The sequence below is a fragment of the Drosophila albomicans genome, chromosome 2R (assembly GCF_009650485.2).
Source record: "Drosophila albomicans strain 15112-1751.03 chromosome 2R, ASM965048v2, whole genome shotgun sequence".
NCBI lineage: Eukaryota > Metazoa > Arthropoda > Insecta > Diptera > Drosophilidae > Drosophila > Drosophila albomicans.
This window is the reverse complement of record NC_047631.2, coordinates 17380071-17660621: the sequence shown is the minus strand read 5'-3', so window position 1 is coordinate 17660621 and position 280551 is coordinate 17380071. Positions and strand designations below refer to the sequence as shown.

General features: G+C 39.5%; 33 protein-coding genes across 45 annotated transcripts; 15 read left to right on the top strand and 18 right to left on the bottom strand.

Moving 5' to 3' along the window:
- Window positions 1-5484: 5484 nt before the first annotated feature.
- On the bottom strand, window positions 5485-8199 carry LOC127566058 (homeotic protein empty spiracles). Its single transcript, XM_052007547.1, has 2 exons — window positions 6676-8199; window positions 5485-6596 (listed from the first exon to the last, which is right to left on the bottom strand). Exons 1-2 carry the CDS (start codon window positions 7883-7885, stop codon window positions 6247-6249), a joined length of 1560 nt encoding a protein of 519 aa, XP_051863507.1. The 5' UTR covers window positions 7886-8199; the 3' UTR covers window positions 5485-6246.
- A 29238-nt stretch (window positions 8200-37437) lies between these two features.
- On the top strand, window positions 37438-48441 carry LOC127566057 (homeotic protein empty spiracles). Of its 2 annotated transcripts, none has more exons than XM_052007546.1 (3): window positions 37438-37505; window positions 47166-47323; window positions 47746-48441. In XM_052007546.1, exons 1-3 carry the CDS (start codon window positions 37481-37483, stop codon window positions 48274-48276), a joined length of 714 nt encoding a protein of 237 aa, XP_051863506.1. In that variant the 5' UTR covers window positions 37438-37480; the 3' UTR covers window positions 48277-48441. The 2 variants fall into 2 exon arrangements, with proteins under 2 accessions (XP_051863506.1, XP_051863505.1); XM_052007545.1 differs by lacking the exon at window positions 37438-37505 and adding an exon at window positions 37895-39787.
- Window positions 48442-56726: 8285 nt separating this feature from the next.
- Window positions 56727-57154, top strand: LOC127566063 (protein enhancer of rudimentary-like). Its single transcript, XM_052007559.1, has one exon. It carries the CDS (start codon window positions 56821-56823, stop codon window positions 57127-57129), a length of 309 nt encoding a protein of 102 aa, XP_051863519.1. The 5' UTR covers window positions 56727-56820; the 3' UTR covers window positions 57130-57154.
- Window positions 57155-65497: 8343 nt separating this feature from the next.
- LOC127566062 (uncharacterized) lies at window positions 65498-65912 on the bottom strand. The gene is made up of 2 exons (XM_052007557.1): window positions 65847-65912; window positions 65498-65791 (listed from the first exon to the last, which is right to left on the bottom strand). Exons 1-2 carry the CDS (start codon window positions 65880-65882, stop codon window positions 65513-65515), a joined length of 315 nt encoding a protein of 104 aa, XP_051863517.1. The 5' UTR covers window positions 65883-65912; the 3' UTR covers window positions 65498-65512.
- A 15709-nt stretch (window positions 65913-81621) lies between these two features.
- On the bottom strand, window positions 81622-84818 carry LOC127566060 (LIM and senescent cell antigen-like-containing domain protein 1). 4 transcript variants are annotated; one of them, XM_052007551.1, is made up of 7 exons: window positions 84723-84801; window positions 84353-84433; window positions 83393-83512; window positions 83017-83322; window positions 82808-82949; window positions 82299-82557; window positions 81622-82237 (listed from the first exon to the last, which is right to left on the bottom strand). In XM_052007551.1, exons 2-7 carry the CDS (start codon window positions 84364-84366, stop codon window positions 82041-82043), a joined length of 1038 nt encoding a protein of 345 aa, XP_051863511.1. In that variant the 5' UTR covers window positions 84367-84433; window positions 84723-84801; the 3' UTR covers window positions 81622-82040. The 4 variants fall into 4 exon arrangements, with proteins under 4 accessions (XP_051863511.1, XP_051863513.1, XP_051863512.1 ...); XM_052007553.1 differs by lacking the exon at window positions 84353-84433 and having other exon boundaries at window positions 84723-84818; XM_052007552.1 differs by lacking the exon at window positions 84723-84801 and having other exon boundaries at window positions 84353-84455.
- Window positions 84819-87855: 3037 nt separating this feature from the next.
- Window positions 87856-91341, bottom strand: LOC127566056 (autophagy-related protein 13 homolog). Its single transcript, XM_052007544.1, has one exon. The coding sequence runs from the start codon at window positions 90930-90932 to the stop codon at window positions 89289-89291; it is 1644 nt and encodes a 547-aa protein (XP_051863504.1). The 5' UTR covers window positions 90933-91341; the 3' UTR covers window positions 87856-89288.
- A 330-nt stretch (window positions 91342-91671) lies between these two features.
- Window positions 91672-93466, bottom strand: LOC127566059 (meiosis-specific nuclear structural protein 1). The gene is made up of 2 exons (XM_052007548.1): window positions 92516-93466; window positions 91672-92457 (listed from the first exon to the last, which is right to left on the bottom strand). The coding sequence occupies exons 1-2, from the start codon at window positions 93383-93385 to the stop codon at window positions 91933-91935; spliced, it is 1395 nt and encodes a 464-aa protein (XP_051863508.1). The 5' UTR covers window positions 93386-93466; the 3' UTR covers window positions 91672-91932.
- A 522-nt stretch (window positions 93467-93988) lies between these two features.
- Window positions 93989-99892, top strand: LOC127566061 (transmembrane protein 47). Of its 3 annotated transcripts, none has more exons than XM_052007556.1 (7): window positions 93992-94134; window positions 96509-96793; window positions 96892-96967; window positions 97038-97224; window positions 97288-97437; window positions 97833-97895; window positions 97961-99892. In XM_052007556.1, the coding sequence occupies exons 3-7, from the start codon at window positions 96917-96919 to the stop codon at window positions 98119-98121; spliced, it is 612 nt and encodes a 203-aa protein (XP_051863516.1). In that variant the 5' UTR covers window positions 93992-94134; window positions 96509-96793; window positions 96892-96916; the 3' UTR covers window positions 98122-99892. The 3 variants fall into 3 exon arrangements, with proteins under 3 accessions (XP_051863514.1, XP_051863516.1, XP_051863515.1); XM_052007555.1 differs by having other exon boundaries at window positions 96876-96967; XM_052007554.1 differs by lacking the exon at window positions 96509-96793 and having other exon boundaries at window positions 93989-94607.
- An 838-nt stretch (window positions 99893-100730) lies between these two features.
- Window positions 100731-108347, bottom strand: LOC127566055 (endoribonuclease Dcr-1). Its single transcript, XM_052007543.1, has 6 exons — window positions 107402-108347; window positions 105797-107343; window positions 105283-105579; window positions 103633-105220; window positions 101417-103569; window positions 100731-101357 (listed from the first exon to the last, which is right to left on the bottom strand). The coding sequence occupies exons 1-6, from the start codon at window positions 108207-108209 to the stop codon at window positions 100947-100949; spliced, it is 6804 nt and encodes a 2267-aa protein (XP_051863503.1). The 5' UTR covers window positions 108210-108347; the 3' UTR covers window positions 100731-100946.
- A 120-nt stretch (window positions 108348-108467) lies between these two features.
- Window positions 108468-110438, top strand: LOC127565864 (uncharacterized). The gene is made up of 5 exons (XM_052006610.1): window positions 108468-108509; window positions 108784-109504; window positions 109562-110170; window positions 110230-110283; window positions 110340-110438. Exons 2-5 carry the CDS (start codon window positions 108806-108808, stop codon window positions 110421-110423), a joined length of 1446 nt encoding a protein of 481 aa, XP_051862570.1. The 5' UTR covers window positions 108468-108509; window positions 108784-108805; the 3' UTR covers window positions 110424-110438.
- A 27-nt stretch (window positions 110439-110465) lies between these two features.
- LOC127565863 (protein vreteno) lies at window positions 110466-113150 on the bottom strand. Of its 2 annotated transcripts, XM_052006608.1 has the most exons (6): window positions 113067-113150; window positions 112614-112904; window positions 112126-112551; window positions 111189-112008; window positions 110947-111128; window positions 110466-110886 (listed from the first exon to the last, which is right to left on the bottom strand). In XM_052006608.1, the coding sequence occupies exons 2-6, from the start codon at window positions 112895-112897 to the stop codon at window positions 110553-110555; spliced, it is 2046 nt and encodes a 681-aa protein (XP_051862568.1). In that variant the 5' UTR covers window positions 112898-112904; window positions 113067-113150; the 3' UTR covers window positions 110466-110552. The 2 variants fall into 2 exon arrangements, with proteins under 2 accessions (XP_051862568.1, XP_051862569.1); XM_052006609.1 differs by lacking the exon at window positions 113067-113150 and having other exon boundaries at window positions 112614-113005.
- A 14-nt stretch (window positions 113151-113164) lies between these two features.
- On the top strand, window positions 113165-114096 carry LOC127565866 (chromobox protein homolog 3). The gene has a single exon (XM_052006612.1). The coding sequence runs from the start codon at window positions 113274-113276 to the stop codon at window positions 113991-113993; it is 720 nt and encodes a 239-aa protein (XP_051862572.1). The 5' UTR covers window positions 113165-113273; the 3' UTR covers window positions 113994-114096.
- LOC127565865 (mitochondrial GTPase 1) lies at window positions 114090-115173 on the bottom strand. The gene is made up of 2 exons (XM_052006611.1): window positions 114932-115173; window positions 114090-114856 (listed from the first exon to the last, which is right to left on the bottom strand). The coding sequence occupies exons 1-2, from the start codon at window positions 115128-115130 to the stop codon at window positions 114090-114092; spliced, it is 966 nt and encodes a 321-aa protein (XP_051862571.1). The 5' UTR covers window positions 115131-115173.
- Window positions 115174-115495: 322 nt separating this feature from the next.
- On the top strand, window positions 115496-117034 carry LOC127565927 (mitogen-activated protein kinase kinase kinase 7). The gene is made up of 5 exons (XM_052006863.1): window positions 115496-115792; window positions 115849-116148; window positions 116208-116387; window positions 116675-116810; window positions 116871-117034. Exons 1-5 carry the CDS (start codon window positions 115754-115756, stop codon window positions 117032-117034), a joined length of 819 nt encoding a protein of 272 aa, XP_051862823.1. The 5' UTR covers window positions 115496-115753.
- A 102-nt stretch (window positions 117035-117136) lies between these two features.
- On the top strand, window positions 117137-118047 carry LOC127566162 (uncharacterized). Its single transcript, XM_052007904.1, has 3 exons — window positions 117137-117473; window positions 117533-117737; window positions 117799-118047. The coding sequence occupies exons 1-3, from the start codon at window positions 117259-117261 to the stop codon at window positions 117973-117975; spliced, it is 597 nt and encodes a 198-aa protein (XP_051863864.1). The 5' UTR covers window positions 117137-117258; the 3' UTR covers window positions 117976-118047.
- Window positions 118048-118330: 283 nt separating this feature from the next.
- Window positions 118331-133562, top strand: LOC127566160 (facilitated trehalose transporter Tret1-2 homolog). 3 transcript variants are annotated; one of them, XM_052007902.1, is made up of 6 exons: window positions 118331-118549; window positions 129945-130059; window positions 130782-131003; window positions 131062-131247; window positions 132199-132443; window positions 132506-133561. In XM_052007902.1, exons 1-6 carry the CDS (start codon window positions 118523-118525, stop codon window positions 133274-133276), a joined length of 1566 nt encoding a protein of 521 aa, XP_051863862.1. In that variant the 5' UTR covers window positions 118331-118522; the 3' UTR covers window positions 133277-133561. The 3 variants fall into 3 exon arrangements, with proteins under 3 accessions (XP_051863862.1, XP_051863860.1, XP_051863861.1); XM_052007900.1 differs by lacking the exon at window positions 118331-118549 and adding an exon at window positions 129252-129636 and having other exon boundaries at window positions 132506-133562; XM_052007901.1 differs by lacking the exon at window positions 118331-118549 and adding an exon at window positions 129254-129591 and having other exon boundaries at window positions 132506-133562.
- Window positions 133563-137142: 3580 nt separating this feature from the next.
- LOC127566161 (facilitated trehalose transporter Tret1) lies at window positions 137143-142028 on the top strand. Its single transcript, XM_052007903.1, is given in 5 exon segments — window positions 137143-137256; window positions 140254-140414; window positions 140477-140890; window positions 140961-141092; window positions 141095-142028. Coding segments are annotated over 4 exon segments (1458 nt in total). The 5' UTR covers window positions 137143-137256; window positions 140254-140284; the 3' UTR covers window positions 141877-142028.
- Window positions 142029-142626: 598 nt separating this feature from the next.
- LOC127566159 (disintegrin and metalloproteinase domain-containing protein 12) lies at window positions 142627-179946 on the top strand. The gene is made up of 8 exons (XM_052007899.1): window positions 142627-143707; window positions 170696-170811; window positions 171887-172096; window positions 172191-172342; window positions 173682-173997; window positions 174069-175428; window positions 176005-176140; window positions 177512-179946. The coding sequence occupies exons 1-8, from the start codon at window positions 143569-143571 to the stop codon at window positions 179385-179387; spliced, it is 4305 nt and encodes a 1434-aa protein (XP_051863859.1). The 5' UTR covers window positions 142627-143568; the 3' UTR covers window positions 179388-179946.
- Window positions 179947-180070: 124 nt separating this feature from the next.
- LOC127565873 (cell cycle checkpoint protein RAD17) lies at window positions 180071-181924 on the top strand. The gene is made up of 4 exons (XM_052006663.1): window positions 180071-180163; window positions 180221-180879; window positions 180932-181398; window positions 181451-181924. The coding sequence occupies exons 1-4, from the start codon at window positions 180149-180151 to the stop codon at window positions 181882-181884; spliced, it is 1575 nt and encodes a 524-aa protein (XP_051862623.1). The 5' UTR covers window positions 180071-180148; the 3' UTR covers window positions 181885-181924.
- A 357-nt stretch (window positions 181925-182281) lies between these two features.
- On the bottom strand, window positions 182282-183924 carry LOC127565875 (protein HEXIM1). Its single transcript, XM_052006665.1, is given in 4 exon segments — window positions 182282-182862; window positions 183027-183254; window positions 183257-183562; window positions 183767-183924. Coding segments are annotated over 4 exon segments (1041 nt in total). The 5' UTR covers window positions 183789-183924; the 3' UTR covers window positions 182282-182377.
- A 340-nt stretch (window positions 183925-184264) lies between these two features.
- On the bottom strand, window positions 184265-185908 carry LOC127565874 (melanization protease 1). Its single transcript, XM_052006664.1, has 4 exons — window positions 185640-185908; window positions 185390-185565; window positions 185116-185308; window positions 184265-185037 (listed from the first exon to the last, which is right to left on the bottom strand). Exons 1-4 carry the CDS (start codon window positions 185737-185739, stop codon window positions 184334-184336), a joined length of 1173 nt encoding a protein of 390 aa, XP_051862624.1. The 5' UTR covers window positions 185740-185908; the 3' UTR covers window positions 184265-184333.
- A 1218-nt stretch (window positions 185909-187126) lies between these two features.
- On the top strand, window positions 187127-198134 carry LOC127566153 (uncharacterized). The gene is given in 7 exon segments (XM_052007856.1): window positions 187127-187431; window positions 193177-193455; window positions 193457-193654; window positions 193747-195698; window positions 195760-196961; window positions 197037-197138; window positions 197255-198134. Coding segments are annotated over 6 exon segments (3888 nt in total). The 5' UTR covers window positions 187127-187431; window positions 193177-193326; the 3' UTR covers window positions 197560-198134.
- A 2067-nt stretch (window positions 198135-200201) lies between these two features.
- Window positions 200202-217002, top strand: LOC127566154 (protein Cep78 homolog). The gene is made up of 9 exons (XM_052007857.1): window positions 200202-200701; window positions 200760-200883; window positions 213569-213872; window positions 213928-214118; window positions 214178-214354; window positions 214408-214582; window positions 214649-215129; window positions 215192-215519; window positions 215572-217002. Exons 2-9 carry the CDS (start codon window positions 200875-200877, stop codon window positions 216211-216213), a joined length of 2307 nt encoding a protein of 768 aa, XP_051863817.1. The 5' UTR covers window positions 200202-200701; window positions 200760-200874; the 3' UTR covers window positions 216214-217002.
- On the bottom strand, window positions 200940-212326 carry LOC127566152 (cadherin-23). The gene is given in 13 exon segments (XM_052007855.1): window positions 200940-201214; window positions 201278-201422; window positions 201483-201877; window positions 201938-203396; window positions 203463-203644; window positions 203709-204282; window positions 204285-204362; window positions 204419-204827; window positions 204888-205683; window positions 205741-205941; window positions 206005-207014; window positions 207016-207519; window positions 212051-212326. Coding segments are annotated over 12 exon segments (5883 nt in total). The 5' UTR covers window positions 207451-207519; window positions 212051-212326; the 3' UTR covers window positions 200940-201015.
- Window positions 216567-217633, bottom strand: LOC127566155 (histone H4). The gene is made up of 3 exons (XM_052007858.1): window positions 217549-217633; window positions 217080-217282; window positions 216567-217018 (listed from the first exon to the last, which is right to left on the bottom strand). Exons 2-3 carry the CDS (start codon window positions 217257-217259, stop codon window positions 216887-216889), a joined length of 312 nt encoding a protein of 103 aa, XP_051863818.1. The 5' UTR covers window positions 217260-217282; window positions 217549-217633; the 3' UTR covers window positions 216567-216886.
- Window positions 217634-218048: 415 nt separating this feature from the next.
- On the bottom strand, window positions 218049-219228 carry LOC127566042 (uncharacterized). Its single transcript, XM_052007486.1, has 2 exons — window positions 218712-219228; window positions 218049-218654 (listed from the first exon to the last, which is right to left on the bottom strand). The coding sequence occupies exons 1-2, from the start codon at window positions 219078-219080 to the stop codon at window positions 218247-218249; spliced, it is 777 nt and encodes a 258-aa protein (XP_051863446.1). The 5' UTR covers window positions 219081-219228; the 3' UTR covers window positions 218049-218246.
- Window positions 219229-219655: 427 nt separating this feature from the next.
- On the top strand, window positions 219656-220505 carry LOC127566045 (nucleoside diphosphate kinase). The gene is made up of 2 exons (XM_052007489.1): window positions 219656-219844; window positions 220072-220505. Exons 1-2 carry the CDS (start codon window positions 219671-219673, stop codon window positions 220402-220404), a joined length of 507 nt encoding a protein of 168 aa, XP_051863449.1. The 5' UTR covers window positions 219656-219670; the 3' UTR covers window positions 220405-220505.
- On the bottom strand, window positions 220212-221455 carry LOC127566043 (uncharacterized). Its single transcript, XM_052007487.1, has 2 exons — window positions 220697-221455; window positions 220212-220634 (listed from the first exon to the last, which is right to left on the bottom strand). Exons 1-2 carry the CDS (start codon window positions 221341-221343, stop codon window positions 220520-220522), a joined length of 762 nt encoding a protein of 253 aa, XP_051863447.1. The 5' UTR covers window positions 221344-221455; the 3' UTR covers window positions 220212-220519.
- Window positions 221438-222000, bottom strand: LOC127566046 (tubulin-specific chaperone A). Its single transcript, XM_052007490.1, has 2 exons — window positions 221658-222000; window positions 221438-221595 (listed from the first exon to the last, which is right to left on the bottom strand). Exons 1-2 carry the CDS (start codon window positions 221864-221866, stop codon window positions 221472-221474), a joined length of 333 nt encoding a protein of 110 aa, XP_051863450.1. The 5' UTR covers window positions 221867-222000; the 3' UTR covers window positions 221438-221471.
- A 2127-nt stretch (window positions 222001-224127) lies between these two features.
- LOC127566040 (elongation factor 1-alpha 2) lies at window positions 224128-227686 on the bottom strand. Its single transcript, XM_052007484.1, has 5 exons — window positions 227661-227686; window positions 227471-227531; window positions 225992-226869; window positions 225726-225931; window positions 224128-224707 (listed from the first exon to the last, which is right to left on the bottom strand). Exons 3-5 carry the CDS (start codon window positions 226812-226814, stop codon window positions 224348-224350), a joined length of 1389 nt encoding a protein of 462 aa, XP_051863444.1. The 5' UTR covers window positions 226815-226869; window positions 227471-227531; window positions 227661-227686; the 3' UTR covers window positions 224128-224347.
- A 2009-nt stretch (window positions 227687-229695) lies between these two features.
- Window positions 229696-230621, bottom strand: LOC127566044 (nucleolar protein 16). Its single transcript, XM_052007488.1, has 3 exons — window positions 230417-230621; window positions 230070-230357; window positions 229696-230007 (listed from the first exon to the last, which is right to left on the bottom strand). Exons 1-3 carry the CDS (start codon window positions 230512-230514, stop codon window positions 229767-229769), a joined length of 627 nt encoding a protein of 208 aa, XP_051863448.1. The 5' UTR covers window positions 230515-230621; the 3' UTR covers window positions 229696-229766.
- Window positions 230622-230862: 241 nt separating this feature from the next.
- Window positions 230863-232405, top strand: LOC127566041 (cleavage stimulation factor subunit 1). Its single transcript, XM_052007485.1, has 3 exons — window positions 230863-231025; window positions 231083-231947; window positions 232012-232405. Exons 1-3 carry the CDS (start codon window positions 230955-230957, stop codon window positions 232348-232350), a joined length of 1275 nt encoding a protein of 424 aa, XP_051863445.1. The 5' UTR covers window positions 230863-230954; the 3' UTR covers window positions 232351-232405.
- A 373-nt stretch (window positions 232406-232778) lies between these two features.
- On the bottom strand, window positions 232779-256644 carry LOC127566039 (protein tramtrack, beta isoform). Of its 4 annotated transcripts, none has more exons than XM_052007480.1 (6): window positions 255594-256644; window positions 242073-242436; window positions 241489-242010; window positions 241314-241418; window positions 241123-241234; window positions 232779-235249 (listed from the first exon to the last, which is right to left on the bottom strand). In XM_052007480.1, exons 2-6 carry the CDS (start codon window positions 242214-242216, stop codon window positions 233703-233705), a joined length of 2430 nt encoding a protein of 809 aa, XP_051863440.1. In that variant the 5' UTR covers window positions 242217-242436; window positions 255594-256644; the 3' UTR covers window positions 232779-233702. The 4 variants fall into 4 exon arrangements, with proteins under 4 accessions (XP_051863440.1, XP_051863441.1, XP_051863442.1 ...); XM_052007481.1 differs by lacking the exon at window positions 255594-256644 and adding an exon at window positions 244729-245033; XM_052007482.1 differs by lacking the exon at window positions 255594-256644 and adding an exon at window positions 244219-244352.
- Between the last annotated feature and the right edge of the window lie 23907 nt (window positions 256645-280551).

Below are 280551 nucleotides of genomic sequence, written 5' to 3'. Positions count from 1 at the left end.
AGCTCTGGAATGCCTTCATCATGAGCCACTCACGCATTTGGGCGTGAATACCACAAATTTATATTTAATTGTTTGATTGCCTGACGTTCGCTCGTATAATTTCTCAATAATTTCCATGTCTCTTCACCAAGCTGCTGCTGCTGTTGCTGCTCTTGGTGTGGATGGAAATTATGGAAAATTTGTGTGACAAATGTTAGGCGCTGACTGCATTCATTAATTTTCGAGGCATTAATAGCCCAACGGAGTGTGAATCGATGACTCGTTGTTGTAGTGCGTGAGTCTGTGTGGGTGAGCATTAGTTAGCCCAGTGGCCAGCTGTGTGACGAATTGGCTATTTTGTAAATAAGACATATCTAATAGAACACCAGAAACAAGTTAAATAGAATAAAAAAAGGGATCGACACAACTTCGAGGGCAACAAACAAAAGACCTAGACAACAAACTTGCTAGAAAAACTTGTTCAGTGACAACTACGGATTGTTATTCATTTATAATTCGAAATGACTTTATTCGTTTTAATATTAATTCCATGTTTTTTTTTTTTTTATTGTCGTTGTTAGAATGTAATTTATTTGCCAAGCATTTCTAAATATCTCCAATTACATTATCATTAAGAGTAATTCAATTAAGAGCCAAGGTTAAATATTAATTCGAATATTTAGAGTCGCAATCACGTGCTGATAATTCTATGACAAAGCTCTATTTATAATTCGCAAGCTAAATTGTTTAGTGGAAATAAACAAGATGAAATTAGTCGTCGATCGCAGTTGCATACTCGACACCGACACGAACAATTGTGAGCAAACGATCAACTTGGAGGTGCTACTAACACCCGCTCTATAATTTAAATAGACTCGCATGGAATAGTTTATGTACTCGTACATTTGTTTACGAACCTAAAGCGTATAGCAATTTTCATAATGAATATTCTAATTGGCTTTTAATTATACGAAGAACGTTTCGTGTCTTGGAACTTCGAAATGGGCTAATTGCACTTGGTAATTGCAATATTAGACGCCTGGCTCAAACTTCGCTTCTAATGGCCTCTCGCAGCAGTCAATGTGCAACAGGCGGCGACTGCGGTGGCGGTGGCGTCAAATGGAGGCAACTTTATGCCAAACCCATAGTTAATTGCCAGCTGCCTCGCACAACTGATGCATGGGAATGACCACACGCAATCGACGCATTTGGCAAAGTTTGCCAAGTTTTGCGGGAGGGGAAGAGTGAGAGAGAGAGAGTGAATTGTGCAAGTATTGGTGATTCAGCTTATGATAATTCAATAATGGTATGCATAATTCACCTGTAGTCGCTTCGTAATTGATTGTTTATTCAGCTAAATAGTCGGGCGGGGTTTTTTCTCCTCCTAATGCGTCTTTGAATAATGCATTTGCGGTTGGCACAGATCGTAAGGTGTACAACTCATATATATAACATACTTTGCTATCCAACTGTTGTTCCAAAATAAACAATCAAACGCCGCGTGGGTGCCAATAAAATAGAGAGAGATGGAGAGGGAACATTCAGAGTCAATAGGCCAACATCATAAAGTTAACATATTTATGTGACTAATTTGAAATAAAACATAAAACATAAAACTCACCAAATAATATTAAGAGTCTCTCTCTCTCTCTCTAAATTCAGAGTCGCCACAGAAATATCAAGATGCATATCAACAATTAGAAACACGCCAGGCGCCCCATCGAGTTTGGGCCACAAGAGATTCGAGAAATTTGACGCTTTTATGACCGCTCCGAGTCGTCCACTGGCAGCATAATGTCTCTCTTTGATATACCAAATTAAAGCAATGCACAGTGGACACTGCGACTTTGGAATCTGGTAATACGAGTACTTTGCATACGAATGGGATGACGCTGTGCCAGCTGGCGCCACAGTCGAGAGCTCTGATCGGCAACAAGCATAATTGAGGCAATTAGAAAACATCAAAATATTGGGCCTGGCCAGAGAAAATGGTTAAATAAATAAATGCGTACAAATTTCGATCTTAATTAAGCACTTGAGCTCAATGTTTATGTAAAGTCGGGTCGGGCAAATATACAAAGAAAATACACAAACTCGGACTCTCAAGCATTCGGGTACAATGTAATTAAAGCCAACTCTCAAGCGCTGTTCAATGACACGGCACTTTGGATTGGGTCTTGGAACCAACGCCCACCTTATAATCATTCAATTAAAACGCTTAGGAATTATTATGACAAACAAATGTCGAGACTTTTTATTTTTATTTCGAAATGATGCCAATCTCTGGCTAACCGCAGGAAGTTCCCAACTCAAAAAAAAAAAAAAAAAAAAAATGGGGAGAACCGAAAATTACAAGCAATTGAAAGAAAATACGAGTTGTGATCGATATCTGTGGCCAACTGACGGAAGTGAATTGAAAAGTTAACAAGCGTGCGAATGCAAAATGGCGGACACTTTTTATTTGGGCAGTTCTGTTGGCCAGCAAGTTCGTTGCCTAAGTCATTCGTTTTCGTTTAGACAAATGCCTCGACATGGACTTTAAATTAATTACTTAATTTAACACAACACGCGGCACAGCGACACCTTCGATGACATCCCAAACGACGATGACAACAACAACATCCCAGAAGACGACGTCGACGACGACGACAACAACGACAACACAAAGCACTAACATTGACAATTTGCCTCAAGGCGAAACCTGTTGGTCGAATCGAACACTCAGCAAACATCTTCAGCTTCAGCTACAGCTACAGCTTTAGCCTGCAGCTAAAGCCAGGAGAGACTGCGCTCAAGAGTGCTGACTGTCTGCGAAGTGAGTGAAGATGGGGGCATAACAGATTAGTTAGCATATCCCATATCAGGGTAATTATTGTTAAATGAGATAACGATCTTGTACTGCGTTGACATTTATTTATTTTCCTTAATTTCGCTGTATTAATCTTCCTGGAAACACACATTAAACACACAACACAAGCACACACACACACACTCACGTATGTGCATATATGAGTGTACACTCTCTTGGATTTCTGGCATGATCATCGGCGAGCCATGAAAATCAACAACAGCATCAATTTGGCTTTATTGGCAATGCATTCAGGCAACGCTGAAAGTATCCATCGCCATCGCCTTTTGACAATTTGCATCATGCAAGCAATCGATCAATGCAATCAGCTAATTAATATCATATACTCGTGCTATGTTCAGAGTAAGAGGAGGGGAGAGAAAACTCATCAAAATCCAAATACCCGGCAATTAAACGAACATGTGAACATGGCAAACACCTTTGCAGTCGATAGATGCTCAGATATTGAGAGCCAAAACAAAACTCAATTAAAGTCAAACAAGCAAAAAGAAAAAAACAAAAACAAAAATAAAAATAATAAAAATAAACAACAACAACAACGAGAGCTACAACTATGGCAAGCTGCCAAAGAAGAAAAAAACTTCAACAGCCAAAAAAAGACGCAGCTAATTTAACCAAATTGGATTACTTAATAAGTTTATTGGATAAATAACTTGGCCGCAACAACAACAACAATTCGTTGTGCCCACAAAAGCATAAAGTGAATGTTTTGTTTTGTTGTTGTTGTTGCTAGTGTTGTTGTTATTGCTGGGGCGCGCCACAACGAAACAAACCTTTTGTGGCATTCAAAAAAAGCCACGAGGCAAAACAAGTTGTACGATATATGAACAAAAATTGTGAGTTAATTTCTCAGAATTACCAAAATGCCCCCCAGCCCCAGCTCCTCCACTTGCTGTATGTGCGCGGGCTCTAATGTGTGTTGTTCTAGGGAAACATTTGAAAATGAAATGAAATGATATCGTTAAGAAAAACAGGGCTAAAAGATAAGCCCCAAAACAAAATGCAACTGTATAACCGACCTAAACCGATACGATCCAAATCCGAACTGAACTGAACTGAGCCGAGCTGAAGTGGGCGTCGTTATTTATTATTAATTATAATCAACTTTTGATAGACAACAAACAGTCTCAGTGTATAGGAGAGTGTGATACCTGCGTCGTCAGTATCTGTGGATCAAATGTGCGTGCCACTAAATAAACATGGCTTGAACGGTTTGAGTGAGCCAAGCACTTAATTTGTTGTTTGTTTTATAGGTAAATGCGATTGAAATCAGTTTGAGTTCATGTGCGAGACTGTAATTTGCTCGAAGGGTTTGGATTTGGATACCAGTTCTGACACTGATTTATGCCCGACTGTGTGTAAACTTGATGTACAATTTGCTGGCCCAGCAGCAGTCAGTGATTTAAACAATTCAAGCCTCGACAGCGAGCCACGATTTAGTGCTGTTAACAGCTAGTAATTAGCCTCGATATGGCTCTTAATTAGCCATATCAATTGCCTGAGACTGCATTCACATGCATCACACAAAACAAATACACAATTTATTTATATTTAATATATTCGATAGTTTCTTTGCAAAGCTGCAATTTGTATTGCATATTCATAAGATGCATAAGCTGCAAAAACTGTTGTCGTTGGACGCATATAAATTGAATGGCAATAATCATAAATTTCGATTTCAAATCATTAGCACACCTCAAGTCAAAGCGCCGCATTGCCATTTCTAGCTAACCTGTTTTTGGTATTGCCCCATCACACCTCCCACTGTCTGCCACCCATCATCCCCACTTCCCCTTGCTACTTTTTCCGTGTTCTTCGTCTTTTTGATCTCACACGAGCTGCGCTCAATTAAATTCTACAATAAAACACGATTTGCATTTTAAATTGTGCAATTAAAATGCTTATGAAATCTATTAAAATCGTTAAATGCATTTTATGGACTCCCGATGTGCCTAGTTCTCTCTCTTCAGTTCCTCTCAGTCTCCATCCATCTTCTTCCTTTCCACATTGTGAAAAACAGCGTAAACAACTGCAACAACAACAACAAGGTAATGCCAAATGTCACACGTTATTAATTAGCATCGCATAAATTAACGCTGACAGTGGTCGAACGGATGAGATTGTAGTCGTAATCGCAGACTAGTTATATAGTATGTATGTAAATATAGCTTGGCTTAGTGGTTATTGCTATCGTTGTTACCTCAACACTCAACCTTATGTCAGACGCCTTTCGAAGTAAGATCTGCATTAGGGATTTTTCTCAAATTGTTTGCATATTTCACATAAATTTTTAGCCACTCACTTTTGCTGGTGGTTTACTTATTTTTACCGCCGGACAAACAGCACAAATAGTGTGATTAATGAATTTTGGATTTATATAAATTCCCCGAAATCTAATTCAATTTTTTAAAGCAATTTAGTCATTGGTAAATTACGTGAATAATTTCATTCATTTGCGTAGATTATTACGATGACTAATTAAGCTAAAAACAAACTTTGATAGAGAAAAATACCCAATTCTGTTTAGTTATGAAATATTTCGATTTGGAAACCATTAATAATATTTTTCCCAATTGAACCCCCATTAAAATTAGCCAATTGATTTATATTTGTTTTCTTGAATAAGAATATTTTATATTTTATATAATAATATTTTTTTAAGCATTTTGTTTCTTACATCTAAGCACTTATCGACTAAAGACTTTAAACTAAAGCAACTTAATAGACTTTGTTGTAAATTTAGCGGATTGTAGACTTAGGACTAAAAACATAAATACAATTTATTAACATAACTATTGTGATAAATAAATGCTAAAAGTTGATGTACGACACGCACTTGATTTGAATTTTTTGTAAGTGTATAGAAAGTGCGAGTTAAATGTGCAAGAGATTCGCTAATTAAAATTAATGTTGTTGCGCACGTTGTATCATTTCTGCTTTTATTTTTAGTAATATTTACACGCTTAAACAATTTAATTTGTACAATTGTTGTTCTCTCTCTATCTCTCTCTGTCTCTCTGTTTCTCTGTCTTTCTTTTTAGAGATTTCTCTAGCAAATTTTGAGCTCAACTCAACTGGTTTTTTCTGTGGTCGAAAAGTTCTTAATTGAGGGACGTCGCTTGCCTTTTGGATTTGGCACAATTTGGGGGCGTCGCAGGCGAACGCCCCTCGTCTCGCACATAATACTTTTTCTTTGTTCAGGGAGTTTTCTTTGATAGCTAAGACGACGAGAGATGCTATTATACACTATCTCACTTTAAGAATATATCACAAATAACTAATATTAAGTTGTCACACACACTCTCTCACATACATACACAGACACAAACGCACAGCAGTTTTGGCGCTTCTTCAGTAAGGAACTCACGGATCAGTTTTTTTTATTAGACTGGCTTGGATTAGTGACTCGCATCGAGATCGTGCTCGTCATCGCTGCCACAATCATCCATTTCCATGTCGATGAGCTCATCATCATCCTCATCGCCACTGCCATTGTGCATGTTACGCTCCGATCCGGAGCCTCCGCCCTTCTCATCCTCTTGCTGCATGCGCTTGTGCTTGGTGCGACGATTCTGGAACCAGACCTTGACCTGTGTCTCCGACAGATTCAGCGACTGGGCGAGCGCCTTACGCTCTGCTCCAACCACATACTGATTGCTTTCGAAGGCGTGCTCGAGCTTCAGCAGCTGCGACGGCGAGAAAGCTGTGCGAATGCGTTTCGGTTTGCGGAAAGGTTGCAACAGGAAATCTGCAAGTAGCGAAAGAAGAGGAAAGGAAGCAGTTAGTTAACTGTTAGAAAAATGAGTTTATAGCTAGTGTGTACTTACTTCCTGGAAAGCGGTGTGGAAAGATGCGTCCGTGGCGACTCAGCAGCCACGGGTAGAGAGGATAGCTTTCGCGTGGCATGCCCGGTTGTCCCATGAAGGAGGCAGCAGCATGCGGTGGCAGTCCAGCGGCAGCAGCAGCTGCGGCAGCGGGACCCAGCACATGACCGGCCTGCAGAGCAGCGGCCATTTGGAACTGGGCGGCGGCAATCAGATGCGGATTGTGCTGTGGCGCCAGCTCCGGCGGCGTGTTGATGTACGGCGGCAGCGCCTTGATGTCCGGCAAGCCGGGTTGTCCCGCTGGCGGCGGACCGCCGGGGCCCATGGGGAAGGGACGCACTAGACCCGCTGGCGGCATGCCGGGCAGCATGAGAGGATTGGGTCCTGGAGCGGGGCCACCTGGATGCATAACACCTGGCTTGGGGTAGTTGGGCGGCTGCTGTTGCTGTGGCAATTGCTGTTGCTGCTGTTGTTGGGGCGGTGTGTTGTGCGGACTGCTGACCAGCAGTGTGGGCGATGAGGAGGGCTGCGAGGATTGCGGCGACACTGATTTGGGCGGTGTGTGCGGTGGCTGAATGCGCTGTGCGGGATTCTCACGCTGCTCGACGCCAGGTGGCGCTGGCGAGCGTTCACGCTTCAGAGAGACTGCCACAGGTGTGGAGCTGACATCGCCGAGGGGCGAGAGGCGTGTCTGCAGTGGACTGAGACTGCTGGCAACGGCGGCATTGTGATGCAGACGCTGGAGAAGCTCCTGAATATCATGATGTGACTTTGGTGTGCCCTGCTGTTGTTGTTGTTGTTGCTGTTGGAGCAGCAGATGTTGATGGAGTGCGTGCTGTTGGGCTGGCGATAGATGTGGATGCGGATGTGCGGGATGCGGTGCCATGTGCGGTGTGAGCACGTGATGTGGTGGCGGTGCCATCAGATGATGTGGTGGCGTGTGTGTCGCTGGCAGCAGCGTCAAAGCTGCAGCCGGTGGCGTTTGTGGAGGAGATCCGGGTCCATTGCGTTCCGGCTGTGGACTGCCGGGTTGATGTTGTTGCTGCTGTTGATGTTGCTGTTGCTGCTGCTGTTGATCGGCAGCATTGGCGGCGGCAACGACAACAGCCGTCGCATCGTTGCCAACAATCGAATCGATGCTGAAGCCAATCTTCTGCTTGGGTGTGGGCAACATGACGGCTGAGGTGGGTACCGGCGGAATCATTTTAGTCATAAATACGCGCGTTGTGTGTGCGGGGGCGGGCGAGGCGGCGATTAGTTCGGCTATCTTGGCGGCTTGCTCACTGCGTTTATCAGTTAATCCTTTTTCGTAACTGGTTTTTATTTTTGAACTTGGTTGTTAACTACACTTGGCGCAACATTTGAGCGCTTCACTTGACACTTGGCTGCACTTAAAACCCGCGACGTATGCGTTTGCGGTGTGCGGGGTAAGAGTCGACAAAATTCTTAAGTTTGAGTTGTGTGGTTTGGTTTGGTTTTGCTTTATGTTCGTGCGATCGACGCGCTCGTTACGTGTTCACTCGACGACGTTCACAGTCTGAATAATCGAGAGAAGCAACTCAACAGCACCAAGTGTAGGCAGTGGGAATTAAACGACACACTACGAACGCAACAACAAGATAAACATGCACGCACACACACACACACGCGCACACGCTCTCTCACTCGCTCGCTCGCTCTCTCACAGCCAGTCAGTGTCTCTCGCTCGCTTTCCAAAACCGAAACACGTCAAACCGGTTTGCCCTAGTGCGTCACTTGAGCTCTGCTCTTGCTGCTCTTCTTGTGGCTACTGTTGTTGTTGCTGTTGTTCTTGTTGTTGCTGCAGTTTGCTTGCGTTGCGCATTTGCTGTGCGCAAGAGCGAGAGCACAGCATATTTGCACCACTGCAACTGGCCAATGAGCGCTCTTCGTTCGCTTGCCATTGCGCTCTCGCTGTCTTGTGGATTTTATCTGGCCACGCCATACTGTCTCATTATCTGTCCGGGTCAGCTGTACATGCTATACGCCGTAGAGGCGTATACAATTTAATTCGCCACGCTCGCTTCGCTCTCTCTCTCTGTCTCTGTGTATTTGTATTTGTGTATATTTCTGCATATGGCTTCCGTTGATCTCTCCCCTGCTGTCCCCCTTTTGCTTCTGTTGCTACTGCTCGCTGTTGTTGGTGGTTGTTGCTGCTCTGCCGTTGTTGTTGTCGTTGTAGTTGTAGTTGTTGCTCTTTTTTGTTGGCATTGTGGCTGTCTCTGTGTAATTTGGCTTAAACTGCCATTCATAGTTTTTGTGGTTAGATTCTCATGTTTTTATTTTGTTTGAAAACAAGAGAAATGTGGCAAAATCTCGTATACACTAAGCCAAGTTAGTTGCCACCAGTTACTTAATATTGCTGCTATTATTACTTTTTACTATATTATTATTACGCTTGTAGCAAGCAATAAAATTGGAACAAGGCAAAAATATAGCTTGAAATTTCTACGAATTTGTCATAAAATATATAATTTATTAATTTATGTGGGAACATTTCTTAGTATTAATGCTATATTTAGCGTGGCAACATTTTAATATAACTCTTTTAGATTTGGGTAATTTTTTATCAAAAAAAAAAAATTGTTATAATGTTGGTCTGTAAATTCCCCGCTTTCGCAGCAAGCAAATTTAATAAATTTCACATTGTATTTGTATGCTGGAGATTCGGTGTGGAACCCTTTGCATGCTGATTAAATTTAATCATTTTGTGGTGGTAAATTTAGGACTAGATTCGGTGGAATTATAAATTCCACACCACAAATGCACTTCAAAGTTGCCAGTGTGCCAATAAATCATACGATTGATACATTTTTGGCGACAGTTTTATTTCACAAGCACATTACAATTTAAATGTTAATTTTGTATGAATCGATACAATCATTTTTTTTGTATTTGTTGGCACACGACAAAGTGTGCATAATTTATGCGCGATCGAAATCAAAATCAAAATCAGAGCATCGACAAATATTGCCAAAACGTGGAAAATTTTCAAGATGAGGGTGCAAATTTCAATTAGTAATCAGTAAATAAGTCAAACAAATAATTTTCACACTGTTTTCAGTTTTTTTTTTTTTTTGTATTTCGATTTCGAGGTACAAGTTGAGCTAAGCTGATTACCGCTTGCCACTTGCCACTTACCACATGATGGGGTTATCAGCAATACCGACCAAAATTTATGACTTTCGAAATAATCAAAACATTTGAATTTCATCTGTTGTTGCTTTTGCTGTAGCTTTCAGATTAAAATCTATTTAATGGGCTGCTAATTAAGCAAAATGGCATAACACATTCGTATATATACACTATAGCATAATTATGCTGCCTAATGGCACTCGTTTACAAGCCAAAAATTATGGAAAGTTCAGAGTGCGCTTCTTAATGGCCTAAACGTGCGCTCAAATTGCGATACGCGCAACTGATGTGAAAGTTGCAATCATCACACATAACTTACATATATAGTATACAAATAGTTTGTTTAGATTCAATAATTCATAGGGAACATCAAGTGTTTGGATTCACACGCCCACCGCGGGACATTAGGGAGCTGGCCAAGTGGCTGCAGCAGCAAACACAGGACGAGTGTCCGATGCTCACCGCAGGATCTGTGCAACAATTGTGCTGTTAATGAGCAAATAAAGATATCTACATGACCAGCAACAGCAGCAACAGCAACAACAGCAGCATCCTCGACGGCTAAATAGATGTTCGACTTACCAGCTGCCTGCCTAGAGCATTAGCTCCCGCTGAGCAGCCAACTGCTGACAATTGTTACAAGAATCGAAGAATTTAATACCCTGTAACTGAACATTTAAAGAGTATTGGTAAGATGGTTGTGAAATAATATCATGCATTTAATCCTCTGGGCAGAAAGAGAAAAGATACTGAACAAATATTTATTCTTTATATGTAAACAGTTCCTACAAGTAGAAATATTGAGAAAAATATTATAAAATCAGTAATAAGTATACTGATGAATAGTATATAGTGTATATATTTAAAATAAAGAAATAGTATTAATTAATCTTTGGCAGAAAACTAGAATCATTAGTGAGCAATCATTACCTCTAGAAGCTAACTTATATTAGCTCAATATTAGACTTATTTGGAAATAAATATAAAAATTATTCTGCTGAAATTGAAATTATTCTGAATTATTGATATAAAGTATTGGCCATAATCTTTATAAAAAAAAGAAACGTTTATTAAGAGGCATTATTTTAAGTAGCTGATATAGATGCTACAAAGGATATTTTATTATTATTTCTTTTACAATATTGATTATAATATTGATTTATTGATTATAATATAACTTAAACAATTTATTTTATAACTAAATAACAGCAGGAAGTGCACTGGAATTACCTATTTTAACATTCATAATTTATATTCATACACAAACACATAAATGAAATGCAAAAAGATGAGCTGCAAATAATATTAGCATAAAGTAATAGTTTCATTAAATGTAAACCCCTTGTAACATTCTCTTTATAATGAGCTGTCATTCAAGTTGATATCTAGGCAAGTCTTCAAGTACTTCCCACATGATTACAGGGTATATGCATGCAGAAAGTTCGCATGGCGCTCACTGTGACTCTGACTGCAAATGAAAACCATAAAAAATGCAAGACAAGGGCAAAAGGGAACAAATAGTACAACAACTACAACAAAAAAACAAAACGTATTTATTAGATAGAAATAAACGACGGCAGCCTCCGAGTACAATGCGAACCGGGCCAGAAAGGTGTCAAAATCAACAATTTTCGAGCTGCAAACAATTCCATAGAAAACAAGGCGCACAGCGTGATGCAATTTTGCCCTCTCGCTCTCGCTCTCCGTCTCTATCTTTCTCTCTCTCGCTTTGTGTAGCGCCCTCTCTATATATGCTATGGGGATTGTAAGACAATTTTTCGGCTGAAATGATGAAAAAATGGAAATAAAAACAGCAGTTTCACTTTTGGCTAGCTGCCCTGCCTTTGCCTTGTCTGTCTGAGCGATGGAAAACAATGAAAAACGTGGCAAATTTCCCTTTGTTTAATTTAGTGGCAAGAAATTGTTGTTGAGAAGCAAACGAAAATGGGAAGACAACAAAACACAGACACAAAAAATTGACTTTAATGATGATGAGTTGGCGATTAGAACTCTCTACCAAGTGTTTCGAGTGCGCCCTCAACCTCAGGAGTGCCACTAAATTCATTCGAATCGCTCTCGCTCACTGTGTGTGTGTTTTGGTTTTCCATTTAGCATTATTTTTTTCGGTGAAAATGGCACAATTATTTAGAAATCTCAATATTGTACTCCATTTGGTGGGGGAGCTGGCATTTAAATGTAATTAATTTACAGTACTTACCTTGATTGCAACGCGTTGGTGGTTGCTGGATAGGTGCAGCATGTGTGTGCCATGAAATTCTAGGAACTTGAAGCCAAGATCTATCAATTTCACAGTTCTTATAATAAGTTCGTTTTCCCATCGCGATCCTCTCATAATTTGAACGCTTGTAAATCCACGCGGCACACAAAATTATGATGGATGATGTTCTGACTGTATTTTCACGCTAGATATCTTATGTTTAGGGTTAGAGGGAAAATAGTAGCCGAGGAAAACTCAAGCTGACAGCGTGCTTCCAATTCGAATTGAAGATGAAGGTTCAAAGGTGCGGGGGCGCTTGTGGTAAAGGCACATCAAACATCACTGGACTGTGAGTTCCCAGAAAAAAACCCATTACAAGGTAAATGCCAACGCCAAGGGGTAACAAGGGGTAAACAGCAATAAAGGGGCCAAAAGGATCAGCAGCATTTATATTTGATATTTCAGACACGCCACGTAGAACGGGGCCAATCAAGCAAGAAGAAAAGAACTATGAGTGCAACTACAATAACTACAAAGGGCCATAAAATCATATTAAAACACAATTTTTGGTCAGCAACTGAGGCATAAGAGCGAGAGAAAGGGCGACCGAGACAATAAAACATTTATATCTAATCCTTGACAATCATAAAAATCAGAGAAACGACATGTCAACGATAACGATAACGACAATGCAACGATGGAAAATGGAAAATGGGAAATGCTACGAGCTGTCAGCAGCGGCAAACATTGCTTTAAATTGTCGGAAAAGTGCTCAAATGGAACCCAAAAACGAATGCCAACAAAAAATGATGTGACCAAAAAAAAAAAAAAACAAAAAACTAAACCGAAATAAAACACAAAAAACGAAAACAGTAGTCAGAGAAATGTCATAAAAATGTCTGGCTAGCTCCCGCTTTCCACTTTCCCCTTCGTACTTCGTATAATTCGCCCATGAACTCTCTCGGTACGTGTGCAAAACATTCAAAACTATCCGAAAGAACCTGGCATTTTTATGACACTTTCCGCAACGGGAAAGGACTAAGCACAATCCCTACTTCTTTACCCTAAACCTAATACCATCCTTTCCTTCAGCCCAACAACAAAAATAACAAATAAAACAAAGAACAATTTTAGTTGCTGAAAATAAAATCAACGTAATTTTTATGGCAATTGCACCGCTATTTTTTAGTGTCCTGTGTGCTCCTTGCTCTGCTCTGCTTACTGCCCCCTTTTTGACACTCTTCCTTGTTATATTTTGGTTGACAGGCACTTTTGTTCGTGTGTCATTATCGTTAGCCAAGATCGCGTACAGAAGTCGTAGCAGTAGCAAAGGATTTATGAAGCGGCGGCAAAATACAAGCAAGTATCATTTGATGATGGAAGATGTTAGATAAGATAACTATTTGGAATGTGACTTTATTTTATGAAGAAAAACTATATTAAGTTTATGCTTTTAACGATGCCAAGCCACGCCTATGTAGCTTCTACTTATAAACTATAATTACAAAACTAGTTGCTGTTTGACTTATACTTAACTCTATCGTGCTCTCTTAACTTTACACCTCGATTCAACGACTTTTGCTGCTACTCCTCCCTCAACTTTCCCCCTCAACGATGGTAAGCGATACGCCCACACTTGTCAGTCGCACTTGACACCCCATTTAAGCGTGGTTCCCCCTTCAAGCATATCGAAACTAATGATGACACCCAATAAAAAATACCAACAAATGTGTAAATTTGTAAAAATGCCCGAAAATGTAAATTTCCAAACGAGGTGGAGAGAGGAATCGGAAAATAGGGACGTCGATGTGCTTGAGTGCACTGAAGAGGGGTCTCGAAAAGTGCCAGGGATGAAGACAAACGTTAGACCAAACTTCTGTGTGTGTGTGTGTGTAACGTGGAAAATGTCGCTGCCAAACATATAAAAAACGAGCACAACAACAAATGTTAATGGAATTGGGAATGGAAAAATAGCAGCTCAGCTCATCCTTATGACGATGAGGATTTGGAAGTGGATGAGAACGACATCGCGGGACGCATTGCAGATGACTCAATTTACACACAACGAGCTCTGTAAATTGCGCCTCATTTTGTGCGCAATTTTTCCTTTGGCATTTGCCAAATGTCAAAAATGGAATATAAAAGGGAAGCAATCTGCGCTCTCTGTCTTTTCCGTTCTGCAAAAAATCGCAATAAAAGCGAAATTAGGAACAGGACGAGGTTGATGAGCCGCCATTTTGTTGCCAGAGTCGCGCGGCGTCGTTAAACAAATGAATTGCCATAAGCGCTGCCTGATTGCAATGTCACTTTAGATGGGTTTTATAATAAGCTGCGGCAGTCTCCGGCCTCGACTCTGGCAGCTGCTTGCTGGGAGCGATGCTTGGCAAAGGCAAACAGCCATCAAGCAATGGTCGCCCTGGCAAACAGCCCAAAGTGTAGAGAGCAGAGCAGAGTAGAGCAACCCCATAGAGCTCACTCACTCAACCCCTTTTTTGGGCGCGGTAACAACAATGACAACAGTTTGCACACTTTATGAGGCGCATCATTATGAGGCAGCCTCGCATCCTGCCATCCTGCTTGGCATGTCCTGCAAACTGCGACTGCGACTGCCATTATTATACGCCATTTAAATAATTTTTCGCTTTCATGCTGTGACAATGTCGCCTGCCACTCGCTGCCGTCTGCCACGTTTTCCAACCCCCCCTTCTCGGTGGAATTGAAGCCAATCACCCTGAGACTTCATTGTTGTTGTACCATTTTTCTCAGGCAGCCGCGTCGCATAATCAGCGCACATCATCAGCATTTGATTGCGACAAATAATGCTGCCACTTTGTGTTTGCAACTCACACACACACACACACACACTCAAAAAAATGGCGCTCAACGTGCGCGTGTGTTAAATTAAAAGGATTTGTGTGTTGATTAAGTGCAGCAGCACATTTATTGTTATGATTATGCTTGTATAGAGACAGAAAAGGGTGGAATAATGGCAAGATTCTCAGCTGTGGAGTATTTCATAATTAAAGATTTCATGCTTGAGTTAATGGCCAGATTGCAAAAAATGCTGCAGGTTCGAAATGACAGATCAGCTCGCTTTCAGCTGTGGCTCTGAGATGTGCCGCACTACCTAAGAACTCACATACAGTAGCCATCGTTCAGCCACATCTAAGCTGATCTAACAATAAGATAATGTAACATATATGAGCTTCATAGCCCAAAACAAGCCGAATGCAACTGTAACTGGATCAGGGCCAAAATCCTGCAACTGCTGACAACACAATGAGAGCGGCACTTGAGTTGTGAACACTCCAAATGAATTCCAAAGCGGAAGACAATGACCACATGAGAAGGTGCTCAAAGTTAACGGCAAGCAGCTGATGCTTTGCGATCTTTGTCGATCTCAACATTTTGATCTTGTTACAAAAGTCAGCGGCGGCCAGGCAAAAAGGGCCAAAACACGCGGGTGTTCCTGGCGAAAGAAAAGAGAGCAACCATTCTCATTCTGATTCTCAGCTCTGAAGCGGAAAGAGCCAAAAAGTTAAGCCACAAACATACAAGAGGATCAAAACGGATTTAAATACAAAGTGGGAAATAATGAAGTGCCGCTTCGCCGAGGGGAAACATCAGTAGCAGCAGAATGTGGAAATGTGAAATGAAAGATTTCCAAATGAGGGTTGTCTTCATGAAAAACTCTGACGAATGCATGTTGCCTTTTGGCTTATTAAAGTTATAATTAAAATATGTCCATGTCTGAGTTATCTATGCATAACTCGCAGCTACCCTGGAAATAGTTTTGAGCATGCATAACGATCGCAGACGAGGTTCTACTTTTCACTGTCTTTCTATGAATTCAATTATAAAAATTCCATTTATAATTCCTTTTGTATTTACATTTTAATGGATTCACACTTCTCAAGCATGTGTGTTGCCTAACAAGATGCATATGCCAGTCACTTTGAGAGGGGTTGAGGATGGGCACTTTGGAATGTTTCCAGAAGTACAGCTTGAGACTTCGACCCCTTTCATTCTTATCACTTACGCCCCTGTTTCTAAAACCCTCCAAATCGAAGGAACGTCGTTTAAATTCATTAGGATTACAAGACAAAAAAGTCAACAAGCTGGCAAGATGTCAACAACCAAAAAGACAGAAAAAAAAGTAAACTCGAGCACCCTTCCAAGTGTTGTGAAGGCCATAACGAAGAAGAAAAAGGATAATGCAACTCATATGCGAGCATTATTAAACTATTGTAGAGAAAACAAGTGAGCGAGGAAGAGAGAGAGAAAGAGAGTTGTTCTTTTCACATACTTGACTTAATTTAAGCCAATTTAGTGCTCATTCAATGCGAGGATTACATTGGCAAAGGCTGAGCATGAGTATGAGAATGCGAGTGCATCTTTTGATCCTTAATTGTTTTGGGAAAACGAAGCACATACTTATATACATGTGTGGCTTAACTTTGTGCAAAGTGGAACACCCGCAACCATCGGCCACTTGAAGCATGTAATCATAATCCCCATATGCTACAGTAGCCGCACAGTAGCTGGGACTCGCTCTTAGAGTCACATTCAAAGTTGGCATAGAAGTCGGGGATTTAAAAAAAAAACAATAAGTAGAAAATTTGCGCATGCCATTATGTAATTTGCCCTGCTGTCGATTTCAAGTTGATGTTCGAAGGCGGCTCGCTCTCTCTGTTCTTTGTGCCACTTGTTATGCCGTATAATTTGATTTGTGCTACTTTCCACAGGCGGCACTTTCATGTGGTCGCCAAGCCCTTGAAGTACCTATCAATGCAAATGCAATGAGCGTGGCATAATGATGTCTTATTTAGTTGTCAAAAAGTCAAATTCTATAATTTATTGAAATATTTTTTATTAAAGCTAATTGGCCCGACAATTGATATAACAAACCCGTGCCGCAAGAAGAAACAAACAAATAAGAAAGCTACAGTCGAGTGCGCTTGACTGTGATATACCCGCTACCCATTTTGAATAAAAGCAAAAGCAGTGCGGTATTATTCTTAAAATATAACCAATTATTATACAGCAAAGAACTGAAATGGTATTTTTCGAATTACTGAATTAATACTGCAAAATATACAATAGAGTTGAAAATATACCAGAGTGTAGATCAAAGCAACTAAGACCCATAGTAAATATGCGTTTTTGCCCATACAAAATTATTCTTAAATAACTTCTTCAACTTTTATCTTATCTCAATTTAATTTTCACGAATCGTGAAGACTATAGTTGTTATTGTATGTAATAATTTGGAACAAACTATATCTCGTATAGTCTCTGAGATCAAGGTGTTCATGCAGATGGACGGACAGACGGCCATGGATATATCGTCTAGACTGACACTGATCAAGTGTTTACATACTTTATGGGGTCGGATGCCTACTTCTGCCTATTACCTACAATTTCTGCCGGCACAAAGTTATAATACCCTTCTACCCTATAAGTACCGGGTATAAAAGCATTAAAATGCCTGAGCAGAGCTTGAGAGCTAGAGCAGCTGATAAAGTCCAGCAAAGCTTTGGGGGTCATCACAATTCGAGTGCATTCATTTCAATTGGTGTCAATGCACGTTGGGGTATTCATATAATGTCCACAGATTGGTTTCAAAGTTTAAGTTTTTGTGTGTGCCCGCGGCGGCTTTTGCTTTGTTTTTAATCAGCTGCCACTTGCCGCAGCAGACCTCACACATGATGCCGATTTGAGAGTCTTGACTTGACTTGACTTGAGTCCGGAGTTGATTTCGAATGCCTAATTAAAATTGATTTGATTTCACTGACACTTTTCACAGTGCTGGCTGGCAAATCAAAGCCGCATTGTTCGACACGCCACTCAGTTGATCAGGCTGTCTGTCGGTCTGCCTGGCATTCATTCAGTCAGTCAATCATTTGCTCAATAGTTTCAATTTCACATTTGATTGATATTTTTGTTGAAACCAATACACAGAGAATGCTGCTGCACGCTAATTAAGCCAGCCGGCGCTAAGCTCATAATTATACAAAAGCCACAAACATAGACACGGACTCTTGACTCTAGAGGGAGCTGGGATTCCGACTGGAACGGAGACTTGGCTGAGGCATTTGGTTGTCATCTTGGCCATATATCTTGTTATGGCCACGGCGCATGCGCGTCTCGTCAATTAGTTTGGCTGTCAAAAAGATGATGAACTCGTTGCTTGATGAGGGTTTTTCGGCTCGTCGCTGCCCTACGATCCTCCACTTCACTCCACAATCCACCGTCCACAGTCCAGTCCCTTCTCCGGCTTGTCCACTGGACTTATCACAGTTTCAAGCGAATTACGACGCGTCGCAGTTTTTTGTTTTTATATTTTTTTAATAGTTTTGCCAGTTTGGCGCGTAGTTTTCGAAATGCCTGAAATATGAGTAACATTGCTGTTTGTTACGTTTTTCCCCATTTTTTTTCTGTTTTTGGCCACCAGATAGCATCGATATAGGCGAGGTTTATAGGCCACTCGGGCCGAAGTTGAAGTCGTTGTGTGTGGTCGTCGCTGGCGTCATGTCGTTGACATTTGCGACAAATGCCCTGACGCATGTCAAGTGGATCAAGTAGAGGGAAGGCAAATGGCAAAGTGGCACTTAGACAACAACAACAAATCTCAGCGCCAGCTGCGTGTGGTCCACAAAACAAGATCATCTTTATTTTCTTATTTTTTTGGGGGTGTACCGAGTACATGGTCCAGTCTAATTGCAGTAGCTTGTGTTACACTCAAGATCTATGTTTTGTTTTGAGTCATAAGTGAAACTGTGACTTGGACTGTGACTCTGACTGTGACTCAGTCGATCGATTTGCTTGATAAACACTCTTCGAATGAAATATTCAAGCATCAGCTAATTAAGGTCAGCACATAATTTTAATTGTTTTTTCATAAATTCGTACGTCGAGTAATGTCGGCTGAGCACAAAGGCTTCCGTTTTATGCGCGATTGTCTCGAGGAGCTGATGTGCTCCACACAGAAATTCCATAGAAGTCGAACTAAAAAAACAAAAATAACACAGCTGATAAGCGGACAATGTCTTTTGCATAATTGGCGGCTACTTTGCTTTTTAGTCGCTCTTTGATCACTTTTGTAATGGAATTGAATTTAATTGCGCGAATGAAACTGCGCATTAGACCGTCTCGACCAGAAAGGTCATCAAAATTTTGGGGTCGCTTCTTCGCCTCTTTGATTTTGTTTAACAAAATGTTCAATTTGATTTTGTGTTTAATTATGAAATTTCTCCGCGAGGACTGTGGGAAATGTGGCAAGAAAAGCAGACATCGACTGCGGCCTGTGATTAATTTGAATTATTTTTGGAACGCGGTGAAATGCGTTCGCCTCGTGATCGTGCCACACTGCCACGCTGCCACGCTGCTTGCCCCACTACACTCAGTGCTCTTTTAGTCCATAAAATATTTTTGTTACTTTTGTTTTTCCGATGCCAGTTCGAATTTATTTATTTGTTTGTTTTCGTTAATTTTGTATGAAACACTGTAATTAATTACAGTTTTTATTGCCACGACTTGAGGCTTGGCTCGTACTTATGAGAGTACTCACGATTATAATATTTTCGGTTGCTTCTTTCTATCTTTCAGTGATTTATATGGGAACAATGTAAAGATCTCACACAAATTTCTATACACACCGCGAGAGTGCGTTGAAAGAGCCATAAAATGTTTGAGCTATTCGAAATGTTCGATGAAATGTGAAAGGCAATTCCTCAATTTCATTTTATTATCTGAGAGAATTTTTCTCTCTTGCTTGATCTAGAATTTGATTTGTGCGGATTGTAGACTGATTATTGTTATGCATATGTTACTCTTAGTTAACTTAATGAATGGCTTCACAAAAACTGGCCTCAATTGAAAAGGTTTCCATCTGTAGTCGATCACACTTAATTCAAAATGTTCACCGTATTTGTAAATTTATTTAAATATGCGATTATTTTTATGAGAAGAATCTTTGATTTATTACAAAACTAAAATAAATTTGTGTTTTTTCAGAAATTCAAAGATCATTAGATTAATACTATTTTTAAATTTATTAAAATTTGCAATTATTTTCATTTATTAGAAAACTGCTTAGCATTTATATTTTTATTATTCTTATTATAACAGAAAAGATAATTTGATTGAGTACGAAATTAATTTTAATTCATATTTTGCAGAAAATCAATAATTTAAAATGTCGACACACTTTTTAAACTTATGTAAATACACATTCATATTTCAAATGATTTTATTTTTGTTGGGAATTTTTAGAATTTATTAATATGTAGTTAAATTTATTACCAAATTAATTTATATTACAAAATACAGTCCGGATAGCAATCAATTCAGATCCTAAAGTTATTGTTAAATAGAGAACTTTTATTATTTATTTAAAAGAATGTAGATTCTAAATATATTTTCAACTTATAGAGATTTTGGGAAATTTAAATAGATTTATTACAACAATTTGTGTTTTCACCGAATTAAAATATGTTGTTAGCTAATTCGCTGCTTTATAATTTAGTGCTGGCAACTCTCATAAAATGCCAGCTAATTAGTCAAAGGCTAAATTAAATTGCAAAAGTAAAGTTTACTTTGTTAAATGCAGTTTAATTGCACCTGACAACAGGTGAGCAATGTTAACTCTCTCTTAATTGCCGTTGAACACAGCGCGGACAGCTTAACTCCTGATGACCCAATGGGTTTTGCAAAGCTGTCAACATGGTCATTTGGCCATCTTGCTTCTCGTCGTCTTGTTGTCTTGTCGTCCGCTCGGCGAGTTGAGCAATTTGCGGGAAATATGTTAAAAACATTTGCCAGCAACTAAAGTGCAAAACACATGCAATGCCAGCTAATTAAGCTGGACCGAGACGGGCCACTGCATTTGAATAAACAAATGGTGGAGTGTGGAGTCGACTTGAGTGGAGTGAAGTGAAGTGGAGTTGGGTCAGGCCTCGGACCGGGTCTTGGGCCGCGCCTCTTCACGGTAGCCCCTAACGGAAGCCATACTTCAGCACAGCCACTACGAAATCTGACATCTCGCATCTAAGAGATGCGCGACGACGAGAAAGAAACAAACACAGCAAAACGAGAAGTCAACAAACAGAAAAAGAGCAGTAGCCAACACCAGATTCAACTCTGGAGGAAGTGGGCTGTCTGCGAAGAAGCGACATTGCTGATACGCCCCGTGGTCCGCTTGCATATTGAAAGCAATAAAAATTAATTTTCGCATACTAAGAGCGCAATCAAAGCAAAGTTGACAAGCGTTTACAAAGGCGGCTCATCTGGGACGCGTTTATCACCGAAATATTTCATCTCGGGGATAAGCATCTCGTTTTTGGGGCCAAAATGCACTGCTGAAGAAGACAATGAAAAGGTGTGAGACGCTTCGTTTAAGCCGTTTGTCATCGCATTTCCGCTGAAGAGACGCAGGTTCCCTCTATGTCTCTCACTCTCTTTTCTTTTTGTCTGTCTGTCATATCTCTGCGCATGCGCGACAGTTGCTAATTAGTCGCATGAATGGAATTGAAGCTTAAACTCAACTCACACCTTCACGGCTGATGCTCATGTGGTTTCATATGGCTTCAGATGCTACACTCTCTACTTGTCTCCATCTCCAGCTCCAACTCCATGGCAGCGGCTGCCTTTTGTGTTTGGTCGTGCGAAATTTTAATGGTTCGCTTTTTCGTTTGCAGCTCTTCAGCGAGATATTAATCAGCTGCTTGTTTTTATTATGAGTGCCCTTTTTATTTTGCTCGGCTCGGGGGCTCTTTTCGCTTTAAATTTAATTATGTCCAGACTAGAGCTCTGTGGTTATTTCCCCCCAAAAAAAAGTGGGCATCTGTCGTTCCTCGCTGTGATTCACTCGCTGAGTAAGTTATGGAAAGTTGTGCCACACAAGAAATTGGGCCAAAATCGTTGACTAGTCCAAAGTGAGTCAAATGTAAAGTATGTAAATAGTCGTAACTAACAATTTCTCTGCAGTTGAATCACATTCAAACATCCACATCCACAATTGACCTTCCACAAATACGTATTAGTCACAAGTTGCAAGCTGTGCTTCCGTGTGGCGCAACGCATTTGCATTTTTATTGCACCCAATTAAAAATCTATTTAATGCCTTTTACGCACCAAGTCAGCTTCAGCCTGTATTTTCGTTTTTCATATTTTTTGTTTGCATATTCATCTCGCACTTGGCTTTTCCATTTCCCGGCCGGCTTTAAGCGAAATGCGCTTTTAATTGTTCGCCATAAATCAAATTCGCGTCTCGCTCGCAAATGCAACGCAGCAATAATTTATATTGATGCGAATTCGACTTCGAGTTCGGCATCGGCATTCGCATCGAGATCGGTTTCGAATTCGCACTTGAGCGGGATGCATAAATCAGCGCGGCCAATGCGGAATCCGGAATCTGCTCGGCAGCCTCGACAGCTCGTAAAAATGCAATTCCCAATAATGTTCTGCTTGGCGGCCATTTTGCCTTCGCACATTTTGCAGTTCATTTATTTATATATTCATTTGTTTGTTTATGGCCAGATTGTGCTTGGAACGGTTTTGTCTGAGCAACTCCATTCAAATGAAACACGCATTCAATTACCAAGCGAGTGACTCACTAGCTCTCCCAATCCTCAATCCATGGGTGGGTGTTGTTTGGGGCTGTTGGTTGTTTGCTTGCTGCTGATCGCTGTTGGAATGCAATCAGCTTCAATCAGAGTGGGCCTGTTATATTTATCGCCCTAAACGAGCATAAATTGTGGCTTAAAAGTTTCCTAGAATTGTAAGTCAATGAAATTGAAGTGCATGGCGCGTGGGTGGAGAGATAAAGTGACTTACACTGAAAGAAACATGTGGTTTGATATGTGAAATAAAAATATAATGTGTAGAGTTTTTATGTTTATTGTAGTAGCTATGTAGTAGCTATGTATAAGTATATAAATATTAATTTTATTAATATTTTTATTTATTATCATTAATGCGATATTATTATTATTTTTTAATGCAATGATATCTAATAGTGTTATCTTTAAAGTTTCTGAACATATTCATAAGTTAATATAAGTTAAGCTTTAATAATCGAATATATTTTATTATATTAATGTGATCTAGAAAATAATATTTCAAAATATACATGAAAAGTGTAAAGAAAATTAAATAATTTTTATTTTCGTAAGGAATAAAATCTTTTAGTATGTCCATTAAGATTTCTTACTTATCTTTCTTATCTGAAAAATTAAGAATGAATCCTGATTCTACTTTCTAAAACTATTTTAAAGCAACCACCTGAATTGATTCTAATTTTATTTATTTTTTTAGATTTGTTGTCTTTCATTTCATTCATGTCACTTTCTCGCAGTGTGTATACCCAAAAAAAGATCGATTATCAATACCAGTGGCGTTTAATTAAAATTATACAAGTGCCAGTGTCAAGTCAATGCTTGTCAATTCACCAAGCTCAGTTCAGTCCGCTCTCCCAATTGCACTCCCCCCTCAATCCGAATCAATAGCTCAGCTCGACGAGCTACCTCGCCTCTGTCAGTGTCTCCGAAACACGTTAACAGCCCAAACGTGACAACAGAGGCAACAGTTGAGGACAGCCCACAGTCCAATGCAATGGATCCTCCAATGTGTGATCGGTGCTGATCGTGTGATACCTAAATGCCTCGCCGTGTTGGCGTTGCCTCAATTGTCAATTCATAAACGACTTTGGAGTTTTCTTCGATTTTTGATTTATGCCCATGAATCTCAAGCAAATGTCACAGCGCACAATTCGGTGTGTTGTCTGCACGAGTTGGGTTCAAGAATGATTCGATAGGTATACAAACGGGGTGGAGAGGTACGGATAGGCGAGGTAGCAGCAATGGCCGCTCAAATTGAATGTTAATATATGCAGTTAATAAGTTATTTTTGTTGATATTATATGGTAGCCAACGGGCTGTCAAAACTCACACAAGCAACTGTCAGCGCGGATAATTGCCGAGCGGCCCACGCGATGCGTCTGGTCTGGCATATTAATGGGGGGACATGGGTTGGGAATGGGACTGTAGGGGAATGGGGAGATTGTCGGAGACAATGTGACGCGCCGCAGCCATGTTTAGTGTGTGGCTGACAAGCTAATTTGTTGGATAATTGTGCGATTTTTGACAGGCACAAAAATGTACGCAGCAGCGTTGCCAGATCAATCGATGAGTTTTGCCAGTTGCCAGTTGCCAGTTTCAAGCTCGCAACAAAAGTCAACAAAAGTCGTTGAACAATTTACTTGAAGTGAAATTGCAGGCACTCGTCCGAACAGAAGGGACAATCGGACATACTGACAGCTTGTAGTAAGAGCAGCTCCGAGACAGATTGACATTAAACAAGTTGTAATTCGATACTTAATTGACGCCTGGCTCGTAAATTTGCAATTGTGCCCATGCCCATGCCCAGGCTCAGGCCGAAGCTTTAACTTCAGAGCCAACAGAGAGAGATCTGTAAACACAGCGAACATGGCGAACGGCAAAGCGGGCAATTCCAATTAAAGAAGGCCCAAGGGGCCGTCGCATCGCCTGTCGAATTGAGGTACATATGTAATGTTAAAAGTGAGAATATTGCCCACACACACAGCAATCAAAAGGGGAAGGGCAAGGGGAAGTAGAAGGAGAAGCTCCAACTCGAGGGTTGAGGCTGTTCTTCTTGTTGTCCGCTTGACCTTTGTGTGTGTGTGTTGTGCGAAACTGAAGACGGCCCAGTTTTTATTTGCTTTTGGCCCATTTGTTTTAAAATGCGGCGCATGACAGTTTCATTGTGCGCCACAGCCCAACTATAGTCTATAGACTGTATAGTCTTGCTCTTAGTCGCAGCCGCAGACGCAGACGAAGACTTATTGCACTTTTGCAATAAATTTGCTGGCCCAAAAACTGTAACTGTAACTGTATGTTTAACTGTAACTGTTTTGTTACTGGCGCTAACTAAAGTCAAGTCATTGCTGGTCCACAGGGTTTTTATGGCCCCGCCGCAACATTAACGCCCGCCAAAGAGCGCTGTGGTAAGCACTCCCTTGGGGCATTTTGTGGGCTTAGCTCGCCCCCTCGACCCGGATTTTTGGATGGCCAATACCAATACCAATACCCAATGCCAATATACTTGGCTTTCTATTGAGAAAGTGTAACTTTTACTCGTCGTCGATTTTAAAGCCATAAAAAATGTTTTATGTCTCTGGCGCACATATTTTGCTCTCTGCTTGATGGCGGCGCTAAAGCGAAAATTGCTTTACACCTTTACCATTTTGGTTCAGAATGAGGAGAAGGGAGCTGAGGAATGTATGTAGGAAAGAAGATATACTCGAAGATATATGTACAATAATACATTGTAGCACTCAGGCGACATCGCCGTCATTGCTGCAATTTATTTTATTGCAAATTTGATAGGCTTTGAAATTTGATTGGGTCTTTTGGTCTTTTTTTGCTTGCCTCTGGCAATCGTTTGGTAGCCCGAGCAATCGAGCAAAATATCGAATTACAAATGAATTTGATTTGGATTTTTATGAGTGTGTCAATCGACTGGCATTCGAGCAACTACTGTACTGAACGGAGTGAGTGTGTGATTCCATGGAATGTAATTGAGGTGGCAACTTGAAATTTGAGAGCTAAACTCGTTTCCCAAACTATTTAAACAGACGACATAAATACAACAAACTGGATGACGCTCGGATAATGGTATTTATGGCCAAAAAGTTAAACGAGTGCATTGATCGAGAGCGAAATTTTGTAATTGCAAATATTTATAAATTATGAAGTAACATTTTACTTGAATAGATAGCCGGAGAATTAAGGAAGTAGCCAAAAGTGTATTCTTTTATTAATTTAATCTTTTCGACATATAGTTAAGATTGTGAAATTAAGAAGAATTTTAAATATGGAAAATTATTAATTTACTATTCCATCTGGAGTCTCTTTTAAATAGAATAGAATTAACTGAGAAATACTCTTGTTGAAATTCAAGGCTAGAACACAGTTTGTCATGCAGCGATACCTGATAAAAGTCACGGAATCGAGGCCGAGCTCTCGTCTCACAATTGGAAATAATTAAAATATTTTGTATGTCCCGCATTGAATTCATAATTTTGTTTACATCCAACTCGAAAGTACTCGAAAGACGGGGGCAAACAATTACTTTATGAGCGCGACCAATATGGCGACGATCATAATTAGGAAGGCACGGACTTGAGCTGCAGGTTTCTTCAATTTGGCCAGAACGAAAGTGACAGCGTTACTTCCGTCGCATAGCAGATAAATGGACAGAGCGATTTACTCAAATGGCGATGGGATCGACAACGACGCTCTTCGAGAGAGGTGTCGCTGTCAAAGTCGAACATGACAAATTGGTGAGGAAGTTTACACAATTGTCGAGACCCCAAAGCGATGTAAGGGCTGGGAAGTAATTGCTCGAGTCACAGCTTTACAATGCCTCCGTCCGGGTAACGCTAATGGCCGGAAAGTCGTCGACAATAAACGGCGACACGTGGGCGTTGATAACGCATCGGGTTCATGCCAGTCAGTCTTTTTGGGGGCGGATATGAGTGATTTGGGCCAAAAGCTTTTGACGCTTTCCTGATTGCAGCTGCCAAATTGCAGGCAACGCGGCTTCGAATTTAATGTCTTAATTAACTACCCAAACTCGATTGGAGTCGATTGAGCATTGAGGATTGAGTCTTGAGCATCATCTCGTAGCTAAGCTTATCTACAAATTGTAATCAGTAATTAAGTCAACGGCTAACTCGGCGCACGCGCTTCGACTTCAACATCAACTTCAACTTGAATTTGTAGAATCGGCAGGGGATTGAAATGGGAACTGAGAACTGGCAACTGGTAACTGGCAACTGGGATTTGGGACTTGGAACTTGGGATTGGGAGCAGTATTAAGTTATCATGTGTTGATTTACATGCGCATTGTTGTTGTAATTTGATTTGAGTGTCGCGTTCAAAGTAATGGGTGTGTGTGTGCTTCAAGAGTTTACAGTTTACAGCTTAAGCCACAACATTTTGACGATGCCGATTGAATGCCCACGATATGCGGCAATTTAAATAAATAGATGATGCTCGAGCTCAGATTGAAGACTAGCGATAACACCGGCTGTCAAAAGAGCTGACTAACGCCTGTGTCATGGGATGGGGATTGGGGATTGGGGATGAGAGGTAATCTGCCGAACATTGGTTCAAGATATCACAGCAAGGAGCCAATTAACAGCAGTCAAGCGAGCAACATGACAACCTTCAAGAAATATGAAGCAGCTATTGGAGAAAATTAACAAATATTTGGGATAACTAAGCAGGTGTCTTATTTAAATCAGATCTATAATTAAATATTAAACAATATTAAATTCCATTTATAAACATTTTTGTCTTGCTTTAAATATTGTTTTGATTAAGGCAGGTTTCTAATTGAATTCCATTAAATATGCCATCAAATATTTATAAACTATACAAAATATAAATATATGAAGTAAAAAATGTCTATAAATAAATTTTCGGTATATATTATATTATTAAAATATAAAAATGAACGAAATTCGTCTAATTTCTTCTTTTTCTTCCGACTAACGCAAGAATATTAAATATTATGATTGGTAAAAAATGCAAAAAATAAGCAACAACAAATTTTCCATCGTGTCTTAGAAATTGTGAAAGCCAAGTTGAAATTATTGCAACATTAATTCATGAATCATCTGCGACAACAAACAAGCAAACATTGCGATTTCCTCAACTCGCCAATTGTTATTTGCAATTTGAAATTATGTTTTCTGTTGATTTCATTTGAGATAAAATCGCTTTTTAGTTCACAACTCTCAATAAAAAAAAACCCCCAAAAAAAAGAGCCAAATGCTGTTAAATGTTGTTCAACGATTATTCAAGTCGGCAACAATGCAGATTGCATAATTCGTAACTGGCGTTAAACGAAACGCCAAAAAACAAAAAAAAAATAGAGTCGAAAAAACGCAGTCAGAAAACGTTTTGTTGCAATTTGGCATTGTTTTTACTTAAGCGGACATCGCGAAATAAAATTTAAATTTTTTACGACTTGAAAATTGCAACATTTAACAATAACAGTCGAAGGGAAGGCAATTACAATAACAACAACAGCAACAGTAACAGCAACAACAACGTAACTAAGGCAGCGGAGGGTCAAAGCAACAAAACAGTGAGAGAGAGAGAAAGAAAACGCCAACCGTAAAATTAAAGCGCAAAATGCAAATAAACGAAACCTAATAAAAGCAATTTGCAAAATTAACTAAAACGCTTGTCCCCTTACCCAAAAAAACGAGAATGTGGTGGCGCAGTAAATTGATAGAAGAAGGAGATGGAGAAGGACTGAGACGGGGGAGTGGCGAAGCTAGTAACTAAACAAGCAAAGCTGTGCTAATTTTTTGTAAATAAAACTACCGATCTACCGATCAAGCGAGAGATCAGGCATCAAGGCATTTCAAAGCGATTTACCACCAGCCACACCACAAGCTACCAACAAGCACTTGGAAAATCGACTGTGAAAATCAAGCAAAATGGAAAAGAAAAACCACGGCAAACTGTGCCAAATTGCTGTGGCGCAAATCGTGAGGCGCAAGGCGCAAAACAACAGTTGCAATTTCAAACGGAATGCAAATTCAGCCAGTCCCAGTGGTAATTACGTATTAGCCTCAGCCTCAGCTTCAGCTTCAGCAGCAGCAGCAGCCAACAAATAGACAACCCACCAGATTTCTAGCAGACCCCAAAAAAAGAATCGACCAAAAAAAAAGCAGCATTAGAATCTCTTTTTCTCGAGCTGCTCTTGCCGCATGTTGCCTGCTTATTAAATTTGTGTAAGCTGCACACACTCACTCACACACACACGTATTCGCACACACACATTTTGCTGGCAATTTTGTGGTATGTCTGCCTGCAAGTCACGCGTTGAGCCGCTGTCTATCTCTGCCCCTCGCCGCTGCCCCATCCCTGGGGTCATCAGTTGCTGCGCTGATTATTTGCTTAAATTGCTGCTAATAACATGACGTGGTGGCAGAGACAGAGACAGAGAGAGAGAGCGCCCCCCCAGAGTTGATAGTCGCCCCATTTGCATGCACATGCACACAGCCCCAACTCAAGAGTCGACGTCTGTCTATCATTTGTTAATTTCTTCATGTTTAGATGGGGCAAGTAGACAGTGCTCAAGGTGGGGCACGGCGACGTTGCAGCATAGACATGTTGCCACCGTTTTGCAGTCTGCGTTTCTCAGGCCAAATTGCTGCGAAATTAGTTGGCCTGTCTATTACACATGCAGATTGCAACTGCAATTGCCAAGATCGAGCTGAGATGCTGCACTGATGTTGCATGCCACAGCAAATGTAAATGGCAAATAGTTCGGTTAGTTGCTCATAACTGCAGGGTATCTACAGCAGTTACACACATACCACATATATGTACAGTATAGTATATTGTAGTCCAGAGAGACACAAAACAGATCCACTTGCCGCATCTGGCAATTATTGCAACAATTACACTTGCAATCATCCAATTGCTGCTGCACCTGATCTATAATTTTCATATGGCCAGTGAGTTACTTTTCACAGCTCGCGGCATCGTTTTTCGACATTCAAATACGTTGTATGCGTCGTCTATTCACAAGTTGAAAAAATACAAAAAAAAAGATAGAACAGATAAAGCAAAACTGTTCGGTTAATGAAAGAATAATAAGACGAGGTGACACTGACACGACGCGCCGTGTGGCCAGAGACTGAGACTGAGCCGCAGGCAACGACACAAAATAATTTTACATGTCGATGCACAACAGCAACAAAAGAGCAAAAAAGCAAAAAAGAGTCACAGAACGACATGCAAAATGACACAGAAAGTCAATGAGATATCACAAATAAACATTGAATGGAATTTCACAACAGCTAACAAAACAGTTAGCAAAAACGGAATGCAAACTTAAAACTCAGGCAAGTCACATTTCATATACAAATCGCTCAAGGGAAACACTGAAAAATGTTCTAAAAATAGCTGACATAGTTTAAGCAAATAATCAAATCATTTAAATAAATAAAGTCCCAAGGCGAAACATTTCAGATTATTGAATTAATTATTGAAAAATTACGATTTTTTTGTTAGGTAACTAGAAGTCATCAAGATATTCTCGCTCAATTATCTCAATAGAATTAAAAAGAAAGTGGACTAATTAAAAGATATACTTTTTCAATTTGATAATGATTATATATTTATACTATTTTTAAATTCTTGAATACAAATAATTTAGTTACATTTTAATAACATTTTGCTATTTATTACGAAGAGTTCTCATAATTAATTCTGTTACTTTTTCTGCGCTATTTACAATAGAATTTAATGCCTAATTACAAATAAGAGCAAATATTTTTAGCACATTAAATATATCTATAACAAAGAGAATATACTCATTTTAAATCATTAAATTATTATAGCTTTTTTAACATTTTACTAAATCTAGAATAATATGTTGTGCTTTCGATTAAAAAGAGTGCTTTAGTTGAATACATCATTCAAATATTTTTAATTATTTTATACAAATATTTGAATTACAGAATTAATTTCATGCGAAAATAACATATTATTCTGGATTTAATTTTAAAGAAAATATTAATCTCTTCAAAAATTTAATAATTATAAATTTTTCATAGATAACCATATAAAATTCATTAATAATTTGTGCCTTCTTAAGGGCTGTAATCCCTTCTCAAGTCTATCATACATCTCCAAAGCTACGCCAAACTACATTCCTATAGAGATTAATGTCGCTCGTCGACAAGTTCATCTATATCAAAAGCCAGACACACATTGGACACGACCAATTGTTGGCTGTCGACTTTTGGGAAGCCGTTGTTAAGCACAACTAATGAGGGGACAAGCCCAAAAAAGTGTCAGGCAACACCCACAATAGCCAAGCGACTCGAGTTCAATTCTACCCTCAATAAAAATAAAACAAAACCGAGAGAAAAAAGCACAAAACAAATTAAGCAAAACATTTTGTAAATGTCGAAGACTCAGAATTAATTAATTGCCAGCCAACCAAAAAAAAAAAAAAATCTAAAACCAAAACAAAAGCACAGCACGTGTATCTGTATCTATTGCTGTGGCCACAGCGCATCCACAAGATACATGCGCTTAAATAAATCAAAAAGAAAACTTTGTGTGTTTTCCCCTAAGCAAGTCGGATTTGGTCATGGCGCCAAGCAGCTTAACAATAGCTATAGCTACAGATACAGATACACTTTGTAGATGCAGATGCAGATACAGATACAGATACAATAGCCAACTGACTGACTGACACTTTCTTTGGCATGGGAAGCTTTAACCGTTACACAGTTGTTCTCTATTTTTTAAAGGGGTAATCTCAGTGTTTTGAAGATCAACGATCAGCATGGCGCTAGCAGGGATTATGACGATGAGCGCACGATTCTCCACGGACAGCGTTGCAGATGCTGTGCTCGTGCAGTATGCGAGTGCAACTAATTGCTGCACGTTCGCACCCAATTAGCGCCCAAAGAGTTGCGACGAGGCACAGCGACTAAGTGCAGCTATCAACACTTGCAGCTGCAACTTTTGCGCCCGAGTACCAGGAATTATGATTTACACAGATACAATAATCAGATTGACTTTCCTTGAGTGTGTGTGTGTGTTTTACTAGAATCAAAATTAATTGATCTACACGCGTCAAAATATTGAAAAGATCTAGAAAGAGAGAAACTCAAACGGTGGCCTCTAACCACTAAGTGGGGGGTGTTGACAAATGTCTTTTGTGTCGCAGTCGCCGCTAAAAAGTGCAGTCCCAACCGCAGAAAAAAGATCGACGCTCTTCACTTTCCACGCGACAGCACAGTGGTGTTAACATGCTTGAAAAATGTCGAAGAAATTGTACAAGATTTTTAAAAACGAAATAAAGATTACTAAATAATATATAAGAGCAGAAAATTATATATTTAAACACATCAATTAATAATGCATTATTAGAAATAATAATTTTATTTAATTTAATTTTATTATATTTTATATTCTTTTATTACTATTTTATTAAAAATAATACTAATATAATTCATTATTAATTTTTCTCTCCTTAAATGTATATTTACTTTTTAAAAAAGTAGGAGTATCCACCATTTTGACTATATCTATTAAAGCAGATTTATGAACAATGGAATAAAAATATAATAATTTTTTAAAGATAAGAAATAATTACAAAAAGAAAGTCGTACACTATTTTGTTTTTGTGATATTAAAACATATTTTGTTTAATAGAAAAAGCAAATGAATTATCAATAATTTAAAGAAAATATAATTTAAAAATAAATTCTCATATATGTATATAACAAATTCTATTATTATGGACACTGTGCAGCGCCAGCGACAACTACAGCAGCTGCTTGTAATTTTCACGCTGCTTCAAAAAAAAAAAAAAAAAAACAAAAAAACAACAAGGAGAAAACATTTTTCACTTTGCGATGGCTTAGCGGGGGCGTTGCCAGAGACGAGACACGTTCACAAGAGGTTGAGGATGAGGATGAGGCCAAGGGGTGAGGTCTGAGGGATGCGACTGCTGCCATTTATACATTTGTATCTATCAACGCCGTCAGAGTGCAATTGCAACCGCGTGGCAGCAGCGCATTTGTGGTAAATACAATTATGAGGCACGATGCGATAGCCCGATGCATTTGCCCACAATGATGAGTGAATGTGAATGTGAATGTGAATATGAATGAATATATTAATGAGCAGCGATTTGTCTAGACATTGACTGCACTCATCCCCCCCCATTCCAACAGAATTTTCCCACTTTATTTAATGTTGAATAATGGGTAGGATCTGTTTGCCTTCTTTTTATTATTTGTTTGCGCCGACATCGTTTAATTAATTGCGCGATGCTTTCAATGCAATGCACAATGCGATCGAAAAATAAATCCTCGGATTGATTTCGAAAGTAAAGCCTATAAAATATTTGCAGTTTGCGCCCCAGTAAGCATGACCAAAATATTGTGGATCTGTGTCACAGAATCCATTTGCAAAACAGATCAAGATAAAGTTAGTCCAGCTGTCCAGAGATCCTGCCAGATCAAGGCAATGTCCCAGAGATCATCGCTTGATCAGCGCGTGTTTAGAGCGGCAAATCCGAAACTTAACTTGGAATTTGCGCATTTGAAAATCCAAAGATCAACGCGGGACTAGCGTTGGCTTCTTGCCTGCTAAGGATCACCGATCATCCTTTGACGGATCTGCATACGGATGGATGGGTCGACGGATCTGCGGATCTGCGGATCAACGAAATCACCGGATAGCGCATTTAATCCAATTAACGATGCTTGCGAATCGCGGCCTTGTCTAAATTGTGGGCGGTTGAATGGCTTAGCTGCGTGAAAGTGAGTGTGCGGGTGTGTGCTGTGAGTGTGCTGGTGTCTGCGTGTGAGTAAGTGAGTCAGGTAGCTGCGACCCACACGCTCATTGTGATCGCTTCCCAGAATGCTTTTGGTCCCTGGTCGCAGGCCAAAGTCTTCGACTTCAACGTGAGCAGGCCGTTTGTGCCGTTGACTGTTGGCTGTTGATCTTGGATAAGTTGATTAATTAAAATTTCGCTCAGCTTTCAAACGAGGGCCATTATTTAATGAGTTTTATGACAAGCCCCTGCCAAGGTGTGGCAAGTGGCGACCACGACAGTTTGTAGCGAGTGGGCCTTACATTCAAATATTTGGGATTCGTTTTTTTTTCGGATTCGAATTCGGATTCAGATTCGAGGCGCGACAACTGCCTCAAATTAGCGCAATTCGCTTGGAGCGTGGGATGCACGCCAAATATTTTATTAGCTCATTATGCAAAGCGAATTGGCATTAAAAGCGTACAGCGGATAAAAGGAAAGGTAACGCCACCATTAGTGGGGGAGGAGAGGAAAGGTAAATGGAAAGGGGAAGGGAACGTTTCTATAATACGCAAATCTTGAGCGTTTAATGAGCACGTTAAATTGCCATAAATGACGGGGGAGCATTAATAGTTGACGGAGAGAGATAGATTATTAAGGTATGCGAAAGAGAAGAAGAATATCAATGTGATTGTAGAAGAGAAAGAGATGAAAGATATGCGCAAAACAAAACACATTTGTTCATTAAAGGTAGAGAGGATACGATTGTAGGAATTATAAAATAAAAAGCAATTAAAACGTCAGGTGAAAATTTTTTAAGTTTCTAATAAAATAAATATGGCGTAGGGAAATGAAAGTAGATAAAAATATGTGAAAACTTTTGCAACAAAAAAATTAGTAAGGAGTTGTAATTAATTTGTATAAAACAATAAAACCAAATAAATAAATCATTTTTTGAATTCTTGTTAAAAAATTTTGTTCATAGAATTTTGAGTTTAACAAAATTAATTAATAATAAATTAATTAAGTTACTAAAGAACTTACTCAAGAAATTCTTTAGCAACTCCACACTTTCCTTTCGCTAACCAGCTGTAGTTAAATTCACAGCATGACTACGCATTCAGGTAGAACAATTTGGCTCGATTGGCAATGGTGAAAGCCGGAAAACCGCATTGAAATTACGCCAGGACCTGCCCAAGTTCCATAATTGCGGTAATGCCGATAATCTGTTCTTGTAGCTCGTCCTCAGCGAACTCTTCAGAGTTATATATGCACAGGAAGGACTGCAAACTGCACCGCGAGACTTTCGGTCTACGGTAGCTGCACATTATGAGCGCTTTAATCCCGTGGACCGCCCACTCATAAAGTTGAGTCAGCTTCTAATTGTTTGGGCTCGAAAGGATTGGCAATGAGGAAAAAGGTCCGCGACCGGAGCCGAGCATCGATAATTGGATTAAATGCGCGGCGCGAGACTAGCTAAGTTGATCCTAGCGTTAGTCCTGCGCTGATCTTGGATTTCCACTGGCTTTAAAGCGCACAAATTCCAAGTTAAGTTTCGGATTTGTTACAACGGACAAACTGCGTAAAACGATCGTGGACTAAGCAAATCCAAAATATTTATTTGCATTCAATTAAGTCGCAAGCTTAGCGATGGCACTCGTCGGAAGTTGCCAAATCCGCGCAATTAAAATTCAATTTAAATTTTTGCGTTTTTACACAAAAGCAAACAAACCCTTTTCTGTTGTGTGTGTGTGGCACTAACATAGCAAAGACAACGTAAGTAGTGGATTGTGAAGGCCAGCACACAATTTTAATTAAATCAGTGCATAGCACACGGCACGGCAATGGCAGCGACAACGACAACGTCGAGTTGCCACCAAAAATGCTCAATTATTAAAACAAATAATGCCAATTAGCTGTGTCAACATCCAGTTGTGCCACATCCCTTGACTGACTGACAGAGTCGAGAGACTCTGCTGGTCCTCCCAATTATGATGCGCTAAACAGTATCAAAAGAGCCTGAGTCGTCTCAGTCGTCTCAGTCGCAGCTGCTTTAATTGACACTCTGATGCCGCCGCCATCATCGCCATTAACTGCCCTCCACACGCTCTGCCCGCTCCCCGGGAGCAGAGCGAGCGCAGAAATCAGAAATGAGACAGACGCTGGCTCCTCATTTGTGCGTCTAATAAAAACGCTAACGAGACACAGACACACACTTACACCAACACACACACACACACACACACACACACACACACACATATACACAGACATTAGCACAAAACTCTTAGGCGGCGCAATCAATTCGCTTCTGATACCAAATTTATCAGGGGGATGCTGTGGCTGCCGCACTAACTGTAACTCTAGACAGTGACAGCAAGAGGCAGTGCCATACAACTGCTCACTCACACTCGCAGTCAAGCCCCGTGCCTCTCGCTCTCTCACACTCTGGCAAAGCCGTGCAAAGTACTCGTCATAATGAGCTCCATCTCGTTGGCAATTATTAAATGAATTGGATTTATATGTTGCCGGCAGCAGCAGCAGCAGCAACGACGGCAACAAAACAAAGAAGACCCCGCTGTTCGCTCTCTCTCGTCTCTCTCTCTCTCTCTCTCTGCTATAACAGCCGCCCCCTTTGCTTTGTCACGCTCTAGCTTTCTCTCACTCTCACACTCTCTCGCTCGAATGTTCAGCCAGCCAATGGCAGACGTTTTGAGTGCTGCTTGTTATCTACGTTGTTTTTGGTGTGGAACGTGGAAATCTTGTGACTGTGGAACGCATTCCATATGCGCACCCTGTGTAATGCAGTAGAAATAAATGGGAGAGCTACAATATATACCGCGTATATAGCGCTATTTACTTGATTGTGTGGCTTTGGCTTTTATTGTATTTTTGCTATGTCTATATAGAGTCGTTAATTTAAAACAAAGTGGCTTTAATTAGTTGCAAAATGGACGTGTTCGTTGCGTTTTTTGTTGTTGTTTTGCTTTCCAGGTATGCTGGATTGCTGGGCGTGGCAGCAGTGCAATCTAAGCATCACATGCAAACAATAAACAAAATATAATCACTGGCTCTCGGCAATAACTATGCTCATATTTCAATTACACTCGTAAGGGCCTAAAGCACTCCTTTTATTCCAATGCAAGGAGTTTGGCAACCCTAGCGATAACTCGTCGATAACCTTTTGACCAAATGCAGCAATGGCGTCGTCAATGTCGTTGCTAAGAAGAAGACGAAGGCGCAAACTCATTGTCTGACTAATTAAATGATTTATCCCGAAACGTGAGGCACCCCAACACTTCTCGGCAAGCGAACGCCAACGAGAACAACACATGAAAAAAAGAATCCAGCTGGTCTCAAGCAGCAACAAAAACCAATTACAATTACCGCACCCAAAGGTGCCACAAAAACACACACACACACACACACATGAGAACATGATGCAGTAATGCAGTTGCGAGGGAACCAGAACAGGAACAAGATCGGGTCAGAAAGAGAGCGAGAGCGGCGACGACAGCAGCAGCAGCAGCCGCCTGGGCCAGGAAACTTTATCTAGATGCATACAAATCCAACACAAAGCGCACGTCAATTTATTTGCCAGCCTCGACTCGACGTCCAGCAGCATCAGCAGCAGCATCAATGGCAGGCAGGAGAAGAGCGAGTGGAGTGAAGTGGACTCTGCTCATATATATTTACCTATGGCAATGCCAATGATGACGATGTCGAAGTTGGCGCTGCATGTTTTATGCCTCCTCTGCAGCTTTAACGAGGTGTTTATTTTCACAACTCTCAGGGCCAAGGAGTCTGTATGTCTGTGTCTGCGTGAGTGTACATACTTCTCTGTGTGTGTGAAGTTGCTCTTTATTGAAGGTGCAGAAAACGAGGGACCGCCCATTTTTATGTTCGACGCTTGGCCCGCCAACATGATGAAGATTCGATGCCCGATGACGATGCAGTTCGTGCATCGCTGCTCTGGATGCAACAAGGAGTGCGGTGCGCTGTGGGCCGAGAGGAGACACTTTGACGGCGGGGCGTCTATGGAAATAAGCAATGATGTTGACGCCGTGGCAGGAAGGTGAGTACAGTGGCTGCTAACGTATTTGTACGAAGTTAGAGGCGAGAGAGAGATACAATTAATGCAATACAATAATAAGTTATGCATTAAATTTAATTTTAATAAAATGTTTTTCTTAAAAATGACAATATTAAATATAAAAATTAATAATTATTGTTAAATTTATAATATTTTTTTTATTTACTATGTTTTATTTATAACTTTCTCTTTTTCAATCGCTTTTCTAATTTTCTGCTGGTACACTTTCAAATCATATCATTTTGCGCACTCATTCGCGCACTCTTTCACCACTGTGCAATGCGGTGCTGACTGCCCACTTTCCAATACGACTTCTCCCCATCGTTGCTCCCTCTGGCAGGCAGCAAGTTAGGCACTAAAACCACAAACGCTTTAATGATGCTGTTTTGTTTAGCGCAAATTGTTTGTTTCGCTGTCATAAACTGGTGCGAAAAATGGCCAAGCGCTGCCCCGCGGAGAGAGCGAAGCCAAAAAGAGAGCGAGAGCGAGAGAGAGCGCCAAATGTGAACCAGCCTGACGAGTGGCTACTATACACACACACACGCACACCTCACTCACCCATACATAGCGTGAGCTTATATAGCTTGTAGTTGGGAGCTGGTTTAAAGGTCTCACTCACATATTTATCTGCACTGCTTTGGCGCATGCGCCACGCGCATTGGGGGCAAGCGAGACGACAACAGAGTGCAAAGGCAAATCTGCAGCACCGTTGGAATGCCAGGCAGCTGAAAAAAATGAAGCGACAGCCAGTTTGCTTTTGTGTCTGATTTTGTGTCTGACACTCGCGCGCGTTCGTTTAGCGGCAGCCGCCACACGCGACTTTTTCACCGCATTTTCGCGAGACTCCAAAATCGAGACAATTTTGCCGACGCCCCCAACAGGCAGAGAGACAGCAGCAAGAGAGTGAGCGAAAGAGAGCAAGAGAGTTGGGGGGCAACCCGGCAATTAGACGCCTTTAGCCGCTCGCATAATGCTAATGGCGTTGACAGTGCTCATCAACGCGACGACCCCAATCGACGGACGTTGTCAAAGCAGTCGCTGTCTCTATTGCAGTTGCTGTCAATTGACCCGTGAAGCGCGACGGCTACGCTCAAGCAGCGCCATTGACAGCAACGTTATCGCTATCGCTATTGCTATTGCTATTGAAAACCCGCATCAGTTTATCAATGTCAACGGCGGATGCCAATCGTTGATGCATTAAAAACTCAACTCTTTCAAACTCCATTCATGTGCAAAACTGAACGCTGACCACTGACCGACCCCTCAAATTGTCAGTGTGCGGTGTGTATTTGTTTGTGTGTGTGTGTGTGTGTGACCCTTGTGCGGCATCAATTCAATTAGCGCTCTCCAAATGGTCACGTGCGGTCGTCAGACGTTCAACATGCTGCCGATGGCGCCGACGAATCCTTTTGTGGTGTCCGTCAGCTCCACAACAGCACCGTCCGCAGCACCGTCCGCCGTGTCCGTCGCCGCCGCCGCTGTCGCTAAGCCCAAGCTGGCCTTTAGCATTGACTCCATTGTGGGTGCGGAATCCTCCTCCACTTCGGCACCGCCAGAAAAGCAGCTACCATCGCTGTTGCTGCCTCCGCCGCTGCGTGTCAGTGTCATTGCATCGCCGCCACGCGTGGAAAGTCCCGGGGTGGCAGCCACATCGCCACCCATCGAAAGGAGCACACCACGCGGCTTCATTTATTGCCGGCGACGCGCCTCCCTCGATGATCGTTCGCGCTCTCCGCCGCCGCCAAACAGTCGCTCTCCATCGCCAACGCCAGCAACAGCTGCTGCAGTGGCCACCACGGCGCCCATTGTGCTGCCTGGACTAATACGTCCACTGCCATTGCCAGCGCCACAGAATTTAGCTTTACTCGGAGCTGCGCCACGCTCCTCGGACAGCGCATCGCCCACGAATCCTTCACCAGTTCGTCCCACAGCTGCGGCGCCCCCATCGCCATTCCTCGCCGCACAGTTCCAAATGGCCGCCGCCTTGGCGCATCATCATCATCATCAGCAGCAGCAACAGCAACAACAGCAACAGCATCCTCAGCTTCCGTCCGTGCCAACGGGGCCACATCATGGCCCACCACAGCCACATTTGCCACCTGGTCATCCATTGGGTATTTTTCCAGGTGGCCCACATCCGGGACATCCTCCGCCCCATAGTCATCATCCATTTGTGGCGGCTCCTCATCTCATACGTGATAGTTATCCGCTGTATCCTTGGCTGCTCAGTCGTCACGGACGCATCTTTCCTCGTTTTCCAGGCAGTGAGTATTCCAAATGAACCAGTTCCGCAGATATTTTAAAAAAGTTCCATCTAACCATTATTATAATCATTAGCAAATTTTGACTATTCATTTTACCATAATTTTTAATACTCGTTAATCCGCAAAAGTAAAAATCAGTTCAATTAAAGAGTCTTAATGAACTAGTTCCAAATGGAATTTAAAGTGATTCCGTCGATCCATTATTATAATCGCTTTACACATTCTGATTTTTGCGTTTCTCATGATTATTAATAGTGCTGTTGATCCGCAAAAGTAAAGTGGTTCGATTATTATGCCATACACAATGTAATTAAGTCTCATAATGAAATCTGCAAACCAGTTCCGAACCCCAAAGCCCCTTCAGAAATGCTTAATTATGTATTTCTGTGCGTCTTCCGAAACTTAACACCATCTAAAGCGGCCATTGTCCTCACTTGATATTCCAACCGGTTATTGAGATTAATATAATTTCCGTTTAGACAAAAAAAAAAACATAAAACAAAAAACCAAATTATTTAAAATTAAAATTTTGAATATCTGACAAATATAAACAAAATAAGTGTGAATAGACTAATCGAGATTACGATCAAAGGAAATCTTCAAATTAAGAATAATTGCTGTCGATTAAGCAAAGAAATCATTTTAAAAAACATTGTATTCACTCAATAATATTTTATTACCAGTTTTTATTCGTACAATAATAGTATAGCAGATATTATAAATTAAGTGGACAAGTTCTGTGATAAAAATATTAAAAATATTGAATCAATTTTACGACATACTCTATATAGAATTCCATAACTATAATATGCACAACAACAGGGGTTGTTTCGCTGTGATTTGTTCAGCCAAGCCAGCCATAAAGTCTACATATTTAATTGGGCGTATACGTATTAAGGAAATAAATATGCAGCAATTGCTGGAGACTAAAAAAGTTGGCACGATCTATTACAAGTAAATAGAGGTATAGAAGTCCAAATGGCGCAGTTACTCACTTTATGGCGACTGTATGTTGTGGTTATTGTGGCTGTTGTTGCTGCACCTTATAATTAAAGTTAAATAAGCAAATTGCAAGCATTTATTACAAGTTAATTAGACGTCTATCAGGCACATCATCATCATCATCATCACTGTCGTGACCATTTCGAGTAGATGAAGAACGTTGAGAAGGGGAGCAGGGGAAAAGGCAGAGAAAAGAGAGTGAACCAAACCCAAAACCGAACCCATTTTGATAAGTATTTTCAAACAAATTACATTTTAATTAAATTGTTTAAACAACATTACACACATCGTTAGGTCAAGCAGCGTACCTAAATGCCCAGCCAACTGTGTGTGTGTGTGTGATGGGTGTGTGTGTGTGTGTGTCTCTGAATAGACTCAAAATTACCAATTAATGGCGCTTGAAAGCGACGGCGCCACTCGCTGAGCAAAGCCCCTACGGTGAATGTGTATCACACACACACACACACACTTATACTCACGCACGCACTCACACAGACATGGCTAAAAAGTGCAACGAGTGAAATGTTAATGCGTTTTTAATTGAGGTTTTGGGGCATCCAAGCAAACAAAGCTGAACAGAGCACAAACCCAGCAAACACAAGTTTCATTCCTATTCCTCTTTCCAATCCCCGTTCCCATTCCCGTTGGTGTTCTTGTTCTCGTTCCTATTCCTGTTCCCGCTCCCATTTCTGACACTGTCGTGTTTTTCCCATCCAGCAGCAGCAGCAGAATGATCCCGACAGCCGCATGTGCGCCTTAAAACATTGTCATTTATTATTATTTAACCTTTTTATGCCACATTTTTTTTTGTGGTCGCTCTGTTCTTTTTTCGCTCTACACTCATAATTACAATTTGAATTTTCATGCAACGCCATTTCTCACATGTTAAGTACACGACTTCCAGAATTGTATTTTTTTCGTTTTTGTTTTTTAACATTTTCGGTTGTATTTTGGGTATTTTTTTTTTCGGCACACTCACACGCCTTTCACCTGCTTTCAACGGACTTCGTTACGCCTTAATTATGTTGTATGATGTTCCATTATAATACGAGTACCTTGTTGTTATTCTTTGTTGTTGTTTTTGTTGTTGTTGTTGTTACGTATAGTTAGTTGAGTGGTGTAATTTTCGCTTGATTTATGAACCTGAAAATGGAAATGTCAATGTTTCGCATAACGATTTCATTAATTGTAAGTGCTTCTCGTTCACTCGTGTTGTAACTCGTGCTCATCATTGTTGTGGAAGGGTGTAAGGCGTAGGACGTTAATGATCATAATGATAATGATGATGACAGCTCAATTGGAGTCGTTCCAGCAGGTGAACTGGTTCCAAATGTTCGACTCCCAAACTGTTGCTGCTCCTTTTGACATGGAAAGTTGGAGATCAGAACCGGTTCGGTTTAGCTCATTCCAATTCCAGTTGAGGAATTTCATTGAAAACCCAATATAAAGCTGAACAGTTGCCTAATTGTAATATAATATAATAACAAAAAAGATTGTTTTACGTATGCAATTAAAAAGAAATGTATTTCAATATCGTTGAAAAGTTCAATAAATTAGTTGGTTTATTGGCTTTTTCCTATTTCATGTTAATGGATCGCCGTAAGGTGTTAGTTTTATATATAGTTTACAATTTTCTTTTAAAAACCTATCTTAGATTTTTTTTAATAGAGACAAAATACTTACAAGTATATAAGTGATTTAATACATAATTTAAATATTTGTGTTGTGTTGACGAGTATTAGAAAGCGGTCATAAAAACGAACCAAGCAAACCCAAATTAAACATCAGGTGAAAGCAGTAAACAGCAATCCAACTATGCATTATTAAGAACTAAAAATAACTACGTAATTCAATTTTTAAATTTTTTATGTTACTTTCCGTTTCTTGACTTCAGTTATTAAATTTTTTACGTCTTCTATATAAACAAAAATAGAAATTGTGTGCTGTTATGTTCCTCTTTAACACGAAAATATAGTTAGTAAAGAATCCTATGGTTGAAATATAAATATGATCATCAAATCTTTTATTCATCGCAAAGTGACAACGAATTCGCTTTATCCCGAAAATATAATAAAGAGCATAACGTAACCCAAACTGACAGAATATTTGATTTCGTCACTCAAATCGAAGTCAATGTCCTGCGGGGTAATTGCAATTCCTGCAGCGATTGGTAATAAATTAATGGAAAAAATCATGGAAGCATAAAACTTAAGCTGCAGCCCATCAAAAAAAAAGTGAAATAACAAACACACAAACAACATAAAAAAAGGAAAACAATTGTACATAAGTGATAAATAATAAGTTGGGTAAAAAAAAACGCAACGATCGATCAGAGATCGAAGGGAGCTGAAAATGGCAAACTGAGGCAGCAGCACTTCAATCATACGAAACTACAAAAAGAAACAATATAGAAATAAATGACAGCTGACAAGGGTGTGAGCAGCAGCAACAACAGTAACAACAACAACAAGACACAGCAGAAGCGGACACATCAATTAATTGTCAATTGCGCGTATTTTCGCACGGCGGTTTCTTTGTGCCATGCCCCATATATGAAAAAAAAAAACAAACGAGAAAGCAAAAAACGAGCAACTCAACGAACGAGCGCGAGTTCATTGAGAGAAACGCTGACTGCGGACAGTCTATGAAAAAATAATTAAGTGGCCATTGTGAGCTGCGCGAGCGCACTATCAATTATAAGCCGCACATAGGCACTCGCAGTTAGTGGCAGTTGCAGTGGCAGTGCCACTGACTGTGGCAGTTGCATCTTGTAGCCGGCGTTGTTAGCTGTCAAATGTAACAAATGTCAAGCAATCGGTTGTTTGCAGCCAGCGTACAAAAAAGTGGATCACGGCTGCTGCGTAGCAATTGTTTGTCAAGTTCTTAGCAAAAAAAAAAAGAAAAAGAGCATCAGCGAGGCTGCATCTGTCAGATACAAAGATACACACAGCACAGCTCAGTCGCTGCATTCATGAAGTGTCAAATTGACAAGTTCGCCAGCTACGTTCAGTGTTCTTTTGTCGTTTGTTGTTTGTCCATCCTGTTGTCGTTGCTGTTGTTATTTTGCTAACAAGATAGAAACACACAAAGTCGATATACATTTCAGTAGCTGCAACTGCCTTTATCCTGTTTATTTGTTGGCTTAGCTTCTGCCCTGTGCCCCGAGCCAAATATTCTCTGTTGTTATCCTTTCAATTCTTTATATAAATATTGATTTTGTAATGTGCCCAGCAGCAGGTGGCAGCAAGCAGCTAATTTAATAGCATTTAATCATAATAATTATGGCATAGCTTCGCTTACTTGATTCTCTCTCCCCTTTTCGTAAAATCACAGCCGCATCTTAAGACGGTAGCTCGTGTGGAGCTGCTGCGTATTCATATCCATAACCATATCAATATTCAAATTGTGGCTCAATTGAAAATTTGCTAACTCCACGAAGTTGCTCTGCAACTGCTCACCATTCCAGAAATCGTGATAAACGTCAAAATATCACGTTGTGCCCCACGGGCCGAGGTAGAACAATGGGCCACAGCCATGTAGCGCAGCATCGCAGCAAGCAAAACCATCGAAGGCGGCGTCGTTGGCGGCTTTTGTCGACATTTAGGCGCGCTAAAGTGTTCAACTTGGCGTTCGCACAGAGAGAGAGAGGACCTGGGATCCACCGCCAGAGCCAGGCTCTGCTGCAGCGGCTTCTGCGCAATTGTTTCGCTTATCAGCGATGCCGCGCGACATGGCAGCAGACACAGCGCCGACTGAAGCGGCACGATCCATTGGCCTTTGTTTTCTCTGTTGCTGCTGTTGCTCCATGTCTGGAAATTTGTTTATTGTTTTGTAATGAGTTTCTGCGGCCCAGCCCGGCGAGAATGTGCGGCATCTTTCAGCGCCTCGCATTCGCGGAAATCATAAGCTGCAAATTGAGGTCCATATCGCCTAATTGGCAACAGCTCCACCGCCACCGTCACCGTCACCGCCACTCACCACAGCAGTCGACAACAGCCTCCACCATTTTTGTGAGTGTGAAGTGAAAGCCGCCGCCATGTGGTTGGGTGATTGGGTGAACAAGTAATTACCAAATTATAGCGCCAAAAAAAAAAAAAAAAAACAGAAATACATAAATGTGTCCGTCACGGTGGGACGGCCATTGCGAACAGTCGGCCATATTTGAATAATTTTCAACACTTAATGACAACAGCGTTAAACCAGAAAGCAAGAAAACGATACGAAACTGGCTTCGTCATGCCTGGAAAATCATCAGCATGATTTCGAGCAAACTCATCGGTGGTTGACAACCAATGGAAATGTGCATTGGTTGCATAAATGGTGCTGTTGGAAATGAAATTGATATGAATAAATCGTTTGGTAGTTGATATGATACTCTAACTTTCCCTACTAACTTCTCTCTTTACATTTTTAAATTATCGAAAATAAATAATTCTGTAGTAAATTTGTAAAGGCGTTTTTATACCTTCTACCCATACGGTAGAAGGGTAATATAACTTTGTGCCGGCATGTGTGTAACAGGCAGAAGAAGGCATCTCCGACCCTTTAAAATATATATTCTTGATCAGTATCAACAGCCGAGTCGATATAGCCATGTCCGTCTGTCCATATGTTCGTCAGTCCGTACGCCTAGATCTCAGAAACTATAAGATAGCACTTGTGATGTTTGCAAACAGATCAAAGCTTGTTTCAAATAATTGCCACGCCCACTTCTGCCCCTGCTAATCGACAAAAATCTAATAACAAATCGAATAATTAATTTTGAGTTTTGAATTTTGGTACATTCAATAATAACTACAGTATTTACGATCCTCGAAAATTTGGTTGCGATTACTTACTAAAGGTCTTAGTTGCTTTGACTGATAATCTGGTATATTTTTAATGGTAGTAGTATATCAATATACCAAATATACATTTTTTTGTGGTATACAATTTTGGTATATTTTAAGAATATTGTCGCTCTATTTTTAACAAGTAAGAAAGTTACAGTTGAGTGTGCTCGACTGTGAGATACCCGCTACCCATTTTGAATAAAAGCAAAATATTGCGGTATTTTTTTCAAAATATACCAAAAATGCAAAAATACTAAAAATATACCAAATGGTATTTTTGTTATATCGATATAGTACCACATTCAAAATATACCATAGACGGCATAATATACCAGATTGTCCGCCAAAGCAACTAAGACCCCTAGTAAGTAGGCGTTTTTGCTCATACAAAAGTATTTTTTTAATAACTTCGACAATTTTTATCTGATCGCAACCAAATTTTCAGGAATCATAACTACTATAGTAGTTATTATATATACCAAAATTCGCAACTCTAGCTTGAAAATTACGCTTGTTATTCGATTTTTTTGATTTGCGGGGGCGGAAGTGGGCGTGGCAAAAATTTGAAACAAACTTGATCTGCGTGCAAACATAACAAATGCTGTCGAAAAAAAAATATAGCTCTATCTCTTATAGTCTCTGAGATCTAGGTGTTCATACGGACGGACGGACAGACACACAGACGGACAGACGGACAGACGGACAGACGGACATGGCTATATCGTCTCGGCTGTTGACGCTGATCAAGAATATATATACTTTATAGGGTCGGAGATGCCTCCTTCTACCTGTTACATACATTTCCTGCCGGCACAAAGTTATAATACCCTTCTACCCTATGGGTAGCGGGTATAAAAATCAAATTACATCGTACATAATAAAAAATGTATCAACACGCTTTTTATTCTAATTATATTATTGCATTCCTCTCTTTTTTATTGATTCAAATTTCTTTAAATTCATAACAATAATAAAGTACTCAATTTTCCCCAAAAACTTAATATTATCACAAATATAACAACACTTCCTAAATAAAGTAGACCGTTAAAGAAGAATAAATTGGGAATGTAATTATTAAAATACAAGTGTAATTATTTCTTGTGTAATCAGTTATGTTAATTAAAAAATGTTATAAGCCCTCTACTAAGTTGCAAAGCCGGAAAAACAATTCGTGGTGAAAATAACTCTAAGCCCTCGCTCAGTAATATATCCGAATACATTATAACCCACCACTATATTTTATTATAATTGGGTATTAAGTAGCTGCAAGTCAAGTATTCTTGACACTTATCATAGAAACCACCCTAGATACTATGCGAATATATTGTATAAGTATTCTTGACACTTACAAACGAATTGACAATAAAACAAAACGTGCAACAAATTGAATATCCCCAACCCAAATGTTGAACCTGCATGAAGTGACCAAATAGCAATTGGGAATTGAATAATAAATATATATGTATATTCATAGTGTGCACACGCTAAATACTTTCGCTGATGTAACATATTTGTATTTTGTGCCCCATTTGCAACCCTTTCAGACTTCCTGCTGCAACCGTTTCGCAAGCCGAAGCGCGTTCGCACCGCCTTCTCGCCGACGCAATTGCTCAAGCTGGAGCACGCCTTTGAGGGCAATCATTATGTGGTGGGTGCGGAGCGCAAGCAGCTGGCCCAAGGACTCAGCCTAACAGAGACGCAGGTAAGCACACCGAAAGAGAGAGAAAGACTCCCACCATACATATCCCACCATGCCACCCTTTGTGGCAACCCTTTCGATGGCCGCGCTTAATGCGCATCAAATTCAATAAATTCCTTGGCCAATTGGCCAAGCAAGAGCAACCCCCGGGGGCAGGGCGGTTAAGTGATTGCATGTCAGCTGGTCGTTAGCCCGACAAGTGCCGGGAGTTACCAAGTTATTAGCACAATGACGAGGGGTGGGTGTGGATCGGATCGCTGTGCATAGCTGGGAGGCAGGCAAATAGAATTAAAAGACTCGTTAAATTTATTTACGACTTGCTCGCTTTGTTGCTGCTGCCCCCCAAAAAGAAAAAGGGTTGTACTTAAATGAACTCATCTCAAGTTTATTATGCTTTGTGTATTTCTCATCCCCTCCGTCCACAGGTCAAAGTCTGGTTCCAGAACCGTCGCACCAAGCACAAGCGCATGCAACAAGAGGGCGGCGACAGCAGCGATGCCAAGAGCAACAAGGGCAGCTCCTCCGGCGGTGGTGGCGGCGGTGGCAGCGGCGATGGTGACGACGATGCCAAGCATGAGCATGGCTCTCAGCACAGCTCGACGGATGTTGAGGACGAGGATGACATCGAGGAGGATGACGAGGATGAGGTGATCGATATGGATGACTATGGCAGTGAAATGGATGCCGAGGAGCATCAGCGTCTGCGAGAACAGTTCCAGCAGCAACTCGCCCATCATCAGCAGCAATTGCTGCAGCAGCAGACAGAGGCAACTGCGCTGACACCGCAGCAGCAACATCAATTGCTACAGCAGCATCAGCATCACTTGCAGCAGCAACATCAACAGCAGCAGCAACATTTCATGCAACAGCAGCAAATCTATCTGCTCGAGAAGGAGCGAGAGCGTCAACGGGAACGTGAGCGTGAGAGAGAGCGGGAGAGGGAGGAAAAGCAGTAATACTCAATGAAGTTGCAGTTGATATTGAATGACGCTAAAGTGTCAGCTACTTTGTGTTCCTTTCGTTTGTAAATTAATTATTTTAAAGTGTATAAATTAATTTAATACATTAATTAACGATGATACTTAAGATGCGGCTGCGCATGCAATTAAACAATTCAAACTTTGTGCTAAATGCTGAGATGGAAATTATTTCGGTGGGAATGAAATAGGAAATACTAATTTTGAAGCTATTATAGTGATTTATGGTATATGCAATAATAACTACAGCGTTCCTAAAAATTTGATTGCGATCAGTTAAAACTTTGGATATTATGTATTTAAGAAAGATTTACTCTCAGTTGATTTGGATAAAAATTAAGTATACTCTATGGTATATAAATTTGGTGCAATATGGATTTACCATATATAGACTTAGGTCTATTTTAGTATATTTATGGTATATTTTTAGAGTATGGTTTTATTGAAAATGAGTACAGAGTATCTCACAGTCGCACACACTGGTCATGTTGTTATCTAAGCAAAATAATATTTTTGGAAAACGGAAATTCATTAATATATTTTCTAGCAATCAAGAATTCTCATTAAAGAGCTTAAAAATATCAAATTAAATTAATCGAACTCATAGACATGCAGCGAGCATGGCAGTTAGCAATCACATATAGCACATACTATATATCATTATCGATCAACTGCCATCAAACACATCACTCAATTTACGTGCAACATTCCATGACTGCTAGAATGCTAACAAGGGCCCTTCTTTATTGAGTTGTTGTTGATCGATTCCCCTAGCTAAACAAAACCTAAGCACGTTGTGTGCTAAACGTTGACAGTAAAAATGCAATCAACAACAATTGCGAATTACAAATTACGAATTCCGAATTTCGGTCTCATAAAGCGGCCAGAAAATAAACGTCAGTCAATAACCGTACATCGAATTGATTGGATGCCCAGAAGACCGAAAGTCGTCGAGGCACAAAATACAAAACAAAAACCTCCGAAGCGAACGAAATGTAGTGAGCCATGCCAAATTGATATTAAAATGCAAACGATTGACTATAAAAATTATTTACTACTATATATAAATAAGCATCGAGGTAATGGCCCCAGGGGCGCCATTTTCCTTGGCGCAATATGCATATGGAGCAACCGGCTAATGGCCCAGCAATTTGGCGTCATTTAAACTGAAACGTGAAATAAACCAAAAAATTAAACTGACAAAACCGGCAAAAAGACAGACAGACGAACGGGCGGACAGACAGACAGACAGCATGCTAGAGGAAGAGGGAATAAGAGATATAGTAAGTGCAACTGCCGGAGTGACTCGTGCCCGGCAGCTAACTCAAAGTACAATATAAATAAATTTCGTTTTTGATATGGCAAATTGTCTTCCACTGAATCCCCCAAACCGACCGACCGAACCAGACGAAAGTTCAAGGTAATTGCCGTTGTCAAAGCAGCGCAACGAAAAGTGGGCGTATACCGTAGAAACTTGGCCAACAATTTATGGGCCACTTGAGTACAAGCAAAGGGTGTTGAGGTTGCACGCGAGCAGGCACTAGAACGGCAAAAGGAGTGAAGTACTCGGAGTAGAGAGAGCGGGGGAAATTCTCGTATTTTGCATAAACGATGTGAGAATTACTTAATTGCTATTAGAACTGGGAATGGGTGGAGGATATCTTTGAGCGAGGTGTTTCAATGGCCCAATGTGTGGGTTGGCTAGTTGCTAGTTGCTGGCGAAATTTATGAACGTTTAGGCGCAGACAATGAAGTTGTCTACTGGCAGGTGGCTTCCACTGCACAAAAGGGGAAACATGTATTACAATATACTTGTATACCGTATATATATTCGAGTACATATCCTCTGCAGAGTCACGACAGTTAGCGAGTAGTTTGTTAAAGGCAAACTGCTTACCTACAAGCCGAATAACAGACATATTCTGACAATAGGGTCAACAGTTTGTTTTTATTGCCGCTAACCAGCACTACATATATTTTAACACAACTCTTCAGGCTAAGCAAATTTAAGTGCTATAATATAAAATTTAAAAAAGGAAGAAAAATTGCAAAACAAATATAGAAATATAAACTTCAAATTTAAGCAAAGATTTCAATACCAAAATATACTTAAAATATACTGGCATAAAATACATTTGGTATGCAGATATATTTTAGAATTAAAAAATAATACCATTTAATAATCCCAAACGACAGCATAAAATTTTGTTTTTTTGCAAACCATTTTTGCATTATATCATGATTTTTTGAAATATATGTAAATAATGGGTAGAATACAAATCTTTCCAAATTTTTAAATTACACTTACTTATTATCAACGCCAAGAATAAAAAAAATGTATAAGTACATTTTAAATGCAGATATAGCATAAAATATCGAAAATACCGTTTACTAAGCCTAGGCAATTTAATTTAACCTGTTTTTTTTGCCAAATAATTTAAAAGTTTTACAATTTTGATTTTTATTTAATATTATTTTTTCTTTGAGATTTATATTATATAATATTGTTCTCTATGGTGTATTGTGAATGTAGTACTGTATCAATATACCAAATAGAGCCTGCGGTATATTTTAGATTTTTTTGCCTATATCAATGGGAACTATTTTTAGAATATGATTTTATGGAAATTGGTAGCGAGTATCTCAAAGCAAAGAACACTCGATTGTAGCTTTATTATATATTTTTGATTATCGACATATCTGTTGACGCTGATTAAGATTACATTCTTTTTGACCGCGGCCTTCCGCCAGTGTATTAAATGCAGTCTGCGCAAGGCAGATAGATGAATTGGCTGCCGTGAGGAGGAAGAATTCGATGAAGATAAAAAGAAATTCATCGAATTTGAAAGAGCTTTTAATCTAAGTATGAACTTTGACAAATAGTAATTCAAACTGACTGATTTCCTTCAGTCTTTTCTGCTAATCATATATTTCTTTAATATGAAACAGTTGCTTCGGAAGCTTCTAATTTCTCAGTTCATACCCATTTGCTAGCTATTAGCCAACAATTTGCCTGCATGACTTGCGACTGCGGCAAAGTATTTTGTTTGATTTTGGCGTGTCTACAACAACGGTGATGACTTTGAAAACAAATTTGCGAAAGTGGGGGGAGGGAAGGGAAATGGCTTTCAGCCAAGTCGACAATCGAATGGGTAAAAGCCTCTGCCCAGGCACTTGAAGCATATTAAGGGCGTCATTAGTGCAGCAAGCAGCGCAAATTTGACAACAGCAAACGGCAAGAAGAGAAGCGGGATTGAGGACGGATTCGACGGGGGTGATGGCCTGACACATGGTGCAGTGCAGCGGACGTGCCGGCGACAGCGTAGGCGTCTCAGTTTTGTTTTGTTGTTTGTTGTTTTGTTGTTGACTTTTGCTATTTAGCGGCCATTTGTATGGCAAGAGGTGGCAGCGAATAACATCGACCAACTGAGGCAGCCAAATGGAAACGGAATTGCAGTTTAAACTTCATTTGGCGCATTTTATTAGCACAGCCAAACAACGTGGGCGGTCGATTAATAAGCAATGCCATAATCAGCACAGGTTTTTGCAAAGTAAGTATTATAAAATAGACTTTTCATTGCATTTTCTTTGGCACAGACTTTGACTGCAGCAGTGCATAGACCAAACCCCGTTTGAGCCATAAATCAGACAGAAACAGACTCTGGTCTTGGCACCTATGTATGTATGCGAGCCAACGGGCAAAGTTGCACTCTTGTGGCGCCTCTTGTCGGCACATAAATTCAATTGAAATGAGCCGAGCGCCTGAAAGACGCGCCAGTTTTAACTACTTTTGGGTCGCAGTCAAGCCCAAAATGCCCATGCCTAGGACGAGGCGTCAATTGGCAAATTGGATTCCATGACAGCCAAGAGGAAAAGTTAATTTGCAGCAGCCATAAATAATACACAATTCCAACCGAAGTGTTCGAAAGGTGAAAGCTACGTAATGGAATGCGATCGGCATTGAGAAGTCAAATGGTCAATTCTTAAGTGTCTGAGCAACAGCGAACGTGAAGAAGAGCGCAGGATTTTAATGGACTTTTAATCGCCTGAGTTCGAATTGCAGGCTGAACTTCTACAGAAAGAATGCACAATTAATTGCAATTTAATGACGCTTTTCATAACAAAATGCAGTTTTCTAAAAATTAGTTGAAATTTCTACTGGCATAAAATCTAGACCTTTTCTTTATAAGTTTGTAGAGATATTATACAAAAGCCTTTACTATTTTTCTATATAAAATATTTGTAAAATCATGCTTCATTAATGAATTTAGAAGTATTACACAAAAGTTCTACTGTCTAGTCTTTACAACTTTCTAAAACCATAAGACTTGTTAGTTAGCTTGTGAAGCACCAAAAGCTTTAACTACTTATATATTATATTTCATTGAGTACTCAATAAATTATTGACTGCTGTCGTTGTTTTCTGAAGCTTGATTGACACTTTCATTAAGTATCATTACTGGTGCTTCACAGATCTATTTTTATTTAATTGTCTTTTAAATAAATTGCTTAATTAACTGCAACAAATTGAGAAGAGTTGAATGCTTTTAGATGTCAATTTATTTATTGTCGCAACAAATAAGAAATAATTGTTTTGCTTAATTGCTTTAGTAATTCGATTTGACTCAGGTTTTCATAAATTATAATAATTATAAATGTTTACGGGGATTTTTTGGTTAATATAAGCACTTACAGCTCGTGTGGAAAATTGTTTTAAGGCGCGTGCATTGCTCGACATCTCGTGAAAATTCACATTAATTAGCCGCAAAAATTTAAGCACGCCAACGCGGCAAATGTGCAATAACAACAATAATATTAAAAAACGACCCAACAACAAATTTAATTTATTGTCTTTCGGTTTATTTGAAAACTAATTTTCTGAAAATTAATGAGCGCTCATTTGGCGTATATCCAGCCACGCCCACAAAGCGCACGCAAGGCGGCGAGTGCTCGTGGTTATGGATATATAGTAATGGTTATGGTGAGTGGCCAGCGATGAGCTTTTGTTGGATCTGCCATAGTTATACATACAATATATGTATACATATGTATTTATTTATAAATTAATGACACAAGACAAATGGCAGACAATTTATATTAAAAGGCGCCTTCAAGAAATTGGGCGCCGGTCTCGCTAAATGAGTTTTGCTTGCGCTGCCAACAGGTCAGGGGTGGTCTCCATCGGGGCCAATAGAGCAAATGCCAAAGCCAAAGCCAAAACCCAAACCGAAACTGATGATGATCCCAAATGGGTGTGCACCTCAGCTCAACTCGACTCAACTCAACTCAACTCAACTCGACACTGACGGATACTTAATGTGATGCCCTTAAATGCAGTCCAGGGAGTGGCATTTTCGCTTATCAATTATAATTTGAACTAAATTGAAAACTTTTCTACCTTTCCCCCTTGAGTAATAATGATGATGATGATGAGATCGGGTTGTGTAACTGGATCAAATTGTGTTTGCAGCTAATGCCATGCGAGTTAGACATTAACAAAAGCAACAAAATGCAAGCCATTAATAATGAAGGCAATTTATTAGATTATGCTGACGAAAAGGAAAGCATATAAATTCTTAACTTAAAGCTGAAAAGAGTGTAAAAATATCGTTATTTTTCAGAGTTACTTTAAGTATGAAATAATATAATATAAATACTATAACTTTAGTTAGTAAAGCTGATAAGAAGTCAAACAAGTATACAGTCTATTTAAAATTTTATTACTTTTTATATACCTTTCCATAATGATAATTTTTCAAAATATTATATGACTGCTATTATAAAATTTAAGGGTAAAGCAAGACAAACTTATCGATATTTCAATGAGTTACTCAACCCTTTAAATATTTTCATTTCAACAACCATTTTTGACAAAATTTTCCGAAAAGTTTGTTGATAATCTAATAGTGGTAGAAAGGTAAAATTTTCTTAAGTTTTAATTGTAAATATGCAAGCAATGTTCCAGAGAAATATATATATTCTGTTGGAAAATTAAAAGCTGAAAAGAAGTTAAAATATCCATAGACAAATAACTTTATTTTTTAGAGAAATTCATACATTCTCTTGATAAACTAAAAGCAGAAAAGTAAGCAAAGTTTTAAGTTAAATATTAATTTGAATTAGAATGATTGATATAGATATAATGCTTCAATGAACTAAAAAAATTCAGTAAATTAAAAGCTGGAATGAAGCTAACTAAAACAAACGTTATTTCACCGACTATCCAAATTCACAAGGGACTTTTCTGTTTCCATGGCATTTCCCAAGGTTTCCAGCACTCATTCACTTTACCCACTCGAAAGTTCAAGTTCGCCGCAGCTGAACAAGCTGTTCGATCAATTAGCCAATTAACCTTTTGTCCTGGTTGCCCACAAGGAGCCACATAGTTTACTCCCCCGTCCGACGAAATCAATAACCAAGCACACCAATACTCTGACAAAAACTTTGTTGTTGTGATGTGGGCGCTGGTTACGCCCCCTTGCTGGACTGGAACATGCGGTGAGGCTCAATTTAAAAGCCATTTCGCTTTGTCGCCGTCAAAAGTGCTGATGTTGCCGAACAACGGTAGGCGGTTTGTAAAAGGCGCGTGGGCGTGGCAACGTGGCTCGAATCGCTCGAAAAAACTTTGCCAAAAACATAGTCAATAAATCTAGGTAAAAGTTGTAAAGCGACGTCGCGTTGGCCAACTACTTTAAAATAATTAGTGGGTGCAGCAACAGGCAACTGAATAGTCGACAGTCGTTTGCTGACTGTTTGACTGTCGACAGTCGTCTGTCGACTTGTGGCTGACAATCAGCCAAATTATGGGGTCGTGTTCCCAATAAAGCCAATGCGAAGTACTGTCGACGCTACAGGTAATGCACCTGGCCAAATGAATGCCATTGTCGAGCTCAAATCACACAACAACAACAACAACAAATAAAACAGCAGCTGGCACAATGGGACATTCATTAGCGCATTTTGGGGGTTTGAGTTTTTCATTTGGCGAGGTGTGAACCGGCTTGTATTAACTAGTTGTTCTATGTGGCCAAACACAAATAAACTAAGGTTAATTAACTGCTGGCCACATTAATATTTATGCAGCATGATTAATTACACCACAAAACAAAACAAAACAAGAAGAAACGAGCTGCCAGGCGTCTTCAGCTTGCACTTCGACTCCAACTTGCGACTGTCAGCTTGCACAGCTACCGGGAGGCAAGACTCGTCTTGTCTCGTCTCTCACTCGCTCTCTGGCTTTTGGTGGTGCAATTTGCACGCATTTTGAGTGGGCACAGCTGCGGCAACCAGTTTAAACGCCATTGGTCATTTGCAACAGCAACAGCAGCAGCAGCAACAGCAGCAGAGGCAGCAGCGCCGGCCATTAAAATGACATAGAGCCAACGATGTTGCACGCACTGGAGCGCAGTCAGCGTTCTGTTGTCTGGTCAACAGTTGTATCATGCCACCAAAAACGGGATTACACTTCTCGTGCATATGCTTTTTATTTTGTTTGTGCGGCGTGCTGCGCTGCTGGCGCACAATTATTAACCCAAACACATTGAACGAACCCCAAAGAACGGTCAGGACTTGCTCTGGGGATCGGCATAGACATGTGTTAATGTGCGGCCAAGAGCAGCAACAATTAAATTCAGATTAGCACAAACACACACATCGTTCCATTAGGCGACCCATTAAACTCGTTTATTAACTATATTTATTAAATATAACATAGACAAGAATATAATTAATATTTTCCAACATTGGCAGTAGCGTGCTATCGATATTCATAGGTTAAGTAATCGATGAACAAAACACCTTCTGAAAGAAATAAGAAATATGTTAATTCAAATTCCGAGTATCCGACAAATTTGAAGCCAATAAACTCATTTGTAGAGGTTTTGTGACACAGCTTTACATTTAAACTTTTTTCTTATTGTGAAAGAACAATATCAATCTATGTACTTACAATGAATGTATATTTTAATTTCAACAGAATGTATCTCAAGCATGCATCTCTGAAATCATTATATTATATATAGAGACGCTATGTAGACAAACAAATCCTTGTCAATATTCTTGTAACGTATACGCAAAGTAGTTTCAAATTTAAGCCCCAACCCTATCACCTTAGTATATGATTATAGTATAAGTATATCAGCGTTTTTATGAAGTTAATTCCATTATTATTTTCAGCTTTATCTTATCTTTATGTTATCTCTTTATCTTATTTACTTCAATTTACATTTTCATTCTCAGCTTTTTTTTGTATTTCAAATAAAATTCGTGGGTAAGTCATTCATATGTAACAAAGGATAAATGAAGTATATTGGCAATTCCCAAAAGTATGCAATATTTGCTTCATGTTAAAACACTTATTACAGCACTTTAATAAAACCACAACAAGCTTTGGAAAATAGAGCAAGAAAATATAAATTAATGCTTCAATTTTTGTTTTATAGATATCAATTTGATTTGAAAGCTCAGTAAGATTTGTCACGTCGAATTTAAAATAAGTTTTTCTATTTTTCTAAATAAATAAATATGAGTCACACAATACTATTAGTGCAGCCGGCAAAACATGTAACTTCGCGTACATTTTGCGATTATGAAAGCCTTCGTGAGTGTATCGATGGTATCTGCAAGATCTATGAAGAGCATCTCAAGCAACTCAAGCCGTATTACTCCATCATCACGTATGACATCAGGGAACTATTTGATTTTCTCGACACCCTTGCGGACATTGGCTGTTTGGTCTACGATAAAAGAAGTAACTCGTATATTCCCCGCAACAAAGTTTGGATCAAGGAGCACATCTATTTACAACTTCGTGAAGCTGCTCACAGCACATAAGCTGCAAGCATAATTTGACAAACATGGTTATGTCGAAAAATAAATACAAAAGAATGAAACTATTCAGACTTTTACTATATTCTGAAATAAAATTTTAGAAATAAGAAAAAATATTCTCAGCATCTCTGATAAGTTTTAAGAAAGTAAAACATTGAAGAATGTATTATGAATTATTTTAAGAAAAACTCAAAAGTAGTCTTTGAGACGATATTTAATTTATGTTCTCATTTAAAATTCCAAAAGTCAAGTAAGTAAAGACTTGTGGGAAGCCAAACTATTTAATGTGATATATGCTATTTAATACAAATGAGCTCTTTATTGCTGCTGCTGCTGATGCTGGACAACAAGACTTGGTAAGAAATAAAGCAAAAGCAAGAACAAGAGCAATAAAACAGAGAACATGAATCCAAGTCGTTGGGGCAAAGTTTTATCCGTGCTGAAATTCGCGAAAGCAATCACATCACATCGGATTGCAGTCAGTCCCTTTTAACTGCTTGCAAATTTATGTCTCTGCTTAAGAAAACACTAAATGAGTGCCATGCATTTTTTTATCGCACGCAGCAGCAGCGGCAGTAACAGCAAAACAACGCAGCACTCAGACAACGGTCCGAGCGAGGCCCAACAACTAATTAGACATGTTAAAGAACTTGTTCAAGTTATTGTCGTTGTTGTTGTTGTTGTTGTGGGACCGGGCATTAAAATGGTAACACCCGACGAACCTTAACTCGATGGCAAGCAAACAGCAAACACATTTAAAAATGCTCAAGTTAATTAATTGCGCAGCAAATGCATAAGGGAATAGGACACGTCGGTAAGCAGGCCCAAAAAGCCAATGACTTGATTTTAGCAGCGCGATAGGAGGGCCAGAAGCCTCCTGTCTGCCTACCTGACTGCCTTCCTTTGAGTCTGTTGCATGGACCTTTGGCCTGCGTGCGTTTCGCTTTCATTAAACAAATATCCAAACACTTTTGCCGCTGATGCGATGACACAGATTAGCATAATCCCAACAAGCCAACTGGGGATCGACTTGCAAGTTGCGAAGTTCAGACGTTTTTAATTTCATTGGGAGCGGCGACGAAAGGTCTGGCAAGCGATCTGTGCTGTGTCCTCGCCATGAAATTCCTGTCCAATTTGGCACACATTCTACTTGGGTTTAAGCGGGGCAATTGGGGAAAGTTACCAATTGAAATCTTGTATTGGCATCATTTAATTATATTTATTTATGTTTTCTTTTTTTTTGTGTGGAATGAGTTCTTCGGTACAACTTCATTAGGGTTGCCACGCCCACGACAAGAACAGCGCAACAATCAACGAGAGATGATTAATTGATCAGACGAATGCTGGACAACAAACCCACAAAAAAGCAAAAAACATTCGACGGCACAATCAAATTAAGGCAGCATATAAATGTGAGCCAATTATTAAAACTTAATTTTGATGTAGACACCAGCTACAACTTCAGCCGCAACTCCAACTCCAATTCGAACTCAACAGCACCATATCGAGATGATTCCCAATTTCACAGCCTCCTCAGCGGCAGGCAAACTAATGAGCCACATGCACTTGGCTGCCAAAATGAATGTTGTTGTCTGCTCTGCCTGAGAGCCAAATAACTAATCAAGCTGTTCGGGCTGCCAACTTTGATGCATTTCCCAAATTGATGCCCCAGATTGATGGGGCATGCGGCGTTCGACACTGACTCCGACTGTCTATCCAAAAAAAAACTGACCACTGACATATGCAAAACATTTTGTCGAACACTGGCCGCTGGACGCTTGACGTGGCCAGAACAAGGCAGCAGTGTCTACAAACAAATGGCCTGAAAATGCAGACAAATGACTAACAAGAAGGTGAAGAAGTTGGCAGTTACGATGGGTTTGAGTCTGCTTAGCTGACGCGTCAATGATCTACTAGAGGAAAGACAATTCAATAATACTAAGAAGAGTGCAACGAACAAATTGAAATATTACTCAAAAATACGTTTGTTTGATACTTTACATCTAGGGGATAATTTGATTTAAGGATAGTTTTACATATTTAGTTGCAGTTTTCATTTTATAATTTGATTTTTGTTACTTCATCTAACGATAGTCAAAATGTACTTTATTAGTTGCTGCATATTTTTTATAATTTGTTTTTTTTTTTTGGTAGTTTATATTTAACGAAAAAGTTATTCGAACAATAGACAAAATTTCACTTTTTCAATTGACCAATATGCCGAGCTCGTTGTGTAGCGCAGACATAAAATAAAATAAAGATATACAAACATATTTCAATTTCGTTGTTAGCTCAACTCGTATTGAACTGCGCTAAATTAACCGCGGGCATTCATTTCGGGTTTCGTGTCCAAATCGTCCAAGTCAGAGTTGAAGTTTTTTTTTTTTCTTTTTACTTGGCTGAGGCATTTTGATGAGTATTGATGAGTTTTAATAAATTGCTGATGAGTTTTCAAGCGCGCTTGGTTTCCCAAGCATCAACAGTAGAGATATAGATATATTTTTGTACATCTGCCCGATTCTTCGTACTTGTTTTGGGTATCTGTAACGACTGTGGACGACTGTGGGCACATAACAAGCCTCAACGCCTTACAGCATTTGAGTGATGCGTTTTTGAAAGTGGCGTCGAATTTCTCAACCGTGAAGCGCCATGCAGAGCAGCGGTAATTGAGACGCTGATGCTGATGCTGATGCCGATGTTGATGTCGAGTCTCTTATCCCAGCCTCGGAGCTTGAAGCGTGTTGCATGGGGCAAGCTGCTTGCTGCATGCTGCTGGGCTGTGTAGCCGTTTAATTGCCGCCATTATTAAACTCATTTATCGTGTTTTAATTTTAACGTTGAGCTTCACCAACAGCAACAACACAGTGGAGAGCAGCAGCCCAACAGCAACAGCAGCATCAGGTGTCTGACGGCGACGGGGCATCACTTTGCGTAGCATCATGCCCTGCATCTCTCTCTCTCTCTCTCTTGCTTCGTTCCGAACTGCATGCAGATGCCGCAGTATAATTAGCGTGGCAGACGGCTGCGGCTTTGCTGCGTCGATTGCAGCTGCCATGATTTGGCGCTGATGCAGCAATTTACAACAAAATTATGTTGTTTGCTTAATTAATAAAAGTAGTTTTTAATAGAAAGTCATTAGGCAGGCAGGCAGTGAAGCAGCCAGGCAGCAAACAAAAGACTTGGGCAACAAACTTGCTGCTTGATTGATGTAAAATATTCGGGCACAACCAGCATCAGCTCATGAGTAACTTTAGCAAAAGTGTCAACATTGTCACCTGATAAAAATTGAAAGAATTCTTTTCGCCCACATTTCGACTTTGCATTCTTTGAGCAACTACGTTGCGGTATTTCACGTGTTGGCAAACACAAGTGGTCTTGGCCATAATTAATAAACCGTATGTCACACTTTCGAGTTCATCAGAGTCAAAGACGGCAGCCGACAAGTCAAGTCAAGCCGAGTCGGGCAAACCTGTATTTCCTTCATCTGGTTTTCACTGTAAGACTGAATGACGTCCGCCAAACTGTCGCATAAAATAATATAATTAACATAATCATAATCAACAAAGTATAAACGTTAAATTGAGGCTAATTACTTTATAACCGACACTCAACTGCGAAACATCGTCCATGACGCTGACAACAAAGTCGAATTACTCAAAAAACATGCTCACTTGTGGCAAACTCGTTTCAATTATGGGGAATCAAGCGGTCTCTAGCCACTGTTCAACATAGCGATAGCGACAACCCCAGCCACAGCCACAGTCACGACACAGTCACAAGCACAGTTTTCGACCCCAAGCCCCGACCCCAAGCCGTCTCCCGGACTCGACCGCCAACCGGATGGGCCAGAAGTGCGCGACAGTTCCACATACGAATGAGATTTGATTTCATTTTCGTCTAAATGGAGCTATGACCACGTTTTTTATGTCTGATTGTATAAACTGCAACGCTGTGATTATAAGTAGTCCGATATATGCACTGCACCAAATTGGGAAGTGTTTTATTACATATTATAATTCGAATTTTAGTTAAGTTAAGTTTATTATTTAATATTATGAAAAATAACTAAACTTTTTACAATTCAATAATGATTTTTGAATTATACATTTTATTGTAAGCTATGTGTTATTATTATAGACTTTTTTCAGTTTTGAATACAGCAATATATCCTCCAAAGCCTCGACTACTAGCTTTAGAAATTTTAGTTGTTTAGTGCATCCATTAAATGAACAACTCCTCGCTTGAGCGCAATATGGCGGCTGGCTGGCAAAGATAAAAAGAAGCTAAGTTAAATGTTTTAAGTTTTTATGACAAGCTCATGAATCCGTGTGCAATTGTAAATGCGCTATATAATTTACAGATAATTATTATAATTACAGGTTATTTTTCAGTTAACATACGAGTCCGACTACGAGTCCAATTCCGATTCCGAGTCTCAGTACTTGCTACAATTGTTACTCTTGTTGTTGTTGTTGCGGCTGCGCGTGGTTAACCAGTTGTTGTTGTTGTTGTTGCAGTTGCTGTTGCTGCTCGAATGCCCACAAGCGTCTATCAAGTTTTATTTGCTATGCCAGTTGTTGCTGCTGCTGCTGCTGCTGCCATTGCATATGTATAACTGGCACGCAATTAGCTGGTATTTCAGTTCCAAAATTATAAAAATAAACATTTTAACGCTTTAATTAGGTTTTGTAATTTGCCATGAAATTATGTATTTATGATCTTAGCGCATTGCTTAATTTGAAGTTGGCCAACCGCTCGACCGAAATGATTAACTACTTCAAATTTTCATGCATATCAAAAGACTTCGGCAACGAACTTGGCATCAAATTAGACACTCTTTAGAAGCTTTAGCAGAACAAACGAATTAATCAGTTGCCAACAGTTTAAAGTGAAAAATGATCTGCATTTAGTGAATTAAAATTAACTTAAATTTGCAGAATAAATCAAAAGACTTTGGCAACAAACTTTTAAACTAAAAAGTAGAAAGTTAGTTATACGAAAAATTGGCAGTTTTAGACTATAAATTGTATAGGTGAGGAAATGCTGTTCGATTGTTTCAATATCAAGGCACTAAAAAGTTGAAATATGAAATAAATAAGCAAACGAAAACAAAAGATTTAGACAACAAACTTCATTACCGAAAAAAAAAAACTGAATTTCACGAGAATTTGAAACTTGCAGAATATATATCTGAAAGTTAAGTAAATACTTTTCCAGCGTTCAACCATTAGAACTTTAAAACATTTCGCTTTTACGGAATGTAAATGTGAAATTACAAATGGAATCAAATGACTTAGGCAACAAACTTATTGACAGTTGAAAAAAATGTTTTAAACTTTAAGACATTTTGTATTTGTAGAATATTAATTTAATATAAAAGACAGTCGAAATCAAATAACTTAAGTAACGAACTTGCTGTCCAATTAACAACAAGCGGAAAAAACTTCTTCTTTCTTTTATGAATCTTAAAAACATTTTTTATTTACAGAATAATTAAAGCAGAAGATCTTGCAGCTTAATTGATATCGATTAGAAAATACATTTCTTAAGTTTATGAATATAAAGAATATTACAAGAAGAATGCAAACAATGAATATTCAAATGACTTAGGCAACGAACTTGCAGCAAATGCCCAATAAACTAAAAATACTTTTCATTCGTAATCAATTAAAAAGTAGAAGATCTTGCTCCCAAAATAAATTTTACTATAAACTAAAAATCTTTTGTTTAAATTTTAGTGGATTTTCAATTTACAAAGTATTACTAGAAAATTACAAAGCAGGGAAAATCAAATGACTTAGGCAACGAACTTACTGACAATTAGATAAAAGCGGAAATAGAAACCTGAATTTACAAACTTATGTTATGTAGGAAAAAGCGAATAAAATTGTAAATGTAATTTAAAAATAATTTTGACTTTTGGCTTAATTAAAACGATTTTAATCGGACATTTGGAATACGTGAGTCATTTGGTTATTTTGCTCATCTCATAACCTGAGGGCCAATTATGCGTTATGGTCAAAGCACAAAGCTGAAATATGTTTGCACTGGCCATAAATAAATTTGTCAGTCAACCAAAAAAAAAAAGCGAAAAAAAATGTGAACAACAAAACAAAAAGCCTTACAATCTATGGACAACGCGTCGTTCCAGGGCCGGGCACCGATAAAAATCGCTGGCAATTTGTTAAATTTAACGATTTTCAGCATAAACAACAACACAGCGACAGTCCAGAAGTGAAAGAAGAAGAGCGAAAACTGAAAACTGTGCCGAAAGTTGAGCAGCCCCAAAATGGACAAAATGGCCAAAACGGTTTGTCGGGCTTGACCGCTGGCCGCTGCACTATGTTGAATTTGACCCGTTTTCGTGGCCAAAACTCATTTTTCGCAAGTATTCAAATTTCCGTGTTTTTAATGTTACCATGTTGAGAAATGATCAAATCGCGATATTGTATACCGAAAATGTTAACTTAACAGTTTAATGTTAAAATAACAGCTGTTAAAGTAAGCTGTTGCAAGCAGACAATACGTGCAGTGTTAAATGTTAAATTTGCGATGCAATTTCAAATTGGCATATCTCCCACAAAAAATCATTGAATAATAAAATTCAAAAGGAATATTACTTCTTTAAGTTATTACTATGTGTTGATACTAATATGTTCCGTGTTTTGTTCGTATTTTTCTAACAATTTGTATATTTAGCAAGTGTTGTCCCCTTGTCACTTTTCGAAAGAAAGTTGAACTTTCCAAAAGGTTTTAACTAAAATGTTCAAATTTGTTCAGTAAGTGTCCATATACATGTTGTAGATCTGTCAATTCTGAATTCATAACATGTAAGCTCATTATGCGTTTTTTGCGGTTTTTTGCGTAATTTGAATTATTAGGGAGTAGCATTTGGCCAGAATTGCAGAACTGCTAAAGCCTTTGCGATTTTTTTTTTCTTGAATAACTTCCATATTTATTATCCGATCTGAACCAAATTTTCAGGAAGCATTTGAAACATTGACATTCATCATGTGTTCCAAAATTCGGGTCTCTAACTTGAAAATTGATTTATATATTCGCTTTTTTTCGATTTATGTGGGCGTTGACACGCCCACTTTTCTAAAATACCTTCGTATAGCAATAACCTTTATTATACAAGAAACCTGCATTCAAAAATCTTGTTAATTTAAAAAATTTTAATTTTGGCCACAAAAACGGGTCAAATTCAACATAGTGCGCTGGCCGCCGCCGCCTCCTGCTTCGACTGTTTTATGACCAAATAAATAATTAAAATGATGCGTGGTGTTAAGTGCCGCCACGTCTCTCTCAAATGATGCAAAGCCACACGCAGCGCAGCGCGTACATTTCTTTTGAAAATTTGTCATAAATTTATAGCTTTCGCGCTGCTCTTCACGAGTTCAAAAAACTGCTGCGTACAGGGCACGTACGCACTCTGACACTCAGAAGAGTCAGAAATGTCCCCCGATTCCTTGCCCCTGTCCCGGTTTAAGTTGGAGCAAGCTTAATTGCTTGTCATGTGGCACACATTTCCAACGCAAATTGGCCGCCAGATATGTCAGACGTGAGTCGACCACACAGCGTTTCACATCTCATCTACTATACATCTAGTGCCGCCAAAAAGCTAAAGAACATAACAAATTGTTTGCCAAATTTCAGACTAAACTTGCGCCAGACTTCTTCGCTAGGCCCATTTTTTTGTTCTCTGTTTTTTTTTTATGACCAGCGGTACGCCCTTTCAATTGTCAACCGGTTCCTCGTGGCATGACTCGAACTCCACTTCAACTGGTAATTAAAGAGAACCGCGTCGAGTTTTAATGAACTAACTGAGGAACATTAAACTAATATGCTTTATGGCTGTGCTCGACTTGTCCCGGCAATGTCACTTGTTGCAGCTTCTTGTCTTTGAGATCTTTCAATCTGGCACCGAGAAATCCCTTTTTATGATTCTGCGCTCGTTAAAAGAAACGTCTTCTTCGTCGTCGCCGTCGTTGTTGTCGGCCTTATCACTTTGCATCGTTCGCAGTGAACATTAAAAAATATAAAAATCTTATCGCAAAATCAACTGCGACAACGCATCCTGCAGCAAGTGGAAGCACGTCTAGGAAGTCTCACTAGAGGTTTCTCAGTAAACGCCGTCAGAAGTTGAACATTCTTTCATTTTAAACGGAATGTACATTAAGTTGCTGTCAAAAATTGGTAACGTTCCATTTTCTAGACAATTGTTTTAGGTGTTTTACTGCACAACGATAAAATGCGCGTGAACGAATTCATAAGCTTGAGATTGAGAAATACATCACTGCAACATTTCGAAAGTGCAGTAAAATATAATAATTTCGAATGTTCATGCTTTTATTTATTTAATATTTTCTGCAATATTAAAATTTTAAGTGGCGGTAGCAAGCAAACTATTTACCAGAGCCAAAATATTTACTAACGAAGTATCAATTTTTGTCAAAACTGGCAATATGGCTGCTATCACCGTAGACCCTAAATTGCTAGCTGTGACGCCATTCAGCAAATCCTCCAAAGCATCGGCTACGCCGTCCTGAACGCAAACAATCGTGGAAGTCACATCTCCAGTTAAATTTGCAACAAGATCAGAGAGGAGAGACTTGACTTGACCAACTGCCACAATTGGCGAAGGCACCACATACAACAGAAGCTGAAAAAAAAGAAGTTAAGGCAAACGATTTCAACTAAAAGGATGCAATACTTACTACAAGTAAAAGTGTATGTTTTGCAATTGAAAGCATTTTGAGCTGCAATTAAACTGTACATTTGACAGTCCGAACAGAACTATTTATAGTTGCATTTCTCCAATTAACACAATGTCATGAGTTGCACGTTTTGCGTGCCAAAGTGATAACGATAACGAATAAAATGCAATTAGGGCAAATGACAACAAAGAGCGGCATCAATTGCAAATATTGCCAATGTCAAAACTTTTATGACTCTATTAGCAGGCGTCTTATGAAGATCACGCAAAGGCCACCAAAGCTCATAAACTTAACTACCTTTTGAGTCACTTGGCTCAAGCTGTATCCCCTCGCATATAGAGTCATCTTGGATTGCACATTGTTAAATGTGTTGTGTGTGTTGTTGTGTGTGTTGTTGCTCCCTGCGCGTTGAAAAATTTGTAGTGTCCAACATAAATAATATTTTATTGGCAATTTGGTTGGAAAATTAATGTGCATACAGTTGGCAACTTTGGTAATTTATGCAAATAAAACGATCGTAAATTTGGCATTAAAACGCTTATTAAATGATCGTTTATTAGCCAAGGCCCGCGCAGTCTGCACTCTACACTCTCAAGTCTGAAGTCTGCAGTCGGCAGTCAAAGGATTAGCTTCGAAACTCCTCGATTTTGTGTGCAACAAGGTTGCGATTTGTAGCAGCTGCATAAATTAAGTGATTAACAGAATTGTTCTTAAATGTTGGCAGCTACTTACAAGATTGATATTATTTACGATGCCTTTGGCCACATTGATATATGTACATACACTCAAGATATATACTGCAGACTCGAGTGTGTTTTGGCAAATAAATACTCAATACATAGCTGAGCGACAAAAAGTGTCTATAACTTCTGGGAAATGTCTGTCTGGCTGTCTGATATATTGTATAATGTATTAGCTGGCGCATTGTGTGTTAATTTGACAACGACAGCGAGCTGGCATTCCTTGGGAACGGCAGCAACCAAACAACAACAGCAACAACAACACTTTTGCAGCCATGGCGACAAACGAGCCTTGTTCCTGTCAAAAGTCAGAAATATAACCATATAAAATCAGTCGGCATGACCATTGAGCTGCCTCTCTACTTCATCCTCATCCTCATCCACATCGTCTTCATCGTCATCGTCAACGCCATCAACATCCCCATCATCATCTTCCACAGCTCCAGAGGATTAGCAAAATGAATGCGGCAAACGCCTTAAAAGATTTCTCTCCCTCTCTCTCCTCGAAACTGTCAGCGATTGGAGTCCTCAACTTATCAGCCCACAATAATCAAACAATTTTGCTGCTTTCATAACATGTTGAATATGTTTTCAGCACATATACTTTGTGCAGGCATCTTAATGATGTCCGAATCGAAATGAAATTTATATTTAGAAATGAACTGAGACTTTCTTTGCGCTGCTTAAAATCAATCACTTTATTATGCTAGTTGTTGTGACTTTCATGCGACGGCTTAAGATATCGTTTTGTTAAGGTGTCTCTTTGCCTTTTTCTTTCTTTTGGGGTCGCTGTCGAAAAAATTTCTCATTCATAAGCCAAAAGATTCATTCATGATGATGATGATGACTTAATAATTGAAATTTATCAAAATAAATTAAGCAAATCGTCTTTAAATTTAAATGCCACATTAATTACAACGTCTTAGAGAAGCATTTAAAAAGCGCCTGACAAATGGTTCAACAATTTATAACGACCCACAGAGCAAGCCAGAGAGAGAGAGAGAGAAAGACAGGGAGAACGAAGGAATCTATAAAGAGATTTCCGTTGGCTGCCCACAACACAGATTTATCACTTGGCCTAGACAAAACAACAAAATAAAGATCGAACGAGGAATCGAAGTCGAGGGTTCGATCTTTTCAATGTCACAAACTGAGGCCAATAAATTGTGAACAATTTACAACGGGCAATTCATAAATTTATTAATGAATTAAGTTATAAGATAATTTACAGTTGATGCTGATCGAAACGCAATCTGCTCTGAACAAAATGATCATCACTGCTGATCGCAGCAATATATCAACTGTGTGCGGACGTGGCCCAAGCCAAAAGCTGAAGATGAAGCTCAAGCTCAAGCTCGACCTAATCGAATCGAATCGAATCGCCAAGCAGAAGCAAAACAGCAAAGCAGACAAACCAAAAGGGAAAAAGGGCACAAACGACCGAGAGAATTCTCAGAATTCGTTCGGCAAAGACTGCAAAAAAAAGAAGAAAACGAAAAAGAAAAAGAAACAAAATTTAAATGAAGCTGTGGCCGAGGATCGCTATCGAACAGAGAACTGAGAACTGAGACACTGGCTGCAGTTTGTCTGTGGGTTTAGTTCTATGCACAGAGCGAATGATTAGCTGCGGCGAACTGCGGTTCCATAATCGTTATCAGCGGCACCATCGACCATCGCCTCTTGACTTTTGCATTTTATTGGTGTATGTGTTGTTGGGTTTTTTATTTTTGTTGCTTATAAATTGGAATTTAAAATTAATTAAGTTGTCGTTTTGCGCTTTTATCCAATTTATAACTAATATGACACCGATTATACGAAATATGTTCGCTAATTAACGAACAAACACCAGCAACCAACACCAACAGCAACAACAACAACAGCCTCACACTGCACTCCGCTTCTCTCGTTTTGCTTAGTCGCAGTTCCAGTTCGAGTTTTGCTCATCTAACTGGCCACAGCCAAAGAACCAGAGAACCAAGGCAGACATACAGGCAACAGCTCTGCCATCGTCGACGTCGTCTTCTTCCTACTCTTTCGGATCGTGTCCGCGTGCTCGTAATCTGCTCGCTGAAGACGCGTTGTAAATTGTCTGACAAAGCTTATTTTATTAATTTAAGCCATAAACGTTGGCTTGGCCCGCTTGTTGTTGTTGTTGCTGGCTGAAACTCCTTTTGCATATGCAGCCAAGCATCGCCAAGCAGCACCAATTTATTGCGCATCGTAAAAAGCCGTTTGCGTTTTAATAAGCCATGCCAAACACGCGGCAGCGCTTGTTTCGTTCCTCCTCAACTGCCTTGACTGCCTCTTCTGCAGCGGTTGTTAGCACAAGGCGTCGATCTTGACGACGTTTTGCTCATTTGGTCATTTGGCTTTAAGCCTCTCTCGTTCTCTCTCTCTCTCTATCTTCTCTGTTTGTCACACTAGTTATTCTTGGCCAGAACGAGTGCCGACTTGTAACTGCCTCCAATTGACCAATTGAGTGGCATTGCTTTATGGAACTAAGGGAAAACATAACTGCACTTGAGATTACACAGTTAGAGGATTATGTAATGGACTTGAGATTTGCAGAAATCAAGGAGAAAAGTCGAAATAAAATGTATAGTACAGTGAAATTTCTGTAGAACGACCAACTTAACCAAAGCGAGATCGTGCAAAAAATGTCCGTATATCTACTCTACTTATTCGTTGAGCAAAGTTTGACGGAATTACATACCATGCTATAAAATTAATTTGAAATTTATATTCAAAATTGTTTATTAAATTAATAATTATTAACTAATTAATGAGCCCTAAATTAGGTCTCCCAATTTTTAACGATATAATCGATATCATAAAAAAGTTTCGTAGGCAAAATCTCTATACTTTCGTGCTCGACAATGGAATTTTAACAATACTTATTAAATTTATTTAATATACAATACAACATGTACTACAAAAATAAATAAATAAACAACTTTAACTATAAGCGATTTCTTGAACCTTTATTAAAATCTTTGCTATTTTAAGTTAAAGTTAAATTAAGTTTATTGTATTTATTTCCACGTCGTAGTAATCTTGGCCATATAAACGAAATCTTAATGATCATCATATCCCATATTACATATAATATATATTCCTAACATAGTTATAGTTATTTATATATTTCCAAAAAGAAGTAATTTATTAATATTATCAATAATTTAATGAGAGATCGCTTGAAGACAACTTAAAAACTTAAACAAAGTACAATTTTATTCTATTCTTTTATTTTATAATATATTTTATATAATAATAAAACTCTCTTTTGTTATATATATACATAGTATATATTTTAATAAATGCAACTTCAGTTTTATGCTGCTTTAAATTGTCTTATTATTCATTCATGTTAAATTCTTCATACGTATCATGTTAATCTACACTTATCGCTAAGCTACTCGTTATCATTATGCAATTATCAGCTAGGTGCAAGCATTCAGAGTGCGCTCATTGCCTATGCCAATTACTTAGCCACAACATAATAAAAATAAATATGTCAAAATTAAGTAAGCAGCCACAAATTCGCACACAGGAGAGCAGAGCAAGAACATCAACAAGAAACTTGCAACACGCTGGCCACAAACACGAAGCGTTCGCTGCTTGGACTGCTTGTTGTTTTGGGCCCATAAAAAAGGCGTTGAAATCAGTAAAAATAGCCAAGGGAAGGCAAGCAACAAAAACTCAGCAAACAACTGAGTGTGAGAGACTATTGGCCAATGGCCAGTGGAGTTAACAGAGTTAACAGGACGTAAGGACGAAAGAGAGAGAGAGAGAGAGATGGGCACACGAAAATCGTTTACAAATAAATCAGAAAGCGATAAATAAGGATTTTGTCTCGTAATAACTCAGCGGGAGCCATTTAACATGCAATCATAACGAATCGATGCTGAACGCTTAACCAAATGCCAACACCAAACACCGAGGAGCAAAAAGGGTTTTTGCCACGCATTTTGGGGGCAAGGAGATGTGGCAGACAGCAACACGCTTTCACACCAGGCAGCCTGCAGCTTGCAGCAAGTGTGTGTATCGAATTGTTGTTGACTTGTTGCAGTTGTCGTTGCTTCTGCTCAACGTTGTCGTTGTCGTTGTCGTTGTTGTTGCTGTTGTTGTTGTTGTTGTTCTCGCGCCTTGGGCATGAAAAATAAAGTTGCCAACAAGCAGGCACAAACATGTGCTCCTCCTGACAGGGGCGTTCATTTTATGCGTTTTATGAGCGTCGCTTTTTGTTGCTTTTCTTGCTTTTTTAATGCCTGTCCCTATCACAAAATATAAAAGAACATACGCAAAACATGCACTTGCCTGCACTTCATAATTTGGCCCAAAACGATCCACTTGGCTGGCACTTGGAAAAGTGCATGTCGAGTGTGCGTAAAGCAACAACAAGCTTGCTTAATTATGTTGTAAAACAATCAGCCATCATTTTGGCCAACAGCAACTCCTACGTTCTCTGTACTCCGTACTCCACATAACTCATTTGGCCGAGGGAAGTAATTAAAATAACAAAAGCTCGCGTTGACGCTATGCCCAGCAAATATGGCTGGCAGACACGCAGTCGTCGTCGTATGGCTGTATACGATTTTCTATGACTAATTGCCAGAAGTGTGTCACAGGAAGAGGCTTTGGAGGCAACCCATTGCATTGCAGTGGATTGCAGTGGATTGGATTGGATTGGATGGACTGACAGGCGAAGAGGCGCTGCCACTCCTGACGTGCTACGTGCTGCTTATGGGGTCAGGCACGCATAGGAGAGAACGTTGAACGTTGCGCGTTGCACGTTGAACGTTGAATGTGGCTTATCTTGATGGAATTGCAAGTGCAGTTAAACTGGCTAACAAGAAATTAAATTCCATTACGCGCGCATAAGTCAATTGCCCAGCGCACAGTGTGGCAAACGCGGCAAACATTTTTATTTATTTTATTTTTTGATATTATTGTTATTGTTATTATATGCAATTTGGAATATTATGCCAATTATATCTTACGATCCATAGACTATATTGGGCATCAACACACAGAAATAAAATTAGCATTGACAAATTAAAGTATGATATCTTAAACTTTATTTTAGTTCTTAAATTTTTCTGTTCCCTTGAGAATTATGCTAACGAAAATTTCGAATCAATCTAAATATAAATTTTCTCAGATCATTGATAAATTCAAGCCTATAAAACATGCTAAGTCCAAATTATTAAACTATATTCTGATTATTAAGTTCATAAATTAATCTAGTTTAATCCTGTTAATCCCGTTTAAGATTTAAATTTTATGATAGCTCAGTTTGTAGAACTGTCCCGAATCATTTGAGATTCTGATTTCAATGTACATAAAAATGTCGTAAGTATAATAAAACAATATAAGAAATGAAATGAAAACTAAATGAAATGAATATAATGATAGTTAATAAATGGACCAATCCATTAATGAAAATAATACAATAGTTAAGCAATTTAAAAAAAAATGCGGTAGGATTTTGCATATTAATCAGAAATTTAATAAAACCGTTATAAAAATAGTTAAGTACTTTATTTTCTTACATGGATTTAGAAAATTCGGTATTATACAGATATTAACATTATTATTTTTCTCTGTAGCAAGCGCACTTCAACCACAGTGCAGCAGTGGGCTCGGCTAATGAAGAGGTGGTAATTTATGTGGCTATATTCACCTGTGCCTAGACACGTTTTAAGAAAGCCAACTGGAGTTGTGGACTTGGACGGTTCGCTTACGTGGGACGCGCAGACAGTTATGCAGAAATAAATGTGCAGGATTAATTAATTGCCAGCCAGTTGGCAGCTGATGGCTGCGGCACACTTGACGTATACGTGACATTTGAGATATGTTCAGCCGCTTAATGTGCGACATTTTGTTTGTTTTTGCTCACAACTGTTTTGGTGGCAGACCGAATGTCAAACTCTGTTTCTCTCCACTTACCTGTGACTGCTTTGCATATGCAGCCCATGCAGCTTCAAACTTATAATGATGAGCAGAAAAACAGACAAACGTTGCAGCATTGCGCGAGACGACAACGTTGTCAAATGACTTGCGTAAATTTATCGTAAATGCCATCAACGGTAGCGAAGCTGCAACTCCTGCGCTGTATCACTCGCAAGTCAGTCATCCACTCAGTCAGTCAGTCAGTCAGGCAGTCAGTCATTTATTCAGCATGTGACTCGCTTGGCTAATCCTCGTTAATCCTTTTGGCTGCTCGGATGCATGCAGCTTCGTGTAGTTGGACATAAATTCAACTTCTTCCTGCCCCCGCAAATTCGAATGATATGCTAATGAAATGCAACACAACACAGCACAACGCAAGAAGACACAGCTCCTTTTTGGCTTTTGGGCATGCGCCACTTTTGCATGTGATAAACGAGAATTTGACTTGCAACTTGCAAGTTGCATGTTGCGTGCTGCGGCTGCGACTGCGGCAGCTTCGTCTGCGCCTGTTTGACACATTTAATTGGAAGTCAATTGCTTTGCAGGAAGTGAGATACCATAAAGTGGATTTTCTGCAGATGCAAATGATGTTCGAATGTTCAGCAGGATTAACGAGAATGCTTCAAGCTAATTGTACTGCGGATTTGCTGATTTTATCAGAATGCTCTTTTAATTGCGGTATATTTCAAGTATTTTAACCTTAAACTTTTACTCTATTTGTCAAACGTTAAATTGATTGAAATTTTAGGACATTCCTCACTTACAATATGGCGTTTTTATTTAGGTTTATATTATATGTAATTTTGCACATTACCCAAGTTTATTACCAAATATTTTTCCATCTCTCACACCCGATCAAAATAATTGCGCTTAAGACTAGAAAGAAATTGAACGCAAATAAATACAAATTATTTTTCTAAGGTAAGTTTGAAAATGTAAAGTCGAATTGTTCAGAATAGCTAAGATAGCACAACTTATAGTATATAACTTAAGTTTATATATGCACGTTTCTAAAAGATTGTTTCTCTTCTTAATAAGTTTTTTTTTAGCTTTGAGAAACTGTCATTTAAGATCTTAAAATATTACATTTTCTTCATTCAGTTCTTCTAGCAGTTTTTCTAACAATATCTTCTTTTTCGACTTAATAAATATCATACTTGCTTTTATTAACCATTTGTCAATTTTGGATGATGGTCCTCTGTCTATCAAAATTATATATTCTCGAGTAGTAATAATAATAATCATAATCATAATTCATGTTCTAGGCGCCAAGAAGCTAACTTGAAGAATTCCCTAAGAAATATAGAAAAAGTCATTGTCTATGTGCAAGAGAGCAAAAAAAAAAGAAACCGAAGCGCAGCTCAAGTCAAATGTATAGCACCCAAAGGACGGCGGCAAACGGCGCTCCAATTGAACACACTTGGGTGACATTCAATGGGGTTCGGACTTGTAGTTTGTGTCTCATTGTCATGCCCGGCTTATTGATTGGAATACAATGGATCCTTAAAGTGTGCTTACAAGCGCCGTAACTCAAACAAATTGCAGCCGCCTGGCAAACGCCTGACGAGGACAGACTTGCAGATGGAGATGGAGACGGAGCCGAGGGAGACAACGTCGTCGACGGGCAACGACACTGATCAACAGGCGCGGCTGAAGCAGAAGCCGAGCCAACTGGGAGTTGAACTTGGACTTGAGGCTGCGCTGAGTGCGTTTTACATGATGGCTACAAGACAGGACAGCAACGGACAGGAGCGAGACGTCTGGACTGCTGTCTTAACAAGAACAAGATAAGCCCGCGCCCCAATGCCGAATGCCGATTGCCATTTGCTGTTGCTGTAGCTGGCTTTAAATTATTCCAAGCTTGCCACAAAAGACACGGACCAGAGGCGCTACTGACGCGCTTATGTTAAATTTACCAAACAACCGATTTGTATGCAATTTTGCGATCGTCATGGCACAGACAGAGAAAGAGAGCGGGGAGCTGAAATCCAAATCCCAGCGAGACATCATGACGTCGTGGATTTACAGAGAGCGCTTGAGCTGCATTGCTATTGTCTTTGTCTTGGCTCATCCTCATCCTTAAGCTCGTTGTTGTGGTTGTTGTTGTTGCTGTTGCTGTTGCTGTTGTTGTCTGCCTCAGTGTCTGCCGCGATGTCTAGTTTATTGGCGTGATTTTTTATTTGCATTCGAAATGCTGTTTTATTTTTTTTTGCTGGCCCAGTCAAGAAGTTGCTGTGGCTGTGGCTGTTGCTGCTTTTGCACGTGATGTATGCGACACGGCCGCCCCGGTGTCCGCTTTGCTTTTGCCACACAATTGCCATAAGTTTCGTGGCCAGTTTGCAATTATTTGCGGAATTCCTTTTGGAATATATATTGACTCGCACTCCCCAGCAGCAGCAGCAGCAGCAAAGTCGAACTGGACTCGACTTGGAAGCCATACTCTTCAACTATATATACATATGTATGTATATAGTACTACGTGCCTTGTGTGCACGTCCAGCGGGCTGCAGGCGCTGCGCCTCCAACTAACTCTGACAGCCATACAAGGAAGCTTAACCCAATGCCACATCTCGTTGCCGTTGTCGCTTTGGTTGTCGTTGACTTTGTGGGTTGGGCACATTCTGGTTTCGCTTCGACGCTTTGCTTGCTTTATGCTCCTCTGTTAATTTGTCAGCGAATTTCGTTTTTAGCGCATTTTTTAAATGCATGCAATTTGTGGCATGAACTGTGCGCAGCTTTTGTGGCAGCTTCATATTGATGACTGACTGACAGTTCGATGAAGTTGTCTATCATCAAAATGTTATTTCTTGTTTGTCGGATTGCAGTATATTATTTTATATTTTAGAAATTCATTTTAATTATAAACAGGCAAGAGGATTCATTTGCTCTTAAGTATTTTTTGGGAGTAGAAAATAAAAATAAATTATTCAATATTTCATATCAATGTCATTATCATTATATTCATGCTAGTGTTTGCCAAACGACCAAGAGTGCATATTTGAATTTTTACAATGTCTGATTGAATTAAGCATAGAACTTCCATCAACTTTGCGGAATTAAATTTAGCATGTCCCAGAAATTAACTTCAAAGAAGGTCCGGTGTTGATGACTTGGATCGATTCGGACGACCATCGTCATTAACAGATAACCAACATGTCAATGAAGTGAAGGAATTAGTGCTCAAAAATCGTCGGTTGATTATTCGAGACCTTACTGATATAATCGAAATATATCATAAGGATTTGTGAAAACGATTTTGAAACCCCATTTACGACTACGAAAAATCAAATCGCGCTTGGTACTATTGGCTATTTCCAAAGCTCAAGAGGCCATTCCGGGAATTCTGTTTTGAGTCGCTTGAGGTGATAAAAGTTAAATCGCAAAAGGCGATGATGGCTATACCGGAAAGGGTCTGTTTGGCATGTTTCTAGGTCTTGAAAAACGCTGAAATAAGTGTATTTGATCAGGTGAAAATTACTTTGAAGAGAATAAAATTGATTTAGACGAATAAAAAATATTTTTCATTATATAAAGAAATTCAGTATTAATTAGGTATATGTTAACTCATAGTCTCCAATTCTTGCTAACAACATTGCTTTAACATTGTTATTGTACTACTATTGGTATATAATTTAATGCCAAGCTTAGGAAGTTAAAAATTCTCTCTTTAACCCAAAAAGATTGCGAACTTAATGACTAATCGATCAAGCTATGATAATATGATACATATAGTATATCATTTCTTTCGGGGTTAGTTTGTAATCAATACTGAAACTATCATTGGCTAAATCTGTCTGCAACATAAGTTAAATACAATTAAACTCAACTATAAGTTTAGATTTAGTATTTTGTATAGTTTTATTGATCTCAAATCATAGCTTTCCTTCCAACCAACTAACAACACTGATAGATCAATACCGTATGTATATTAGAGCTTGAATTTCTTCTCAGTGAAATGAAATTCATTTATTAAGCTTTTAAGGTTTTACAAAATAAAGTTAAATGTTCTAATTATACCATTATAATGTGTGCTGATTCATTGACTAAAATATAAATTTATCTATAAGAATTGATTTTGAGTTTCTTCTCCGACAAATAAAATAATCTAAAAGTTAGATTTAGATGAGTTGTGACTTGATTTTAAATGACATATAGACAGACTTTACATATGTATGTCTAGTGGTTTGTTGTAATATATTTGTGACGTAGTTTCTATTTTCAACTCAACTCATAACTTGATTAACTAAATGTCGAACCATACGCTTTAATATTTTAACACTTCCTTATTTAAATCAATCTCTAAACATAATTCTAACAGGCCACAAGTCAAGTTCTCTGTAAATCCGTTATTCCATATTCTGCAAAACATCTTATGTGATAATTCAAAAACCTCCCACACACATTAACACCCATTGTCCGGGGGTTGCCGGGGGAGGTGGGTAATTTATCAATGGAAAAGCAAAGCCAAACAAAATGCACAAATGTGGCGACTTTGCTCTTTCGTATGCAAGGCAGGAGGCGCCTCGTGTTGCACTACCTGTCCGCCTGCAAGTCAATTGTGCAACTGCCCCAAGTGTCAAATTAGACAAAGAGCCTCGCGCAGCCACAAAATCGCAGCCAATCTCCATTGGAGTCGTAGTTGCTGTTGCAGTTGCAGTTGCAATTGCAATTGCAAGTCGCTGACTCAATACAAAATGTTTGCAGTCAACAAATGAAATGCTCAAATGCAGTTTACAGTTTACTTGCTGCCAGGCTTAGAACTGGATGTGGCGTCTAATTTTGCAAAAGGGGTTTTTTGCATTTGCATTTTGCATGTGGGTGGTCAGCAAATTGCCAGAACGTGAGCACAATTTTTAAATTAACGGCAACGGTTGCCACAGCAAACAGAGAGAGAGAGAGAGAGAGAGACGAACGGACGTAGACATGGCACATTCCAAGCCACAAAACTGTTGCAATTAATTGCATAAAAGTTCTAAGTCGTCAGCACTTCACTCCCTCGCTGCTTTTGTTAGAACAATGGCGTTTGTTTTTTGTTTTTTGGTGGAACTCTTGTGCAAACTGTGCAAAAACAACTGCAACATTGTGGCCATAATCGGAGCCACATCGTCGTCGTCGTCGTCGTCGTCATGGTCGTGCCTTTCAGTTCAGTGAAACGTGATCGATAGACTGACTACCAAGCCATCCTAGGCTTTGGCCAACAACTGCAAATTGGACTCTTTTAGCCCATAGACGGCGATGGCGATGGCAACGTAACCAAATGTTTTTGGCCTTAGTCAAATTATGTTCTTTGCCTCGTTTGATAATGAAACTGCAAATTGAAGTTGTTGCTGTTGCTGTGGCAGTTGCCTCTCAAATTGTTTGCTCACACCGTCTAAGGCTACGACTTGCAGCATCATAGAGCAACGCTAATGATTACGTGTTATCGTGTTGTAATTTTACATAAAACTCTAATGACGACTCGGCTACGCTGCACAGTGCACCGAAGCAACCAACCAACCAACTATCCATCCATCCACCTATCCAGTTAGCTAGCCTTCAGCTAACCTTTCCATCCATCGATCCAAAGCTAACCCAGCCATCCATCTACAATCGATCGATCGATTCAACGCTGCGGGTTATATGGTTTAGATCATGGCAGCGGACACTAACTAGGCTCATCATGGAGCGTTAACAAGCTCATTTTTCTAAACCTGACGTGCTGACTGCTTTTGCAACGGGTTCAAGGGAATTTGCCCCTTTTGCAAAATAGCCTTGACTGAGACCAAGTATACAATACGTAAGGTAATGAATGAATATTATATGCGGGACTCTATCATATAACCTTTTAAAATGCAGTTTTCCAAAAGAATTGCAAATACGTTTGTACTACACGAAAATTGGGAAAATTTTAAATTGAATATAAGTCAACTGAGTAAGATATAATAAAAGAGGAAATAAAGAGAGTAGAATATGAATAAGACAAATAATGACAAATATTTAATCCAGATAAAATATTGGAAAGAATTTTCAAGAAATGTAGAAATTAGGGCAATTTTAAATTTGATAACCAAAAAATAAGTAATATTAAAAATAAAAATTATAAAGTAAAATAAATAAATAGAAGAAAATAAATAAGAGAAGCGAGTAAGATATTCATTTACAAATAAAAACCGCTAAAGAATATTGTTTGTAAATTAAAAGATAATATAAATAATTACAAGTAAACAAAATATTATATATATGTATTTGATAAAAATAAAAAACTAAAGAATTTTGGTAAATGTATAGCGAACATATATGAATTAAAGGAAACCTAATGTCAATTTAAATGCGACATAAAAAAATTAATAAATAAATATAAAACAAAATTAAAAAATAATAAAAAGAAAGAAGAAAGAAGAAAATAAATAATGTAAGTAAAAGCTTATGTAATTGAAATTGTAAAATTTTGAAATTATAGACGTTAATTCTTAATAATTCAAGACATAAATCTTCCTTATTGAATTTTCCCGTTCTATTACACAATTTTTTATATTCATTAAAACTTCATTAAAAACTTTATGAAACTTTAACAAACTTGATTACTATTGCACTTTTTGCATAAAGAGTTGTAACTATTTTTTAAAATAAATTTCTCACCAAACTCATTTTTCAATTTTAACGTTCTATATTTTAGATTTTGTTGTATCATTAAATAACTTCCAGTAAAATCACATCGATAATAAAATGTTTTTACAACACAATTTTATATTTATAGAAAAATGATATTTGGTAGAATACTATTATTTCTATAATTTACTAGGGTATTTCTAACATTGTGTGACGGCAAGACGATAAACCGTTTCTAGCCTTCATGGAAATCTGATATAATATGAGTGTAATAACCCACATTTCAATCGCTAGAATCGACTTCTATCGTTTACGTACTGTCATAATTTTCAGTTAATGATCACAGTGACAATATCGAAAACAAAAGATCTCTTCAACTTGAGTTTTCCACACGAGCCAATCAACGCCTACAACAGAAGACAAGGCGTTAGATATGGGCCATAAGCAGGTTTAAATTATTTTGCCAGATAGTTAAGGTAAAGTGAGAGAGAGAGAGTCTATGCTAGTGAGCGAGAGAGAGGGAGAGAGATTCGACATGAACATGATTATCCACATTGATTGAACTAAATTTTCATTAACTGAGGCCCGTAGACAAAACGTTTTCCTGCTAAAAACCAAGTTGAAAACGACCTCGAGAGCATATTAAATTGAATTTTTATGTTCTCACAAAAGCATGGAAAATCATGGAGCACTCTAAGTGTGTGTGTGTGTGTGTGTGTGTATGTGTGCAATGGGAACGGATCAGCCATAAAACTCATGAAAGAAGTGGTTGGCTGTTTGTTGATTGTGTGGATCCAAAAAGCGAGACGAGAAGCGATACTAAATTATGGTTATTTAAATAAACAGCACACGATTTGATTTGGCTAAGGCAAAAGTGTTGCCCTGGCCGCGAAATGCGAGCGCCTCTGAAATTGGCCAAGCAGCAGGATCGTCGTCGTCGTCGTCATCATCATCATCATCCGCTTGATCTGAGCAGCTGTAGACCAGGAGACGTCTTGGCAAAATTATGTTGTAGCTGCTTTTGTTGGCGTGCTGATCGTGCACAAGTGCAGGGCGATAGATTCGTCTTGGGGGTTGTGCCATCAGGCCATGATTGAGTAACGCCCAAGACTGGCACTGGGCACGTCTAATTATGAGTCCAAGAGAATGCTGCTTGGCACATCCAGGCGTCATTAGCTGATGAGCAGCATTGTCTGATCGCGTTGATAACAAAACCAACACACATAAAATCCAATGTGCGTTTTTCTTTCTTTACTTTTTTTGGCCAACTGTTTGTGCGCATCGAGCATGACCTTTAGCCCGCTCTTGAAGTGGCTGGATGCAATCCGGGCGTTGCGGCGTTTTGTTTATTTTGAAGCTATAATTTAACGCGGGTAATTGCACGCTGGCGGCCAGAATTTGTAACTAAACTGCAAATTAGCAGCCAATTCTCCAGCCGATTAATAACCATAATTATTGGCTCAAACGCTGACGAGCGAACGTCGCACAGACGCAGACAATGTTGTTGCTGTTGCTCTTCTCTCTGCATCTTGATGAGCAGCAGACTCTTGCCACTCTGCCTCTTAAATTGCACTGCAGACTCCAACTTGGTTGCTTTTGGATGGAGGCTGCTCAATTGCCAATTCGTGATACAGATACACAGAGAGCGATGCAAAAAGGCGCGTATGGAGCATCAGCATGTTGGCTGGCTCTTGCTCTGGCAGCAATTTAAATTGTGAGCGCGTCTGGCTTAATTACATAAAACTGCAAAAAGGCAACTCAACTTGGCCCCCGGCGCCCTCATCTTCTCTTCTTCAACATGATAGGCATGTGTCTAATGAAGGTGCCTAATTAATGTGCGTAGCTTTTTTCCTCAACACAAAAAATTGAAAAAACAGAAGAAGAATTTAGCTAACGTGTTGAAAAGCCATGTGGCCAAAAAGGATTCGGCTTTAAGAGGCCAAATTGGCAGTCAGCGATACATAATGTTCAGTCTGGTTTTAGCCCAGGACAAATTAATAAACGTCGATACCCAATTAAACTGTCTGCCGTAATGTATGCCATAAATTTTGCAACTGCAAGCCCCCAAGTCCGAATAGAGACATCCCAAGCACTGGCGGGCTTCAGCCAATTATTAATAAAACAAAATAAAAAGAAAACTAAATTGTTAAGAGCGCACCGAGGTCAGTGAGACGAAGACAAATGAGCGCAAATAATAGCGAATTAGTCATGAACAAAGAATCAACAACAACAAAAATATTGCATCATTTAAAAGTAGGATATCAATTTTATAAAATTGAGAAATAGCACAGGAAGCGATCAAAATTAATTTCAAACAAAACGAACTCTTGTTATCGATACAACGACTACCGATAAGCAACAACAGCTCGATTAACAGTAGCTGAACAGAGCTGTAATGCTTTAACAGCGTCTGGTTGAAGTCTTTACTTAGCCGTGACACATTTAACATATTCGCTTCAAAAATGTCGTTCAAATTAAAAATACTTTTTGTTGTTTTAGTTTTTACTGCATACTCGTTTATATTTTCTTCTATATTAAAAACACATTTATGTACGATTATATATAAATAAAAATTCAATTAAATAACAACATAAATAGCTGCCGAAGGACATCTTTTGATGCATTTTGCATGTCGTTGTTAGCAATAGGCATTTGTTACTTTAGAAATTACACAGTACAACAAAGTTACACAATTTGCAGAAAAAATATGAAAATATAAGCACAAGATTGTTTTTTTTTTTTTTAGTTTCAAGGATTAACATTGAATGTTAGAAGTGGACAACTACAAACAGAGAACTAAGCGATCTGAAGATATTGCTTTCAATTGTGTTGAAGGCACTCGTTGCTTAAAAGGCACGTTTTAACGTAGATTTGTGTTTGGAAATTTGACAGCGGACAGTCTGCTGACCAATCACTAGACATTCTTCTTCATGGTCATCTCGTGGGAGGTGCGCAGACGACGTCGCAGCTCGTTGGGGAAACGTTCATAGCATTTCTTGCAGACGGGCTTCTCATCGTACTCGTAGAACTTTGACTTTTGCGTCATCTTGGTGTCGCACACGGAGCAGGCAAAGTGATGCACACACCACGCCTTGTTCAGCGCAGTAAAAACTGTTGACAGATATGCAGAAATGTAATTCAATTCGTTTATCGTTATATCAAGTCTACTAACCATCGCCACCAATGACCTGGTTGCACACGAAGCACAGATTGCCAAACAGTTGATGATAATGCGTCTCGCAATACGCCAGACCTCGCTTCTCGTAGTGGCGATGTCCCAGGAAGGGTTTCTCACACTTGGCGCATACGAAATGCTCCACATGCCAGTGCTTGCCCAGCGCTGTGACCACACGCTCCTCAATGGGACGACGACAGGCGCCGCAAATGGGAATGCCCATCTTGTCGTGGCAGCGTAGACAATACAGTTCATTCTGTGCAAAATAAATGGTATATATTAGCATTATGGAGACACGCATATCAAATTCTTTGACTGACTTATTTACAAAGTGAAATGTTTACAACGGTAAGAGCTTGAAGATTAGATATGTTCCGTGCAATAAGTCAGGGTCTCGTTTGGTAAGCTATGTTCTGTAAGAACTGAAGCCTCCAAGCTCTTACCGTTTAGGCATTACGTTCAGTCAGACAAAGAATTCTCACTATGTATAGATTCCCCACACTTACCATATCATTGGCAGCTAGACCTGGACGACTCTTGACCTCACGCGCTGTGGCATCCAATTCGGTGCCGCAAGATGAACAATTGAAATGATAACCATGATAAACTTCGCCACGGAATCGCAGCGGTTCCTCGTCAATCAAACCACTAAAATGAGGTTGCAAAGAATGAATCAATTAAATCTTTATGACGTAAGCCTGGCACTCCTACTTACTGACACTTTTGGCACACATAACGTCCAGTGATCTCAGCCTTCACCTTGGCATTGCATTCGTGGCAAAGTGCACGATTCTGATTGCGTATAAATCCACTGTCGGCCAACTCTTTGGCACACAGCTGGCAGCGGAAGCATTGTGGATGCCAGCTGGCGGACATGGCCTTGATAACGCGGCCGATAACAAACTCGCCGCACTTGTTGCAGCATGGCGCAAAAAGCACATGGAAATCACGTTCACAGTACTTGCGACCCTCAAATTCGTAAAAAATGCCATCCTGGAACGGCCGGAAACACTGAGCACAACTGCAAAGCAAAGAATAAAATGTATGACTAATATGTAGAAGAGAGAGAATATTTTATAATGAATAATTACACAAAGCATTGTGTGTGCCAGAGTTCGCCATTGGAGTTGACAATCTTCTCGGTGGGCTCAAAACCATCCGCGCATCTCGTGCAATGCATTGCACTCAGCGACATATTGGTAGCCTGGATTCTGTAAGAAAGATGTCAAGATTAGTTCGAGATTTGATGGGATATTTCGAAATTAATTATTAGGCGGTTACACTTCGGCTTTGGAGTACATCATGATGGAAGCTTAAAACGCGCAACAACTGTTGGGCAGTGCATGAGAAAGGCAACTGGAAACGGAGGCGAAAGAAAACTTTTTTTGTTTTGGGCTACAACGAGTTTTGTGTGGATTGCTTATCAAGCCCGCTGTTGACGTCTGCTGAATCATATTACTGACGAATATGCGACAACAAGAAGAAAACAAAATAAAAAGCTTTTACATTCCTTATGGATATAAAAATAAAGCAATTTTGAGTTGCTTTGAAAGTTGACGCGGCAGTTGAAGTGCAAGCGTTAAACAGTGCAGATGTTGTGTGCTAAAAGGGCAGCGATGTCAGGATTAATCGATAGGTTTTTGAATTTAGCGCCCCACACATAAAGCGATAGGTAAACAACACACAAACACACACACCCACAGTGGCACACATGGACAGTAGTACGCAACGAAGGCGGCGTCTAAAAATAAATTTGAATGTTGCCATGACGTCATCGGTGTGTGTAGTAAACATCTGGCGCGTTAACAGCATGAAAAGTGCAATTTATGCGGGCAGCAAACATCCAGCAGATGCAACAACGAACACAAACAAAATGGATTTGCATAATTTGCAATTAAAGTGCGTTTTACGATGTGTTATGGTCAATGGCAAACAGTTAATTTGGGTCACATTTTGATTTCTTGGACACTGGACCACAAAATTAGAAGATGTTACGATGATGTAATTAGGGTTAAAAGTTCTACTACTTCATTTTAGTTCTCATTGCTTACTGAACGGGTGGCATTTCTGGAATTTTGGCTTTCACTTGTTGCACTCGCGTCAATCAACCCAACGTCTAAGCTCGCTGAAAACTGCAAACAAAATATAGCGTTCGTCAAACTGTGTCGTCTGTAAGATCGTTGCAGACTACTTAGCCGTTTTACAGCTAAATCCGGTTTATTAATATATTTCACAGCTATTTCAAGCTAAAATGGACAGCACTGGCATATGTATTTAAGGTAAACGACAACAACACAAGTAAAGTTGTCTTGCCAAATTGGGCGTACACGCGAATCTTGTGTTTCGCACTCAATTCATACTGAACTCTTTAGTTTTAAACACTTCAAAGGGATTTTTAACGAAATTTATTATTTTAATTACCTATTTAACACTTTTTTACAAAATTCCTTGAATTAAATTCTCTTTTTAATTAAGAATTTAATTAACAGAGTCTAAATTAATACATCAGTGTGGCTGCAATCTGAATTTCTAAAATATGCTTTTAAATGCTAGCAGTTACTAACATATAACAGCCCTGGTTTCATTTTAAATTGAATGTTGGTATATTTCAAATATGTTCATAGCTTTAGGGAAAAGCTGAACTTAGTTAGTTTTTTATGTGTATTATTTTTTTCTCACAGTTAAATTATTATTCTCCTTTAAATTTATCCTAATTTTCGAAACGTACTGTAAAATATACTAAAAAGCAACTGTACAGTTTGAGAGCTGTACAATATCCCAGGGCTGCCTATATCAAGAGACTGTACAGTTTGAGTGCCATATTAATCGATAGTTTTCGTTATGAGCGCCAGCTTTTGAATTGATGGTCAACGCTTTTCAATAGTGTTTATCATAGTCATAATCACTATCTTTACTCTTATCGCTTTAATTAGCCCTTACAATCTTGTACTGTAAAATGATAATAATTGTTAAATACACAACAAGGAATGAGGAAACCTCTATGTAACAAACGAATGTGTTATCAATATTCAACACTAAGATTTTTTGATTATTTACGACATTTGAATGTTTACTATATATTGAACAAATATTTTTTCACAATAGTCTAATATTATTATTCTCAAATACAAACTTTTGCTGTCAAGTGTGTGTAATGCACTTCCGCCTTGCAGCGCAACTTTTGCAACTTCCGCATTGAAATTTTAATTGCATCTCGTTCGCTATAATTTATACGACTATCCGACTACTATACAGTATAGTCCGTTAAGACATAAACATCAGCTTGTAATTTCATCAAGCTATAGAATTTTATGACACTTTACGCACCTTTATCCCATCGCCCATTTAGCTTCCAGACGTGATTCGATCATTGCCTTTTGTTTGTCCGTCTCATCGCCCCACACATAATGAAAACAAACAAAAGCGAGGCCACCGAAAAAAAACAAAATAAAAATGGGTGTCAACGACAACGTCAAGTATACGACGGGGTGGCGCCCCTTACAGCGAGACTAGTTCTGCGAGACAAATGGCACGTAGCAACAGTTGTTTGGGACGCTCACTATAATTAAATTACATAGTGTTTACATTGCTATGTTTCTGTTTTCTAGAAATGTCCGAGCATACCGTTGATAATAAATATAAAATCTCTCTTTCTTGAGATCTATTGAAAGTATCTATCGCAAAGAAAAGGCAATTGTGTCTGCTGTAAGCGGATACAGTGGGTGTCTAAATTTAACTTCAATTATGCTATTTATTATTGCAGCTGGCGCAAAAACCGGCAAACCAGACAAACAACAACTCGCCCCCAGTTTCGAGTGCATGTAAATGCCTCTTACACACATATGCAAACGCGTGAATATGTGTGTGTATGCATGCAAACATATTTATGAATGCAAGCTAAAGCTGTCAAACCAGTTGCTCTCAAACTGCTGCACAGTCATTGATCGTTTTCTTATTGTGTTGTGTGCTCAAAAATTCCAAAAATGTAGCCACATTTTGAGCAGCTTATCGGTATCGTGTTTTGCTTCCCTGCCCTGCTTATCTTGCAATTTCAAAACCAAATTTCTTAGCTCAGCATTCGAAATGCAGTCTTTAATTGTTTTATTTAAGACTTGTTGCTTTGTAGTGATCGAAGATTATTTAAATTGTATTTTCAGTGCATAAACTTCCTCTATGACCCAGAATGAATTAATATTAATTGACTTTATACGGTTCAACGTGGGTGCACAAAAGTGAGAGTCTACCCACAAAACAGATATGCATAAAAAAAAACAAAACTTGCCAAACCTAGCGCCGGATGTGAGCTGTGTAACTGACGTGGCGGCGACAGTGTGTAGCCTTAGTGGGGGCAGGGGTAACAAATTGGAGCGCAGTGGTTGGTTGCTCGGCTAGCCATAGCAATTACCATTTGTACATGCATATGCATGTGTATGTATGTAAGTTGAGTAAGGTTTGCCATACATACATTTACACATACATACGTTGGAAGACGTACGAAGTCTACGACAAAGCAAACGGCGAAAATCACTTCGCTTGGCAACAATAACAAAGGCGAACAGCGACAACAACAAAATCTTGAAGCACAGAATGTGACAGGTGCAGTGTTACCAACGACCTGTTGGGAGGGCGACGGTCACTCTAAAAGTTCCACGACCTGCCAGAATGCAACTGCCGAATTTGTCTGCCCACCCACGTACTTGTTTGTGTATATGCATACATATGTGCAATGTGTTAGTCAGATTCATTAGCACTCGAAAAACAACAACTAAGCAAAAGAGCAGATAGTAGCTAAACAACAGCAACAACAAAAACAGTTATAAGCACATCTGTTTTGTATATATGTATTCACAAGTATGCACATATATTGTTAAAAATAAAACTATTTAACCTTAGCGATGTCGTTGCCATAGTGACGTTAATTCGCCGTGGGGACAAAAAGTTTTTTGCAATTGCAACCAAAAAAAAACTAAAAGAGACTGATATGCTGACGAGAAAAGGAGAAAGAGCGAGAAATACTGCAATCCATTGGGGGTAGTGATAGTGTGGGACTATTTGCTCTCTTTTGTTTCTTGTTGTTGTTGTTCTTGTGCAGCTGAAACCACAACAAATACACACATGTACATTGTACATTACACAACAACAAAACAATTGGAATAGAAGGCAATGACAAAAAGCAACAAAAACCAACCAAAACAAGCGCCAAGCAGTTAAGCTTTTGGGAGCGAGTGAGAGAGAGATAGAGCAATATCAAACTGATAATCATCACTGCAGAGCAAACGTTGTTTACATAAATATTAGCTTTATATGCGTTATTTACATATGAATATTTGCAAAAATGTACGAATCTGACAGCCTCAAGCTTCAAGGTGAATTGTAGGGCAAGTTTGATAAGAAATATTATTATAAAAAAAAAAAAAAAATCACTACAAAGTCGATTGTTATATCATCTTGATCGCCTGCTATAGATAATTCACATTTTGTGTTGAGGTCTCGTGATCAGACATGATTCTGACGCACAAATCCACCAAATAAATAAACATTGTGTGATGATGTCTGATTAACAATTTCGTTTAATTTTACATTTCCTTTATGCATTTTGCTTAGTTGTATTTACCAATATTATATTATTTGTAATAAATATATTTGTATATATGCAAAAATTTCGCAATTCGCGGAACCAATAAATAACAAAGCGCATCAATACAATTTAAAGAGTATACAAATACAATATATTTTAATAATAATATTTTACAAAATTTTGCAACAGATTTCCTCCCTGTTTTTTCACGTTTTTTTTCGATATATTTACATTTTAATATATATTGCGATTCGTTACAAATTTGCAAGTACTTTAAATTTAATGATTAAACTCTAAATTTATCAAAAAGCATCTTGGACACTTTTTCGATCAAGTGATACCGAATGAATTTCAATAATTGCAAATATGTAACAATTGCAGCGATATAATAAATGAAAATGAATTTATACATCATGATTAAACAAGTATGCAGTACTATACGATTAGTTAACTATGCTTATTAAGTCTTTCGTTTGACACATACATATTTTTAATTATCTATGCTAATAGTTTGGTTTCTCATTTTTAAAAAAGTACTTATGTTTAAGCTGCTAAATTAACATACACAAAGGAAAGGCAACTGTTGTTTGCTGTCGAACTTACAACTAATCTGAAAGCCAAACTAAATGACAAAATTGTAAATGAAACATTCAAGCTGCAGTAGAACTTAAGACATATAGATTATATATATACTATATATTATTGATATACTTGTATATAAAGGCACATGAACAAAGAGAAATACAAAACAACCAAGTAACGCCCCAAATCTAATAACGTATTGTTGTATGAGTAAGTGTTTATGTTTGTGTGAGTTTATGAATGTATGCATGTGTTTGTATAGCTCCCTGCTTGATAAATATACAAAAATTGTGTGTGGAGCAATGATCGTGATCATACTACAGTATAATGCGCTTAACTGCCTCAGTTCTTATCATTTTATGAGTGAAAAAGCTCAATTAGTTGAGTTCGTTTAAGTTAATTGCATTTTGAGGATAACTGTCAAAGTTGAAGATAGTCAGTCAACTACCTCATTATCTATGTATATTTAAAGAGAACTAAACAAACAAATGTAGTATTTATATGTTATGTTATAAAATTCCAAGCTATTCAAGAAACTGTAAATTGAAACAAAATTCTACTGATAAGTTTAATGCATTTATAAGATGACTGAGTAACCTTTTGATATGAAGCTAAGCACATTCTACTATAATAGCAATTGCTTTTCTGAGTTCACTGTCTAATTATTCACTACCAAATAATGTTGTGGCCGCTAAACATATTCTATTGCATTAATAATAGTTTTTGGGATACCTGCCTAATATTTTGCTGAGGCAACTAAGCACATTATGCTTGAATTAATATCGGGTGTGTAACCTTAAATCTCGACATCTACTTGAGCAACTCTCTCAATTGCTCATCTGAAGTCCCCCGCTGCTGCGGCTGCCCGTTGACGAGGAACCGCTTAACCCAAATTGCGAGACAAGCTTATCGTAATCCTCCAGCGATGTCTCAAACTGTTCCAGCTGTCGCGACAAATCATCCATGCTGCCATCGATTGCAGCTGCTGCTGCCGCCGCCGCTGCAGCTGTAGCGGATGCTGTGGCCGCAGCTGTTGCCGCTGCAGAGGCGCCACAACTAGTCGCCACTGTGCTCGGTGCCTGCAACTCCCCAAGACCACGCAATGGAGGTGCATGATAGCATTCCCTGTAGAATTTAGCCAGATCATTCACATGCGATGTAGGCGATGCAAAGGGAAAATGCAGCTCCTTCAGCAAACTATCGTCATCCGAAGACGTAGTAGGCTGCTGTTGTTGCGCTGGCTGAGATTGCTGCTGTGGTTGCAACGTGGGCGCTGAGTTGTGACGAGAGGCAGGTATTAAAAGACTCTTGATGGGCGATGTGGCAACTTGAACCTTCTCAAAGCTCTTGAAGGCCGCTGAGTTGTTGTTGATATTCAAGATGTTATTGTTATGATTTAAATTGCCATTGCTGCCATTATTATTGTTGATATTTATGTTATTATTGCTGACTGGTGATTCGCATTTGCGATGCAGGGATTCAATGGAATCTTGGCGATTGCAACGCAACAACCACTCGAAGGGCGGCGTCTCGGGCAGCACAAAATCATGCTCCGTAAACTGTCGCAACTTGCCCAGATCCGTAAAAGCGCCCGGCCGCAAAGGCTTCTCAATGTCAATGTGTCTCTTGTCCACCTTCTCGAAGCCATTTGCACCACCAATTCCGCCCAGTGTAGGTGGTTTAAACGACGATAGCTGCGAAGTGGGCGAATTGGCATCGCTGGCAGGACGAAAGTGATCCGATTTGAGCATTATGGTTCCCTGCTGTGCTGTTGTCGTTGTTCCCGTTGTTATTGTCGTTGCCTGATGATGTCCGGCGGTAGGGGAAATGGTCAACTTGGTGCGATACGCCACCGACATAATCAGTGAGCCCACAATCGTATTGAGCTGCCCAATCTTCACGTGCTTGTGGCCCTCTCCGAGTGTGTGCACTTGTGGTCTATCGACGTAGATGCGATAGAAGATGCCATAGGAGTCGGGACATTGGCGACGCGACAATTTGTAAGCGGGTGTAGTGCGTGTAAGAGATATCAGAGACTTAAGCATGATGCCCATGCGATTGTAGATGGCATGGGAAGCCTTCAGCACTTGATTCTCATTCTCTCCCTTGTTGCCCGTGTCCTCTGTGCCTCCTGCTTTATTGTTGTCTAAGGGTAGCAAATCCAAGGACCACACCTCAAGTATCATTTGATCACCTTCACTGGTCTTCAGCGAGATCTCAATGCAGAGCGGCAGACGTTGCATGATGCTGTCGCCGGGTTTCAAGGATAACGCACGCTTCGTTTCATCGAGGACGTCGGGATGATCCTGCACCACAATGTTGAACCAATCGTTGCCAGCCAACGGATTGCATTGGGTTTGTATCTTTTCGCCGAGGCGTGACTGCACCACAACCTGTGTGGACTTCAGTGCCAGGAATTTGATGAATTTCTCCAAATCCTTTTCGGCTGCATTTAACCGTTGTGTCGACATTTTTTTTTCTTATTTGTCTGCTGCGTACAAAGTTCGTTTTTTTTTTTTTTTTTTGCTTTTTCTTTCTCTATTTTACACGCTGCTTCCGCGTTTACTACGTTACGTTTTTGTTGTTCGTCGTATTCTCTGGAATTTTTCTTTTTCTTGTTTTTTTTTTTTGTTTGCGCACCACTTTTTATTTTTGTCTTTTTTGCACAGTAAATATTGTTGACACAGGCATTTTCAATAATAATCACACACGTGCACACTGCAATTTGTTGTTTGCCTGTTTTGGTTTGTCGTTACTTATTTGCTTTTACTGGCTGTTTGAGTTATTTTAGATGTAAATAGCAAAACAAAGATCACTCCCACTTTTTCTTTCTTTCTTTACGTTCCGTCGTCCGCCATTAAACTAAAGCGACTGCGATGTGCTGGTGTTGCCATACCACACGTCTGTTGTGTGGGCTGGTCGCAAGGGTTGCCAACCGCTCGCAGAATATTGAAGAGCTGTCACTATTTTGTAAGAATAACTTTTAATTGTAATAAAGTTAGGTAGTTTAAAATTGCTGCATATTTTTAAAATACAATAATTAATGTACAAAATAGAGCGCTTCTACATTTTTATTATGTCTTTAAAATTTAAATATTTTATTGTTGAATTTAACTGTTATTTCATGTGAAATAATAGTAAGCAATTTTCACATAAATTGCCATCCTTATTTAAAATACACACACAATAGTTATGAATATAATTAGTTTTTATTTTTAATTTGTGAATTTACGGGGTTATGTAAGTGAAATAATATATATTCATTTGCTAGTGAAAAGTGATTGGCGTACTGCCCTTGAGCACTTGTTGAGGTGATCCGGCAACATTAGGCCAACGTATGAGACACGTCACGTACGCACTGTGAAGCATAGATCTGGCAACGACATCCAACGTATGATTCACGTCACGTACGCACTGTGGGCGGTTTTGGGTGATGCTTTTTGAAAATCGAAATGCTCTCTCTTGTAACCTTCACTGTAAGATTTCCGTTTTCGAGCGAATATTGAAACGCTTGCGGTCGGCTTGGGAAAGCGCATGTTTTGGTAGATACTGAAGCACTTCAGCGGGCACAGAACTGAGCATCTTAAGACGCTCCTCTTCAATGCGATGTTGGAGTTCCGCTTCCGATTTGGCTTTCATATCGAAGAACTGGACATTCTCTGCCGCCGCCTCGGCACGCTTGCGATTATTTTCCTCAATCATGGAGAGCAGCAAAGCACCATGTTCCCTGCGACGCGTGCGTTCCTTGGCAATCTCCTCAATCTCTTGAATCTCCACAGTCTCCTGGGTACGCTCCACAATCTGTTGCTGCCGGAGGCGTGCATCCTCCAAGCTGCGTTCGCGCATGCAAGCGCGATAACGTTCAAGCTCCTGGCGTGCGCGCAAACGTTCTAATTGCTCCTGCTCCAACTGCTGCCGATGGCGTTCATCATCCTTGGCTTTGTACTCCGCCTGCAGCAGATCGAGCAGTAGATTGTCGCGCTGACGCTTCACGCTCTAAAAATTCACATCGTGTATTAAGGTGAATGTAATTAAAGCGTCACTCTATGCTTACCTCAATCTCTTGCACTTGTTTCCCAATCTTCAGGCTAATCTGCTCCTGCTTCAATTGCGCTGCTCGTCTCGCCGCCTCGATTTCGTCCTTCTGTTGTGCTCGTTGCGCTTGCTCCTGCTCCAGCTTGACCGCCATCTCTGCACTCAGCGCTTTCTCGCGCTCCTTGTACTCGTGCTTCTGCTTCATATGCTCTAGATGGCACTGCAGATTCTTTTGCTTTATCCTCAGCATCTGCAGCTGCTCCGCTTTGTCTTCCTCCTCGATGCGCCGCTGGATAACAATGCTCTCCTCGCGTTCTGCTGCGGTCTTGACACACTGATGCTTGCGTCGTAGCTGCGTTTGCTCAATCTGGGAAGAGAGACTCTCGCGAAAACGGATTTGCTCCTGCTTCTTAAGCAGCTCCCGCTCCTGTTCTTGGGCCAACTTTTGCAGCCTTTGAGCCTCGGCACGCTCATTGCCCTTCACCTTGGCGTCCTTCGCCAGCTGACGGTTCCTGTGACGCTCAACCATGTGCTCATCTAGCTCCTTTGTGATGGCCGCCAGACGCAGTTGCTCAGCTAAAATTCGTAGCTCTTCGCAGTCGTTGCGCAGCTGTTGACGTCGCGTTCGATCCACAAATTGCTGTTGTTTCAGCTTCTTCAGCTCGTCGGACATGGCAGTTTCAAATTGGGCAGCTTGTTGCCGTTGTGGATTCTCTTTGGATAGCACCGAGTCCAGCAGCCGGGTTTCGTTCATCAGAGTGCCAAAGAATTTTTCGTTTTTGGAAACAAGATCCGCGTCAACGGACACTGAGAGCTTGGGACGACCCGTGATAACAATTGCTGGAGCTTGGTCCCTAACGTTCGATAATGCTTTTACGGTCGTTTCCATGGTAACAAAATGCGTATCAAAAAAAAAAACAAATTAAAAAACAAAAAATATAAAGTCAAAATGAAAACAATAGCAACAACTGATTGATATCGATAAATGGAAGAGAATCGAGTATCAAATAAAGGATCAAGCGGCTGAAAAGGACATTTATGCTTCACTTAAAAATGACACCTTGCATCTGGAATATTTTATTCAATTGTTATTAATTCCTTTAGTGCAGAAGTCTTAAATATTTCTTGCATTTATGTCACAAAAATCCGCCTAAATTTTAAATAAAGACTGAAAAGCATCGATACTCTTCAATAGTAACGTTTTTCTGCCTTCGATGGAGTTGCCACTTATTGTTGGTAGAAACAAAGTACTAAGAGTACTTCATCGATATAAACTTGTGTCTTGTCTATGTTAATTTTACTTGATATCGAATTAAGAATTAATGGGGTCGCTCATTTATTGAGCGAATAAATGCTACATTTACATATTTTTTGGCTATTTAAAATGAGAAGCCATTATGAGTGCGTTTCGCGAAATATACCGAAATATACCAATTGACAAAAATTGCAATAACATCGATATATAGATAGTGTCGATAGTGTCGTCGATGTTTCTCCACCTCTAAATATTGTTGACAACCCCTCTGCAAATATAATTATTTTTATTATTTTTGTTTATTTTCAATGTAAAAATAATCGCGTAATTGTTAAAGTAAAAATGTGAAAAACGCAAGCGAAGCGCTTCCTACAGCAATAAGCGTAAGTGAGAGATTGCAAACATAGACACAACTAAAAAGACAACAACGGCAGCGCCATTTTCATCACAACCAGAGACGACGAAAGTGAAAAGCTGGGAAAACAGAATAGAGAAAATAGCAGTGCATTATTTTTCCCATATCTAAAACTGTGTCACAAATTAAGGTTTCCCCAAAACAGAGCAGAGTGTATGTGCGTATGTGGTGTGCGTGTGGATAATATTATTATTGAGAAAAAATAACAGCGAAAAAGATGACGGAAATGTATAAAAAACAACAACAGTCTATGCAGCCTACGCAGCAACAACAACAGCAACTACAACATCAACAAGGCAGCATTGGCATCTATAACACTAACAAAATGAACGTAATACCAAATTATACGTTGAGTGGAATGAGCTCCTTTGATGCCGAATCACTGCCTGATTATTCAGAGTTTGATTCCGAATCGGTAACTTTGGATTATTACAAGGAAAGGTATTTAGCCAACAACAACAGCAACGATGTCAATAACAACAACAACAATGAGGACAATTCGTATTTTGTCTGCAATTTTGTTTTGGTTCCATTTCTACTTGCAGTTGTTGTTATTGTCGATTTCGTGCCCCAATTTCTATTTTGTGTTTGTGTTTCGTTTTGTTCTATTTTGTTTTTGCATTTTCGCTACCCATTTTAAATGCTGATCCTGTTGCCATGCCCATCGCACATGCTCAGAACACACACACACACATACAAACAGACCGACACACACACAGATGGTATAACACATACTATAGTATGCAAATCTTTTCGATTGTTCAGCTATAAATAGTGCCAGACTTCTTCTGTCTGGCCCCCGTCTCGATAGAAACCCAGAAATTAGCCAAATTTTCGTTGTCTTTGTCTAGTATTAAACTCGCTCTCCTCTCACCTCCTTTCTCGCCTCCTTTAATGTCTGTTTTGGACATCATCTGCATATATGTATGGTCATATATACTTAACTTATACTTATATGCATAGTTCAACCTTCTTGACATTTCCCTATGCATAATTAATGATGTGAGCTTGGTATGTTGTGCATTGACTCGCAGTTGTTGCAGTTGCAGTTGCAGTTTTATGGTTGCTTCACCTCCCACCTCTTATCATTCATTGACTTTTCCTCATTTGGCTTTAATGGTTTCCCGTTGCATATTATTCAGTTACCTTTTCACTCGTGACAAATTTACTCAGTTGTCACCCAACCATTGCAAATATTAATATTTGATCAGTGTTTATCAGTCGAAGTAAACATTTGTGCTGTAAACATATTTGCAAATTTAATCTCTCATGTGAAAACTTATTCAACTGCATATTTGTGTAGATATTGAAAGCTATTTGAATTACACCAGACAGAAATTTCAATAAATCATTTATTTATTTATTATTTGAAGCTTAGCAATCAATTTAATAACATTGGATGAAATAAATACAAATATAAACAGTTTATAAAGCTTTTAAAAATATACACACAGAAAATTAGGTAAATTCATTTCTTTTATTTGTAGATTATTCTAAAAGATTACAACATCGGTCTAATTTAATGGATATTAAATTTAAATGTTATGGATTTATGTATTAAACTATTTAAATTATACTCATAGAATTTATTGTACATTTATTACTGACTTTTATAATACATTCTGTTAATGAATGGTTATCCTTTTGTATATTTTTGATGTTCAGTAAATTTTTGTATACCTAGTAAATTATATAATTATAATTTTTTGAAAAAAAAAAAAAAATTACAAAAAATTTTGAGAGAAATATATTAGAGCTATTAAGAGGAAGGCCAATTTAAAACCAGAAAATTTTCACTGATTTTCTTGGTACATAAGATTTGTATTTATATATGATACATTTTTGTAAATCTTGTAAACTATCATATCTTTTTTAAGAATATATTATATTATATATAGTATTTGATTGCTGCAAAGATTTTTAAAAAAAAAAAATGTGGGACAACAGAAATGTTTCTTGTGGCTCTAATCATTACGAAAGTAATCAGAATTTTGTTGTCTAGTCGCAAATGAACCGAATCAATAGTTATTGAAGCGTAACTGAATTTTCCCTGTTATCGTAGTCGGTTTAAGCGTTGATCGTCAATTTGGTCAGTTGTTTCCTGTGGTTCCCCTCATTTTATATTATAATACCATTTTATAGAACACTCTTGATTGCCTGGGAATGTCGCTTTGCATGTTGCTGCTATATTTATTTTGTTTTCTCAGCTGATTGTATTTATTTTTATTGTATTTTATTATGGTTTACACCTAGACACAAAGCTGCCTTCACTAATCGAATGATACCAATTTTATCTCTCTCCTCCATGCTATCCGATTTAAATCCAAAAAAACAAACAACAGATGTTGAAAAGGCTGCCGCCAGCATATTGAAATTGAAAACGCATTTGAAATCATAAATCGCAGCCGCTGAACGCTAAAAAAAATTAATAATTAAGTGCAAATTTTGCAATTAAATTATTTGATTCGTTATATTCCAAGCCAGAGTTATCGTTACTCCCAAAAAAAAATATATATATAACTATTATATATACTCCACATACTCCATATACTAACCAAAACGCATTTGCAACGCATTCCAATTAAGTATTTTGCGCAGGCAGACGTTTTGCCTGATTAGTTTATAAGGTAAGTGCCAAGCACCTGTTTCATTTGATATTCCGTTTTCTGTTGATGCTCATAAACCTGACATATTCATGCACTAATCTAGGCATTTTTCTATTAAGTGTACTACGTCCTGGAGCGGACAGAATGGCGCCGACAACGACAATTGAAACCATAACAATCACAAGGCCGCTCAAGGTGCGTAAAAGTTGAAGATTTTTTGGTATTCTAATAATATTAAAATAATTCAAATTCCTTCCAATCTTAGGTGATTGCATTTATCTGTGGCGTCATCGTAGTGGTCCTTATGATCATGGCCCTGGCATCCACAGACTGGCTAATGGCCGCCGGCTGGCGTCAAGGTCTCTTTGTGCACTGCATCGAAGAGGACTCGATGGCGCCGCTGCCATTCAATATACAGGATCCTCCTGGCTGCTATTGGACCCGCGATATTGGTAAGCTTAAAAGTTTTGTAACTAATTCTTACGTTTTTAATCATTCAATCTTTTGATTTATAGCCTACATCAAGGCCACCGCAGCGCTTTGCATTATCACATTGATAACGGACGTGATTGCCACAGTGCTGACGGGATTGGGCCTCAAGACACAGAATCATAATCTCAAATATAAATTCTATCGAATAGCTGTACTCGTCATGCTCGTCTCATGTAAGTATAAATTATACTTTAACTACGTCAATAATTGCAAAAGAATTCCAGTTGTTTGTTTGAAGTCTTTTAACATAAATCCATCCAAATATTTTCCTCAAATAATTCTATGTTTACCCCAAAATCTTGTTTAATTGCTCAAAAATTTTTTACTTAATCCTATTTCTGATTATTGTATATTTTTTTCAAGATTCAAAGTTATATAGTACATTATTTATCAGCGTAACAAAAGAATGTCTAATTACTCAGAACAATTTTGTTTACTTAACACGTATATTTCACACAATTGCATCACTTGTTATATAAACGATGTGTGGCCAATTATTTTCATTTCTATACTTTAAATTCATAATAATAATAATAAGATTATTAATAAATCTGTCTCTTTTTTGTAGTGCTGGCTGTTTTGTCCGCTTTGATTGTCTATCCAGTCTGCTTTGCAGGCGAACTCACAATGGGTAAGCATTTAATAACAACGTAATTGAATTAAACTCATCAATTGCATTTTCTTTCATGCATAAAGCGAATCGACGAGTATGGGAGTTTGGCTGGGCCTATGGCGTCGGCTGGGGTGCAGCTATATTCCTGTTTGGTGCGGTGGTTTTACTGCTCTGCGACAAGGAATCCGAGGAGATCTACTATAAGGAGAGGAAAATTGTACATGAAAACCAAATGCGCGCCTAGGCAAGGCCGCACGACCTGCCTGACGTCGTTCTTTAGACATAAGCATCTAGCAACCAATACATATACACTCACACACACAGACACTCACAGACGTATATAAATTTCGATTAGAATCCGACTCAACAACAACAACAGAATAATTTTCAATATCGAATTTCTTATAAATTCGACTAGATATTTGAAGCCAAAAAACGAAAAACAGAAAATTGTGACGACTCCCCTTTTCCCACTGTACTGGGTAATAATTAGTTTATGTGACGTTAGTTTTTCCTCCCAATTAGTTTTCTCCTCATATTGTTTCGAAAGGTAATCTATCTATCTACCATAAACACATTCACACACATACACACATACTTGCGCCGCATTTCACATATAATCGAATATAATCTTGAAATCGTGTCCAACATATACCTAACCTACCTATATAACATATATACGTACATACATATATAGTATATGGCAAAAGCATAATCGTAAATCGTTTAAGGAAATTGTAGCCAATCCTTAGTCAACTGTCTTTGGCATAAATTGTACTTTACGTAAACTTATATAAACGACCATCATGAAAACTATCCAACTACAGACATACCTAGAAAGGAAAACAAAAAACAAATATAGAATGCATAAAGTCGCATAGTCATTACCCGGAAAATATAAACATACATATACATTATATACATGTAACCTATCTATAATCAAACATTCAACTCGCCCCAAAAAAAAAAAGCAAAACATTATTTTGACGATTTGATCAAAAGTTACCAACTTCGAACAAAAATGAATCAGCTCCCACAAAACATAACGATTACGCTTTCAAACAAAACGATTTCTTCTATGTTTCCGATTTGCAACGTTAGCTTATTATTATGTGTATTATGTTGTGTGTCAGTGATCGCTATATAAAACCCCAATATACTCGAAAATATATTTATACGAAATGATATGATATATATAATTTATCTACACACCTTTTGTAAAATACTTAAACCGTCCCGAAATGCCACTCCTCAGTTCACATGTCTTAATGTTTAAGTTGACCTCTCCTATATGCAATATTTTTTTTAAATGTACTCAATTTGACAGCTTGTTTTTTTAACAACAATTTAATTTATTATTACATTCTAATTTATTATTGTACAATTGCAACACTTTTAAACATATCACACAACCAATTTACGAATAATAAACACGTTTTTGACACCTTTTGTTAACAAATTTTATGCAATTATTTTATTTTAAAAAAATACATACATACACATACACACGTATTTAAAACATATACATTAAACATCGCATATTATTAGTTTTAAGATTACGTATACGTAATGAGTTGAGTTCAATGCTGAGTTATTAAAGACTTTGTTTCTAAGGCTTTTGGTATGTTGAATATATTTTGAAAGTGCCCAAAAATATTTTCCAATTGCTCAAATTTCAATCGTTCTTTAGTTTCATTCGGTTTTCCTTCTTTCAAATACGACAATTGACATACAAATTACCAACAATTGCAGACAGAGTTTTTTAGATCAAAAATCAATGCCAACAGTAAACAAAATTTCAAAAGTAAAAAACGCGACGTAAATTACAAGAACAATTACAACAAAAATAAATACACTTGCATTAACATTCATATATAAAGAAGTCATTGAACAAATCGTAGGCAGGAACGTGCGGTGAAAAAGGAAATGAGTAAAACAAAAAACGAAACGAAGAAGAAACAGAGAGAAAGTGAGAGAGAGAAAAAAGAATAAGAAAAAAAAAAAAATAAAAGAAAAACGAGAACAAGAACAATTAATAACGAGTATGAAATTAACAATTATACCAAACAATTTTAATTAACTAAACTATACTTAAGTAAGGTTAAAGTATGCAACTATTATTAAAAACACAAAACAAAAACAAATTCAACATAACATAATTAACGAAACAATTATATAATTATAGTATACTCAAATGTGAACTTTTACGAAGCGTTACAATTTTTTTAAATTGTAAAACGAATGCAAAATTAGCAATTAACAAAATGTAACACACAAAACTCCCCATTTTATTTGAACATTTTGAAAAAAGAACAAAATTAATAATGAAAAAATGCATCACAATTTTTATGAAACAAAGAGAACTTATCAAATTTATTGCTAGTGATCGTATATTAGCCACATACTACATATAAATTTACCTATTTTATGAATTATGTAATTCTCCATATTACAGTTTTTAAGTATGACTCTATATATTTGACAAAACAACGATTGTCTGAAGATCCGCCTCCACCGCCCCACCCCATTACCACATAATTCCACTCGGTTATAAATAATGTAAATATTTCGGCCAATCCATTTCCGTTCCAAAGTTCATCGAATTCAATCAACTAAGTAAAGAAACAAAAAACAAAAACAATTGAGCATTGTTAGGCCCATATTAACAATTACTAAGAATCTAAGTACTCATAAACAAACACACACACACATAAAATACATAAAATAAATAGATTTAGTTTGTCATTCCATAATCAAAATTTATTCACGATATGTACCAACCAAATACATAACCCACTAATGTATATGACATCCACAAAGGTTATTCAAATGGCATTTTATTTATCTGGAAATCAAGGAGCAAAGCAATATGGTATTTTTTGGGAAGATTGGTATATTTGAATTTAAAAAACAATTAGATGTTGATATGGACACTACATAGCAATCGTTTGTTACATATATTGTATAAAAAATTTAATATTATTGGAGCTTGTTTGCCGTACATATGTACAATCGTATATGAATTGTAAGTAAATATTTCACTACTGAGTTAGTTGCATCATTACATAATTAGTCTTTTTTGGCTATCAAGCCCTGCTTCTTCAATTGTCGCAACGCGCACTTGGCCGCCGTGCATTTGGCAATGCGATAGTTGCGTCCAATGCCACGGAACGTGCCCTTGCAGAATACATCGACGGTGACGCGAACTCGTCGTCCGTCCGCCAGTTTCTCGGGCTTGCCAAATTTGGCCGTCTCGGGCTCCAGCTCAAGCAGCTCGCGTATGGGTGACTTTGGCACAGAATTGCTAAATTGTTCAATCTCCGGCTTCATCATGTTGCTGTAGACCTGCCACACCACATCCAGTGACATGCTGGAGTCTAAAAATATTGCACCTGCAATTGATTCGAATACATCGCCCAATGCCTTGGGCACCTCCACATCTTCCGCATCGTCGCATTCCTCCTCCGACAGCAGATAGTACTAAAATTGATTTAGAATGTTAATTAGTTGTTGTCAATCATTAATTTATCACAACTTACCTCCTCACTGATGCTGTGTCCATTCTCCTGTTGAATGCGCACAAAGCGATCGATGACATCGTTTAGACCCGGCGACAAATGCCGGAAATACTTATGGAAACCGTGTCGCACAGCCAACGAGGCAAAGATAGTGTTGTTCACTAGAGCCGAGCGCAAATCAGTCAATGCACCCGGTGAATGTTGTCTGGGATCCTCGTATAAATGCCGTGTTATCAGATAGTCGAGCACAGCATCGCCCAGAAATTCCAGACGCTGATAGCAATCAGTCAGTCGATTTGGCGTATAACTGGCATGCGTCATAGCCTGCAGCAAATAGGAACGATCCCGGAATCTGTAGCCCAAGCTTGCCTCGAATTCTTCGAAGCCGCTGAGCAAGTGCTCCAGCTCTGCGTTGGCATTGGGTGCAAAATGCAGCAGCGGACTGCGCGGCTTTGGCCAATCCCCATAGACGGTGACCATATTTTGGGCATTTGGCTTTGTGGTGCCCGGTTTACTTGGCTCTTCTTCCGTGGCTTGCTTCAGTTGATAGGGCAGCACACGTACTCCAAGCCAGGCCATGAAGAGCAATGCTCCTCGAGGTCCACACTCGATCAAATAGGCGCCTATCAAAGCCTCTACACAGTCCGCAATTGATTTGTCCGGTATGCTGTGCTGTGACACCAGATTATAGGGTATAAAGCAACTGAAATCGCTGGTTTCATTAGAGTCATCCAGACCAGCAGCATTTGTTGCCTGCTGCTGTGGACCAGTTGTGGGAGCTTGCTCCAAGCTGGCAGCTAATCCCAAAGCCTCCGCTTTTTCGCGCACTAACTCACAGATTTGGGAGCTGCTCAGGTTTTTAATGTCAAGCAGATCGGCCAGCTTCCAGTGATGCGTCGGTATTTTGGCCTCAATCAGCGCCTTCTCCAGCTCCTTGGGCACATAGTAGCACGGTGGCAACCAATTGTCATGCGGTTCAAATTTGGTCGCTATCATATATTCGCCCAATCGCTTGCGTCGTCCCAGACGATACAGATTTAGATTGGCCACCTGCTTGGAGCGCAGATGACTCAGCTTGCCCTCATGGACATTCTCATAGGTGATGTACAAATACGTGGTAATGGCATACTTCAAAAACGAATCGCCAATCGTCTCCAGTCGCTCCAGATTGATGCCATCGTTGGCATTGGACATGGTGAGTGCCTGCAATATGATGCTGGGACTAGGTCCTGGATGTCCCTCTAGCTCTGGCTGATGATCAAAGCTAAAGCTGGCCCCAGGCCAACTGCTTAATGCTGTCGCGGTATTCTTGCTGCCCGACTCTTTATTGATTTCCACTTCCAGCTTAAACTGCAGCTTAAGTTGCTTTTTGCTCAAGTCGAGTCGATCGTGATCGTTGTAGTTGTCAAAGCTATCGCCACAGCCCAACACATCATAGCTTTCATTTTCAGTCTGCTGATGCTTATGCAGCCACTCCATATTGAACTCAATGAGATCGCAGAGCTGCAATTGTCCCTTGGCATCAAGTCTTGCCAGCACTTGCGACTCTGTTACGTATGGCAAAAGTTCCTTGAGCAGCTCCATTTGCAGACAAGCTGCTTCCTGTTCGGCCAGCGATGAGACGCCTTCTTTGCGCTGTAGCGCCAAGTCTTGATCGTGAGGCACCAACATGCCACTGCTCTCAATCTCCGACTTGAAGCGTACAATCGACTGATCATAGTTGGCTGTGCTCTTCTGCGCCGCCTGTTCAAAGTTGTAGCCAATGAGCAGATTCTTGGTCTCCTGGTACTGTCGCTCGTTCGCATTTGTGGCCTGTATGATGGACAGTTGCTTTTGCCGCTTCTCCAGCTCTTGTGCCGTTTCGATGGCTTCCGCTTCGTTCTTTGAGGTGAATTCAATGTGACCAATGTCATCGGCTTCATCATCATCGTCCGAGGAGTAATGGCGAACTGGTCCCACATGATCATCGTCATCATAGCTAGAGCTTAGCGAGTTATCCGAATCGTAATAACTATACTTTGGCTTTGCTTCGGTTTTAGAGCCGCCAGCTCCAGAAGCTGCTCCACGTGGCTTGCGTGGCTGCTGCTGGTTGGAATTGCTGGCCGTCTTCTTAAAGCCACTGCTGTTGCTCACATCCCAGAAGGTGGGAGAACCATAGCGTGTTTGCTGATCGCCTGTAAAAATAAATCCAATATGCTTAAGATTCGTAGAAGTTTAACAACATGTCTTGCACTTACAGAACTTTACATTAGCCGGCAGCTTGGGCAAATAGTCCTCGTCTTCCTCATCTTCATCGCCCTCCGAGAAGCTTGCAATGTCATCGGCCATGTCATTTGACCAGGTACCAATTTCAATGAAGTCATCAGCATTGCCCAACTGCTCTTCGCCTTCAATGACCAATTCAGTGGCAGTCTTGACAGCCTTTTCCAATTGGGGTTCCTCTGCTGGTTCAGCTTCTTTTTCAACCTGCTGTTCCTCGTCTTTGTTGGTGACCTCCTTGTTTGTTTTCTGCTTGGATTCACGTGATTTTTTCAGCACTTCCGATAAACTCCAGCCAAAGTCCAGCATGGGCCACTCGAATGACTCATCGTCGATCTTTTGGCGTCCCAAACCCAGATCAGCGGAAACTTTCTTGCGTATATCATCAGCCAACAGCAGACCATTGATGCGATAGAGAATGCATGGCAAGCATACCGCTGTGCGCCACAAGGAAGCAGGAAACGGATGCACGGTGCACAACTCGGGCACCAGAATTTGCTTCTGCTCGAGATTTTCACGCTTGGCACGCTTCGTTTCTTCAGAGCTCGTGGGCAAGGCGACACCCTTGCGATTCACATAGCGGGGCGTGAGAAAATTCAAGCGAGCACTCGTGTGATCCACATCTAGCAGCGGTTGGGCGGTGTTTTGTATGGTCAGACCATATTTGACCAGATAGTAATGTTTGAAGGTGCGATAATTGTCGCCCGGGAAGCAGCTGAGTGGCGACAAATGCGGACAGATCTCGGCTACATAGAAATACTGTGGTTGATCCTGATTGCGATACCAGGGCATAACGACCGCGTCCTGAAAACGCTGTGCCTCAAACGGTTGTGCTTGCCGCTCGCCCTCGGCCACGGGTTGTGGCATCATGTTACCTGTGGCTTGTATTAGTTCGAGAAATTTCCAGTCAATCAGACGATCATCTTCTGTCGTCCTTACGGTGGGCACAATAAACACACAATTCTCTGTGGAATCGGGATCGAAAAGCATGAGAAACTTTTGCAGTCGTAGCACATTAGTGAACGTATAGTTCAGGAAGACGTTGATGCACTCGATCTGTTCTTGCGTTAGCACAACTCGCTCGCGTGCCAACTCTAGGGACACTTTCACCTCGCCGGAGCGCGTAAATATGGAGAATGCACTCAGCTTCGGAATACGTTTCTGCGTGAGTATGCCAAAACCCTGCTGGGCCTCCTCGGGTGGATAGATTTTACGACCGCGCGTGTTTTGCTCCTCGGGTATCGGACACTGCAGCGTCAGTTGGATAAAATACAAATAGCAGGGTACACCAGCCTCTGGTCGGCAATCGCAAAACTCGGAAGCAATGCGCTTGTAATAGTATTGACGTCGTTTCGTCGTGCCCGGACGTGGCTCATCGTTTTGCAGCACAATCTGCTCATCCTCGGGCTCAAGATCGAAGCATTCCCAGTCCGATTCCAAGGCGCGAAATCCCTCTTTGCCAATGGGCTGCAGCTGATCATCCAATTCGCCTATTCTATGTAGTTCCACGCAGGCCTGCAGCGCGGCCAGGCGACGAGCCAAGGTCTGTGTTGGCATTGGTAAACCCTGGTAAAAAATACAGCAAATTAGTAAAAGTAATAAAATTGTTTAAGGCTGCCTGGACATACAATAATATCATGCTTCAATGGCGAGTTAATGGGCAGTCGCAAGGTGTACTGATAGAGTGTGACACCTTGACGCCCGGAGCGTGCACAGCGCCACAGTGCAGTCAGCTTAGTAAATGTGTCGCTGGGCAAGCGGGCGCAATACTTGTTGACCAGGGCTATAGCTGTGCTGAGATCCACCGAAGCGCCCGTCGTCAGCTGTGGCTTAGGTCGATAGGCCGCCAAGCAGCCTGTGAAGCGCTCTGCCTGCTGCTGCTCGGACTCTGCGGGTTCCGTGTTGGCGCATTTTGAGAGAAGCATCTGTAAGCGAATTATAGGTTAATATAGTATATTTAAAATAATAAAGAAATCGCAACCAGTGCTCATCAACGACACAACTCCCAATCACATTTGAACATTATTCGAGGCCTCTATCGTCTAATCACGAATATACTATATGTACTTAATGGTGTCACAGATGCTTCTTCTAACCTGTTCTTCTACAACAAGTGTTATCTACATTAAATCTCCGTATTACCTGCTCAATCTCGCGATACTGCGCCATTTGATGAACCAGTGCTTGCGTCGTGTTGGCCAGACTTTCATTAGTGTCGCCAGACGAAGTCGTCATCTCCGGCTCTGGCATTGCACTCAGTTCACATTCGAAGCGTTGCTTGGGACGTCGCTCGGCACTTGTGTCACTCGGCGTGGTGTTCGTCAGACTGATGGCTTCATCGCTTGAGTTGCCGCCATCTAATAAACTATTTACTGGCACTTCGTCCTGAATCTCCTGCAACTTGATGTCACATGCCGTGGGTGGCTGATTGCTAAACACCTCGGGATTGAGTATTTTCACAGTGCCACGCGCAGTGCCAAAGGTATAGGGATCCGAAGCTAGAGAATTGGGAAGCGCCGAGTCGTCAGAATCGCTGTCCAACTCCTGCTGTGCCTCATCCGACGATGTGGCGCAAATGAAACGATGACTTTGCTCGTTCAACTGCACTGCAGCGTCAGCTGTTGTTGGTGGCGTTTCATCATAGCTAGGTGCCACAAGCATCACATGATAGGCGGGAGCTGCGCGTGCTCGACCCTTGCATTGCACATAGCTGCGATAGGTGATGGGCGGATCCCAGCGTATAACCAGATTGCATTTGGGTACATCGATGCCTTCCTCCAACACCGAAGTGCCAATGAGCAAATTGCAATCGTGCATACGAAAGCGCTTCAACACCTCCTCCTGGCGTCGATGCTCCTGCTCCGCCTCCTTGGGCTCGGTGGTGGGATCAGCCACACGATCCGTGGTATACTGACAGCGTAAAAACTTGAGATCTGGATCACGCCGGCTCATCTCCGTCAGCAGTTCAAAGAGCACACGTGCCGTATGATTCTGATTGCAATAGATGATTGCACACAGCATTTCGCTGGAATCATGCTGATAGCGATTGTGTCGCCTTGAGTGGACACGTCTTCTCGTGTGCGTCTGTGTGCCGGTTTTGGACTTGCTTGTGCTCGTCGTCGAGGGTTGTGGCAAAGGCGCAGGCTCTTCTACATTAGTCTTAGCAGTCGTCTCCTTTTCTTCTTTGCTCTCTGCCGGTTGCAACAGCTGCTCCAGATTGTTAACAAGCGTACGTGTCTCTGGATTTGGCTGCTCTACCTGCTGTTCCAATAGTTGGCATTTAGTTTTGAGTGCATGCGTCAATTTGTTGAAATCCGCTTGTTCCACCTGATGGCGCATTTTTCGCATTCCATCCGTCTGATGATGCGTCTCGCTTGGCTTAAAGCAACGCAGAACTTTGAGCAGCCGACGCACCTTCGGGCTGGAGTAGCGTTCGATGGTTGAGCGTGGCTCTTCGGCCAGCTGCTTCTGGAATGTTTGATCACAGAGTGCATGGACTTGGACCAAGGCCGTGTTCACCAGACAGAAGAGCAAATAATGCCGTTCGTGTGGTGTCTTCACCTTGAGCTTCTCGATGCGCTGATAGAAATGATGGGCCGCACGCTGTGTGCCCCACGGACCCATCTCATGCAGCACAGCGAGCAGAGAATCGAGTACATTGAGCGGATCTAGCTTGGGATCGGGAATATCTAAAAATAAAAGCCATAATTAAAATATTATACAACATTTACGACGGCAAAGACAAACCCTTCAAATCCTCCATGAACTGATCGGTGCCATAGATCTCGAAGGGATCGTAGCGATGATCATTAAGGAACAATTTATGCGTATTCAGAATGTCGGCTATCACACTGGACAACTGGTCCATTTCAAAGGGAGCACACTGCACAATATACTCCAACGGTTTGGCACAATAACGCAACACCGTGACAATATCGCTTGCTGTCTCTATGCGACACATCATGCGCTGCTCCAATGTATCTAGCATGGCATTCAGCTCTTCCAGCTCACAGCCAGCGCTATGCAATGGTCCGGCCAAGCCCAAGATGCGAGGTCGCTCATCTGGTTGCACGGGCAGCATATATTGCTCGAAGATGGGTAAAATGGTGCGATAGACTGCACTATCATGACAATCCTCGAGCACAATGAGTTGCACTTGGCTTAGCAGAAGCGCTTCCGATTTAAACAAACTAAGTAACGTGTTGGGCTGAAGTATGATGACATTGTATTGCGTCCAGCAATGTTCATCATCAGGTGGCAGCTGCTCCTCGCGCTGCTGCCACACTTTGAGATCGGTGAGATGGGTGAGCATTGTGTACATTGATGTATCCTCCGTATTTAGCTGGCAACTCAAGTAAACGCTTACTTTGCCCGTGTGCCGACCACGTTTGGACATCTCCTGAAGCAGCTTGAGGGCTATAAATTCCTTGGAGCTGCGATGGCCTAGGCAGATGATGGTGTTGCGCTCGAAGGCGGAGGCCAAGAGTTCCACTTGGAAGTCACGCGGCGTAAACACCGTGGTGTGGAGGTTGTTGTCGCACCAATGGAAAGCCATGCTGACATTGGTGTCTGTGTGTGCAACAGGCTGTGAGGCTATTTACTATTACGGAGTTACTACACACAATGTGGATAAGGTGGGCAACAATCCACGATGTGAGAAAAGCCGGCTCGGGTATTTTTTTTTTTTATATCATCGATAGATACATCGATTAATGGCAATGTATTTGGTTGCATCGTGCTTCGTGCGTGCCTATCGCTTCCGATTGTCAGCTGATGTATCGATCAAAGTGCAGTCAGCTGATGTAAATTATCGATAATGTTTGAATACCGCGATTGCCAGTCGGATTTTGTTATTGTGTAGGTTAAAATACATTTTATTTCGTTATTATCTTTTTCAATTTCTTTATTATGAGAAAATTAAAATTAAGAAAAAAAAACACAAATTGAAAAATGAAGATTCAACAATAAGACAAACAATTCGTACCAGATGTAGCATTAAAAACGTAGACCAAGACGCACTACAAACGAAGAGCGAAATTGAACTAAGATGATTTTTGTTATATTACAAAAGTTGATTTATAAGATAAATTAAATAAAAAATTAGTATTTTTTATTTTTGTGTTCTATAGTTTTTTTTTAAGAATCCCAATCATGAGGCGTTCCCAAGCGCCCTCAGCACGAAGAGCGGCCAAGCGAGGTCTTCCCCTTGAACCGGAAGTCGCCAAGGAACCGGAGCAGCCAAGCATTCAGATGAAATGGGGTACTTCTGGCGGCTATAGACACTTGGGACCTCGGCGCTATGACGATGCAGAGAATCCACTAAAGGACAAACGCATCTTTCTGGTGCTATGGCGGCAACAGTCTAACAAGAAACACAAGATATGGACAGGCAATGGCACGCTGGAAGTAACTGCAACACGTGCCACATTAAAAGACGAGACAAACAAAACATTGGATGTGCTGACCTTCTTCAAACCGGAGAAATTTCAGGAAAATGCTTTACTAGAAATTGGTATGAGGGATGTTGAGATACAGTTAGAACTGAAGTCTGTGGACGAATGCTTTGCGCAGCGCAAAGAAGAAATAGAAAACTGGTATCGACAGCAAGAGACAGCTACCGGTGAGCTGGTGTCCCAGTCAGAAAATAATTCCATCAGTTATCAGCGGCCGAAGATTATGTTTAAAAAGCCAAAGCAATCGCCAGAGTTACTGGCAACAACTATTAAACCTATAACTCAGGAATCTGAACAACGCATTGAGATCCGCGAATATATTTGCATGCTGTCCCTAGCGGATATCCAACAGCTCGCGCTACAATTGCTTGCCGATCATTGTCGCACTTTAAAAGAAGTAATTATAATATTTTAGACATCAATTAATTACAGCTACATTAGTTCTCTTTTTAAGCAATCATCGGAACTGCTTAGAATCGCCCAACAAATCTGCGATCATCCCGTGCTGCTCAAACATATAGAAGATCATCCATTCGTCTCTCGAATTTTATTGCCCCATTTGCCGCCCTGGCAAGAATTGGGTCTCTACGATTCTGCCAAGTTTGAGTTTGTTCATCTAATGCTGGACAATTTAGTTGTTGCTTGCGGTGAAAAATGTGCAATTGTTGCAACGAGTCAGAGATGTTTGGACATCATCAGGGGTTACTGTCAATCTTGGGAAGTGCCGCACGTACAAGTGGAGAATATAGAGCATGCCGAAAACTTCAATAAAACCGGTGAAATGGATCCATTAGTTGCGCTTCTTGACGCAAATCAGTTGCCATCAATTCGTTTGACTGGCTGCAAAAATATGATACTCTACAACTATAGCACAAGATCGACAGCAACTCGGCTATTGGCAGCAGATGTTGACACACGAATTTATACGCTAATAACTGCTGGCTGCTTAGAGGAGAGAATGTTTCAACAACACTTGGAGCTGGTCGAAAGCAGCGAATCTGTGATAGATTTATTGAACAATCGTGTGAATCCCACTAAAGCACTGCTAGGAGTTGATCACAATGTAGTTACATTTTATATGCATATTTGATAAGTTGGTAAATTAAATTAATTTCTTTGCAGCCTCTAAAGAATTGGAATCAATGGGAGCCACCATTTAGTCAAGAGTTTTTAAAGGTAATATTTATATTATAATCAATTGGTAATATACTACATTACTTTGTATTTTTCAGGAAACTTTTCAAAATGACGAATTGACAACCCTAAGTTTCGTGTTTAGCAAGCAGGAAGAAGTTTTAGCAGGATCAGAAATATAATTCTTAAAAAAAATTATAATTTTTGTAGATTAATAAATTGTATTATTTTAATGTTGATTTAACTGTAATATATTATTTTATATTTGGTTAAGCCATTTGGTTAAGATGTTTTAGACATACTTTGGAATGTTACTCCATCAAGGAGTCAATGCGCAATGAGTAATTATTCTCGTCCTTGTTGTAAATAATCTCGTCACAATTGATAATTGAGCCAGGTACTAGGAGTTTCTCCATACGGGCTAATAGTTCAACACTTGGTTCCGGTTGCCCATTTAAATCGTATTCGGTGGTCATTATAGGGAATGTAAATTGTGGCGGATATGGGCGAATTTTCTCAACATATATTGGCACAATGTTGCCATAATCTATAAATAAGATGCTAGGATAACCATCGCCCACCAACTCCATGCAGAGTCCACGGCACCACTTGCCTTGATACTGCGCAATGCACAATTCATTTTTCCTAATTAAAATTAATCAACATTAATAGAAATGTGTGTTTTGTTAGTGGATATAGTCTTACGGTGGAGCATACGAATCGGTTGTGGATGCTTCTCCATAGTGCTGTATCTCACGATGAATTTGCGAAATCTCGTACGCAAAGTCCAAGGTGGTGCAGTGAACCATACCAAATTTAAGAAAGCTGTTGTCCATTACAACCACATCCAACTTTTTGCCAGTGGGCAAATGAACGTGCTGCAAATACTGCAAATACATAAGCAACTCAAAATAATTTCTCCAGACTAATCTATTCAAAATACTTGCATCCTCTTTAAAACTCGCTTCTGAAAGAGAAGGCTCCACTGGCGTTAAAATAGTTTTAATCAAGCGATTCAAACTGCGATTTAATTCGCTCTCAATTAGAATCACACGTTGCATGCCTTTCGTCTCATCATAATCACTCTTTGCGTACTTCATCACAAATGTGTTGTTTTGGTCCACCTCATACAACATCTCAAGCAGATTGGGAGGGAAGCAACGTTTAGGCACTCCCCGCAATATGACCGGCACAGCATAACGAGGTAAAGCCGCCAAATAAGCGCTGCATTCATAAAGCTTGTCCAGCGTTGTGATCTCCACACTGCCAAAGTCAACACAGACCACATAGATGGCCTTAGCATTGTCCACATTCAGCACCATGGCTCTGACAATGTCCGTCTCAAATTTGTAAATGACAATCTGTCCGCATTGTGGCAATTTCTGCAACTGTGGCAAAGATTTGCCATTAGTCCAGACATCGGCGAGCACTTTGTGGTATGCCACATCAGCGTTTATTTCCGCTGATCGCACATAGATCACATCCGTCTGCTCAAATGCTGTAATCTTCACGCTCGTCCCAGTTGCTGGGAGCTTTATCTTGTTAAACTGCGAGACAATTGTGTCATCAATTAGCGGGGGCTTGCCCGTCTTACAACTCTGATTATGTTGAGAAAGCAGCGCCTCGAAGCAAGTGGGATTGCAGAATGGCATCTGACAGAAACGACAACTGTTGTCGGTGTAGCACTTGCAAGCCAAGCATTTTTTGAACAGCTCCTCTAGCTTTATCTTCCCATCTGATGGTGTTTCCAATAATTGTTTATTAGGGCTAAAAAACAAAGAATTTATATGCCGAAATTATACTTCGTTGCTCTAAAATTGCATTTGAACTGTGATTAGAAGTGTTTTAAAAAATATATATCCATAAGATTGGTGCAGCACTCACATAACAATTCTTCGCCCCGAGCGCAAATGGAGCATAGCCTGATTGTTCTCTATTGCCTTTTGCAACACGTAAGCTCCATGACGTTCCAGCACAAATTCGAATCTAACATTTAGATAACGTGAGCTCGGATCATTGAGAGCCAGCAAAGAGTTTTTGGCCGTGTAATCGGATTTGACAACTATAGGAATCTTGAAGAATTCGGGATGTTTGTTATTCGTTGGCGACACTTGAATAGTGCGGGAACCTATATTTATAGGACTTGAGTCATCTGTAGGTGGGGTTGCAGTGGATACAGCAGCCTCGTTTTCCTTATTTTCCTCTGCTTCAAGATCAGTTGGATCGCATGGTATGGGAATTGATCGAGCCTGCTGCACATTTATGATATTCGGAAATTGACGAATTTTAGTTCTAGCTGCCTCAAGCGAACTACGATAAAAGCGTGTTTGTGTTAATATTCAAATCTCAAAAAATTATTAAAATATTCTTACCACAGGCTATTTAAATAAACGAAATATTGTCGCGATCTAAACTTATATTCGATGTCGTAAATTAATCCATTACCAAAGAAATTCCTCAACAACGTATCCGTTATAAGCTGCGTATCTTTTCGTATAATTAAATAAGGATATTGCATTTGGTTCTTTTTGCAATCCTTTTTTATTTTGGCGTCCACGGTTCCTTCGTTTATATCATCATATTTATTGCATTTCTCATCGTAGAAATCCTCAGCCATAGGATTCCAATCAAACAATTCTCCAATTTTTTCATTCATTTTTTAACTTTAATATTGGAAGAAAATAATTTTTTTTAATTCGAGAAACGTGACTTGAAAAATGACATTCACACAGAAGCAAGGATTATGTTACGCTACGATTTGTGGGATTTTTAAAAATACAGCATTAATTTAAATTAATGAATTTGTAAATTTAAATATTTTTTACGTTATCCTATTAATTTGTGCTTCAGCCGCGGAATATCAAAATGTCCTTACTGCGTCAGAAAATGTATTGCAGCACAATCGATTGTATAGAATCTCTGAGTTATCGAATTTATTGCAACTCTGGTAGCTAATCGACTCGCATCAGCAAATCAATTTGTGTATCGAAGAAATAAACAAACATTTTATTGTAAATTGTTGTTCGCGTAAAATGGTTAAAAACGAATCAAACTTTGTGGTGGAGCGGATTGTGGACAAGCGCATCACTGCTGATGGCAAGGTTGAGTATTTCATCAAATGGCGCGGCTATCCATCGGGGGATAATACCTGGGAACCCGAAGAAAATTGCGACTGCCCTGCACTCATACAACGCTTTGAGGAGACGCGAGCCAAATCAAAGAAACGCGGAGAAAAGAAACCAAAGTGCGAAGAAATCCAAAAGCCGCGTGGCTACGATCGTGGCCTGGAGCTGGCCGAAATTATGGGCGCTACAGATGTCACCGGCGAAATCAAGTATCTTTTGCGGTGGAAATATTGTGATGAATTTGATTTGGTGTCCAGCACCCTGGTGTCCGAGAAGAACCCCGAAATGCTAATCGAGTACTTTGAAAAGATGGCACCCTATACCAGTAACATCGACAAGCTCATGCAGGGTGTTCCACGAGAATTGCGTGCCATCGCTGCTCAAACTGGCTACGCAGTCAGCAGTGCGCCAACCGATACAGTGGAACCTGCCATCTGCAATGTCGAGAGTGATCAAGTACTAAGTGCTGGGGAGGCAAAACAAACTCCAATGGATTTGCCAGTGGTGCCACAGCATGCTGCGGATACAGTTGTAGGTGCGGACATGGATAGCGTTGGAGTGTCCTATTCCATTCCCGTGCCGGGTGTGGGAAACATTGCCATCGATGTTCCCATGGTGGAAAATTAGACAGACAGATTAAATTAGATCGTAACATTTTCATAATTTCATTTATGATATAACTAACAAAATTAATATACTTAAAATATAATTGCCATAGTGCTGCTAAGTACATTGTTCGTCCAAATTAATGGGACCGAATTGACCGGTGCGGAAGAAGCTGATGAATTTACGCGAGGCAGCCAACAGATTGGTCATGACCTCCACCTGGCCATTAAATTGCTTGACGCGATGGAACATGCCTTGCTTATGAGCGTATTCCGCCAGCACCGCGCTGATGTTGTCACTAGGAGCCTGCAGTTCCATTTTCTCTACGTACTCGTAGCGTTTATGTTTGTTTAGCCAGAATAGCAAATAATCCGCTATCAAATCTTCGCCGACAATGTGATCGGGGAGGCAGCCAACTAGCGCCAACTTCATGCCCATCTCATCGTCTGTCACCGAAGGCTGCAGTATGCCGGGCGTATCGATCATGTAAACCGGCGGCGTCTCCTGAATTTTAATGCGTTCACCCACAGCGCGTGTGATGCCAGCAATGGCGCCGACACGAGCTGCACTGCGTTTTTTCAAGTGCACATTGCGCAGCACATTGATGATGGAACTTTTGCCAACATTTGGAACGCCGACAATCATGATGTTGTTCTCGGCACTTTGAGCCCTGTTGAAGCGGCTGCTTTCGGCCACCAATTTGGTGGCAAGCGGCAGAATATCGTGTACGCCATGATTTCGCTGATCCTTGCAGTTGGTGAAGATAATATTCCGAAGTTCGGGTTGTTCCGATTGCAGCTGTTTTCGAATTTCACGTTGTTGTTTAGTAGAGCCCAAGAGGTCGATCTTATTCAGCACCAATATATGTGGCTTGACTCCGTTTCCTGTTAAAGATAGGTATAATATTAGCAATTGGAAAAAATGATGGAGTCAATTATGATAACTATGTTTCTACATACCCGTGATTGTCTCGAAGAACTGCGAATTACGACCGGCAATGGGAATGCGTGCGTCGTGAATTTCAACAATACAATCAACGGTTCGTAGCTTCTGTTGTATCTGTCGCATTCCCTTGGTCATGTGGCCAGGGAACCAGTTGATTCTTTGATTTCGACTGGGCAGACGAAACGCGGTGCGAAATGGATTCACCATCGACATTATTATGATAGTTCCGGCGAAATCAGCTGTTCGCAAGTGTGACGTAACAATTGACCTGTAGATTATCGATATATTTTTTCTAATGCTTGCTTTTACTAGCGATGATATAATTGTAAACAGTTATCGAAATAGTTTTAAGTACTGCTTGCTGTTTACTAGCGGCAATATGATCGCAGCAGCGATTATTTTATTATTACTTGTTTTTGAATTTATAAAATATTAAAACAAATTGTAATTTTATATAGAAGTTTAAATTGTTTAATGCATTAATTTAATTTATTAAAAAGTGATTCCTCTACGGATATCTGCAGCCAAGGCTGACAACAACTGCTTGCTAAGTAGCTAGGGTTGCAGAATAATTACGCTAATGTAGGCGGTTCAAATTGCTTATTTAAAATTATCAGAATAGCTCATGACACATTTTTGATTGTGCCATGTTGACGCATATGAAGGCAATGTGCAGCTAAATATAAAAAATATTGAAGCAAAGAGTTAATATTGCAGTTTTACTCGGCGACGCCGGTCACACTTGAAAATTATTCTTATCTTATCGCTCAAAAATTAATAATTTTTATTTGCTTGCCTGCAAAATTTGCAATCTACATTTCAGTGCAGAATTCAAAATGAATACAATCGATTTTGAGCAAATAACATTGGGTGATGTATGATTCAACATAAAACGTTTGTCATTAAAATATTCACTCATCGCTATATTTAGGAGATCGGATCTGGAAGCTTCGGAAAAGTGTATCAGGCAACATATCGTAATAAAAATGTAGCTGTGAAAAGGATTAATCTGAACGTATCTGATGAGGACTTCGAAAGAGAGTTCAAACAACTTTCGCGAGCTAACCACATCAATATTATATTTTTACATGGCACCGCAATGAATCAAGATGTTCACTATTTAGTTATGGAATATGTGGATGGCGGATCACTTTTTAAATTATTGTATAGCATGCCAAGGGCAACCTATACAATAAATCACATTATTAACTGGGCACTCCAGGCCGCTAAAGTATGAGTACCTTGCGATTAATTCCAATATTGTAGTTAATTATAGTTCTTATTCCCCAGGGAGTTGCTTATCTGCATGCTATGACTCCCAAAGCGGTGATTCATCGCGATCTAAAGCCACACAACATGCTGCTTGACAACAAACATCGTAGCCTCAAGATTTGTGATTTTGGCACAGTTCGATATCTGAGCAGTATGATGACCAAAAACAGCGGCACTGCCCCCTACATGGCACCGGAGGTATTTATGAAGAAAAGCTCTTACTACAGTAAAACCATATATAAAATATATCTTGCCTTTGAGTGAATCGGCTTCATCAATGTGCGTAGCTTAAGATCTCGACAATTTGTTAACTTGGCCATAGTTCATAGTAGAGTTAGAGATGACACCGTGACAACAAGCCGATAGCTAACTTAGAGATGGCACCTTAAGAATATAAATATTTTTAAATCACGAGTTTCTGAAAATTTTTAACTATAAGTTGAGAAATCAGTCCTAAATCTAATTTAATCATTTTTACACAACAGGTTTTCAATGGTCAAAAATACGCCGAAAAATGCGACGTCTACAGTTGGTCGATCACGCTGTGGGAACTGTTTGCACGTAAAATCCCATTCAGCGATTGTTCCAATGAATTAATTGTATGTCAACGGGTTGAAAAGGGTACGAATATTAACTACGTTTATTTTTATGGCAATTCATATGCAATAATAAATATTTCAGGTATTCGACCAGCGTTAGTTGATTTGGAAATTGAGTGTCCCGCTGGGTTGAAAAATTTGATGAACGATGGCTGGCAAACAGATCCTCAACTTCGTCCCACTATGAATGATATTGTTGAAGCCTTGAGCAAATATCCATTTGACTTCGAGCAATTGGGTATATAAAAATCAAAAAAATTTATTTAACTTTATTTATATTGGTTTATTTCATTATCTCGTGTTTACTCTTGTTCTTATAATGAACATTTATATTAATTGTTGTTTTAATCTTAGCAATCTTTTAGAAATTAAATCATTTAAAAACTTCTTGCAACATTTTACATTTGTTCAATTATTTACTCAAAAGTAATTCACAGTTTTGCCAAAATTAAATAAAATTGTGTTTCAAGATGAGCAGAATATTGTCAACGATTTCGGTGCATTCTATTGCCGATGAAAGCGTCATCGATATGAAGGATATATTTCCGAAAAAGTTACCAGAACTACACGTGGGTCCTGTGTACGATGACAATGGTTTCACGCTGAGCGAGAGATTGGCTCTCAGACAGGCTTGGAAAGTAATCAAACCCTTTGAGCGACGCTACGGCAAAGAAATCTATTTTACGTAAGTTAATCGTATACTTGCCATGGTAATGATCTTACAAATTTAATTTATATATTTAGCTTCCTAATGGAAAATTATAAGGTTTTCGAGAATTTTCGATGGAAGGGAAAACTGGATCTGCAACGTTTACACGGACATTCTTTAAATTTTATGCGCTTCCTATGCGCTGTTATTGACCAAAATGATCCAGTTGTATTCCAAGCGATGCTAAATGATATGTACAACATGCACAATCGTTGTCACGTCAATTTCGAGTACATGGAGGTAATCTAATTAAACAAATCAGCAACAATATATTAAACAAATCACATTTTCTTTAATGCAGATACTTGTTAAGGCGTTGATTAGCTATGTGCTCGATAAGCTCCATGATGTTAGATCTGCATCCTTGCAGAGCGGCTTCCAAAAGCTGTTGGACAAGTTTCATACCTTTGTTATTGATGATCGACCCAAGGGAATTACCTATTCAATACGCCCATCCGATGATATCGATGTGTGTTAGCAGTTTCATTGTAATACCGCTTCCGGCAACCAATCAATTTGTTGAAAATAAAGAAAGAAATATTACTTCCAAGTCTTGATCCAATCTGCGATGCTTTTAACCCCTAGCCCAGTATTTAGCTGACTAATCAATGTCAATGCAAATTCGAAACTAAAGCGCACATTCGATAGCTGACGTCGCTGCTGCTGCTTCTACTTTGCTTCTGCTTTGCTGCTGCTTTGCTGCTGCGCTACCCATATCAATTGACGACGCGTCGCAGTCGCCATTGCGTAGTTGCTATCGCAGTAGCTGTCGGCGTCGCAGTCGCGGTCGACGTCAACGCGCTGCATTGGTCGCGACTCGCGACGTTTGCTGTTAAGCGCGTTTCCTTTGAGAATTTCAGTTTTGCTCGAACGCTCGACACTTCAACCCTAAATGATGTGCCATTAAATTGAAAACTAGCCAAAGAGCTGGGCTAAAATATACAACGCATCAATTTAGATCCAATGATCTAAAGCACAGCAAAGAATTCACAACTGAAAATTGTCTAAAAATTTATAAAAACAAAATGGTTGCAACAGAAGACATACAAAAGGTGAGCGGCAGTGAATAACGGAACAATAATACATTTAATTTAGAACAATTGTTTAATTGTGCAATAAATATTAGAGAAAATAATACAGTTACTTTAGAATTGTTTAATAATTATATAGTCAGCATTAAAAGTGTAAAATTTGTATTTAATTAAATCTTTAATTTTTACCTAGACAACTGAAAAGTATGCTATACTAAGAAACCTTTGAATCTATTAAAGTGTAAACTAATTTGTTTATTGATGCAAATTATTCGTTGGTAGCCCCATAATCGTTGAGATGATTTATAAGCCTTTAACATAACTCTCAATCTTTAGAGCAGCTATCTTATCACGATCCCAACATCAGCATTCGGTTTAGTCTCAACAATTTATACAATGCAATGTGAGTGCTTAGTACTTGGCTATTGCCGAGCCACTAGATTTCATAAATAAGTCAGCGACGCCCTATCAGGCGTCATAAATTTGAAGTAACATTTACGCTTACGTTCGGAACTTGGGCACTTGAAGCTAAACCCACAAGGGCAGTCAATGGAACAATTAAGCTAATGACTGCTCGGACAGCACGCTCTGTGGATTAGAGCTTTACAATTGGCTTTGTGGCAAATAAAAGTCAGTAAACAACTCTTTGCTTAAATTCGAGAGGATTATAAAAAACTGTTAAATAAACAAAATACATTACTAGAGAGTGTAATAAAATGCACCCCAAGCACAACGAGTTTATTACCTATTTTGGGTATCTTCAAGTCAGGCATTCCTTAGCCAAAACTCAATTTTTTTGATACGATTTTAACAATTACCAAACAAAAAATTAAAAAAACCAAAGAATTTCTTATCTATCAGCTGTAGCTATGCGTAAGTTCACGTGCGTCTTGACTGCTTTCGATAATGACCCATTGAAGAGACCTTTGAGTATTACGTCTCCTGATCTAAGAAATACTTCTAGTGTTAAGTATTGTTAATCAGCTGAAAGATAAGCGTGATTCAGCGTGTGTCGCAAGCTCTTCTTTTGGCCTAATCGCGCAGTGATAACACAGATTACAGATATTAATGCCAACATTAATGTTCGACATTGCCAAAAAAAAAAAAAAAAAAAAATAGCTTGCTAATTGTGTGTTTATTTTATCGCGCAGTAATCAAAAACAAATCAAGTGGGAATACTCAAAGTAGTCGCGAGTTTATTTGATGGGGGACTCCCTATACATATATTTGGTTATAGAGTGAATTCTTAGCCTATACTCCCGTTATTATGCTGTCTATGGGTACTGGGTATAAATACTATATGTGTAGTGGCAGCTATTGTTGTTTTTATCTCGTATTGTTTATGTTTAAAGACCGGACATGTTTGCACTTGTTTATCTCGCTTGTGTGCGATGCAAGGCAACAATATTATTTACATGTTCGCTTCGACATATCACAGCCAATGTATCATCATAAATATAAATACTGATTTTTATTTGTTGTTAGTAAAATAAATATATATCAAGTTAAATATGGATTAATTCCAGCAGAAAGTATTATCAAACCTTCTTTTACCATTTCTATTTGAACTACAAAAAAGTCAATTCTACAGAATTCTAACTTCTCATATTTAAATATAGTATTTTTAGTTCTCTAGGGAATCATTTTTTTATAGGCATTAGATTAAAATATGTTTAGTGAAATTAGTAATAATTCTAGCTGAAACCAAACCTATTATGCATCATTACTAATGTTTTGGTGTTTCTTTGTTTTTAGAGAAAAAAATGTACTATTTGAAAACCACAAAGAATTGTACAGAAATAGAATTTTACATATTTAACTTTAGATGTATTGATTAAGCCCCCTTGAATTATCCAATTACGCATAAAAAGCGGGTAAGGTGACTAGCCTAGCTTGATGTATGCAACAATCTTTTAAGTACTGCGCACACACCCTTAAATTGTACTCTAAGGGGAATAAGCGAAAATGCGAATATGCGACACAAATGGAATATCTAATTGATTCTTGTCCCTTGTCTGTACTAATCGCTTAATTACTGTTCCTAAATATACGTAAATAAACAATCGACTCCTACGCCAGCTCACGAGCGTTGTCTTCGTGCCAAAACCGAAACACAAAATAAAGAAAAAAACAAAAACAAAACAAAGACGAAGACGAAGCGCAGCGGCGCCAAAAGCAACGACGTTGATTGCGCTTGACATTGGTTCGCAATTGTAGTGGTCGCTTGGACCGCCAACATTTATTTGGTGGGCCTAAAAGTAGGCAAAGGTTTTTTTTGCCAAGTAGGGAAAAAATGCCAGCGCCACGGCACTAGATGTAGAAAATAGTAGTTAATGTAATATATTTATTAAAGTTATGTTTATGTATGTTAATAATCCAATTTTTGTTAGTTAAATGTTAAATGTATAATAATTGTTTAATGTTAGTAGGAACTTTTAAGATAATTGTATTTTGTTGGCACAAATTTATTAGCGCCATCTGTGTGTGGGGCTTGGCAACAACAAAAAGATTTTCGCGATAGATGCATCTTAAGGCAGCGAATGGCAAAGAATGGGAAGATAAGAATGCATCAAAGTTTAATGTCCGTTTGACAAGGCTTAGATGATTGATTTCATGCTAGTCATTCTCTCGCAAGTCACCTGTTTATTTTTTTTTATGGCAGTTCTCAGAAACTAGAGAACAAATATATTATATACATATATCGCCAAAAAAATAAGACAAAAGTGACATACATAAATAAATAGTGAACAGTGCGGGAAAAAGGAAAAAAAAACAAAAAAAACATAATATATTTTGAGTGAAATCACCCCCCCATTTCGGCCAGCAGCCAACAGGCGACAGGCGGATAGAATTTTTGGAGTTTTATATGGTGCCGTCCAATAAGGCAGGGTAAATATTACTGACGGCAAATGTAACATTTACAAATATCATATTAACGCTCTGATTTTTCTCTTAAAATCAGACGGCACGCAGTGTAAAAATTTTCTTTTGGATGTTGTTGGTGTACGCGTTAATTTAAGCCACCCAAATAATTTACATCCACGCCACATCGTCACCCGGCAGCCAAAAGTTTGCGCGAAAGCTTTGAAAGCTTTCGCACGATCGCTTCGAAAGCTACAGCGGATCAGCTGATAGCTACCAGCGAAAGGCAAGCTCTGCGTCTGGCAGGAATTAGGAGGAGCGTTTTGCAGCGATACTGCGCAGCCGCCACCTGAAATTCCGTTGAGATTTGTCCCTGAGAGGACTAGCAAGGAGGACGCCAGCATCACCACAGATGCTGGATTGGTGCTAGTGACCGTGCGACCACCTGCGAAAGTGTCGTAGCACAACCCAGAGAGAGTTGGCGCAGCTGATGTCCGCGCCTATAGATGTTTTGCTTTGTTAGTTAATATATATCTACGTTATATCTTTTGGGCCTTCTGCCATTTAATTAGTGCGTTTTTTTTTGTATTATATTTTGTTCATTTGATGTATTGGTTGCGTACATGTATATATGTTGAATAACAAACTGTGTTGTAAATTTACTTATGATTACGTGGTATAACATACTATGTATCAGAGGTAAATAAACTTCATGAGTTACAATAAGTTGTCCTACATATATCTTGGCCGTCAATATTTATGTTCTCTGTCAAGATTTGCAATTTTTAAAAATTAAGTCATATTTGTTTATCAAAACAATGGAACATCTGGCATAAAAGCTCAGATCACCATGCTAGCATAAAGCTTTTGTTAGGGCTTTAAACTTTTGCTCCACAGCTGAAACAACAACAACAATAACAACACACACACACATATCACCGGCTGTGAAAGATCTTTCGTCGCTGGAGAATGATGTAGGTGAGCTTTTTCTTATGCATAACTTTTTATTGAAATATTGTACGCATTAGAGCTTTTTGTATTGCATCTGTTGAATGCAGAATTTATAGCCCAAACGAAGTTTATTTTCATCTGTTTTGCTGGCAGCTTCGTTTCGCTGCGCCTGAGAAACCTTAAGTTTCTTAGGGCTGGGCTTTTGCCGATGGTCCATTGCCATATAATGATATGGATTACTAATTAAATAGTTTTTATAGTGCATAAAAACTATCTATTATTAGCGATCCATATAAAAATTGCAATACGAAATATTGGCTAATCATTTCTATTAATCATATTTATTTCTATTTATGTATTTATTTAGTTTTTAAGTATTTATGAAATAGATTTAAATTAGCTTTAATATTTCAACGTCTTTATTTCATATTCCGTCCATGTTATCTTTTGTTTATTTGCCTTTTCTTTATGTTTCTTAATTTAAATAAATTTGTTATAATGTTTAGTATGTGCGAGTAAGTTTGCAAATTTGGAACCATGCAGCATTTGTATGGGGAGGGTTGAGTAACGAGGAGCTTCTCCAAGGGATCCTGTCATCTAAATTGATTTTTACATTGGCCTTGCAGGATCATGGTAGGGTGGGCGTCTGCACCAATGAGTGCACCGTAAAGGAGAAGTGTTCCAAGTCGAAGGTAGATCCCTAACTTGTCTTTCTTCTAGTTTACTTTCAACTCTTTTGTTTACTGTCCTTGTATGTCTCTTCCCCATTTTCCCCCTTCCTTAAGTACGCGAATTTTCTAATAGTATAATTAATCTACGGAAGCACGTAGCGGAAAGGATTTTTTCTCTTTAGCCCACTCCCATCCGACCAGACAACAGCCGTAGCGATCGCGTACACCTTTCGTATCGTTACAAGTACACCAGCTTCTAAAACGAACAAGCTTCGTTACACGTTACAGTTTAATTATATTATTTGGCGCCCAACGTGGGGCCAGGTTAGCGTAATTGTTTTATTGAACTGTTGTATGTTAGCTAGCCTGTCTTCGAAAAAAGCAATATTTGAAATACCTTTACATCTATAATTTTTCATTCATTCCTATTCCTTTTCCTTGTTTTGAACATTTTGTATTGGTGCTTATGTGGAGCCAAGTTTTCTTGCGGATAAAACTGCAACTTGCCGCTAGACAGAAACATAGCAGTCAATAAAAATTAAACAATGGAGTTCGTCCGCTTTCTGATTCTGTGTTGATCACTACACACGAGCATGGTCGTTATCTTATGCGTGGATACGAGTGTAAGTGGTAGTGATGCAACCAAAATCTATCGGTGGCTAAACATTGTTTCTAAATATTTGCTTGGAACGAGTAAGTGGTTCCGAACTACTTAACTTGCCGCTATATTTGGAGCAATGTTTCGAATTTCCTATTTCTTTTGTTTCAAATATATACTTTTTGATTCTGTGTTGATCACTATACACGAGCATGGTCGTTATCTTCTGCGTGGATACGAGTGTAAGTGGTAGTGATGTAACCAAAATCTATCTATGTTTTCGAATTTCCTATTTTCTTTTTTCTCAATATCTATTTTTTTTCTGTGTTAATCAATACACACGAACATGGTCGTTATCTTTTACGTGGGTACGAGTGTAAGTGGTAGCGATGCAACAAACCCTATCTGTATTTGGATATTGTTTCTAGATATTCGCTTGGAACGAGTAAGTGGTTTCGAACTACTTAACTTGCCGCTATATCTGGAGCAATTTTTCAGACTCCCTATTTTCTTTGTTTTCAATATCTACTTTCGACTATTAGTTAGCAACTCTTCCTTCGATAAGTGTTGCATGGTTCCAGATTTATTTATGTTATATTGGTATCTTTTTGAGTTTGATTGCATTTACAGTTTATTTATTATTATTACTATTATTATTATTACTGTCATTATTGTTTTGTGTTTCATACGTTTTTTTTGTTTAGTTAGCAATTTATAAATATCCAAAATGGCCAGACCCGTTAGTGGAAAGGGTAATCTACTATATCAGAGAATGGCGGGAGAAACTTTCTGTGGTGTATGCTCAAAAGAAGTAGAGTATCCAGCTCAACTTCTAACAACGAGTTGCAATCACTATTTTCATCATATGTGTTTCAGTACTGCGACTGAAAATAACGAAGTCTGCCCAAGTTGTAAGACTGTGTTAAGCAAATCCATGAGTTTGGCAGAAGAACTAAGTGCAGTTCAGAGTTCAGAAGAACGAACGCTATCAAAGTTCAAAAGCCAGGCAGTAGCGCAAAATCTGTTAATCACAGGCTCTAGCAATATTGCACCGACTGGTATGCCCGAACTTGTTCAGCCGAATTCAGATCTAGCACCAGTTGTGCCACCAATGGTTAGTTTGCAGCAGAGTATTGCGGAGGACGTAGCAACCCAGCATCCGCAGGACTTGTCGAAAGCGAGTGAAGGTGGCTTTCACAGGTTGTCAGTTAATTCAGCGGCTCAAGTTGAAAGCTATAGAGTTGACTCTGCTCCTAGGCAATTGTCTTCTGCCGGGCAACGGCAGCATCAATCGATTGAGCAGCTTTTGTGGGCGTTACGATCCAGCAGGCAGTTAGCAGAAAATGTCAGTCCATATTGTGTTGCATTTGGACAACACATGATTTTTAATCGCAATACCTATCCATTTCTAAGAAATTTAGAACTTCTAGAAAACCGTACAGTTAGTTTTCATCGAGCGGATTCCGTTGATATAATAAGGCAAACGGCTCAACAGAGCATAAAACGGAAGCACGAAGAAAAAGAAGAGCAGTACAATCTTAGAAGTCGAGAAGTAGATTTTAGAATTGGTCCAGAAGTTGAGAGGCGAAGGTTTCAACAAAATAATTTTGAAAAAGGCTTTAATGCGAACCTAACTCCAACACTTGTGAAATCTCGCATTAAGCATAAGTTGAGCATTAGTTATTATGAGTTAGGAGATACCCAAGGGCGATTCATTTTAAAATATCATGTTAAAGATTTAAAAACAATAAATCGCATATCAAGCAATTCGTCCAAGCGAGTATCACTCTTTGGAGTGATGACCCCAAAGTGTGATTTTGGCAGGGGGGATTGTAGTGGTCGCTTGGACCGCCAACATTTATTTGGTGGGCCTAAAAGTAGGCAAAGGTTTTTTTTGCCAAGTAGGGAAAAAATGCCAGCGCCACGGCACTAGATGTAGAAAATAGTAGTTAATGTAATATATTTATTAAAGTTATGTTTATGTATGTTAATAATCCAATTTTTGTTAGTTAAATGTTAAATGTATAATAATTGTTTAATGTTAGTAGGAACTTTTAAGATAATTGTATTTTGTTGGCACAAATTTATTAGCGCCATCTGTGTGTGGGGCTTGGCAACAACAAAAAGATTTTCGCGATAGATGCATCTTAAGGCAGCGAATGGCAAAGAATGGGAAGATAAGAATGCATCAAAGTTTAATGTCCGTTTGACAAGGCTTAGATGATTGATTTCATGCTAGTCATTCTCTCGCAAGTCACCTGTTTATTTTTTTTTATGGCAGTTCTCAGAAACTAGAGAACAAATATATTATATACATATATCGCCAAAAAAATAAGACAAAAGTGACATACATAAATAAATAGTGAACAGTGCGGGAAAAAGGAAAAAAAAACAAAAAAAACATAATATATTTTGAGTGAAATCACCCCCCCATTTCGGCCAGCAGCCAACAGGCGACAGGCGGATAGAATTTTTGGAGTTTTATATGGTGCCGTCCAATAAGGCAGGGTAAATATTACTGACGGCAAATGTAACATTTACAAATATCATATTAACGCTCTGATTTTTCTCTTAAAATCAGACGGCACGCAGTGTAAAAATTTTCTTTTGGATGTTGTTGGTGTACGCGTTAATTTAAGCCACCCAAATAATTTACATCCACGCCACATCGTCACCCGGCAGCCAAAAGTTTGCGCGAAAGCTTTGAAAGCTTTCGCACGATCGCTTCGAAAGCTACAGCGGATCAGCTGATAGCTACCAGCGAAAGGCAAGCTCTGCGTCTGGCAGGAATTAGGAGGAGCGTTTTGCAGCGATACTGCGCAGCCGCCACCTGAAATTCCGTTGAGATTTGTCCCTGAGAGGACTAGCAAGGAGGACGCCAGCATCACCACAGATGCTGGATTGGTGCTAGTGACCGTGCGACCACCTGCGAAAGTGTCGTAGCACAACCCAGAGAGAGTTGGCGCAGCTGATGTCCGCGCCTATAGATGTTTTGCTTTGTTAGTTAATATATATCTACGTTATATCTTTTGGGCCTTCTGCCATTTAATTAGTGCGTTTTTTTTTGTATTATATTTTGTTCATTTGATGTATTGGTTGCGTACATGTATATATGTTGAATAACAAACTGTGTTGTAAATTTACTTATGATTACGTGGTATAACATACTATGTATCAGAGGTAAATAAACTTCATGAGTTACAATAAGTTGTCCTACATATATCTTGGCCGTCAATATTTATGTTCTCTGTCAAGATTTGCAATTTTTAAAAATTAAGTCATATTTGTTTATCAAAACAATGGAACATCTGGCATAAAAGCTCAGATCACCATGCTAGCATAAAGCTTTTGTTAGGGCTTTAAACTTTTGCTCCACAGCTGAAACAACAACAACAATAACAACACACACACACATATCACCGGCTGTGAAAGATCTTTCGTCGCTGGAGAATGATGTAGGTGAGCTTTTTCTTATGCATAACTTTTTATTGAAATATTGTACGCATTAGAGCTTTTTGTATTGCATCTGTTGAATGCAGAATTTATAGCCCAAACGAAGTTTATTTTCATCTGTTTTGCTGGCAGCTTCGTTTCGCTGCGCCTGAGAAACCTTAAGTTTCTTAGGGCTGGGCTTTTGCCGATGGTCCATTGCCATATAATGATATGGATTACTAATTAAATAGTTTTTATAGTGCATAAAAACTATCTATTATTAGCGATCCATATAAAAATTGCAATACGAAATATTGGCTAATCATTTCTATTAATCATATTTATTTCTATTTATGTATTTATTTAGTTTTTAAGTATTTATGAAATAGATTTAAATTAGCTTTAATATTTCAACGTCTTTATTTCATATTCCGTCCATGTTATCTTTTGTTTATTTGCCTTTTCTTTATGTTTCTTAATTTAAATAAATTTGTTATAATGTTTAGTATGTGCGAGTAAGTTTGCAAATTTGGAACCATGCAGCATTTGTATGGGGAGGGTTGAGTAACGAGGAGCTTCTCCAAGGGATCCTGTCATCTAAATTGATTTTTACATTGGCCTTGCAGGATCATGGTAGGGTGGGCGTCTGCACCAATGAGTGCACCGTAAAGGAGAAGTGTTCCAAGTCGAAGGTAGATCCCTAACTTGTCTTTCTTCTAGTTTACTTTCAACTCTTTTGTTTACTGTCCTTGTATGTCTCTTCCCCATTTTCCCCCTTCCTTAAGTACGCGAATTTTCTAATAGTATAATTAATCTACGGAAGCACGTAGCGGAAAGGATTTTTTCTCTTTAGCCCACTCCCATCCGACCAGACAACAGCCGTAGCGATCGCGTACACCTTTCGTATCGTTACAAGTACACCAGCTTCTAAAACGAACAAGCTTCGTTACACGTTACACAATCGGGGAAGCAGCGGCAGAGAGAGAAAGAAAGAGCGAGGCGCATCAGCAAAAGGTAAACAGAGCAAAGCAAGCGGCGCAAACTAATTAGCATGTGGTGCGCCTCTTCGGGATCTGTTTTGTGGGTGTGTCTCTCTCCCACTCCCACTCGCTCTTGCTCTCTTCTCTTTTGTGCTCGACAAGTGCATCTTGTACTCTCGCTCTCTCAGCCATGTGCTCGTATATGTGTGTGTGTGTGTTTCACCTGTTGTTGTTGTTATTTTTTCGTGGCGACAGATTTATTTGGCATTAATTGCAATTAAGTACTATACGTTTATGTGTTACACGCTTAAATGCTGAATTGCATTATTGATTATAAATAATTCGCATTCACGGTGTTGATAAGCGCTGAAAGGATTTGCATTTTACACACATTGAACACACAACAAATATTTAAATATGCAACAATATGCGCACAAGCATCCATGAAAATATAAAAATATATCATTTATGTGTATTTCAAGCAGACGTGTTTATTTTTTGTAATTTTAAATGCATTTCTACCTAACGCAGCCGCTTGTCTTCTATCGGCATTTTTGGCAAGTGCGATGAAAAAATAAATTAAAATGCATTAGGAAATTCGAGTATAGCTCGATGCATACAGGAAGCACTTGATTGGTCGAAATAGGGGGCGTATGTGTAATATACACAGTTCTTTATTACGAAACCAAAACATTCTTTCGCTTATCCAAATATTATTACATGTCACACCTTTGAACCGAGGATGTTTGAGCACTTGATCTCACCTTTTCCACCGTTCTGTTGTGTCTGACGTAAAAGACGAAATGTTTTGCATTCAAATGCGCGTAATTCGCTGGCATTACAATGATGAAAAAAACCTAAACAATATCGAAAAATGCCACGACGTCACAACGAAGTTGCAATACACTTGCTTAAAAGAAATTTAGTAAACATTGATTTAATTACGTATACGATATTAAATTCAAGATAAAGTTGCGTATACTTGATGAACTTAAATAGTTAAATTACGTATACGCAATGTGGTCGGTGTTTTAACACATATTAAGAAAAATGAACGGAAAGTTTTAGTGAAATTTATAGCATCCCTTAGTGTAGAGCATCGCACGAGTTGTCGGCCAAAAACACAAGCGTAACAACGAATTTCAAAGATCCGAGAAGAAAATACGCTTTTGAAAGAGTCGCCGAAACAGTCGTCTCCAACTGTGTTGGCCGCACGGACCAAAGACAATCGCCGCGTCGTCGCCCAATAAAATAAAATTAGCGGAAATATAAGTTTATATATTTATATTGTATATAGGGAGCTAACAGACATCTCTCTCTCTACATATATGTTGTATATATACAAACAACATACGCGAATGCTTTCTCAGATAATTAATGACTAGAGACGTAGATAAAAATACGCCAGAGAATTGAATATATTTTAAAAGTGACGTTAAACCTATATAGTGCGTCTTGTGATAGCGATATAACTTATATAATATAATATCACGGATCGGGGGAACCAAGTCGATTGGATTCCGAATGGATTCGGACAAAGTAGTACGCGCCATGGCACGCTGGTGGCAGGTAAAGGGCAACACTCGCACCTCATTTAAAAATGGCAAAACAATCGTGAGCACACACCTCTTTTTTATTTTTACTTTTATAAATAAACACACACACACACACACATGTATAGTTTATTTTTATTTTATTTACGTTTTCAATTTTACATTTATGCGGATTATTTAATGTGTTTCATTTATTATACACATTTAAAGTGATTAAAATTGTATAACTTGTCTTAATCAATAGATGTTCGATTATATAGATATTATATTTAGTTTCTATTTGGCCCAGTTTATGGCACGTGTTGTCGGAAATAGTTGCGCCCAGTGTTTGCAATCTTAAAATATACGCTATTCTCTTGATCTTTACAGACTGTCAGTCAGGAGGACACCGATGTGACGTCACACAATCCCATGCTATACGATCCACTGCAGGATGGCAACGTTAGGACCTCAAAGACTCGCCAATATCTAGCTGCACTCGTAGGTGAGAAAATACTATTATAATATCCAGCATTTAAATTCGATTAGTGATTTCCAAAAGTGTTCTAAAAATAATCATTGAAGTGAAATAAAAGTTTATTTCATAGAACGCAAAAATCATATTCTATACAAACAAACAAAATATCGTCATAATTTTGATTTATTTTTATATCATATTTTTAAAACATTTTTCAATTGTGAAAACAAAGTGTTCAAAATAATGTTATTTAATAATAAATCAATAAGTATTTGACTAAAATTGAATTGAGTTGTGGAACTATGTAAATATATAATATAACCAAGAGATAATCTTATAATTATGTTAAAAAGTCTTTGATTTTAAATGAATTGATTTTACAATGATTTAGATTCATAATTTCTTACATATATTTTAAGAAATAAAGAGAAAAATGGATTTTTAGAAAATTTCTGAAGTGAACTAAACATCAATTAAATAATAAATCAAAAACTTGTTGAATTAAAATTAATTCATTTTATAATTAGTTAAAATTAGAATTAGTTATTCATAATTGCAACTCTAACTTAAAACTAAATTGTTTGGTACAGTTTTATAGCTAGAGCAACACAACAATTTAAATCTTACAATTGCAAATTCGTTTCTCTTTGCTTAAATATGAGTGCAATTGCTTGTTATTTTTTTATTCCCCTTTACTTAATAATAATATAAATTACTATATTATTGTGTGTTTAATTCTCAACTTTCAGTTTGTCTGGGAGCTGTTGCAGCAGGCACAGCTTTGGCCTGGACTAGTCCCGTGCTGCCGCAGATTTCTGCAAATGCAACTGCTGTAAATGTCGCCCACGCTATAGCAAATGCAACCACTGTAAATAATGGAACCACTGTAAATAATGCAACCATCGTGACCGATGTAATCACAACGCAACCACCGCAAGTCGATAGTCACTTCAAGCTAACCGTAGATGAACGTAAGTTTTAAAGTTCGTCAAAGTCGAACTTTATTAATATTTGTTGATTACTTTGTAGAGAGCTGGGTGAGTTCTCTGCTGGCCATTGGCGCCTTTCTGGGCGCTCTGCCCACGGGCTACATCGCAGACGCAATTGGCAGACGCTACACAGCCTTGGCAATGGATGTGCCTTTCATTTTGGCTTGGCTGTCAATTAGTTTTGCCAATTCCGCTGGTTGGCTGTACTTTGGACGCTTCCTAATCGGTGAGTTTGCAGTGCTCTAGAGTGTCTCTTAATTCATTTTTTACGCAAAAGAAAACACGTGCTAGAAAGAAGCAAAATACCATGAGTTATGCTATAATCATGTCATGAAATTGAGACCAGAATATAAATTTTTTAATCAAGATTAAAATTTTTTAATAACTTTACCATATTAATTCTTGAACTTCAAGAAGATATTCGTATTTTAAAATTTGATGATATGTCAAAATTTTATTTTAAACTGAAATTACTTTATTCAAGCTCAAACATTCTTCAATTTAAATTGTTTAAAATAAGTAAAAACAATTAATACAGTCGAGTGTGCTACCATTTTGCATAAAAGCAACGCAGTGCCTATAATATTCCAAATAATTATACTGAAGAATACAAAAATATACCTAAGGCTATAATTATATGTATTAATACTAGTTGGAATATCGATAAATTACTTCATTCAAAATATACCATAAAGTAGAAAATATAATAGATTGTCAGCCAAAGCAACTAAGATCCTAAGTAGGGGTTTTTTCCAAACAAAAGTATTTCTTAAATTACTTCAACAATTTTTATCTGATTGCAAGCAACTTTGCAACAATATATATATATATATATTGAAAGTATTATAACTTGTGCCAAAATCCATTAGATCTCAGAAACTATAACAGATAGAGATATAATTTTTTTTTAATTTTTCCGACAGCACTTGTTATAAATGAAATCAAATCAAGTTTGTTTAAAATTTTGAAATATTTTAGTATATTTTCGGTATATTAATTTGGTATATTTTAAGATCAACACCGGTTTTGCTTTTATTACAATCGGTAGCGAGTATCTCAAAGTCGAGCACACTCGACTGTAGCTTTTTGATTGCTTAAACTAAAGTTCACAAACTCAAGACTCTTACTTTATAAAACGTAATTTTTCTCTCTGTATAATAATGCTTTTCATTTGCAGGCATCTCAACTGGCAGCTTCTGCGTGGTGGCTCCCATGTACATCTCAGAGATTGCGGAGACTAGCATACGTGGCACACTTGGAACACTCTTCCAGCTGCTGCTGACCATGGGAATACTTTTTGTGTACATTGTTGGTTCGCTGGTGTCTTGGAGCACGCTCAGCATGATGTGCTTGGTGGTGCCCATTCTGCTGTTCGTTGGCATGCTCATGCTGCCTGAGACGCCTGTCTATCTGCTGAAAAAGGTGCGTCACATAAATCTTAACTATATTCCATTTAATTCATTCGGTTACTCTACTATCCACAGGGTCGTCGTGCTGATGCTGCGCTGTCGCTCAAGTGGCTCTGGGGCAAATATTGCGATTCGCGCAGCGCCATTCAAGTCATCCAGAATGATCTGGATCAGACGAGTGCCGATGCCTCGTTTATGGATCTATTTAGCAATCGTGGTGCACGCAAGGGACTCATCATCTCGATCCTGCTGATGTTCTTCCAGCAGTTCTCGGGCATCAATGCCGTCATCTTCTACACGCAGTTCATCTTCGAGTCGGCGGGCAGCGATGTGCCTGCCTCGACCAGTTCGATCATTGTGGGCGTGGTGCAGGTGATCATGACACTGGCCTCATCGCTGCTGATCGAACGCGCTGGTCGCAAGATTTTACTGCTATTTAGCAGCACTGTGATGACCATTTGTCTGGCCATATTGGGTGCCTATTTCTTTATGAAGGACAGTCACAAGGATGTCTCACACATTGGCTGGCTGCCATTGCTGTGCATGGTGCTCTTCATCATTAGTTTCTCGGTGGGCTACGGCCCCATTCCCTGGCTGATGATGGGCGAGCTCTTTATGCCCGATGTGAAGGCCACTGCGGCGGCTCTGAGTGTAATGGCTAATTGGCTGTGTGTGTTTGTGGTCACCAAATGCTTTGGCGTCATGATCGCGTCCTGGGGATCAGACTTTACCTTCTGGTTCTTTGCTGGCTGCATGGCTTTGGCCACGGTCTATGTGGCCTTAGCTTTAGTTGAAACTAAAGGCAAATCCGCCAGTGAAATACAGAGTTGGTTAAGTGGACGTTAAATTGGGATGAGGAAGAGTAAACGAAGTGAGCGAAAGCTACAACCAAAAGCCAAATAATATGCCATATTACGCATACGCCAAGTAGCGCATCATGTACAACATTTAACATATTGATTTTTGATTATTATTTATAGTGTAGTTCAATTAGTTGATAAGTTGTTCACGGTAGATAACTCAACGCTACTTCTGTGTATATTTGTGTAACTCTTAAATGTATTGGTTAAGTGTGCGATTGTAAAGACATGTCTATAAATCGATCTACATATAAACAAAACAAAACAAAAAATGCAATTACTGATTAGAGTGCATACCGTTTTTTGTACAGTTGCAATTGCAACTCTCTATATATAGTTTATATATATGTATGTACAATTCAACGATAACCCTTGCGACAACGGCAACGCCCCTCGAATTTTTTTGCCGCTAATCAGCTTGTCCGACTGTCATAACAAATTCGTAATCGTAATCGGCTGGAGATGAGATGCATCATTGCGGGCATTGGCCACGCCCTCGATTGGCGCCACTGCAAATGACTTTGCCAGCTGCCCATTTTTACTGGCCTTGGCATTCGGCAAGGTCGCCTCTAGATTGATCGAACGTCAATTGATTCGTTGCCAGCCAAGTTTTGCACTTCTTCTCTCGCATAATTGATTCGACTGCATATTTGTTTGTTGCCCGCCGTAAGCAAATATTTAATTACAGCTTTTGTTTCATTTTTTTTGTCTTTTCCTGTTGTCGCCGCATTCAGGAAGCGTCCCCCGGTTGTGTTTATTGCTTGTTGAGCAAATGTAACAGGTTGTTCCTCTAGTTGTTGTTGTTTTTGTTATTTAATGACTGTAATTCCATTTAAGCCAACTGTGCGATAACAGCGCATTGGATAGCGATTTTATATGGTTTGATTATTGTCAATACGCCTAGAGTGTTGGGCAAATAAATTGATGGATTTATTCACCACTTCAAGCTAAAGTGTGCTGCCGTGATTGATGACACAACGGTTTAGAACTAAGATGCACAACATTCACTTGGATGCTATAAAATATAAAACAGAAATCTACTGGCAATTTTATTTAAACTTCAAAACTTAGTTGCTAATGTTTTTATACCCGCTACCCATAGCGTAGAAAGGTATTAAAGCTTTTACTTTGTGCCTGAATGAAATATATGTAACAGAAAGAAGAAGGTATTCGACCCTATAAAGTATACATATATTCTTTATCTGTGTCAACAGCGTAGACGATATACCCAATTTCATTTATCGATCTATCTGTCTGTTCCCCAGTCCGTATGAATACCTAGATCTCAAAGCCTATAAGATATAGAGCTATAATTTTTTTATCGATCGCATTTGGAATGTTTACACGCCCACTTCCGCTCCCGAAAATCGACAAAAAACGAATAACAAGCGCAATTTTGATATAGACAATAATAACTTAAGTATTTATGATTCCTGAGAATGTGGTTGGGATCAGCTAAACATTTTAGAAGTTATTTTAAAAAAACTTTTGTATGACAATGAATGCTTTGACTAGCAATCTGGTATCAATATTCCAAATATAAAATTTGATAAATATTTTTTAGTATTTTTGCGGTATAATAATTTGGTATATTTTAAGAACAATACATTCTATTTTGCATTTACTCAAAATACGTAGCGGGTATCTTACAGTCAAACACACTCGACTGTAGCTTTCTTATTTGTTTGTTAAATTAAATGGATTCTCCTCAGAAATAAAAAAAAAATACAGAAGTATATAAAAATTGCGTTTATTAAATGTTTAGTTTTCTTTGCTGACTTCCTGTTGCATTCACTTTTTACAACTTCTTTCTTTATAGTGATTGATAGAGAGCTGTAGCCTTGTTTGGAGAAAGCGGCAAAGCAGGAAAATCAATGAAGTATCAGCATCTATTCTTAGCACATATTCATATCAGATGCTAAGTATAGCACATCATAACGTAACCCAATAAATGCTTGTAAACCTGTTTTAATGCTGGAAATAAAATCACACCTGGCTCTCGTGTACAATTGGCTTCCTTTTCTGTATTTAGATCTTTTCTGAAAGCTCATTAATAAGTAAATTGGGTGTATTTACTTAAAAAAGGGAAAGTAAACATACGCGTTATCTGCATGCTAAATGTTCTCACTGTATTTATAAGGCAATTGCATCATTCGTTTAACTTGTGTTTCGCATTCCGGAAGATGCTTTTTCTGTTCTGTTCTTTGTCCTGTCCATTAAAAGATGCACAGCATGCTAAATGCACATTCTGTGTAGCTACAGGCACAGTGGAGCAATGCTATTAAAAATAGGGAAATTAAATATTTTCATAAAACAAATATAAAAATGTATCTTAAATTTATATTTTGTATTATATTTTGTTTTAAAGTTGATACAAGTAAAAAGCTACAGTCAAGAGTGCTCGACTGTAAGATACCCGCTACACGTATTGAATAAAATCAAAACAGTGCGGTATTAATTTTACAATATATCAAATATATCAAATAAATATACTACAAAAACTCAAAAAATATGTCAAAGATATATTAATATACAATGAAAATATACCATATAGTGCAAAATATACCATATTATCTTCTAGTTAAATAAAATTGAAATGCTATAAATTAGATCATTTTACCTATGATAAATGTTCGTTGAACTTTACAGTGCAGACAGAATATAAATTGGTTCGCTTCTTTTCGCGCGCTGTTGTGGAAAATTACTCCAACCCAGACGTCTGGAATTTTATCTGGAATTTTCATCTAGTTTTTTGTGATATGTTTCCGTTTCCAATTTGGACATTTCATCATGAAAATTTGATCACTTTAATACAATATATAAATACAAATTTCATCATAATTATATTGAATTATATGTATTTATTTATTTGCCCAGACGGTTTAATAACATTAAGTGAATCATAAATATTGAATCGTGTAATGTGTCACGATTTAATGACGTTCTGGCACACTGTGCGTGAAATACATTTCAATTAGTCGAGGCATTTTTAAGGCACGCACGTTTATTTGCTGTAAGCGAACAAAAATTAAGAGTTGTGTGCGACTCGTTAAATATCTAACTGTAGCGACTGCGACTAAATAAGTCACTGCCCCGGGAATCACGATACGTTGATCGCCAGATTCGCCAGATGCATGTCAATTAACTTCCTCAAAGTGCCGGACTCTGAGTTCATTTTGTTTTTGTTTATACAGTTTTTTTTTCGTAGGAGCGTTGTGCGGGATATAAATCAGAATTTTCCAACGAATTTGGACGGAACTACAATAGTTGTAATTAAAATTCAGATGACACTCTAGTCACACTCTTAGTCGGCCCATTCATTTGTTCGTTTTTTATTATTATTTTGCATTAGTTTAGTACTTTGTTTTGATTTTTTTGCTGGCTGGCAAATTGATAATAAAAAAAGCGCAGTTCAACGATCGTCTGGCTTTGGATACAATACTCACGATAGATATATAATCGCGTCACATTCACACATCTATACAATATACAGCACAATATATCCGAGCATTTTCCGTACTTAACGAATACCGTATGCCGTATATCGTATGTCGTGTCGTTTATCGTATTTGTATAATACATATAATGCTGTATGTGCTTATTATCTAGTCTGTAGCTAAACACGAACTGAGAACCGCGATTCGCGAGCCGCGAATGCGTCTGTCATAATTTCTCGGCTCAATTTTGTTTTCTACATTCTTCTTTATTTTTTTTTTTAAGTAAACCCACAAAATCGTCGAAGCATTCGCGCATCGCCCGCATTCGAGTTGTGACAACGGAAGTCGACAGTTGCCTTCGATTCCTCTCAGATCTTTAATTCCTGTTCCAGTTATCATCCGGATATTCAGTATAAACATATATCGAGGGAGTCCTCGTTATACAAAATTAACGCTATCGCATTAAACAAATTATCGAGAAGTATCTTTCATTGTCGTGTGCTAATTGATAATATTTTGGGCAAAATGGGTGAGTGAACAATCAAAACAGATAAACAAACAAGTACTTAGCACACAATATCAATGCTGAACCATTTAAGTAAGCATTTTTAAATTGTTTTTGATTTACTACATCGTGGAAATGTTTGCATCATTTAAGTGCTGATTAAATTTTGTGAACTACTTACTTACTCAGTTATTTAGTTGGCCCACAACTACGATAATAATTTGTGTGTGAATTTGTGGGCCAAATTGAATTGAATTGAATTGGTTACGTTAGACTCCACTCCACATTATCATTATTATCAAGCATAAGCATGCTAATCTAACATTTGTTGTTGCCATTGAATATAAGGCAACAAGTTCGATGGTCAATGGGCTCTTAACGTGGTCATCAGTTGTGATTTGTCGCCGTAGCAAGTGGAGGTGCTCTTTTGCTGCCTTTCGGTTAAAGGATTCATTACACTATCCCAAACTTATTTTACAAAAGGTCCTTCAAGGACTCTCATATATATATTTTCTTTACATTCCCTTTGTAAGTATTACAAATAACAACTTTGTTATCAACTGCTTTATCAAAACACAAGTCTTGATTGACTCAAGTGTAAAACATATTTTTAAGTAGCAGCATTATACAGCTTATTTCCGGTCTCGCATAGCGCCATCATCACTGATAAGTAGGCGTCTAATTCAATTAGGTTCTGAGTGAAAATTAGCAGAAATTGAAAAGTGCAAAATATGTTCTCCAGCCTTCAACAAGTGCTTCTCAGCTTTCTCATTAACACGCTGATGCTTTTGCGTCACTCTCACTTAATAACGTTCTAATATGTGGCAGCTGACAAACACGCGACAAGCGCACATTATCTGTGTCTACCCCGAAAACAATCAATTTGGCCGCATCTCTCCGCTCTCTTGTGTTCCTATCAATGGGTTGATTAAAGCCGAAATTCGAGACACGCACAAAGTGTTGCTCCGTTTAGTCGAGGGACTATCGGCCCATATGTTGGCCAACTTATCAAGCAGTTGACTCGTTTGCTCCAGCACTTGATTATTAATTTGTGTCAATGCAACAGCTCACTTGCTTTTCCCTTCTCCGTTTATCTACTCTACGCGTATAGTACATATATGTTTTAATTTTATTTTTGTGTTTCTCCTAATCATAGTCGTTGTGTTATTTGCTCAGTTGCTACTGTAATAATGGGAGAAAAACACATTTGCGATACAAGAACTACGTGACATTGGCAATGGAAATTAACAAAAAAGTGTCAAATTTAACAATGGAATAGTTGAAGAGCTGTGGTAAATAGCACTAGAGGAAATTTATCAGAATTTAGCGGTTGATAGAGAAATCCGGAAATAAACTTGCGCCAAATTTAATTGATTAATTTTTAAATATATAAAAATCACACTTAATTTCAGTTAGTAAAAAGTTATTTAGTAGCACGTGCATTAAATTCATTATAATGTTCACAGTAGCAGACAATAATATGTATATATCTTTTTTATATAGCAAATGCAGCAAATTTGTCATCTTATTTAAAATGATGGAAAATAATGTAGCTAATAAAATTAGCTTTATAATGAGCTGGGATCCATGCAAAATGATTCAGATAAAATCACAGATTTATTGCTTATTGTTGAGCTGCGTTTAAAAAAAAAACATAGTATATAAATGTTTCTACTTTTTCGCAGCCCTTGAAATTCCCTTGACTTTGATAATAGTTATGATTAAGCAATGTCAACAATGTAGCGGAATTGTTTACAAGAAAAAATTGGCTAATCATTGTTAGCAAGAAGTGTTTTGAAGCAGCTGCAGTTGGCTGAGGAGTCGAAGAGTTGGGCCAGTGGGGCATGAGATAATACCACGATCAAGTGGCAGTCATGTGTGTGGCACAAACTGCATTGGGCACTGGCGACTTTAGGCTGAAGTGGTTCGGGTTGCGCAAAGCAAAAAAAAAAAAGTAATAATAACAGAGGACTAACGCCTGGAGGGGTCGCTTACGTTCTCATTGTCGTTGTCGTTGTCGTTGTCGCCTTATCACTCTGGGCCAGTTCAAGTGCAAATGGCACAAATGGCGCAAGTTTAACAACAAAATTCGAAAGACAATTCAGGGAATGCATCGTTGCAGCGAGAACAGTTCAAAACCAATCGATGATTAAGTACTAGATGTATGGGGCTTTTCTGATAAGATAACACATACTTATACACACATTAACTGCTTCTCTCTTTGTCTCTCTTTTACACTGATGAGCATTATTGATTTAATAATTACTTTTGGCTTTTCAAAATCTTTAAATTCGTGCGTTTCGCTGTCGGCGACAGCATTACAGTTCTCAATTTTAAGGCGAACGCATTCGAACGCTTTGATCATCCAGGAATACTTTTATTACCTTCACTTTATTATCATGTAAGGATGTGAAAAAAATCGTGTTGTAATATTTATGATGTAACTAACTGAATTTGTCACCTGTACGGCATCGAGTTAGATTGTGAAATACGAGAATAATTGTTATTAGCTTTTGTTTGGTCGCGTAATTAAAATAATTTTTGTAATTTATGAACACCAAAAATGAAAAAAAAAACTCGTGTCTGATTATATTTTTACACTGTGATTTTGCAACTTTCGTTTATACGTTTTTTTTCCGCGTTGTTTTTTTGTTTTGTTTACACCGCACATTTTAATGAAATGCTAGCGTATGTTTATTTTATATATACACAATTGATTCCGGCCAAAAATCCAAATTTGCTTAAAAAAGTAATAGTAAAACAAGTGCGTCGACAATTAGTTTAGTCGAGTGAGTCAACACGGCGTATGCGCAATATGCTGACCAAAAATACTCTGAGCTCTGTGTTCAGTGCAAACATTGCTCTGATGGCGTCCAGTCGGGGGTATAGAATGCTGGACGAGAAGCCATTTCAATGTCCATTCACTACTTAGCGCACAATTGAATTGCAAATGGTTCATGGATAATTTGAAATTAAATGGTTCAGAATATTTCGAATTAATTTCGTGCAAATTCGTTACAGCTGCTACACGTGAGCACGCCAGACGCCAACAATGAGCCGGCTGTCAGAACAAAAAGATCAGCAGTCTTACACTGAAGTGAGCACCTTTCAGATTAGCGACGGATTACCGCGCAATATGGAACCCGTTAAAACAAGTCGCATCTTTTTAGCCGCCGTCGCGGGTAAGTTAAAGTCGAGTTAGTTAATCTGAATTTTAATCAATGTCTCCCACTTTCAATGACAGCCAACTTGTCCGCCTTTGTGGTGGGCACTTGCCTGGGCTGGACATCGCCCATTGGACCCAAACTCAAGAGCGCAGACACCTCCGATTCGCCCTTGGATCGACCTATAACTGCCGATGAAGATGCCTGGATTGCATCGCTGATTGCCATTGGCGCCTTGATTGCGCCTTTTGTGGCTGGACCACTGGCTGATCGCATTGGCCGGAAGTGGACGCTGCTCTCGAGCAGCTTCTTCTTTGTCGTCGCCTTTCTGCTCAACATGGTCGCCTCGGAGGTGTGGATCTTGTACCTGTCCCGCCTCGTTCAGGGCTTTGGCGTTGGCTTTGTGATGACCGTGCAGCCCATGTATGTCGGTGAGATTTCCACAGACAATGTGCGTGGGGCCACTGGATCGCTGATGCAGCTGTTCATTGTTTGTGAGTAGCCAGATAATTGAACTCTCTTTGTTTATCCATCGTGACACTCTCGTTTTTCTCTTCTTCACAGCTGGCATTCTTTATGTCTACGCCATTGGCCCGTTTGTCTCCTACATGACGCTGCAATGGTGCTGCATTGTGCTGCCCATTCTTTCCGATGTGGTCTTCTTCTTCATGCCCGAGAGTCCTTACTACTTTGCCGGCAAGGGCGCAAAACGGATGCAGTGCGTTCACTGCAATTCCTGCGTGGCCAGAGCGCTGAAGGTGTGCACGATGAGATGGCGCTAATTCAGGCCAATGTGGAGGAAGCTATGGCCACCAAGGGCACATTTATGGATCTGTTCAAGAGTCCCAGCAATCGCAAGGCGCTCTTCATCTCTGCCGGCCTCATCTGCTTCCAGCAACTGTCAGGCATCAATGTGGTGCTCTTCAATAGTCAGTCCATCTTTGCCAGTGCCAACACAGGACTTGATCCGGCCATTGCCACCATTATCATTGGCTGTGTGCAAGTCAGCTCCTCGGGTCTGACGCCCATCGTTGTGGATCGTCTGGGTCGTAAGATGCTGCTGCTCATCTCGTCCAGCATTATGAGTGTGGGATTGGCTGCGCTGGGCGCCTTCTTCTACATGCAGCTGGTGGTTAAGGACATCTCCAGTGTGCTCTGGTTGCCGGTGCCCGCTTTGATTCTCTACAACATTGTTTATTGCACCGGCTTTGGTCCGTTGCCTTGGGCTGTGTTGGGTGAGATGTTCCCGGCAAATATCAAGTCAGTTGCTTCGTCGGTGGTGGCCAGCACATGCTGGACTCTTGGATTCTTGGTAACACGCTATTATCCTGCACTCGACGCGCTTGGTGCCTATTATGCATTCTGGTTGTTTGCTATCTTCATGGTTGTTGCCTTCTTCTTTGTGCTCTTCGTGGTGATGGAGACCAAGGGTCTGAGTCTGCAGCAGATTCAGGATCGCCTCAATGGCAAGCGAAACTAAGCAGATGTTGTCGTAGTTATATAAATAACTTTGCCGATCCTATATTTAAGTTGTATATGCAAGTATTTTATTACCTAATTCTAAGCATATTTTTAAATTGTTATTCATTATTGTTCCTCTATAATAAAAGAACACAACAATTCAATATAAGATCGTAATTTTAATTTAGTTTACTTATTTATCTATTGCGCCAGGTAAACATTAAAATTTAAATTCCAATTGAAAGGCGCGATATCTGTTAGGTCAACGTGACAAAAAGCTGATTGATACAAGCTTCATTATCATTTCAATTTAACACTGCTGGATTTAACAGAGACTACAGCTGTTAGTCAACAGCCGCTTGCACTTGTTATATTGACCGCTCATATCTTATTAAATATAAAATTATTAAAATTACTAAATTATTGATTAATATAAAACAATACGCTATATAAATAGCTCCGTAGAAAATGAGAGCCACACGCAAAACGTATTTATCGATATATCGATAAGAATTTCAAAATGTGTGATATCTCGTCAGCTGTTTTGTCAGTTATTAATTTTTTCAAATATTAAATCTTATTTATTTGAAAAGAATTCTTGAATGGCATGAAAACTTTGTTTAATCAAATGCTAATTGTGGGGAATATTCAAATTGCGCCATGGCTGCGGTAAATGCTGAGTGGTATATTGTGGTATATTTTGCTACCAAAAAAAGTACATTATCGAAATGCAGATATGGTCACTGCGTTTTCAACGCCTTTCGTCAGTTTCGCTATAATTTTCATCGAGCGTGGTGCGCTGCGCGGGTGTCTTGCAACATATTTGTTGTGCCAGCGCGTAGAGCGGCTGTTTTAGAGCTTATATGTATATGTGCATGGATTGTTGTGTGCGAGTGTATAAGAGTGTGTGAGTGTTTGTGTGCGCGTGCAAAACAAAACGAAGGGCATTAAATAAATTGAATTAATGTCAAAAGATTTCAAATGCCACAACATAAGCTAAATTTAATAATTTAATTTCGTTGTTAGTTGAAGACAGTCACAATAAAGAAATACAAAGTAAACGCCAAAAATTCCCATATATAAAACATAAAAGAGAAGAGCAGAAAGCTTGCAACAGAAACAACGGCGTTGCAAAACCAGAACTACAACAGACTACGATTAACGCACAAGCAGCAACAACAACAATAACAACAGCACATCAATGGCACTATAATTTTTGTGAATGCAAATAAAGTTATCAACGTGTTGTGTTTACACTACTTAAATCGCGCCGGGAAGTTGCCAACAACAACGTCAACACACCACTGTGCACAAGTATTTTTCAATTCCGTTTTGTATTTTGTTGTTGTTACGCGCATCCTGCACTAAATTCAAATCCAATTGGCAACAACAACGGTAAAGTGATGCCTGCTGCTGCTGCTGCTGCTCTGCACTCATCATATTCTACGCTGCTGCTGCATTCTCATCAAAGTCAAAGTCGCTGACACGGGAAGTGGAAGTGTGATGTCACCACATTTGCCTGCTGCAGTCGACAACAACAACACAAATAACAACAACAAGAACAAGAGATTTTACTATTACTACTGCCACAAAGCGACAAACACAAATAAAAAGAGACGCGACAACAATAACAACAGCAACATCAACAACAGTAAAGCAATTGCTGTGCATTCTTAAGATTTTGAGAGAATTCAGTTTCAGCAACGTGAAAATGCCTCGGTCGCTTTCCCATTTGCATTTACAACAACGACAGTGGCAACAACTGTTGCCGACAGCGCTGCTGTTGCTCAACATATGCTGCTGCTTGCAACACATCGCAGTCGTCACAGCTGACAACGCGGAGTCAAAAGGTGAGTACGACGAAACTTTTCTATACAAATATGTGTGGCACGTACATACATCGTACATCGAAGTTGTAGTTTTAGTTGAGTTTATTCCCATTGAAAGTTGTCTGCCTCAAAGTTTCATGTGTGTGTGTGTGTGGCAAGAACTAATCAAAATTCAGTTTTTGCACAAAGAAAAACAAGTTACCAATCAAGTTCACAAAAAGCTCTTTGCGCACAGTGGTGCCAAGCATCATCAAAAGTAAAAAGCTTCAGCTTCAACTCGAAACTTTTTTAGTTAAGAAAAGTTTTTTATAGAAAAATATCAACATACCTGTTGACATTGCTATTAAACTTATATTGAGCATTTTGATGGATGACAGTTAAATATTCTTTGCCGCAACCAAGTAACATTCAACCAGTGTCACGCAACTCTTCTCTGAACTCGCAACAACCTTGAGCTTGTAAAACCAGCTTACATTTATTCCCCCTCCCCTCCTCTTCTCTTCACATTCTTCTTCTTCACCGTCTTTGTCTTCTTATCATTATTGTTGTATAAGGTAGACAAAACTTTTGAATTCCCATTAAGCTGGCGCTGAACATAAAAAATCGAATAAAGAATATCAGATAAATATGAACAGGACTTGCAGCGTTGTTTTAGGAAGCATTAATGAAGGCATTAACGATGATAAAACAATATCTTGTTTCCATAAAGATATTTACATTTATGAGAGCTGCCATACTTGGATAAAGTCTGTTAATATAAACACTTACAGAAAAATTGATAGTGACAGAAGATGTTTAAAGTAAAACGCAAATATTACTTAGATCACATATTAAATAAATCTAAAATGCGCACATTTTATGTGGAAATATAAGATAGCATTTATTTGTGGAGAAAAAATACAATATTTCTATAGATAAGTCTTTTAAGATTGTCACATTTATTAACAGAAAAATAATGCTTAAAGTAAAACAAAAATATTTCTTAGATATTATTTTAAAACAATCTAAATGTCTGTAGTTGGTAGAGTTGGACAAGAAGTTTATAATATTGTATTTAATAGATGAGCATACTATGTAATTTAATGAACGGATGAGCTATTGTAAGATAGAAATCTGCAGTAAAGATTATAAAAGTTTAAATTTAAGTGATAGCTATTATAAACTATGATTTGAGCAGATTTAAAATGATATTTTATGTTAAAGATCTCTAAAATTGAAAAAATGTAAAATAAGAGTATTAGATAGTAAATATTGGTGAACACAAAATGTACAGCATTGGTTTAGATACCAAATACTATTCTATAGTTATACTTTATAATATTATGAAAGAAGTTATCTATTGTAAGATATATTAGCACGCAATTCTAGCGAGTTTTCTTTGTGAGTAGTTGATTGCTGTGAAGAAAGATATTAACTCTCCGTTAGATATATTTTGCATAACTAAATAGGTTTACTGCTAGTATATAATATTTTTACGGTAGCTTAGCAAAAGGTTTGCAAATTTCTCGTAATTAATCAGTAGAGTTTCTCCCTCCGTCTGTGCATCAAAGAGTTTTCTTAGGGTATCCTGCTGTGCAGCACACTCCAGGTCAACAACAGTAGTTAACTAGTTTCAGGCAGCTGCTGCTATTCTGCTGATCACAGTCGTTGCACGTGCCTCGAAGAGTTGCCTGTGGCAGTTACCAACACCAACAGCAGCTTGGGTTCCCGTGAACTTGTCCTCGCCTTTAGCACGCTTGACTATCAGCAAAGTACAAGTAGTTTTTGCTGTTGTTGTTCTGTTCTGTTTTCTTGTGTGTATTTATCATGTATTGTCGTAATGTCCATTTAGTTGAATTGAGTAGCTTGAAGTTTGACGTTTTATCTAGGCGACAGTTTTATCAAAATCTCACGTAGTATTGCTGATATGAAGGCGCTAATGTGTTTTGCTTTTTATTATTTCTTGATTGCTTTATTTTTGTTATTTGTTTTCATTTTCATTCATGGGGCATTATTTCTTCGCAGTTTTCACATGCAAATCTCTTGGGGTTTTTTGATGTTTTTTTTGCGGCACCTTCACTCACGTATGTTTGGCTGCTTTTTGTTTATCGATTTTCAAGTCAAGTGTGTTTTTGATACAATCAGAGCGTGCCACTTTTACTCTCGTTGTGGCACATACAAACTCGCTCATTTCAACATGTTTAAGGTCTTAATACATGTGTCAGCTTTCTTTTATTTCCAAGATCTTTCAATATAGCCAATTGTTTTTTTTTTTAAATTATTTTTTTATTTAGTTTTATTCTTGTCCCCCTTTCTCGTTTTTTGTTTATGGCATTGCTTGAACATTTATGTACAAACTTTTTTTGTTTTATGCATGCAACATTCATTTTGGAGTCGGACGCAAAAGGTCAGCAGCACCTTAAATGCTTTGACTGTGGCTTTGGTCAACCATTCTGACCAAAAACTGTATTTGGCAACTTGTTGTGGGCCATTGTATTTTTTCTCTTTTATTATTTATGTGATTTTTGCGCAATTAAATGCGGCTACAATGACACAATCAACTCGTCAGTGAAGTAATGATAATTACATTTAAGTGCTTAACCCGGCCTAGAACATAATCATGTTTGTGTATTGTAGGAGTCGAGTCGGTAAGAAGTTGAATGACTAAAATTAGAATCTGAATTTGAATGAGCTAAAATTGAGCATTTCCTGGATCTATGCGAATTTCTTCTGAGTTCCTTTTGAGTTCTAATTAGTCAGTTGTCTGTCTAATTGTCTGGCAAGGCAAGCTATCAAGCTCTCAATTGACAAGTCAGCCTGAGCACGTTTAAATGCTCGAACGCATAATGCGACCACAGGCCCAAAAAAATACATTTGGATGTCGCAATTTATGCAAATGTCAACAACTCAAGTTGCAACACAGAACGGAGACAGAGAGGAAATGGGGAACGTTGAAATATGCATGCTCAGGCTTCCGTTTGAACGTTTGAGAGGGAGAGAGAACTGAAGTCCATTTAAATTCTTTTGACCTGACTCAATCAAGTCGAGCTTGAAGCTTCTTTGGCATACTTAAGAGTTTTGCCGTTGCCGTTGCCGTAAATTGAGTTGATTTTCAATTAAGATGATGATGATGATGATGACCACTCGACTAGAGAGAGAGATAGGCGTAAATGTTCCACAATCGTTACAAATTGCAACTGACGTGGCAGTCGACAAAGTGTCGTCGAATGCGTTCAGGTTGTTGGCTCCCACGACCAAGACCAAGAACAGAGCCGGCAAATGCTAAACAGACCTCAACAGTGACGCATATTAATGCTTTTCTCTTGTCTGGCCTTTTAACGTTGATGCCACATGAGCAAACACAACAGACCAGGCCAAAAAAAAAAGACAACTGTGTCTCTAAAGATCTGCTGCTAAAACGAGAGTATCTCGTATCTTTTTTGTATCTTTTGTGTGTAGGTGGCATTGTTGTGAGCTGCGAAATTTGTCGCTATTTAGATAGAAATCAATAAAATTGATTCTCGCCAATATAATTTTGAGTTTTATTGCTATGCTTTGCCATTTGTTTAATAATTGTTGCCGTTTTTCAAGGCTTTGACTGCGACACGTGTGCTTCGTGGCCCAATAATTAACGCAATTCTGTGTGGAGGGGTTGTTGCTGCAATGTTGCAGGGTAGATTTGAAGTGCCGGGATTACACCTCAAGTGAATGTGCCTTTTAAAGAGCGTGACACATCCAAGGAACTGCACTTCGTTTGGGGAGTGAATCCATTTATATCAAGGGGGAGTTATTTATGACTCTATTTGCAGCAGGCTGACTAGGGTGGATATTCAGATACACAGTTACAGATACAACTACAGTCCTAGACAATGGCGAACTTTTGATGGCCAGACGACGCTGTGCTGTGGATTAGTCACCAGTCTGCTGCTGCCTCCCCATTTGGTTTAATCAGCCTTCATTCTTTGGGGAGACGCGGCCAGGAAGTGCAAGCTTACAGCACTAGAAAACACACACAAAAATATTCATAGAAAGAAAGAAGGTGCAGCCACATTTTCAAACAACAAATATAAACTATTGCTGCTCAGAATCAAAGCACTTGAATGTGTCTTGTTTATGCCAGAAGCATGAGAATTGAGCGCTTCCTGAATGAAGTCTTGGCCAGGGTCTGAGATAGTTTGAACCAGGGAGGTAATATAAACAAAACAATCATGGGACCAAATGCACAGAGTGAAGCTGAAGCTGTCCATTGACAATGCAGCGAGTTGATTGAGAAATTCTTGAAATCGAGGTGCACACGATGATTAATCAAAAACAAAATAAACAAGGAAGAAAAAAAGGCTTACAAAGGTGAGGCATTGACAACTGAAAGATACTCTATAGTCTCTAATAATCTGCTTAACTAGAATATACCCCTTTAAGACTGCTCTGCAGGGTAGCATAAATAATAAATAATGTTTCGTTCGTCGTGGGGTTGCTTAATGGAAAAGTATCTTTGGCTGGCAATGAGTCGCGTCTGACGTCTGTCTGGTTGCCTAATTTATGCAAGAGAGCTAGAGAATGGCATCCAGCTGACCGGCATGCGCAATCATGCTAGACAATGAGTGCGTTTCGAGTACTCATGAATATTTTTTTGTGGTGTAGAATATTCGCAACGGAAATGTGACAACACGCTAGACTGGCCAAGCGAAGGCTCTGCTCTTCCGGTGCAAATGTGAATGTAAATGCGAATGAATGAATATGAATCATTTGCGAATATTGCAATATCATATCAAAGAGGCGCAGAGAAAATCATAAAGCAAGCGAGAGGGAGAGAGAGAGCAAGTAAGAGAGAGAAAATCAGTCATGCAATCAGTTTGGTTGCTCTTGATGGGTGTGTTGTGTGCTTATGTGTGTGTGAGTGTGCGTAGGTGTGTGCTTATTTTGAAAACTAAACAACAACAAACTCTCTTCTCTGCGACCGCTGCGACATCCCAACGATCCAAACGAATGACGTCGAGGTTCACTGAACTGCTTGCAACACTCGACGCGACTCGACAAAATTTTCTGTTTACGTTGTCGTAATGTTGTTTCCATTTTTTGTCGGAGCATTTCAAATAATTTACAACATTACAAAACGAGAAAACTTGAACTACACACACACAAACTTTCTGCCAAGTCAAACAATCTCAACTAGAGTCTAAAGTCGACAGCTGTCCGCTTATGGCTTATCACACACACAAGACGCGAGCTTTTGCTGCAATTAAAATGCATTCGAAATTCGCCTTGTAACATGTGTTAAACTCTTTTGACCTGCCTGATGCAACCATGAACCAAGTTTCTAATGCCTCAATTGACCCTTGAAAATACTGCAACTGACTCACTGAACAATCAAAAACAACGTAGTGGGATTTTAACCCACAAACGCCAAGAAAACAAAAGACGAACAGCGCCAAGTGTCAATCAAATTAACACGAAGGCTCTAATAAAAAAAGTACAAGTAAAAATCTTCAATCTCTTATTTAACTATTATATTTGCTTTAAACGTTGCCAACTTGAAGAACTCCTCGAGGAAAAAAAGTGAAAAGTATAAAATGCGTTGAGAGCATTTGCATGCTAGCTTTAGCTTGTTTATTCTATTATTATCTGAATCATTTTCGATGTCGATTCGCCTCCTTCGCAGAGTGCTTCTCTCTGCAACATGCAGTGGCATGCAGCTTGTTGACCCGCTAACAGCTGCACTCACCGTCAGAGAGAGAGAGAGAGTGAGAGCTTCGGCCCAAGAAGTTCTCCAAGTTTATCTGAGGCACACAACGAGCTACTTTGATAAGCGAATGCTGTGGCTGCGTTTCTGTTTCTTTCGCTTTTGCTTTTGCTTGTGCGCTACTTACACAGTGAGCCAACGAACCATAAAGTAGCTCGGACAGACAGACAGACGGACAGACAGACGGACGGATGGATGAGCGGACCAAGTTGCCAGATTAGAGTAGAGCCAATGCTGGCATCTTGAGTGCGTTGCCATTGTTCAAGCGCGTTAATTGATAAACATATAAAAAAAAAAAAAAAAACGACGAAAAAAAACAAAAAGGGGACTTGAATTGCCTCCAGACCCGCTTTAGAGCTCTCTTTTCCTCTTTTTGGGGTGGCGAGTTAATAAATTTTTCATTTATTTCTGTTTTTTTCCCCGTTTTTTTCTCTTTCTCACTCATCTCCTGGCCATTAAGCATAAACGCTTGGGTGCAGCTATTCGGTATTTAGATCATCTGCTTGATAGCTTTGTGCGACTTTTCCAAGTGGTTCCATTCCTACTTTTTTGCTTCTGCTACTCTCTTTCCTCATCCATAAGGTCAGACAATTGTTACCCAAGTGAATTTCGCAGTCGACTTTTCAATTGGCACGTTGTTTTTTTTTCTTCTTTCTTACAAACAAATATGTAACGAATGCACTCATTAGCGAATATTAGTGTTCACTTGTGTAAAAATGCAACTACATATTCGAAAATAGCATGTGGCAACAAGATTGCTAAACAAAACAATGAAATGAGTTGAGTTGAGTTGAGTGAGTTATCTGTGAGTGCGTGTGACTGCAAATACACACAAAAGTATTCGGACTGTTCATAGCTTTATATTGCTACTAATGTTGGGACTAAAACATTCAACAACCACAATGGTATTATTCATATCTGCAAGAGGATATTTACAGAAAGTTTGCCATAATATAAAAATATATGTATACATATTAAATTAGCAACAAATATGTACTTGCTTTGGATTTATCAAAAAGAATGGAATTTTGCAGTGGTTTTGGGTTTTGAAAAGGAATGTGAAGTTTGTTGTGCGGAAAGTTTATCACATTATGTAAAGCTTCTGAAATCAGCAATAACAAAAATTGTAGTTTGAAGTTTTAGATTTGTCGAAAAGAATAAAATTTAGGAACAGGAAGTTCATTTATCATAATATATGAAAATACAAAAATATGTGACAAATATGCTCTACATTTTAAATGAAGTTCCGTTTTCAAAAGAATTTAATCTTTTCTTAATCATATAACATACAAACCAGAAACTTCTACATTAAAATATTCATCAACCACATTAGTAATAATCATATCCGAAAGTTTTGCTCTCATATTGTACAAAAATATATTTTTGTATGGAAATTTTCCTTAGCAATAGAAATGAGTGCGATATTTATTTCTTAATCATATTTCTCAGCAGAAAATTTTGAAAATGTTTAATTATAATATTATTTTAAATAAGAACAAAAAATGAATGTAATCTTCTGTTAGTCCGAAAGTTACTTTATTACATTTAACAATTCTATATAATTTTCCACAAAAATATAACCAAGATTAAAAGTATTTATTTCTTAATCATATTTCTCAGCAGAAAATTTTGAAAATGTTTATTTATAATATTATTTTAAATAAGAAGAAAAATATATAAAAAATGATAAATAATCATCTGTTAGTCACAAAGTTTCTTTATTACATTTAACATTTCCACAAAAATATAATCAAGATTAAAAGTATTTATTATTGGACATACCCCTATTAAGTTTTCGCCAAAGAACAGGGCAACGACACCGTATAGCATTAAATTGCCTTGGATTAGAGAAAGAAGTATAGCTCAAAGTAGTTTTACAGGTGAATCATCAGCTTAAGAAATGACGACGGAACTTTTAACGACTAAATTGCCAACTAACAAAGGCCTCAACCGTGTGTGTGTGTAATATATATATATGTGTATTTGTAATCATTACAAAAAGCAAATGTGTTAAGCTATATAGTAGGTGGCGACGTAAAGCGATAATGCAGTATATAAAGCGAGTCGTACGCCAATATATTTAAAATAAAAAGGTCGTAATACCAGTAAGTCGAGTTAAGGTAAGCCAAGAGTGGTTGAGAGGAGGGGGTAAGGAAGGAGGGGGACAGTTGGTGCGTCACTGAGTCAGCTGCGCTTTCTACGTATGTATGTGGCAAAAGTCAATTGTGAGTCAGCAGGTGTGTGTGTGTGTAACAAATTAAATGGCATTAGAACAATTTATAAATTATTGTATTACAAATGTGATTGTGCCTATAAAATGAATTGGCATTTTAATTATGGGAAATGTCAATTTCATTCGTGCCACAGTTGCAACACATTCGAGATTGATCCGCTCCAATTCGATTTAGTCTGTGTCCCAATTTTGCTAATTGCATTGACTCCCATTTATTGGCATTACGGACAGCGTCGTTGCGTTCGCTGATAAGAAGCCGTCGAGGAGAATAAACAACAGCAACAACGAGGCAGATAAACAACAAGCTGCTCTTTCTACATATCGTAGTTGCTGTGTTCTATCTGTGATCTGCTCACATAACCATTTGACAGTTTGTCGATGGGGGGAGGGTTGAAATGCTTGTTTATAATATATAATTGTATGTTTGTTAACTGCTTGTTTGTTTATTTGTTTATTCACTGCTGCTTGTACGACAGACAAATAGTTGTCTGATTGCTCCACTCCGAAATTTGCCTACAAATATGTTAAGTATTTGCATTGAGGGTAAAGCAATAAAATCTGCTAGAAAATTGCACAACACGAGGTGGCACATTTCCAAGGAAACGCAAATAGACAGTGGCAAAGTGTGCTTCACTTTATATTAGAATTGATTGATTTGTGATTGAGCAATCCGAATGCAATTAGCTTGAAATGATCTTAACTTTTTATTACAAAAGTGAAAGTTCTGCTCGCTTCCGTTGCGAGCAAAGAAAACTTTGGAGATATTTCCGGAAGTACGCCGAGTGTATCTGTAGCTTAAAATGTACGCGATTGTGGGCTCATTTATTTGGGGCAGACTTCCTGTGCGACGTCAGCGCTGTAAATAAGCTTAATATGATAAATTACCTTAAAAGATAATCATTTTAATTACCGCACGCTAGAACAACGCATAAAGTGTCTGATGTGTTCAATTTAGTGGCGAGTTGTTGACAAATCAAATTTGAGCATTAGCTCAACACGCACCACATAACAGAGAGATAGAGAGTGTATCTGACAGATACAAATACAACTACAGTTGCAGATGCAAATGGACGCAATAGTAGTTGTAAATCTAATAAACAGCAATCGACTTAAGTAGCAAATTGCTCAATCAAATTAGGTCAGGTGGCGTCGCCACTTTTAGTCCATTCGCAAAGATTGAAAGAAAGAAGCAAAACACTCGAATATCTATCTATATCTGAATCGGCTAAACGCTGCTGGGGATGCTCCCGGTCTCTGCTTTAAGAATGTACAATTAGCATGACAACGAACTGATTCGTAGAATATGAAGCTGTTTTTCTTGGAATGAATCGCCTGAATCATTTTTGTGATGACGAACTGGTCAAACCAGTGATCAGCCAAAATACGACACGACAAATACAACAATTAAGCCAATTTACATTATGATTATATATTTTGCGTATCTCCTCGTATGTGTATCTTCAGCTATATCTACATGTATAGATAGCTATTCTGCTACTGTCTCTCTAAGCGATCAATTAAGCCCTGACTTTGGGTTATAAGTTATAACCCAATTAGCTTCAATTACCTTGCATGTTGTAAGATGAAAATCATTTAATTTTCTACACATTTCTGTGCCTTCCATCTTCTACTCACTTCCGTCATCTCAGTTTAGTTGTTGAACAAAAAACACATGTAATTGCTCTGTGCAATTTATGTTTTGCGATCATTTCGGAAATGTGTCTGAACATTTGTTCCATTTGATGGCATTGTTTGTGTTTGTGTTTTTGTGGGCTGCGCTCTCTCGTCGTCATGCTCGGGTTGTTCGCTTTCATTGTCAGCTTTGTCTGTTGGCCCAACGTAGAAGTAGAAAGTCGAGTTCGATTCATTTCGATTTTGATTTTTGATTTGGAAATTTCACTTTTACTTGTGCCACCCATAACGAGTCCAGGTAATTGGAAAAATGTTTCATTTCCTCCTCACCTTCTTCCTAACGGATGCCAGCCAGTGATTGACCCACATTTTGGCCAAGGAAAACTCTTGCTGCAGCATTTGGAGTCGTGTAAAGCTTTGCATAATTTAGTAAGCTGCAAGAGTAACCTCAGCTGTTGCTCAGTTGCACTCTTGCCAAGGCTATTAAGCGAGACCTTGGCACCAGGCTTAAGTGTAAAATGTAATCAGTAAACGATGCTGCACCCTTGAGATTATCTTGCATCCTTTTCGGGGAAGCTGTGAAGAGTAGAGAAGAGTGTGTGTTGTGCCCCAGCATATTGGCTTGTCTGTTTCAAGTAATTAATATTAAACAAGATGCATCGATTGTGTCACAACACAACAAATGAGATAAAGAAAAGTCTTTTGCTTCTATAATTTATGTGCTGGCTGATGTCATGTCTGTGTGTGTGTGTGTGTACTTAGTAAGGGGCACAAGGGTTGACTCTGTCCTTCAGCATTGTTTTAGTGGGGCAACTTATTTACTTTGCTTACAACATATGATATGCAACGAGGATGACATGACACGACCTGGGCAAGTCTCGGATTACAACACACACACAAACTCTTTCCCATTGAATTGTGCCACAAATTTGCATATGCAGCAAAAGCAAAAGCAACAGCAACAATTTAGGGCGTGGCTGGCATTTAAGTTTCAAATGCATGTCGACGCCTCCTCGCATTTTAGCCAAGGCAACAGCTCTCACATTTTATTCCATTTTAGCTTTTGCCTTCGCATCCTGAGCGTCAACGTCATTTCCTCCGTCATCTTGAGTCTCATTCGCTGAGCGTCGCGCTTTTAATTTATTGCATTTCCTGTTCGGGGGAGGAAAACGAGCCACAACATGCTATAATGTGTGTGTGTGTGTGTGTGTGGAGGATGTGCTGACTTGTCCTGTGCTCTGTCTGTGCTGCTTAATGTCGCTTGCCTTAGACTCAATTAGCAATTAGTGCTGGCCAGTTATTCAATTAACCATATTATGACAGCATTCACCAAGTACACTATATACTATATATATATATATCTTAATGTGTGTGTGTTGCCTTTACAGTTAATTACTGTACTTTCGCATGTCTCTCGTTGCCGCAGTTTCAGCAAAATCAATTAAATTGGTTCACTGAACTCGAACACTTTGAACACTGAACACAAGTTGCCTTTTTTGTAGCTGCTGCTTTGTTTGAAGTTGCATAAAGATATAGCGAGAGCTGCGGAGAAAGGATGCGGGAACAACAATGTGGCAAAAGCCATTCATAGCAAAACGAGCAACCAAACATCGAGTGTCAAAAATCATAGCAATTAATTGCAATTTATCGCACTGGCAAATGCAAATTTTTGGTCATATTGTCAATAACAACACAAAAGCAACTAATTGCATTTTGTCCATATTGCCAACTTTTGTTTGGCCAAATGTGCAGGCTTTGTGTAACAGTTGTTTGATTTTACTTATTTGATGTTGGTTCAATAAAAACCATCTAAATGATCTTAGCTCGTATTTCCTTTTATAATTGAATGTCACTCGCTTTATAACAAGTACAGTAGTTGTCTTTGAATGAAATATAATATTATTGCTGCTTTTATTTTGGTTAGAACAAGTTTAGAATTCGCTGAAATAAATATGAGTGTATAAAATTAGCAGATCACTTGATAATTGAGAGGGTTTCTAGATGATTGATAATTCTTAGAATCAAATGAATCAGATGACTACACGATACGTTTTATATATCGCTAGATATTGCTAATAAGCTTAAAAATAATATATCTAAATTTTAGATTAATTCCTTGATTCAACTAAAAATTAATCACTGTTTATATAAATACTTAGTGAATATTTATAATTCTATGAATCGACTGCATGATATGACTAAATTATGGGTTTTATGGATCTCTAAGAAGTATATAAATAACATAATTTTTTTAATAACTAAATTTTTAAACAAATCGCAATTCTTATCAAAAATTAATCACTGTTCTACATAAATAGCGACATAAGTTTTATATTTCTTAAAATAAACTGCATGAAATGACTAAGCGATAAGTTAAGATTGATGGATATAGCGAATAATATTATAAATAACAAACATTTTTAAATATCCAAATCTTTAATTACTTTGCTATTTCAACCAATATTAATCACTTTTAATATATATTACACATAGTTTGTGAATGTTTACTTACTTTCATTTACTTTCAAGAGTACCTAGCTTTAAATTTCCTAACCCCAAACCACAATTGCGTAACTATTGATTGATGGATATATACATATGTATGTATATATTATGTATAACATAACCAACATTATTCAATTGATAAATACTTAAGCTTTGTAGCATTTTCAAACTATACATAATATCCTTGTGTTATCGCCACTCGAGTGGACAACAAAATCCTTTTTATCGGCCTTCAGCATTTTGAGGACTCTTCAGCCCACATAACATAATATGTTATAGTAATATGTTGTGTACATGACTGGCATGACTTTCTAATGTCATGATTAATGCACCCTCATGTAGTGTATACTATGAATATTTAATTTCTTTTTTTATTCCACATATTTGCCAAGAGCGTACTCGTAATCTCAAGGTCGCCAGAACATTCAGTTAAAGCGCAAGTGAATGTGGGTGTGAGTGTGTGTGTGTCAGTGTGTGTGGAGCAATAAATTGTTTCTCTTTTTTATGAATTGATTATAACAAAAAAACAAACAAAAAAATATTCTCTTTTTCGCAGTAGGCGCATCTGTGTGCGAATCTTGTTGTTTGCTTGTTGAACGTGAACTTAATTGCCATAAAAAAACAACAAAGTTGAGCGACGACCTTGTTGCGGTTTCAAAGAGGAGAAACGAAGTCAGTGCTTGGGCTCAGCAATGTTAAAGCTGAAACCATTTTTCCGCCATATGAAAACTGATATCGATTTCACTGTTCGCAACCAACACACTTACACAGTCATTGTCTCTGTGTGTGTGTGGGGGAAAAACTTGTTGGTTTTAATTGCCATCGAAGTGGCGACAAGTGCGTCGGTTTGTCCATCTATGAGTTCATTCCCCAAACCCCTTCTTCTTCCCCTCTCTAAACAGCAACCCGTTTTGCAGCACTCGCACATCCGCCAGTTCACATTTGTGGCAGCTACTGCATGGGGAGCTGCATTCGAGTGATTTATAGGAAAAGCGTGTTGGGAAAGCTCCAGTGACAGCTTCAGCTGCAACTACAGATTCATGTTTGCCCCCAAAGTGCAGTTCAATGTCAGCGTGCATTAGAGAGATAGACATATGAAGAGAGAGAGGGAGAGGGAGAGACTTTCCCAGCATTTAGTGTCGCCAGCATTAATGGGTTATTAATTGTAATTCCCGAGATTTCCGACTGTCTCTGTTCTCAGTCTCTTGCCTTATATGCTAATTATAATCTCAATTATCTTTATCCTAATCCCATCTTTTTCTTTTGTCTCTTTCAGGTAAGCTAATTGAATGAAATGGTCAGACGGAAAAGGCTTAAAACTGAGTCACTTCACATACTGTAGATACTTATAAATTCCCATGTTTATATACAAAAAGGTATAAGTAAAAATATCATTATAATCGCGTCTATCTGTTTGCCATTATCTATACCAAATTTGAAATACTTTTGACCATATTCATACCATTTTCTGTTAGTTGCTGGCCTTCGACAGGAGGCATACAAATTGTGTCAGCTCTCTACCCCTCTTAAAGTATAAATAAAATAGCAAAAACAACAACCCTTATCAAATATAATCGCAGTTCCATTTAGTTGCCAAGCTCTTCAGCAAATAAAATGAAAAGAATACTCGTACTTCTGTGGCCTCAATTGAGTCGTCATCATTTTGGCTGCTTCTCATTGTTGTTGCTGTCGTTATTATTGTTGTTAGCATTATTGTTGTCACTGTCGCTGCGCCTGTCATTTATATAGCGGCTTTTGTCTTGAGCCAAACAGCTGCTCGTCATGATATGCAGCATTTATTTAGAACACATACTAGCCCCCTAGCACATACAACTTGTGCTTGCCGAACTTAGTCACCCAAGCAGCTGCTTCATGCGCCAGCTCATAAATGAAGAGCCGCCCAAAAAAAAAGAAAAATAAAAACTGAGAACCAGTTGCAAAAAGCAGACAAAGTTTTGTACCTGACTGGCAAAATACTCTGCGTGATCAAGGAATATTATATCTGCAAAGAAAGTATGATAATTGGAACACATTCATAGAATGTTATGGAGGAATATTTTACAAGAGAAGGTGTTTAGAAGAGAAACAAGTTTGACTTTTCTACTTAAACTTATTTAATTAATGCAAGAAGAGTAAGGAAAATAATAAAAGCAATGCATATTTTTAGAAGAAAAGAGTATTTACAAAAACCAAAAACAAATAAAGTGTCTTCTAGTATATACATGTGTTACTTTTGATCTTTATTTTTGTTAGAGAATGTTTACAAGTTAATCATTTTTAAGAATCTTGAATACTTTATCCGAATGTGATTAACGGAAAGAATAATTCAGTTATTGCGCACAGTTTTAAAGTCAAATCAGATATTAAAATATATCAGAAACTTTACACAATGTGTTCACTTTCTTCAAGTCGAGTCAGATATTAAAATATAACTAAAACTTCAAGCACTGTGATCACTTTCTTCAAGTCAAATCAGATATAAAATATATCAGCAACTTTAATACTTTGCTAACTTTCTTCAAGTCAAATCCAATATTTTATTATAAATTTCAACTACGTTATGCTTACTTTATTAAAATCAAATCAGTATGTTGAAATCACCAAGTACGCTGTAATCTTTGACATATTTCCATCATGTCCACTGCTAAGCTAGATAGCAAACTATTTTTATTGTACGTCTCTTCTCTTTCAATTAAGCTTCTAAACCTTTTAATAAATACTTTGCCACCATCCACATATTCTTATATTTACATAAATTCGCACTCAGGAAATGAAGAGTATTTTATTAGCGAATTTTGCCAAAAATAAATCAATAAACCGTACACATTGTTATTACCATGACCAAAAAAATAACCAACTCGACGAGAATATCAGCAAATTGTACTTTACTGAGTAGGAGAAAGAAGAGGAAGGGGAAAGGGTTTTATACTGTGGCCTTGTGGCAGATAGAGATACATTTGGCTTAGTGGCGCTGGGTCTTTGACTTTGCTGTGATACTTTTAAGGCTTGCCAAAATTTGCGTCAGCCAAAAGCCGACAACTTGCCCGAAATGGTCAAGGCAGCCAGCAGAGCAACTAGCAACCACACTATGATTTAATGGCAACCGTCGACGGAGGCATATTAATGAGCACCAACAGCAGAGAGCACGCTTCCAAATGCAAATGCGGTGTGAGTGGTGGCTAAAAGACTGGCAAAGAAAAAAAAACAAGTAGCTGGGTAATAGACAACTCCATGGAGAGTTTTGTGCAGAGCCCCAAGTGGAATTTTAATTGAATTCCGGGGGCCAAAAACTCGTGTTTTTCAACTAAATTGTTGAAACATTTTGCATTTGTCGCAAAAACTTTGTGAAGCCATTTTTGCGTGAAATGAAAAGACCTCAGAGATGCGCATATAAAACACGTTCTCATTTTCCACATTTGCAAAAAAAAAACCTAAAACAAAATGTGAAAAGTTAGCTGCTAACTTTTAGTCAAGGATATGTGAATATTTATCTCTTTATTTTTCACTCACTCTCTCTCTCTCTCTCTCTCTCTCTCTCTCTCTCTCTCTCTCTCTCTCTCTCTCTCTCTCTCTCTCTCTCTCTCTCTCTCTCTCTCTCTCTCTCTCTCTCTCTCTCTCTCTCTCTCTCTCTCTCTCTCTCTCTCTCTGTGGGTGTGACCCACTTTAGGCTCGCATGATAATTAGGCAAACAATGGATAACCAAAAAACGATAAGACTAAACTGGGCGTGGAAACTTCAACTTCAGTTGGAAATGCGCCAACTCTATCGACAGTCTTTTGCCACATATGTTGTGTGTGTCTCTCATTTGCCGCGCCCACAAATATTGTAAATGCCCCGAGCTGTCGATATGCACTGAGAAATTTGTTGTTTATCCTTTTTGCTTCCGCATTTTATACATACACTCAATTTGAAAAGGAGTTTTACTGGTGAAAATGTCGCCGCCAATCAAAGGAAATGAAAGAGGGGAGACAGGGGAAGAGTATCTTACTGTCGATCTTTGTCATCGTATCAATATTCTTACCGATTATTTGTGCATTGTCTTTGCTTTAAAACAAAGCGCAATTCCAGGAAGTGAAGTGCGTTTCTCAGACGTTTGTTTAAGGATCATTGACCACATAAAACACCCGTTATGGCCATGTACAACAACGACACAAAAAATGAAGAAAAAAAACAATAGTGCAACAAAGAGACAAAGTGAAAGAAAATGCTGAGAAAGATTTCGCATTCTTGCCATGCGTTTTATTTCCTTTTTTGGCAGAGTTACTGCAACTGCAACTGCGTCTGCAATTGTTGGTAATCGACAGAAGTAGAAGCAGAAGCAGAAGCTAAAGATTGCTTTCACACACAATTCTCAGCTGTATACAAAAAAGGGCCAGAAGCAGAAGAAGGAGCAGCAGCGATGCTTGGCCATTACCACGAAACGGGCAATCAACTCCAAAAATGGTAGCAACAATGTTTATGCAACTTCCAACTTGCAGCTTGCAGCTTGTGGCGTGCATTGTGCGTAATGTTTATGCCACAATCACTATAAATTGTCGACAAAAACCGAAGCACAAACACAATTCTAGCCCCAAATATACAAAGTGTGTTGCCACACATTGGGAAAAAACACACACATACTAAATTTGCAGTTTATGTTCACGTTAAGTGAAATTCGGAAGACTCCTTAGATGGGAGAAAATGCGGGAAATGGGGGAAATGTGGGTCAGCGGCAAATTGCAGTCAACAAACTGATAAAGTTTATATTTTTACATTTTTGTATATACTTATTTTTTGCTTGTGCATTTTAAAGTATCAGCAAATTGTGCTGGGAATAATTTGATGGGATTGCGTTGCGTTGTAACGAAAAATACTTCAAATAGCTGTTTACTATATCTTTCTTTGAAAATTTTCAAGTGAATTTCATTTTTACCTTTACTCCCACATTTCTTAAAATTAAAATAATTCATACGGAATTATTTTCCATATTTTCAAACTAGTTTCAGCAAAAATCTCTTTAATATTTCATATTAGCTTAATTATGCGGGTTCATTGATAAACATGAGGGTTTTTATTTTGAAAGAACGTTATTAAAATTTAAAATATTCTTCATTGAATTAGTTTCATATATGTATTTCTGAATCGGTTTCCATGAGAATACTTTTAAGAATATCAGAAGATTTTATATTGTGCACTAAAAAGAATTTCAAAGAATTCTCAATGAAATTTTTGCCATATTTCGCAACCGGTATCCATAAGAATATCTTTAAGAACTTCGCTTTCTGTTTATGCATTTTTCTGCAGTTAATTTGATAACTTCCTCGTTCCTCGTTCAATCCATGACTTGTCTCAGTTATGACGCTCTTCAGATTCGAAGTGAATACGCATTAATATTAATGCCATAAGTGTAAACAAAACGTAAACCTGTCCGCACCCACGGAACTAACAACAATAATACTTCATTTTGTTGCTGGCGCCAGCTGCAGCTCATGAAACGGAATCTGAATGCTGAAGATGGAGCTCATCTCGTGGGTCCGTCTATTGTGAGTGTGTGTGTTGTGTGTGTGTGGCAACAAATCATTTCAATTTACGCCGATTGAGATTTATTTCAACAATCTGTCAGTCACTCAGTCACTTGGTCAATGACATACAACACAATTATGATGATGTTGTATGCATATAAATCGCACTTAATAATATTACGTTTATTTACATTTAATGCATTTCCTATATATAGTCAATCTGGCACAGCTGCAAAAAAAAGTGTACTATAATTTGATGAATATCGCTGATAAAGAATATGCCAAGACAAAGCATCTTTTTTTTTTGTAGTTGCTATTAGACAAAGACAATGCAATGAAAGCCAACGCTAGAACGAACTTGCTTTAGCCTTAAATGCTAACGCCCAGGTTCAACTAAAGGCAATACAAGTTTGGACAACTTGTTGACCTTTTGGTGGGTTCCCATTCCAGTCTTAGCTTTACAAGTCAACAGCTTTAATTGCTGTTCTTGTCAGCCGTTTTATGACTATACTTAAAATTGTTTAGTTTTATGACTTAATGCGACAATTAGGCACAGTCATCACCCTAGAGAAGAACACAGTTACTGTGCTAGTGTTGGCGACTTATCTGAGTTATCAGTTATCAGAACCAATAACTTTACGAGCACACGCAGTCAAATAACAAACTAGACAAAGTAAATAGTGAATGGAAGGAGGCAAGCAGATAGCAACTCAACCAGCGGCTCTTTGGCAAACAAGTTAAAGCCTTTTGGGCCCATAGTTGAATGTCCAGTTGAATGACGATAAAGAACAAACAATGAGTTGGCGAGATTTGAGTGGCCATATTAAGATTTACCTGCTCAGGATCAACTTGACAATCACTTGATGATGAAAAGCCAGCCACAGCGGGTGTGAAATTTCACGGCTTAACGACGAATCTGAGTCTGTTACCTGTAACTACGGAGCAACGCAGCTGGTATCCTGCGTGTCCTGCGAGCTCAATGGGCGGTCGCAACGCAACGCGCGCAAAAGGAAAGTACTTGGCAACGCGGTAGTTGGCAAGCACTTGCCGAAATAAAATGTTGGAAATACCCATTGTGCAAAGTGTTAGGTTTAAGGATCTTTAATGCCGACACACACACACACACAGTTCGTCCTTCGACGTTGTTGTCGAAAAAGTAAAAGTTTACTATTTGCATTGAGGCTCAAATGTGTAATGCGATGCTTGCTTCGTCCACAAAGTCCTTCAGTCAGTGAAGTGTCCGACCAACCTAAACCGACAGTTTCCAACCGAGAGCATTTCTCACTCTTGCCCGCCTGCTGCGCTCTCCACTCAAGTCTAAATTCTTTTTTGCATTGTCTATTCTATTAGTTTTTGCGCACAGATTGGCCGTGTGCCCCGCTGTGGCTTTGAATATACAGGAGCAAGGGGCAGGTGCAACCTCGGTTCATGATCTTTATCTAGCCCTGATATATGCCTTCATGATTTTGCACAATGCCATCGGCATTCATTCCGCCTGAAATAACACAGATGCAGTCAGCAACAACAACAACAATAACATCGTATCTATGGGTACTTTCTGCCATTTTGGTGTTTATTATTTTCCAACTATAGATTGTGCGTAGTACTGGAAAATGTTAACAAAAAGTGATGTCTGCTCATTGTTTGGCCCGCCATGTGAGATTTAATGAGATTTTGCAGGTATTTAATTGCAGGTAACAGGAAACTGACATCGCATTGCAGTTCTTTGAAGCCATTGCAATGGTCAGTCCGAATTTGACATGAAAGAGAAATTTCATGGGTAGGGATCGACAAACAGATTAATTGCAATCCCCGTCCTGCCATTCACAACTTTGCTGGAAACAGCTCAGTGAACAATAATAATGACGACAATGGAAATAACAAGGAAGCAATGACAATGAAAATGCAAATGTGAATTATAATGGAACAGCGCATTTAATTATGAATGCACCTATTAATGTGAACGTGAATAATAATGAAATTAATATAGTCCCATAAATACTGCAAAAATAATACGGATTATAATTATAATGACAATTCCAAATATTAAAATAATAATAATACAAAACGGAAAATTAAAATTAATACTAATATCACTTTTAATGATAATGCTAATGCAATATTAATGGAAATAGATATTCTGATCCAATATGCCAAGAAAATTACAATTAGAATATTAATGAGAATTATAATGTTTATAGCAATGATAATATATAGTAATGAAAATGCTAATGCCAAGTATAATAATGCACAAGCTAAAGTTAAACCTGGTTGCAACATTATCAACGTTGTAATGACATTTGTCAACTGTAATGACAATGCTAAAGCTAATAAACATTATAATAATAATGCCAATAATAATCATACAGCTCACAATAATGAAAGTGCTAATACAAAAGCGAAAGTCCAAGCTGGTTATAACACCAATTTTAGCACTAATGACATTTCTCCATGATAATGTTAATGTAATGCTAATTTTAATGAAAACACATTATATCAAAAATGGTTTGGTAATGATAATGATAATTCTAATGCTAATGTTAAAGTAATCACAACATGCAAAAACGTAATTGCTAATGACAATGCAAATTTTAATGAATTCACATCATGCAAACCAATAAATTGTTAAACACAATGTAGAATCAAAATGAAATTTGTCTTTACAACACTTATGTTACACCTCTTGGCAGATGGGCTGAGCGGGAGGGTCAGTTCGGCACAGTGGCGTACATCGAAATAGGGTCACGGCTGTAATATGTGTTACATGTGATGATTCATTGAAAATGACAGACGGTGCGATGTTAACGGTGCCACGGGGCGACGGGGCGAGCGCCACGAAGGCGCCTGTCAACAAGTACGCGTATTGATTTATACAAATTGTTGCATCAACACAAAATAAAACAAGACACAGAGAGAGAGAGAGAGCAAGGCACGTAGACAAAGAGAGATAAAGAGCGAGGCAGACAACGAACGGCAGAAAGTGCATAACTTATGCATGCAACAGAAGGCGGACGTCGGACGATTCATCGGGGCAATTAATTTGTTGCAAGTGCCGGAGGGGGAAATAACAGGAACCCAAAACAGAAACAGAAACAAATGAAACGCAGCGCAGCGCAAGGAAAGTGCAACAAAAATAAAGCAGCCGCCAGCAAGTATGAAAGTATTTTTAGCAACGCCTAATTGAAGCCAAATGCAAAAGGGCGCAGTCTGGGCAGAAGAAACCCTGTTGTAAAGATGTGCATTGCACATGCACCACAAATAAACAAAGATGCGGAGCAAGCACTGCAAAGTGGGAGCACGAAGTGGCTACACTCAGCGAAAAAGGGGGAGCGCAAAAAACAGCTTAAAAATTGAAATTACAAAAGTATGATTATCAAACCACTCCAACATAAACTTTATACGCATTTTGTTAATAGTGAAAATAATTTATAATTTCATAAAAATCTGGCCTTTTATTTCTTCAAGTGTATCGCACACTTGGCAACAAACCGCTGTCTGTTCTGCTTCCATTGGAAGCTGCACTCCAAAAAAAAAAAAAAGTAAAAAGTCAACTATGTATTTTGCACGACATCGTGTAGTATGGACATGGACACAAGACCAAGGCAATGAATGTTGCAAGCAGGCCAGGCAGAGGCATGCAACATGCATTTGATGGCCACGCCTCATGTTGTTTTATGGCGCTTCGATTGCGTTTAATGCGCTCTTAATGAGGCAATCGAATAAAGTTGAAAGCCGCGTTTGACAGGTGCCCAACCCTATAAACATTTCCCCAAATCCAAAATCCTAGAATGACTGTCGAAATTGGGACCACACGTAAAACACCTTTTTGTTGTGCTTGATCATAATCTCAGATGTTCGAAATTGAAAGTCGAAAAGATAGCTGACAAATCCCAATCAAAGATGCGTTACCTGATAGAGAGGGTTTGTTCTTGATGTTCTTGTTGTGGTTGTGGTTGTGGAAGGCAAAAGGAGCCAGCGGAGTTCGTTGGCCACACAGAATCGCTGAGCCATTCTTTCATTTGCTGAGTGCATTTTCAGTTAAATGCCGGAAATCTGAGCGCCTCCAAAAGTCCAACAATTGTTATGAGGCTCAAGTGCTTTTCACGCCACCAACGAGTCGTGTCAAACAAAGCGGCTTTGTGGCTTGGTGTTGCAGCTAAGACGCAAACTCAAAGACTCAGAGAATGAGTCCCCAACCCAATTCAACAACAACAGCAACAGCCCACGAATCCATGCGACGTGACGTCCTTTCATGGCTGCGGGCGCTCTCAAGTTACAATTTGATTTCTGATTCTGTTACTTGGCTGTCGTGTTGCCCGTTTTCTTTTTTCCCATTTCTTGCCTCGTTTTCGTTGTTGTTGTTGCTGTTATACTTGCATCGTGGCCCATGTTATTTATACAATCCAACATCGAGTTGCTTATAAATAATTCAGACAGCGCTACTTCGCTGCAGCCGCTTGCAGATTGAACTTTGACAGTCCTCAATCAATATCAATCAAATACAGCAACGTTGTGTATGTGTGTGGACTATACTAGACTCTCTCTCATTCTCTTTCTCTTTTGCGGTCTTCTTCGTTTTAATTGCATTTTCACCTGTGTAACTTGATTAATTCAATCAAATTTACCTCAACTGAAACGTGCAAATCATGCAAAATGCTGTTAAATTCAGCCTGTGAAGTTGCCACCTTCTCTCTCTATCTCTGACTATTGTTCACAGTTTGCGTTTAACCCAAATTTCGGAGTTGTTAGTTTGTGGCATTGCGTAGCATGCTGCAGTGTTTGCCACAAGTGGTTGTTGCATCTCCCATTTCCCACTGCAAATTCAGGTGCAAAAACAATTTGTGCTCACTCAACTGCAATTTGTTGTCGTTAATCCGATAAGCGTGCAACGCTATCAATTTGATTAGATTATAATCATATGCTTCAGCTTGCAGAAAGTTTTTCATTTGCGGCAAATTGCAGTTAATTTTGCTTGCATGAAATCTGTGTTCCACATCGAGAGAAGCATTGATGGTAAAACTATTTCAAATAAAGTTTTCAATTTATCTAGCAAATAAAGTTTCTAATTTATCCAGAATTAAACGAAAATTGTGTTAAATATCATGGAAACAAATATATTTCAAATAAAATTTCCAATTTGTAAATAGTTTGCTGTTGTAATTGAAAAGATACATTTGTATCTGTGGCACAACTTCTGCTGAAATAACAATAACAATTAGCAAAATTTAAAGCAAACAGTCATTAACAATTTATCTGCTATCAAAATGCCAAAGAATAATTGTGCTCGCAATTTATTTGCTTTATTTTTCCGAGCATTTTATTTTTTATATATATACAACGTTATTTGGCCCCAAATTGAAAAGCTTGTTCTGGCTGCGAAGAGCGAAAAAGAGAATTTAATTGAATTGTGATACGACGATGATGTGTGCGTGACTTTCCTTATTTGATTTCCCCCCGTTTGGCGGCAGCGGGGGGTTTGTTTTTCATTTAAATTTTCATTTTTATTGTTTTTCGTTTGCCCGGCAACAATTGAAATTTTATTTTCTATGCGAGTGTGCGTGTATTACTCAATTATGCGCAGGCAGAACTCGAAAGAACACAAAAGTTGAAAAACTTCAACTCAGTTTGAAGGAAAATGTCTGTATACACAAATGAATTGAGGGAAAAACAACGACAAAATGAAAAGTTGCCTGTCTTTCCCTTCACTTCTCCCCTCCTTCTTCTGCAATGCGTTCGTCTTCGTCTTGTTTATCAATTAGGCACACATTCGATTTCGACGGATTCAAGAAATGCATTCGTAATGCATTTGCCATATTCGTGCATCTTTTGCCCTTTTCTCCTCTTTGGGGAGCTGCCACTAATCTGTTTATGGAGCCAGCCATATATTTATGCCCTGATTCCAAAAAGAATTCTATTAATATTTTGCCGTTGAAACTTCACCGTGAAGTGTTACAAATTTTATGGGCTTCCTCCTAAGAAGAACGCAATCCAAATGAGGCACTTTTAATTGGGTTTAACATTTTTCCCCTGGCATCATAATTTTTCCAAAACATTTCAGCATTAATATTAAATGCCTGGAGCCATTATTGAAAAATGCAGAGCGCAGCATTTTTCATCATTCAAATTGGAAAATCATATCCATAGAATTCCCCTTTCAATCCCTTTATAACAATTTATAACTAGAGAATATTCTCCTCTATTTAGTTCCTCAATTGGCCAAGCCATAAAAAGAAAAAAAAAACACTCTCAAGTGTCTCAATGTTTTTTAATGTCTTTGCAGTATTATATATTCGTTTTGTTTTTTATGACAACGCAAGTTATAAATATAAATTTTTGTTGCCGCTGTGTTGATTGTTATACGAGTCCCTCGCCCCCTACTCTTCCCCTATTCTCACTCTCAAGCGGGGGTTGACAAGTGCCAAGTGATAGCTGCCGTTTATTTTATTCGGGATTTGCATGAAAAATCAATTGAGATTCAGTTAACAGACTGCGGGCTGTGTGCGATAATAAAATTTCCGAGACTGTTGTAACCCCCATGAAGAGGCGCACAAACAGAGACGGCTGCATAACCAAACAACCAAACATAAACGCAGTAAACACACTCGCTGCACTGTTGGTCCAACTAATCCTCAAGCGTAGCAAATCCTTTGCCACACAATCATGAGCATCCTCATCGTCATCATCGACTTCAAAGAAAGGCGATGACATGAGTTCGTCAAAACGTCAAAAAAAAAGCAGAAACAGAAACAAAAACAACGGCGTCTGCTTTTCCTATTTCATTTTATTTTTAGGTCTTCAATCCCATCATCAGCGGAGACGATGATGGACGTGCGCGACCAGACAACGCCCAACCTCAGCCTCATCCTCAGCTTCAGTCGCAGTCACAGTTCCAATTCCAGTTCCCCGCTCTGACCCTGAGCTCGCATTCTAAAAATGCGCCATATGTTTTATGCCTCGAGCTGAGAGCAGAGCTCGCAGCATCTCGTGTGATAATTTCCCGCTGTCTAGCCAAACGTGTATCCCACGGCGCATCTGTTAAGTGTGTGTATGTGATGGTGTGTGTGTTTGTTGTGTTCTAGTTTTAATGATTTTCCACTACAAAAAGGTCCTTGTAACGCCTCCTGGCGCCGTTTGCTCTCTCTCAACAGCCGAGGCATGTTTTATGACCTCTTGTGTTTTGTGGCGTTTGCCATCCACACTCGACTATTTATAACCACATAGTAGATATCATAAGTCGTCGCTTATCACCAGCAGCAGTCCGCTTATCAATTGATAAACATTTTCGCAGTTATTTTTAAGGTCCCTCGCAAGAATACAAAACTGGTCAATTAAACTGCATAAATTCCATCTTGAAATCGCTTGCTAACTCGATTTTTATTATTTATTAATCACCACGAAGCACAGCTCATTAGAACGCTCGCAACTATCAATCATTGGGTGTCTTCGTTTTGGGTTAATTAGTTTCTGTAATAGTTTCACACCCATGCCGAGTATTCCTCGCAAGTAATTTGGAATGTCCTAAGGGCATTTGCATTAGTCTGCAAGTCATTAGCGTTGAGACATTGATTAGTCACTTCAGATCCATTAAACTTACCCCCTCTCCTTGATGAACGAAGTATTCTATTATTGCTCCCAGCAATTTAAACAAATGTTCGAATTTATAAACAAATGAACGTGCCACAAATTATAACAAATTCCTCACAGAAGTATTTATTATGAACAATGCTATTAAAAATGCCTACAACAATGTTTGCCAATTAACAGCTGGCAACAGTTGTTGGCAAATGTTTTTTATAGTTATAAAATATGAATGAAAATTGTTCGTATTCATATTCAAAATCCAATTTAAATTTGGCCAAACACACAATGGAAATTGATTGACAAGTTTAATGCTGACTTACGCAGAAATAAAATGCGTAAATTGTCATTGCAAAAATATTTGCTGAGCATTTCAATTTAAAATCTCATTCTCTCTGGACTAGAATACAAATTTCGATGGCTGTCAGCAAATTTACAGCTCAATTTCCACTGATCTCATCTCCTCTCAGCACTTGCAATAAAAAATACCTTTATTAGTTTCACTTTAAACTCGTGTCATCGCTTCTTTTACTTGGTATGCAGCTAACGAACACAATGAAAATTGATTAGGTTTTGCTCTGTCCCTTGAGGGGATCTTAAATCTGGTGTCGTTAATTGCGAATCACTGATTCGCAATGACAAAAGACATGAGCCCCAAAAAGGAAAAGAAGAGAAATGAGAGAAAGAGAAAAGAGAAGAGGGAAATCTGCAGAGCTAAAAAGAATCCAAGTTGTCTGCTCTTCAGCTTTGTGCGTTAAACGTTGCGAGTTATAAAAATAAAACATAAATATAACGAACAAAAAAAACGAAAACTTTTTCTGGTTTTTGTTTGAGGCGTCGTTGTGTTAAACAACAACAAAAAAAAGCCCTGACGCGTGTGACACTTGGAAAGCGTCTTGACTTTTCGATGGAGATGAGGCAGCAGCAGTTGGAGGTAGAAGAGATGAAGATGATGATGACGATGACGATGCTGCTGGTCTGCCAGACTTGGCAGTCGCTAAAATTGAAAGATGTTTTCTTTTTAGGGGGCCCCCAAAATCTTGTGGCAAGGTTTATTGTTTTGCTCAATGCTCTCGCTGCTCGCTGCTGGCCATGTGAGTGAATGAGTAAGCGACTCACTCACGGCGTCCACTTGTGCCCCAAGTGCTAAGGCCAGCAGCGGCAGCAGAAGAGCTGAGCCCACGCATGTGCGAAATGTATCTGCAAGATACAAAACGTAGTCTCTTCTTCTGCTGCTGCTGCTGCATGTCAGACATCTGCGCTGTCTGTTTGGTCTGCATTAATTAGACGTGTTTTACGTTACAAGCAAGTTCCCAGAACACACACATACATGCATGCATGCATATACGGATGCCCACATACATATATAATGTGTGTAGTTCCAAATCTGTATCACATACTTAATTTATGAACTCGCTAATTTTAGCACCGGCCATGGCCATGCATCACACATTAGACAGACTCTGACTACTTTTATATACTCGATATTCACACAGAGAGATGCTTTATTGTTTACTCTGTGCATCTTATCAGTCATCTGGGAACATTTAATAATTATCAAACTGTGGCGGATTCTTTGCCTTAATTATGGGCTCAAGTTGTCATGCGCCATGCGCGCAACTTAAGCCCATTAGAGACACCTTTCAGTCAGGGCCAAAGTTTCACTCACAGCGGATTTGTCTTTGTCATGCTGTCTGCTTAGCTTTTAGGTGTGTTCCACACTCATGCCAGAAGATACATTTGTATTTAAGTATCTTGTGCTATAATTACAGTGTGTTAATCGCTTTCGCATACACATTTACATACATTCATAAACGTGTTCTTTTCCTTTCCATTTGCAGCACACATCGGTGACTATTTTCCTGCCCTTAATGAGTTTTCAACACACACTGTGATACGCCCCCAAGTGCAACATGGTCGCACTAAGCGCGCCCTCCACAGCTCTCTGGATGCAGCGGTAAGTACGCAACCCCGTCCCCATTTTCCCTCCCCATTTTCCATTTGGGCATCAAGTAGGTCAAGTTGAGACATCGCTCACGGTTAAAGCTGCAACGGTGTGGACATAAGAAGCGAAAGTTCAACAAGAAACGCTGCAAGAAGTTTCTACACAGAGCAGCTAATTGAGCAGCACGAGAAGCGAGGGGAAAGGGTAAACTGCAAATTAAAAGAAAGCCCTGAAGTAAAGTGAAAAGTAAAAGAATAAGAAAAGTAATAATTCAAGTGTAAAGTAATGGATAAAAAAGCAAACGTAGTAGCAGCAAAACAGATGCCAGCGATGTTGGTAAAAGCAAATTTTATATCCAGAGATAAAATTTCAATTGAAAGCTAATGCAAAAAAAAAAAGGGGGCGAGAAGCTCAGAGAGAAGCGAGAAGCAATGTGGCAAAGGGTTGAACGAAATATTTATTGGGGAAAAAAGTAAATTAAAGAAAGCAAAGAGCAGTAAATCGTGAAGCTTACTCTGCTTCGTTTTCAATTAAAGAGATGTCTAGACTTGGGATTTAAGCATAAAACATTACTGTTGCTAGTTGCCAAAATTGTTGGCTTAATCAACTAATCCTTATATTATACACTATACACAACAACCAAGCTGTGCGTGTTTTTGCCAACTAATAACTCAGCGCAAATTGAGGGAAATGGGTGTAGATTAAGCCGAAACATGTAGCGTAAATTAAAGATAAATATACGCAGGATATTTTTATATAGCAAAAGCTTCCTGTGTGTGTATGAGTGTGTGGCGAAATAAATGGGTGTGTGTGTGTGCCACAAAACGTGGAATGCTGAAATGCTGATGAAACCCTTTTTAATTAGTTGCCACGAGCCAAAGGGCAGCCTGTTATTAGGCAGGGCAAAGTGAAGATGGGCGTAGAATTTTACACATTCGCACCTAGAAAACTGTGAGAATGGGCATAGAGCAGAGGGCATAGACAAGCCGCCCCCAGATTTGCGTGTTTTACGCCCCCATTCCATGCTCATTACATATGCTGCGTGCGTGGAGGAAATTAAACTGAAATCTCTTGAAATGTGTTGCAGGATGGTCTGCATGCGGAGCAGTTAACGCTGAGCTACACGCACCAAGGACAACGCATCCACATCGAACTGCAGCGCAACGATCGCCTCCTGCCCGACGCCCACTTCCTGCGCTATCAGAATGCCAGCAATCGGGCGGATAACTCCGGCAATGGCTCCGGTTACGTGGTGCGCAACTTCACCAAGACTGACGTTGATTTATGCCATTATCAGGTGAGTTCAAGTTGTTATAGTTGTCGTTTCAACTGCAACCAGTGTGGTAACTATCTTTCATTCTTTCTCTCTTTCTCTATCTCACTTTTAACAGGGACGCATTCGCGGCAAACCGGAGTCGAGTGTGGCGCTTTCCACCTGCGATGGCAGCCTCAATGGCGTCGTCTTTGATGGCGAGCACACATATTTTATACACCCGCATATCGAGAGCAATGGCCGGTTGCACAATGACCACTATCTGCTCAGGTGAGTTACGACCTTGAGGAAGAAATTCAACAAGGAAGTTTCAAATTGCAGCAAGCTGCAATGAAAGGTGTTAATGACAGAGAACTAAGAGTTTGCTCATTCGAATTATTCTGTTAAAAATAATCAAATAAGAATTAATAGCTACAGTTAATTTTCGAATATTCTGTCAAATTCCATATACTCTAATTTAAATAACTGTTCAGTGAATTAACAGTTTTCTATTTAACACATTAGATTTAACAGTGCACACTGACTTAACAGTCTACACTCCATAGCAGCTGTTAATACTTGCAGAGACTGCTGAACAACTTGTTAGCTAACATTCTGTTAAGTTTCACAAAGCCAGACTTGACACTTGAATTGCTGATAATTAACAGTTGGTTGTTTTTAGCTAACATTCTCTAAAGTTACCTTACATTAGAACCAAAATTTTTGCTGTTTAATTTGTTAGCTGTTTAACTATTGAAGAATGTTAGCTGTTAGAACCAAAAGGGATTTATGTTTAACTTCACTTTAAGTAACTACGAGTTACAGCGAATTGACAGTTCGTTAATTAACAAACTGTTTTGTTCTATAAAATCAGATTTAATAGCGAGTATTGGTAAAGCTAAATTACAGGAAATTGGCTGCTTCCAACTTTTATTAGTTAACATTCTGCTCATTTCCTTTAAAATCAGACTGAGTGCAACAGGCAAAAATAATAAATTTCTAGTTCAAACATGATATCTGGGTACAATTCAACCGTCTGTCTAATCTGATTAAAGCGTAATTAAATTGAAGAGAGTGCAACGACTGTTTGCCCACTTTTATAACGCATGTTATCTGTCAAGTGGCGCAAGTATTATCTATGTATATAGTGATAGTGATATATTTCGCTTCAAATGAAGCGAAATTGTTCTTTGAGGTATATGTGGTATAGAAAAGAGTGAACCTTTCATTAATAATTACTTTCATTGTAAATGGATTTACTTGTGCCAACTCTTTTGCACCTATTTAGTCGATGATTATAGGGTATCTAAGCATCAAACTACACTTCTCGCATGCAAAGTTCACGTGGCCATCTTCGAGAGTGGCGCTTATCTAATCGACCAATTGCTCTGCCTTTGCCTTTACCTTTTCCTTTACCGTTGCCGTTGTCGAGGCAGCTAATCAACATCGACTTGCCGCTGCCCCTGCCACCGCAGGAGTTGCTTACCGCTTACCTGCCCCAATGTTTGCTCCACATAAATATTTGCTTTATTAGCCGAGCCCATTCCAAAACATTCCTTACCCCCCACAATTGAAACGATGACTCGCACTTCCGTTATTAATTTTTGGCAACGGAAATATTGAATTACAGGCACGCCGACATGCTGCAAACGAATGCTACCTGTGGCTACGACAACCACAAGGACAACCACTTTCCACACGATGCCAAACATTCGGGGGAACCACACAAACTGGATGGCAACGAATTCCAACGCTTGCTGAAGCGCCAGCGACGCGATGCCGATGCCGATGAAAGTCAACTGATACGTGGACCGTACAATGCGAACAAGTATTCCAGCTATGTGGAGCTGGTGATTGTGGTGGACAACAAGCTGTACAAGCACTTTGGCGAGAACGCGAAGCGAGTGCATCAGCACTGCAAGGATTTGGCCAACATTGTGAATGCCGTAAGTGAAAAAGGAATATGCGAAATATTCTGATCAGTCAGTACTAATCTCTTTTTCTTTGTATTTTACAGCTCTATGTGCCCCTGAACATCTTTGTGGCGCTGGTGGGCGTCGTGATTTGGAACGAATCGAACGAGATCGAGTTCTCCAGCGACGGCGATGTGACGCTGCGCAATTTCCTCAACTATCGCAGCACCAAACTGGTGCTGGAGCATCCCAACGACAACGCCCAACTGCTGACCAAAGAGATGTTCTCGGGCGGCGTGGTGGGCAAAGCCCTCAAGGGTCCCATCTGCACCTACGAATACTCCGGCGGCGTTAGCATGCAGCACAGCCAAGTGCAGGCTGTGGTGGCCACCACCATGGCCCACGAGATGGGTCACAATTTTGGCATGGAGCACGATTCCAGCGATTGCCATTGTCCCGACGAGAAGTGTGTGATGGCTGCCTCAAGCACAGCTGTCGTCCCGGTGCACTGGAGCAGCTGCAGCATCGATCAGCTGACGATTGCCTTCTCGCGTGGCATGAACTATTGTCTGCGCAACAAACCCACGAGGCTCTTCGATTCGCCGCAGTGCGGCAATGGATTTGTGGAGCCGGGCGAGCAGTGTGATTGCGGGTTGCCGACGCACTGCGAGAACAGCTGCTGCAATGCGCACACTTGCATGTTGCACAGCAACGCCTCCTGTGCCACCGGCGAGTGCTGTGACTTGGATACGTGTCGCCCCAAGCTAGCGGGCAGCGCCTGTCGACCCAAGGAGAACGAATGCGACCTGCCCGAGTATTGCACCGGCGAATCGGAGTATTGCCCAGCGGATGTCTTTCGACGCGATACGGAACCTTGTGACAATAATCAGGCGTATTGCTTCCATGGCACTTGTCGCTCCCATGCAAATCAGTGTCGCATCCTTTGGGGTCCAACGGGTGACAACTCGGAGCATTGCTACCACAAGAATGTGGAGGGAACGCGTCTCGGCAACTGTGGCTTCAATCGGCTCAACAAGACCTTTGTCAAGTGCACGCCTCCGCATGTCCATTGCGGCATGCTGCATTGCACCCATTTGAATGAGCGCTTGGAGTTCGGCATGGAAACAGCGGCGGTGTTGTCGCATTCCTATGTCAGTCATGATCGCAAGATTGTCGCCTGCCGCACAGCTCTGGTGGATCTCGGACTGCAGACCATTGATCCGGGTCTAACACCGAATGGTGCCAAGTGTGGCACAGAGAGCATGTGCGTCGATCAAAAGTGCCTCGCCATCGATCATGTGCGACAGCTGGGAATGGGATCCGCATGTCCGGAGAACTGCAACGACAACGGCGTGTGCAACAGTCGGGGGCATTGCCACTGCGATGTGGGCTATGGAGGAGAGTCTTGCGGCAAGCCAGGACACGGCGGTTCTGTCGACAGCGGACCAGCCACAGATCCAAGCAGTAAGTACAGCAAGAATTGCATTTATAGTATCGATAAGGTATTGCAGATCATAATTATTTATTGTGTTGTCTCTAAGAAGACAAAAAGTTATTCAAATAGTGAAAGAAATATAATATTCTTTACATTTTTTAATATTTTCATTGTCAAAATTATAAATTCTTTAGTTATAAGTAGTAAGAAACAGAAAAAAGTGTGTTCCAAATAAGAAATTTAAAATTTTATGGTTCCTTTAGCATGGATTGATTTATTTAATATTTATCTTCGTTCCCCATGAAAAAAACACAATCACAACTTCAGTTTTATTTTAAAACGAAAAGGGCAAGAATAGAGTATATTAAGATACATTCTTTAAAGATGATTTATAAACTTTCACAACAACCATCAAAATTCTAATTTCCTGCTTATAGGAAATAACAGAGAAATAACAAAAAGATTTCTACTTAAAAGAAAAAAAGAAATTCGGGGAATTACTAAAATGTAGAAATAGTTAAAGATTGACATAATATTAATTACAACGATTAAAGTACCTGGTATCAATATTAACACTCTTCATATTTTTAATTATTTTATTACAGGCGCACTCAGCTTCCAGCGTCTGCTGTGGATACTGTTCTTTGTGGTGCTGCCGCTAATCCTTGTCGGCTGGGCAGTCTACATCTTTATGAAGCGCAACAAGAAGCTCTTCGCCGGCGGCAAACTGGCCGAGAATATGTATGTATCCACGTCCATCACATCCAGTGGCAGCAGCAGCAGCGACATTTGCTGCAAAGCCACAGCAACTAGTTCTACACCCAACACACCCAGCACCACCACTTGTTCTCCGTCTGCACCACCTCCACCTGTACCACCACACGCACAACCACTAACCACTACACCAACTAGTTGTAACATCACTAACACTAACAGTAACACTAACAGTAACAGTAGCAGTAGCAGTAACAGTAACACGGCTACAATTACTAACATACACTGCACATTGCCGCGATCGAAGTCCCGTCAAGCGGCTGCAGTGCGTCCACCTGCCATGCCAACCAAGAGCCAGAGCAACTACGAGATGGAGCCGCATCTGCGACGCAAGCTCTCTGGCTGTCAATTGAAACCAACAGTTGCAGCAGCGACGCCGCCGCCCGTTCCACCGCATCGCAATTTCAACAACAATAACACTAAGCATACAGCCAATAACAACATTAACAGTAACAGTAGCAGTAAAAATAACATTAACAGTAACAGTCGAAACGATAAGCAGAACAGCACACTGCGTCGCAAGCTGGACATCACGGCGCCGCGTCTGCATGCCACTACAAATCCCTTGGCGCTCACCGAGGGCGCCGAGTTTATACAGAGCGACCCCGCGAGGTGTGCCAAAAACTAACACACAACTAACAACAATAACAACAACAACAACAACAACAACACTGCCCTGCAATATTTGCATGCCAAGAAACTTTTGCATGTTGCGTGTTTGGTGTTTTTCACCTCATTTTACAATTCCTTGTACTCCTTTGTGTTCATACTGTGTTGCCTTGCCTTTTTGTATGTTTTTTAATTTAATTTGTGTATGTTATTAAGTTACTTAACCTAGTTTTAGCAGTAACCTTTAAATAAATAAACGCTTTGTTGCAACTTTTAATTTAACTGAACTTAATATTGGTACATATGTTTAATTACTTTATTATTTTTCATAGAGTGTGGCTGATATGGCATTCGTCTGTATGTTTAATTTTAAGTATATCACGTATACGTAACTTTTATGTTAAGCTAGCCGCTGTTAATGTTAAGTCTTGATTTCCTAGTGTTGGTTTTGGACTGATCTTTACACTACTCTGTTATGTCTATGTTACATGCTCTGCTGTTTGGTTTTTATTCTTTTCTTTGCACTGCTCTGTTATGTTAAATCTCTGTTAAACCCTTAGCTCTGCGTTGTCGAGCCGCATGTTTTATGTAAAGCACTGGTTATGGTTTTAAAACTTACATGCACTGTTATTTGTTGGTATGTAACAAACACACACACACGCAGACACAGACACAAACTCCTTTCCGTATGTTAACGCCTTACTAAAGTCACGCTTCTACTCTCCTCAGCATCAAGACGACAAGTGGCCACAAGGCGCCCACGCTGCGCTCCAATCAGAATGGCACCGGACCTCCACCAGGTGGACCCAATGGAGGACTGCCCAAATCGACTCCCAGCAGCTCGGATGACATGAACTCGGCGCTGCTGAAGTCACCGAGTGATCTAAGCGATGCTGGTGGCGCCAATAACTCTGGCGGCGCCGGCATGTTTGGCAAATTCAAAGGATTCACGCTGCGACCGCTGAACAATGCCAGCTCCCCGTCGAGCAACTACAGCGGACCCAACGTGGCCTTTGTGCAGCCCACCGTGCAGGTGGAGCAAGTGACAGTGCCACAGCGCAGTGCGCCAGCTCCGCCAGTGGTAAAAGCCAGCACGGAGGTGAAACGCGGCGATACCTTGACACGTGCTGCGCCAGCACTGCCGCCACCCAATCCCGGCTCCACAGCACGTCCGATTATATCGAAACCCACGCTGGACTCCAGCACACTGACCATGGTGCCATTGAAGGACAACGATGGAGATCTGTCACCCACACGCTCGGCTCCAGCGCCTCCTGTGCCACTGCACTCGGATCCCAAGCTGAACATCAAGCGAGATGGCACCATCAGACGACTGGCCTCGTTCCTCAAGAAGGAGGAGAAGGCGCCGCTCAAGGAGAAGACTTACATAGATCGCGAACGCTTGCGGACGCTGGAGATCTCTGCACCGATGCCTGTGCCGTTGCCAGGTCAGGCAGAGTCCTCCAACTCGGACTCAGAGACCACGCCACGTGAGGAGGAGACCAAGAATCTGGTGAAGCGCACGCAATCGATGCGTTCGCCTACCAAAAAAAGCCAGGTGCAGACCTTTGGCTCGATGCGATCGCCACCCGGTGCCGCTGCACGACCCAAGAGCACAGCAGCCAATGCTGCAGCTGCCGCTGGAGCTGCAGGATCGAGACCCAAATCACCGCCACCAAGACCGCCGCCGCTGGTGAAGAAGACCAACTCGACGTGCTCCGCCGGCTATCAGCTGCCCGTAGCGACAGCGCAAAAGACCACAGAGAACACCTACGATGACTGCGAGTTTGTGGAGGCGCAAACACGCGCCTCCAACGATGACATTTACTCGGTGATTGACGAGATTCCTCCAGCGGCACAAACCCTCAAGCGCAGCGATCTAGTGGCCAGTTTGTCGAGCAGCGGCGGCGACATGGGATTGCTGGGTGAGATTGTCAATGAGTTTGAGAAGCTGAATGGTGGCGATTCCATATACTCGGGCAAGGCGTCAACACCAGGCGCAGCTGCTGCTCCCGCTGAGGAGTCGATCCCAGAGACGCCGCGCAGTCCAACACGTCCAGCGCCGCCGAAGCCAGCGGGCAGCAATCGGAACAGCAGCAGCCAAGAGGAGAAACCAGCAGCAGCTGCAGCAACAGCAGCTGCAACCACATATCTGCGTGCAGCGCCACTCAATACGCCTGTGGCACGTGTGGCGCCCACACGCTCCGACATCTCGCCTACACGCGCCTTCTCCAGCTTCAAGCCAGCGCCACAAGCAGCCACTGCAGCCGCAAGTGCGGCCAAGAAACCGCCCATAGCCAGCAGCAATCCGCAGCAGGTCACACGCAGTGGCAGCAGTAGTACAGGCCAAACACGTCCCAAGTCATTCACGAAGACAGCTAAAGCACTGCCCAATGGCGGCACGTTGGCAACGACAACGCCATCGGCCACCATACAGAAACCGAAACCGCTGTCGGCCAAGCCATCGTTCAGCAGCGGTCTGGTGAAGCGTGCTCCAGGCACAGCTGCGGCAGCAACGACAGCACCGACGCCACCCACCGTGAAGGCGGCGACGGGCAGCTCCAATATAGCATCGCTGACGCAGCGATTCGAGCAGCGAAAATAATAGAGAACGAGATGTGTAAACAGCAAACTACCGCCTACATACATATATGACTTTGTATAGTTTTTAAGCATTTCTTATAGGTTAGGCACAAAACAAATCAAATTTCATTTGGCACTGATTATAAAATGATGATCCTTGATGATGATGATGATGATGATATTTCATTCCTTTATATCGATCGATATCCCTCTAGTTAGCTGTTAAGGCGTTGCTTAATTTACGTGCTTCTAGTATCTCAATGATTAAACGTTAAGTTCTGTTTTAATGATAAATCCTAGTTGTATTGCATGCTTACTCATTATATTTATATATACACATATATTAAATGTATAATTGTTTATTGTACGTATGTATGCAATTTGCTTTTGTAAATAAAAACCAAAGAAGTCAAATTGTCTCAAACGAAAGAAAGTGTGCATCTAATTCGAAATGAATATAATGTATGAAACAATGCAAAAAATAGTCCTACACAAACTCTTAAATGTAACGTTATCATAGTGTTGTACAGTTGTAAAGCGCACTTGCTGCATTTCAAAACGAATAAATAAAACGAAATCAATATCTGACGATTTATGTATTTAATGCTGCATTCAAATTTGAAGCACTACAATTTAGTGGCTGGGCAGCACTGGAAGTGCCGCCAATTCATCGCACAACTGATAATCGATTTACAGTGGTGGCACATATCGATTATTGCAGTGCTCGCCTATCGCACAGCGTAGACTAGCAACCCTGCGAGTCTGATATCGATAGCAAACGAAATGAGCGCAAAAAAGGTAAACAATTTTAAGCTGCTCAACAAAAAGTCTATTTAACGCGTTAAATTCCTGTAGAAAGCATGGGTAAAGTCTGCCTTCAGTGAGCTGAAAAGCAGTGCAGAGGAAGCTGTACCCGTGAAACGCACAAGAAGCGCAAGCCTCGCCGCAACTGCTGCCAAAAATTCGCTGAGGAAAACCAACTCTACAATTTGTGCAACAAATAATAGTGTGGTTGATTTATCGCTCGACGGAGAGCAGCAAGATGAGACTGATACCGCTGGCATTTCACCCATTGTAAGCGATAATTGGATAGAGAGTTTTGCGCCCAGTTGTAGCGATGATCTGGCTGTGCATCCCAAGAAACTGGAAGAAGTGCGCAACTGGTTGCTGCATTGCCAAGCGCTACGCAGCAAATACCCAGCTCAAATCTGCCTAATCACTGGACCAGCTGGCTCGGGCAAAACGGCAACACTGCGTGTGTTAGCTCAAGAGTTTGGCTATGCATTGCAAGAATGGATCAATCCCGTTGACTGCGAGGAGATCCAGACATTGGGCGATCAACCCACTGGCAATTCGTATGCCAGCTCACAGCTGGAGGCCTTTAAAAGCTTCCTATTGCGCGCCTCGCGCTACAAATCGCTGCTGTCGGCGCAAAACAAAAGGATACTGCTTGTAGAGGACTTTCCCAATATACTGCTCAAAGATGCAGCAGCCACATTCGAGGAGTTAATGGAGTAAGTACGATAATGACAGAAGGTTTACTTATTAAGACTTCCTCTCTTGCAGCGAGTACATGAACTATGGAAAATCGCCACTCGTCTTTATAGTAGCAGACAGCAAATCTAGAGTGCTCAACATTAGCTACAAACTCTTTACGGATCAACTAAAGGCCAAGCTGCGCATCGAGCACATTAGCTTCAATGCCATAGCGGCCACAATTATGCAGCGTTCCATGAAACGATTTGGCACGCTAATGCAGCAGGAGCAGCACAAGGCATTGTACAAGCTGCCCACACAAAATGTGATGGACTCTATTGTGGTGTGTGCCCAAGGCGACATACGAAATGCGCTGATTAATCTGCACTTTGGCTCGCTGAAAGGTGCGCCCAGTATGGCCACAAAGCAGCTTCAGTTGAATGTAAGCGCCCCGAGCAAGGGACGCAAAAGGAAGGCCACGAACACACTAAAGTCGATAGGGCGAGATGAATCCATTACTATGATGCATGCGCTGGGAAGAGTTTTCAATCCTAAGTGTAAGCTAGATAATTCCGTTGCTTAACTTTCCTTTAATACTGTATTTTGTAGATGCTGAAGATAACGCCCAGCGACTGTTGCATAGCCCCGAAGATCTTGCCGAAGCTTTCTGTACGGAGCCCCGCAATTTTGTCAACTTCATACATGCCAACTATTTGCCACACTTTCTCGACATTTCCCATGCTATGGAGGCTGTGAATGATCTAGGCGTGGCGGACATGCTGCTGCAGGAGTATCGCGACGATTCCTTAGGTCTAGTGGGCCTCAACATCGCTGTGCGTGGCTGTATGGTGCCCAACGTGGCACCAGTCAGTGGCTGGATGCCAGTGCGAGGTCCCAAGCGCCTAACGATTCAGCCGCAGCTGACGGCAGGGGAACAAAAGCTGCTGGGCAGCAGCTACGCGGGCATATCGAAGAGTGTTTACGCCAGTGAGTACAGCTCTTTTGTCAAAATCATTGCCAGCAAAAATCACTTAGATAAATAGCCAAACCAAAATAGAATAGAGCATAATGTGTTTGACTGTATTGAATTAACTTATTTAAATTTTAGTTTTGTTACATAAAATAAATACAGTTAAGCACATTATTCCATTATTGCATTTGTATTCTTAGTTCAATATTACAATTCAACATTTTATTCAGTTTAAAATCCGGGTGTTCTTTCTATATAAAATTCAGTATTCAATAAAAATTGTCAATCTACTTGCTAAATCTTAGTGTGTAAATTTAACGCACATTAATTAATTATAAAAAGCAATTTTGGCGGAGGCTGGACCTTAAACATTATTATATGATTACAGCACGAAATTTACTTATGTTTGTATGTTTTTTGTGCTTTTGATTTTGAGTTTATGGGATTCGCTTTACTTAGAACTAAGCGGGGAAAATTATGCAACTGTTTTTACCACAAGTTTTGAGTCGTATATATACACAGTTTTTTTTGTTTTGGAGCGCCAGAGCGCGTCTTTAAAATACCATTTATTTGGGTTCGTTCTTGGCATCCTCACTGAAGTTGTCATCCTCTTCCATGCGGCTGGCCTCCAATAGATTTAAGCGTTCCTCCTCCTCGTTGGCGTGACCATTCAATTGAGCAGCAGCACCAGACACAAGAATGGGAGAACGCGAGTGGCTGCGGCTGCGACTACGTCGATGTCGATGCTGATGTTGGTGACCAGTTCGCTCTGCATGGCCATTGGCAATATTAAGACCAGCCACGCCTATCTCATGACCTTCGCTGCTCGACGACGAGCTGCTGGATGTGGTCGTGGATGTAGAGCTGCTGCTATCACTTTCGCTATCCTCGCTGGACGAGTCCATCGGAGTGGGTTGCTGCGGCTGTTGACGCGCCTGTAGCTCGCAAACGGCGCTAGCTGTGGGCGCGGCTGCCGAGGGCGGTGAAGCGGCTGCTGCAGCTGCTGCTGTGATTGTTGGCGATCGCGAGCGTATAATATGTGATCGCAAAACTGGAAAAGGATTTGTTCGATTAATTCAAAATTGATAAAGGAAACTTATTTCAATGAAACTATACAGCTAAGGCTAAATCTCAAGTTATTTCTCAGTTTTCTAAGCCCAACAAACTTCTCTAATAAAACTATTTATTTGGTTTAAATAAATCCCTTGAACTTACTTTGATTTTCTCGCGTCAGTTCACGTATTTTGTCCTCTAATGTACGTATTTTTAAGCCATACTCCTTGGATATGTTCTGGGCATTCAGGCTCTGCTGACGTTGTCGCCCTTGATCCTTTGCGTAGCGATCCTCAATCTGTAGACACTCCTGTATCAGCTCCTGTTTGTTCATTGTCTCCAGACGCTCGAGGCGCGCACGCTCGTAAACATTGGAGAACTCCTTCGATAGAACAGTTCCTGATCTTCGGTCTGTGAGCCAAAGCAATTGTCATCGAACTCATCCTTCGGCAGCTCGGACATGTGCTCCTCCATTAGAAAGCGATTTGTGTTATAGGGCACCAGAAGGGAACGCGAACGCACCAATTTGGTGCGAACATTGCCACTGCCGCTGCTGATGGCGGCTCCATTTCCAGTTGCTGCTGGCAGAATATCGAGTTTCCAAGGCGGATACTGACTCTTCGTCTTCTTGGGCAGCATCTTGGACTTCTTGCCACGCCTATGCTTACGCCTCTGCGACGAACCACTTTGTACGCTTTCTGTAATATATGTAAGACAATATTTATATTTAAATTTGCAGTTTTAAACGTCTACAATCAATTGCAACGCTGTGTAGTGCAAAAACAAAAAAAAAGCTTATCGATATCGAGAACTAATAAGATAGTCGCCATTGTCGCTCACATACGCACGAATGGAAATTTTGTTTGCACGTATTTCGCAGTCGCATTTATACAATATTTTACCTGTTTTTACAGCTTCTGCCATCACTAAATGATACACCCACTAATTGAATATGATTTCCACACAAATTTAAGTTTTATCGCGTTGCAAAACTTTTAAAAGAATTATTTCAAGACTTGGCTGCTGAGCGAATTGCTTAGCATATAAAAGGGATAGCTGAAAACTTGGCTACATCGATAATTGCAAGCTCACAAAAGCGATACCGATTCTCGCCGGATTGCGATAAGTCACAAGTTACTCAAAATCGGCGCATCAGTGAAATCATTTTTAAATATTTTACAAGCAGTGTGAAGAAGTTCAGTAGAATCTTAATAAATGCAAAAATTAATTAATCTTTCGGTATATATTATGCACAAAATTTAAAATTAAACTCGCTTTCTAAGCTAGATGGTATGAACTATACACTGCTTATGTAGTTTTATAAACTGTTTAATAGAAAATATTAATAACGCCTCGTTCTCAAATACTATAATTAATTAAAGCATAAACTTATGATTATTTTAAGAATTTGCATTTATTTATAGAATTAATAGTTTTTCGTGTTCAAATAAAATAAGTAAGTTTGCCTTTTAAGCTCTTAGATTTGAGTGAATCCAATCGATGTAAGACGCTACCCGTGTGTAGATATCTGGCCAATCTGGCAGAGCACACGTCACAGGGCCAAAGGAGAGCAGACCACCCAGCAGATAGACATCATTTTTGAACAACATGAGCGGTCCACCTGAGTTGCCGTGACACTCATTCGAATTGGCCGTGCCACAAAGCTGCGATGCCATGATGCGTATATTTTGTGCCCCATATTGTTGCTGGCAATGCTCGATGGAAGTGATGAGCACCTGGCTCTTCCTCGGTCGAGAACTGTTTGTGGCTTGCCAGCCAGATACTTCGGTGACCAGACCCTCCAGTTCATCGGCACGCAACTGTTTGTTGGGCAGACAAATGGGTTGCACAAAGTCACTGAGTTCGACTTCCTCACGCAAACGTATCATGGCAATGTCATTGGTCTGACCAGAGTCAATTCTATTGTATTGCGGATGCACAACAATTTGTTCAACGGGGACATCCTGATAACGTGGCGCACACACCGTGTTTTCAAACGCATTCGGCACCTGGCAATCGGGATTGGTGGTTGTATCCCATTCGCCCAGGCGAACAGTTTGAATCTTCCAGCCTGAATTAGTAGTCGATGGATTTGAGATGCAATGAGCCGCTGTTAGCACATAACGCTGACTGATTAAAACGCCGCCACACGCATGAAGTTTCTCTTGATTCGCTGCGTCATTCGAAACCAAAACAAAATAAGTGATAAGTAAACTTTTGATTTTGCCACATGTCAGGGGGGTTTACATACGCTTCGTATACTCAATGAGCGCCAGCCAGGGGAACTCTTTGATGTTTGTTTCTGTATCATTATTGCGCTCCCATTTCACAGCTCCGCAATTTACGGGCAGCAGCGCATGCTTAGAGGCACCCAACGTATCTCTGCTTGATGCTACAGAACTGGAAAACCATTCACCATTTGCACCTGTCAATGGACAACAGACCTATAAAAATGAAAATAAATAATTGAATTCAAAAAAATATATATATGCATATACAACAATAATAGAATATTTACAACCTACTTGAACATCGGTGTGTTGCTCTGCATTACAGCGATTATCACGCAATAGATTGCGATCAGATTGAGAAATGAATTTCGCTGCCAATATCCTCATAAAGTAATCGCATTGACGCACTGGCGTACAACTCCCGAGAACCCGTCCATTGGGAACTTTTGCCGTACAATCGCTTTGTTGGGCTGCAGATAGAAGATAATGCCAGTGTTAAGCTAAGTTCACATCGACAAGTTTTCAAGTCTCCCATAATAATTACCAGCCACGCTCAATGTCAATGAGCAAACAACAACAACAGCTACGACAACAACCCGAAACGAAGCTAAAGCTGACATGTCTCGCACTAAATTAATTCCCATGCTCTGCCGACTTAAACAGATACTGAGCACTGAGCTGGGGTTTCTGTTTTGGAATATATTTATATTAAAAAAAAAACACGCAGGCAGGCCAAGCAAGTTGTCGCCGTCGGTGCTTATTATAACTGAGCGCGATTGACTTGAGCGTGAGTCTCAGCCTCTAATCGATGTCGGGAGACCCACAGATAACGTAGTACTACAGCAAACTTTTACTAAATCGGGAGTCGGAAATGTGAATCAAATTAATTAACTGTCGATTTAGGGAGACCATGTTCAAAGTCATTTTAAATATGAAATTAATATGAATTCATATGCTTCTAATTTTGCTTTTTAAATTAACGTACTTAACTGCGCCTCTCTATTTGAGCTATTTTCGCCCAACGGTTGTGGTCACAGAAAGTACCCGTTTCACTATAAAGTACTTGTGATAAGCTGCAGCAGGTTCCATTATGGGTACTGTTGTCTCCCTCTCTCTCACTTTCTGCTTGCTTCTGTTAAATTCAAATTTAAAGGCCCTTTCGAGCGCACTTTTATTGTTAGTATTCCCGCAAATTAATAAATATCATATTTCTGAAAATAATTTGTGTTTTATTTGCAAACAATATAAATTATAAAATCAAATTTAACTAATCTAAAATGCTACAATTTTCCATTAAATGATTTTCAGACGCTGTTAATAACAGTTCAGCAAACTGTTAAATCTTGTCGTTGTATGTGTGAATACGTATGCGCACACACGCTTAAATATCGTGAAAAAATAAATTAAATAAAAACGCATTTAAAATCGATGCCCAATCAACCAAAACACAATAAAGTGTAATACTACAGATTCTTCTACAGCTAAACGATCGTCTCAAGTTGGCAGATAAAAGATTTCAAGTCGAAAATTGCATTTGAAATTGTGATTACGGTGCAAAGAAAAAAATTTTTTCTGCAAAAAAAATTCCCAGGTCTGTGCTGGCGTAATTGGCAATGTATCTTGTTGTTCATGTATGTGTGAATTTGCGTGAGCTGTGATGCATGTATGCATAAGAGAGAGCGAGAGCGCTGAATGGCTGTTAGTGCGACTGCGAGCGTGTGTGTATGTGTGCAAACAAAAGCAAAGAGCGCGGGAAAAGCAAATGTTGACCAGAGTTGTCGATATTCGATTTGAACTTTGGAATTTATTGATTTAAACAATGTTTTGATTAGTTATTGGTTTGAAAATGTTAGCATATCGTAATTAATTTATTATTTCTTATGAAACTCAATTATTAAACCTAAGAAAACAAGATATTTTTGGTACAAAAGAGATAGCAACAAAGACTGGCAACCCTGCACTTGGGAGGGTACCTAAAAACAACAAATCCAAGTATACGGTGAGCGTCGCTGCGGCGCCAGTTTGACGTTTGACTCGTCATCAGACGGTTGGGTAAATTTTTTCTCTCGTTTGTTGCGCTGCTCTTGTATTATTTTCGTGAGAGTGTGTGAGTGAGTGTATATGTGTGTCTGTGTCTGTTTGCTGCTTGTGACGCATTCTTGTTTTGCAGCACAAATCAACGGCAAAAACAAAGTTTAAACGGCGATGCGAACATAATAAACGAATGAAAGAGGCGTTGATAATTGTACAGAGAAATAATATTCAATGACACAAGAATAGTGTTTGCAAATACGCTTAAATTAAATAAAGAAATGAAACAAGTGCAATATTACAAGGTAACATGCTGCAGCATTGTATGCGCTAGTATGGGTGTGTCTCTCTCTTTGGATGTGTGTTTCTGTGTGTGAAACGAATCGAAGTGAAAGAAAAAGGAAGAATGAGAAAAAAGGGCGACGTCGCCGCGCCACCGCCTTAAAGTAAAGAAGAGAAAAACGTATAAAAACGCCGGCAACGCCGAATTTTAAGTGCGCTATATAGATATAAAGGTGTCTGCGAGTGTGTGTACGTGTGTACTCATGAAGATAATGCAAAAGTGTAAAAAGTAATACTACGGATAAGCAAACAAGAAGAAATGCTGCCGCTTTCCCTTTAAAGCGCAACCCCCCACCACCCCTGAAAAGTTCATTTACACCAGAGAATTCATAATTTGTTTTGTTTTGTTTTGTTGTGGTTTGTTTATTATCACGTCAACATCAACACACACATATGCAACTCTATGCGTGCGTGTGTGCGTTAGTGCCAGGCGATGTTAATTACGTTTCGCAACAGTCATCATGACGATCGTGATTGTGTTTAAGTGCATGTGTATGTGATTGTGTGCGTTGCCAAAATCTCGCGAGAAATAGAAATACATTTCTTTAACGGCACTCGTAGGTGTTACAAACTAAAGCTACTTGTGTGTTTGTAGTTACATTGTATATGGAATACTGTGAGAGTGAATGCACCAACAATAACAATAAAAGCAAAGTGTAAAACTATGAAGCCAAAAGTGTAGAAAGGCGAAGTGGGAAGTAACGGGCACTCACACAAGCACATGCAAAGACGCGGCCTACACAATGATAGACTGACAGACAGACAGAGCGACAGACGGATTGACTGTTGGCGCTCTCTTCGTTTTGCTTCCATCTGCCCATTTGGCACAGCTTCAGTTGCTGCGCTGCCGCTGCCGCTGCTTCGTTGCGGTCGTCATTATGAGCATGCATATGTATGCACATATATATGTATGTAATGTGTGTGTGCTTGCAGACATTCGTTGATATTTTGTGCTTTTTCTTTTACACACATATTTAGCCTTCAGTTTCCGGTTATGAAGGAAGCAAACGGGTTCGTTTTTCCTGCACTTGCAATATGTGCGTTCATTGTAATTTCAGTTGTGCGTCAATAACCACGACGTCGACAGCAGCTGCTTTGCCAACCATCGCTTGGTTTTGCCATACAAATTTTGTTGTAAACTGACACAAAAGAACGCCAGTTCTTTGTTGATTTCTCGAGCGTTTCCAACCGCATACAAACATACATACATATGTATGTGTGCAGTGTATGAATGTGTGTGTGAGCGAGCTATGCTTTTATATATAAAACATTTTTAATTTAATACAAGCTAGTTTATAATGTTGCTATATACTGCTAGCTACAATTTAGTATGTTGTGCATTTCATTCGCTTTAGCTGTAGTTGTTATGGATGTTGTTGTTGTTGTTGTGGAGCGTTAAGCGTAACGACGCAAACGCTTTGCTCTCGTAATTAACCTCTCAACCGGCTTTCTGCCTGCCTGCTCAACAGACTCGATGTCTGTCCGTCCGTCTGTCTGTCCTCTGTCTGCTTGGATCGTTGAGTTGTAGCTCGTTTAACCAGCGCAGACCTTTGAGTCACAGTCTCTTCTCTCTCCATGAACAACATCATTAACAACAACAACAACAACAGCAGCAACAACATGCATATTTCCAAGGCATTGCACCACGCACAACAAGCTCAGAGCTCAGCTAAAAGCAAGGGACTCGATCTTAAAGAGGCTTTTCTTTTCTTTACTTTTCTTTACCTAAAGCAACAGGCACCAAGCGAGTTCTCGAAAAGGTCGCGTTCCTCATTTAAACAGTCCAGGGATCGTTGAAGCAACAGGGCATCGCATCTTTTATCTACATGTGTTTTCCCTTCCCTCTTTATTCTTAGTTTATATTCTTCAGGCAAGTTTTCTCCTTTCGCTTGTTTGATTTCTTTTGAGAAATGTTGTTTTATTGCACACAGGAAATTCTTAGAGCTATGCTATGTAAACATCGCAGACTCATAGCTCTTAAAATTCGAACTGTGCGTTGATAGTTCAGTCAATCAGTCACAATTTAAGTGCTATATAGGGTAGATATACGAATTTTGAAATAAACGCGAAACACTTTCTACTTTAATCGGTCAGAATATTTTTGTTGATATGTATATAAAAGTTATTTAATTTGTTACCACCTTTTTCGCAAAAATCCATATTAATATTGTAAATATTCTTTATTTATTTATGAATATTGTTAGGGTAGAGTACTTTGAAACCCAACTGCTTGGAATGCGTTAAAATTATGGTTATTATTTTTGCTTTTTATTGTTTTTGGTTAATTAACAATAATTTCAAACAAATAATTAAGAAAAACCACAGGCCTTTTTATTTAAACATATCACAACTGAATGAGCGCTGATATGTCAGCTTTCTATATATACTATAGATAGTTCAACTGATTGTAGAGGCTTAGTATCAAGCAAAACTGCACTTTAATCACGTTAAAGTGGAATTAAAAAGAAAGATCGGACAACACACCCTGTTCTGTTTTGTAGCTCAGTCTCAGGTATCAAAGATCAGTCGAGTCGTGGAGATTAGAGCACAAATTGGTTTCATTTGATTCGTCACCTTAGTTCCAAGTATTTACCATAATAAAAATAGAATAAAAAAAACCCTCATCTATGTTTCATGATTGTAAAGCATCCGTAAGGTTTTTTTTTTTTTTTTTTTTCTACACGTTTTGCCAAGTCGTTGTCTTTGCGGTCTTTGACGTCTCTTCTTGTATTTTTTTGTGTCTTGGCATTTGGTTTTAGTTTTGGAGTTGGTTGCCTTAGCTTTAGCTGATTCTTTTGTCACTGCCTTATCATCAGCTTTGGTTGCTCGAGCGTTTCTCAACACAACTGAAAGAAGAAACCAGTTAACATTTAACTCCAAAAAAGGCGAAGTCCGCCGATGGCGTGTCTCTCGTAAGCTGAAGAAGAAGATGGACAACAACACGAAACATCAAACTGAAAAATCAACAACAAAAGCAACAACAAATAACATTGTAGTCATTATTTGCAATTATCGGAATGTTTCTTTGGTTCTTTTTCTTTATATTTGTACGCTAAACACAAATCTCGTCGCTTTTGTTGTTGTTGTTGTAATTTTGTGGTTGTTTTTTTCTCGTTTTTTGTTATTGCCGCAGGTTTCTCTTGCGGCTTAGGATCAAAAACCTTTGCCTATCTGTGTGTTGTATACGTGTGTGTAAGCGCGTGTGTGTGTGCGTAACTTTGAGTGTATTTTTGTTTGATTTCTGTTTTGAGCACATTCGCGAAGTTTTAACCTTACAAATTTCAATGCCGAACTCCACGTAGTCTTGGGCTCCACTCCCGTCTCGTTCTCTCCCCCACGTCTTCGTCGTTTAAGCTTCTATCGCTGTCTTTGTCTTTTGCATCATCATCATCATCAGTACATAAATAATAAACAAAACTGTCACGTACACTCTTCTCTTCTCTATTCGACTCATCGTCATCGAATTGAGAGACTTGCATACGAAAGCGAGCGTGGGCTGCTTAGTTATAGAGCTTGTCGTCGTCGTCGTCGTCGTCGTCACTTCCTTCTTTTTCTCGGAAATGTAAACAAACTTTTATGTAAACAATGCAATGGAACTTAATCTATGAGTAGGCGATTCCCCCCTCTGCTCTCCATCTTTTGTTATGTTACCTGTGACATTTATCGACTGATATTATTATTGTACATCAATTGCAGTATTATAATGTTGAATGTTAATGTTAATCAACGATAAATGAGCACAATAAAAGTGCATTACGAACTGGCAAAACCAGTAAGCTAACAACTGGAATATAATAATTTCCACTGTTCAATCTGAGTACTTTACAATTATGTTTATAATAATTGGAATATCAATTATTATTTCGCATTTGCACAATCAAAAAAAGGTACTTTTTTTTGGAAATTACATCATACGTTGTGGTAGCGAATTCATTCGAAATGATTAGATTGTTTGATGTATACATATTATTTTGACACCACTAAATTGATGATAACTATAAAGCATACTACTAAATATTTAATTTGCAGTTATTCAAGAAACTGAGAACTTCTTACAGGGTGTGTTCAAGTACATACCTTACGGGAATCAGTCTATTCATTAGTATACATTTAATTTTAACACAAGTAATTATTTGTGCATTCTAAAAAAAAATCATAATAGAAGTTAATATATCACTTCTCTCAACACATGAGAACACTTATTTCTCATTTCAGAATTTTTTGATTCTTTATCATTTTCAAACTATGTATGTACGTGCATTCTTCCAAAAATTGTATTACAGAAGCTCTTCAGTAAACCATCTTATTGCCTGAGAACCCTTCTCAGTTGCATTTCATGAATAAAATTTTCCACAATACGGAATTTATGAATCACATAATAAATAGCGTGTCATGTATTCAAAATGATTAGATTATTCAGTTATACATCTTATTTTGACACTGTTTTGTTGCATTAAGGAAGTTTGTCGTGAAGCTGTTCTCCGTCTCTTTGTCTCACTTCTCTCTCACAAATGCATTCCATATGTGAACTATTCCGCAATAGAAGTATTTCAATTTTGAAATACAATTATAATACTATTCGTAGTTTTACTGTATTGTGAGAGCTTCGTGCACTTTTTCTAAGGCATTCCTAAAAGCGTGTTTTGTTTATTTTGTTTGTGCTGTGTTGATTGTTTTATTTAATTTGATTATAGCCCACATACACAGACATACACATGCATATGTATCCACATGTGTGTGTGTGTGTTTGCTTGTATACGCTATGTTGTTTTTGTTCCCATTTTTCAATTTTCGTTTCGCATGCAAATTTATGTGCGCATTTTTTGTTGTTGCTAAATTCGTTTGCGATAAAAACGTCTACACATTCACATGTAGTACGTGAGTGTGTGTGTGTGTGTGTGAGAGAGTGTTTACACATGTGTCTGTCTGTCTGTCCGTCTGAGAGAGTTTATTATTTTTTAATAATTGCAAATTTCGCTTTGTGTTTTATTATCAGCATTTTGCGTTTGCTTTGTCTCTTCTCAATGGTTATATGGAGTGGAATGTTATTGGCTTGTGGGAGGAAGAAGGGGGCGCCGGCAGCGCAGCAACTGCGACGACGCTGTCGACGACGGCAAAGAAGAAAGCTGAAAGCTGGCGATTCGCTTGAATTGAGTTGACGTGAAACGCAAGCAGATTTATTTTACATGCGCGCCAAATGCATCGTTTCTTGTATACCCTACATATGAAAAACGATGACTGGCATTAAGTATTTTTATTGCTTACTATTGGTATTTTTATGATTATGATTATCTTATCGCTATATCGACAGTCACTATCTATTATCTGTCACATTCGAAGCGGTTATCGATTTGCATTTCATCGATTGATGGTGTGAGTAAAAAGTGACTTTTTTCACTTTGGTAATTTATAAAACATTTACAGGGTATTTGTCTTAGAGCGAACTGGCTTGAATAAACAAACAGAACACACACACAATTGAGTCATTGTGTTTATTATTAATGCAACGCGTTTCACATGTGCTTGCATATGTATGTGTGAGTCAGAGAGAATGTCTGTGTTTGTCTGATGCATTTGGCAAAGAGAGAGAGAGAGAGAGAGAGAGAAAGAGAACACGTGACAACGCCCCTCGACATGAGCTTATCAAAGTGGCGCAGCGGTTTCTCTCAATGACTAAGCTAACGGATTGTGTTATCTTTATTTTGCAGATCAAATAAAAAAAGTAAGTCGCCGAACACAGCAGCAAGCAGAACAAGAACAGCAAGCGAAACAGAAACAGAAACTGAAACAGAACAGCAGCTACAGCAAACAGCAGAAGAAATAAAAGAAAAAAGCAAAGCGACGGCTTCAAATTGGACATGTCATGTCAGCAAGCGTCAAGATTCATTACGACAACAACAGCAGCAGCAGCAACAGTCACAGCAACAACAGCAAAAAGCACAGCAGCAGCCACAAAGCGCATTGCAACACAGCAATCACTTGCAAGCAGCAGCAGCAGCCGCAACAACAACTGCAACAACAATCACAGTAGGAGCTAAATTAGCAGCAAAAACGACGCCAACGGTGACACTGTTGGATGGGGAGAGCGTTGGCGTTGTGGCAGCCGGCAAAACGAATACGCCTGAGGATCCGTATGTATTCACAGAGACCGTCGCAGCGACACCGCCAATTTTATTTAATGCACAGGTAAGTCAGAGTCGACGTCGACGTCGAAGTCAAGTGGAAGTCAAGTCACAAGGCAAACTAAACAATGTATCTCTCTTTGGCTATTGTTGCAGAAATCGCGAGCCCGCTTAAACGAAGCGCAGCACAACAGTAGAAACAACAACAACAACGGCAGCAACAGGCAAACTGTTGCAGGCAAAAAGTCGAGCATTGTTGGTGCAACAGCAGCGTCGATTGCGCAGTTGAATGGCACTGCAACAGCAACAACAACGGCAGCAACAGCGAGAGCAACAGCCGCAACAGCAGCAGCAACAGCAAAGGCGCAGGCGTCTTCAGCAGTAACCACAGCAGCAGCAGCAGCAGCAACAACTACAACGAATTTCAATAATGTCACACAATCTCAAAGGCAGCCAACGTCGCAGTCACAGCTGCAGCTGCAATTGCAGTCCACGCTGCAGTTGCAGCCGCAAGCGTCGCCGAAACGCGCCACCAATGTTTGCGTGGTGCGTCCACAACAGCAACAGATGCAGCAGCAGCAGCAACAGCAACAACTGAAGCAACAGCAGGCGAAATTGACGACAAAGCATCATGCACCGCATCCACCACCGCCGCCGCCGCCGCTTTACACGCACACACCCTCGCTGTGGCAAACGCCACTTTTATTGGATACCACACAGCAGCAGAAGCAGCAGCCACAACAGCAGCAACAACAGACGAACCTCGTCGTTGCCACTGCGCTGGTCAGTCCGCCCATATCGCCCGCCTCGTTACCCTCGCCCACAGCGAATGCAGCACCGCCGACCGCAGCTGTGACCGCCATGGTGTCGCCCATTGTGCTGCCACCAGCTGCTGCAGTTGTAGCTGCTGCTGTTGGCGCAATGTCGCCGCCCAAGGGTGCTTCACTGCCGCCGTCCAAGTTTCATCATACGACGCTGGCGCAGCATTTGCAAAAGGTCGAGTGCCTCAAGAAGAAGAAATCCTTGCCACTGGCCTGCCAGAACTCCAATAATATTAACAACAACAATAACAACAACATTATTGTCGAGACGCTGCAGAAGCGACAAACATTTGGAGGTTACAATCTAACGCATCCGCCACCGCTGACGGCATTCAACAGCAACTCAGCAGCGACAACAACAACAATAACAACACCAACAGTTGTTGGAGAGAAGAAACATTCCGCCGAGGCTGTCGATGACAACAGCAGCGATCTCAACGAGATTCCAGTCAATGTCATCTTTCGGAAGCCGCCTGGCCCCGTGCTTTTGCCCGGTCCTGCCACACAACAGACGCCGCCACGTCCAGGAGTAGCAACAGACGCTAAGATTGCAGCACAAACATCCATGATGAAGCTGGGTGCTGTGACGCCACTTACGCCGCCAACTCCGCCATCGCCCGCAAACGCATCCGCAATGTCAGCGCCACTGTTGCTGCCCAGCTTGGGCGGAGTGACTGTGGCAGCTGCTGCAGCTCAACCCGCGCCACCTCCTGCCACATCTGCAGCGGCAGCAGCCGTGCAAAATGAACAAATGTCTTCCAAAGTTGCCAATTCCGCGCCGAAGCGTCGCGCCCCCGCTGCCAACGCCGGCTGTCGAAAAGGCAACAAAACCAGCGTCAAGACAACGGAGCTTCCGTTGTCGTTACCGCAGCCGCTGCCGCTGGCAGCCGTGCAACAGCCAGAGGAGTTGCAACCGCCAGCAGAGCCAGCGTCACGTCGCCGCAAGCAGCCGGCAACGGCAAACAAGCGCCAGGCAGTTGGTCTGATTAGCGAGAACGAACCGTTGCCGCTCGATGATGTGCCCTATTGCCTGCAGACACGTTGGCTGCATGACGGCAGTGGCAAGGATCTGGCCTTGGACGCTACACAATCGATGTGTCAGCAGGGAAATCGTGATCGCGAGGAACGCATTGCTGTGCGCAAAGGTTTGCTACGACGACAGGCGTTGCAGCTGCTCTCGACACGGCCGCTGCAGGAGCTGCCGATGCGAGCGGCACGCCAACGGTTGCAGGGCATACAGACGCTGCTGGTCAAGTACCAGGATCATGCGAATCAACAGCAGGGCATGTAAGTACATCCTTCACATTCCCATAGAGCTTTCATTAATGTTTACTCTTCACTTTTGCAGCGGAATTGGTAATCGCTGTCTGGTGAATGGCTGTAAGCAGCCCACGCTCAGCATGGCGGCGCATTGTGAGAGTCACATTGTCAACAATAGCACACAGAAGCTGTTCCAGCCTTGCGTGGCTTGGCGCGTCAATGGCTCCGCTTGCCAGGCACCCGTCTTTGACATGCTACACACGTTGGCCCTGTGCTCGGCGCACAGCCATTTGCGTCCTGGCCTCGAGCAACAATCGCGCCAACAGTTGCCACAGCAGCCCAAAGGAGACAAGGCGCTGGTGCAGCAGTTGACACGACCTCCGCCTACTCCTGCCGTTCCCGGTCCTGTGCCGGCCTACGCTTTGACTGCAGCCGCAGCAACAGCGGCGGCCACCGCTGGCAAGCGTAAGCGCAAAACGAATCCCAATGCCAATCCGGTGGGACGTCCGCTTAAGCGAGCCAAGAAGCAGCCGGACGCAACTACAACAACAACAGGAGCAGGAACAACAGCAAACAACGCGCCCGCCACATTGCCCACTGTCATGGGCATGACAACGTTGCCGCCGATGTCGGCTGTAATGCAACGCAAGAGCAGCACCACATCGTTGGAATCGATTGCCAGCAACTCGCAGTCGTCGGCCAAGTCGCACTCGGCGCTGCAGCCCTACACGCCCACAGCGCCTGTGCTGACGATGCCGCAGCTGTCTATCATACCGCCAGCGCTGGCGCCGCTCAGCGACTATCAGCTGCAGCAGCAGCAGCTGGCCAAGTTGGAACCCGAGCACCAGCAATTGGATGCCAATTTGTTGGCAAACACCAATTTCAAGGCGGATGAGATTAGCCAAATTGTGGCACAGCTGGCGGCAGCCGGCAACGAGTTGCACCACAACAACAACAATAATAATAACTTGCATTACAATAACAACATGAGCTACTGCAGCAACAACAACAGCAACAGTGGCAGCAGCAGCATCAGCTGCGGTTTCCCCTCATTTAATGCAGCCTTTGGCAATGCCATGGGAACGGGAGCAGGTCAAGGACATCAGCATCAACAGCAGCACCAGCAGCTGGCAACATCGCTGCATGCCAACACTTCGCTGGCCAGCACAGAGAGTCTGCTGAGCCAACAAATCTTTGGTATTTGTGAGAACAGTTCGGCCTATGCCAGCTCCGAGGATACGGGCCTAGGTGGTCTGTCCGAGTCGGAGCTGATAGGCGCGAATGATGCTGGTGAGTATATAATGAAATCAGTTTATCAATTCCTTCACTGATTGCTAACTATATATATTTCTGTTAATTTTACAGACGATATCGCATTGAATGGTGCCCATTTGCTGGAGGAGCATGATTTGGTAAATGTGTTTGATACGCTGCCGGAGGATGCGTTCAACGAGTTATTTCAATCCGGTGTGTATTTCATAATAACAGACTTAATTGTCGCATTCATTGTACTAATTATTGTGTGCCATCCTCCGCTTATGCGTTGCCGTCGCCGTCGCCGTTTTCTTTGCTGTATGCTGCAGTGCAACAAGACGAATGCGAGGCGATGGATCGCGCACTCGAAATTGCCGATAAGAACCTCAAGTGTCTGCAGCAGACAATCGGAGGCACGGCACATGACAGCGCATTCCTTAACGATTTCCTCGACGTGGGCGATGATCTGCTCGTGAACGCTGTGATGAACTCACCCAACACATCCGGCATCGATACCTCCACGCTCTTTATCGATAGCAGCGGCAGTGGCAGTGGTATCAGCAGCACCAATGGCCCTGCCGGCTCCAGTTCCGCAGCCTCTGTGGCGGATATCCGTGGCCTGGTGCATATCTAAGCCAGCTCCTCCTAACACACACACACACACAAGTAAACACACGCTTCAAGGCGACGCAGCTCGTTAAACAAAAGGTCTTTTGAAAAAAAAACAAACAACACAAAATCAAAACTTAGAAAATTTAAAACAAGAAAAACAATCTATCTTCACTTCTCAACGCAAGTTGAACATCTTTTTAATGCCGATTGTTTTTCAATTTTGTCAAGTTTTCCTTTTTAGTTTTTTTGCCGTCGGATTCACAGACCCGATTTCTTGTCTTGAATACCCTTCTATATATACTACTTAATGTGTATGAAATGTACACACACGACATGCATATATAAAAAGGATGAATCATTTAATAACTACGTGTTAATGCAAAAATTCTGAAAAAAAATTCCCAAAAAATAAACTAAAAACACAAAAATTACAAAAAAAAATTATATATATAAACGCAAAAAAATTATTTGTAAATTCGCGTGAAACTTTAGCGTTAACAGTCTTAACTTATATTTAAAAGTTAGTGCAACAAATGAAACGAAAAACAAACAACAAAAAAAACATAAAAACAATTATGAAAGAAATTTAGATTGCAGCTTTATATACACACAACAAACACATACACATGGCAAAAACAACAAAAAAAGAAAATATATAAAAAAAAACAAAAACAAAAAAAGAATTGTAGGAAAACTTAGCAACAAATTTGAATTTGAAAGCGTGAAAGGTAAAGGTGAATGATAAGTAGCGCATTGATGAAGAGTTAAGTTCGAGTTAAGCATACATCGATTATGTTTAAAGTTTAAACATTTGATAAGCGCATTTACATACATCCAACCAACAACCACTTTATAATGAGAAACGAGAATTGTAATTTTAACAATACCAATAACAATAACAATAGCAACATCAAGCAAGGTTTTAAGTTTTATTTAGTTTATTGTTCAAAAATACGAACACACATTCATACACATACACTTCACACACACACACACATATGTATACACATACACATAAAACGTACAAGGGACTACATAGTTTAAAACCGCGAATCGTATTACTAAATATACATATAAAAAACCGTATATATATACCATATAAATAAATAATAAACACACATATTAGTTGTGTAAGCTTTAATTTAAAGAAGAAAACCCACAAACTACGAAAATGAAAAACAAAAAAACGAGAAATAATATTAATATGCAACTTGTTTTTTAAGTTGGCGTAATTATATATTATAGATTTCAGTTTGATTTGGGGTCCGATCAGTCCAAACCAATTTGCAGGTTTTACTTTCCGATTTGGTCTTTGTACTACTTATGTAAATTAATGATTACATATTAATTAGAATTATAAAACAAAGCAAAAACAAAAAAAAACACTTTATATACGCAAATGTAAAATTCTTTAGACTAAGCAAACACACACACAGATATACACACACATGCAAGAAAACTGTTACGCTTTAAAATATAACTCACTTAGCGCCCAAAACATCCCATCCTTCTTAATTTTACACATCAAAAACACCCAAACATCCATTGTAATTTTTCATTTGTCATCTTTGCAAGTATTAAATGAGAGAAACCGTTTAATAAACAACAAAACGAAATAAACATACATATATATATATATAGACGATCACGCATCAAGTTTGCATTATGTTTAGGCATCGCATATTAAGGATCTTCATTTTGGGACGTCTTATTCTATATAGGCAAAGAAGATGGGAGAAGATGAACTACTCGTACTTTAAACATAGTGGAATAAATTGTAAAATATATTTAAATATACATATAAACTATATAAATATTTAAAAACATGTATATTCTCTATCTCTATACCCCTATCTCTCTATCTCTCGATAACTCTTATAAAGCTCTGTATAACTATGTATTGTATGTAATTTTTGTTGTCCTCTCAACTAATGGATTTATTGCATTAATTTAACTTAGTTGTTGCCTTAGTTGAAATAATAATTTTTAAATATTTCTTTGCTGTGCAAGCGACGCGATCAAAATTCTTTTTGCGAAGCTATAAATATTGTATTCTTTTTACACACACACACTATCATTTGTTGTGCACGATTTGTATTCAAATGATCCTTTTTTATACACTTATATACATATACATATACATATACATATATATTACATATAAATATATATATTTGATAAGCGACCCAGAGAAATAGCAGACCCAAAAACAGTTCCACCTCCATTTTTCAACTCTGCCAAAAGAAACGAAATTGGTTCAAAAGTGTTGAATTTGTTTTTCGGTATGAGGAACATTTCATTTTTAATTTTTTTTTCTGTAATTTACATGCATTTTTGTGATCTAATTTGTGTAATTATTATAAACGAAAAGAACTAAAACAAAAACGAAAAAAAGTATATTATGAATATAAGAACAGAATAAAAAAGAAAAGAAAGAACAACAAATACAGCTAAAACAATTTACAATAATAATTGATTGATTGATTTTATGGCAACTGCAAAAAAAAATACAACACGAATATTTTTTAGTAAAAACAAAAAAAAGCAAAAAAAAAGAAAAGAAAAACGAAAAAAAAAAACAAAATTGATTTTGACATTTCAAGGAGTTGAATTTTCAGAGACATCTGGCACTTGGCATCTGGGCAAGCTGAGTGTTTTGTGTGCGCTGTCAGAGCGAGCAGACCAGACAATCGAAATTAAGCAACACAATTTTCCGAGAACATATCAGTTCCCCAACTCTAAACACCGACCCGACTCGCGTTCAAAAAATCATAAAACCTGCATTAAAGCAATCAATCTCCATTCAAAAAAATCATTGCAAGTTACGTTGGGTTATTCTTTGTTCCTGCGCTGTGGTCAAACAATTACAAATTTCTGGCATTGCACATCAAATTATTGTTGATCTTAATTACACACAGCAAACCTGCACTACAGCATTACAGGTCAGAATACTCGGCCAATTGGCCTAAACCTCTAAGAAACACATCCAAATACAACATCCACAAAGAAGTTAGTGAAATAGTGAGCTGACGGATTTCTACATTGGGCCAAAGTAGGCTAGAGCTATTGTCTACAGATGTCTGTCTTATAAAAAACTCGTAATTCAACAAATTCATTTAATCCCAATACTTTTTCTGGCCAATTCAAGTGTTTAACCGGAAGTGGTAAGCATTCGTTAGCATTCTGATGCTGCTCATCTTTAATCCTCCCATCTTTTCTCAGCTGTACATGTATATTTATATTTTATATCTTGAAAATTTGTGCGAGTCGAAGATTGTGGTATACTCAACGGATTCATAACACCAACTCATAATCAACATCATTTTAAAGCAAGACAATGAACACAGTAAGTTTGCAAAATTGTTTGCTCATTTTGTTTTTCTCATTTATTTACATGGATCACGCTTAAGTTAGACTTAATTGTAGTAGCAACTAGGACTAAGTAGTACAATAAATAGACTGTTGAGTACTCTGGACGCTATAACTCGGTTGTCTCGAGTTTTCGCGCCAGGATTTGAGCATTATTCGTTAGCTTATCGATTTGATTGTACAGATTGAAATGCCGATTCAGATCATTAGTGTTGTTAAAGAGCTTGGCGGTGCCCTTAAGCGTTTCGTGCATATCCTGAGTGCCAACTGCTAGGAAATTGTCATCCAAAGAGTCCTGACCGCCAACGCTGTTGATAGAAATGTTGGAACATTGAGCAGATGTAATTTTATAATAATTGAGTTGGACCTACCTCAGAGTCTCTTCGGTTTTGAACCATTCGTTCTCGTAGCCCTTCAGCCAAATGGGATTGGAGCCCTGCACGCTGTGCTTATTGGTGTTGGGCACACGAGTGGCAGGTTCATGAGGATGTTGCATAGACATCGATGAGTGACCACCTGAAAATCACAAATTATATTCTAGTATTCTATTCGCAGTAGAGTGAACTTTTGACTTACGAAAGATGTTGACTTTGGCAGCTCGCAGTTGCCGTTTGTAACCTTTGCGTTGAGAGGCGCACAGCGCCAAAGTGACAACCAGCAAGGATGCCATAAATAGATTCGTAAAGATCAGCCAGACGAACATGGCACCCTTGACTGGACCAGCGGTAAGCAGCTGCGCCTCGGCAGGTTGCGTGTCCAGCACATTGAGATCTTTGAACAGCTCGTCCAGGCTCTCGATGTGCGTGTCTATTAGCTTGAGCACCTCGGATACCTCGTAGATAGAATTGTCCTCGCGCTCGACTAGATGCATATATAAATCTGTTTTTGTTTTATCTACTGAACCATCTTTATTCACATGCACCTTGATTTCGTCAATATTCACAATGGACTCTGTGATGTTGCCCAGCGTGCTGCATGGAAAATAGGATATAATTTAGAGGTATATCTGGAAAATATTCTAAGGAACTCACTCTCTAAATGTGTCGATTCTCGCTCTCAGCTCATCCGGCTGTAGGCGAAAGACGAAGCGCACCTTTTGATCCTCTCGCAGCAAATATATAAAGACATGTGCGACATCACGCATTCCTAACGAATCGTTAGCCAGCACCATAAAATCAAAGTAACCCTTCATTCCTTTCTGGGGATCAAAGTTGAGCTGCACTTCACCCGTATCCCGATCGATTAGAAACGGCGCTTTGCGCACATTCTCCAGTCCCTCAGACAGCGTTTGCCTTATCTCTCCCACCTGATAATAAGTGATCTTTGAATTGGCACCCTCATCCGGGTCTGTGGCATCAACGCTCATGAATCGCTGACCAAAGTCCGCATTTGTTGTAATGCCGCCAGTGAAGATCTTCGATCGGAAACGTGGCGGATTATCGTTGATGTCCAGCACTCGCACCTGTACTATAACAACGGTGCTGTCCAGCTTAAGCGGCTCCTCTGGATGTGCTATTCTCTCCTCTTCGCTGTAGTTTTCGTACGAAACGAGATCCGGCTCTGCGGATGATGTGGACATTTCATATTCCACATTGACTACGCGCAGTTGTCGCGAGTGCTTAATGCGATCGTAGTTGATCTTTGGCGCCTGTTGATAACCCAACTCTGGGCTGTTTAGCATGTCCAACTCGGGAAGCGTGCCGTTCGCACAATTTTCGGTGGCCTTCACATAGAGAGTAAAATTGGTAGTCAGTTCCCGATCCAATTGACGCTCCACGGTAAGCACGTGCGTCTCGGGATCGAGATGGAAATAACCCTCTTCGTTGCCGTGCAGTATAAAGTAGCACACTTGACTAGGCGCCTCATTTGGATCGTCCAGCTCCATTTCATCCTTGTCTATGGTATCGGGTAGTTTGATTCTTTCCGAGCCAGGATCCGCATGCTCCGTAAAGTTGACCGTTAGCTCGTTAACAATAAACTGTGGCTCGTAGTCGTTCACATTGCGAATGTAGATTATAAGATCGAGATCGGTACTGAGCGATGTTGGCAAACCTTGATCGTAGGCCTCGATGCGTATCTCGTGGATCTTTTGCTTGTCCCTATTCAGCGGCTCTCTAAGCAATAATTCCCCGGTGTTTGCATTCATGTCGAAAAGCTTATAGCTGCCTAACGGATCAGGTTTAAGGCGATAGCGCACCAGAGCATTCTGACCCATGTCAGCATCACTGGCATACGCTTGGAGTATCAGGCTACCCACTGTGGCATTCTCTGGCACACGAACTGTGGTATTGTGCAAGGGACGCACAAAGACCGGCGCATGATCGTTAAAGTCCGCCACACATATGTCGAGGGCATTGTGAACTATGTTGGGGGGAACTCCCAGGTCCTTTGTGGTGATGGTCAGACTATAATTTCCGAACTTGTTGCGCAGTGACCGACTGGCATAGACTTGCGCGTTCCAGGGATCCAGCTGACGCAGCTCAAAGAGACCTAAGCAATAAAGAGTGAGCTTTAATAATGGGAATTTTTTATTTCATTAATATTTATTCCGCTTGCCTTCTCGGTTGCCTTGGCTTATTGACATTTCGAGGCGGCCATTTGGCGTGGTAGCATCATCCGCATCCTTGCCCACAATGCTGGCAATGCTCTCGTGCAGTTCGTGATACTCTGTGATAAGCACACAACTCGTAGGCAAGCTAATCTCCGGTGCATTATCATTCTCATCCAATATGGTGATGCTAAAATTAGAAGTACAAAGTTAGATCAGTTTCAGTACTTACAATAATTTCTCTCTTTACTTACAACACTTGCTTGAATGCATTACGACTCTCACCCGCTAGGAAACCAAACTGATAGTTATCCCACGCCTCGATGACCAGATTGTACGAGTTCTTGGTCTCTCGATCGAGCTTGTCGGCCACAGTTAAGACCCCCGTGTCAGCATCGATAGTAAATTTGCCTTGCGAACTGATGCGATCCATGAGAAACGTGATCTTGCCAAAGTCGCCAGAGTCGGCATCAGCTGCCTGTACGGTGGCGACTCTGGTCCCAGGCTCTGCACTTTCGCTGATGGTGTAATTTTTGCTGCCTCCAATAAAGTATGGGTTGTTGTCGTTCTCATCCAACACAGTAACATAGACATCGACTAGAGCGGAACGTGGGGGCAACCCAGAGTCTGTGGCACGCACACTAAAGTTGAGCCACTGATGCTGCTCGTGATCGATTTTGTTGGCCACCACAATGGCGCCAGTTTGACCATCCAGGTGTATGAGATTTCTGTAAGCGGGATTGCCTTCCAAGGCATAGGAAATTGTACGATTTTTGTCCACGTCATAGGCCAAAACATTGGCAATCATGACGCCATTGATGCTGTTTCGGTGATGGAATGTCGATAGAAGGGCTGCCTAAACTTGGGATTGTTGTCATTCTCATCCTGTACCTGAATGCTTAAGAAAGCTAAAGAAGAGTAGTTTAGTAAGCTAGTGTTTCATATTTTAAATAGCTTAACTTACCCTCCACTATTTGTCTGCCTTTGGCTGCGGCCAAATCCTCTACGGTGATGGCCAGCTTGATGTGTTCCACTTTCTCGCGATCCAGCAGCTTGATCACTCTGAGTTGTCCTTGTATTGCATCCAATTCGAAAGCGCCCAGATAATCGTACTCGCTGATCTTCACCAGACCGCCCTCCTCGTTGCGTGCCTCGGACATCGCCGCATTTAGCTTGTAGCGCAGTATTGGATTCTGGTCGGGATCTGTCGCCTGCAGCTGATATACCAAAGTACCCACGGGTGTGTTCTCCACGATTCTTAATGCAGGCAGCTCGCCTAACAAAGGAGGTTTATTGTTCACATCTTTGATGCTGATGTTAACTGTCGCCGTGTTCATTAGTTGTGAGCTGCCCAAACCACCGTCCAGCGCAATCTACAAAGTAAAGCAGGATTTAAAGATGTGTGGGAGCGAACTAAATATGAATTAACTTACCACATTTAGCGTGTAAAGCAAGCGCTTGGTCTCCGTTAGATCGGGATCAAGATTAGCACCCTTGGCCACATAAATGACGCCCGTTTCCGAGTTGATAATGAATTTGTCGCTGGCGCCCTGCTGTATGCGATAAACGATCGCATTGTTGGGCGAAGAACCGTCGCGATCGATAGCCAGCACTTGTAGCACAGAGCTGCCACCGGGCAAGTCTTCGGGTACGGTTTTGCTGTAGAAACTCTTCTGGAAGATGGGCGGATTATCGTTGACATCTTGCACATATATGAGCACAGGCACCACGGTTGACAGCATTGGAATACCCGAGTCCCTTGCACGTATGAGCAACTCAATCTCTCGCATATCCGCATTGGCCTGACGCACATGACGCCGGTTGCTGTCCACCAGCTCCTCGTAGTCAAAGTAATGCAGCGGACGCAGCAACCCGCTCTCTGGATCGATGGTGAAATTCGTGCGATACAAACCCTCAACAATCTCGTATGTGATCTGACTGTTCTCAGTACCATTCAGATCTAGATCGCGAGCCTCCACTTGAAGTGGCGTCTCAAATTCGGCTTTGTTTTCCAGCAACTTGGCTTCGTACTGTCGCTGCAGAAAGGTGGGCGCATTGTCGTTAACATCCTGAATATCCACAATTATCTGCGCCGTGTTCCGATTGCCCTGACCCACATTATCAATGGCCTCAACGGTCAGATAATGACGTGAAATTATTTCCCGATCGAACGCTGCGCTGCCTGATGTCTTAATGGAAATAACGCCCGTTATGGAATTCAGATTTAATCTGAAACAATTATTTTATGAAAGTAAATTCGAGATAAGGATACAAAGCGTTGCTTACAAGTGCGCGATGCCGCCACGCAGATTCGTATAGCGTATGCCCATGCTGCCAAAATCTCCGGAATCCACATCCACCGCTTCTACCTTGGCAATGATCGTGCCCTGCTCGCTGTTCTCGGGCACGCCTGCATTGTAGATCGATTGTGTGAACTCGGGAAAGTTGTCGTTCTGATCGCGTATAAAGATTTGCACGTGCGCCGAACTGCAAAATAAATTATTAAAATTACACTTAAAAACATATGGAATTTATAGAAATTCAAATTACCTCCAGCGACTTGGTTCATCGATCTCGCGTGCAAATATCGTGAAATTGATCTCGACAAACTGCTCAAAATCCAGCGACTTGGAGTTTCTCACACGCAGCATAAAGTTGGCCTCATTCACCGCCAACTCGGGCACAATCTCAAACAGATCATTCGGCGGATCGAGAAACAAACGAAATGTGCCATTCTTCCCCTCATCGTGATCGAAAACAACGTTCTGCACTTCGGCATCAAGAAAATTCAGCGGCGTATTCGTCTGCGCATTTTCATTGACCTCGCAGCGATAGAGCAGCTCCCCAAAAGTAGGGATCTCATCGTTGACATCGGTCACAATGATCGTCACCTCTGTGCGCACCGTCGAAGGAACTTGTTGTGCTGCCTCTGGCGATTTGGACAGTTCTGTAGCAGTAATCCTCAATATGTGAGCACCATTCACATGATCGCTTTCCTCCTCACGATCCAGCACTGTCAAGGTGTAAACTACTCCCGTGTGGCTGTCAATGTCGAAGAGATCGTTGCCATCTAGAGCATACGCAATCGGATTGTTGATGCCCCGATCTCCGTCGATGGCACGCACTCGCAACACTTTTGTTCCCACCGGCGAGTCCTCGGCAATGCGTGCCACCGCCTGAACCTCGACAAACTCAGGCGGCTGATCCTCAATGTCCTTGACTTTGACTAAAATCGCCGCAGTTCCCGTGTTGATTGGACCCTGATTCGCCCGATCAATGGCCAGCACTCGCAGCTGATATAAGCTCTTCGTTTCATAATCCAACTGCCGCTGCAGTCGCAAGACGCCTTTGCCCTGATGCGTGGCTATGCTGAAGACATCATTATCCCCGTCCAGCTCCTGCAGATAGTAGACCACCTGACCGTAGGCACCCTCATCGGCATCGGTAGCCTCCAGAGTGCTGATGACACCCGGTGCACTGCCTTCGGGTATTTCGATGGCATTTTGATAAGGCAGGAAGATGGGTGCATTGTCGTTGATGTCCTCAACGAGAAGCAGGAAAGCTCTGCGTCACGTAGTTGTGATCGCTGTAGTGACTGTCAGTGAGTGTGAGCACTATCGCATACTCGTCCTGTGTCTCACGATCCAGCTCTTTGGCCAGAAATACTTTCGCCTCGTTTCCGCCTTTATTTTCAATGCGAATGATTTCGCTGTCGTGTGAATTCCGCTTCCCAAAAGTCAGCGGATCGTTGTCGGGATCGTAGCCCTTTAATGTGTAAATATGACTTCCCGCCTGCGTCTCGGGACTTTCTTTTAAGCGGAGAACAATCTCCGACTGTCCATCGATGGCAAAACGCGGGGGACGATTCGAGGATACACTTAACACAAAGGTTGTGAGTACGATGAGTGCGATCCCTTTTAAGCGCACCTTCTTGTAGCCCATGCTGGCGATCACTTTGTGGTCGGATTTGGACTGTTTCTCGAATTCGTTGTGCATTTGTGACGATGGTGATGTTGATGAAGACAACTGTTGTCGACTCGTTACTCGTAGCACATGGCCAGGCACCTAGCAAATAGACAAAACTGTGTGTTACAACTCGTATGTGGAGTTAACCCATTTTAGTTGGCTGCCTTCCAAGCCCCAATGTCATTAAAATGTGTCCAAATATTTAGCGAGTCATGTGTACGATCTTGTGCCTTATGACCTTAAAACAGTTTCGCTTGAGAAATCCCAAGTACGGCAACCTAATAAAATTTACAAATGAGTGCGAGTAAAAACAACATAGAACTGGCATTAAACGAGAGGAAGAGAGAGAAGGTAGCGACTGTCAGATACCCTAGTTAAGTGAATACGTAGTAGCTACAAATTATATTTGTTTTTAATTTTGAATAGTTTTCTACATCTTCTTTACATCAATTATTTTTACCCTTTTAGAATTATGTTGATATTCAATTAAGATAATTTTCTGGTAATGATCTTGCTCGTCTTTCTTGGAAAAATCATAATACCCCTCATAAACTCGACTACCTATTTAACAACTAGACCTCTGTAGAGCTAACTGCTTTGTTGGTTATGGTTCTAGTTCTAGTGCTGTTGCTGTTGCAACATCGTAAAGTCCAGAATGGTAAAAGTCGGACAAACGTTTCTTAATGGTACCAGTTACATATACAACACAGGGTTGTGGCATTATCCGATGTGGCTGATTGCACGTTCTGCTCTTTTTTTGGGAAAGTTTTATGTGCAAATTAACGAAACCTTTACAAATGATTTCTTTCATCTGTGCGGAATTCCGGCAGATGAAATTTTATTTGCTGAATGTTTAACGAGCGTTACGTTTAGTTAATTTCGGATTAAGTTATTGTGGTTATTAATCCAATATTAGATCTGACTCTGATCGAAAATTAATTTTTTTTGACATATGTAAAAAAGTTTCTTTGTTTGTTTGATATATTTTTAGTTAATTCGCAATTCATATATTTCGTCAAGATAAGAGCGTGGGGATTTCAAAGCCACTGCAGCTTGTAATTGAAATGCGTGTGAAAATGTATCTCAATGCGCTGCCATCAGATACAGATACAAATGCAGAGTTGAGTTGAGCTGGTATCATTACCTGTCTGTGGGCTTATTAACGCAAGAGTTTGCCATTGTCTCGAGTGTTGACTTTATCTCCGAGTTTTGTTTGCTCATTAAAATCGTAACAACAAGTGGCAAGTAGCGAGCAGCAAGTGGCAGGTCCATCTACCCGGGTGGATAGTTCATTGATTTCACAATTGCAAAATATTGTAATTTCTATTTTCCAGCAATTTGTGAGCACAGCGCTCGTTAACGTTTCTCCCCGCCAATTGATTTGTATAACAGTCGAAGGCGAGTTGCAATTGCAGATACAGATTCGAGTTGACAGCAAACGACGGCAGTTCATTACCATTTGCGTGTTGCATCAACCTCTTGTGGCAGGCGCGGCCTATTCGAGTACTCGTATTTATGCTGTGTTGAAAAATCATAGACAAGGTCGTTTATGAATTTCCAAACGTTATTTTAAGCGCGGCCTCGAGCCACATCAGCTACAGATCATAATTCCATTTGCGTCTGGAGCTGCGGATTTCGCTTTCAACAGCAAGCAGCCGGAGCCACATGCCACATGCAACATTTTCTTTTTTATTATTTTGATATTAGTATTTAGCGTTTATTCAGATGCTCTCCTCAGAGTGGCTGCCTCTTGCGGTAATTATGTATTTATGGCCAACGCTTTTGTGTAACGCTTGGCAATTGGGTTGTTTGGTCAGTTGCTCTTCACCATTAAACGCCGCATCGAATGATGAATGAGAGACGAGGAGAAGGGTGAAGGGGCAGGCAAGGCTTGTGTGTTTATTTATAATTTCATGCTGCAATGATTTCCACTGCGATTTGAGTACTTTTAATAACAGCTAACGTAAAAATGCTGGCAATTTGGGTTATCAATCTTAATGATATCGACACATTCTATATGAAAGTTATATAGACTACGGTCGCTATGTTGAGTAGACATCTGTGATTTATCTCTTTATATATATTTGTTCATTATAGTATTCTTCTATAGCCACTGTCATTACGCATAAGCTCACTTACAAGTTTCACTTTAATTTCAATTATACAAAAAAAGTTCTTTATGCGCTGTTGACAGCTTTAAGCGCTATAGAAAGTTCCCGAAATTAAGTGAATTCCATTAAAAATAATGTCATAATAAGTAGAATATCTTGGAAGAAGTGAAACAAGCCAGAAAACGAAATTCATTAAGCAGAATCACCTTAATGAAAATGTATCTTTTAGATAGATAACTCCTTTAAAGAAATAGTAGCTATCTTAATATACATTTGTGTTGCTTTTGCAATTCATACAAATAACTGTAAACGGTATCATCGCTTTTGTCTAAATTAGCTTAGTTTAGTCATATTTTTGACACTTATTGCCTCAATTTGTGGCTCGAATCTCTCACTCTCTTTTGCCAGCTATAATATATAACATGTAGGCAATTTTCCACAAGGCGAAAACTGCAAACTTACTGAATTAAAACAAATTAATAAGTTATACCCGAAGTCAAGCGTTTTGGCTTACACACATTTCCCTTAATTTATGTAAGCGACAAGCAAAGGAAATGGCTTCAAGTCAGAAACCATGACGATGTCGCTTTTCCTCTGTAGTACTCTACAACGAATATTAGTAAAAGCTGCGTAGGAAACGCGTGACATGGCTGAAGTTTTTGCTCTTAGCCAAAAGTCGCAGACGGACCTTCAACTTTTGGCCAAATATTCACGCTTGGCATGTTCTGACCCCAAACTCTCCAGAGCGACGACTTGCGACTCTCCTCGACTTCAACTCCGATCATAGCTGCTGTCAAAAGTGAAATTTTGCATAAAGTATTTCAACAATTGGCAGCAGCGCAATTTATGTATCTTACAGATACATTTCGATTGTGCGGTTTTGCAGGTAACCACAACAACACGATAAAAATGCCACGGAAATCCTAATAAACAATAAAATTTGTGCCTGCCAATGCTGCAAGTTTTCATTCCCCCAATTGCAGTCAAAGTCTCGGCTTTGCATCGTCTTGGGAGTGGAGTTCACATGGAGGCACTTAAATTCACTTAATTAAAAATATGCTAAACCCGGCTTACGGCTGAGGCGTTAGAGCTGAAATTGAAGTTGTCTTTGTGACCAATGTTGCCTTCAGTTTCCGGTTGGGTCCACGACCCAACTGCGAGCTGAGAGCTGCGAGCTGTGAGTTGAGCGAGCGGTTGAGCAAACAAATGAGCTTATGGCTCGACTACTCCAATTTGAACACTTCCTCCCCCATATTAGGGCCCTTTCTGTTGTCATGCACATCGATTCCAAAACGTGGCTGACAGTCAAGTTCAACGCCAGCAGCAGCAGTGGCAAACAATTGTTATAATGTTGATTGTTGTTTTTGCTGTCGCTGACAAACAAAAGAGCTGCAAGTTCGAGGGAACAAGGGATGAGGAGGGAACCGGGAGCTTGAAGCTACTATGTACAACATGCAGCTTCGTTGCGGTAGCTTGATTTTTGAGTCATAGCCAAGAGTTCAGTTCAACTGGAGCTAAAGGGGCCCGCATCGCATCCGCATCACTTTCATGGTAATGTGCGTAATCGCTTTACACAGAGATACATATGTGATGTATTTGTATCTGTATCTATGCCTGGTGTTGGTGCTATATCTGTATCTCCTAAGTAAATGCCGCCGACAGCATAGCTAACTGAATCTTCGTTACTTGCACGAGCTGCTGGTGTCGAAACTAATCTGCCCGTTACAGTTCAGCTCATTTTCTAGCCTCAAGTATTTGCAAACTTGTTGTTAGTTGGTCTTGGAGGAGCAAGCACGTCCTTGGCTACACAGCTTGACCTTCTTTGTTTGTAACTGTTGCTCTTTAGTGAAATATTCAATTTGAAGCCAATAGAATATGTATTTATTTTGCTGCTTTTCTATTATGTTTGCCTATGACTCTTAATTATTTTTTGTTATTATCTTTTCTGTGAATGCTACTTAATTTCTATGGAGTTAGTGCATATTTTCTCTTTGTTCAGATGTAATTTCTTCCAGAAGAAAAGCTCAGCATATGTGTCTTTGCTTGTATAAAAATGTATCTCTTTGTTTTAATAGGAATATTTTATGAAAGCCAATTAAGAAGTGATATATTACTTTGACAATAATATTGATCTAAAAATATGTATATAAAACAAGTACTATATCTATTTGTTGAGTGTGTGTTTTACGAGTGTGGTTCAAAAATAAAGACAACAAAATAGAGATGTCGCTAACGTGCTTTACTCCTATTCGGTTTCAAGTTTATGACCCTAAATTATTTCCTGATTAATACCGTATGCATAGTGTAATAATATGTGTAATACTATTCCAATTTGCGGGTCACTCAACTGCAGTTCTATCCCTTCTTTTTGCCTTCAGCCTAACCCTAATTACTTGCATATTCGCGTTAAGGTTTTGGATGGGTAAACAAGGACCTTCTGCAAATACCCCCAAGCCTTAGCATTCCTTTAGCTTGCACTTCAGAAGGGTCGAAATTTTGCTCGTCATATTGCAACTTACCCTCTGCTTTTGTTTGGCCTGCAGTCTAGGCAGAATATCAAGTATCCGCAGCTGCAGAACGAATCGGCAAATCAACCAGCTGACGGTCTTCTTTCGGCTTTGACGATTAGTTTTTAGCAGTGACACATTTGAGAAGGGTTCTCCGATGGTTTCAGTGTACTAGACGGCTTGTTACTGGTAATTAGGCAGAAGTCAAAAACCTCGCACACACTCGAAACACACTCGCACTCACTTAATGAAAACGTGTCGCTAGAATTGGGCAATGCACGAAGCGGAACTCGCAGTTGTCGCCGTTATTTGGGTTAGAATTAAAAAAGAAGATCACTTTAATGGCACTTTAAACCGAACACGACGCTGGGATTTGGAACGTGCCGCGCTCTTGGCCCTCTGTTAAATTTCCAAGTGTTAACTGAACCGCACTGGACTGCACTATTGAAAAAAGACGACGCACGAAAGACGTTACTTTTCTCTCTACTCCACTTTACTTCCGTCGACACGTTAAAAACGCAGTTGTGTGTGCTTCAAACGTCGCTTCACGACTGACAACGGACCTGGCTTAAATGCGAGCTTCAGCCGGTGTGCGCTATGGCGATTGAGCCATCGTCATCGTCGTGTTGTTGTCGTTGTCACCGACAACCCCCGGCAGCAACGAGTGGACGAACGATTGCAATGCAATGCTGGCACGCGAGTAATTACCGGAGCGTGAATTCCAGCGCCGTGAGCATTGGCATTGTCTGTAGTCGATAGAGCTTGGAGTAGTGAAGAGGGAAGCAGAGAAGAGTGGCGGAGTATTCAGTTACTAGCTGGTTTGTTTACATTTTGCAAACAGTGTAGCTAACACGCGGGAGAGCTCTCTTTTGTGAGCTGGAAGAGTTGGCGCTTGGAAATGCGAGTGTCAACGGAAATACAAACAGTCTGAAGGTTAAAGAGAGTCATTAGCGGGTGGATCGTTGAAGCTGCTAAATTTTATAAAAGAGAACTTTATTCATTCATTATTTCGGCACTGTTACGATTTTGTCACATACTTGTACGATTTTTCAAGTATCTATAAGATGCAGAAGTATCTTAAGACTCAAAAGTGCCTCCAAAATTCAAGAGAAAATGTCTAAGATACATAAGTATCTTCAAGTTAGAAAAGTATCTCTTAAATTTAATCTTAAGCTAAACAAATTTGTCCAGATAATGAGAATATATCTATGCTGGATTTTGATTTTTCTCTAGCGTAAATACAAATTGAATCTGTCTGGTTTATTTTCATCTATTTTAGGGCAAATTTTCTAATTTTTTCCTTTATAATAATAATAGCAAAGTTTTCAAGAAAACTTAATATTATATTGCTCTTTGTATATAATAAAGATACAATAGTTTTAAAATTATTAGCATTTTGCATATGCTTTCTCTTAAGACTTCTTACATCTAAGTTGAGCAATTTTCGTAGTAACTTCATCTTATCGTAAATAAATTCATGGAAATTTGTCAATATTTATAACAAATATTCGAATCTGCTTTATTTTACAGAAAATGCCTCTGATTCGTGGTCGGGACACGATCGCGGTGGCAAAGAAGCCGAGTGTGACGCTGCCACCCGTGGTGAAAAAGTCGAGCAAGAGTCGTTCGTTTCACTTCCGTTATCTGGAGCTATGTCGTGCCAAGAATATAACACCAGTGCCCAATATACGCGCCAATGCAAATTCTACAACCACTCTAGAGCTCTGTGGTGATAAGCTGGGTGTAAGTGAATGGCTGCTGATTATCGATGCTCTGCATCATGATCTTGTCCTGCAGACGCTAATCTTGCGCATGCGACGCTCCAATGGCAATAGTGAGTACGATGATGAAAGTTTCAAAAGGTTAACTAATATGAGTCTTTTGCTTAGATATTGTTTTACCAATTGACACTGAGAATCGCGCTCGACTCTTTCGCCAGAAGCCGGTGATCTACACACGTTTCATCTTCAACAGTCTCGTGGAGGCGATTGTCAACTGTGTGAAGAGCAACAAGAATCTAACTGTATTGAAGCTGGAGGCGCTGCCGCTGCAGGACAGCTATATAGAATGCATTGCAAAGGTAAGTTAGCACTTTAAATATATTAGATACTATTTCATTCCTTTGCCTTGCCTCTCTAGGCTCTGGCTTCCAATGATTGCCTCAAGGAATTGAGTTTTCAAAAGTCCTTTATTGGTGACAAGGGATGCGCCGCAGTCTGCAGCACTGTCAAGTACTTGAATCACATCGAGACTTTTAATCTATCCGAATGCAATCTAGGTCCAAAGGGCGCCGAACACGTTGCCGATATGATTAAGGTGAGCTGATTTTAATTTTGCTTGATCAGCTAAAAAAAATTTCTTGTCTGCAGATGCAAAAGATTTCGCGTTTCTCTGAGGGCTGGGAGAAATCGCTGCGCTACCGCAGCGTGGATGTCAATTCAATTGCCGGACTGCGTCACATTGCGCTCTCCAATAATCCGATCATGGGCGATGATGGTCTGCGTCTCATAGCCGAGGTGCTCAAAGAGGATGCCTGGGTGCAGAGTAAGTAAACCTCTTATTTGAATTGTAATGTTGACGACGATTACAGCTTTAAAACTTACTCCTCAGCTATGGAGATGGAGAGCTGCGGCCTCACAGATCGTGGCGCCAATATGATACTCGAGTGTCTAGCTCTGAACAACGCCATCACCGAGTTCAATATACGCAACAACGATGGCATCAGCAAGTTCCTGATGCGCCAGATACGCGATCATCTCGGCAAGGAGGACGAGGAGAAGCTCAAGGAACCGCAGTACGATCTCAGCTGCGTAAATGGATTGCAGAGCTTGCCTAAAAACCAGAAATATTCAGTCTCGCAACTGCTCAATCACACCAAGACTCTGGAGGAGCAATTGTCCTTTGAGCGCACTTTGCGCAAGAAGGCCGAAAAGCTGAATGAGAAACTCAACCAGCAGCTGCTGTCCCAAGGTCCTTGCTCACCACAACCACATCCACAACCACAGCAGCAAGAGAAGCTCATCGATGGCGCTAAGATACCCAAGGGTTACATGCTGGTCAAGGGCGATGAGCTGCAATCGTTTATCAAAAAGTAATTATGCTGGGACTGTCTCTATACTCCTCTTACTTATTCACTGCATTTTTCCCAAACAGCACTCAGAACTATTCGCCATCGTCGGCAGCGCAATTCAATCACTTGGTCAACAGCGCTGTCACTAGTCCAGAGACAACACCACGTAGCGACAACACAACGCTGCGCAATCAGCTCAGCAGGCAGATGCATCAGCAACAACAGCATCAACTCGTTGAGATGGACGAGACCGAGGAGACGGCAATGGCAAGTGAGCCTCAACAACAGCCACGCCAGATTCTGCATGTCCGCAAGGTGCGCAGCGAGATGAAATACGTGGAAACGTACTCCAAGGATAACTCCAAGAAGCGCGAGTCTAAGTCGGATCACGAGTTTGCCAACGAACGCGATGTGAGTAGCAAATCCCAAAAGATTAAAGCAACATTTATCAACTCTTCCACAGTTTAAGCTCAATCCCAATGTGCAGTTTGAAATGGACATTGGTGACAGCGCGATGATCAATCCGCAGCAGCATAATCGCATACGCTGCGAGGTGCGTGAGGATATGGAGCAGGAAATGCTGCAGGAATCGTACAACGCACAATATAGCAATGAGTGCATTGGCGACGGAGTTGAGAACAATCGCAAGCACAAGGAGAAATTCAAGAAACGCATGAATGCCATGGGTCAGAGCCACATGACACAGTTCATGGACGAGTTGGAGCGTAAGATTAACAGCAAGTCGTCGGGGAAAAAGCGCCACAAGTCCAAAGTGCCCACGAATGCAGCTGAAAGCTACAACAACGAGAAACAGGGCATGAACATGAAAGTTGACTCCTACATGCCCATCATGGAGGACATGCCCGAGGGTTCAGAGGAGAATAGCTCAGCCTCGGATGGCGACAATTCCGAAGATATGCCACAAGGTCAGGGTCAGAGTCAGGGATATACGACTGCACCCATGAAAGTGTTTGTGAGGCGCACACGCTCCGTAAACGAATCCTCCATGGATCAACTCGATGGCGAAGAATCAGAGGAGACCATTATATCGCCACGTTCGGTTTATCTAGACATTCAGAAGAAGAAAAACGAAGGCAATCATTGATGGCAATGCCAAGTCAACTAACAGCAGGCAGGATTGTTTTGAAACTGGAAATTAAATGGTCCCAGTGTAGCTCTCGAAAACAAACTTCTTTGGTTTGTTAGCACATTATTAGCTTAACCGGACTGAGGCCAAAATTTTCAGTAGTAATTTGAAAAGATCCTCCTTTTACAATTATAAACAAAGACATTTGGCATGCATTGCTTTGAATTGTATGGAAATAATGTTTACACACAATCTTCGTTCAGGACAACATACATACAGTTAATTGAGAAATAAAAAATATGTGATTTAAGTGGTTTTGTTAAATCTGTAACCGATCTAATAAATTCCACGACTTATGAGCAAAATATTCGTTGTAAGTTGAGATTGCTATTGTGTTTTGTGCCTTCTACATATTACGATTTATTGGCATTTAGATTTTTTTTAAGTGTCTGCAGATCTCTAATTTATGCAAAGTACAATACAAGTAATTTATGTTTATAATAATATATGGAATATTCTGTTTGTTTGTCAATACATTTTGTAATTGCTACTGCTTAAGTGTTGCTCAAATATTCAAGATTAAGTAGATCGAGAGGATTAAATACGTTGTGTTACAATAGTAAATATAGCGATTATTTCCAATCATACGCGTCACAATTACTTTATTAGTTTTCAAATTGGACGATGCAGTTTAACCTCCAAAACCGTAGAGAGTACGTCCTTGACGCTTCAAGGCGTAGACCACATCCATAGCAGTGACGGTCTTACGCTTGGCGTGCTCAGTGTAAGTAACGGCATCACGAATAACGTTTTCCAAAAACACCTATAAAATTGATGTATTTGTTAATATTGTATCTCATAATGGAGGAGGAAATAATGCTTGCCTTGAGCACACCACGGGTTTCTTCATAGATCAAACCGGAGATACGTTTGACGCCACCACGACGAGCCAGACGGCGAATAGCCGGCTTGGTAATACCCTGGATGTTATCACGAAGAACCTTACGATGACGCTTGGCGCCTCCCTTTCCCAATCCTTTGCCACCCTTTCCGCGACCAGTCATCTTGATAAATTTTTAAGTTTGCGCTACAAAGAAAGCAAAGATCAATTACCGTGAAAATTTAATAGAGAATTGCTACAACGCAAAAACAGGTTAGTCCAATGGAACGCCATTTTTTTTGTATAGACATTTATATATGTAAAAGTGCACAGACGCTAACTTTCGACAATTTTTAATAATTCCCTCATTGCGAAGCCACGTATACTTACTACTATAGTTCACTTAAATTAATAACAAAATAATCTTCGCAAACAATTTGTTATTAAATTATTGTGAAATAAATTCAACCTACCTTTTCAACAAATTGTCTGAAATTAAATGCAGTGTGGCTGCAGCTTTAAATACAAAAAAATCCCCTGCAATATTTATCAAAATAAGTCACCCTGTGCTACTACTCAATTTTGATTTAACGTTACATTTTAAGCAACTTATATTTTATTTTGAAATCAACTTTATTTTTAAGGTGTAATAAAATACTAACTCCCTTGGTAGTATCCTTAAGTTTCGAGTGTAGCTTTTAAACTGTGTTATTGTATTGTGGATCAGTGAATCTCAAACTGTACAATGTTAAAAAATAAAATAATTCATCTACTAATCCTTGAGAGTACCTACGTTTTTTTTACGTTTCAACCATCAATAACATTGCATTACAATGCAATTTTTTTAAAGCTCGGCTTTCAAAATTGATAAAACATTTCAAAATTTAATTATAAACATTTTAAAGTTTCGTAATTTTCCGGTATTTATTTATAGCTATTTAGTGAAGAAATAGTATATTTTTGAAAATTTACTTGTGGGGTCACCCTGTCACAGGTGTTAAATAAAACAGCTTTAAGAAAGCTCTTTTTTAAGCATCCGAAAGTTAGAAATTACCTAAAGAATAATTTATTAAATCGGTAATGCATTTATGATATTTCAAATATTATTTTAAAATTGCCATTAATGTGTCTCTACTTCTAATAAGTATACAATGCTTATTAATCCTAATCCTTAGCTGCCAGCAAGGCCCATTACAGTCCTATGGAGTTGCTGCTTTTGGTACTTGACAATCACTTTCATAATTTCCATCTTTGCATCAATTTTTAAGTTGCCGTCCAGCTCAAAAACATCTTGAGCAACAGCCATTCCATAGTGGAAGCTAGGCGTGCTGTGTATTTCGTCTATCATCGGTTCCACAGTTATTGGAGTTGTATCTTCAATTTCCGCATCATTATCTTCCATAGGAATATTGAATTCCTCTATATCTAATTTTCTTGCTTTGATCCTGGGTGGTTCAGAAGATAGCTGCAGCGGATTATCCGAATTCGTATCATGGGGCGCTGGTTTTTGGTCGTCAGCAAGCGCTGCACTATTCTCGTCGGAGTCAGAGTGGGCACTTTCATCAAAGGGATTTTCCGACTATTGATTGCATTATTAATCAATATACATACATTAATTACTATTATGATTACTTACATCCGCAACGTTCTTATCTTGAAGAACAGGAAGAAATTTGAGTTGTTTCAAGAATTTCCAGCCTTCCAAACGTTTTATTTCCTCCGGATGTGCTCCACGGGCATTGGCATCGAATATAGCCTTCTGTTGTAGTCGGTAGTATGAGGCGAGATTTAGCCATTTCCTAGCCAATTCATTTGTGTAGACTCGAAACTTGAACCGTTTTTCCAACGTCCATTTTAAATTCTTCCAAAAATTATGTTTTAAATAACGAATACTGTAATCTTTATGAGTTTTGTCCCACATATACGGAGTATTGCGAATTGTTGTTATTATAAATATAATCACTTCATCGGACCAATATGGTCGCGATTCGCTGCCGTTTGCCATTTTATGCCGAATTACAAAAATTATTAGCAAAGTTTTTTCTTAATTTAATCCACTTTTGTTGGAAAAACCAGCTGACTGAATGTTTTAGTTGATTCGAGAGGGACAGATATATGAGCTGGTCTAAACGCAATTAAAATACCAACAGCTGTCAATAAATGGATGTGTGTGAGTATATCCACCAAGTGCAGCCGATAAAATGAGGTGTGACCAGTCAGTTTTGCAAATGACCGTTACGTACGGCGAATTTAATAATGACACTGTGCTATATATTCTTTAATTAAACCACTTCTATCCACAAACCTTTAATTAAGTCTTTTGCAAATTTTATTGGTACTTATTAAGTGCATGTCATTATAAACAACAATTGATTATGTTTAGTAATAGTATACATTTTTTTTAAATTTTCAATAATGAAAATCATAAATGGTTAAGTCTTAGTAAAATTACTAACTATTTTAAATAAATTAGAGCATGATTCGCTTATGCAATTTAAAAGATAAGAGAAAATATAATATTTTTTAACTATCATTTTGATTTTGACGGTTGCGCCATTCGGTCACACTAAACAAATGTACAAGCTAACAACACTAATGATTGCTTCGCTGCTTGCATTCTATTCCCTATTCTCAATCGCAATGGCCGCCAACAAGGAACGCACTTTCATCATGGTTAAGCCCGATGGAGTCCAACGTGGACTCGTCGGCAAGATCATTGAGCGTTTCGAGCAGAAGGGCTTCAAATTGGTCGCCTTGAAGTTCACTTGGGTAAGTAAAAGCCGGTAGAAGATAATTGAATTAAGAAAGAAAAAAATCAATAGGTACGCGTGTTCAGTTTTTCGTGCATAACCTCAACATGGCGAGGGCTCGCTCTCAGCAGCCTCTTATTGCAAAAATAACCGGTTGAGGTTATAAGTACATACACTTTTTAGAGGTCAAGAAAACGATTATTTTAATTACTGACTTACATGATATGTTGTTTTGTGTTATTACAGGCATCCAAGGAATTGTTGGAGAAGCACTATGCTGATCTGTCTGCCCGTCCCTTCTTCCCCGGTTTGGTCAACTACATGAACTCCGGTCCAGTGGTTCCCATGGTGTGGGAGGGTCTCAATGTGGTCAAGACCGGCCGTCAAATGTTGGGCGCCACCAACCCCGCCGACTCCTTGCCCGGCACCATTCGTGGTGATTTTTGCATCCAGGTTGGCCGCAACATCATCCACGGCTCGGATGCTGTCGAGTCTGCCGAGAAGGAGATTGCACTGTGGTTCAACGAGAAGGAGCTCGTCACCTGGACCCCAGCTGCCAGCGATTGGATTTACGAATAAATGATAGATGTGCATGTGTAGAATTTGCATTTTAATGTGTTTCTAAGACTAACACCGAGATTCTTTAAAAGAATTAAAAATTCCACATTATGTATTGTAAATACTTTGGTATGCTTTATTCACAAAGAAATTCAGCCCATTCTGGCGACGGGTTCTCAGGTGGTAACACCCAACCACTGGGTATGAAAGTTGCGTCACTACCATTGCTTATATACGAGTCCCATACGAATCTGTGATTGTGTAAACAATTAAATATAGCAATTGTATTGTTATCTGGTACTGTGAATCTTACCGGCATTGTATAAGCTGCTGTAGATGCTGTTTTTTCTGGCTACGACGATGCTCAAATGCAGTGCATGAATTTCCAAATATAACTTGGTTCCACTGTGCCTCCAAGTTCAGCGAAGTTTCTCCACCTGTTGCATTTTCGCACTCCTGCTTAACGCGTCTCCAAACTGCGCGCATTCGGCTAAGTCTTTGGTTCAAGTCTTTCTCTCCACCGCGCGCATTGTAGAGACGCTCTAGTAAATCGAATGTCTTGATTTTGTTGTTGGCATCGTGTAGTTTTTTCAGTGTAATGTGTTGTGCTGTTTTTGTCGTAGTCTGTGACGGTTGTGCTTCATTGCTAAGAGATTGAGCAATGACCTTTGTGTCCTTGAAATGCCTTGCATATGCTCGATTGACGCGCTTTTGTTTTTTGCATTTTTGCTTTATTTGTTGACGGCGTCGCTTGCGCTGCAATTGCAGGCGTGCAATTTGCTTTGCCGGCAACTCCTCGAGACTCGACAACAACGCAGTTGTCTGTTGCTGCAGTGTTGCGGATTCGTCTGCATTGAAGTTATTGTTTTGTGAGCTTCCTACAGTTTCCAATTGTTGTAGATTTTGTATAATTGTTGTTATATTTGTCTTTATTTCGCTTAATTTGAGAGTGTGCGGCATTTTGCATGTTAGTGTTGGTTAACGTAGAAAATACTTTTATTCACATATGGTGTACAAAAAAAACTACAACGAAGAGGAAGAGTAATATTCATGTGGGGGCAGTTTGGACAATAATTTATTAAGATGACTTAAACCTCGAGAACGGATTTTGCTTCGCTGAGCACCTCAGCGGCTTTTGTGTATGCCTCCGTTTCCTTAAGATCCTGTTCATCCTGCAAATATTTCTCTAGCACATCGTACTCTTTTTGTAACCTGTTCAAAGAACAACTTCAATTAAGATATTGTTACAGTTTTTTATCTGCGCGATGACTCACCTGCGCTTTGAGTCTGGTATCATCATTTGGCACTCCTCTATCACCTCGGTCTGTTTGCGCAGCACATGGTCGTCGGAGCCATCTGTTTTAAACTTCTCCAGACGAGCGATTTCTGTATTGACCTCCTTCTCATAAACGGTCTTCTCCTTGGCCAGTCTTTTGACAACACCTGTTTTAATAACCAATTGTCTGATGCGTGGATCTGCCATTTTTGTGGATATGTTCTCTTTATAGTATTTATCAAGTAGAAGGCCTTTTGACGTTTAACGATTTGTCACAAAAATCTTCACAGCCGGCTGAGTTCTTTGTTGTTTATAAATGCCGCCTGTTGTGAGTCAGCAACAGAGTTGTTTAAAAACAAAGCTTTATTGAAAGCTGTCTTCTTTTAACATCTGATTGAAGTGTGACCACACTTATGGTATATTTTAATATATACCAAAGATGGTATGGTATATTTTAATATATACCAAAGAATTCAAAGCGAAGCGGCGAAAATATGACTTCACTGTTGTCAGCAATATCTGCACTCTATAGCAAAGACTTGAACCCCAGAGCGTTCTTTTGATTTCGAATTTCGAACATAAAAAGGTTAAATGAAAAGATGAATTGCAGAAAATATGAATAAATTCCAATAAAGGTTAGACTTCTTCTTAAAGTTATATATATTATTAACTTTTAACTAAATAATAATAATATTTTATAGCAAATATCAACAACCAATTAAAAAATATAAAGAGAGTAAACGAGTAAAGGTAAAGAATTTACATGTTAAGGTAACTATGGTATCAAATCAAAGAATCCTTATCTTGGTCATATCCTGTCTAATCCTTGCGGGTCTTGCAATCAAATCCTTAATAATATTAAAAGGACAACAATTTTTGTAATCGGGGTGACTAGGCACTATCGATTGGAATTATTGCATTTTACGGATGATTCATAATTTTTTCATAGAAAAAAGGTAAAACATTAGAAAATCTTTTGATTTGAAAGATGATCACGGTGACCCTTGGTACATGGATAGCTCTAATGAGACAACTAAGTAACAAGAATTTTTTTCTATACTGAAAATATCCTATATCTCGGCCACTTCATGTCTGATCCTTGCGGGTCCTAGTCAAACGCATCCTATTGACAATGACTATTAATCTACCAAATTCAAATCGTTCTAGAAGTTATTGAGTTATCCTCCAAATTGCAAAATTTTTCTATTTCTTTTTACAAGTTTTGAATTCTTTAATGACCTCATGTTTTCTTATTCATATCGATAGAGTTGATCCTTGCTTGATCCTTAAGAAATTATAATTTGTAGAAATTTAGAAAATGAAATAAAAATTGAATTTGAGTATTTGGTAATTTACGGTTAAGCATTCTTTATTTTTATTCTTCTCAATTAATACATTAAAAGATCATTTATGTTTATTAAGCAACGTTTTCTGTGTCCATGAATGGTTTTCTGTAGTTGGGTTACAATTATAATTTCAGAGAGTGTGTGATTAACGATAATGAATGCATATGCATTATGTACGATTGCATGCATATATTTATGTATGTATGTATGTACGTTATGTATGTACGTATGTATGTGATTAATTGGTAATGAGAAACATTTGATCAAAGTATGCAAATGCCAATGAGGCTCGATCGAACATTTAGAATGTTTGTCAAAAAACCGCATGATTATGTTCTTTATGAATATTTTTGTAATACTTCTTAAGCATTTGTCTTTTACTTTTTTTGGAGAAATTTTGAATTCATTACGAATGTAGTCTTTTTTTGGGTTTTGTTTTTAGTTTGATTAGATGTATAGTGGATTTAAAACTAAACTCTGAAGTTATTTTTTTTTTGTTTTTTTGTTTTTAGGTAATAATAGATTTTAAATCGAATGCCTCCGACTGACTTATCAAAAGTATAAAAAGTGTTTAAAATCCATTGATTGAAATTATGTGTGGATGGCTTGTTGTTCAAAACAATGTTAGCGATATTATAATGAGGGCGGGTTAGGAAAGATTTTGGGTATTGAGAGTATGCTGGATACTGGATTCTGGATACTGGGCTAGCAGCAAACTCCAGTGGCAAATTGATATTGCTCTGGTGCTGAGTGAATACCAGAGTGTTTCCTGCGAAAGGATTTGCGATGACGATACAAGTTTAGATAGTTACAGTAGATGATAATGATGAGTATGATGGCTACCGATTTCGAGTACGACGACGCATACGGGAATGATTCCAGGTGACCGAAGTGACCCAAGGGCACCTCGTTCTCACCACGTCCAGCTGGTAAAAGGATGCTTGTGTCCCATTTGGGTGCATACACATATTGTTGTTGTTGTTGTATACTATGTTCGCTAATTGTATGTGTGATTATAATAAATTGCAATATTTCCTCAAGTTTATATAATATTTGAATGCAGCAGTTAATAATAGTATATGTTGTAGTATTTGCTGTTATTGGTTGTTGGTTTTTTTGCCATTGCCATTGCCACGGACTCTGAGTTTAGCCCCTTATACGGTTTTGATCCTTCTCGATGAGTAATGGATAATATAAATTTAAAATATTCTGCCTGTTGCTGATGTTGTTGGTGTGTTGCTCTTGCGGTTGCTGTTGCCGTTTCTTGTTGTTGTTGTTGTTCTTCGAGTGTTTGAGTGTTGTTGTTGTTTGAGTTGTTGTTACAGTTCTGCTGACACTCTAGTTATTTCTTCTTCTGTGCCTTCTCAGCGGCTTTTGTTACTTTGCCCGAGGTCGTTTCTTTAAAGTTCACCGACTTGATGACACCGACGGCAACCGTTTGACGCATGTCACGCACCGCAAATCGTCCGAGTGGCGGAAATTCTTGGAAGCTTTCAACGCACAGCGGCTTGGTTGGCACCAGCATTATGATGGCCGCATCGCCCGACTTGATGGCCTTCGGTTCGGTCTCCGTGGTCTTGCCAGTACGGCGATCGCACTTCTCCTTGATCTCGGCAAACTTGCACGCAATATGAGCGGTGTGGCAATCGAGAACCGGAGTGTAACCATTGGCAATCTGCCCAGGATGGTTCAAAACAATAACCTAGACAATAGATGTTATATATCAGTAAAAATCAGTTAGACTTTATTATGAATATTTAAAATTTGGCTAAGAGAAACAGGAAATATATCTAGAATGTTTATATTGGACTAAAAGTGATCTAATTTTTTAAACAAATTTTGATGGGTTTAATAATCCTTTCTATTTTGTCACTATTTTTGAGTAAATGATCTAAGAAGTATGTTATGTTCAGGGTTGCCAAGGCAAATTTATACATTTCCCCAAAAATCGGGATAAAATTCCCCAAATTTGGGGACAAAAATCCGCTGATTCCTCACAAATTCCCCACATAGGTTTTTTTTAAATGAAACAATAAAAAGCTGAGTATAACTCATATTAGTATTCTTAATAAATTAAATTAAAAACTCAAACAGTTAACATACATATTCTTTTCCATATTTTTGTGGATAGCATTTTGTTTGACGGGTTGAACTTGACGCTGCCGCCTAGTTTTTTAATTCCTTCTCTTGCAGCCATAAATGATAGAACAGTATCTGTATTCAGTCGATTACGGTTTTCAGTTTTCAAATTCTTAAGAACACTAAATTTGCGCTCGACCGATGCATTTGAAAAAGGCAGTATCAGCAACAACGAAATAACAACTTTTATATTTGGAAACAGGTATTCTCCCGCAGCGTTTTTCAGACGAAACACTTTACCCCAGTAACATTCAGCATCAATGTTATTTTGAACTTCAAGCCCATGTTGACAAAAATCCAGCATTGCGTGAGCTCGCCATTCATCGTCTAATTTTTGTGCTGTCACAAATTTATAAAGGACAGGAAATCAAAAAATGTGAAAATTCCCGCATTTTCCCCACATAATGTCAATCCCCAATAAATCCCCAATCAACTTAAAATTCCCCGCACTTTGGGGAATTCCCCACAAATTGGCAACGCTATAATATAACTTATGTTATAGAAATTAAAATAACACTAGAATCCTTATATATAGTAACTAAATCCGTAATTGAATAAAGTAACTATAGTTTGTCACCCACCTGAGCAGTAAAATCAGCAGCGCCTCGTGGTGGATTGTTCTTGGAATCACCAGCCACATAGCCGCGACGCAGCTCCTTAACCGACACGTTCTTCACGTTGAAGCCAACGTTGTCGCCGGGCAAAGCCTCGGTCAACGCCTCGTGATGCATCTCCACGGACTTGACTTCAGTGACCAAGTTAACGGGCGCAAAGTTCACGACCATGCCTGCAAAACACAATTTCAAACTAAATCACATACTTAAATCCAAAATTAAAGGACACCCACCTGGCTTGAGAATGCCGGTCTCCACACGACCGACGGGTACGGTGCCGATGCCACCAATTTTGTAGACATCCTGCAGCGGCAGACGCAACGGTTTGTCGGTGGGCCGCTGGGGAGGCATAATCGCGTCCAGCGCGTCAATCAAGCACTTGCCCTCAGTTTTGCCCTCCTTGCGTTCGACGGTCCAGCCCTTGAACCAGGGCATCTTCTCCGATGCCTCGAGCATGTTATCGCCATGCCAACCCGAAATGGGCACAAATGCCACCGAGGCTGGATTATAGCCGATCTTCTTGATGTACGAGGAGACCTCTTTCTTGATCTCCTCATAACGCGCCTCGCTGTATGGCGGCTCCGTGGAATCCATCTTGTTGACGCCCACAATCAGTTGCTTGACGCCCAGCGTAAAGGCCAAGAGCGCATGCTCACGGGTCTGGCCATTCTTCGAGATGCCGGCCTCAAATTCACCGGTACCGGCGGCCACAATCAGCACCGCACAATCGGCTTGCGAGGTGCCGGTAATCATGTTCTTGATGAAATCACGATGGCCGGGGGCATCAATAATGGTCACATAGTACTTGGCCGTCTCGAATTTCCACAGCGCAATATCGATGGTGATGCCACGCTCACGTTCGGCCTTCAGTTTGTCCAGCACCCAGGCGTACTTGAACGAACCCTTGCCCATCTCCTGGGCCTCCTTCTCGAACTTCTCGATGGTACGCTTGTCGATGCCGCCGCATTTGTAAATCAAGTGACCGGTGGTCGTTGATTTGCCGGAATCGACATGGCCAATCACGACAATGTTAATATGAATCTTCTCCTTGCCCATGTTTGCTATTTAATCGACAATATGGTTGTCTTCTCTTTAAGTAGTTTTGTGGAACCTTGAATTTAATGATTGCAATCAAATAAAAAGAATTTCGATTTGTGGGAAGGGGGCGTGGTAACTCGAAATGGATTTAAAGTTAAATTGACTTTTTGAATTTGTTAATCCATATTGTAAATTTCGAGATTGTTGCAGTTATAATCGCAGATATATAGTCAATTATATGGAGCGACATTAAGGACACACAGAGCTAATAAAATTATGACTGTTTTATTTTCATTGATCTATATATAAACCCTTTTTTAGTGGGTAAAAAACGTGGGTGACAATGTTACTACACATATAGAAGTAGTTATAAAAAGGGACATAGAAAGAGAAGCACACAGTATGGAGAGAGAGAGAGAGAAAGCAAAGGCGTGTACTACACAATATATGTAAGGACACAAGTGAGCATAGACATCAGGACTACATATGTGTCTATGTATGCGACGGGGGACTTTGAGGGGGGTCGTGGGTGTGGACGCGACTCTGTTCGCGGTGTAGAGACCAAAATGTTGCAGCTATCTAGGATGGTATATATACCATATATATCTCGATATAAGTGCAAAATTATGCTACGAGCATTGAAGAATTTTATAGATGAAGAAAAACGAACTTACCCGGAAATTAGCTGGATAATAACTTGCCGCTTGCAAGTGCACCAAATTGACAATTGATATTCTGCAACAGAAAATTAATTAATTTACTGCTTGCACAACGATTAGGATAGTTAATTCAATAAGCACGGTAGTAGGGGAAGAATTATGAAATGCCATTATAATTGAGGAAAATGAAAGAGAGACGACACACCACAACACCAAGTCCGCACGACACGTCTGCCTGTTAGTCAATGCCCGGAAAATCTGAATCTGGGCAATAAGTATGCAACCAAGTCTCAATTCTCGACACACGAAAAATCAATAGCGACACGCAGACAAAACGATGAGAGACTCTGGAGCGAGACTCGCAGCCGAATGACGACGCCAACGACGACGACAACGAATGCACTCCCAGACCCAAACCACATCCGCTCAACAGCCAACAGCCAGCCACAAATCCTCCACAACCCGGCAACCATAGCTTCCCCCCTCCCACGCATTTGCTGTCAGGTTGCATTGCTTATATGAATTTGCTTATTAAAGTGCAACAAACTTTTGAGTTTATCAAACAATTACGATATTTTGAATCAGATGGCGAAAAAATAAAAGAGGACGCGAAAATCAATGATGGCGACGCGTTGGTGGGTAAAATTCTGATTGCATTAGTGTGTACAGTATGTGTGCATGAATGCACGTGTATGTGTGTGAGCTCGCCGACCGGCATTTGCAAGCATTCGTGTGCTCTTTTCTCAGTGGCCTGAACAGAATATTCGCGATTTGCGATTCGAAAGGGTGAAAAACTGCACAGACACAAATACATCCGCCTTGCACATACACACACACACTAACGCACACCATCGCATACTCATGGAGAGTCGAAAAATGCCGCTGCTTCGGGTTGCACTTGCTCAACGTTTCCGTTGGTCGTTGTCGTTGTAGCTGTCGCAGCGGCGTCGTCGACGTCGTCGTCTTGGATAAACTTGCAAAACAAAAAGGAGACAAAAACATGCACACATGCAAGCGTATGTGTGTGCGTGTACTTTGGGCTCTGCTGCGTTGATTTATTTTCTACCCTAGAAACAATTTTAACTTGCAGTTTTTCCTTAGTTATTTTTAACAACATATACTTAGTATGTATACACTGCAGTGTATTTGCATTTCAGTGTAAATTGCATAGAAGAAGCAATGTAAAGGGAAAATGTAAAAATACTTTCGTCTTACTGCAGCCTCTCGCCGAAGCGCAGTGAGACGTGCAGGCAGATTAGCACGTCATCTGAACTGCACTCACACATGCAGACACATTTATATGCTTGCTAAAATTTGGTACATTTGTATGTACATATATATGCCTACAAAGGTACACCAAATGTAATTTCATAAGAATTGCAAAGGTACAAAATTGCAATGGTACCAAATAGTACAAACTGTTACACACAAACGCCCACACACTCACTTGCAATTCAGAATTTCTTCAGACTCAGGCGAGCAGAGCCGCCATTTTGGAATTTTGCGGAAGAGCAGAGCATATTTGTACATAATGTACACACTGGATAATCCACACATACACATGCATTTATGTCCATATATGTATGCAGCAGTTTTTTTTTATACAGCCAATTGTATGACTGCGGAAGTGAATGAAAAAGTTAGTACATAAATGTACATAGTATGTAGATACACCTAAATACCGTTACACATACACATGGTGAATGCATGTGTGCATTATGCAAAACTTGTCAATGCAACACCGGCCGGTAAATTCACGAAATTGAAAAACGCTTTTCGCACTTGTGTAATGAGAAAAAGGGGAAAATAATAAGGATTCGAAGCCACACACACACTTTTATATTATAACACACACAGGTAATCAATCGATGCTTATTAATGTTAACGTTATTTGTGGATTTTTTTCCTGTGGCAGCTGCACGAAGCCCAGTTGTAAGTACGTGCACTTACCTCGAAACCAGAAAACGGAAAGACCGAAAACGAAATCGACAGAGAGCAGCGCGAGTCGGTTGACGATGACAACGATGGCGATGGGGCAGCCGAACGTTGCACGATGCGAAAGTGATGCAATGCCGATTCCAATGACAGAGTAGCCACCAACTGGGGCACACAAATTGTGGGTTGGATGGGTAAGGTACTAAAAATTGCGGGCAATTTTCAAACTTAACAGGGACTGACAGCAAACATATGTGCGCTTATTGAACTATCATTACTTAGTAATTAGTTACACTTCTTGGATATAAATTGTTTGTATATTCAGATCTTAAAACCATTATCATACTATTCTCTATATAATTTACAGCGACAATTATTATTTCCATTCACTATCCGATTCATATTCCGGCCAATCTGGCTTCACATCAATTGGCAGCTTCTTTTGTTGCAGATATTCATTAAACTGTTCCGGAATCAACATGAAGCGACGTATTTTCATTCTGAATTGCTTCCACGTCAGCTGATCATGATTGCGACGATCCGTTACCATGGCCTTGTAGTTGAACTTGTGCTTATTCAGAAAATATGACAGCTCTTTAACGACTCCCTTGGGTAATCTGTAAACAATTTGCGTTCTTCAAGTATTTCATTCAAGTTTTGCTTTCAATTACAAACTCACCTGAATTCAGGATCTGGTCGCCTATCGACTGCCATCTGTTCTAGTTCCTGCACGATATGACCACGTTTTGGTTTCAGATCTTCGGGGTCTGTCTTTGAGCTTCGCGGTTTCAGATCCTCATCATCAAGATCTTCTTCCACGAAACCGTTTACAATTTTAGCAGCCTCTAGGCGTTCGCGTTTATAGTTGGGTATACCCACAGCCTTGTTGGGATCTTTGGCTAAACCCATTTCACTGAAATTGGTGCCAACACGTTTTCCCTCAATCCACATTTTTTTCATCTCTGGACTAAAACAACAAGTAACTTGAGTATAAACAAAACGTAGCAGAGTCCGGTTAGTACTTACTCCTTGATTTTTCCAGTAGATTTGCGGGTTTTGTTCATTGTTTTGCGGTTCACATTGTAGCGGTAACGCTTGCGCACATGATTCCTGCGAATTTTCATTTTTATATGTTTATTAAACGAACAGAAACTCGCGTTTTTATTTTAAGGGAAACAAAACAAGTTGCACGTGTTGCAGCTGTAGATGAATGCCATCACAATCACTAGCTATCGAAATAATGAGCGCACGAAGTAATATATCGATAGCTGTATTTTTGTTTAGCGCCATATTGTTATTTTTAAAATAATGGCAATAGTTGCATTCAATCAACATATTAAACATTACATAAATTTATATATTTTTCTGTGATTAAAGTATTCCAGTTATTATTGCAGAAAATATTTGAAATTTTATTTTTATCTATCGATTTGTTAAAAATCGATAAGTTCTCGATACCAAAGCGGTCATTTAAGTATTTAGTATTTAAATAGATGTAGAATTTTTTGAAACTTAACTCACGGTCACACTGCAGGCGGCATTAAATTGGTAAAGAAAAACAAAGATGCGCGACGAAATTTTGGATCCTCATAATCTGGTAAAGAACCGGGAAATATTGTACCGGTTAATGATCAGGTAAGCAATATCTAGCAGTTATTTCGATTGTGTATTAAACCCTTTTGCAAACCACAGCCAGTTGATGTACGATGGGCTGGAGAAATTTGCCATGGAACTCTCAATGTTGGTCAAGGCGGATCAGTGTGCGCCCAGCGAACGCCTGCTGCACGTGATGATCTCGGGCATGCAAACCATGTCCGAGAAGGATAAAAGCAATACGGACGATGTGCTGCCCGGTATTGATTTGGAATTCGAACCAGAGGCTTCGGCGCTGGCTCCCGAGCCGCATTCCTATGAAACTGCCTATGTGACATCGCATAAGCAGGCTTGCAGAGCAGGTGCGTTTAGCTTTGACGGCTCCCTAGTGGCCACGGGCAGTGTGGATGCCAGTATTAAAATCCTCGACGTTGAGCGCATGTTGGCCAAATCAGCACCCGAAGACATTGAACCAGGACGTGAGCAACAGGGACATCCAGTCATACGCACATTGTACGATCACACGGATGAAGTGTCGTACCTCGAATTCCATCCCAAGGAGCACATTCTGGCGTCGGCATCGCGTGACGGCACCGTCAAGCTCTTCGACATTGCCAAGCCATCGGTGAAGAAAGCGCACAAAGTGCTAACCGACTGTGAGCCCGTGTTGTGCGTCTCGTTCCATCCGACCGGCGATTATATTGCCATTGGCACTGAACACAATGTGCTGCGCATCTATGATGTGCACACTACACAATGCTTCGTCAGTGCCATTCCGTCGCAGCAGCACAAAGCGGGCGTCACGTGTGTTAAGTACTCGCCCACAGCAAAGCTCTACGCCACGGGCAGTTTCGACGGTGACATTAAGATCTGGGACGGTATCAGCGGCCGTTGCATTAACACTATTGCCGAAGCGCACAGTGGGGCAGCTATTTGTTCGCTGCAGTTCACACGGAATGGAAAGGTAAATAATGAAGCCATGCCCATATATATTTAAATACGTATCTATTAATAATCCCATCTTGCAGTATTTACTCTCTTCTGGCATGGACTCGATTGTCTATCTGTGGGAGCTCTGCACCAGTCGACCAATTCAGACTTATACGGGCGCTGGCACAACCGGCAAGCAGGAGCATCAGGCAGAAGCTGTTTTCAATCATACCGAAGACTACGTGCTCTTCCCCGACGAAGCCACCACGTCGTTGTGCTCTTGGAATTCTCGCAATGGCTGTCGCCTGACTCTCAACTCGCTGGGACACAATGGCCCGGTGCGCTACATTACGCATTCGCCTAATGCGCCGGCGTTTTTAACTTGTTCGGACGATTTCCGTGCACGCTTTTGGTATCGTCGTGCTAATAATCAATAAGCGTCTCCTTAGAACTAAGCTAAGCATAATAATAAAATAAAACAAATATTAACAAGCTGTCGTTTAAGTTCTTTTGATTACGTTGTGTAGATTTCTAAGGTGCATACCAGGAAATGACTAAAAACGTTGCCTACTTCTAGGCGCCGAAATTGTGAGAAATCTATTGATGATGCTTTTAAGCTGGTTATTGATTTAAGAATGTTTTTTCAATAAAGTTTAATTGCATAAATTATTTCATTTATTTATTTAATATTAATTGAGTCAGAGTTTCAAGTCGTATAAAATCTATTTATTGAGCGCATTGTTAGTTTAAGTCGTAATAATTGCTTTAAGTAAATGTTGAAATCTGAATATGTTACATAATACAAATGCTGAGTACTTTTGAGCGTACAATTTGTGCGTTTTGTGCACGCCACTCTTTTCACTAGGCTTTTGTTTTCGTCTATACTTAATGTGCATACATGTAGTTATAATGCTTTGTTTAACTTAACACAAAATATCAGTTAATATTCACTGGAAGTCCCTTGCGCATTGTATTGTGCAGCGATTGCGATTGAAGCACGTTTTAATGCCGTAATATCTAAAATTATAAATAGTTATATGTATTGCTAAGAGTCTGCTAGAGCATAATTAAGTAGTCGATAATTAAGTTTACAACATTCTTTCGTAGACTGTCATGATAACCCATAATTTGGGTGATTCATGTGACGCCTCGAAGTTATTTTTGATAATTGCACAAATAGCCAATGGATTGGATTTCTTGTTTGTTTCCAATTTGAAAAACAACAACATACCAATTAATCTACGGACTTTGAGTATTGATCGTAATACTATTTACAATTTATGTAAAATAAAGTAATAAAAAAAAACAAAGTGTATAAAACGAAAGTTTTAACAAAATCACATAAGAAATCAAAAAAAGTAAAACAAAAAAGAGGCTAAAGAGGACGAGTCAAAAAAGGACGGTGCCAACTCGTTTTACTTAAATGCAACAAACAATTTGCATTTACTTAGATAATAAAATTAGAATTAAATTAAATTTAGGCAGTGGGATCTTAGAATTTTGCTATTACTAGTTGTATCAGTTGCACTTAAGTCTAATTAATGAAATGTTGTCTTAAACTAAAGTTTGTAGTATATAACTTAAGGCTTTATGGACGGAACCGTGTGTACAAGTAAATTGCTTAAGATTTATCAAGTATGAAATTAGCTAGATATTAACTAATTGTTGATGATGATTGTTGAGTGTTTTTCAGTTGACGAATTATTGCTTATCCTTAAGTATTTTACAGTATTTGTGTGTATAGTTAAGGCACTCTCGTTGTCTTGTGCATTTGCCAGGTGAAAAGTCTTTACGTTGCGGTTTGTGCGGCATTCGCCAGCGGCCGATTGCTGCCCTCGGGCAACGCACACATTGCTGGCGGCGATGGAGATGGCGATGGCGAGATTTGCAGCTCATTCTTGATGATCACATCGTTCTGCAGACTCAGCATAGCTGCCGCTGCAGCTGAGCCCAACTCCTGTTCGTTGTCTGCCTCGTGATCCTGCTGCTCCTGCTTCACATCGGGCAACAGCAGCGTGCTGTCCTGGCAATCGTAGCCAGACGCCAGTTGTTGTTGCTGTTGCTGCTGCTCTTGTTGCTGTTGCTGCAGCTGCAACTGTTGCTCCTCCAGCTGTCGCTGATATTGCTCCTGTTGCTGTTGCTGGTGCTGCTGTTGTTGCTGTTGCTGGTAGAGCGTTGTGTGCATGTCGCCGGCAGCGGCGGCCGAGATCAAATATTTCAGTGAACTAAATGCTCCCATATCCTTGGGTGGCGTGCAATTCTCGTGGGTCATCTTCAAATGGTTCTTCATCTTGTCGGGCCGCGAAAACTCCTTCGAACACACCGGACAGGGGAAGACCTTGCGATGCTTGCCCTCGTGATAGAGAAATGCGTGACGCTGAAAACTGTACTTGTTCTTGAAGGTCTTCTGCATGTTCTCCTTGGCGCATTCGGTGCAACGATAGACACCCTCCACAACGCTGGCATAACGAAACAGATCCAAACCACGCACCGACATCTCCGTCAAATGCTCAGCCTGATCATCGAGCGTTGACTGCGCCTTGCGTCGCACTCGACGTCGCTGTATGGGACGCTTGGGTGTTGAGGTTGTTGCTGGCGTTGCTGCGTTCACCTCCCCCTCGGTGGGCGTGTTGGGCTCCTCAAAGCCATCGGATGCCTGGTAGCCAGGCAGTCCAGCATTCTCGTCGGCCAGCTGCAACAACTCGTGATCCGGCTCATCGCATTTGTCCTGATCCAACAGCTCCATGTCCTCGTCCACAAATTGCGACTCGTTGGCGCCCGTTGGCGATGCATCCGGTTGCTGTTGTGCTTGGTAAAAGTCGCTGGCATTGTGCTTCAACAGCGGCTTCGCATTCGCCGCAATGTGCAACAGCAGCTGCTGATGCAAGCTGCCACTGCCGCTGCTGCTGTTGTTGTTGCCACTATTGTGCTGCGATTGTCGCTCTGCTCCATTCGCCAGCGATTGCAATGCACTGCAATTGTTCTCCTTCTGCTGTGGCACGTTCTCCAGTACACTCTCCTCCACAGTCGCAGCTTGTGGCACAGTTTCCTCTGGTTCCTTGGTGGCGCCACGCAGCTGTTGCTTCAGCAGAGAGTTGCTGCTTTGTGGCGCCATTGCTGTCGTTGCTGCTGCGTTGGAATTGTTTAGATTCACGGCACGAATTCTTAAACCCAATATGGTGGGCAGATGCAGCGAAGCGGGGGGCGTGGCAAGCTCACTGGACTCTGTTGCTGTTGCTGCTGCTGATGATGCTGTTGCTGGGCTGTTGGTGGTAATGGGAATCAACGTGGGTGGGCCAAAGAGACGCTGAGAGAGCTCTGGTGTGGCTTGAGCAGCTGGAAGAAGTCAAGAATTCAAATATTAATTAGAAAGGAAATTCAAATTGAAAAATTCTTTATCTAATTTAAAAAAAAAAAACCTATTTTTTCGAGAGTATTATAAAAATAAATTCACAAAAAAGAGATTTTCCAAAAACCTTCTTCAAAATGTTTGTATTTAGGTCTTTTGAAATCTAAATTCAAAAATTTCATCAGTAATAAGTTAAAAAGAGATACTACCAAAGTCTTAATATTCAGCCCTATCAATATTTAAATTCTAAAATAGTTATTGCCTTTTGTAATATTTAAATAATACAAACATTCCAATGTTAAATCCAACTAATACGAATTGAGCGTTCAAGGAATTACTTAAAATAAAGTTCAGAAATTTTATAAAATAAGAACATTATTGAAAGTCATTTTAAAACCCAAAAAAAATTTTCAGTTAAAACGAAATTAAGAAAAATTAAAATAAACTTTCAAATATTTACTGAAACTTAAAAAAAAGAAGCTTTTGTTGAGGGAATTTAATCCTAAACATTTTTAGAGTCAGCATTATAATTACACTTTTTAATTTTTCCCGTTCAACTAACTAAAATATAGAAATTATCCTCGGCAAGCCGAAGTTTTCTTGTGGAATAAAATTCAAAACAAATAGATTCTTTTTCAGAATTATATTTCATTTTGCATATGGTAAGTGTGTATTTTATTTCTCTTCTCAGTTTCTCATTCAAATTTTGATTGTCATTTTGTTAATGAATAAAAAAAATACATATGTATATGTATGTATAACAAAATTGTTATTTTTATTGAATAATATTGCGTGATTTACTATTATTTATAAATTTTACAAAATTTGCTGTAATTGTTTATTTTTTTCGTAACTTGCTAATCCTCCAGAAAACAACAATTTGCGGAAGATTCTTTTGTTGATGTTGTTGTTGTTGTTGTTAGCTATATTCACAACTGTGCAACAAGTTCGGTTTTTAAAATAATATTTCATCTTTTTTTTTTCATTTTGTTTTCTTTGGGCATCAAAAGCATGACTGTTTAATTATAATATTATTTTGTTTATTTATAATGGAAGTGTTTATAGTAGAATTGCATCTCTAATTTGTGTTGTTTTTTTCGAGTTGGAAGGCGAGAGAAAATTATTGATAGATTGATATTGAGTGAGTGAGTGTGTGTATGTGTGTGATATGAGTTTTAGTTACATTTAACGCTGTGTTTCTTGAATGCAATAATAAAAAACATATGTGTAGTAAATGTAAACTAATTTAATTAAAGTTAAATTATAGTACATACAATATAGATATATAAATATTTATTTGCATGTTTTTGTGAGGTGTCTGTGTAGTGTGTGTGTGTGTTTGTTGAAACGCCAAATAATATTTGTTGTGGTTAGCTATACTTTTTTTCATTTTTCTTATCGGGGGACAGTTTCGATTGGGGGAGTTTTGTTGGTGGTTGGTGGATAGAGCGATTATACTTAACTACATAAATTGCACTAGCTAACACTAAATAAAGAATTAAAAACAAATTACATTTAATAAATTAGCGTAGACACGCAGTATTTTGTTTTATTATTTATTACACAGATTATTTAATTGCTGTTTTCCTTCTCCGTCTCCTTCTTCTCCTTTAACTCCTCCTCCTCCTCTCTTCCCTTCCGATGCTAACAAAAATTGGAGCTGAACAAATTCAATTTTCTTTTATGAAAAATATAATTATTTTTGTTTTCTTTTGTTTTTTAACCTTTTCAAGTGTTGTGTGTTTTTGTTTTTTGTTTTTTTTCTTGGAGATCGTGTTTATTCTTTTGCTTTGCGTTAATTGTTTCTCTTGTTGCTCTGTTGTCGAATTTACATACATATCATATCATATTATTATTTTCTTTTGTATTTTTCGCATTTTTGTGTGTGTGTGTGTTTGTTTTGTTTTCTTTTGTTTTGCTTCGTTTCTTTGGCGATAATTTAAGCCTCCGATATACAACATAAATTTTACGTTTTTAATTGTAAATTGTATAATTATTTATAGTTGTAATAAATTGATAAATTATTTGCATAGTTGTTGGTTTTGTTTAGACTACGTTAGTTATTATGTTATGTTATGTTTATGTAACCATATCGTAATTGTAAAACATTATTAATAATATTGTATATATTTATAGATATATTATGTATATTATTGTTGATTTTACAATTAGAGTTTTATTAACATTTTGAACCCACAATTCGAATACGAAACATTTGCAATCCCTCGCCCCGAATTGTGTGTTTCAGTGTGTGTGTATGTGTGTGTTTGATTGATTGGTTGATTGATTGATTTAGGGGGAGCATTGAGTGCATTGATTGACAATGCTGCCGCCCCCGTTTCTCATCTTTTAACTAGCTTCATTTGAAGGCAACAAGGTAGATCTGCGTTCTCCCTCCGTTCGCACGATTCACACAAATTACATGATTAACATTAACATTAACATTTAAACGTAAAACAATATGATAATCATAATGTTGTTCAGTATATATATATATCAAGAGATTGGTATATATATATATTAATTAAATAATAGAACTATAGCTACGCGCATACCAAAGACAATATTTAGATATTCATATTTATGTGTGTTTGTGTTTCTATAACTAAGTAAATATATATATAAAAATTTAGTATTTTTGCTTGTCATTAACTAAAAGTGCTCATCTTCCTTTTTTAGTTATTTTGTTTTGTTTAGTTTTTTATTGTGTGGTTTGCATTCTTTATAAGGCCGCTGCGGTGTGTGCAAAATAAAAATGTCGAATAGTAACACTTTTGATATATGAAATTATTAATAAAATAATTAATGAATGAATATACTAAAAATATAGTATATTTTTATATTAACGATATTAGTTATCCTAATTGGTATTTATAGATTGGTATTGTCAATTGCGAGACGCAGAAGACACTAGCATTTTTATATTTTTTTATTATTATTGTTATGGTTTATTGTGGGTGATAAAAACTAGTTCGAAACCGGATTCGAAATCGAAAATAATTGCACAACATGTGTATGAATAATACAAACAAAAAATAATATAAATCATTTTTAAAAAAATTATAAAAAATAATGATAATAATAATAATAAAAAATAAAAGCATTCATTATTATTGTGAGGGAGAAATTTGAGAAACAAAAATTGCTCAACAGCGTGGGAGAAGAGCAAAGAAAAAGCCTTGTCTGTGTCTGTGTGTGTTTGTGTGTGTAAATAACTAAAAAACAAAAATTAACAATTTTTTTTTCCATATTTTTCTTTTTTCGTTTCATTTTGTATGTGAAATGTTAATGTTAACTGCCTCTGCAATCCCCCCTAAGAGTCCCCATAGCCTATGATATTTTTGCCCCGCCCATTTAGAAGAAGGCACACGTTGCGCCTGGCGCTGCCTTTTTTCTGTTTTCTGCCCATCATCAAAGTATTTATCTCTTTTGGAATATGCGGCTTATTGTTTTGTTGATTGTGTCTAAGTGTGTGTGTGTGTGTTGCAGCAGCAAGCAAAGCTGAGTTGTTTTCATGCTCATTGCTTCAGCTCTTCTTATTGCGCTGCGGCAGCTGCCGCTGCTGCCGTTGTCAGCGGACCGAGGGAACCGCTCGATGACGATGTGGACGACGATGATGAGGTGGATAACGCATTGTTGCCAGACGCTGGCAGCGATTGATTCGAACTCTGCGCATTTAGATCCGGTGGCGTTGGCGTTGTGCCCGCCGATTGATTGGCCAACGTTGCAGCTGCGACGCTGGCCAACGCAGTCGATGGATTCTCAATCTTATGGATGATCTTGACGTGCGCCGTCATGTTGTCCTTGCGCGTGAACTCCTTGAAGCAGAACGGACACGGATACACCTTGACGTTGCGCTTGTGCGAGGTCACATAGTGGCGACAGAAGTTGCTGATGTGCGTGTAGACACGCGAACACACCTTGCAACGATACGTGTGCTCGCCCTCTTTGGTACAATAGTCGCGCACCGATCCCTCCGTCTCGCCCTCGCCAATGTTGCTGCTGAGATTGAGTTTGGTCTTCACCGCTGGCGTTACGCCCAGCCCTCCTCCACCTCCAGTACCGCTGCTGCTTAAATTGGGCGTGCTGCCGCCGAGCAGCTCGGACTTGAGCTTGAAGCCATCGCTGCTGCTGTTGTACAGATCGAGGTACTCCTGTCCAGCCGATGCGTACGCATTCTTCACATCGCCATTCTGCTGCTTGAGCTTGGGTCGCTTCTGGGCGCGCGGCTTCGACGATGACGACGATGCGGGCGAGACGAGCGGCGTCGAGGCGGCATTCACTTTGCCAATGGGCGTCAATTTGGGAATGCTAACCATGGACTTGCCACTGCCGCTGCCCCCAGCGCCCGACACTCCAATTATGTTCAACTTAAGTGCTCCGCCCGTGTTCACCGCCAGCGCCGCAGCGGTGTCCGCTTGATGCTTACGTTGGGCGGCAATCAGGAAGGCCTGCTGTCTCGCCTGCTCCTGCAAGTGATGGCTGCCACTTTCTGAGCCTGCGGCGCCTGATTGATCCTGCGTGGGTGAGCTGTTGTTGTCCGTGAGCGGATTGTATTTGAATTCCACGGGTTCGTCGTATTCGTCGAGCATCAGTTGAGGTTCCATGTATGATGTGTCCATTCCCTCGCCATCGCTTTCGTTGCCATCTAAAAGAGAAATGCAAAGTTAATTTTGCTCCAATCTAAGTGTATGTGTGTGTGTGTGTGTGTGTGTGTGTGTGTGTGTGTGTGTGTGTGTGTGTGTGTGTGTGTGTGTGTGTGTGTGTGTGTGTGTGTGTGTGTACAATGCAAGAGAAAGGCAAAAACACAAATGATCAGAGAAGAGGCAACACTCAAGTTCAAGTTTTCAAATCGGATCGGAAAAGCTATAGGGATTTTCAAGCCATTATCGTTTTTTTTTTTTTTTTTTTTTGTCTTGTATTTCGCGCGTTTCGAGTTCGAAAAGTTTTGTTTGTGGTTGCTATTGAAGATATCATTTTTTTTTTGTATTCTGCAGCGTTGTTGTTGCACGCATTTTTTATTCAGCTGTTCCAGAGATTTTCTTCTGCTACGATTTACGCGGATTTCAGTTTTGACTTAAAAATTTGTCGAAAAATTCGTGAAAATGAATTTTGAATAACAAGTTTTAGTTTTTGTTTTTTTTTGTTTTTCAAGCGTCGGCCATAAATCCCTGTGAGCTCATCAAACCCGATTATAAACTTCTCTCAATCTGTTTTACTGATTTTCTTTATAATTTTTCTTTACTTTTAGCATTTGTGGATTTTGCATTTCTTTGGCATCATATCGTTGTTTTTTTGTTGTTGTTGGGGACACTCACCTGGCGCTCGCAGGATGCTTTCTTTATACACAAATATTGAATGCCAAAAATGCCGCGTCACTCACTCGATTTTTTTAAAACACTTTTTCATTAATTCAACTTTTCATTTTTCGAATTTCTCAACTCAACTTTTCTTTGTCTCACTCAAAAAAAGAACGTAACCGACACGATTTCAATTACGATAATAATTCGCTTTCGCTTCCTATATAAACAAAATGCGTAAATCCCTTTTTAGCTTTTCCGATAACACAATTCGAAATGTTTGCAGATGAGATTGTTTTCAAATGTTCGAATGTATTTTTGTTGTTTCTGTATTTTTATGTATTGTTTTTCTTGTGCTGTTTTGTCCTTAGTTTGGTTTGTTGTGATGGTTTTTCTGCTCTTAAAACTGATGCTGATTATTGTTAAAATTGTCTTTTTTTTGTAATGTTTAGTTAACTTAGTGCTAGAATTGTCTTAATTACAATCATTACAAATTGATGCATATGAATCATGTGAGCACAAAAGATGAAAATATACTTTAAAGCACAAGCTCAACTCACCGGAAGTGCTGTTGTCGTCGTGTTGTTGTTGCTGCTGTTGTTGTTGCTGTTGTGCCATGCGCTGATCTTTCCCGCTCTTTGATCTCTTCGAGGGCAGCGAGTCGCGACTTTCCTGCAATGCCGGCGAAAGAAGAAAGTTTACCCAGATTAGCAAAACATAATTGTAATCATAAAGAGTGTAGTTCACTTACATTTAGATCATCATGGTGTCCAGCGTCTTGTTGATTGTCATCGGAGCCATCATCGTTGCCAGAATATGATTCATTGCCCAGCTTGCCGTTGCCCATATCCGAGTCCTGTCAATTAAATAGCAATTAATATGAATTCTTGCGAGTGCTGTTTGAGAGTTGAGAAACTCTTGCTTACATTCATCAGACCATCGCGTTCGTATTCATCGTAATCGTTGCCAGTGCCATTTGAGCTGCCCGATAGCTTGCGAGGCCTGCCACGTTTACGCTTTGGCATCAGGGCAGAACTTAGCAGCGAGGTTTGTTGTTGTTGCTGCTGTTGTTGTTGCTGTGTGGCAGCTTGCAACGCGGCTGCAGCTGCATTTGCGGCCAGCACATTGGCATTCTGCTTGCGTTGCTGCTGCTGCTGCGGCACCAAATACGGTTGGATGCGTTGCAATTGTGGCGGCGCCGGCGCATTTTCCGCTGCTGTGGGCTTATCATCGTTCACCTCGGTTAATCCTTTGATGCGCAGACTTTCGGCCACACGTAAAAACGCTGTGAGACGCTCCTGATCTACGCTAACTTCACCGCGATACATGAAATCGAGCAGCGATTTCATATCCGAATACGGCACATCTTTGAGTATGACAATCGGATGTTTTTCCGGATGATTGACAAACAGTGCATTGAAATATGGACTGCAGGCGGAGAGCACCATCTAAAATTAAGTATTTTGTATTAATATAATTTTCCACAAATATTCAAATAATTGTAGTTTACCTTGTGTGCTTTGAGATATTGTCCCTCGACGGCGAGCGTGACATCTGTGAATGTTTCGGCGTGCAGCAGCTGATCGAAGACAGACAGCAGATTGCTCTGATGATTGTTCCAGCGCAAACAAAACCGTTGAGATGCCATCTTCATTTGGAAGCCGTTTTTGTGTGTTTCGAATATTTATTAAATTTATGTTTATAGCGTATCAGCCGTAAAAACACACAGTTCCGTTTTAAATAGTATTGCATGCAAATGTTTTCAAAACAAATGTTTTACTTAATATCCTTGACGTCCTTTTTTTCAGTTTTTTTTTTTTTTTTTTTACTTAGTGCTCAACACGTTGACATTTTGACGATAATATCAAATAATGCTGCAAAGGCAAAAATAATAAACAAAAAAAACACTAAATTAATAACTTGCTGGTGCGGAGTTGTTAAGAGGGGGAATAATGGATAATAATTATAACGAAATTCCAGAGATCAAAGGATTGGCGAGGGAAACTGGGTTTCTTGCCCCTCTGCCTTCATCATGCGCCGCTGCCTTTGCTCGCTGCTGCGACGTCGTTCGCGCTCGCCTCATAAATTAAATGCAAACAAAATTTAATTTACCAGACGACCCGCCAGGTCAAACAGTCGACAAAGGTTCGACGAAAATACTATGCAGGCAAAGCCCAGATAGGCAAACTCAGCTCAGCTCAGCTCAGCTCGATGCAGGAAAACAAAAGCGAGAAAGCAACAGTTAAATGAGGAAATCTAAATGGAAATTTCAAATGTGTGTTTCAAATGGGCAAATTACAACAACAATAACAAAGCAGCCAAGCACACACCCACACACAACGCACTCAACGAAAAGTGGAGAGTGGAGAGCAGTACAAATGTGTGTGCGTGACTTTGTTTGCCTGTCGTGTGTTGCGAGACCCCAACAGCATTGGGCTGACTGAAAAGCAAGCAGTCTGTTCATAGAATAATTCAGTCATTGTAGCAGGACGTTTGTAAAATATAATTTGAATTTGTTTTAGAGATCGTTAGACACTTGACTTGAAAAGTTGCCAAAGGGTGTGGAAACTTGGAGAAACAAATTAAAAGGCACACACACACACACACACAAAGTTAGACACACTTGCAAGTCAGCGAAACGATAAAGCAGCAAACACAAGCAAGGCACGTAAATGGTGTAAAGGAGAATGAGCAAAAGTTTACACAGCAGCAAAAGTCATTAAATTGAAGTAGCAGAGCGAGTGAAAGAGAGTGGAGAACGAAATAAGGCAATAAGCGCAAACGAACAAGTTGGTAGAACAGCTCCCCACAAAAACAACAAGAACAAGAACATCCATGGAATTTTAGCTAACAACACATACAGCGAGCGACTCACACACATACGCACGTATACAATACGTATTATAAATATTGTTCATAGCACTTATCACGTTTTTTTTTGGTTCGTTCTTCTTTACTTTTTTGGTCCAAGCTCCTTAGCATGCGCACACACACACACACACACAAACACAATCACGCATACATTTTTGTATGTATTTAAATGGTGTTCCTTCTTTTCTCCGCCCCTGGAGACACTTGCTGCTAATATTTGCCATCGCTAACGCGCTCTTCTTTCTTATCTTATCGCAAGCAAAGCGTCGTCTTTACTGTTTTCTGTTGTTGTTGTTGTTGTACACTTAATTGAAAATCATTCATTTTACAATTTCACTTGCTGTCAAATTTATTACACATGCTTTTGCTCTTTTCTGGTTTTTTGTTATTGCAGTTTTCGTAGTAATAGTGTAATTTTGTTATTGTTTTTGTATTGCACTTGTTCAAATTAATTGAATGGGCCGCCCATAGCAAGAGAGCTATAGTTAGAGCGTGAGAGCGCAAAAGCCAAAGAGAGCTCAAAACACTTGCCGCATTTATTGTGTTCGCTCTTTGACACAACACACGCATTCATACACTTTAGAGAGAGCTTTCAAAGTTGATCACTGCAGCTTTTTGCAGCAGTAGAAAAAAATTGGTTCGATGATCTAGCGCATTGGCATTAATGAACAGTTTTTACTTGTACACGCACACATATGTATAGGTATTATTTTTTTGTTGTTAAAAATTGTGTTGTTTGTTTGTTGTGACTACATCACGCACGTTAAACTGACCGCAATGCTTACTTTTTATATTCTTCACATTGGCTATTTTATTTTCAAGTTTTTATTTGCTTGCGAAGCAAAAGAGAGCCGCAAGTAACGATAAGAGAAGCCGCTGACACGTCCTCACTTGAACAGGCCACACGAGCGAATGAAATGAGCAAGTCAAAGTCCTCGCACAGGAAGCCGACTGCGCAGCTCCGACACGCACGCACGCACACACATACACGCAGGCACGCTGCTCACATATACACACATACACAGGCATACAAAGTCACACGAATAGGGCGCATGATAAGCGAGCAGCAGTCGAACGTTTTTAGGGGTGGGAGGCAAAGACTACGGAGATCACTTTACATGCGCTTATTTTTACACCCCCTTTTGAATCATACATACACACACACACACACTTAAATTCTACATGAAAGGAGACTTTGGAATATCAATGAACAGACAGTGAATATTTTATTCACACTTGTAGCGCTTGTTGCTCATTTTACACATTTCACAATTTTACAAACACTTCATATGCACCTTTTTCTTGGGGATTTCCTTTTGTTAAACTTTTACTTTTTTCTACTGTGCACTTTTTTTATTTAATTTTAATTTAACTTCTGCGTTTTTTTTTTGTTAGCCGTTGCCCAATTTCCAAATGGAAATTTTCACAATTTCAGTGTGAGAGAGAAAAAGATTAGAGAGGATTTGGGGGCGTGGGGGAGGGCTGCGACCGAACACGAACGAACAAGCGAGCGAACGAGCGAAACGAGCAATGGAAAATCTCTTTGCCGCCAAATTCGTCCGTCTCGTTTGACACCAATACACTGACTGAGCGATCCTCGGCTCCTAAACGAGACAGCAAAGCAAGCGACAGCCGAGGCGGCCTCTGCTGCTGCTCTGTTGCTGCTGCGGCTGCTTCTTCTTCTTCTTCTTCCTCTGCTTGTCCGCTTATTAGCTTCTTGCTACACACAGACGCACATATACAGAGACAACAATCCTACATCCGTCGGTCGCGGTCGCAGTCGGCGCGTCGCTGCCAACGCCGCTGTTGACGTTACACGCTCTCATCATCACAAAAGGAACGAACAGTTGTTGGTCCCCAAGTCTCCAATGGATTTGCTGGCTCTCCGACTCTCCACTTACTTGTGCTAATGCTATTCGGCGCTCTTTCGCTGTCGCTCTCTCTTTTGCGCTCTCTCGCTCAGTCGGATCGCTGCTTGCGCCTTTGACTTTTTGAATTTTTAATTTCCCTTGCATGCGCGCTGGGCCCCTTTTGGGGCTGTGGGGAGGGACAAGCGGACGTCGTGCCAACAACGTTGACGAAACGGGGTTAAAAAGAAAAACATGATGGAAAAAAGAAAAAGCTAGAAACACAACTTTGGGTGCGAGGCGCGTCGCAGTCGCAGCAGCCGCTGCTTGCTGCTGATTGTCTGCTGTGGAGTCTTTTGCTGTGTTGCATGTTGTTGTTGTAATTGTAAGGGCAATAGGCGTCACTTGGGTTGGGCGGCTGCTCTGGGGTTGGGCCGCTGTCGCTGCCGTTGCCTTTTAGTTTTTCCATCTGCATGTGTGTTTGTGTGTGGTTGGCTTGGCTTTTGCGGCAATTGGAAAAACATGTGGAAACTTGAGCCAGCGACGCAGACGCAAACTTAAATTGTCTGTCGCTGTTGCTGTCGCTATCGCTGTTGCTTTGCTTTGTATGTCTGTTTGTGTATGTGTGTGTGTGTGTGCAGGAGCGTTTGTGTGTAGGCGCTTTGCTCTGCCGCTGTCGCAGTGCTGCTTCGTGCGCAAGTGTGTTGGAGGGATTACGTAAGCAATTGTAAATTCTACAAGGCGAATGACGAATTTTCAAATTGGAATCCTATTGAAATCGCTGCGCAGTTCAGCTGCTGCAAACTCTCCAAAGTGAGCTAGCTATCTTTATCCTACTCTCGCATTAATGTTGTTGTTATTATTCATTTTTAATTTGGTTATTTGTCTAGTCACATTAACCCACCCCTAGCCTCACCTCACCTTACTTACGGTCTCTTACAACGGAAGCGAATGTTTTGCCTAATAGAGGCTCTCACACACACAGGCGCACCTTGGCGAAGATCCATGCACAAAGCTACGCACACACACACACACATTCAGCGCCCCAACCCAGGTGAAATAGCAACAAAGCAGTAAACAACAAATACACACACACACACATGTATGTCTATGTACATAGGTACAACAACAATAGCAACAACAACAGGGTAGCCACTGAATCGTAAATTCCTGTTGCTGGCTCAGCTCAGTTCGCAGTCGCCGTCGCCATTGGCGCTGCTGCTGTTGCTGCCGTTGACGTCGCCGTTGGCGCTGTTGTTGTTTGCCTTGCCCTATTGCGTGTTGTGTCGGTTGGTTTTTTTTTTGCAGTCTGTTTAATCTTTTCTACTTTTGAGTTGGATTTGGTTGTTGTTGTTGATGGTGGAGCTATGCCACGAATGATCGCAGTGCTGCTGCCCATTGTTATTATTCGTTGTTGTTGTTTATTATTGTTGTTCTACTAAGTCGCAGGTCTAATATTTATGTATCTCAAATTTACCCACTCTATTTATGCTCGTCGACTTCCTCTTTGACTTGGAACGCAAAGAGAGCCTGGAACGGCTTACAATGGAATAGTCTACATACAAAATATATGTGTGGATACATGTATGAGTGTGTGCTTGCTTTGCTTGTGTTTTTGCTTAGGATACCCAACAGCGCAAGTTTCCCATTGGGCTATTATGGGCTTACATGCCATGTTGTGGTTTTTTTTTCGTATAGAAAATTGGGCAAATTATTTTCCTCTCTTTATACATACATATACTGTTTGTTGGATGCCAAAGCGCGCTTACAGCGTTCTATGTGCAACTGACAAAACTGACTCGTCGCTTGCCAATTGTTACTCAATATCTTATGCCCAAAAGTAGGTTGATGCTCTATGTGTGTCTGTCTGTGTGTCTATGTGTTTGTGGATGTTGTTTTGTGGGAGCTGCGTGACACTTTGGCCACACATGGCCCACACATTCACACATCCACATCCACGTTTCGCCCCCACAATCAAAAGCCGATCAACGCTATGGCGGCCCAGCCTGTGATTGTGTCTCCCTCTCTCTACCTCTCTCCGTTTCTCGCTGTGTGCTGTGCTTGTGAGAGAGCACCAAAGAGTGAGAGAGAGGGAGGGTCTGTGTTTGATTTCCTACAGCGCTATTTGCTGTGTAAACAACAAAAACGAGTGAATGAGTTGGCTGCGAGCGACAATAGTGTTAGACGAACATGTCCATGTCCACATGCATGTTTTTGTTAGTGTGTGTGTGTGTGAGTGTGCGCTTGTTTGTGTGTGTGGCAGCCAACCGCCAACTGTTGATGACTGACTGAGTAACTGGCAGGGTTCTGCTGCCGTCGCTGCTGTTGTTGCTGTTGCTGCCGTCACGCGGAACAGGTATCGCAGGTTGGCACCAAACACATGCTGCTGCCAGCTCCCCTCTTCCCCTTCGCCGCCCATGATCAACTCCCCTAGCAGAGCTCCAGCAGCAGCAGCAGCTGCAGAGCTAACGTTCGGCTCGTCTCGGTCTCGGCCTCGTTGTGGCCCGCTAACCGCCAACTGTTTCTCTAGCTATTGCGCTATGATTTTCTAATGCTTCCTCTGCTGCCCAGCGCTCCTCCAGCGACAATTTGTTGACTGACATACACATTTACATACATAGTCAAGTATAATACGTTTTTACGTTTTCGTTTCGTTTTCTAACAACGACAAACGTTCGTCATAAAGTCCCGTTGTTGTTGTTATTGTTGATGTCGTTGTTTCTACCTCTTTCTACCTTTTTCTTCGCTGGCAAGTGTAAAAATTCCTTTGCACGTAGGCAATACAGCAGCGAGTGAGCTTTCGAAAGCTCAGCTCAAAAGGTCGCCCAGCCATCCACGTAAGCAGCACCCAGCATTAAGTAGAAGAAGAAGCAGATACAAATGTGGGCAGCCCAATGCCATTGAGCATAACAAGCACACACACATGGATAAGTATATAAAAATAGATACGTATGCATGTATGTGAAAACAAAGTCCTAAGCTCGCATTGAAAGCTCAAAGCAAAATGTCCAATCGCTTGAAACTGTCAATGAAATGTAATCGCATCTGCAGCAGCGTGAGTGGGCAATACAAACATTCACATAAGTTGTGAGGATGTGTGCGTGCGTTGGCTTTGCCAACGTATTGATGCATAGAGAAATTTAATAATAGACACAAACACGCACCGCAGCGCACTGGCGATGGCGCACAGTGGGACGAACTAACAACGAACTTCAAGGAACCTTAAGCAATTGATTGATCATTAAGTTGAGCTAGAACTTGCTTGAAAATACCAAATGATTACTATATTTTCAAGGGACTTCATAATAATTAACATCACTATTGAGTTGTGTTTATCTAAGATCCTCATACTTCAAATATTTCTGGTATCCACATCCATTTAACTTTGATCTTAGCCATTAGGTCGAGAAGCGTTAGCCACATCCATTTAAATTATATAATTTACATTTATATTTTGTGTGTAAATTACACTGCAGTTTTCTATGTATAACATGAACCAAAATTATTTCTATTCCATTTCTATTGTGCGGCAAGTTTATTTTCTCTAATAAAACATTTTGCATTTTATAATGATATTTTTTGAAAAACTTTATGTTTTAAATATTACATACTTTATACATTTGCTACAAATTGAATCTTCAACTCAGTTTTCTGGTTTTCTATTTCAATTTATCTTTCATCTGTATTTTTTGAATTCCCCATGTAAATTTCCCTGAAGCTCTCCACATAGATAATATCAAGCCCATTGTGGCAAGATTATGACAAGCTATCCTCTTCTTATATTATGTGTGCCAAGCATCTGTTGATTATATCTGCTATGTAAATGTCTATGCTGGTATACAGGTTCTATTATGGATAATGCGGAGGAGTTAAGACAAAGCTCAAAGCGAAACTTTAGTTGGAGATCGTGGTTAGAGGGCAGATCTCTCTAGGCGTTTGTGTGTGTGAAGGGCCCAAAGAGCTATGTATATTGGGCGGGACGTCGACATCGACATCGAATGTTGTAAATAGCAAAACTCGTTACTGTCGACGCCGACTGTTCGACTGTTCGACTGACGACTGTCGCTTCAGTGAGCTCACTCGACGATCGCCAACTGGATCGTTGACTGACTGAGGCTGAGTTTTGCTGACTGATTTGTTATTTGTTGGCCAACAAAACCAGCGGCGATGGCTGCCAGCCAACTTTGGGGGATCCAAAAGCGGGGCTTACTGCCTGCCTTGGCTTGGCTGCTCGATTACAAAATATCTCCACACAAATACTATATACATATGTATGTATGTATATACAGCACTCACTCATACCATTTTGTATTTGTCGGTTTCACTGACATTTTGTCAACCATAAAAAAATGTTGCAGACACAGCACTAAAGAAGGGCGCTTCTTTCATCCACAATTGGCCTCAAAGTTCCCTCCCTCCCTCTGTTGTCTTGCTGCCTGTCACCATTATTGATCTATGCGTGTTTTTTGTGCCTGCTTCACGCCACGGCCCACACATTCAGAGACCAGAGACAAGCGGCGACAACTTTGCCCCCTCTCTATTTGAGCTTTTTTTATGGTGGTGTCCTTAATTTAGACATGGAAATGCGGGTCATGCATTCACAAATGGAAAACTCAAGCCATCGACTGGAGGAGGTAAAACATTCCATTGACACAGTTCAGCTAGCAAACAAAAACGTCGTCACACATTACAACAAGATCGCATTATACTGGCAAAAAATGAGTTGCTTGTAAAGATCTTATTTCATTTTCAAAGCTTCTTGAAGTTTTCATTTTGGTTTTCATTCATTAATTTCCAATTATTTCAAATAGTTTAAATCCAATTTGGGGAAGATTCGAACTAAAAATCTACTCATATTAAAATTTTATAACAAATTTAAATTTAAAACCGTCCTTTTCATTCTAATATTCAAAATGAAATGAAAATTCCATTTGATAAACTTCATTTTTGAAAAGCTTATTTCGATAATCCAATTAGAAATTTTAAGTGCCTATCGAAGTGATTAACAGCATCAGTGATGAAAATGTTAAGCAAATGGTTTAACCCTTAAGCGTTATCGATAATTTATCATCGAACATATCAATAAAATTACAAATACAGCGAATACAGAATAGTTTTGTACGCGACTTTAAAAACATGGCATAGTGGAAATGTGTCTTCACTTTGCAACAATCAAAAATAATCTCAAATTAATGGCTCAATAAAAATCATAATTGCAATTAGCAACGAATTTTAATGATGAACCAATGTTAATAACATCGTCACGTATGCATGCTAATGTTACAGTCGCTGTTAAGCCTGCTGCTGCTAATACTTCAGTAGCCTTTGACTTGCGGTTTGTGTAAAATCTAAAATTTTGCGGCTTGTCAGTGAAATTTTCTTAACTCGCAGTGCTGATAACGGGTGTTTAAAGGAAGTACATACAAATGTAGGTATATACAAAATTGATATGGACATACTGCAAGATAAAAGCAACTGGAAACCGCAGTCCGTATTGCTGCGGTGCAGCAACTCATGTGAAAAGAATTTTTTTCTTTTTTTTTGTGTGTGAAAGAGTGAGTGAGAGATAGCAAGCAGTGCGCGCGCCTTTTCGCTAGGAGCAGCGAAAATTGATCGACGACGCGGCGAAAAAGTTTCGTTCATTTCGATAAGTTTTTGATAACGAGAGCAAGGGAGACAGAGAGAGCATAAGACGACGACGGTAAACGACATGTTTCTATACTTTGTTTTGTTTTATTGGGGATTGCCAATGACGCAAACCTACGCACACATAAAAATTAACGACGCTGCCTGCATGTGAGTGTGTGTTTGTTGCTTCCTTGCGTTGGGCAATGGCACATTAGAAATGTGTATTTTTAAAAGCTGACCCAAATACCGCGTCCAGCAAAGAAATCCTCAGGAAATCAAAAAAACAAAAAAAACACATGTACCCACATACATATGTACAAAATATACACATACATATACTCATACAAATACGCATGCACTTAAATTGTAAAACAGCTGCGCACGCTGCCCATGTCTGCATGTGTCATATGCATGTCCACCCGCACCGCCCATAAACGAAGAACAGCCAGCCGACGCACGAACAGAAACGAGGCGCACATGAGGATCGTTCGGCTCAAGAACAACAACGACAAACAAAAGCAAAGCAAGCAGAAACAGCAAAGAAAAAAGCACTCTGTGCGCTGCGCTGCTTTCTCTTCAATATGTTTGCGTGAGTGTAAGGGGGTTGGGGAATGCTCTCTGCTCAAGGCGAATTTCGCTGCCAGCGTCGCTGCTGCGTACATATTTTTGTTTTTGTTATTCTCCTTGCTACTCTCCTGCCGTGACCATGTGTACTAAACATACATACACGCATATGTAGGTATGTTTGCAGGTATGTGTGTGCGCGCCTGTCTGTGTGCTTGGCCCCTTGATAAAATTGTGTGTGCCAGCCAGTCAGCTGCCCTCTCCACTGCTCTGCTCCACCTTTTGCCGCGCACTCAATTAAGCTTATCGCGCACAGTCCGTGCGTGCACATGTATGTGTACGTGTGCGTATGCTTGTGTGTGCCTGTGTTGGGGATACTTGCGCTATGCGCTTTAGAGGTGACTTTCCTCTGCTGTTCGCTCCTTGTAGGCTAAGCAGAGCGATGACGCGTCGAGGAAAAATATCTACGCTGTTATTATTGAGTTTGTCTGCTTGCCGCCTGCCTTGCAAGTGTAGAAGTATAAGTATAAGTATATACTAATGCATATGTGTGTGTTGGTGTCGTGTGCAAAATCCTCTTTGAGAGGATTAAATATATGTATGTATGTTGAGTATACACACAGCTTTTGCTTATTGTCATGTGCTCTTTGCTGTCCGTGCGTTTTCTGCACAGTGTAGCGCATATGCTTTGCTCAGTGTGAAACATCCACAAAAAAGTCGAACATCCTAATTGCTATTGCATTTTTAGCTGCATGTTGCGCTGTTTTCACACCACTGTAAACGTCTTACATTGGGTTGCCGCTGTGTTCCATAAACGGACAATGTCCCCATGCCCAGAGAGATAGAGAGAGCGAGAGAGCTTAAGGGTAGCAGCGACGGCGACGTAGGCAGCGACGCTTTCAATTACATTTCATTTGCATTTCGTAGCTGCTTATTTTTATTTGCTGATGTTGCCTTTTTTTCTGCAGGCCCCAGCGAAGGCAATTCATACATATGAGAGTGTGAGTGAGTGAGAGAGGCACACATAAAGACACACACACACACATTAAGTCCTCACTCGTTGTTGCGATTTCCTTTTTGCTTGACCATTCGCTGGCGCATGCAAAATAGGAAACGATTTTTAGCCTGTGCGCCGCACAACACTGCGAATACTTGACGTGGACATTGGACATTGAGCTGCGTCGACAGCGACGTCGGCGGCGTTAATTGAATTAAAGTGCTTACAAAATAAATAGGCGACAGACGGATGTGCAAAACTCTCTCCCGCTTCCCCCCTTTTTGCGAGGGTTTAGCAAAGGCTTAAGACTGCACATTGAGGCAAAAGCAGGCCACGTGCAACAGACCAGACGTATATAATATACACATACTTACGTATATAGTATATATGTATGTATGTATGTTGAAATCCTTTCAACAGACGTTGCAGATTTCTTTTGGCCCACTTCCTTTAGCTCAACGAAAAAAGCGAAAAGGCAGCGAAAAATTGATGAAATTCGAAAATGTTGTTTACTGTTTATTTTTGTTGGTTGCTATCACTTCTCTTGCTTTTTTGCTACATTCTTTTTTCGGGGCCGCTGTTTTTGTTGTTGCTTTTTGCTCAATTGCAAAACATATTTTGGTCACTGACCTTTTCTTTTGCTTTTCTTGTTGTTGTTGCTTTTGGACTTTTTGTTTGTGTTCCACTTTTAAAATTCGGCTTTGGTGATTTTGCTTTAGTCGAAGCTTTTCTTCTTTGGAGAGTTTGCGAAACTTCAAGAGAATATAATGCGAGTATATAAGATCAAACAATTGAAAGCGTGAAGCCTTCGAGGCCTTAAAAACATATCAACAACATTCTTGCAAGTCGAAAGATAAAAGCACAGAACGTTAAGTGATAAAAATCAGGAACGCAACAATTCGAATGAAGAAGATTGCAGTCGACAGGCAATTTCAGCGGCTTAAGCTCATTGTCAACAAATTGTGCTTACTTTATTTTTGGATTTTTTTAAAGGTGATAATAATAATAATTGTCGAAAGGAATAAAAAAAAGCTAAAATCGCAGGAGAAAAAAAGCACGCGTCTCGAATGTACTCGAAACTATTGGAATAAGGAGAGCAAGAATATGCATGTGTTTGGATGTGTGTGTAAACTCTACACAGCTTTTTTTTTTGAGTGGGAGGTTTGACGATGACTTTTACGTGATTTTTTAGTTTACAGCTGTCATAATTGTTGTTATTGTTATGGGTTTTTCTCTTGTTTTTTTTTTTTTGTTATTTTGTTATACAGTAGCGACAACTAAAAATGTGTTAGTCATGCTCTGTGTTGTGCTCTTTTAATTGCTTCGATCGCCGCGCCGGCTAAACAACAACAGCAGATATAATTTGAGCATAATTTGTGCTTTGGTGAGAGAGCGAGAGCAATAGAAAGAGAGCGAGAGACCGCCAAAAGCTCTTTGAGAGCGCCACGCAATGAGAGCATTGTTATTATGTGTTTTTCTGTTGTTCTTGTTGTTGCTCTCGTGGTTGTTTCATTAACAAAACAACAGCGCAAAATTTATGTGTGATTAGTTTGCTAGTTCTTCGTGTTGTTGTTTTGGTTTCCTTTGCGCTTTGCGCTCATTGCAATATAATAATTCATGATTATAGTAGTAGTAGTTGTGGTGGGCCGCATACATGTTTGTGAGCTTATATGTGTGTGTGTGAAGTGGGTTAAAGCTGACAAAAAAGCAAATAGAGATTGGAGATTGGGATTTGGTTTTTATGCGATTTTAATGTGATTTGCATAAATTCTATGTGTGAGAAGCACAGGTGTTAAAGCGGTGTGGCCAGGGTTGTCATGGCTACGCAGCGGAAGTGGCGCTGGGAACTGCAACGCAATATGAGAGAGAGAGAGAGAGAGAGAGAGAGAGAGAATGCTTTGATGCATGTAAATATGCTGATCAGATCACTCAGTCATTCACTCAGTTATTCACTCACTCATTCATTCCATTCAGTAGCGTGCAGAGTCGGGCAGGAATGGAATGGAATCGAAACGGAATGGAATGTGTCAGCTACTGCACGCGAATTGGGGATCTATTTAGGCCCCCCTTCCTTCCTACTCTACTTTCCACACCCCATAAACATCCTCTCCTCGCATCAAACACAAAAGGGGTGAGGCAAACAACAACACCAACAACAACGTCTGACGATTGTCGGCAGACACACGATCCACAATCCAATACGATTCCGATGGCGATGCTGATCGTTTTTGCTGGGGATTGGGCTGTGACTGATTCGCCGTCTCGTTGGCTGTGCAGTAGCAGAAAAAAAAGGAAATGGGAGACTGAAAATGACAAAGATCACTGAAGCAAAACCGAAACGAAAAGCAACAACAACAACTATAACAGCAACAGCACAGCAATCCAATTTGTATCTATGTATCTATGAGCACAGCACACAGATACACTTATTTATTGGTATGTAATTTGTGGCATTAGATACGATACAACAACATGCCTTTGCAAAGCAACTCGTACCAGGTATTTGCTTGCTATAAACAATATGAAATGCATTTCCTAAATGTTTTTACAATTTTAACAATATTTATAGCATTTACATATTAAATTTTCCATATAAAGATAGAAATTAAAAGAAATAAAAACTTTCTAGGTGTCTTTAAACAGTTTAGAAAAATTTCGTAACGATTATTTAATGTAATTTCCAAAACTTTCTTCATTTATAAAACATCAAAATACTTCTTTGAATTTCTCGAAAAACTAGCTGTTTTCAATAAAAATGTATAAATATCTAATTCAAAGAGATTGTATTGATGTTTGTTAAATGAACAATTTTTTGTATTTTCTTAAAGTTTTTTAAAAAAACTATTTTTTTGAATTCAACAATTTGAATTTAAGATTGTTTCTTACAAGGAAATGAGTTGAGAAAATAATTTTATTTGATTTACGTTTGAAATAGCTTATAGGAAATTCTGGGAAATGACCAGCGAACCCGCATCGGATGTTTATAGGGAAAAGAGGAGAGGGGGAACTTGCTGACAAATATGGTGTAACATATTCAGCAATAAATTGTACATACATGCATATACATATTTATTCTTATTCATATGTATTGCCATTGTTTGCTGCATCTTCTCGCTGTACTTACCGTTTCTTGGAAGCTTTAGTAATCCGCTTGCGGTTTATTTTTTTTTGTATTTGATTTGATTTGTTGTTGATGGAAAGTTTTTTGCAAAAAAACTGTTGTTAGCACTTGAAGCACTTTTGGAAGGCACTGAAGTTGTCTAAGTTTGGGTTTCTTCGATTTTCTTCTGTTATTATCATGAATTATTGTTGTTGCGAAAGAATTGAAAATCATAGACAACAAATTTTGGAATTGTACACACAGAAAGCACGGGATGTTAACAAATCAGTTGTTGTTGAAGGCGAACGAGAACAGCACAAAAAACGGAATTGAAATTCAACTAATAAAATACAATCCACACAGCTGAGCTGAGAGCTGAGCAATTGTGCCGCGTGCAAACAACGGCGGCGCACGAACCTCCAATCAGAACTGAAACGTAGGGATGTCGACGCAGACGCCGTCGCCGTGTTGTCGTTGTCCCTGAATGTTAATGTTTGTTGCTGTTGCTGTTGCTGCTGCTGTCGCTGCTGCGGTCGCTGTCAGCGTCGCTGTCAACGTCGCTGTTGGACACGAACGCGCGGACGAGAACGAGAGCACGATCACGAAAACCGAAGCGAGCCGAACTTTTTCTGTTGGGGATGGGGCGGTTGGGCGGAAGAGTTGGATGGAGCCGATGTGAGTCTGTCTTCTTGGTATGCGTGAGTGTCAATCCATTTGTGTGTGTGAGGGGCTGCCACGACGACGAACACGCGCGCGCCTGTTTTACGACGTTGTTGTTGTTGTTGTTGCTTTTGCTGGTGTTGGTATCGATGTCGTCGCCGCTGGGTGGATAATAATATCGTCGCTCTACTCTGCTCTGCTCCCGTTTCGTGTTTGTGTAATGGCGGATTTCAAATTGTGATAAATGGCCGAGTGTTGTTTACGAAGCCGAGCCGAGAGTTGAGCCGAGAAGCCTTCGTAGCTATGACCAAAAAACCGAACAACTAAAGCAAAAAAAAGCAATAAACGTTAAGTGGGATGTTGACGGACGCGGACGAGCGGATGAAATGGAATGGAATGAGCGTTTGAATAGCTTGGCGGCCAGTGAAACCAGCCAAAGTGCTGACAAAACGCCGCAGTCGGCCCAGAGAAGACAACACAGCACAGCACACAGGCCGCTGCAGCAACGTCAGAAAGATAGACAGAGAGAGCGAGAGCGAGCGAGCAACTTGACATTTTAGCTTGGCGCACACTCACCCATACACATGCACACACACACTCAGCACTTTAGCTGCTGCTGCGTTGGCGCTCTTCTGCTGCTTGCTCTCTTTCTTATGGTCTCTCTGTGTTGACTCTCCACTCTCCATACAGACGGTTGGGTCTGATAAGCGCGCATGTCGACATCCAAAGTGAGCAGAGCTCGCTCCTCATTTGGCTTCCTTTGCTGGTTCGCTATGACCTGCTATCTTCCCCGCCATCCCCCCTTCCCTTCGGCCGTTGCGGCCCCTTTATGCATTCTCATGCTATTGCTGAGTATTACGAAATATGACAACAATGCAGTTTTGTTGAGAAGCGCGCTCGACTGCTCGTCCTCGTTTCGCTCTGCCGCAGTCAACGTCGCTGCCGCTGCTGCTGCTGCTGCTTGTTCAGCATAAAATTGGCTCTCTTTTATTTTGGCATTCGCTCTGCTCTCGTTCTCGCTCACGTTCTTCGCTCTCTCTTGTAAGTGGGTGGTATTGGGATTTTTGTTGTTGCTGCTCTGTTTGTTTATTTCTGCTCGCATCACTTGCAAATTGATTGCATCTTGATGAAGTTTTTGCCCGAGACACACGCTGCCTATAAATAGTAACAGGGAAATTTCTTCATACACACACTCACATAACATATACTGATCTGTCTAACAGTCTATCTATTCTGAATGGCATTACAAAAAGAAAGAAAAAGAAAAAACGGGTTTCGATCTGAGGCGTGTGCCCGCTTCGAGGCAGGCGCGCGTCTAACTGAAACTGAAATCATTTGACTTTTCCCCGCTTTAATGTATGTGCATATAAATGCGGCATTCGGGGGAACCCTATATCCCACTTTAATGGCATTCTAATATTTAATACCCATTAAGGGGCGTGACGAGCTAAGCCAGTGACCATCCCCAGGCACTTAAAGGATCATTAACTGATCGTTTATCAAAACAAGAAAACCCCGCGGGAACTGAAATAGCCGAAAACCCATTTTACAACAAATACAATCAATCTACAGAAATGTTGGAAGAAATGCAAAATTATTTTAAATTTGTATTTCCAAGACTTGGTTTGTAATAAAACAGAACTTATTCTCCTCCTCTTTCTTATGAATTTGTTTATACAAGATTATAAATTTAAAATATGTGGTGTGCTTTTTTTTTCCTGTTCTTCCTTTTGTTACTAAATTATAATTCCCTTCCCCTTAGATAAAAATATCCATCAATCTGTGCTTTGTTAATGATAGCGACGTAAACTTCTGGGAATTGAATAAGCTGAACAATATTTAACACAATGCAAATCTAGTTGAATCAATAAGAATGCAATTGTTTAAGACTGACTATAGTCTCTTGTGTAATAATTATGACAATTTTCGAATGAATCATTCCCGACGATTAGTCAGACCCCAAAGGGTTGAGTTAAAAGTTTACGCGGCGCACGAACAACCTGCAAAAAAACAAAAAATTGCAAGCGATCGAGTCAATTTGCATTAAATAGTTACAGCTTTCTAGTGGCAGCAGGTTGGTAATACCCTGGAAGTGCCCAGTTATTGGGTCTGGGTCCACAACTGGGTTATCGTGTTGCTGGGGCCCCACAGATCAACAGGTTTGTGGGCAGGCGAGCTTGTTGTTTTTTTCCCCGCCACAGATATAAATTAATTGCTTAATTGTTGTTGTTGTAGTTGTGGCTGTTGTTGTTGCTACTGCTGCTGCTGCTGCCTTAGCGGCATCATTTGATACAAAATTTGCTTTTAATTAAAAAAAACTCTCCAAACAGTCGCGAGTCGTGCGACTCGCAGGCGTCTCTCCACGTCTCTCACTATATCTCTCTCTCTCTCTCTCTCTCTGTCGCACTTGCACTCCCACTATATGCTGCTCTCTCGATCAACCTTCATTGCCTTTGTGCGTAGGGGTTTTCGTTTTCCTCTCAGCAATTCGACTTCTCATTCCTCCCCTTCACGCCTCATTTCGAATTTATTAGACCAAAGTCGTGCACTTCGTTAACGTTTACCGAATCCGAATCCGTTTTGTGGCCCGACTAAAAATCGAATGAATGTTCTGCGTGGGATTCTCAAATGCGTCGTCATTCCTATTGGCTATTTCGACATGGCTAATACCCTATATAACCTTTGGCTAACTCAATATGGTTTTGTATTACTAGTTTTTCAAACATTTCATAAACTTTGATATATAAAATTGATCAACTTATCATTTAGAATAGCAATACACTAATGATAATAATACAACATTTTTGTGAATCCTTTTTTCAAATATTTTTGGAAAACATGTTTCCTTTATAACAATATTAATCTAAGTAGAACACGCTCTTTTCTAATATATTTATATGTTAATCAGCCTTGATCTCTTAATACCTTTTCAACTATTGTGAAACCCTATTAGAAGGGTATTTAATTATTTAAATGCCCTATAGATTTAAGCAGACTTTTTTGCTTGTTTATTATGTGGATTTTGGCTTATGCTATGTGGAACTGGTTTTCACTTGGTCAACATGCCCATCAAGGAGTCTCTAGCCTCAATTTGTTTATTGTTATTATTGTTATTGCTATTGGTGCTGTTGTTGTTGCAAAGAAATCGAAATCGAATTCGAATGGGGACTAAGTAAAAAGCGTATATTATTTGAATTCCATTAAATTCCGTCGCCTGTCGAATGACGCATTTTATTGTGGATCATTTGATCATTTGTCTAACTGGAGAAATCCAATTAATGATGGTCTTTTACCCAGGTCGCTTGATAAATCCCGAGCGCGAAGTGTCAAGCACTGAACTGGTTTGCCAATTGATTTGCTTCTTTTTTTACGAAGTTTATATGGTACATATTAACTTAAAGGTTTTTCCACTGACATTTGTGAGTTTGTTTCGAGTCCTCAACATATGTACCCACTTTTTAAGAATTCTTGTCTACGATTATTTTGGTAGAGATTTGTAAAGATATCACTTAAGCTCTGAACCCTTAGTTCCGTATGCAAATGATGACCAATTTCCGATTATATTTATGTATCTATGTCTAACGGTAAAGGGAATGGGCATCTTACAAATGGAGAAGAGAGAGAGAGAGATGAAAACAAACAACACTGCGTTCCGTAACCTCACAACGCATTAAAATGCTTGACCTGAATTCCAAGCCAAGCTCAGTAAAACTCTAGCCAAGAAAATTGTTGTTGAAAGGCTGCGCACAGCTTTCCTTTGTTGTGTGTGTTGAGTGCATGCTTTTTTTCCTGCTGTGTGTTGCGAGTTGCCCAATTGCAGTCCACACACACATACACAACTGTGATCCACTCCTGCTCTTCAACCGTTGTTGTTGTGGCAGCCATTTTGGTTTCTATTGCTGTTGCTGTTGTTGTTTCGTAATGAGCGCGCCCTTTTTAATGCAGCGCTCGCCTAACGTCTAACGGTAACCGCTCTCGCTCTGCCTCTCTTTCTGAGTCTGCCTTTTGTGTGGAGTCTGGAAATTGCCTTTGTACACTTTTCTCACACTACGTGTGGCTTTCGCTGCTTTGGAAGCTTCTTCGCCTTCTTTGCTTCTTTGCCTATTTTTGTAGTGGAAGCTAACGCAAATTTGTGTTGTTGTTTTTGTTGATGCGCATCACAAAAGTGTGTGGAAGACATTGTGGTCGGTTTCCACTTTGCTGCTTTGCCTTCAGGGCTCTCTCTCTCTCTCATTCTTTTGCTCTCACTCTGGCCAATTAGGGCGTCGTCTTCGTCTCCTTCTCGCACAGTCGATGGCTTTGTGCGTTTGATTTTATACTATTTTTCTATATGGCTGCTGCTTAGCATAAAGATGTGATCTAACGGTTAAGTCCAGTATCGTAAATAAGCTTTTGACACTTCCTTGCTGCTTTAATTGCGCAAAGTATTAAAGTGAAGTTTGCAAGAATCAGAAGAAGTAGCGAGAAGCCAATGCAATAATCATAATTACAAGTTAACCTTAAGAGTGACACAAATCCGCGGCCACAGCGAGCGTCGCTCTATTCGACGCTGTTCGACGTTCGTTCCCAGCAATTAACTTCAAATGACACAAATGCCACCAAGGCACGCCACCAAAAAACAACAACAACAACAACAAGACAAACCACCCGCCACAGCAGCCACAACCGCCGCCCACATTGCAAGTGAACGGCAACTTTGATGATGTGACGCCTACAATGGATGCGAAGCTGCTATAGCAGCGACTGCGACTGCGACTGCGGCAGTGGCAGCGACTGCGGTTCATTTGATCAAAGCTTTTTTTTTCTCAGCATTCCATTGATTGCTGTGTAGGACTAGTACCCAAGCAGCGGCAGCGGCAGCGGAGAGAGAGCACAGAAGAGAGCGTGCGCAGCAGAGAAAAAGAGAGCGGCCAGAGTTGAAGTCTTATGAATTTTGTAATTGCCACTCATCTTCATTTACAGATCTAAGCACTAATACCAAACACACACACACATATACAGCAGTTGCTATTGTAAATGTAAAGTGCAAACTGCAGCTTTTGTCTAGGGGCGTCGTGGCAGCGCAGTCGCAATCGCAGTCAGCAGCAGCTTCATTGAAAAACTGTGTGAAATTTAGCTGAGGATACGTGAGCTGCGCTGCTTTTGTATTTCTATGTGTGCATGCAAGCGTATGTATGTGTGTGTGCGACTTTATAACTTCGCCTAACTATTACAAGTGCTGCTGCTGCTGCTGCTGGGGGAGCTTTGCTTTGCTTTTGCTTTGGCTTTGTTTCGACTTCGGCTCATTCAATTCAAATAACTCGTGATTTCGTAAGCCTGTTTTTGTTTTTGTTTTGCTGCTCGCCATCTCTCTGTCTGTTGGTCTGTGTGTGAGTGTTTGTGTGGCGCTTGGGAGCTGCTGTTGCTGCTGCTGCAGCTGATTCGAGGCCATTTTAGACAACGACGCTGGCGTTGGCGTTGGCGTCGACAGCAAGTGCGACTTCAAGTGGTCGTTGTAGTTGTTGCTTTTCTTGCTGTCTTTGCCATTGCAGTTACTTAGATGCCAAAGCTCCGTTTGATGTTGGCTGCAGTTGTCGTTTGTCTGTCGGTTTATTTGTTTTTCCTTTTGCTGTTGTTGTTGCTGTTGTAGTTGTGGTATTGCAAGCGTGATGACCTTGAGCCGCTCATTTTAACCAAGTGGCTTTGTATTGCGCGTGTGTGAGTGTGTGTGTGTGTTGGTGTGTGTGTGTGTGTGTTACCCAGTCCCAGTTACTTTTGGCATCTTGCTGAACGCTCAGTTTATCTGCTCGCCGCTCGACGACATTCAAAGCGATCGCAACTATTTTTATTGTTTGTGTTTTTTCTGTGTGTTTTGTTTTTCTGCTTCTCTATTTGCATTTGGCTGTTTGGCCTTTTACCCCTCTCTCTCTCTCACTCTCTCTCTTTGTTTTCATTTCAAGTTTTTGCCATCTCTTTGGCATATTCATTCATTCATCGATTTTGCGACCGCTTTTGGGTGACAGTCGCAAATTGTTGACCAATTGTTTTGGCCCAACACGACTTGCGACGTCTAACAACAATTCTTGTCTCAGTCTATTGCATTCACAACACAATTCACTCACGATCAAAGCACAATTGCTAAACAAATTTCAGTTTCATTCATGAATGCCAGCATTGTGACGTCACAAGCGGCGTATGCGTAATCTGCAAGTGAAATAATATAATATATTGCTGTATTCTTAGAAGTATTTATTTATTATTTTATTTATATTTATTTAAGGTATATTTTGTTGGTGAATATTTTCCTATGTTAAATTAATGAATTAGCTCTCACTTCATTCATGAATTCGTAAATAGATTAATAAAGCTCACGATGGTTAATGGCCCACATGCCACACCTCTTACATTCCTCTGTTTGAACTAACTATTTGTCAATATCTTTATCTCTTTGCGTTTTCAATAATCCGTAACAGGGGCGTGCTCAAAAGGGAGATAGAGTTTGACAGAAAAACTAAAAAATTTCATATATTACAATATTTTAAATAAAATTATAGTTGTCAAGATGCCTTTTACTACTTTAAATTTATTCAAAGTCTGATAAAAACTTACACTTTATTTTTGTAGTGCAATATTCTCATTTATAGATTAGAATAAAAATCAGAAAATAAAAATCAGAAAAATAATGCTTAGTTTTAATAAAAACAGAAATATTTATTCTATTTAAAACCTCTTAGAAATTCCATTTCTGAATTACAATATCTGTAAAAAATATACATTTTTTAGATTGTTGTGTTGTTTGTATTTTATTTCTTTAGTTCCTGAAGTTCATATAATATCCATTAGATCTATTTCTCATTTTGTTTTTTGAAGAATATTAAAAAAAAAAAATACATATTTTAGTTTTTAATGAAAACTAAGTTATATTCATACTAAAAGAGTTTCCTGCATTTTTTTTAAAGATATTTTATTAATTAGATTTGCTATGGCATAATATTTCATGTGAAAAAGTTCAGAAAATGTATAAAATTCTTTGTTAGTGGAGTTGGCTTAATGTTTGACTATTTCTGCTGCTGTTGCAGTTAATTAAAGAATCATAAATTAGTCATGATTGTGATTAAGATACGAATGCTGTTTAGAAGGTCACGTTTTTAAGAGGAGTTGTTTTTAATAATGATGTGTACGCACTTTTTGAGGAATATTTTACAGACGAAAAGCCAAGAAGAAAAGTAAAGTTGTTGAAAAGTGAAATGCAAGAAATTGCTGCAGTTGCAACAAACAATAAAGTTGCCCTGAAGACAATGAAGAATAAGTTTAGGAGGTGGAAAAGAGAGAAAGAATAAAGTAAAGTATTATAAAGAGGCTTTTGCAGTGTCGAACATTTCGTGTTTATGTAGAATTCTTAACCTCGCATGGAGAGAGAAGACGAGAGCAGAATGTAAGTGCGAGTGAGAGGTGCGATTTTACCTTCAGCCAGGCTGAAAGAGACAGAGAGAGAGAGAGGGAGTGAGGTAGACTTAGGGTTAAAGGTATTCTCAGCGATTTTTGCAGCATTTTTTGCTGCCGCAGTCAGTTTCGTGAAAATTGTCACATCAACTGACCCAATTTTTTGGACGAGTGCTGCCTTGACTATGTTGAATTGTAAGTTTGCAATTTGCAACTGCAGTTGCAACTGCGTCTGCGGTTTGGGGTTTTGCGTTTTGTACTGAGTTGGCAAGAAACGCGGCGACAAATGTTGCAACTGCAATACAAATAATTGGAGCATTCGGCGTCACGTTCTTTTTCTGTTGTTTCTGTTGTTTCTGTTCTGATACTTCTGCAAGGTAAAGTTTGGCTATAGGAAGCCGCTGCCAAGGTAAGCGTTGGCGTTGGCTCAGTTGCAATGGCCATATGCCTGACCTCACACGTAACCCCAACGCCAAAAAAAAAGAAATACAAAACAGAATACAACAAATCGACTAAGTACAAAAAATCAATATCCCAAAAGCAGCCTGGGCAATCTGCTTTCAGTTTAATGGGCGCTTATCAGCTCGCAGCTAGTGCGAGTCCTGTTTGCTGATAAGCCACACTCACACACACACACACACACACTCACAAATACATTTGCAGTTGCAGATAAAAGGCGAAATCAGCAATAACAACAGCAATAGTCGAACGCTGATAACACTGAAAAAAGAAATACAATGCAGGCGTCCTGCAAAGAGAGAAGGAGATAGACACACACACACACACACTTATATATCCATATATATAGATCGATATATGCTTATATGTATTTGTATTTGTACAGAGTCAGAAACAAGCACACACTTGCACAGATGCTTATCGTAAATTCAACGATTAACTCCTGCGCCTTATTGCCTTGTGTTCTCTTTGTGGTTGTTGTTGTTCTCGCTTCTCTTATTGCTGTTGTTTCTCTCTTGTGGTTGTTCTTGTTGTTGTTGTTGTTGTTGCTGTAGCTGCGTGCGTCACTCGGGCAGCTCGAGGAATACAAATGCGAGCAAGCGATTACCCAGTCGGATTTTCTATGTAATACAAAGTGCAGCCAAAAGGCATCTGCGTTTTAGCTCACATTTTAAAAACAAACTAAAAGAATGATAAAATTGAATAATTTAAAGATTTTAGTATTATTTTAATAATCATTAATTTTAATATTATTTTAATAATCATTAATTTTTGATTTAATAATTTAAAATTAATACTAGCAGGAAAGAACATTATGAAATTCAAAAAAAAATTTAAAAATGATATTAATTGTAAAATTATTAAATTCATAAATAATAATGATTTTAGTATTATTTTAATAATCATTAATTTTAATATTATTTTAATAATCATTAATTTTTGATTTAATAATTTAAAATTAATACTAGCAGGAAAGAACATTATGAAATTCACAAAAAAAAATTTTAAATTAATATTAATAGGAAATAAAATTATTAAATTCATAAATAATAATTTCACATTCTTTTTTTTAAATCATTTCAAGAAAACTATAAAAAAAATATGACTAATCGTAATCAAATGAACAAAATTAATCATTCGTTTTTCAGAAATACCTAAAAATCATTAAATTTTATGTTATGAATATTTATTTTGAATTTTTTGTTATTAAAAATAATAAAACGATCAAATTAATCTGTATTTGATGCCTTCAATAATACGAATATGGATAATTATGCTTATTTAAAACATTTATTTAGATGGAGAGTTTTTTTTTTACAAATTACTTAAGGAGTCATATATTCGTGAGTAGTATCATAATAAGTAAGCTTAAAGCAAGCAGTGAATCAAAATATATTATCAAATAGAAATTTTCAAGGAATAATTAATAAAATATCGTAGCTGAATTTTGTATAGCTCGGTCTTTTTGATTATAACTATGTGTTAAAAAAATAGTATTGCGTTAGATAAATAGTATTGAATTAGATATATAATGACAATACTTAAATTTATTTTTTTTATATATATCAAATAAAAATTTCTTTAATAAGATTTTTGGTCTTAAAACAATAAGATATTTTCTTCTTATCAAATGTTCGTGAAATCAAGATGTGTTTTCTAACATTAAGATTTTGATGATCGTGAGGATCTTTTGAGATTAAAATTCTCTGTACAAATCTTGATTTTAGAACTTTTTATTATCAGTTTATGTACATTTGAATTATCCTATAAAGTTTAAATAAACAACAAATTTAAAAAAATTAACATATTTAAAATATTTTACATAAATTTTAAATGAATTTGAAGAAAAATATGAATAATAAATAGAATTAAATGAATTTCTAAATAAAAAACTGTCACTTAATTACTATTAGTTTATTAACTGACTCCAATTTATTATGAAATGGAAATAAACCATTTGAAATAATGAAAACCTGCATATATAATAAAGATACCTGCATATATATAAAGATATAGATCTGCTCCTTCAACAAGTAATTCTATTACAATTTTGTTATTAAAAGTAGAAAATTGAGACAAGTTTCAGCTTTATATCAAAGCAAAGCAATTGTTGAGCGTTGAACAAAAAGGGTTTCGAGTTATAGAATTCTAGTGAAGATTTGTTATTTCAACTGGGCGTTGAACGTGTCATCGATATGCTCAGTAAAGTATGTGTGTGTGTGTTGTGTGTGTGAAGCACAAACGTGTTTATTATGCTCGTATCCTGGAGTCTCTATTCTCATTCCCATTCCCACAATAAAAAGCAAACAAACCCCAATGAGCTGAAGGCGATAAACTTGACTTTGTGGTTTGCAGTTGATGTTGATTTTGTTGCCTTTTTTTTTTAGCTATCTTTGATATGAATCATACAATGGAAATGGAATTGTATTTCCCCATCAATATTGAAATGATATTTTAAGCCAAAGGAATCAGGAATCGGGAGAAGTGGCGAAGGCCTTGATCAGGTTTTAAGTTGAGGACATTCTATCTCGGGGGCGTTGACCAGGCAGGCAAACAACGGAATGCAAATGCGGCTGTTATCAGCGGCTAAAAAAAGAAACACAAGACGATGAGGAGACTCGCAAACTCAGTCAAATCCTCCGTCGGGGCGGAAGACCCTCAGTGGCTTATCAAGAAAAACAAAACACGAATAAAAAAAAAGAAAATAAAAAAAAAATGAACTGAACTGAACTGAACGTAAATAGAAGGAAAAACTTTGAGTTTTCCTTGAGAGAACAGAGGAGAAGAGGGAAAGCGGAGCAACGAAGCAGCAGGCGCAGCAAAAGTGGCGATAGGCAAGCAGGAAAAACCTTTGGCCGCCAGGCAAAGTGCATTCGCCCCCATGAGTGGACAATGATAATGCCAAAGAAGCAGCCGAAGAGGCGCAACATTAGCAAAGTCCGATAGGGAAGGGGAGGAGAGAGGAGAGGAGGGAGCGGAGTGGCAGCAAAAGGGCAACGGGACAATGCCCCCTTTTTGTGGCTGCCCAGACAGCAGAAGCAGAAGCAGAAGTCGAAGCAGCAGAGAGGCAGCTAAAGAAAAACGGGTGCCGCCAAGTGGCACTGTGGCTGCCCAGGCTGCTGCATGCCACCAAGTGTGGCACGTATGTCGATGTGTGTGTGTGGAAAGGGTTCAATGCACGATTTCTTTTGCTTGGCATTTTCCCAGCGCCGCCTTTGGCTGCCGCATTGTTGCCATGGGAAAATGGAAAAGCACTTTGAAAATTGTTACAAATTAAATGTGGCAGGATCAGCAATTGACTGAGCTGCGGGTCAACTGAAGGATCGCTTGCCGCGCCTCAATTAAGGTCGTCCAATTAAAGCCACTCAATTGATATCAAATGGCAAAAAGTGTGGAAATCATTGCCACACACACACACGTGGCATGCGTGTCGCATGTCTAGCTACTGTTCAAAATATATGCAGGATCGTATCAACAGTGGCTGCTGCAAGTATGTGGGCTGCTTCTTCTTGTCGGGGTGAGAGTTGAATGAACGTGGCAAGTAGGTAGACAAGGGACGACATGCTGCGAAGGTGTCGGGGAAGCAAACGCGAGAGAAATCACAATGCCAAAAGTTAATCATCAACAATGCTGAATGGGTAAAGAAAAGGACAATGCAAAGAAAGGATCAAAAAGGAGCAAAAGGATCGTCTCGACTCGCCTTGAGATGTTCATGCTGCGATACGCGTGTGTTCCAGGAATAGCACAGACGTGCCACGCCCCTGAATACATACACGCCCACACTCATACCGATGCCTTGGTCGAGTCGAGTCGAGTCGAGTAATTTGAGCCCGCAGGATCTTGTCGAGGGTGTTGAGTAATTTGTGTGCCACGCTCGAAATCTGTTAAGCGGTTAAACAAAACATAAACACACAAAATCCCAGGCTAGGCAAGTTTGAATACCGATTGATGAGAGGATAGAAGGGTATTATAAGTTGGTATTAAGATTCAGTTTATATAGAGTTAAGAAAGTAGTTTAGTAGTTGTAAATAAGTAGTGAAATAGTAGTAGGGTGGTTAAATTATAAACTAAATCGATATTATGGCCACTGTTTGCTGCCCGTCTGGCTGTCTGTCCATCACTTTAAAGCGCTGGAACTTGGAGTCTATATAAGGTATAGCTTCCAAATTTACTGAGAACGTTTAAGAAAGTAAAATGCACTCGACATTTCTTTTAGACTTTACTAACTTTTTCTTTTTTTCTTTCAAACATAAATAAAGGTGTTGGAAGGAAAATATTTAAGTAAGACTATAAAATAAAATGTTAGCACAATATGAGAATTGATAAATAAGAAATATAAAATATTTGAAGTAGTTAATTTAACTATATTTATATTATATAATATAAAATGTAAGCATAATATAGAAATAGATAAGTATGAACTTAAGTAGTTACTTTAAATATAGTTTGGCGTTAATTTCAAAATATGAATACTCTGATTAATATAGCAATAGATAAATATGAACTGTATATCTTAAATAGTTAATTTAAATATAGTTTTGCGTTTATTTCAAAATATGAATACTCTTTTTCTTATAGTATTCATATTTTTTTTCTTCTTTTATATATAACTTACACTTTTATATATTTTCCAGTTGTTCTAATAAATTTTTCTCATTAATATTATATTATTATAGTTTATACAAATGAAATAAATTCTTGGAGGAATTTGGAATTTAATTTCATGTTTACTCACATAAAATGTATGTTTATCTTTATTTGAGTATACTGGGTATTTTATAGTCGAGCATTCTCTTCGTTACTCCAGTTCGCTGCGAGGGGTTGCTGTTGCTGCTCTCTCGCTGAATTAACCCCTAGCTGTGGTGCCCATCATCAGAGTAGGGGGTAGCTATGGCTATGGTTAGTAGCTCCCGAACGGCGGCTGATCGAATGCTGGTGCTGTTGCTATTTCTGGCAACGAGGGGGAGAGCAGACGAGCTGCTGAGGGTGCGGCGCCTGTCGCAGCTTGAGGCAAGATGTGGGCCTCCCTCTTGCCTCCCTCTCGCTGCTGCCCTGCATCAATCCTGCTATTTACGTACTTTGCGTTCTTTGCGTTTGTCAATCTTCATTAGGATTTGCTCTTTAAGTACCCGCAGATAAGTCGCTTTTTCCTTTTTATTTTCAAGGATGCATAATGGGAAATGGAAATATAAATTGAAATTGAAATTGCATTCAATATGCAATTGAAAGTTCCCACATCGATTCGAAAGCATTAATCAAGGCAACAGCTTTTGTTTGCCTTGTGATAAATTGTTTTTTTTTTTTTTTTTCCTCTACCAAGAAAGAAGAAAATGTGGAAAAGTCGTGGCGACCATTTGACAGGAACGCAATTACTTTTAAAACGAAACCCGATAAACCTTTTAGAAGCGATAACAACAATTGAACAGCAGGCAGCTGTTGTGATCCTTCGACCATCCTTAACATCCTTTCCTTTTTTCCTTCTTCAATTTCAATGTCTTTTTATTCCACAATTACTCTTAAGGTCTTTGAAATTCCTTTTGATGATGATTGAAATCAAGCATAATTAATGCTGAGCTGTTTATTGAACTGTGTTCGAAAATATGTTTGATCGACATCGATTTGTATTTAGTTTCAGATACAACGAAAGTGATGTAACTTCATAATAAGGAATAAATTGAAATTCAGTGGAATAATGAAATTGTTTTAAATATATTGGTAAGTCATCAATTTGATATTATTTTAACGATATACATAAAGAACCACATCGAAAGAGGCACAATATTTATAAGTTGATATATTCTTGTATTTCTCAAGATTTAATCTATATAGATATTATTATTATGTTGAAAATAATATCAAAAGCAAATGGTATTAGGGAATATTTTTATTATTATTTTTTTTTTTAATTTTTAGGATCAAAACAATATCTGTGACTATTATTCTAATTATATACTTTAAGAATGCATTTTTTTTATTATTTTTTTCATTTTATTTTAAGAAAGATATTATTCATATTCGTATTAATGGATTTCTTTGAAATTGTTTAATCTTCAACGCTTTTAATTATGTTATACATATTAGAACTATCAAAACTGAAGTTAGCAAAAATTATTATTGTATAACTCAAAATTTTAAGATCACTGAAATAAGGAAATATTTTGTACTTTAAACCTAAATATTTCTTCAGTTTGGTATTAGATTATTTTAATTTTTTTTTTTGGATGTAAGGATAATCAGATAAATAATAGAATCCTAAATAAGTTTCATCAATCTAAACGCTCTCTAAGAAATCAATCAATTGCTTCCGCTCGCATCGAAAGTGTCCATTTCTGGTCATTTGTTGCTATTTGAAGCGAATTGAAGTCAATTAGATGATTTCACTCCATTGGGGCACTTGGAATGCTCGAAAATAGATCAATCGCAACAAAAAAGAAAAACCGAAAAAAACAAAGAAATGAAAACGGATTCTATTTTTATGCAAATTAATCGAGCAAGGAGAAGAGCAGCAATCGAATGCTAACCACATGACCAAGGCAGAGCATTTGCTCGAGGGATACGTATAGGAGAGGAAAAGATACATTCACCAGCACAGATACAGATACATTATTATACAGTGGCAGATTGAGATACTTGGGAGATGTGCTTGTGGTTTGCCAGCTGAACAAAAGCTATTAGAGGCAAAGGCAACGGCAACGGCGAAAATTCCTGTTCCTTTTGTCTATGCACAAATTGCCGACAACATACACAGAGAGAGTCAAGAGAGTCAGGCTGGCAGGCAGGCAGGCCTCTGATGATGTTGCATGCAACACAGAGATATGCGCGCAGCTAAATTGCATTTTTATCTATTTTTACTTGGGGAAAATGCCGACACAACGCTGCTCAGCGTTGCTGCAGCTGAGCATGCGGAGGATTATAAAGTAAATACGAAGAGGAGACGACGCAACGCAATTTCCTTCCTGCTTCTGCTGCTGTCGCTGCTGCTGCCACAAATAGCTGTAATAATAAAACCGATCTCGCCCAGTTGCAATCCCTGCGCCGTTGCCTGTTGCCTCTTTATGGCCTGCCTCGATCGTGTGTTGCTTGTAGGATGTTTAGCTACAAGAAAAGCAGGAAAAACTCCTTGGCTGCTGCCCAGCACACACACACAAACTCTCACACACACTCACACACGCATACACAAGTGCAGCCCCAGTTGCTGCCACAGCTGCAGCTCCAGCCTCAGTCTCGATGTTGCACGTTGTCCTCCTATTGCTGTTGCGCCTAGCCTGGCTGCCTGGCTGCCTTGTTGCATTGCCTGTTGCCTGGTTCAATGAACTGCCGTCACCTCTTGGCGCTGCGCAGTTGCAGCAACGTTGCGGCGTCGCTGTTGCAACAGCAACAGCATCCACAATCCTTTTTCTTTTTGATTTTTCTTGGTTCACCCTTCACTTGATCTCTGCGCTGACTCTTTGCTTGCCTCATGTTGCCGTTGCCTTCGCTGTTGGTATCTCATTCCTACATTCGTTTCTTCGTTCGTTGTTGCTGTTGTTCTCTTGTCTTGAGTTGGCTGCTCTAAGGAGTCGTGGCAGGAGTTTGCTTTCAAGGGTTTCAGTTTATTTTTGAGACAACATCTTTGTTGCCGTTGCTGCTGCAGTTGATGTTGCTGTTGCTCTCGCTGTTGTTGTTGTCGGGGGCTTTGGATTTCACTTGGCATCGCTTCGCGTGGGGAAATGTAAACATTTCATCGGCGTCTTCGTCGTCGTCGTCATCATAATCGCTGCCTCTGCCTCGTTTTGTTTGTGTGCCCCCACCTCCTCCCCCTCCTCGTCTCTCTGCCCCTGCTGACACTGCAGCCGCGTATCCCTTTTTTTCGCTGGAATGCGCCGCTTGTTTACTCAAATGAGTATTTGATCTTTAGCTCAGCTTAGTCATTTTTTTATTTCTCTCCAATTTTTTTTTTGTCGTGCTCAGTTTTTGTCACTTTGCTCTGTTGATCTTTGTCGCTCCATTGCGCTGCTCACTTGTGTTTATCTTCAAAGGATTTCTGTTCAAGGAATCGCCAATGCAGCGAAATTTTAACATGCTCTTGGATCCCATGAGAAATGCTGAGCATTAAGAGTACAGTTGATGCAGCAGGAAATCCAATTAAAATAAATATGAAAGGATTGCTTATATATTGTATCTTGTGATATAACGATTTATTACATAGAAGATTAAAACATATCACCTTGGAAGTTTGTTTGTTAGGGAATTTGAAATAAATTATAAAGAATCATTTTATACTTATATACTTTCTTATATCTTGAGAACTAAAGAATTTAGATAGAAAATTAAGAATTTCACTTTTCAAAAACTTATTTTAGAAGTGTATAAAAAAGACGACGATGAGAAATTTAATTAAGTAATATTACAGGATAATTTCATGCTTTGTATCTTATGAAGAAGATAGCTTAGATAGAAAAGCATTAATAAATATGAATAGAGAATATTTTATCTATGATAATTCATTTTTATGTATTCAAAACTTGTTTTAGGGTTTTATAAAACAACATTTGAGAAGAGTTAAAAATAAGAAATATACCAGATTTTAAAAACATTAATACCAACATTTTTTCAAATTTCGTAAATTGAAAAGGTCAAAGTAATGTGAAACACATAAGTACAAAGCCGAAAATTATTTCGATATGTTGTTATTAAGTTTGATTACTTTTCTAAAATGTATTCAATTATGTTTAAGCGAGGACAATTAAAAATTAACTTAAAATATAAGAACACAATTTTTATCTTTTATAGAACTATTTTATAAGGATCTTTCCTAATAGTCCATATATAAATTGAGTAGGTTTAGCCTTAGGAACTAAGCGAATTATTGCTCAAGCAATCAGGAAAAATAGTGCAGAAGAATAGAGAAAAACAAGTAAGAAAGCTACAGTCGAGTGTACTCGACTATGAGATACCCGCTACCCCTTTTGAATAAAAGCAATATATTTTATATACGAAATATACTGCAAAAATACTAAAAATATACCGAATGGTATATGTGGTATATAGCACCGCATTCAAAATATACCGTAGATGGCACAATATACCAGATTGTCAGCCAAAGCAACTAAGACCCCTAGTAAGTAGGCGTTTTTGCCCATACAAAAGTATTTCTCTAATAACTTCCGCAATTTTCATCTGATCGCAACCAAATTTTCAGGAAATATAACTACTATAATAATTATTGTATATACAAAAATTCTCTAGGTTTACGCTTGTTATTCGATTTTTTGATTTGCGGGGGCGGAAGTGGGCATGGCAAAAATTTTAAACAAACTTAATCTGCGTGCAAATATAACAAATACTGTCGAAAAAAAATTAGAGCTCTATTTCTTACAGTCTCTGAGATCCAGTGTGTCATACGGACGGACAGACAGACAGACAGACGGACATGGCTAGATCGACTCGGCTGTTGATGCTGATGAAGAATATATATACTTTACAGGGTCGGAGATGCCTCCTTCTACCTGTTACACACATTTCCTGTCGGCACAATGTTATAATACCCTTCTACCCTATGGGTAGCGGGTATAAATAGTGCAAAAGGGTAGAGAAAAATTATGTTTTTAATGCAAGCACTTGAGTCTAGCTCCCCTTGCCCCAGCAGAGAGAGAGAGAGAAAGAGAGCGAGGTACAGTCATCACAGCGCAATTCAGTTGCAGTTGCAACGTTGAAAGGATCGCGGCAAGGGCGACGTGACTCCAACTGGCTGGAACTGATCACTGAAGAAGAGAGCAAACAAAGTGCACAGAGCGCGGCACAGCAGCAAACAAATCAGCAACCACCAACCACCAAGAGCAACAGTGACAAGCAACGACGAAAGGAGACGAAGACGGAGGGGGGGGAGAAACTTGGGCCTGGACCTTGACTCTGGGCTTAAGTGTGAGTCGCCGTTGCCGTTGCTGTTGCCGTCGCAATCCCAGGCTGAGCATATCCTCCACGCACGTACACTTCAACTACAACTACAAATACAATTTCCAACTCCATCTTCTCTGTCTCCATCTCCGTCTCCTTTGTCATCGGCTTGGCGATTATTCATGACTTTATGGGACTTGGGTAGAAGGACATTAAAATTGTTTTTACGCCAACTCATCGGGCGAGAGGATCAAACTGGTTCTTCTTTGTATGCCACTCACAATCGTCAGTCGAGAGTCGACGTCGTCGTCGTTGCAGTCACAAAAGTCAAAGCCTGGCTGGACTGGCCGCTCCTTGGACTTGGAATCTGGCGAAACCAGTTTATGGCCTCCTCTACCTGTCTTGTTGCCTTGCTGCGTGTTGCCTGTTGCGTCGCGGATCCCACGAAAAAAGGGATGCTCTGCTGAGCAAACACAAACACAAACACACACAGCTATCATGACAAAGCCTTGTTTATCCATTTTTTTTTTTATTCTCTCTGTGTTTGACTGTTTGCGCAATCCTTTCGTCCTCGCCACCATCACTGAAACTGACTTTATCGAACGTTACTTTTCTCTCCTCGTGTACAGTCGCCAAGGGGTTCTCAGATCCCAAATCAAAAAAACAGAAAAAAATAAAATTAAAAAAAAACAGCAGCGAAATCTGAAAAAGAACTACATGCATTCCCTGGCACTAAAAATCTTGGGGCAAACAGGTCTTGGAGCGAAAGGAATCTGATCAGCGTTGTTGGCCAGCTAAAAGGACCTGAAATTTGAGCAATGAAATCAGCTTTCAATCTTTGTGAATCTTTTTGGGAAACGTGGTATTTGAGCTCTCCAATCGACATTAAATCCTTTTTAGTAATTTCTCAAATACTTAAAGATCTACTTTACTTTTTATCTAGATCTTACCTCGTTTTTATTGTCAACTGTTTTTTGAGGATTTGCTTGACTTCATATCTTGAGATTACGCTATTTTTTTTTTTAGATTCTTTTCGCCTCAATTTAGACTGTGCATAATGGCTTTAATGTGTCCCAATTGTCTTCTAATGGCTTTGTCGGTTTGCAAGCCTAGCAAATAGTCATGCTGCAGCCAGGGGTACAAAGGCTAGCGAAGCCCTCGTCATAGCGTTTGCAGCTGATGTGACGGAGAAAGGCACTTGAGCTGAGTTCTTTGCATACCCTGTAGTAGAAGTAGCAGAGGGAAGGAATATGAGCGAGTGTAAAAAACTATAAAGGGAACTTTCTTAAGCAATTGGAAAAATGATTCTATTTATTGGACTAAAAGTATTAGGATAATATGTCGATATGATTATAAATTAGTGTAATACTTTTAGAAAGTCAAAAAAATATAAACATAACTTTTTTAATAAAATTGAGACATTTGTTTATGACCCATTAAAGCATATATATAATATATGCTTTTAGTTTTTATTATTTTTTTTATAACCAAGGTTTTCTTTATAGTGATTTTATTCCCTCTTAAATATAATACCTACATATTAAATATAAATTTTGTATTATTTAGAAAACATTCTGAATGATTTACTTACTTAATTAAAAAATAAATAAATATAAAGTTAAAGTTAAAGTTAAATATTATTAAAGATTAAAATAAAGTATTGGGTAAACACTCCTAGTTCTTAATATTTAATTATGTCAAAAAGTGACTGACCAAATTGCTTAAATACTGATGTAATTCCTTTTAAAATAAAATACAACAAATGTTACATCTAATGATTTAGTATAGTATAGAATACATCCAAAATAATTAGCATATTTTTCATTTAAATGAGACTTTCATAAAGTCAATAACATATATCTTTTTTAGAAGCTCAAGTTTAGGATACAATAAGTTTAATCACAGATTCTAATGATCATTGCAGCGAGTGTCTGCTGTGCATCACTTTATATTTAATTCTTGAAAAGGAAATCTTGTTGTTCATTCACATAAATCTAAGCAAATCAAGGCAGGGTATTTGCCAGTCTAGCACGCCCATTTCGTGAAGCTTTCTAGCCTGTTTTTGTTTTTATTGTTATGGAAAAATGGTGCGCAAACGCAAATGCGAGGCAGCAAAAAAGGCAGAGAAAATGCACATCCACACAACAGCAACAGCAACAACAACAGCAACAGAAAGAAGCAACAAACGGGGCAACAATGTGAGCGATTGGCGCAGGAAAAGAGGCAGAAAAAGGGCGCACACAAATGCTGGAAAATATTGTGTGAAAAGTCTGTGTCTGGGGCAAGTTGAATGGCCTGCTTATGCCTCGTCGACTGGCAGTCGGTGGCAGAGCTAGAGTCAAAGTCGGAGGCACACTCGCACTCATAGTTAGAGTCAGACTCAGAGTCAGAGTCAGAGACGGAGTCAGAGAGAGTCACAGCTGCAGCCCCAGTTCTGGGCATTGACTGGGCTGCGGGTAATGAAGGGTTTCACTAGCTCCTCTCTCTCTGTATCTCTTTCTCTCGTTTGGGAAACGTAAAGTGGAGACAGAGATTAGAAAAGTCATCGCTGTGGTTGCATTTTTTTCTTCTTTTCTTTTATTTTTTTTTTTTGAGTCAGCTTCACCTGTTGCTCGCTGCTCAGTTCTCAGGATGCCAGCAACAATTGCCGGCAGGTCAGCGCCTGGGAAAGCACTTAAATGGTTTTTCATGCTTTGGCCAGCTTTCCCAAGGAAATCATTTACCGCTTGCCAGCTTGAGCATTGCGGTTTCGCTTCGATTTGGCAGGCAGCCCCAGGAAGCTGCATCGCGACCACAACTGGGGAGCCAGCCAGCTGTGGAGTTGAGACTTTGTGGCAACCTGGAGTCGTCCAGCACCGTATACGTAATTTTGTGCTGACCAAGAAGGAAGAATCACAGCAGCCGCAAATACAACCTGTATCTCACTTCAAGACTCCCTCTCACTTCGACTCGCTAACTCCATTCGGATCGCTCTCTCTCTCTCTCTCTCTCCCCCTTACGCTCAGCTAACCCCATTTGCGACATTGGCATCTCGCAATCTGCTGCGAAATTGCTGAAGGAAACGCACGAGTGCCGCAAATGTGGCGCAGGAGAGAGCCAGCCGCTCCACAACAACAACAAAAACAACTACATATGATGTGTGTGTTTATACATACATACAAGTACGAGTATCTATGCCCTACTCTCTTGGTTCATTCAACTTCTGCAACTAGCAATTGCAGCAGCGCATCCAGCTAGCTATACACTAAGCAAAATACATAGCAACTATTTGAACAATTTAAAATGTTAGCAAGATCAGTTTGAAGAGGGAAGTTATAAGAAGTAAAAGCTAAATCTATATTATATTTAGTATTAATAACAATTTAATTAAAGTCAATATTCCAAATCCCAAATCTTTAGTCAGTATCAACTCAAATACAAAGTTAAAAGAAGCAGCAAAATAAAATTATTTTATATATATATATACAAAACTGTAATTATCAGAACAGTTGAGCTGAAGTTTTCAAAAATTATAGTTTGAAAACAATCTAATTAATATATTCAAAAATCTATGCTCTATTGCATCACTTTTCACGAAACTTGTATGAAGTTGCACCAACATTATTTCCTTTAAAATAGTATTGATATTGAGGTTGACATTTATACAACAAATGAAATAGATAATATAAGAGGAATACAATATGTATTTGTATATTTTTTGACCTGTTAAATCGATAAGTTTAAAACTTATTATTAATAGTTGTTATTTAAAATAAAGCAGTTATATTCTTGCAGTGCATTAGTTTTGAATTTTAAATTCAAAACTGTATATAATACATAGTAATTGTTTAGGAAAAAGAAATATACAAATGTTGACAATCCTTACTACTTGGAACTTATAATTAAAAAAAATATATATATGTTTGTTTTATATAAATAACAAAAAATCAGTAAAGTATTTGCTAAAGCTACTCTAAAGCTACAGTGCATTTTTGTTTGAAAGATGTTTTAATACATTTCAGTAATATTATTGAAATCAAAGGATTTATTTATTTATTATTTATTTATTAAAGGCATAGACTATAAATTAAATTTATAAGCTAGCGTAAATTTACTAGCTCTGGCTGCTTTGGCCTTTGGCTTAATCAGAGGATAATTTGCAGAAGTAATTTGAAATTCCAATTAGAAATATGTTTTTAATTTGTAAATATAATTCAAAAATAATATAAATAAATAACTATTATATATTTTATGTGTATTTAAACGATGTTTTTAATATATATTTTTAAAATATATTTTGTTAATATGAATGTAAATATTCAGAGGGTAGTAAAAAGTACTTAGATTTGAATTTTAAATTGAAAGATGATTTTAAATAGGTATTTCTGTGATATTAATGAAAAAGAAATACCGAAAATTATTATGAAATTTATAACCAGTATAAATTAGGTGCTAATTATAAGTACTGACAATGAACTAATTAGCTTTGGTCAGTGTAGTCGGTAAATATTTAGAGGTTAATTGGTAGTTAAAACTAAATAGATTTGAATTTTAAATTGAAAGATGTTTTTAAACAAGTATTTCTGTAATATTGATAAAAAATAAATACAGAAAATTATTTACAAATTTATTGTTATTCTAAATTGGATGCTAATTATAAGTGTTGATGATCAACTCAGTAGTTTTGCTCAGTGTAGTTGGCAGTTGCAGGCTGCCTAGCTCGATAGCTGGATAGCTACTTGGATGGATAGTTCGTTGGATGGATGGATGGATGGTTGGCTGGCTGGCATGGCTCTGCACTGCACTGCACTGCATTGCATGGCATGGCCTGAGTTGACTTGGCTCGGCGCTAGATGCTTGGCTGACTGCAGCTGGCTGCGCAGTCGTCAGCCAGGTCTAATGGCAGACTGGGAGGTATGACCACACCGAGGCAGAGACGAGACAGAGACGAGAGGCGATGCGACGACAAATGGAAGAACTGGAAGGATGCCCAGAGCTGGACTTGAAGTGGGACTGCAGCTGGGACTGAGATTGGAAGCGGTGCATTGGCCCGGTTTTGGCTCAAATTGCAACAGCAGCAACAGCGGCAACAGCAGCAAACGGTGGCAGTGGCAGAAGCAAAGTCGTCGCTGTTGTGGCATGTTTTACAAATGGATTTCATGTCGAGTGTGCGTTATGTTTCTCGGAAAGGATTTCTTTGGTACGCTTGTCATGGCCATGTCTGGTCGTTGCGCTCGTATGCTATAAAAAATTAACGCAAATAAAATGCGACACGAGCGCGCATCGCGTAAACATGAAACATTCAAATGCACAAATGTGGCAATGTGCCACTGGCAGGAAGTTGTTGACAAGCTGAGCTTATTTGGTAGCTGCCACAGATGCCGCAAATGCCACAGACAGCGAGACAGCAGACTGATCCTGCAGCTCACCTAGGTGGTCGCCACGCTGGCGTCTCGCCTGCCCCTGCTGCCCTTCCCTTTGATGTGCAGCGGGGTCAATTGTCAAAGCCATAAAACAAAACAAAAAAAAAAAGAAACCTTTAACAAACTGCTACTGCGCTTGCTCCTGCAACTTGACCAGGAGTGCAAAGAGTCTCTCTCTCTCTCTCTCTCTCTCTCTATCTGTGTGTGTAAAAGTAATCAAAATGATTTTTATTGCGTTTCCCACAAAACGGACAGAAAAGATGATGCAAGCATGTTTTATGTGCAGGGAAAAGGGTTAATGAGCTGGACCTGAACCCTTGGGTTTTTTGGGGTCGCTTGCCTGGATCCAACTTGAGTCCAGCAGCAACAGCGACAGCAACGTTGCAACGTTGAGAAAATTTCAAAGGAAAATGTCGAAATGCAAGAAGAGCAACGAGATACAACGCGACGATAAGCAGGAGTCGAGTTGAGTTGAGTCTTAAGCAGTAGCCTCGCTCATCCAAAAATTGATATAAATTCAAGCTGAAATTTCATTAATTCTTAACTCGCCACAATGAGCAGAAGAGAGAGGGCAAGGGGGCAGAGGCAGAGAAACAGAACAAGAAGTCCAGAGGAGACCATAAAATATTCAAATAACTTTTGCAAGCCTCATATAAATTAAAACGAATTGCAATAAAAAATTCAACTCCCGTTTCAACGCATCCACGTCCCAAGCCGCAACAAGTAAAACACATACTCACACACACACACACGCACACACTCATTCATATTCATATATGTGTGTGGGCATGCAAGGATTGATCGCCTCCTCGAATGACATATTATTTAGCAAATTGAAAAAGAGAATTACAAAAAAAGAAATCAAGTGAGCTTGCTCTAGTGAAGATTGATCGACTTGTTGATGCCCTGCACAGTCTACGCTGAAGAAGTTATAAGAAGTGAAAGTAAAAAGTATATTTTTTTAGTAACTTTAGGATAAATAACAACTTAATTGACGACAATATCTAAATTGTATCTTTAAGCAGAATCAAGTTAAATTTCATAGTAAAATTAAGAAAATGTAAAACTTATTTATATCAAATTTGCTTTTTCTTATTGCAAAATGATTTAGAAACACTTTTAATATGATATTTAATATACATATATGAACATGAATAACTTAT

What these genes read in the sequence shown, in the direction of transcription:
- LOC127566041 (XM_052007485.1), top strand. Translation starts at nt 230,955, where the DNA reads ATGCGCGACGAAATTTTGGATCCTCATAATCTGGTAAAGAACCGGGAA. An exon ending in TTGTACCGGTTAATGATCAG is followed by an intron (nt 231,026 to 231,082) that starts GTAAGCAATATC and finishes TGCAAACCACAG; the next exon opens with CCAGTTGATGTACGATGGGC. An exon ending in AGTTCACACGGAATGGAAAG is followed by an intron (nt 231,948 to 232,011) that starts GTAAATAATGAA and finishes CCCATCTTGCAG; the next exon opens with TATTTACTCTCTTCTGGCAT.
- LOC127566063 (XM_052007559.1), top strand. Translation starts at nt 56,821, where the DNA reads ATGAGTCACACAATACTATTAGTGCAGCCGGCAAAACATGTAACTTCG.
- LOC127566040 (XM_052007484.1), bottom strand. Translation starts at nt 226,814, where the DNA reads ATGGGCAAGGAGAAGATTCATATTAACATTGTCGTGATTGGCCATGTC. An exon ending in GACCGGCATTCTCAAGCCAG is followed by an intron (nt 225,932 to 225,991) that starts GTGGGTGTCCTT and finishes TGTGTTTTGCAG; the next exon opens with GCATGGTCGTGAACTTTGCG. An exon ending in CTGCTGATTTTACTGCTCAG is followed by an intron (nt 224,708 to 225,725) that starts GTGGGTGACAAA and finishes TCTATTGTCTAG; the next exon opens with GTTATTGTTTTGAACCATCC.
- LOC127566159 (XM_052007899.1), top strand. Translation starts at nt 143,569, where the DNA reads ATGCCTCGGTCGCTTTCCCATTTGCATTTACAACAACGACAGTGGCAA. An exon ending in TGACAACGCGGAGTCAAAAG is followed by an intron (nt 143,708 to 170,695) that starts GTGAGTACGACG and finishes TTCCATTTGCAG; the next exon opens with CACACATCGGTGACTATTTT. An exon ending in ACAGCTCTCTGGATGCAGCG is followed by an intron (nt 170,812 to 171,886) that starts GTAAGTACGCAA and finishes AATGTGTTGCAG; the next exon opens with GATGGTCTGCATGCGGAGCA.
- LOC127565863 (XM_052006608.1), bottom strand. Translation starts at nt 112,897, where the DNA reads ATGAATGAAAAAATTGGAGAATTGTTTGATTGGAATCCTATGGCTGAG. An exon ending in TCGGGGCGAAGAATTGTTAT is followed by an intron (nt 112,009 to 112,125) that starts GTGAGTGCTGCA and finishes TTTGTTTTTTAG; the next exon opens with CCCTAATAAACAATTATTGG. An exon ending in ACCGATTCGTATGCTCCACC is followed by an intron (nt 110,887 to 110,946) that starts GTAAGACTATAT and finishes AATTTTAATTAG; the next exon opens with GAAAAATGAATTGTGCATTG.
- LOC127566057 (XM_052007545.1), top strand. Translation starts at nt 38,875, where the DNA reads ATGGTCACGTGCGGTCGTCAGACGTTCAACATGCTGCCGATGGCGCCG. An exon ending in CTTTCCTCGTTTTCCAGGCA is followed by an intron (nt 39,788 to 47,165) that starts GTGAGTATTCCA and finishes CAACCCTTTCAG; the next exon opens with ACTTCCTGCTGCAACCGTTT. An exon ending in TCAGCCTAACAGAGACGCAG is followed by an intron (nt 47,324 to 47,745) that starts GTAAGCACACCG and finishes CTCCGTCCACAG; the next exon opens with GTCAAAGTCTGGTTCCAGAA.
- LOC127566044 (XM_052007488.1), bottom strand. Translation starts at nt 230,514, where the DNA reads ATGAAAATTCGCAGGAATCATGTGCGCAAGCGTTACCGCTACAATGTG. An exon ending in TCTACTGGAAAAATCAAGGA is followed by an intron (nt 230,358 to 230,416) that starts GTAAGTACTAAC and finishes TTGTTGTTTTAG; the next exon opens with TCCAGAGATGAAAAAAATGT. An exon ending in CGACCAGATCCTGAATTCAG is followed by an intron (nt 230,008 to 230,069) that starts GTGAGTTTGTAA and finishes AATTGTTTACAG; the next exon opens with ATTACCCAAGGGAGTCGTTA.
- LOC127565866 (XM_052006612.1), top strand. Translation starts at nt 113,274, where the DNA reads ATGGTTAAAAACGAATCAAACTTTGTGGTGGAGCGGATTGTGGACAAG.
- LOC127566162 (XM_052007904.1), top strand. Translation starts at nt 117,259, where the DNA reads ATGAGCAGAATATTGTCAACGATTTCGGTGCATTCTATTGCCGATGAA. An exon ending in GGCAAAGAAATCTATTTTAC is followed by an intron (nt 117,474 to 117,532) that starts GTAAGTTAATCG and finishes TTATATATTTAG; the next exon opens with CTTCCTAATGGAAAATTATA. An exon ending in TCAATTTCGAGTACATGGAG is followed by an intron (nt 117,738 to 117,798) that starts GTAATCTAATTA and finishes TCTTTAATGCAG; the next exon opens with ATACTTGTTAAGGCGTTGAT.
- LOC127565874 (XM_052006664.1), bottom strand. Translation starts at nt 185,739, where the DNA reads ATGGGAATTAATTTAGTGCGAGACATGTCAGCTTTAGCTTCGTTTCGG. An exon ending in ATTGACATTGAGCGTGGCTG is followed by an intron (nt 185,566 to 185,639) that starts GTAATTATTATG and finishes TTCTATCTGCAG; the next exon opens with CCCAACAAAGCGATTGTACG. An exon ending in GCTCATTGAGTATACGAAGC is followed by an intron (nt 185,038 to 185,115) that starts GTATGTAAACCC and finishes CGAATGACGCAG; the next exon opens with CGAATCAAGAGAAACTTCAT.
- LOC127566046 (XM_052007490.1), bottom strand. Translation starts at nt 221,866, where the DNA reads ATGGCAGATCCACGCATCAGACAATTGGTTATTAAAACAGGTGTTGTC. An exon ending in ATACCAGACTCAAAGCGCAG is followed by an intron (nt 221,596 to 221,657) that starts GTGAGTCATCGC and finishes TTCTTTGAACAG; the next exon opens with GTTACAAAAAGAGTACGATG.
- LOC127566055 (XM_052007543.1), bottom strand. Translation starts at nt 108,209, where the DNA reads ATGGCTTTCCATTGGTGCGACAACAACCTCCACACCACGGTGTTTACG. An exon ending in AGTATCGCGAGATTGAGCAG is followed by an intron (nt 105,580 to 105,796) that starts GTAATACGGAGA and finishes ATTCGCTTACAG; the next exon opens with ATGCTTCTCTCAAAATGCGC. An exon ending in GCCGGCTAATGTAAAGTTCT is followed by an intron (nt 103,570 to 103,632) that starts GTAAGTGCAAGA and finishes TTATTTTTACAG; the next exon opens with GCGATCAGCAAACACGCTAT.
- LOC127566043 (XM_052007487.1), bottom strand. Translation starts at nt 221,343, where the DNA reads ATGCCGCACACTCTCAAATTAAGCGAAATAAAGACAAATATAACAACA. An exon ending in CAGCAGCTTATACAATGCCG is followed by an intron (nt 220,635 to 220,696) that starts GTAAGATTCACA and finishes ACACAATCACAG; the next exon opens with ATTCGTATGGGACTCGTATA.
- LOC127566060 (XM_052007550.1), bottom strand. Translation starts at nt 83,605, where the DNA reads ATGATGTACTCCAAAGCCGAAGT. An exon ending in ATGTACTCCAAAGCCGAAGT is followed by an intron (nt 83,513 to 83,582) that starts GTAACCGCCTAA and finishes TCTTTCTTACAG; the next exon opens with AATCCAGGCTACCAATATGT. An exon ending in CCAGGTCATTGGTGGCGATG is followed by an intron (nt 82,238 to 82,298) that starts GTTAGTAGACTT and finishes ATCTGTCAACAG; the next exon opens with TTTTTACTGCGCTGAACAAG.
- LOC127565865 (XM_052006611.1), bottom strand. Translation starts at nt 115,130, where the DNA reads ATGTCGATGGTGAATCCATTTCGCACCGCGTTTCGTCTGCCCAGTCGA. An exon ending in GTTCTTCGAGACAATCACGG is followed by an intron (nt 114,857 to 114,931) that starts GTATGTAGAAAC and finishes TATCTTTAACAG; the next exon opens with GAAACGGAGTCAAGCCACAT.
- LOC127566059 (XM_052007548.1), bottom strand. Translation starts at nt 93,385, where the DNA reads ATGGAAACGACCGTAAAAGCATTATCGAACGTTAGGGACCAAGCTCCA. An exon ending in AACAAGTGCAAGAGATTGAG is followed by an intron (nt 92,458 to 92,515) that starts GTAAGCATAGAG and finishes GTGAATTTTTAG; the next exon opens with AGCGTGAAGCGTCAGCGCGA.
- LOC127566042 (XM_052007486.1), bottom strand. Translation starts at nt 219,080, where the DNA reads ATGGCAAACGGCAGCGAATCGCGACCATATTGGTCCGATGAAGTGATT. An exon ending in AAGATAAGAACGTTGCGGAT is followed by an intron (nt 218,655 to 218,711) that starts GTAAGTAATCAT and finishes TGCAATCAATAG; the next exon opens with TCGGAAAATCCCTTTGATGA.
- LOC127566039 (XM_052007480.1), bottom strand. Translation starts at nt 242,216, where the DNA reads ATGAAGATGGCATCTCAACGGTTTTGTTTGCGCTGGAACAATCATCAG. An exon ending in GACACCATGATGATCTAAAT is followed by an intron (nt 241,235 to 241,313) that starts GTAAGTGAACTA and finishes CCGGCATTGCAG; the next exon opens with GAAAGTCGCGACTCGCTGCC. An exon ending in CGACGACAACAGCACTTCCG is followed by an intron (nt 235,250 to 241,122) that starts GTGAGTTGAGCT and finishes GACTTCTTCCAG; the next exon opens with CTGCTCAAGCCACACCAGAG.
- LOC127566045 (XM_052007489.1), top strand. Translation starts at nt 219,671, where the DNA reads ATGATTGCTTCGCTGCTTGCATTCTATTCCCTATTCTCAATCGCAATG. An exon ending in TCGCCTTGAAGTTCACTTGG is followed by an intron (nt 219,845 to 220,071) that starts GTAAGTAAAAGC and finishes GTGTTATTACAG; the next exon opens with GCATCCAAGGAATTGTTGGA.
- LOC127566160 (XM_052007900.1), top strand. Translation starts at nt 129,547, where the DNA reads ATGGATTCGGACAAAGTAGTACGCGCCATGGCACGCTGGTGGCAGGTA. An exon ending in TTAAAAATGGCAAAACAATC is followed by an intron (nt 129,637 to 129,944) that starts GTGAGCACACAC and finishes TGATCTTTACAG; the next exon opens with ACTGTCAGTCAGGAGGACAC. An exon ending in CTGTCTATCTGCTGAAAAAG is followed by an intron (nt 132,444 to 132,505) that starts GTGCGTCACATA and finishes TACTATCCACAG; the next exon opens with GGTCGTCGTGCTGATGCTGC.
- LOC127566062 (XM_052007557.1), bottom strand. Translation starts at nt 65,882, where the DNA reads ATGCTTTCAATTGCAAAACATACACTTTTACTTGTA. An exon ending in AACATACACTTTTACTTGTA is followed by an intron (nt 65,792 to 65,846) that starts GTAAGTATTGCA and finishes CTTTTTTTTCAG; the next exon opens with CTTCTGTTGTATGTGGTGCC.
- LOC127566058 (XM_052007547.1), bottom strand. Translation starts at nt 7,885, where the DNA reads ATGACTAAAATGATTCCGCCGGTACCCACCTCAGCCGTCATGTTGCCC. An exon ending in TCCACACCGCTTTCCAGGAA is followed by an intron (nt 6,597 to 6,675) that starts GTAAGTACACAC and finishes CGCTACTTGCAG; the next exon opens with ATTTCCTGTTGCAACCTTTC.
- LOC127565927 (XM_052006863.1), top strand. Translation starts at nt 115,754, where the DNA reads ATGAATACAATCGATTTTGAGCAAATAACATTGGGTGAT. An exon ending in GGGCACTCCAGGCCGCTAAA is followed by an intron (nt 116,149 to 116,207) that starts GTATGAGTACCT and finishes CTTATTCCCCAG; the next exon opens with GGAGTTGCTTATCTGCATGC. An exon ending in ATGTCAACGGGTTGAAAAGG is followed by an intron (nt 116,811 to 116,870) that starts GTACGAATATTA and finishes TAAATATTTCAG; the next exon opens with GTATTCGACCAGCGTTAGTT.
- LOC127566061 (XM_052007554.1), top strand. Translation starts at nt 94,384, where the DNA reads ATGACGGAAATGTATAAAAAACAACAACAGTCTATGCAGCCTACGCAG. An exon ending in CAATCACAAGGCCGCTCAAG is followed by an intron (nt 96,968 to 97,037) that starts GTGCGTAAAAGT and finishes TTCCAATCTTAG; the next exon opens with GTGATTGCATTTATCTGTGG. An exon ending in ACTCGTCATGCTCGTCTCAT is followed by an intron (nt 97,438 to 97,832) that starts GTAAGTATAAAT and finishes TCTTTTTTGTAG; the next exon opens with TGCTGGCTGTTTTGTCCGCT.
- LOC127566154 (XM_052007857.1), top strand. An exon ending in ATATAGAATGCATTGCAAAG is followed by an intron (nt 214,119 to 214,177) that starts GTAAGTTAGCAC and finishes TTGCCTCTCTAG; the next exon opens with GCTCTGGCTTCCAATGATTG. An exon ending in ACGTTGCCGATATGATTAAG is followed by an intron (nt 214,355 to 214,407) that starts GTGAGCTGATTT and finishes TCTTGTCTGCAG; the next exon opens with ATGCAAAAGATTTCGCGTTT.
- LOC127566056 (XM_052007544.1), bottom strand. Translation starts at nt 90,932, where the DNA reads ATGTCGACACAACGGTTAAATGCAGCCGAAAAGGATTTGGAGAAATTC.
- LOC127565864 (XM_052006610.1), top strand. Translation starts at nt 108,806, where the DNA reads ATGAGGCGTTCCCAAGCGCCCTCAGCACGAAGAGCGGCCAAGCGAGGT. An exon ending in TGCTAGGAGTTGATCACAAT is followed by an intron (nt 110,171 to 110,229) that starts GTAGTTACATTT and finishes ATTTCTTTGCAG; the next exon opens with CCTCTAAAGAATTGGAATCA. An exon ending in TTAGTCAAGAGTTTTTAAAG is followed by an intron (nt 110,284 to 110,339) that starts GTAATATTTATA and finishes TGTATTTTTCAG; the next exon opens with GAAACTTTTCAAAATGACGA.
- LOC127565873 (XM_052006663.1), top strand. An exon ending in ACATTCGAGGAGTTAATGGA is followed by an intron (nt 180,880 to 180,931) that starts GTAAGTACGATA and finishes CCTCTCTTGCAG; the next exon opens with CGAGTACATGAACTATGGAA. An exon ending in AAGAGTTTTCAATCCTAAGT is followed by an intron (nt 181,399 to 181,450) that starts GTAAGCTAGATA and finishes TGTATTTTGTAG; the next exon opens with ATGCTGAAGATAACGCCCAG.
- LOC127566155 (XM_052007858.1), bottom strand. Translation starts at nt 217,259, where the DNA reads ATGACTGGTCGCGGAAAGGGTGGCAAAGGATTGGGAAAGGGAGGCGCC. An exon ending in AAACCCGTGGTGTGCTCAAG is followed by an intron (nt 217,019 to 217,079) that starts GCAAGCATTATT and finishes TCAATTTTATAG; the next exon opens with GTGTTTTTGGAAAACGTTAT.